We start from the raw sequence: 241,919 nt of genomic DNA, 5'->3' as shown, positions 1-241,919 counted from the left end.
CATTCTCCTTAACATTACTCCAAAAGTTTATATGGTAGTGTTTCACAGCTGGTAAAGAATATGAGCTGGAGATGTTTTTGGTGTGTTTTTTTTAAGCAGTATCCCCTGGCTTTCCAGATGTATTTTATTACTTTATTGCCAATTCACAGGAAATGAACAATCATTTAGCACTGGCAGATACATGCTGAAATTCACTATCTTTCTTTGAAACCTTAAAATAATCTCTTACAGAAGTTTAGCATTAACCTTAAACACATTTTTTTTCTAATCAGAGTTACAACATCTTCTAAATACTTTTGAGCCCAGAGCAAAATTGCTAGGAGCAAGGCCAAGAACCTAACAAGAAAAAAAAATTGAAAACATGTTTGTCTTAATAACATTACTTAAAAGTTCACTGTAGGTCTAAAAAGGGAAGCCTGTTTTCCTTTAATTGAAGCCTAACCAAACTTAATGGAATATTAGGTCCACTTCATACATTACAATTTCCTACCCTATTAATGTATTCTTGTTTTTATTGAAGAAGGAAATAGAAGTATATGAAATGGACTTCAGTCTTAACCAGTGCCAGAACTAGCATGAGGCAGAGGGAAGCAATCACCTTAGATGGCTGCTTTAGAGGCGAGGGTACAGGAAATAGCAACTGCAACACCCAGATTTTCCACCCAAACCCTCAGTAAAGGAAAGACCTTTGAGTGCTACATGGACTATCTTGCTACCTTAATCTTAGACTATTCCAATGACCTCAGGTACACTCATTTACTATTTTTCTTGGACCAGCCATTGCCTTAACATAGAAATAGGCTATCTTGTGTTTTCAAGATGTTTCATTCATTCATTCATTCATTCATTCATTCATTCATTCATTCATGTTGTATGGCCACCCAATTCCTGATGACTCTGTATGGCATACAAACAAATTAAAAACAATACATATCAAAACAAGGAAACACATTTGCAACCAAAGATGTTAATCAGTATACTACCATTCAACATTCTGGTGTAGTGCATGGAGGAACAGCCTGGTTTTAAGAGCCTTACACAAGGCTAATAGGATTGGGATGATCCAAATCTCAAGGGGCCAAGCTGTGCCACAGAGAGGGTACCACGACAGAAAAGGCACACTTCTTGGCTCAGATGACATTGCTTGATAGAAGGGGTCTGGAGCAAGCCAACTCTGTCAGATCTGGTGGGAGAACTAATGGGAGACAGGCAGTCCTGCAAATAATCCAGTCCTGGGCCATGAAGGGTGTTATAGGTGATAACCAGCACTTTGAATTGCACCTACTGGTGCAATGCAGCTCATGATGTAGAGAGGAAAGTTTTATCCAGTTTGGGGTACTGGAAGAAAAGCAAGGTATAAGCCAAATGAACCAATGAACACATTTCCACATCTTGCTTTTGGTCAGAGCTGATGGGAGGAAGTCTAAAACATCTAGATGTTACTAGGTTGCCAATAATTTTCCTCACATTATCCTGTAACCTCAAGGCTTTTTAGACACAACATTAAGGCACAATTTTAGCTAAGAGATGGCAACTATAAAATTCCCAGTATGAAAGAGGGGAGGGTATCTGCAATGGAGAAATAGCAGTTGCCTATCAATTTCTTTCCTTGCAAATCCTCTTCTTGCCTTCTGTCCTATGATCCACTTTTCTTTGCTTAACTAGAAAATTCAACTGAAACAGGAGTCAAATCTTCTTCTATCCACTGCTTCTCTTCTACAAATTCTTATGATAGAGGCAAACCCAGAACTGGGCAGTTCTAACCTCAAAAGTGCATTTGACTCTCCTTTGTAATATCAGTTTTCCACTTCCATTAAGCTTCCACCTAGGGGTCAACATGAGCATGATGTTAATTGTGAGACTGCCATTAAGATACATTTTGCTGTTATGTAAGTAGAAGAAAGGGAAAAGATGTTAATAAAAGCTGCAAGGAAACCTGATCAGCTTTCAGTTCATGAGCAGGGAGCAAAGGATCTTTAACTCTTTCTTATCCAACCACCATCTCACAAGAAACATCTCTTGGAAAGTGCTTTTGGCATTTGAAGGGGGGCACCTCCATCATGCCAGTGGGAGCTTTCCATTGCTGGAAGTGATTCCACGGTGGGGAGAAAATTATTCCTTCAATGGTCTCAACATCTTTCCAGACTTCCTCCAATTTTTATTTAGATCATTCAAAACGGCATCCAGACAACAAATAGGCACACTTAGCTTAAACTACCACAAGGTACTTGCTTAAGCAGAACACTGGAAAGTAAATAAATGTTGATTTCACTTGCATGATTGAAGAATAATGAATATATTCCCTCCCAGTCATCTGCTTTCCATTGCTACTTGGCTAGGAATTCTGGGAAATGCAGTTCCAAATGTAGTTCCTTGGAGAAGGCTGGCAGTGGGATTTTCAGATAGCCTCCCAACCTGCTTAGTTTCTGTCACTGCTTTATGTATCTTTGCTCCATGTCAAGGCAGCTAAAGAAATTGTGATAGCTTGAAAAATACGGAATAATATCAGTGAAGTCCCCTTTATTGAAGAGAAGGCCAACATTGAGAAAAATAGTTATCATGCCAAGTAGTTCAAAAACTGGGATAAAGATGCTGTGCTGCTGCCAAAATGCAGTAAAAGTTTGCCATCTGTGAGAGAGATGTTAGAAACAAAAACTGCCTAATATGCTAAGAGCAGAGAGAAACTAAAGGGCATTTGTAGGTAGCCATCAATTCACCTCTCACTCTTTGGCAGGAGTTTTGCATCACTGCACAAGTATCTTCACTGGTCTTTCTGTCCTCCCTTTCTTTAGTTTAAACATTTATATTAATGGCCTAGAATCCTTAGTTATGCTAGGTAGGCACTTTGTCATTCAAAATTAAGCAGATTTTCAGAAGAAGCAATGAGTCTTGAAACCAAAGTCTTGGAAGCAAAATTTTAGTACTCTCATAGGAATATGAGTTACTTTAGTTCATGAGAACTGCTGGTTTTGGAAATAGGTCTTCATGGAGTGTGGAGGAAGATTAAAGGTTTCTTATTATTCTTGGCTTCCAAGAAACTGCCTTGGCATTTCTATTTTCCCAGTAGAATTCCCCAAATTGGAACTGTAGAAGTGTCAGCTAGGATTGCTTCAGTTAATGTTGTGTCAACATTTCCTCTAAATCGTTGCTTGTCTAGGCTTTCTATCCAGACTGTAAAAATGTGCCATGTGCATAAACCTGGCCTCAAGAATGTCTAATTTAGCTGCTTCCCAATTAAAAATGAAAAGCTTGTTCACCTGTTTCTAACTAGTACTCATTTGATGACATTGAAGTGAAATGAACTGCTGATCCATTTTGTCATGGGCTTTCTTTTAAATACAGTTTGCATTAAACTATGTATACTTTGTAATCTGAGGCTTTAGCCAGAATATGAATGAAGAATGAAGAATTGTACAAGCTATATGTGGTCCTTAAAATAATCTGAGGAATTTCTGTTAGAAGAGTCACCATCATTAGACACCCACTCCCATGATTCTTTCACCTCTAGAATCTCCAGCTCATCAATTAAAAAGGGGGAGTGGGAAGTTTGCAATCCACAGACTAAATGCAAACTTATATAGCTTTAAAAACAAAACAAAACTCTGGACTCTCCCTAGGCCTTGTCTGACTTACTCCTGTTCTGGACTACTGATACTATATATTCTTTCCTAACTACAAAGCTGCTATGGAAACCTTGCACAGGAACTGAACAATGTGCAAATCAGGGTTAATCTGTTCCAACTTACCTGATGCATTCATAATTCCAGTCATCAATTCATTTTATGGATTTTATTTTAAAAATTCCATTAAATATTTGCATCAGTTGATTGTTTGCAATTTCACTAACGTGTAGAGCTTTTATAAGCAACTAATCTCCAAAACACATCAATTTCTCTGACGTATTATTTTATGCAAATTTTCCCAGTTGTTAAACTGTGGAGGTCAATGCCATCACACAGGTAGTAGCAACTGATTTAGATGGCTTTAAAAGAAGTCTAGATAAGAGCTCTATGAATACTAGTCTGAATGGCTGTTGGCCATATTTTAAAACACAGGCAACAGATGTTAAATATCAGCAGGTGGGGAGCAACAATGGAAAAGGTCTATCATCCTCCTAACCTTGTTTATTAGCTTCTTGAATGTATCTGGTTGGCCTCTCTGTGACAAGAGTGTGCTGATCTAGATAGGCCCTTGATCTGATCCAACAAGACCCTTATCTACTTATATCCAATATCCTTTTTGACTGATTGATGGATTGATTATAATTTCCCCCAATATAAGTAAATGCAATTACTTAAAGTAATTACATTAGTAAATATAAAAATGTAAGTTCTCTGTTATACTTTTTATTTTGCATTCAGTATTGAGAAATATACATTCTTTTTCATGGTCACAACTCTACTGCATACATTTTTGGTTCTCATCACATTCAGTGCTGGACTGGAAACTTTGGCAGGCTCCAGATTGGGAAGTGAGCAGTAGTACATGTGATTGCATGAATAAATAGAAAAAGACTGAAAAAGGTTTCTCCGTCACTGAATTAGCAGGGTGGGAAAGCTTTCGATCTCTGTTAACCAAGATTCTCTGATTCACCATTGCTATTCCTAATATTGTAGTTATACATTTGTGCAAGTATTGTTATTACATTATGGCATGGTGTATATATTGTATTAAGTTTAAAAATGGAAGCTGTTTTAAGGAACCAGGGATTTTAAAACACCATCAACTAATAAATAAATATTGCTGCATCAGAATAGCTGCAGCAGCTGACTTCTGAAATAGGAACCTCATGGGCCATACAGTTGACTCACGAGTGACAATCATGTCAAAATTAACTATGTCCACTGGAATTGGGCACCAATAAATACAAACAAACAAACAAATAATAATCCCACAGCGTCATAAAAATATGTATGAAATCATCCTTTGTTGGGATAATTACCGAGGACAGGCAGAATATAAGACCATAGGTGTAAAACTAGCGTAGTCTAGCTAGAGACACCTTCTTAATGTTTTTCTGGCCAGCCAGGAACTCATCACATCAGTTGAAAGATTTGCCTTCTGTTCAAAGTTATATGGAAAGCATGGCACACCACAAAGTGACACATGGATTAGTGAGTGAAACAGCACTGCATGGTTAATCTTCTGAGTCACCATTTGCACTATGACAGCTTAATGTAACCTATCCAACAGGTCACTCCTGAGACCCTTGCAAACCACTCCTGCAGATTCTATTAATTTGCTTTGAACTCAGAGGCTGGGTTTCACTTTGTTGAATAAGTCAACATATGCTTACCTACAAGGTATGGGACGCCAACCGTAGCAGCTGGGTTTACAGAATATGGTAAGATAAATCAAACAGAGCTCATTATGGCTTGGCATAATGTGTGAATCTTGCCAGTGATTTATGCTCAGGCACCCGTATTTCTGAGTCCTTTCTGCCCTATTCTCTTCCTTGCTACAGACCTCTATGTGGTGCGAAACACTGTTGTCAGTGTTTAGCGGTCCTCTGACATCCAAACCAGCATGCAGAGTGACAGCTAGGAGAGATAAGGCAATTGCCATTCTAGTTTCTACTGATTTCAGTCCTTTCTGCCCTACCTTCTCATTCTAACATCAATTTCTATCATCGCATAGAAATGTGCTTATTTCTCAACAGCAAGTAAAAGCCTGGTTCACTCCTCACTCACTAGAGCTGCACTCCAGTTTCCTAAGACTCTTTAAAGAACAATTAAGGCCTTCTTGAGTCTGTTTTTTTTGTACATGACAGTGATACTTTTGTAAAGCAGCAAAACAGGCTGTTTTTAAAAATACCTATTTGATTTCCAAGCAAGAATCAATGTAAGACAAACTGTAGTTCACAGCTTATCCCCTTCCTCTATAGCATGAGAACAAGCAGGCCTAGTGGAACATAGTTTGCAGGTCATGGAGTGGTCTCAGCCTCAGCCAACAGAGCAAGGGCCAGAATCTTGATCAAAAGCATCCTGCCTATGCCATCCCTTCCAGCTGAACTGGAAAAATTGCATGCTCTGGTTCCTCAGCTGAATTTCACATCTGGTCCTGATCATAGTATCTGAGGAGCACTAAGCCTGAAATCCCTGCATTGAGCCATTTGTTTGTTTGTTTGTTTGTTTGTTTTTTAATGGAACAACTTGTCCCAGAATTTGAGCTGAACATGAAAGTTATTGTAATGACCTGTTCTGTTCAAAGAAATGCTTCCTTGCTCAAACAGTCTTGGAAAGCTGTCTCTGTGTGGAAGCTTTCCCACCGACAATTACTTTTGTTATGCTTCTTCATATTTTGCAATAGTAATAAATTATTATTTTATTTTAATGCTGTTTTCTATACCGTAACAACAGTACTTGCCTGTATTCCTATGCTGAATCTGACCTTTTTGGCTCCAAATCATCATCAAACTTCTGCTTGCTGATTGTCAAGCCAACTCTTAAAGTGATGCCTCAGACCAGTGCCAGCAAAAGTTTGATGATGGAAGAGGACAAGAAGGGCAGGAAAAGAGACCACAATTTGGGTCACATACAGGTGAGAGCCATAATGTTGAATACCTGGATTTGACTTAGTAGGTTGTGTGAACCCAGGCAATAGTGGCTTACTCATCTTGGTGAAGCAAAATATGCTCAGCATTTTTCTAAATTGTTATAAATTATTATTCCTAATTTGACTCTTTTGAGATGCAATGCTTTCCCATCATGCTTCTAAATCATAGTGACAATTAAACTGAAGAGAAAATCTCTTACTTTTCCAATGTGCAACTTTCCTGTGGAAGTAATTACATTGGGAATAGACAATATTGATGAGAGGGGAAAATGGCTAAGAATAATTTCACCAGAAGACAGATGATTTGTACAATAAAAACTAAGAGTTTTACCTCCAAATATTGCCCTGTCTTGGAAGAATAAGGCCTACACAGAGTTTCCAAAAAGAAGATATTCTGGAGAAGAGAAGGAGACGTGTCTATATCAACATTTACCAAGTCAATATTGTATTCAATCTGAAGAAAAACTAAAATATTTTACAATCTGGTTTGTGCTTTTGTAATTTTTCTTTTATTTTGCCCTTTTGGATATGAATGGTGATAGACTGTTTAAAGATTGATTGATTGATTGACAGAACTTTTTATTCATTACTTGCATATAATATGTACACGCATTAATTCAGCATGCCATTTTATACTGTGTTCTAAATGAGATTAGAAATTGGGGCTGAAGGAGTGTTTCTCACTGGGGGAGCAATCTTTCCCTAAGCTCAAATCCAAAAATACCTCTGCATAATGAGTGGGAGCTAAAGGTACTATCTGGAATTCAGCAAATTTCTGCGTAGGCATTACAGAATATACATTCTACAATCTTCCCACAGTAAATAAGTCAGAAACATATAATGAAAACTTGGATAATAAATATTGTGCTTCCCTGGTGTGTATATGTTACAATATTGGATAGCATCCAACTGGTCCCTATTAGCTATCTATCTGTGAAATAAGGAGGGTGGTGATTTTTGTGATTTCTCCTTTCTCCGTAGCTAACCTTCCTCAATATCTTCTCCAGAGAGTCCCCAAGTTTCTGGAACAGATTTGGAGGGCACACAGAAGCTGCAGGGAAAGAGAGGAATTGTCAAAAATCAACCCCATTCCGTTGAAAAACACGTTGAGTGCAGAGCACCTAGGAAAACCTAGATAAGACAAATTGTAGCAGATCTAGCCCATTGCAGACGGGACTTCAATCAAAACCAAAATTCCAGCAGTGGGCAAATCACAGATGTTACAATTGCTACTGACTAGTAGGAGGCACTATGCAATTGGTTTTGAGACTTATCAGGCATACTTAGCCTATATGTTCAGAGCACTTTACCAGGATTTGAACTCACAGGCCTTTGCTTTAGATGACTGTACTGTGTATTAAGCTTTAGAGTTATCTTGGCCTGTCAGTGGCTTGTGGGAAGGGATATCTATAAATGCCACTATGGATCTCCTTACTTGTTCACTCTCAGATTGGGGAGCTTACTGTTCTTGTGCATCTGAGTCTCATGGACACAAGATCTCCCCCTTAAGGAGGGTTTATATAGATTTTATAAATGTTATAATTGCTAGTGACTAGTAGGAGGCACTATACAACTCATCAGGCATACAGTAGGTAGTCTCTAAACCAGTGTTTCTCCATGCTGGCTGGGGAATTCTGGGAGTTGAAGTCTACTCATCTTAAAGTTGCCAAGGTTGAAAAACACTGCTCTAAACACTTTGGCAAATACTTTGCAAGGCACTGTATCAAAAGCTTCTGGTCCTGTAGTCCTATAGCAGGATATTGGTTGCAAAACTGTAGTCAACCAAGTGTGCTTTAGGGAGATCAAGTTCAACTTCACACTTGAATATGACAGAAAGAATGGTGTCTACCCAGAGTCTCTGGTGGTATCTGAATGTTGTGAAACACATACATTAATATCTAGCTACCCAGTTGTAAATATGTTTTTAAAGTCCTGGAATTCAAATTTAGTGGATATTGAAAGGAAATCAATTAAACTGGCAGTTAATTGCCCATGAGCTCTGTTATCTCAAATACTAATTAAAAAGTTAGGTAAATTGCCAGTGGTTCACTCATGTTACTATTCAATAATAAGAAACTTCTTCATCCTATGTTTTAGCATCGCTTTCTCTGGACAGCTTAGCCTAGAAAGTTCCAACTCTTTCACCAGTAGCACAATGGGAGCTTGGAGAATATGTTAGGAGAATATGGCTGCCATTGGTTGAGGGAGAGACATTCTTACCACTAAATCACAAAATAATTGCCCAGAAGCCAGAAAATATGGTAGCATGACGACTTGTCAGTTCTCTTATGGAGTAATACATGGTCACAGACAGACTATTCTGTCTGATCTGTGGAGACCAATTGACCTACGACTGGATCTGAGAAGCTGAATACAGTCTGCCTTACACATCTTACAGAGTTGCTGGGAAAACAAATGTGGATGGCATAGCACTGAATTTGTTGGAAAGATCTATAGAAATGAGGAATGGCATTTGTGAGAGTCTGTGCTACTTAAGATAAACATACAGTTTGAGGGTCATGTCAACTAACGCTCTAGAAGAAAGCCAAGTGAGTGGTTTTGCCTGATATGCCATCTTTGGTTATGGTTGTGCTTGTGTTTGTTGTTGCCACCTCTCTGGGTGGAATTATTTGGAGGGGGGAGGAAACAGAGGAGTGGCATTCTCAGTATCATTCAAGTTAGAGGCATATCACCAAATCAATTGTGAAGTGGCAAACCTAAAAATAAATCTAATTCTAACTCTGTGGAATTGCTCACCTTCAGAGCTATGACTAGTTCCTTCACCTCCAGCAACTTTCTTCTGTGGGAAATTAAGGTGTGTGGCTTCTCTATTTTGCAAATTCCTTGCACTCTATACGTGGACATAGATATTCTTTCCCAAGGATCAAGTCACTGTATGGTTAACGGACAAAGTCTTCCAGTGGCCATTTATGTAACTGAGGAATCCAGCCTATTTCTTACACATGTCCTCTCCATCTAGCCCCTTCAGGTATGTTGAAGCTTAATGTCTGGAAACAGAAATTTGTTAGCAAGATAATTAGATGGATTCTCTTTGCTATAAGCCATTCTCCACTTAAAAGTACACAGTACCTATTGCTTTCTGCTCCCCATACCAGCAGCTTATAGACTAACAAATAGTTGTCCAGGATGAATATAAATATAACCAGACATTTCAATAGCAAACATGTCATATGTTGAATATTAAGCTGGGTACAGTGAGCTATGTAATGCATAGAAGTGATGGCATGGAACCCCTTTAAAGAAGGATGCCTTGTAAATACATAGGCCTGGAAGAAAGTGCTTAAATATAATACAGGGTTTCAAATGAATTATAAAATAGAGTTAAATAGATTTCTGGCTTATCACACTCAGTTTCTTTTTAAATTAGCATACCAAAATGTGCCACACAGAACCAGATGGAAAAGGGGTATGCCTGAGTTAAGAAAAATAATGCTTCTGAATACATGTTGAACTTAGGAAGTTTTTTTAATCAGCAGAATGGAGCTGAGTTCACAGTTCTTTCACACAAAAGTCCATTCCTGGCTATCTCAAGTCTTCTTAATTTCAGCAGAAATTGGAAGTGGAAAACATCAATCTGTTATTGATATTGTTAAACAAATGGTGCTTTGAAAATACTGCTGATAGTCTTCACTTTTAATTAATTGATTCTATTTGTTTTGCTTGTGACTATAGTTGGCAGTAAAAAAAACCCTCATAAAAAGCAAGTTAAAACTAAGCATATTGAACATGAGTTATATCTGTCAACAACGAAGAGCCTACCTAAAGCAATGTTTTCAAGGAGGTCTTTTCAAAGCAAATGAAGAAGTTTGGGTCTCAAGTCAGCAGAGAGCTGCTGCAGTGAAGTCAAGCTTGGGGTGAGCCCTCAGCAAGTGAAGGTGAACCTTCTCAGGTGACTTTAGTGAGCAGGATTGATCCCAGGCAACCTTCTGCTTGCTCCTCTTCCAGTCTAGAGAAGTCACTCTAGTGCAGTATGGCCTTGTTGAAAGAAGAAAAAAATCCAAGGATAAAAAGCAGGCAAAGAGTTTATGACTTTCAGCTACCTTTCTACACAGATCAATTAAAAATATAATTGCATCTTTGAAAAGTTAATTGAGCCTGATCATATAGCCCTTAATCAGGATATGGTTAATTTCTTCTAACTAGTGAGAACTGAAATCTAAACAGGAACAACATTTAATGACTATAGACTCACCAACATTTCCCTTTTTCCATGTGATGTATCAAATGAATGTAATTCTATCTGTCCTCATGCTCACTCACTTATGGGAGAAGAAGGTAGCATTTTGCTCATAAAGGAATATTAAAGGGTGAGGAGAATTTTATTTCTTCATTGTCATGTAGTACATACATCTATACCCATCATACTACTTTCTTTTAGGGTAAGTAATATTATGCTAAATACAAAAAGGAGTTAAAAATAGTAAATCAAAGAAACTAAAGTCATGCGGTAAGGAAAAGAATGGAAATAGAGGTACTTCTAATTTACACTATATCTTTCCATATGTTTCTATCCTTGCAAACCATCATTCCTTCTATTGCATCTACACACTGCTTTGATACACTACCTTTTGTTCTTGAACTTTCTCACCTCTCCCTTTCTGAGGATCTCAGCTCCAACCATCTACATCTTTCTCTATTTTCCCTGTCTTCATATCTTGACCCATTTTTCTTTCTTCATATATTTGTTTTGTAATTTGAACCTCATTCATTCTCTCTGTATGAACCAATCACCCCAAAGTACTTCCTTCATATTGGTCTCTCATTTTTCTATTCAGCACCCATTCACACTTGACCCTATCTCTTGTATGACATTTAACTTACTTTTATGCTTTAACTTACCCAGCTCTCACTTCCATATAACAAGCATGCTTTTATATACAGCACAACCATTTTTCTTCTTTCAACAAACTTTCACTCCTCACAACAGATTACATATTACCTACTACTTTTGTGCCAGCATTTCCACAACATAATGTTTCTCCATCTGTTTTCTATCTTTAGTAAATATTCCACCAAGGTACACAAATTCATTTCCTTGCTCTGGTTTTTTACCATGCAAGTGTGGTTATTTACTTCATTTTCCCTGTCAAATGAAGCTACCTGTATCTTTTGATCTAACATTTGCTGCAATATGGCATTACCTCTATTCAAAAGCATATGTACGTTCATGCCCTCAACAAACACATTACTACTCTCAACACAAGCAAGAATAGCTATGAATAGCTTTGTGCTTAAGTCACGCATTAGAAATAGACCTTTTTCTTCACCAAACAGTCTCAATTCTCATTCATTCTTGGGTCTCCAAATCACTTCTTCTGTACTCTCACATCTTGTTTCTACTCATATCACCTAATAGAATAATATTTTATTCTGGATCACATTGATTTGGAATGTTCCAGTTTTCCCAAAACTCATTTGTGGTTCTTCCATTATCACCATTCATTGGAGAGTAGTATGAAACTATCACCAACCTTGGATACATACATACCTTCATACACAATCACAACCTAGTGACATCAATTCATACTTTCTAACATACATTTTAGCCTTCATTCAGAATTAAACCTACCCTTGTATATTCATTCATCAACTCCAGTCCAAAGATCAGAACACCTCCATTCCAATCTCTTACAACTTTCTCCTTTCTGTAGTTTCACAGATGCATAATATATCAATTGTTCTTTCTTTCATTTGTTACGTCAAATGCTTTTTACTATTTACTCTTACATTTTAACTTGTGATCTTTTACATAAAAGCCCACAGACATTGACCACTGTCCACGATGGTTTTGATCAGCCAAGGCTTTCACATAAAGTTTACCAGTCTTAGTTGTAGCTGTGCTACATGAGAAATTACTTGTTAACAATAAGTGTAATGTGCTCTTTATGGGTCTGCCCTTGAACAGCATTTGGAAGTTGCATTTGATCCAGAATGCAAAAACTCAAGAGGTATGGGTGCACCTCAAGACACACATGTAATAACTTTTGCTATGTGAACTACATTGGCTCCCAGTAGGTTTCCAGATGCCATTCAAGGTGCTGGTTGTTACCTAAAAAGCCCTTGATGGCATGGGGCCAGGATACTTGAAGGACTGTCTCTTTCCAATGGTCTGTACCCACCCCTATTAGATTTGGCAGGGGATTTGCTTTGGGTCCTATCAATTAGAGAATGCCATCTTGTGTGACCCAGGGAGTTTGCTTTTTCTGTTGCAATGCTTGCCCTCTAGAACACTTTACAACCTGAGATCAGACCCTGCTGGTCTTCCAGAAAGCACCCTGCTGGTCTTCCTGAAGACCTGGATGTTTGCCCAGACATGGGGGTGAGGATGTTAGTGAAGCCCAGGTGGGTTGATATTAAATTTTTATTCTTGGCTGCCATTTCTTTTTTGAATTATATATGTTGAATTGTATGTTTTAATGGTTTTTTTAATTGTATTTTTTGTTTAAACTTTATTTGCTATGAAGAGTCCCTGTGACCATATAAATCCAAATAAATAAATAAGGACAGTACAGGTAGTCCTTGAGTTTCAACCATTTGTTCAGCAATTGCTCAGTTTCAATGGTGCTGAATGAGTGGTATTTATGTTTATGAAGATTCTCAGTCATCCAGGTGGAATTGTCAAGGTTGAGTCATGTCAACAGGACTTCTTTTCTTTTTGGTTAGAGACGTTTCGCTACTTGTCCAAGCAACTTCTTCAGACTGAAGACTGAAGAAGCTGCTTGGACAAGTAGCGAAACGTCTCTAACCAAAAAGAAAAGAAGTCCAGTTGACATGACTCAACCTTCAGACGAATGAGTGGTACTTATGACCAGTTCTCGAAGTTCTGGCTGTCCCACAGATCACAGTCATGTGATCATGATCTGGGTGCTTGGCAACCAGCTTGCACTTATGACGGTTACAGCATACCATGGTCACATGATTGCCATTTGTGATCTTCCCTGCCAGCTTCCCACAAGCAAAGACAATGGGAAAGCCAGCAGGGAAGGTCACAAGGTCCCATAAGCCGCTCCCTGCCATGGCACCCATACATCCCCCCCCACATGTTCCTTGCCTGGGACTCCCACCTCTTTCTGATTAACAACCCATGCAGTCCTGGGGTTATGATGGCAACCAGGGCTGCTGAGATTGCTGTTGCTAAATGAATCAGTCATGTGACTTTGTACTTTATGACCACATTGCTTAGCAATGGAAATTCCAGTCCCAATTGCTGTCGTAACCCAAGGACTACCTGTACTGGTAGGTTTGGGCACATTTTGGTCATAGGTTCAACCAGAGCCCAGTTTTACCCCAGAGATGCTCATGCTATTCTATGCAAGCTTCGAAATCTAATCTAGATACTACTCTGCAAGTCAACATACCGTTGTCCATATCCCATGAAGGTAAATGTAGTATTAGGATGTGTCGTTTAATAGATTACAGGATAATGAATCAAGGAACACCTCATATACATTAGTATTTTACACCTTTATCTCAAGGTGCTCATACCCGTGAGTATTTCGTACCTTTAATGTCAAGTCCTTCCATGACATTATCAGATAAAATAATTACCTAAAACAAGAGTTTACCATCTTTTTGGATCTGGGGCAACCTTTGGAATTTTGAGGTTATATCCTAGGATTCCTCACAACATGATTGCTGTTATTGGCTTGGCCATTCCAGTTTGTCACACTTATTCTTGCATTTTGTCCATGGTAAAATTGAACATTGGGTTCCGTGGCTGTCCTCCATCCAAACACTGGCACAATAAACACCCACTTAGCTTCAACATGATTACAGCATCATAGGCCTTCAGACTACAGCCCTTGGCACTAGATTTACCATATTTTTTCTATAGATGGAGGTGTAACTCTAATGTTGGTGTGTCAACATTATAATAATTCCCTTTGTCATTCATGTTGGTATTTCCTTCCTCTCCCCTCAAAGACTTGATCAATATAATTTTCATGGTTCCTATAACATTTGGAGCAGCATTTTGGACAAACTGAAAATGGTTTCTGCCACCAGGGTGGCCTCTACTGCTTCAAGAAGTTTGCATAGACTGGCAATTTACATATTACCAAAAAAGGCATGCATTAACAAGAAAAAAGAGCGGATAAAGAGGACACAAGTTCTTGTAACATTTGCATAAGCTACATTTTATGTATAGATACAATTTAGGAAAAAAATAAAAGTGCAATAAACTCAATGTAGTGGGAAAAAACTTGTCCAGATAATGTATATTCATGGGCTAATTGTTGGTGGCAGCCTCAAGAGGCTAGCAGCTCTCTCTTGTTATAATTACGTATCTTTCAATTGGATTTTGACTGGTCAGCTGTACAAACAGAGGATACCTTTAAGGAGTGGGTTGCCTTTTTTCACCACTTCAAGTAGAAACCATCCTTTGCAACATAGGATCCACAGCCACCCTTGATATTTTACCAAGGACACCCAGAACACTTTGGAATTGATTTTAGAGCTTTTCAGTATGTTTGTAACCTTCCTCAGCTTAGATTCCTGAAGATGTACTGGATGGCAATTCCCAGAATTCCCAGACTAGCAGAGACACAGTAATAACATAAACACATAATCTTACTTTTTTCAATAAATAGGAAAATTGCATTCAAGATCATTTCTCTTTCAGCATGGTCTGGCACTGGAGACCCTCGTTTTTGGAGCTCATGGTTGTTGTCACCAGGTTTAACTGCCATGAGAAGGACTTACATTTTATTCACCACCTACCCTTCCTTAGTGTAGCCATTTCTGGATTCATATTTATTATATCCTCTATTTTTATATTAAAATATGTATACCCTAATTTTCAGTTCCCCAAAGAAGCTGCAAAGATGGCTAATAACTATCAGATTAAAGTAACATTCACTTCAGTCACATAAGAAAGACTCCACCAGCCAAAACAATAAAACAATAGCATAAGATAAGCTGGCAAGAGTTAATTTTACTAACCCACCTGATCCCACTCCAAAGTGCCATAAGCAAAATTATCTTTACAGCACAGCAGAATATTAGTTAAAAGGGGGCTGCCAGAATTTCCTAGAGTAAAGCATTTAACAATGCAGGGTCTACAATTGGGAAGGCCCTGTTCATTTTCCTGCCAAATGTGATTTAGGCAGCACTGATTCACAAAGAAGAGCTTTCATCAGGGCTCAAACAAGATAGGTAGAGTCACCCAAACAAGGGTAAGCTTAATACTTTGGTCTTCAACTGTTCAGAAGTTTCACAGGGATCACTGGCAATTTGAACTGTGCTAGGAATCTCAGTGTATGCCAGTAAAGACCCAATAACATAAAAGTCATACGTTCCAAAGAATAAGCCCAGGCCGAGAATTGGGCTGCAATATTTCAACTGAACTGCAACTATAAATTTGCTAAGACCAGCTACTGGTTGTCATGAGCACCCAGAAACAAATGAAAAACATCTGTTACGACCACGGGCTTCAGAGAGCCAGGAAGCTAATTTCCCTGAGTCTATACTTCCCTTTCCTGGATGGGTAAGAAAGTAAAGAGTACGCCATCGCTGTTTGATCAGAAAATGGAAGAGAACCACCACCACCACCTCCTCCTCCTCCTCCTCCTCTGCCTCCTCCTCCTCCTTTTCTCCTCCTGTCCTGAAGATGATCTGTGCTATGACTTCAGCGTTGATGTGATCTCCCAAGGGAAGTAAATTTCCTCATTAGTGAAATGTAGGTCTGTAACAACTTTGGCCCCAGTGTTGCCAATCTGGACTTTATCTAGGCAGCAAATGGCCTAACCTTTCCAGTGAAATTAGACCCTGCATTCAAAATTAAGTTGGCCAGATGTCTTCATTTGAGCCAGGCAGACCTTCGTGTTTGTAGGGAAACCATCACGACTGTGAATCAGCCCGGATCTGCCAGGTTAGCTCTGTACAGATGGCCCCCCATTTGAAATCCAGTCCTTCCCCACCTTTAACACAAGCAAGATGCAGATCAGTCCAAAAAAAAAGTGGCTGCTGGTCACTTTAAAAGACAAAACATCTTCCAAGCTGTGCTTGTAGCCAGAGAAGAAAGGAAGAAAAGCCTTTCCCCTAGAAGGCCCCTTCGGGTAATAATGGAAATCCTTTGGGGGAATCTAATGAGGAAACCTCTTAGAAAGAGATACATGACTCCCATCTCCAGCTGCTGCTTCAGCACAAAACAAGGGGGATGACTTTTATCTAAATCCGCTTAGACAATGCGAATACAGGGGAGGGGTGTTTGGGGCTTTTTTGGACACTCGCTCCCTGTTTCAGAAAAAGTACAACCTCTTTAGAGATCGTGTTGGCAACCACTTAGTGCAGGCATGTATAATCCAGTAGCACAAAGTATGTTGGTTAATCAAAAAAGGCTCCCTCTCCCTCTTTCTCTCTCTCCATCCCCACCAGATCTGATGGTGCTGTGCGAGAGGTGGCATTGCTGCTTGTCCTCTTTAGTGATTTGCTCTAGAGGCTTCCTTCCTATTAAGTGAAGACTCGAGGCAGATTCTGTCCGAATCTTAAAACTTAAATTATAATCCATACTAAAATGGAATAATAATAATAATAATAATAATAATAATAATAATAATAATAATAATAGCAGCAGCAGCAGCAGCAGCAGCAGCAGCCAGGCAAAAGGGATGTCCCTTTTCAGATTTTCTGAATGCCAAGGGAGCCAAAGGCATTTGTCCCATTCATGACCCTGTCCAGAGCATTGGCAGTCTGCATTCTGAAACCCTGTAAAATCTGCTTGATTAATAGGAGAAAACAAATGTTTCAGGGAGCAAAATGGTGATTCTTCTATCTTGCATTATATTGTCCTCAGACATCAGGATCTGTCTCCAGTTTAATCTGCTGGGTTTTGCATTTAGCAGACCAACCAGACCCATCTCTACCCGCGTATAAATGAATTAAGCGGCAAGCTTTGCGTTCTCAGACTCATTTCCCCCAATTCAGGTTCTTTTCATCCCTTTTATTTAAAAATGTGTGAATGTTGGTAAGCTTTCATCAAAAGCAAACCAATGTCAAATCTCCTCTCTCTGCCTTGGACGCATTCATTAGGTACAGCAGTTTTCAGCATAGGGCATTTGTCTAGCATGTAGCTGTTAAAGACAAGGAAGATGCCAGAAGAAAAGGCATGACCTCACCCTCACTCACCAGCACAAAAGTAGTGAAATGCATAAAGACTCTAGCAGTCTTTAGAGTCTTTATGCACTCAGAGCCCTTGGCCTGGTTGGATAAATCTGGCAATTTTATTTCATTCTTTTTTTTTTTTACAATATTTGTAAAAGCTTTTCAAAATTTCTTTTACGAAGGCATTGGCAAACTTTCATGACCCCGGTAAAAAAATGTGAACAAAATGGTCATATTTCTTTATTTTTATTCTTTATGTAATACATTCAGTATTTTCCCCAAGCACAATCCCTTTATTATTTATTACAGATTAAAAGTCCTTTCTGTTCCACTTTGTAGAACCAAATGGTTTCCAGAGTAGTTTGCAACTGTCAGTAGTAAGACCGCTCCTACCCTGAGGCTTATAATTTCAAAGGCAGGACAAGGGGGAGGAGATGGAGAAGGAAAAAAAGAAGTTGATATATAAAATCTGATTTATATATAAAATCCAATTAAAAATCACTAACATCAAGGCAGCCCCCAACAATCAAACATAATGGACCCAAAACATGTGCCATCATCTTGAATTGGCTATATACAATAAATGTCTTAAATAAATAAGTAAGCAAGCAAGTTCAGGAACCACTTCTTCAAACCACAGTTATCACAACCTGCTGGGATGAACTCAGCTCAGGAAGCATGATGGAAATAGCTGGGGAGTGGGGGGGGGGAGGGGGAGAAAGGATAACCAGTCCCTCACCAGAAGCAGTGGTTCTGCTTCTCTCCTTCTTCTCTGCTCTGCAACTCATGCCAAACCATGATTTCTGCCAGTGGCATACATGGAAATCATGATCCTAACCTCCCAAATGGTCTCACATGTGCAGATTTAGATGCTGATGCCACCAACATTGGTGTCCCCACTTACTACCTGCACTGCAAAAGCAGCCTTCTACTTAGGGAGCTTTAAGATGCTACATTTCTTATGAGTAACTAAGGACTTTCTTGGAACTAGAGTGTGGGGTTCTTGATGCTAAAACAAGGAACTGTTTTTCCCCTATTCCGGCAATGGTGAGATGGTTGAGGTTGAGTGGTTAAGGACTAAGGAGCCCACCCTTAACCATGGAAGATCATTGGTGGCTTTGAGCCAGTCAGTCTCTCTCAGCCCAACCTGGTGCTGTTGTAGGGGTAAAATGAAGAGGATCCCCTTGGAAGCCACCTTAAGCTCTTGGAGGAGGAATAGGATATAACTTGAACAAATACAATAAACACTCGAAAGTCACCCTGTAGCTTGCAAAGATCCTGCTTTAAGTGGATGATGGAGAAAGTCTTGCCATTACACAATCAAACCTGGTTATGCTTGCAGTAGTTTATAGAGTCATCTGCAATTAAAACTTCTTGAACGTAGAAGAGTTTGTTTTTCTGAGCTGATATGCGTTGGGCTGTATTGTAAGGGAAAACGAAGCATCCAATAATAGAATGGGAAAGCACAGCAGAGAGAGAAAAAAACCTAACAACTAAAGCCACCATTGCAGAGATGTAAAACGTGTAACAGTCTGGAAAGCCGGGGGGGAGGGGGGGGGAGGAATCGTTGCCCTCCTTTTGCCCAGAAAGAGCAGAGAGTTGCATGTCCCAAAAAGGCCAGACGAGCAGCACAAAGTTATTAGTCACCCAGGTATTTACAGTGTTTTTCCTACTTCCTTTCTCCCATGGCCTTTGTGGTCAGCAGAACAGAATTCCTGGGAACTCCCACCTAAACACAAGTTTCCTGTTTATGCTCTCGGCATGCTTTTATGTTTTTGCCATCGAAAACCAGTGGACTTACATTGCCATATAGAACAGTAGAAAACAGAGATTGCAGGTGAGCAAAGAGCATTAAATAAACCTGACTGCGTTATGCATTTTTGCCAGTGGAAAAAAGGAGAAGGAATATAGGAACATGAATTGAGATCAATCCAGAAAGCAACACAGCTTTATTGACAATAATAATAATTCAAAATGCCATATTTAGACAAAATGTTTATTAAGCCAACTCAGGGGTCACAAAATATTGTAAGCCTGCAGGCTTTGAGCTTTACAGAATTCTTCATCAGGTAGAATAATAAATAAATACTAATTTTAAAAAGTGTTGGCTGTTGTTTAAAAAGCCAGGGAATCTGCATTCTGTTACAGACTTAAGATAGAGTCTGGGAATAAGCTACAGAATTCCACTTGGGTGCTAAGGTGCTGCCAAGATTATTTCAAATAGTTGCTAGAGCTTCAGGGAGAAACAAACAACAGTTGATTTCCTATTTTTAAAAAATATATAATCCATCTATTATTTAGAACTTTCTCTTTTCTTAAATTAAACACTAAGATTTCTAGGGTGGGTGAACACAAAAGTAGAGGAAAAATGAAACAGTCTTTATGTTAACAATGATTGGAGCATAGTCCCATATCATATTTTGTGGTTAAGTTCATGCTAAGACATAATTATTTTGGCATTCACATCATCCTAAGTTGTGGTTTACAAAACACAATGGCTCAGTTCATACAACACACAAAGTCACAAATGAATAAATTACTTTGTGAGCTAGCCTGATGTATAAAACAGTCTGTCATTAAATGTAAAGGCCAGGGAGATATGGTGGCATTGATCTTTAGAACACCCTACCTGTGACCAGGATCTTTGCTCTTGAAATGACAGGGTGTGAGCACCTAAGAGTTAAGTTGGGCCACAGGGACAAGCTTGGGATCCTGCTGGTGTACTGGTCGCCCTGCTACCTGCAGGATCCTCCCTGGGCTTCTGAACCTGGACTCAGGCCAGTGGTGGAGACTCCCTGATTTTTGGTGTTAAGGGACTTCAACCTCTGTGTCATGGAGGCAGCGTCCCAGAAAGTCCAGTAATTTATGGCCTACATGGCAACCATGAGCGTCCCAGGTAATTTCTGGCCCCAAATACATTAGATCTTAGTTTTGCCTCAGAGCAGTTATGTATTCCAGATATAGGGGGGATTGCCATCACCCTTTGCCTATGTCAAATTGTGTCTTCGTTCAGATGAGAACCACTCAGCATGTTTCAAAGAAAGATCAATAAAATATTAGCTCCTTTGGAACGTCTTTAAATCAGACCAATTACAAATTCACCAAGTTGAAGAACCAATGAGAAACTGCTTTCCAGAATTCTGCTGACATGGTCTAATTAGAAATTAGTTCAGTTATAAACACAAGAGCTCAGTCAGTTCCTGTTCAGGTGCCTGCGAGCTGCCAAGATGTGTGTTGCAGAGCAGACTACTTTCACCTCTGAAGATGCCAGCCATAGTTGCTGGCAAAACATCAGGATACCAAATAATTAGAACATGACCTATTAGCCTGGAAGCTCATCACCACTGGATCAACTCAGAGTTCTCACTGAAGGCATAGGTGAGAATGGCCAGGTCAAATTATCAAATGTTGAACACATTATGCAAAGACCTAGCTCTCTGGAGAAGTCTATAATGCTGCAAAAGGTGGTGAATTGATTTCAGCAATTCTTAATCAGGTTTACGGTGGATGTTTTAGTTATTTTCTATGTCTCTTTTAAGTTGTAAAGAGTTATATTTGATTGTAGTGGCATATAAATGTAATAAATAAATTTTCCACCGGAGGCATTTGAGCTGTTTACAGCCTACCTCAGACTTCCCAAATTAGTTGGGCTGAATTGAAATCTAACACATCTAGTGACTATTAGGTCAGGAAACATCAAGCTACATGATAAAAAGCAATTCAGCAGATGAAGCTTTTCCTGAATCTATGTAGACCATGACAGGAAAAACTCGCTGAATTTCCTCTTCCTGGGGTAAACTTAAAAGGCCCAAGAGCTTCACTAGGGAAAAAAGATTGGTGGGCTTCACTGAAACCTTTACCACATTTCTTTTTCAGTATGACAAGTAAACCACAACTGGTTATTGTGGACAAAACAGGAAATCACAGACAACTGGGTGATGCTATATTTCTAGATCATTTTGCTTTCCAGGACTTGAACTGTATTTTCATAAACCAAAGTTAATAAGTTATTAGTTGTTTTACTGTGGGCCTCTTTTTATTTTTGAAGGTACATCAGGGAAATCGCTTCCAGATATTTTGGACTGTAACCTTCACCTTCTATTACCGTGGCCATACTGAACAGACTGGTGGGAGTTATCCAAATATCTGAAGGAAACGTACTTCTAGAGCAGAGGGAAGCTGTTCCTCTTGAATTTCTATTTTCACCTAGCTATTAAAAACCACAGGAATCCTGGGAAGGGACAAAGAGGAAAAAGGGGGGGTGGGAAATCACATTAAACTCCTGAGGTTTATATTTGCAGCCAGAACCCCATCCATAATTTTACTTGAAAGTGGAGGGTCAATATTGCCTTTGATTTCCTGGCTAGGTTTGCTTTGAGCTAGTCTCTTAATGTTATTTAAACACACTTCTGTGTATTTAATTATATCATGAATTATGTCATTTTCACTTGGCAGCCTTGAAACCAAATTTAGTTCAGCAGCTGCTAATCAAAAAAAGAATAATCGTGCTTTTCATGAGCTTTGCATATTAGAAGATGTGTCCAGAGAATGACACTCATTCATAGATCCAGATTTTTATCCACCTGGCTCCACATACCAAGAGGGGACATAGGGAAACTGAAAGAAGAACAGCGCCTAAGCAATACTTTGAATTCCTTTAATAGATGTGGGGGTTCCTAGCACTTTAGCATTGCTATAATCCTAATCATGGCTAGATGTCTTGAATGCTACCTCGGTGCTCCCCCAGCCAAGATAACCAAGAGTAGCCAAAAGAATCTGTGGGCTTCTGAAACGAGTAGCACAGTGCTTCTCAACCTTGGCCATTTTAAGACGTGTGGACTTCAACTCCTAGAATTCCCCATGCTGGCTGGGGAATTCTAGGAGTTGAAGTCCACACGTCTTAAAATGGCCAAGGTTGAGAAGCACTGGTGTAGCACCACCTTTTCAAGAGGAAGCCTAGTCAAAATGAGATGTGAACTTAAAAGCTTTCCTACTAAGTCACTTCCCTTGGGAGGAAAACTATGGCAAACCTAGATAGCATATTAAAAAGCAGAGACATCACCTTGCTGACAAAGATCCACATAGCCAAAGCTATGGTTTTTCCAGTAGTAATGTATGGCTGTGACAGCTGGACCATAAAGAAGGCTGAGCGCCGAAGAATTGATGCCTTTGAACTGTGGTGCTGGAGAAGACTCTTAAGAGTCCCCTGGACTGCTAGGAGGTCAAACCAGTCAATCTTAAAGGAAATCAACCCTGATTGCTAATTGGAAAGACTGATAATGAAACTCAAGCTCAGATACTTTGGTCACCTAATGCGAAGAGAGGACTCTTTGGAAAAGACCTTGATGCTGGGAAAGATTGAAGGCAAAAGGAGAAGGGGACAGCAGAGGATGAGATGGTTAGATAGCATCACTGAAGCAATGAGCATGAAACTGAGCAAACTCAGGGAGGTAGTGAAGGACAGGAAGGCCTGGTGCAATATGGTTCATGGGGTCACGAAGAGTCGGACACAACTTAACGACTGAACAACAACAACAACAAAGTCACTGAATTTTGTTCAAATCTGAAGTGAGTTTGGAAGTTCCCCTTAGGGCAAAATATTTTAGCATGGTTGACAGAGCCAAAGGTTTTGCAGTACCTATCAAGGTAACGTCCAAATACACTAAAATCAAAGAGCAAATGCAAGCTTTCTCTTCAGCTGCAGAGGAGAAATCGAAAGAGGTTCAATAAAGACTGTGGCATATTGAAAGCTAACACAATTATTAGGGTAGAAGGGTTCATGATTCTCATCCATTTTGTTAGATGACCAGAGCACGAAGAGTAAATTACACCCCCTAACTGAACAGGTGTGGGGAGAAATGATGAGATCAGAGGGAAATGAAATGCAGAAGACACAGACCAGGATGAATACATGATTAAAGTTACAGTTCACTTTAATAATGCCACTGCTGAATAATAAATATCACAGAATTGGAACTGGAATGTATAAGCACTGCTTTATATCAGAAACTTACAGACCACAAGACATCCTTACACAGTTCCAGTTTTCACCAGGTACACATCACAGTATTAAGGCTACTTCATCTAAGCTGCAAAACTGTGCATGACTGTTACATAGCAGCAAAGAGAGAGATTCTGCATCTCTCTGTGGCCAGCTCACAGTCGCCCAGATATTTGCAATCTAGTTAAGGTAGCCCTACATAAAACTCAAGTTAACCAAACAGGAGGAGGTAGCCCTAACATTGTGAGTGGCTGAAAAATTATTTTGCTGAAAATTTCAGTGGGCTGATCATTTGCCAACTCAGCAATTTCCATGGGATTTTTCTGCGCCAAGGGGGACAAGACAACAAAGAAACCAGTTTGGCTTTCCCTGTATTAAGGAGATAAGCAGGGCAACCTTGTCATATGATCTAGAATATGCAGATCTCTTCCTCTGTCAGCAAGAGTCCATACTCATGATTCAGATATGAGAGAAGCCATGGAGACAAATAAATAAATAAATAAATAAATAAATAAATAAATAAATAAATAAATAAATAAATAAGGCTTAATCAGGAGTGATTAAGTCACATAGTGTCAGCCTTGTGAGTAGTCCAGACAAGAAGCACACCCAAGAGTACTAGCACTATTTTTATTGTAAGGTTACATTAACAGAATCTTGCAAGTCTGAAAGTACATCTCTCCCCCCTCACCTTTACAATCCAAGAAACTAGGGAGGGTCCTTTCTGAGACGTTTACCATGTCCCATTCCTTCTGCAGGCTCAGCTGCCTCTTATCTGACCATTGCCTAGTCTGTGGATCTTCCTCCTGTCTCCCAGGGTCATTCCCACATACCATTACACATAGAAGCCTTTGTTTAATTGCTTTAATGCAGTTATTTCACTACAACCACCACTACCACCACCACCACCAGGGAGGCTAGTGCCCTTTGCCCATAAAGAAGAGCATCCCTTGGAGAGAATAGTGGTGGGTAATAAAGATACTATCAATGAATAATATTTTAAAAGAGAGAGAGGCATCCCTACTTGTCTTTTTACTCCCACGCAAATAAAAGAGTTTATATGATGAAATACATCAACTCACCTGTGATGACCAAGCTTGCTTCTCAAGAGATTTTATCACTGGCTGGACATTGCATTCCCTCAATCACAGTTAATTACATGTCACAGTTAAAAAAAAAAAAGTAACTGTGACAGATAGCATTTAATGTAGAATTGTATTGCCTAGTAATAACCTATCCCATGGCCAAGAACTTTCTAAATATTTATTCAAAAATAAGTGTATTTAGAAACAATCACCTACAATGTTAATTAAGAACTTCATCCTTATATATTTTGTCCATCCTGTTCAGTGAAGCTGGGGTGCTAATAATGAGTAATCTGTGAATCATTTTTTAACTTCAACTCTTTTTCCTTAGGCATATATGTGAATTTTTATAGTAAAATTACATTATGTTTACTTTAATTGCAGCTGCAGCTCACGAAAACTTATGGGCCTTTTAATAAAACGTGTTAGTCAGAAAAGGTGCTACCAGATTCCTGATTTCTTGCCCCCATTTTAACAGGAACTGAGATTTAATAGCAGTTAACAAGATTATTCAGTTAATCCACTGCCATCACTCAACAGGAATAATATGATCAGTTATGCAGGAGGATATCTGATTTATTGAAGAAGATATTAAAAATACAACAGCCCTAAAAAGCCTTTTATTTTCCAAAATGGGTGTTCGTTATCTTGAGTAATCAGATTGGCTTCTTCTTCAAAGAATGAACATTCTTGAGACTATTCCCATTCAGTTGTGCAAAATCTTCTAGCTATTGAATGGAATATACTTATTTATGTCTTTCAGTCTGTCGCTGATGAAAACAGGAATATTCTTTGGCATTTGGTTTACATTCGTTCTGACACCATGGATCCTGATCTGAACTACAACAACTTATTAAACTTGGTTCGAAACTCTCATCTATCTTTAGTCATTTATTTTGAAATGAGTTTTCCTGGATTCTGCAGCTGACTTCAGTTCTGAAAAAACCTTAGAGGTTGCAAAGAAGCTGACCGGTGGTCAGAGGGAAGGAGTGGTTGGGGTGAAGGAAGGGAAGATGGAAAATATTCAATGAACTCTACGTTCTTTTGGCCCTGATAGGAACAACCTCCTAAAACTGTTCTTTCACTGTTATACTTTTATTACACAAAGTCCTTACAATCTATTAAATACAGTACTGGTAAAAACTAGTAAAAATATTAAATATGGAGATCTAATTAGCATAATAGTATACATTTTAATATAGCATTTTAAACAAATTAGTAGCAGAATAAATAGGGAAAAAAATGCTGATTTTTTTTTCAATAAATGGAGTTATTCTAGGACATTCTGAACCAAAGTGCCTGGGAAAAATAGCAGTGAGATTCCCCATCCCTTCTATTCAACCTCTTGCTCCTGAACTCTAATACACAGTGAATCCCTAGACTTTTAGTTTGCATACAGTAACAGTGGCATAGATGTTCATTCTAAAGCCTTTACATCCTGACATCAATTTGCAACAATGGAGACCCACACCAGGCATTTTACATGTTATCCAAGCTATAAATGATGTTGTGAAGAAATCTCACTGTCACTCCCACCTAACATTCCTACTACATTTGGCCATTATTATTTTCACAGCATTTACAGATTGCCCCAATCTGGCCAATTCTGGACTGGATACATGAACAAACCAATACAGAAATATCTTGTTAGTTAAAAGCATCCCAAAACAGTACCTTCAAAACATAATGGAGACCATAAGCGAACAAGATGGAGACCATAAGCGAACAAGATGGAGACCATAAGCGAACAAGATGGAGACCATAAGCGAACCAATGTGAGCCACTAATTCTAGGGCACAAGGGCTTCTGAAAAGGAGAAAGAGCCCAATTACACCACCAGGAGGAATGTGTTTCACGATGTAGAAGGCCTGTCACCTGGTCCAGATCCCCTTGACTTCTGGTGGTGGGGTGGAAGGAATCCCATGGGAGGCTAAGCTCCTGGTAATTTTAAAAAATTCATTAATGTGCATGAAATGAAGTTTATTATATTTAATTACTTTGCTGTAAGCTGTTTGGAGTGGTTGAGGGAAAAGTGCTATAAAGTTAAGTTTAAAACAGTGTTATCAGTAATCACATCCGTTGTTTTATTTTTTACAACATTCTTTTGTATTCCACTTTTCAAATATGATTGTAATAAACAGAAAATAACAAATTCTATAAGTATCTTTCAATTGCATTTATATCCTGCTTCTTTATTATCTGGGAGGTCAAAGCAGGGTACAGAGGAGTCTCTCCTACTTTTCCCCCACAACAACCATCTGAACTGAATTGGGCTGAGAGAGATTTGCTCAAAGTTATCCAGTAATCTCAGTGACCAAATTGGGATCTGAATCATGGTCTGCTCAGTCCAAATCCAATGTCCTAGCCACAATCTCTGTCTTGCCTTCTCTCTCCCTCTCTCTCTCTCTCTCTCTCACACACACACACACACACACACACCCCATGGTCTAAACCAATTTTCTCAACCTCAGCAACTTTAAGATGTGTGGCTGGGGAATTCTGGGAATTGAAGTTCACATATCTTAAAGTTGCTGAAGTTGTGAAACACTGGTTTAGAATATATTGTTTTATTTTTTATTTTTTATTTATTAAATGTATATGCCGCCCATCTCCCTCAGATGTTTATACATCACCGCAAACCCATCATATCGCTATCACACATTCACCTGAAAGTTGTTGAGTAATAAGTAAGTCATTATCAGATAATATATATGCATATGGGATTCAGCCCTTGGACTTTGGGTCAGAAATTAATTCTGGGTAGCCCTATTTGTATGCTATGTTTTAATTGTTTTCAATCTTTTGCTATGTACCGTGTTGAAAGGTATGCTGTTATTATTAATCATATTAATATGTTACTATTAATGAGTGATCCTGGTCAGCCACAAAATTGGAATCAAGGGTGGGGCAGGGTGGGAGCTAAACAAATCTCCAGAGAGATGCTCTTCCAGGGAGCAGGCACTCCAATAGGGAAGGCCCACTTCCTGGGTCCTGCTAGGTGACATTCCTTAACCAATGGCACCCAAAGCAAGCCAACTCTGCCTGATCATACCAGGCAGGCAGGCAGGTACAAAGGAAGAGAGATGGTTTCAGATAGCTCAGCTTTGTGACATGTTGGGCTTTGTAGATAATAACCAGTAATTTGCACCTGAAATCTTACTGGTAACAAGTGCAGCTCATGCAGGAGAAGTGTTACATGGGCATAGTGAGACTTGACCACCACGGCTTGTGCCATTGCATTCTGGATCAGCTATAGCTTCTGAGTGGTCTTCAAGGGCAGCCCCATGTAGAGTTTATCAAGAAACTATGCCCTGCATATCTTCAGTGAAAAGAGATCCTGAGTCCAACCTCATGATTACCTTTCCTCACCTCTCTTGTTACAGATCTTCTGCCCATCACATGATAACAATAGCAAATAATGTACTACAAAGTTCTAAAAGCTCTGTTTCCTTGTCATCCTTTGAAAACCAGGTTTTGTTTTGGTTTTTTTTGTTCTGCATAAGCTATAGATGAAACTTGCATTCCAGCAGGGTCATGCTGTGTGTTTACTTTCTCATCTGACAAGGTGATCTGCCGCCACCACCACCACCACCACCTCCTCCTCCTCCAAAGGTCCATTTCCTTTAGCCCAGCTCTAGGAAAAAACCTTCAAATGCAGCTTTACTGGCTTGTTCCAGACCTAAGCAATTGTGTTGGGGATCTGGGGATAAGATGGGGGAATTGCAGATTGGATCTAAAATGTGGGGGGGGGGGGACAATTTGCAAAGGAGGGGGATAGTGGTATGGAGAGCACATTACTGCAACCTACACTGAGGTCTGACAAAAAGGCACAGGAAGAATATCCTCTTAGACTTTGGCAGTGGCAGTCTCCATATCAGATTTTTGTGGTGATTTTTAATGCTAACTAACCCAGCACCTTTAAATGGAAAATTTATTATCCCAGACTTGCAAAACAGAGGTCACAAAATGTCCCCAGATGTGCAAGAGATGCTTCCCAGACCTCTCTTTCCTGGAAGTTAAAAGAGTACTCCAAGGCGAACCAGTGTTTGAACTAAATGAGATCTATCTCCCACATCCTGTTTTTATTTCTGGTTGGTCTTGGTGAAAATACTTTAGACTCTGTGTATGTGTGGTAGTGGCGGTGTATTCTGCTGACTTTAGTGTATGAACATATTCTGCTTTTATGGATGAGGAACTCATCCATTTGGCTCTGCCATTTGGCTGGTGGGCCCTTATAAGAGACAGGACAAACTGCTTTCTTCTGTAGAAATGGCCCAAGAGACAGGTCCCTAAAAACACTCCTGTGCCAGCTCTATTAAGACCAAGGGAGTTAGCATCATTAAAAGTTGTTTTTTTTAAAAAAATGTTCTTTTTCTTTTATGGCTGCATAAAGAGACTGAAGTATAAGTTCTAGTCCCGCCTTAGGCATGAAAGCTGGTTGGGTGACTTTGGGCCAGTCTCTCAGACCAACTCACCTCACACAGAGTTGTTGTGGGGAAATAGGAGCAGGTAGGAGTATTAGAGAGGTTCACCACCTTGAGTTATTTATAAAAATAAGAAAGGCGGGATAAAAAAAAATCTACAAAAAAAAATTAATAGAAAAGGCGGCTAAACATAGCTGCCATCAGAAAATGACTTACAGGACTGGCTTCTCAAACCAGTTTTGACCCACTTGACTTATGCATTTTGGGAGAACCTACTAATGGCTCCCCATTTCAGTGAAGTGAAAGGATGAAGGTCTGCAGTTACTGTTTTTGGTCCCAGGCTTGTATTTGGGAATGGCTCCCTCCCCATACCGCAAATTTGATCAGCCCCCATGTTGTTGGCTTTCAAGCTATTAAAAACAGAGTTATTTTGGAGAGCCTTTGAGATATGAATTGAAGCCATTGGTTTATAGATTTGTGTGTTCAGGGATTGGTTTACTTGTTTTATTTTTATTTTACCTGTTTATTTTTATACTGTGGGACATTTTATTGTATTTTGCTGGAAGTACAGTATACCACTGAAAGTCTTCCAACTGCAGTGGGGATAAATCCGATAAATAAATAAATTAGGCAAACTGTCTCTGTAAGTTATTATTTTTCTAAGTATTTTTAAAATGTTCCCATATTTGCAGTATATACAGTTAATTCAGTAGAGTCCTTAGCTGTCACCTGGAGGTGTTCAAATTATGGCCTGAGAAACCTTGAATTTCCTTACATTTTCTGACCATGTCTCCAAAATCAGACATACTATTTTTTCCTCCTGTAGATTAACTTGGAATAAGTACACCACCATGCACAATGTTTTAAAAGAAAAACTGCTATTTTACTGCATCTGTTTTAAAATGTGTCTGGTAGTACAGTGGTACCTCTAGTTACGAATGCCCCTCCTTACAAATTTTTCGAGATACGACCAGCTCCGGCCCCAAAAATTTACCTCGTGTTGCGAACCACCTCGAGTTACGAACTGGATCCGCAACCATTTTCTCTCCCGTGACACGTGGTCCGTGGCCATTTTCTGCCCATTCCACGTGGTCCGCGGCCATTTTTCCGCCCGTGCCACGTGGTCTGCGGCCATTTTCCTGCCCGTTCCACGTGGTCCGCGGCCATTTTTCCGCCCGTGCCATGTGGTCCGCGGCCATTTTTCCGCCCGTTCCACATGGTCCGCGGCCATTTTTCCACCCTGCCGCGTGGTCTGCAGCTGTTTGTCCACCCTGCTGCGTGGTCCACGGCTGTTTTTCCGCCCCTGACGCGTGGTCCGCAGACACCGGAATGGATTAACGGTAATTACATTGAACCTTATGGGAAAATTTGCCTCGTGTTGCAACCAATTCGAGTTGCAACCAGAGTCATGGAACGGATTAAATTCGTAACTTGAGGTTCCACTGTATAGTGGTTGTAGCAATAGCAATGTAGTTAGAGTACTTTTGGCCAACACAGATATTTCTAATTGGCATTTGGTATCATAACATCTTGCAATTGATGGCAATCCTCTGCTTTCCATTGGTTGTTCTCCTAGATGTCTTATAATTCATAGATACATAAACCCTGTTGACCCAGGGAATTGTTTGGCAGACTCTTCCTATCAGCTATTGTATAGCAAATACTCTCAGTATGTTGCATGCAATTTTGGACTATTATCTCATTCTGTAACCATGTATTCTGAGAGGTTCCAGTATTATAGGAAGGAGAATCTAGGATGTTATTTCTAAGACACTGAATGCCAATCTCTTTTGTTCCATTTGATGACATGATTTCTTCTCTAAGTTCATTTCTTCAGTAGGGTTGTATCCAATGGTCTCTCCTCCCCATGATATGGCATTAAATGGGACTTTACAATGATGAGGGTGATTGTCTGGGGTGCCCAAATACCAAGAGATGTGGAGGCATGAGCAACCAACTAGGGCCAACATTTCCCTGAAATTTGTCTCCTAAAAATCTATCAGAACAAAAATAGCACAGCATCACACAATTAGCACACTTCCTGTTTGACTTTTCACTCAGAGATTCTTGAGAAGGCTGCTTTAAATTTATGGATAGGTTAAAAATTAAAAGAAACAAATCTCAGCTGAAAAAAGCATCACCTGGCAACACACCAAGGATATAATGAGATACTATTAAAAACAGAAAAATAAATCAAGTTTATTTATTTATTTCAATTTAATTTTTATTTATTTTAATTTCATTTAATTTTTATTAATTAAGTTCAATTTAATTTTTCAAGTTAATGGTAATATCTGCCATTTGGGGATGATCTATAAGTGCTGTTAATAAACAAACAAAGAAATGTGTTCCCACCTCCTAGAAAAAGCAACTTGTGGTGTGAAATGGAATTGTGGACCAAAGACTGCTAATGATGTAAGCAAATTCCCCACATGGATCAGCCAGCACCCATATATTTCCCTAATTCATGTCACTTAAGGCTGTCCTTATTTTCTGATGGCTGTACCATATAATATATAATACAATGCTCTTTGGAACATCCTGCCCCCGGAGGTGCGATTGGCCCCTTCACTCCTGGCCTTCCGAAGGGCCTTGAAGACCTGGCTCTGTCACTTGGCCTGGGGTGGGGAAGGAATACTTCAAGCAGGAGGATGGCTAGCCCCATAGTACCGGCTGTCCTCAGCCCGATTTTCCATCTTCTTGGATTTTCCTTTTTTAGTACTGTTCTTAAATTTTAGATGTATTATGTATTTTATATGTATTTATAGTTTTAATGTTTTTGTAAGTTGCCCAGAGTCCCCCATTGGGGGGAGATGGGTGGGGGAGAAATAAAATAAATAAATAAATACCATATATATGTGTGTATATATATCCCATACACATATACATATGTGTGTATGTATCAAAATACTTGTTTCATCAAACAAGTCCAAATTGACTAGGTGGAATAAAAGAGAAATTTAGAAGGGTAAAATTAAGATACAGGTAAAATAAATGAAAGCAGAGTTGACACAGAATTGCATCGTCTTAAGCTACAAAAGATTCGAAGTGAAGGGAAAGGAAAATATTCCCAGGAGGTAACTTACCACATTGTAATTCTAGAATATGGGCAGCTTGCTGGATCAAATGAAATGCTTACCTAATTCCAGCATCCTGTTACTGCTGGTGACTAACCAGATGCCTATGAGAAACAGGGCATGAGTGCAATGGTTCTCTTCCATTATATTTCCAGGAACTGATCTTAGAGATAGGATAATAACTAGTAGCTGTTAATAGCTTTATCTACCTGAAATGTATCCAATGCTTCTTTAGAACCATCAGAATTAAGATAAGGATTGCAGCATTGAACAGATTAGAGAGGGATATCAAAATCATATAACATATGCCACGGATTTACATTTTTTTGTACATACTGGAAGTTATCTGTTGGATGTCTCTATTATCTGAAGAAGAGACCCAACTACAATCAGCTTCAAGAATCATAGCAGAACAACTTTGGCTGCAGCTGAATCATAAGGGAAGCTAAACAGATATTTAAATACAGTATAAACACTGGCTATACACAGTTACCAGCCATCAGAAGAATTTATAACTATAATAAACCCTTGATTTAACAGACTAATGGGGGAAAGGGTTCCATTAAAGCAGGATCTCTATTAAATCTGTATGGGATTTTCACTTTACAAGTGCTGAATGTGAGACATTATCATATAGCTTTGTCAACCTCTTAGACAGTTTAGCTTAATCTCACCACTGTATCCAAAATCTGTCCAAAGCTTTTTCTCTTGGATATTCTTAAATTGGCTTTCCACGCTGTAACTTAATGCCTCTTTAATGACATGAGCTTTCCACAAAAAAAATCTTCAGAGGAAGTGTCAAATTTGGAAGCAGAAGTAACATGTTCAGATCATCCACAACTGTCTGCTTGGATTATAAAGAAAAACCCGTACTTATATTTGAGGAGCAAACATATCTCGATTCGTATTGTGTTTTGTTTAAATTAGTTGGTCTAAAGGAAATAATCTTTTGGTATCTATCATTCAATATATTAAAATTATTATTCATTCAATAAGATTATTTTTCTCCCTCTATTGGACATCTATGTGTGTCTTCAGAAGTCTTTTTAGCAAGAAATTGGTATATTCAACTGAATGTTGAAGATCTGATACCCAGTTTGGTTCATACTTATGAGATCATGTGCTATAATGCTTCTCTTTGGTAAAGAAGCTATTTCAATATATTAGTTTTGTTCTGGAGAACTTAGTTTTTGTAAATACTTACGATCTTTTGATTTATATATCAACAGTTTGCAAGCTAGCAGGAGGACAATGGAAATGGAGATTATACATTTATCTTTCCCTCTCTTTCTCTCTCTCACACATAAAAGATACTACAAGGATGGAATAACACTCATTTCCCATCAATTATACTGTGATCTGAGGATTTCATTTCCCTTTCAATATTTGAATAAGTATGTTATCACTAAGTTTCCTGTTTGGAGAACTAGGTAGAAATTTGAAGAGCATAAACTAATTTATATGTTTAAATTCTCTTTTTATCATTAAGTAAACTGACTTAATTTAACTATATTGCATGACAATATACATAAGACCAGCTTTGATCAGTAGATAGGAGTGATATGTTTTGTGGCCTTCTTTTTCATATAAAAAAGAATTTTAAAATGTTGGAGGACCAAAATAAACGCAAAGTAAAATAATCTGGGCTCAGGTTACAGTGGCAATGGGTGCATCCATTAGAAGACCTGAAGGACCAGGTTGGGGAGAGAACATCCTGGAAAAAATCTATGGGGTCACTAAGAGTCAACACCGACTTGATGGCATGTAATCAAACAATCAAAATAATCTGAGACCAATGTTTAAAATCACAGTAGATTTGGCCTGAAAGTCAAGTGGATATTATTAATAGAATATTATTATTAATAGAATGTTGTTCCTTGGAAACTGTTAGACTTTTCAACTTTTATGCACTTTGTTACCAGATTTTCCCTGCCAGCTTTCTTTCTTTTCCTAAGAAGGTAGGTGTAAAAGTAATTTACAATATGAATGAGATTAATTTTTACACAGCAGTCATTTCAAGAAATGACAGTTAATATTTTGCCATAGGCTAGACCATATTTGTGCCTCCTTTCTACATTAATGTAAAGCCCATATACAGTATTACCCAGAGATATGTTAATAATAGTTTCATTCAGCTCACATGAATATTAAGCCTCAAAAATTCCTCCAGCAGAAAAACTTTCAGTGCAAACGGTCTGTAAACCTTGAAAACAATGCTGTAGACCTGCTAATTCCTTTATCTGGAAACTAATTGCACTCATTTCACATGCTAGCAAGGTTATGCTCAAAATCCTACAAGCTAGGCTTCAGCAATACATGAACCGAGAACTACTGGATGTACAAGCTGGGTTTCGAAGAGGCAGAGGAACTAGAGATCAAATCGCCAACATTCGCTGGATAATGGAGAAAGCACGAGAGTTCCAGAAAAACATCTACTTCTGCTTCACTGACTATGCAAAAGCCTTTGATTGTGTGGATCACAACAAACTGTGGCAAATTCTTAAAGAGATGGGGGTACCAGACCACCTTACCTGTCTCCTGAGAAATCTGTATGCGGGCCAAGAAGCAACAGTCAGAACCGGTCATGGAACAACCGATTGGTTCAAAATAGGGAAAGGTGTACGACAAGGCTGTATACTGTCACCCTGCTTATTTAACCTATATGCAGAGTACATCATGAGAAATGCCAGGCTGGAAGAATCACAAGCTGGAATCAAGATTGCAGGGAGAATCATCAACAACCTCAGATATGCAGATGATACCACCCTAATGGCAGAAAGTGAAGAAGAACTAAAGAGCCTCTTGATGAGGGTGAAAGAGGAGAGTGCAAAAGCTGGCTTGAAACTCAACATTAAAAAAACTAAGATCATGGCATCTGGACCCATCAATTCCTGGAAAATAGAAGGGGTAGAAATGGAAGCAGTAACAGACTTCATTTATTTGGGCTCCAAGATCACCGCAGACGGAGACTGCAGCCATGAAATTAAAAGACGCTTGCTCCTTGGGAGGAAAGCTATGGCAAACCTAGACAGCATATTAAAAAGCAGAGACGTCACCTTGCCAACAAAGATCCGCATAGTCAAAGCTATGGTTTTTCCAGTAGTAATGTATGGCTGTGAGAGCTGGACCATAAAAAAGGCCGAGCGCCGAAGAATTGATGCCTTTGAACTGTGGTGCTGGAGAAGACTCTTGAGAGTCCCCTGGACTGCTAGGAGGTCAAACCAGTCAATCTTAAAGGAAATTAACCCTGATTGTTCATTGGAAGGACTGATAATGAAGCTCAAGCTCAGATACTTTGGTCACCTAATGCGAAGAGAGATCTCTTTGGAGAAGACCCTGATGCTGGGAAAGATTGAAGGCAAAAGGAGAAGAGGACGGCAGAGGATGAGATGGTTAGATAGCATCACTGAAGCAATGAGCATGAAACTGAGCAAACTCAGGGAGGCAGTGAAGGACAGGAAGGCCTGGCGCAATATGGTTCATGGGGTCACGAAGAGTCGGACACGACTTAACGACTAAACAACAACAAATCGCTATAGTACAACCACTGAGATGAAACATCTCATTTCAAGAACAATAAGGGGCAATGGTAAATTATAGACTGCTCATGATCCTGAAGAGGCTGTAGAAAGCGCAATATATGATCAGTCCTGACAAAAGCAGAACATGCTTAAAAAGGGCAATCCATTTACCTAAAAGATAGAATATTCTGACCTATGTTCTGGCCAGATAATTTGGAATATAGAAAGAATTGGAATTCACCCTCTCATCACCTATGTAATTCATTCCCTATGTTAGTAACAAGGTAGGATGAGAAAGTGTATGTTTACAAATATATAATCTTTATAAATGTAGAAAGCTAATTCATGGTATAGGTAGTCCTCAACTTACGACCACAACTGGGACTGGAACTTCCATCACTAAGCGATGCAGTTGTTAAGTGAGTCCCGCCCAATTTTACAACCTTTTTTGCCACATTCATTAAGGGAATCACCACATTAAGGGAATCTGACTTTCCCCATTGACTTTGCTTGTCGGAAGCCCCCTAGGAAGGTCGCAAATGGTGATCATGTGACCCTGGGACACTGGAACCATCGTAAATACACACTGGTTGCCAAGTGCCTGAATTTTGATCATGTGACCGTGGGGGCACTGTGACGGTCATAAGTGCAATGACTGGTTATAAGTCACTTTTTTCAGTGCTGACATAACTTCAAACAGTCGTTAAATGAATGGTTGTAAGTTGAGGACTACCTGTAGTCCATTGCCTTGTAGTATTACCCAAGAAGCAGGAAGAATCTCTGTAGCTCAAAAAATGAGAGGATGCTAGATTCTCCACAAGCGAGGTTTAATTTCCACCCAAATTGTAAACTTGGCTACTTAGGTTTATTTTTGTATACATTCATTAATGGGTATATTAATTAACGATAGGATGGCCAAATGTCTTACTATACAAAGGATCATCTTTAGCATGAAGGATACCTTACTCCAAGCTTTTGTCAAACTAAAAACATTAAGAAGGAGCAGCAGTAAAGGCCTTGAAGCCACCCATCAACAGCATCTGGATGGTGTTTGTTCTATATAAAATGCCCTAAAACTTTCAGTTAACAGCAATAGCTTAGTTTATTTACAATAACAAGTAGCTTGCAGTGTGTAGCCTGTTTTTCATAGTAGGTCTCACTCTCCAGCCAACTCCTGCTTCTGTTTTTTCTAGGTGTTCCCTTGGTATATAAAATCTCCTCTCTTCTCTCTGCTTTTCACCTCTCTATGAATTCACTGGGAGCCAAACTTGAGTCAAAAGAAATTTTAACATTTTATATCAGCATTTGCAAATGTTATGCCTGTCTGTTCCCTTAGCATTCCCTTCCTTGGTGGTATGTTTCTTCATTGGTGTTGCATGTGGCCACCCTAAAGAAGCTACTATTTGCATCTTTTGTACATCTACCCATGGTGTTCTTCTGAGTAACAAGAGCGTTCAAGGGGTCATCAAATCCAACTCCTCACTCGGTACTCAGTGTGGAAATCCAAATTAAAGCATTCCCAACCAACAGTTGTCCAATTGTTGAGAGGGACGTTACCACTTCTCTAGATAATTTATTTCACTATTAAACTGCTTTTGCTGTTGGGACGTTTTTCATCACATTCAACCAGAATCTGCCTTCCTGTAATTTAACTCCAGGATGACAAGGATAGGTTTTGGCCTTCTTCTGTACAACACCCCTTCCATACTTAAAACTCTTCCCCTGCACACATACTATCACCATTCATAAGCATAATCACAGTGGACAGTTTGCTATTAAGCTAACACACAGGAATGCAATTTTGACTGTCATGCTATTTTAGTATCTCATAAAGATGCTCTTCAAATTCATTCTCTATCTTATGGAACAAATTATTTCTAATTTTGTTTGATAATTCTCTTTTTCAGAAAGTTTTAATTATTACTACTTACTACTATTATTATTACTCAGTATACTTTTCACAATATCATAAAACTGGTACCATCACCAAAATTAAATCAGGGTTCAGTGATGTCCTGTGATTGACCCATATTTTTTAATTAACACCTGGAAGAAAGACTGCTTAGACAAGCTGGCTGTTCCTATTTAGTCTTGCGAGTTGTGAAATAACAAACTTTCTGCTCTAATTCCAATTAGATAATTATTTCCCTCTTTTGTTTTAGCAGGTGCCCAATATCTATTGAACATTTAATCCTCATTAATATGTAACCCCTTGCTGATGCCCAAACTAAGCAAGTCGGGGAGTGGAGGGGGAGAGAGAAGTTGAAGGGCTATAAAACTTGCCCACTGAAAGCAACCTCTTTGTGAGTCAAATTCCAGAGACTGTCCTCGCTACTTGGGATCACCATGGCACATTGGGGAAAGATTTCTGGTGCTGTAAGTAATGGGGACAATTTTAATAAGCACGATCCAGTTTATTTCAGTCCTGGTACCTCATTTATTTATGTTATTTATTTATTTACAGGACTTATGTGGCTACCTCTCTCAAACAATGACTCTAGGCAGCTCACAGCAATCCATTAAACATAATTAAAAACAAAGGTACCCTTCTCTCCAGGCACCAGACCAAACATGCTCACAGCTCAACCCCCATCCTAGCCCAATGCCTGGGGGAAGAGCCAGGTCTTCGCAGCCCTCCAGAAAGCTAAAAGGGTAAGGGTCCTCTGATCTCCGGTGGGAGGCTGTTCCAAAGGACTGGGGGTGGCCACGAAGAAGGCATGCCTCCAAGTTTCCATCAGATGGCAGCATTTAAGGGAGGGGACCTGGAGTGCACCCATTCTATCTAACCTAGCAGGATGGGCAGATACCCTCAGGGAGAGGCAGTCCCACAAGTAACCTGGCCCTGTGCCACGTAGGTCTTTGATAACCAGCACCTTGAATTGTACCCGGAAAGCAACTGGAAGCCTGTGCAGTTCATGCAGCAGTGGTGTTACTTGGGTGAACAGCAGGGCACACAAAGCTGTGTGCCACTGCATTCTGGACCAGCTGCAGCTTCTAGATGGTCTTCAAGGGCAGCCCCATGTAGAGTGTATTGCAGTAATCCAAATGGGAGGTGACTAAGGCATGGGTGACTGTGAGCAAGGCCTCCCAGTCCAGGAATGGGCACAATTGGCAAACAAGATGGATTTCTGCAAAGGCCCCCCTGGCCATGGCTGCCACCTCCTCTTTAATGAGGTCTTGCGGTGGCTCCATTACTGTGGTTAACATACATTCTCTCTTGCCTTGTGGTTTTTTAATATTTTTTAATAATGACTGTTTTTATATATTGTTTTTATAATTGTACGCTGCTCAGAGTCGCTTTTTGTAAGATTGGCAGCCAAATAAATTAGAAGATAGATAGATAGATAGATAGATAGATAGATAGATAGATAGATAGATAGATAGATAGATAGATATAGATAGAATGTCCTGCTGCTTCGGTATCTGTCCTGCAAATTCTAAATTAGCTGGCAACGCAAGAATTTCTGAAAACAAGTGAAAAGCTTTATTTTCGGATGAAAAGTACTCCAGAACATTCTACTTTTGAACAAAATACAGAATTATCAAAGTAATGCAAACATTCTCATGAAAAACCAAAGACCCTAAAACATTTGGAACGAAGATTGCGACCTTGCGTGCAAGTTCCTCATATGAACAAGGGCAGGCAGTAACAGTTCATCCCTTCATTAAAAACTTGCTTTGAACAAAAGCTACTGTTTAAAACAAATATATGTGAGGAATCTTTGATTTAAAATATCAGACATGAATAGTGATAAGCTAAATTGCAAATCCTGATCAGTTCAATGTTTAAACTAGCCTATTTCTGAAGTGCCACAAGCAGGTTAGAGTTATATGACCTTTATTTATATTATTACATATGATGTCAAACTAGTGGACCATCTAACTCAATAACTGTAATTGCTTGCATGTGTTTCAAACAAAAATATTACCTGGCTCTACCACCAGCAGTCTTTTAAATTGAGATATTGAGTACTGAATCTCAGGCCTTAGTGTTAAAACAGATCTGCATTCAAAATATACAGGAATTAGTTTGCATGTATATCCATCCAGTACTGTTTATTTAAAGGGCTGAATTTAAGACAGGAAAGGATTAAATAGAAAAAACTCATCTGCCAGCATTACCATATTCTCAGATAATCTAATTCTTCCATTATAAAATTAAGCTGCCTAGGAAGAAAAACCTAGGCTTCCTTTCTGATAAATGCAGTAATAATGCTCTGAATTCCAAAGAGGTTTTTGCAGGGAGAATGATTTTAAAATGCCAGCATTTTTTAATGCTGGATATTCAGAATTTTCCATAAATTCCTCAGAGGGCCTTAGTTCACTGAGAAAATTGGTAAGAAAGGACAAGTCGACAGGCAGCATCACTGTTACTGAAGATCTTGCTAGAAGATCTGAAAAACATCTGAAACTATTCTATGAGGAATGATTATGGGTTGGCCTTGAATGTGTCATATTTTTGTTCTGCGTATCATTCTTGTATTGGCTTCAATCCTATATTAGTCACCCAAAGTTGCAATTTGTGAGTCGGGCAGCTACATAAATTGGTTCGTTGGTTGGTTAGATGATAGATAGATACAGTGGGGCAAAAAAGTATTTAGTCAGCCACCAATTGTGCAAGTTCTCCCACTTAAAAAGATGAGAGAGGCCTGTAATTTTCATCATAGGTATACCTCAACTATGAGAGACAAAATGGGGGGAAAAATCCAGAAAATCACATTGTCTGATTTTTAAAGAATTTATTTGCAAATCATGGTGGAAAATAAATATTTGGTCAATATCAAAAGTTCATCTCAATACTTTGTTATATATCCTTTGTTGGCAATGACAGAGGTCAAACGTTTTCTGTAAGTCTTCACAAGGTTTTCACACACTGTTGCTGGTATTTTGGCCCATTCTTCCATGCAGATCTCCTCTAGAGCAGTGATGTTTTGGGGCTGTCGCTGGGCAACACGGACTTTCAACTCCCTCCAAAGGTTTTCCATGGGGTTGAGATCTGGAGACTGGCTAGGCCACTCCAGGACCTTGAAATGCTTCTTACGAAGCCACTCCTTCGTTGCCCGGGCGGTGTGTTTGGGATCATTGTCATGCTGAAAGACCCAGCCACGTTTCGTCTTCAATGCCCTTGCTGATAGAAGGAGGTATTCACTCAAAATCTCACGATACATGGCCCCATTCATTCTTTCCTTTACATGGATCAGTCGTCCTGGTCCCTTTGCAGAAAAACAGCCCAAAGCATGATGCTTCCACCCCCATGCTTCACAGTAGGTATGGTGTTCTTTGGATGCAACTCAGCATTCTCTCTCCTCCAAACACGAGTTGAGTTTAGACCAAAACGCTCTACTTTGGTTTCATCTGACCATATGACATTCTCCCAATCCTCTTCTGGATCATCCAAATGCTCTCTAGCAAACTTCAGACGGGCCTGGACATGTACTGGCTTAAGCAGGGGGACACGTCTGGCACTGCAGGATTTGAGTCCCTGGTGGCGTAGTGTGTTACTGATGGTAACCTTTGTTACTTTGGTCCCAGCTCTCTGTAGGTCATTCACTAGGTCCCCCCGTGTGGTTCTTGGATTTTTGCTCACCATTCTTGTGATCATTTTGACCCCACGGGGTGAGATCTTGCGTGGAACCCCAGATCAAGGGAGATTATCAGTGGTCTTGTATGTCTTCCATTTTCTAATTATTGCTCCCACAGTTGATTTCTTCACACCAAGCTGCTTGCCTATTGCAGATTCAGTCTTCCCAGCCTGGTGCAGGTCTACAATTTTGTTTCTGGTGTCCTTCAACAGCTCTTTGGTCTTGGCCATAGTGGAATTTGGAGTATGACTGTTTGAGGTTGTGGACAGGTGTCTTTTATACTGATAACAAGGTCAAACAGGTGCCATTACTACAGGTAACGAGTGGAGGACAGAGGAGCCTCTTAAAGAAGTAGTTACAGGTCTGTGAGAGCCAGACATCTTGCTTGTTTGTAGATGACCAAATACTTATTTTCCACCATGATTTGCAAATAAATTCTTTAAAAATCAGACAATGTGATTTTCTGGATTTTTTCCCCATTTTGTCTCTCATAGTTGAGGTATACCTACGATGAAAATTACAGGCCTCTCTCATCTTTTTAAGTGGGAGAACTTGCACAATTGGTGGCTGACTAAATACTTTTTTGCCCCACTGTAGATAGATAGATAGATAGATAGATAGATAGATAGATAGATAGATAGATAGATAGATAGATAGATAACACTCCTGGAGGGAGTAGCTACAAGGACATGTAAAACATGTTATAGACTCTCAATGCACACCAGACAGTTGTAAGAGCCCACCCAAAGCTGTGAATCCATTACAGAATATGATCAAAAGCTTCAGGCATGCATGAATTCTTCAGCCAAGGAGATCTGGACATTCCAGAAGGTGAGTATATTCATGCTAGCAGCAGACTAGGACAGGCAGGAGATCCTGCTTTGCCATCCCACCCTGGGGTCCCCACCATCTGTTGACTACCCCTCCAAGCACCAACAGCCTGTCTATTCCCTCTTTGAAACAGAAAAGCAAAATATTGATGTCCACGATACTGAAAAGAGCCAGCAGCTATCCTATAGCAGTCTTGACAGAAAACTGTATTTAAATTAAACAACTCTAAAACAATATTTTGGAGAATGTTCTTAGGAGAGTGAGGATTTTGTTGTACATTAAATTATAATAAGGCCAGTAGTATTGCTAAAGAATAGTCTCTGGCAAACACCTAAGACTCTTGCAGCAACCTTAAACTTACCACAAGATTCTTTACTGCAATTAATGTTAGTTTATTTTCTTATAAATACAGCTGAATATGCTTGTTCCTATGACAAGGCATAAATCCATCTAAAACTTTCTTCAGCTCAAGAAAGTCTTCCCCCCCCCCTTTAGTATGGATGACAACCATGTTCCTTAAGCTGTGATTTGTTTTATGAATTATGACGGGCCCAGTGGTCTCCTGCTTTTTCGGATAGTCTGTTACTCTGGAGGGCAAGTCTTGTTGAATGCAAAAAGTATCTACTTTTCTCTGAAGTGCATTCTTTCACCACAAGCCCTGCAACTGTCAGTGATCGCTAGTTTGACAGTGTCAAATGTGAGCCAGGTTCCTTGTAGAAAACACTGTTTTCAGGAAAGGCTCCAAAGTTGTTCTCAAAATCATGTGGCATAGAAGACTGAAGTAGGAAAGTTGGCAGGAGAGATGACCCTGAATCTTGAGGTGTCCTGGGGGGCAAGCAATTAAAAAAAGGCATTACTGTATGAAGGATAAATAGTTGAAACCCCACTCCTTTTTAACGTATGTCACACGGGCAAGGGATGTAAAAAGAGGGAGGGCTTCACCTGAAGAGGTACCAGTTTTACTTTTACGACATCTCCCTCTGGATTCCCCTGAGAACAATCTGTGCAGTACCAAACAGCCACAACTCAGGTTGCTCAGTTCACCATAAGGTGGAGACATGTTGGCACAAGCTATTGTATCACTGCATTCACACAACACGCCTAACTAGGTATTACCTAATAGTTTTAACTTTGGTTAGGTTTTTTTGTGGCTTAGTCTGCGGTGCAAACCTATTCTGTTTGATTAGCTTATGGTTCCGTGTATGGTTTATGGTTCAAACTTAATATTCAATTAATCTTAGAAATTGGATCTTGTATGAATGCATCTTAACTTTGATCTGCCTAAACCAGCAAAACTGAGCTGGGCCAGGCCACGCTTTCAAGTCAGATACATACAAAGAATCCTTGGGTAGAGTTTATAAGTAAGAATAGCTCCACTGTATCAGGCCAAGGTCCATCCTAGCCAAGAATGAGTTCTCACAATGGCTAATCAGATGCCTCTGAGATCATAGCATCTTCCTACTTTTGCCACTGATCTTCCCGTTGGCTCACCTCACTTCTTCCCACAGCTTGTCCACCATCCCGATCATTTTATGTCTTCCTGATAACCTGCATGTACCCCCAACCCAGAGGTAATACTGAGTCTTCAAGACTAATAGCCTTTGATAGAATTGTCCTCCACAAATTTATTCACTCCCATTTACAGCAATCCAAGTTAATGTCCATCACTGTATTGTGGAAATGAATTCCACAGATTAATTATGCACCGTATGCTTTTTAAAAAATCTATTCTAAATCTTCAGTTCAGCTTCACTGGATGACAAATCCCTGGCCCTAACATTTGAGTAAGTCCATTTTTTAAAATGGCAAGATCTTAATGCATTTTATAGCTGTTCTTCTCTCAGCATCATTCTTCCCTAGTTTTAGATTCTTATCTACCTTTTCCTTCTCCCACAAGATCTTAATTAATATACCTGAAAATGTTGTATAGAAATGACATTTTTTATTTGTTTTCACTTTTTTCAACTAATGTAATTAAATAGTAGGCATTATGAGTTGACAATGAGGATTGTATACCAACGTGGAGCCTTGAAATTCTGTAACTGCCACAGCAATTTCCTTAGTAAAATGAAATCCTGGGAAAAATATTTATTGATGATTATGTCACTTCAGAATAGCTTTGAAAAATGAAAATGGTGGGGGTGTTTTATATTTTTTTTTCATTTTTTAAAACAACCTTTGCTTCTTGCTTAAGAGAAAGGCAGTTCTAAAAAAGAAAATAAAAAGGAGGATTTTAATATCTAAATCCTATCCTTGGAGCTCTTGTACCCACAGCCTTGCTTTCTCTCCACTCTCTCCAACCCCAGAATACCTCTGCCCCATGCTTAGATCAAACATGGGGCTGAAGCACTGTATTGTTATTACGAGTATTTGCCTTGCAAAAGTCTTCCTTTGTATTTTGCCTTTGACCAAGCCCAGATCCTAGGCCAACTCAACAGAAGAGGTCATCCCACTTGCTGGTGGAAAGGTGATGCATAGACCACCTGGCCAAGTTAAATACCTTGCCTTTTATGTTGCTAAAAGGGAGATATAACATCCCACTTTAGGACTGAACATGCCCCTGGCAGCTGGGAGATACTCAGATGGTTACACTTGTTTTATTTCACTACCCTTTCTATACACCCCAGCCTTCAGACCTAATAGCCCCCCCAGCTGTTAAACTGTTTTGGCAATTCAGATAAGGAGAAAGTGCTATTCCTTTTGGCAGACAAGCCTGCAGAAACCTCCAGAAAGGTAGCTATTTTCTGTGCTATTGCTCTCACCATATGGGGACTGACAGTTTAGAATCATCACCTTTCCCAATTACATATGAACTCCTTCTGTGCCTTAGAAAAGCTTAATCTGTTAGCATTTATTTGTGAATTTTTGCTCCTTGCATTCCATTTACATTTTGTACTGTATATATATCCTTTTTTTATTAAGTTTTTCATTTTATGATGCTGGTTTACAGGACATTTGGGGGAGGAGGGTAAAAAAAATCAAGATGGGGACCATGGCCATGCAATCTAGGGCCTGTCCCTTTTTAATGTGTATCGTATATTCAAGACGCACTGTTAAAGTGGGGAGGGGGGGCTTCAATCATGTGGTCACGGTCACCAACTTGATTTTCTTCTATCCCTCTGCAGATGCTCCTACCGGTCTACAACCATAATAAACTTTATATACTATAGTATGCTGTATACTATACTGTACTGTACTATAGTATACTGTAGCATAGCATAGCATAGCATAGCATAGCATAGCATAGCATAGCATAGCATAGCATAGCATAGCATAGCATAGCATGCTATACACCTTAAGAAATGATCAGTTCAACTCTGATTTGGGGGGCAGAGGTTGAATTTTGCTATGGGGACTGCAGGAGATAAAGAGAAAAATGTGTCAGGTTCAGCCCAAAGAACTCCCTGAGACAGCACAGATACAGTTCTGTTGCATTTATTAGCTTCCACCTCAAGACAGAATCTCTCCAGACTGAATCTAATTTCCCAAGCCAGCAAGCCACAACACCATGAATTCCTTAGGGTGGTGCCAGTCTCATCTTCTTAAACTTCCCACGCTCCTGTTGAGGGCTAAGGAAACGCTTATCTCCCTGAGTGTGGTCTTCATAACACCATTCCATCACAGAATGAAAGCAAAATATTTAAAATGCTACAGATCCTATTTGTCATGAGATTTCTAGAGGTGAAAGAAGATATAATGGATTTCTCACATAGCACTGAGGAGGACCTTTGTCACAGGGCTAAGGCATTAATTTTTAGTTCTTTGCCAGCTAGACTTGTGGAAGCCTTGATGGACAGAGAACAGTGCATAGCTCTGAACATAAGTAACTGCTTCATACAGTTGGTTCATCTAGTACTGTCTACTGCCTTAGTTCTCCAGAAATACAAAAAGGGGGACTTTGTCCACTTATCCGAGCAGAGGCACCCACAGGGGAGAATGAAAAAAGTCAAGGTGCCAGCCATGACTGCATGATTGAATGCCCACGTTGCCAAGTGATGCCAAGGACTGAATCTATTATCTTCTGCAGTGTAAACTAAGCTACAAACTCTTCTGTTTTTAATAAAAAGCAGGAGCAAGTAAATCACATTCACCTTAATTCTGAGTAGGCTTTGTGGATCACAAATTATATTGGCTTGCTATAAATAAAAATTAAACATCCCGGACAGCTACCTATCTTGATCACATTTGTAGCACACTGTACAACTTTGTTCATCTCAAAGCTATTCTAGAGTCAGAAACATTCCTTTTTTTTTTTTTGGAGCAGTGCTATCTCCCCAAATGTCTTCTGAAGGTTCAGAAATTATAGAGGGAATTTGAAGATGTATAGTAAAAGGGAGAAGGGAGAAGTGAGAGCAAACACTTTGGGATAGGGATGATCTCATGTATAAAATGTTAATAGTACAATTTTGTTGATGCCAAATGGCTTCATGATTAGATGACAGAAGATTTGTTTAGAGAAGTCAAATGCTGAGAGTGTCAAGCCTGCTTGATCAGTATATGGGCCAGGGAAATCTCTGGGGTCAGAAAAATAAATAGAAGGGATAGTGGAATTCTTGGTGCTCTCTGAGCTTGGCTGTTTGCTTGCAGACATTTCATTACCCAACTAGGTAACATCATCAGTGCAAGGGAGTATGAGGTTTGCTGCCTGTTTATATGTAGTAGCTCACCCTGCCAATTTAGAAGAAATAGGTGAAAGTCATCACTGCGATCTACTGCCATTCAAAACTTTTGAAATTAAAGTCACATTCTTTTGTAAGAGATATAACAGCTAAAACATCAGCTGTTGTCCCTGAAAATTTTCAAGGGGAAAATTGCTGGGAAAAAATTAGCACAGAATTGGGCTAAGAATGTACAGAGAATGTGTTCTTGATCCTCCTTGTAATTTCATCAGGTGAAATCTTATACTCGTGGAAGGCTGTCAAAATAAAGTTGTCAAAATCATACATAAAATATGAAAATTGAGGCTGGTAAGGTGAGACATTTGCATGTGCTTTACTCCTTGAAATAATAATTTTAAAAGCATGTCCATTATTCAGAGAACATACACTATATTGCTCTTCTCTAATTAGACATTTCCATAAACTTATAATAAGCTTTTTCAATAAGATTCTCCTCTGCTCCTGGCCCAGATCCTTGGCTCTCACTGCATGAATGTGTTTCTGCTGACTTGGCCACAAATAGGCCAAGCACTGATGGCAAAGAATCTGTCTGCTTTATTAAATTTCACAAGTGGAGAGATGCTTGAGATTTTTGTTCAACATGTGAAGAAAAAGCATTAGCTCAGGAACAAAGGAAATCTACTTCTGGTCATAACAGCAATGGGTGAACTTCCTGTGCTATGACTCCTGCTGTTGTTGCCTGGCCTGATAAAGCCTTAATGCAGAAGTATCCAACTTGCGTACAAGTCTCACATCTCCTTGCTATTGGCATGAATAGAAGCCGGAAGTCCAAACCATCAAAAGGGCACCTAGAGGCTGGATTGCCTGTCTTTCCCTTAAGGATAAAGGAAGTGATACAGAATGTTATTTGGGAAGCAGGGAGACCTGCAGAGAGCTAGAAGAGCTAAATATTGTGGATTCATTCATTAATTCATTTATTTATTTATACAATTTATATAGCTACCCATCTCACTAGCAAGCAACTCTGGGCTGCATACAACAAGGCTAAAAAGAATCAATAAATACATTAAAAAATATAAAAACCAACTAAAACAAAAGCAAAAAAACAGACGAAGGGATGCTAAAAATGACGAAGCCACCTCACTAGCTTTCCCATCCCCTGGGGTCCCCAGGCCTGCTGGCATAACCAGGTCTTGAGGGACCTCCAGAAGCTCAACAGTGACAAGGCCAGTCTCACCTCACAGGTTCAATCCCAATGGCAAAGGTTATGCTTTGAATTCAGAAGATCCCACATTCAGTCCTTGGCATCTACAGAGGGGTCTTGGAAATATTATTCCTGAAACCTTCAGAACAATTGCAAATCAATGTGCTTTAGATCACACTGAACAAGATGGACCAAGGAAATGTATTAACAGTGGTCATGTCCTCTATATGACGAGATACCAGATGGCAGTTCTTTCTCTGACATTGTCCTTTATTAGAAGGGCTGGCCATTCTAGTCTGTTTAAAAGTGAAAGGACTATAGGAAGGGTGGGACATGAATCTTTACACTGCATCTTTACAGTTTGTATCTGGGCTGTAGATTAAGGCAGACACACAGATTATGCTCCCAACAATGGTGAAATGCTTTCTATTTAAATTAAACTATTTCTAAAGGTGGGGGATGCGGTGGCGCAGCGGCTTAATGACGCTGAAAGTTGCCGGCCAGAAATGGTCTACGCTTCAGCAGTTCGAGTCCAGCCTTCGCGTTAAACAGGGTGAGTTCCTGTTTCCTCCCCGGTTCCTGTCAACCCAACAGGTCGAAAACTCACGTGAGTAGACAAATGGGTACTCTCACTCCGGTGGGAGGAAAAATGCTGGCGGTGCCTTGCAAAAAGGAGTTGGGAGCAGTTGCCAGTAAGCGTGAAAAACTGCGCGCGCCCGAAAAGGGCGCGAAGCAACGGAAACCCCGCCTCCTGCGCTCGCCAGCTGGGCTCTGCCCTAGGAAGGAGGCTCTGGCAAACCACTTCTGAAACAATTGCCTTGAAAACTGCAAGGACTCGTCCAAGCAGTCACTGCAGGGTCAGCAATGACTGAGCGCAGACAAAAAAAAAAAAAAAAATTTCTAAAGGTGCATCTCTTTTTATACCTCAGTTTATGCAAATTGTATGTAATCATGAACTGTTATCTTCTTTCTGTGGTGCAATTCCACTTTTTTTTCTTTTTTCTTTGGCATTGTATGTATAGTTGTTCCCAGCATGTTTCTATTTCCATTTATTTGTCTGGTATTTATGCTGTGCAGATATATTGAAGCCTATAAGAGTGAATCCTCTGAAAGTACCACCAAACAAATGAACACTGTACCTGTCATGAGTGAGGGGAGAGAAGTTAGTACGACTTTTAGAACTGATGCATTATTCCACAATTCTCAGAAAGCTCTCCTGAAGTAAAGTTGCCTGAGAAAGTACAACAGCTTGGCCCAAAGTTAGAAATGCCTTCAGTCTTGTATCTCAGTTTCACATGGTCTGGAAGGCTGTGCAGAAATCAGGCTGAGAGCCATAAAACCAAACTGGGAATAAGGCCACAAACTGGGGAAATATTGAAGCTGCCTCAGGAGCAGAATTCATCAATGCAAAAGAATAAATTTTAGCTCTCGGTACACAGCTATGTGTGCAAAGATCAGAAACATGTTGCTGAGACTTTTCCCCACCCATTTGTCACCTAATTAGGAAAGAAGTTAACTGTCAGGTGGAAAAGAGTCAAACAGTGGGCTTTACCAACATTGTTCTGATATTGATACCACACATATATTGCAGCAGTGTATAATAGTGCAATAAGGGAACTGTCCCCATGTTGCTGAAGATATATATGAATGGAATTTCATTTAGCTTTAATCCTCCGCTCCTACCAAACACAGACAAATGATGTCCTGATTCTTTTTAAGAAAATTATTGTGGACTTTCTACCTGGTTGACAAGTTCTACCCTTCACGACTGATTCTGAATAAACAAACATGATAACATAGGGTTAAACATATAACAAGGAGAAACAACATACCATAGTCAAGGCAGCTTTCACACCAAATGGGCCCAACGGCTATTATCCCAGGGCTTCCCTCATGCAAAGGCCGACGTGCATAAAAGCCAAACTTGTATTTGACTCATTTTACATAGAAGAAATGGAATTAATGCTCTCTTTGCATAAATGTTGTCAGGAGGGGCAACATGTGCTTGATTCTCTTAATGCATTAAAGAAATGGACAACTGGGTAATGTCAGAACTGTGCCAAAGAATGGAAATGGCCATGATTCAAAGTAAGGAATCACTTCCTACAAGGAATGATTAAGTGTTTGGAGAGTTTCGTTTCAAGCAAAGGCATGCAATTAAATTAAGCATAGCGTTGAAAATATGGAAACAGAAAGAAGGGAAGATTGAGGACCAATAAAGAAAGCATTTACTGTATTTACTTAACATATAGTTCAGCTATGGAATTTGCCACAGTCAATTGTGATGATGTGGACTAGACATGGAAGATTAGGTTATTGGTTACTACTTCCAAAGAACAGGTTCATAACTTAAATATTAATTGCTAGGAAGCACAATGAAAGCAGGCTACCACCTTCATGTCCAGATATAAGATTCCTAGATTCAGCTGATTAGCCACCATATGACACATTTCCTGTAGAATTCTCTACATACTGGACTAGTTAAGCTTTTGATTTGATCTAGCAAGGTTCTTCTTATGTTCTTTTGCACTGGTAATGAAGCAGAGCAAGAAGCAAACGTTATTCAAAGTACAGTATCATTACTGAGATACCTGTATATTACAGGTTATACAATTTTCATAAATGGGAAGTGCCATTTGGAACCCATAGCAAAGTGTTTTCACATATAACAGTTGAGATTGTTAATCAGGTATGAATTTTCACCAAGGGGCCCCTGACTCTGCATAAAGCAAAATTCATAGAAGGCTAGGAGACACATGCTCTAAATTCCAGGAAGGTTAATAAAATGCTAGCAGGTAGAACGAAAATGAACAATTTATGATCTTCCAGATGTTCAGCTCCTAGCATCCCTTGGCATTGGGCGTGATCATTTGGACTGTTTGTCAACATCTGCCAGGCCACAGACTTCTCACTTCTGATGTAAAGAGGGAAATTTGCTTTTTAGATTATTGATATCATTCAAACAAGCACTAGCTATTATTTTGTATAATTTTTCTCAAAAATGTACGTACCATTCCCTCAGTTAGCAACACAGAATGCTGCCGTATGCCAAATTAAACCACTACTTCAGACCCACCTGAAGACATCAGAGGTTGACTTGAGAGCTTTTTATACCTTGCAGTTCTGCCACAAAGCTGTAAATAGAGAATTCTACAGGAAAAGTATTGACTCCATTGTTGTAGTTAATTGCTGTCATCCACTGCTCTTATTTATAAACAGAGAAAGAAAACATCGTTACTTGTCAATAGTTAATACAATGGACATGAGGGAGGCTGTAGGAAATCTTGCCCAACATACAGAGGGTGCAAGACTGAGAAAGGCCAAAGGCTATTAAAATACTAATCACAGTCAGTTTTTCAAATGGGCTTGAATTGTCCTAACTGGTTGCTTAAACATTTTACAGATCGTAACCTGCTGAAAAGTTTTGAAGCTAAATGTGTTGCTAGCATTTCAGTCAACCCCTCCCAAAATTTCCAAAGTACTCATTAGATAATTTCAAGAGGGAGAGACAAACTACAAACCTCAAATAGTAAAATTTTGGAATTGCTCCCAGAGGCTGCTACTTCTCACACACTCATATGGGCAGCAGCGTTACTAGGATGATTCAGTGGAGTAACTGCTGAATCATAATGAGGAAGTGGAAAGAGAAGTTAGTTCATAGTTTTCTTCTCATAGTGATAACACCTAGTGGATATTTGACTCTTATGCTCTGTGACTTATTTATCTGGAAGTGGAACCAGGAAGAATTGTTTCATAGTTCTATGTTTAGAATGCAATTGTCACGTCATTTCCTCTCTATTAATCTGTTTCATATTCTTAAGAGAGAGTTTCAGAATCACTGAGAGGTGATAAGATCAGTTTAAAAATCTGTCTTTATCTAATTTATCTTACTCTAGCCATTTCCTTTTCTTGTCATATCACTAGGATTTCTGCATGAACCAGAACATATATCTAGTGAACCAGAACACTATTCTGAGCTCCTTAGAAGAAGGATGGAACAGAAATGCAATGGATAATATGGATGCAATGGATAATAGGACTGGATAGGAATGGGTAATAGGATTATGGATGGCTAGAACTATGAAATAGGAATGGATAATAGGACTATGCCATCTTTGGTTCTGGATGGGGTGGCACTGCCCCAGACAGACCCAGTGTGCAATTTGGGGATCTTCCTAGACTCACTTCGACTCCTGCTTGAAGAGCAGGGAGCAGTCATGGCTGGGAGGGCCTTAGTGTTGTGCACCAATTGCACCCTTTCCTGCATTGGGAGGCTCTGCTCACAGTCACTCATGCCGTAGTCACTTCCAGATTGGACTACTGTAATGTGCTCTACATGGGGCTGCCCTTGAAGAGTATCTGGAAGCTTCAACTGGTGCAGAATGCAGCAGCACGGGCAGTTATGCATGCTCCTAGAAGAGCACATATTACACCTCTGCTCCGCAAGCTGCATTGGCTGCCAGTCTGTTTTCCGGTCCAATTCAAGGTGCTGGTTTTAACCTTTAAAGCCCTTCATGGCATGGCACCAGTCTATCTGAGGGACCACCTCTCCCCGATTATATCAGCCTGTCCCATTCGATCTGGCAGAGGAGGCATGTTACAGATACCATCTGCCAGGGACTTATATTTGGTGGATCCCAGGAGGTTGGCCTTCTCTGCCATGGCGCCTGCCTTATGGAACATTTGTTGTTCAGTCGTTAAGTCATGTCCGACTCTTTGTGACCCCATGAACCATATCGTGCCAGGCCTTCCTGTCCTTCACTGCCTCCCTGAGTTTGCTCAGTTTCATGCTCATTGCTTCAGTGATGCTATCTAACCATCTCATCCTCTGCCGTCCTCTTCTCCTTTTGCCTTCAATCTTTCCCAGCATCAGGGTCTTTTCCAAAGAGTCCTCTCTTTGCATTAGGTGACCAAAGTATCTGAACTTGAGCTTCATTATCGATCCTTCCAATGAGCAATCAGGGTTGATTTCCTTTAAGATTGACTGGTTTGACCTCCTAGCAGTCCAGGGGACTCTCAAGAGTCTTCTCCAGCACCACAGTTCAAAGGCATCAATTCTTCGGCACTCAGCCTTCTTTATGGTCCAGCTCTCACAGCCATACATTACTACTGGAAAAACCATAGCTTTGACTATGCAGATGTTTGTTGGCAAGGTGATGTCTCTGCTTTTTAATATGCTGTCTAGGTTTGCCATAGCTTTCCTCCCAAGGAGCGTCTTTTAATTTCATGGCTGCAGTCTCCATCTGTGGTGATCTTGGAGCCCAAATAAATGAAGTCTGTTACTGCTTCCATTTCTACCCCTTCTATTTGCCAGGAATTGATGGGTCCAGATGGCATGATCTTAGTTTTTTTAATGTTGAGTTTCAAGCCAGATTTCACACTCTCCTCTTTCACCCTCATCAAGAGGCTCTTTAGTTCTTCTTCATTTTCTGCCATTAGGGTGGTATTATCTGCATATCTGAGGTTGTTGATGTTTCTCCCTGCATGTTTATGGAACATGCTCTCCCCCAAAATTAGGTTACCCCCATCCCCACTATCATTTTGGAAGTCCCTTAAGATGTGGTTATGTCACCAGGCCTGGAGGTCCCAGGGAACTGGAGACGTTCTGAGATGGCTCCACTGTGGTTGATATTTCGCTCTCTCTGTGTGATTTGTATATTTTAATTTTTTAATAATTTTTTAATGATTACTTTTTATATTTTTATAATGATATCTGTGGTTTTATTCAACTGTTGTAGGCCACTCAGAGTAAGTTTTCGTGAGATGGGCAGCTATAGAAATGTGATTAATAAATAAATAATAAATAAATAATATGAAGTGAGATTCTCTTACTTCCAACAAAGCCATAGCACTATTTGGGAGTTTGGAAGAAATATATTACTAGGCTACCATGAATATGATGACATTTGCATTTATAAGCCAGAGTCTTAGAGAATTAGAGTAGCCCTCCATGAAACGATACTTCTTCCAGCTCTGTTTAGCCTCCCCAGCTTTACTACTCTGAGGATTTCTGTTAGATGACCTCTGAATACTGAAAGTCCTAAACAAATTTCAGACACACACAAACACACACAGGTATATAAATACAAGGTTGCAGTGCCAGGTGCAAGATTGGGGGGGGGTCCTTATCAAGATGTCATACGGAAGTCACCTTGATCCTCACAGCACAATGAGCTACTGCTGCTCTCTCATCTCTTCCTTCCCATACAGAGAACGAGCAAACATTCCTGCAGCTTGCAACCACTACTACTTCCATCTGACCTCTCTGAGTGAGTAGATGAGGAATTTAGGATGTCCTGGAGCAGCAGCCATGGTGGCTCCCATCCGAGTGAGCAGCTAAGAGGTGCTCCCTCACATATATAGGAAAAATGTGATTTGGAAATGTAGCAGGAGCAGAATTTCTGTGCAGTGCTGGGGTGAGGCCCTGAGAGGTCCTGATCTTCCCAAGAAGTTCAGTATTTGGGGGGCACAGGACAGTGCTTCCTACCAGATTGAGACAACAGATAACACTGGCGGCGGCTGCGGCTACATGGGAATCAGAGGTGGGAGGGTGGCTGATTAGCATAAATTGCTACAAGTTATAGGGAGTTTCCACATTGCAGCCAAAGCTGCTGGGCTCCTGTGCATAAACCAGCTTTTTCAGCCCCTTTCTCTGTTTTGGCCATGGTGGTGGCCTGGTGGTCCATCTGGATGGAGTTTACCATGGCTCATGATTCATGGATTCCTCTTCTTTTTTCATCCCTCCTCCACCTGTAAAAAGAAAAAGAGAAAAGAAAACACTGCAGTTTTACCATACTTCCTCTTACTTGGGCTACAAGGGAAAAGTGGCAGAACTCTGGTCAATTTTAGTTGGTTAAATCAAAAGATAGGTCCTTTCACTGTTCCATTATTCCGAAGGAGAAGGAGAAGGAGGTGCACCTTTCATTGTTTCAGCAACAAGCTTTACCTGAAAGACAGGTACATCATTTCTGTTTCATCAGTAAATTTGTTTTTTTTAAAGTTCAACTTTTTGCTGTTCCACTGGTGAGCTTGAAAAAAGAAAAGAAAGAAATGGCTGTGGAGGTCAGTGACCAGTGACCAGAGGGGAGGAGGCGCCCCTGCCACAGCACCCAGTAACCAGTTGGAATGGAGATGTTTGCCTGTAATGAAATGAAGCATAGCAGGTGAACTGAACAGCACCGCTTCAACTGCCATAACTCAGAAAATGTCACTTTTGATATGTAGCAGAAAAAGACAAATAGAGTTTGCCTTACCAGTGTACTGGGGACAAGTAGAAGACTATGTCATGGATTTCTGACCTTGAATCTCACTGGGACATCTGGTCACACAGTCCATAATCTAGAGGTAAATGTATTTGTTAGATTTATACTCTGTGACCCCAACAGCTCATACGCTCCCTCCCAACAACCACCACCATGTGACATGGGTTTGGCTGTGAAATGTTAACTGGCCCTAAATATTATTTGAACCACCCAGGCAGTAAGACCTCAGGAGCTTCCTATTGAGGGATTTCTTGCAGCCCTCCAGTACATGATGATACAGAACATACAACTGAACTGTCCCTTCTAAGACTTCCAAAAGGCACAGCCTTGCCATGAGTCAAACCACTTTCCTTTGCAACTCCTGTCTGTCTGTCCTAATGATTCACAAAGTATGTGTGATTATTCCTAATTATTTCAGAAATCCAGGCAGCCATAGTTTATTTTCTCCCGTTCGGAGGCAGGAAGTAGACTCTGATGGATTGCTGCATAAGAAATTTGCCAGCTTGTGTGGCCAAATAAGGCTCAGGAGTCCATGGGGATTGCTCAGATCTGTCTTTCTCAGGAATGAAGGGTCCTTTATAATAATACGTTATTTCTGAATAAACTTTCTGATTTGTAAACAAGCCTATTTAATTCATAAACCAGCCCTTGGGAGAGTTCTTTCTTTCTTTCTGTTTTGTTTTCATTTTAGAAAATGCCATTCAAGTAACTGATTTAAGACATTTAAAACTCTGTTCTCTGACTCAAGAGCAGCTGCAAAAGTTCTTCCATTTCCCACATCTAACTCATGCTGGCTCTCAACTGAAGCCAAATTCCTAGCAAGTCGAAAAGCAGAGAAGAGTCTACAAGAACAAGATGGTGTTCTTAATGGCGCTCTCTGGTTACAAGGCAGGTGAAAGGTGGCCCAGCTTTTAATGAAAACACAGCAGCAATCAATTTCCAGAGATGGCTCCCATTTGTTCATTCTCTCGAAATTTTCCTGGAAAAGTCATTATGAAGAAAAAGGAAGAAAATATTAACAATCCCTGCCAATGCCTTGTTGCTCATTGCTGTTCCGATGAAATCGTTTAAAAAGATATGCTGCAGGGTTTGTGTTTTTGCAATTCCCCAAATAAAATTAAGGTATATAAAATATTTTTGTCCTTGAATCGTGCCTCTACACAGGGACTTGTTTCAAAAAGAAATATTTGCTTTATTCAGAAATATTATATAATTGCAGACATGGGTGGTCAAAGCAAAAATGCGATGTCAGAACAGTGAGAATGAACCATGATGACTTTGACAAACTAGGAATCAGTTATTGCCAAACAAATTACTCTGAGAAAATACTAAGAGGCAATTAATAATGGGCAATCTTTATTTATTGGAAACCCCCTTTAAGAAAAATATCTTCCCAAGACAGCTTCCAGGAGAAAAATGGAAACACATTTACACATTAAAAAAAATAACAACAAGAACCATTATGAAAACAAACCTAAAAATTCACCCAGCTCTATAAACATAACCCTACCAATTACTATAAAATAAATTTAGACTGGCAAAGTTAGGACACCATAACTGTTACTAAGAAAAAGCAATATGAAGCAAGGAGGAATCTGGTAGCACTATTCAATCTAACATATTTTATTAAAAGGCATATGTTTGTGACCTGTAGTTCACAAAAGCTTATGCCTTTTAATGAAATTAGTGAGTCTAAAAAAGTGCTACTAGACTCCTTCTGATTTTGGGCTACCATAGATTAACACAGCTTTCCTCCTGAAATACAAAGTAAGTAAATGTTCACTTCTTTAAATGGCAGGTCCCATCCTGATCTTCCAGGAAAGATGAATTTTTCCTCCCCTTTGGGCTAGTAATATTTTGACCCTACAGAAAAAGTGCTAGATTGTCTTCTCAAGATCAGCCACCACAGCTGCCAGCAGGAAGGAAACTTCTATCCAAGTCCATCATGGAGCTTGTCATGTATGTATGAGATATCAGTCAGATATCACATGTGAATGGCCAGCAAGGTAGACCCCATAGAGATTCAGAAGGCCATAGTAGAATACTAAATTTAAGAAATAAAAAGAATCCAAGAAAGTCTCAAGAAAGTCCTAGGGAGAAGCAGGGCCAGAGGACTGAGGAGTTCAAAGGGAAGGGTGTGGCCCAACAAAGAGAAGTCTGGGAGGAAACAGAATGGGAACTTGAGATGGAAAACCTGGTATGAATTATGGACAAACTTGGAGGCACAGCCTGTGAGGCTTTTATTTATGGGTGGAAAACTGCTCAAACTTTCCCAGCAGGGAATCTGACGCTGTGAAAGAAGATCCTTCAATTCTGGGAATAATAGTAAGTAACCTGAGGGGGGCAGAAGAATTCTGAACTGTAAAGGACATTTCCTAACTAAAGTGCTGAATTGAATAGTAGGAGTTCATGGAGAACCATATCCAAGTTGATGCAGGATCTTGCTTCCTCAGTTCTTTGAAAAGGAAGTTTAGGCAGGCTGAGATAGGAAGCTACTCTTGGTGTGAATAAATGGGAGAATGGGATGGAGACATTGTGGGAGAACTTCAGATATCAGGTGAGTATAACATTTCGATTTTGGGCATGTCAAGTGCTCAAGAAATTTCACTTCCACGGGGCCTTTCTAAAAGAAAAGCAACATGGGCAATTGCCACCCCTTCCTCCACATGAAGAGAAGCATTTGAAGTATAATTCAGTTTTTAAAAGGATCAGATGGATCAATGTTTTTTATTCAAGGCATCAAAATGAAGTAGTTAGAATATACATTATTTCAGTATTTCCCATTTCCCCATACACTTTTGATTATTGGGCTTCAATGGACAAAAATGGTGGAGAAAATAAATGCCCTCATATAAGATGAAGTGGGAAGCAGGAGTAGATTCTGCCCCAGGCCTTTTAGAATCTTAAAGGGCCCTGCAGGTCAACAGGTGGGGCTGAGCACCTTGAAAGACCCATTGATAATAAAGCTATTGCCCAAGCATTGTGGATATTATTTGGATATCATATTAAGAGATGGCAATGTTTTGATTTAATTTCCTGTCTGTATTCTCATAAGACTCTAGTAAATTCCACTTCTATATATATGTGAATGTGTGTGTGCCTGTACATTCAGTCTTTTGCTTAAATCCACTTTATTGATTCATAATAACTTTCCAGTCTATTTATCATGAATAGCTTTTCTTTTTATCACAAAGAATGCTTGTAAGTCCTTCAGACATTTCATGCATTTCTAAATCCTGAGAATGGGTCTTAACATCTCCGCCTCTAGGTGGAAGAAAGAGGCCATACCTTAGTCTTCTCTTATCCCCCCATCCCCACCACAGCTGAACACTTTTCAATTGGGACACTCCCATCTTCCTTTCAGTGGAGATATTGAAGGGCAGTTATTCCTATCAGTGATATTTTTTAGGCTACCACAGCAGTATAAAGGGTGGCTTTATTTGAAAACCTCCAGTGATAGAGTACCCACATCTCCAGGAAGTAGGCTGTTTCTCTGCTTAATAGCTTTCATGGTCAGAAAATTCCTTCTTATTTCAAGTTTGGATCTCTCTCTGTAAAGCTTCCACCAATTGGTTCTTGTCCTAGCCTTGGGCCCTATGGAGAATACAGGTAGTCCTCATTTAATGACCATTCATTCAGCAACATTGTTACAATGGCGCTGAATGAATAGTAGTTACAGCTGAATGAATTGAAGTTACAGCCCCTGTGGTCACATGGTTAAAATTTGGGCACTTGGCAGCCTGCCCGCATTTACGACCGCAGTGTGCACTTGCCGTTACTAAGCGGTCCCTTACCTGTAATACCCTCTTCCCTGTGACAGTCCTTCAATTACTGGAAGACTGCTATCATGTCTCCCCTTAGCCTTCTCTTCTTTAGACTAATCATATCCAGTTCTTTCAATATTCTTCATAAGATTTAGCCTCCAAGCTCCTTACCATCTTTGTTGCCGTCCTCTGCACTCTTTCCAGTTCCTCAGCATTCTTCTTGCATTGAGATGACCAAGACTAGAAGCAGTATCCCAGGTGTGATCTTACCAGTGTAGCATAGAGAGGAAATATCACTTCCTGTGATCTTGATATTATACTTCTATTGATGCAGGCCAAGATTACATTAGCTATTTGGCAGCTGCAGCACACTGCTGACTGATGCTTAATCTGTGGTCTAGGACACCCAGATCCTTCTTGCAAGCACTATTGCCAAGCCATATACTGCCTATCTTGTAGCCGTGCATCTGGTTTCTCCTACCTAAATGCAAAACCTAACATTTCTCACCACTGAACAGCATTTTGTTGAATAGAGCCCAGTGTTCAAGTCTGAGATTCTTCTGAACCTTGAGCCTGTCTTCTGAGGTGTTAGCAACCCCCCAACTTTGTTTCATTTGCAAATTTGCTAAGCCTCCCTTCTATCAAATGTTGAAGAGCAATGGATCCAAGACAGAAAACTGAGGCACCCCAATGTACACATGTAGCTAAATAAGATGCAGTCCAAACTGACCATTGCTGCTGTTATTAATTATAAAAATGATCAATAATCCCAGTTCTTGAAGTTTTAAAAAAAATTGCATTGTGAAACTGTTTCCTCCAGGACACTGTATTAAACAAAAATGTCTTGAGTTGACTACATTGTAATCAAAATGTTAATAACAAAGCTGAAGTTTGGGGGGGGGGGGGCTTTGAGTCAGTCTTGACTGCTGGCAACTGCCTGGACTGCAGTTTTCTTGGCAAGATTTTGGAAGTGGTTGGCCATTGCCTGCTTCCTAGAGCTGAGAGAGAGGGACTGGCCCAAGTTCACCCAGTTGGCTTTGCACCTCAGGTGGGACTAGAAATTACGGTCTCCCAGTTTCTAGCCTGGGGCCTCAATCACTGCACCAAACTGGCTCTCAAAAGTTAAAGAAGTTTTTAAGTCAAACTTGCTATAACAGTTTCTATAACAATCCTTTTTTGGCCTTACCCTAAATGTTTCCAAATGCATAAAACAGAAGTACTTGGACTAACAAATTACTCCATTTTGTCATTTATAGGCTTCATTGCCCCAGCACAGATTTTTACAGCTGAACCTTCTACATGTTTACTCAGAGCAAGTAAGATCCTCTGAATTTAACGGGCCTTACTTCCATGTGAGTGGGGTGAGGACCGCAAACTTGTTTTCCACCACTGGGAGATCATTGCTTGAAAACTAGGTGGCTTAAGACCTTCCTTCTTACAAGCCAAACATATCCATAGCACATAAAAGACACATTGCAGATTCCCACAAACATTGTCTTTCATCTGTATAACCCTGAAATAATAAAAAGGGCAGAATCAAAAAAGGCTTCTCTTGACACACAAGTTATAAATACTGTATGTATCATGGCATTAGCAACACTGAAATAACAACCACCCTGAGAACATAAGCAAGGAAAGCAGAAGTATCTCATTTTTTTTCATTTTCCCCAAGTAAAAGGTGAGAGGACTGTGAGAATAAAGTCTATTTCCCCCTCCCAGGCTTGGATGGCCAAGGTGCTCAAAAGGAAGAACTTTAAAATCCAACCACTACATCCACATATGTGCCCAAATCAATGAATCCGGCTTAGAGCATGAAAAACAAACAAGAGAAGGCTAAGACCTAGGTCTGTGATTAGGGCAGTGTTTCTCAACCTTGGCAACTTGAAGCTGTGTGGACTTCAACTCCTAGATTCTCCAGCCAGCCATGCTGGCTAAGGAATTCTGGGAGCTGAAGTCCACACAGCTTCAAGTTGCCAAGGTTGAGAAACACTGGATTAGGATGTGCATGCCAGAGTCTTATGGCAGGTCCCACCAAAGGGGTCCAACTGGAAAGAAGGCTATTTGGAGATTTCGTCTCAGCATTGAAGCTCCGCCTGTTTTTTATGTGTCTTGCATGTGAAAAACAGGCAGACCTTTGATCACACCATTGTGGCCAGCAACTTGACCTTTTTGAGCAAACCCTGCAGACACCCCTGCCCATGGAGATTAAATTTATCTCCTAAATAGACCCAGTCATGCACAGAGTTCAGCTTAATTCCCTGTCAACCCAGGCAGTAGACAACTTGCGCATTAGGAGTCCTCCATGGAGAGAAACCAGATGCAACGAGTGGCTGAAAATGCAAGCCTCTCCATTAAAACTCACTGCCAATGACCAGGCAGACTGGTTACAGCTGCCATTCATTCCTACAGAAATAAGAATATGCCAGGATCTCTTTCTCTCTTTCTCTTGCCACTCAAAAGATAGGGAAACTGTTTCTTACACTTGCCAGCACATGGACAAATGAAAAATGACTCGTTTTGGGAGGCAAGTGTTTTATAAGATGCCTAAGAATGAGCAAAATAAATATGAATTTCTTCTACGTCTTCCTCTACCAAGACCTATCAATGGTGTTACTCCATATTTTTATTTAAGAGCAGGATTTCCAAGAACGTTTGTGAATTTTTTCTTTCCTGCGTATTGAATACATTCAATAGAATGTATTCTGTATTCTCATTCTTTTACTTCTGTCAGCTGTTTTAGGAAGATGTCTCTGTGGAAAAAAAAGCTTGTCTCACAACTGCAGACAAATAACTCCAATATTAGAGTAGACAAGTCATTCAGATACTAGTCTTCAGATAATCAAGAGCAACCAGGGTTTCCAACTAATAGGTTTTATTGTCTGTTATAGGATGCATTACTTGTACAATAAGGTATGGAATCTCCCCCAAGACTGCATCCTTACCAATGCTTGATGGTTGGTACCCCTGCCCTTGTTTCCACCCATTTCTTATAGAAAACCAATCAGCTATAGCACTGATTTCCAACAGACATACCCCCAAATGATTGTGTCTTTCCACTATCTTTAAAAAAGTAGGAAGCAGACCCATATAGATACCCTTGCAGGGTGGTTGACCAATGGCTGCACAGGTCACCCCATCCGAACAACAGGAGCAAAACACAGGCAATTGTTGCCATGCCAGTCATTGGTACAAACGGAAGTTCCCCATTTGTAAAATAAAATTTAAAAAACCCCAAAACCACTGCAGTTGCAGCAACAGGAAGACAGAACCAAGGGTGGGAGCACTGACTCATCTGAAAGGCTCTTCCACTGCACAAGTGGGATTGAGCTCACATTGGCTAATGCCATGGATCTTCTGCATGCAAAGTAGGTCTTCTGTCACTGAGCAAAAGACAACCATTCTGTTCCTTTCCTTGGGATAGATGGCTCAGGAGTACACAGTGGGCTACAAGAAAGGTAAAGTCATGCTTTTTTCTTTAATCTGTAACTTTCGCTACAAGGGTATGAGGAACTCACACATCTTCAGGCTGCCCTTGAAAGCTGTATGAATAAGGATGAAAACCCTACTTAAACACTGGCCTAGTTAACAGTGACTTAAGTCTGTGTCAATCTTGTGCTGCAGATAACATAAAGGCAACATCGTAGGGGCTCAGCAAAACAAAAACAAATGTTGCCAGGTCACGTTTGTGCTGTGATTGTGCATGTGAAAAATAGACTTGTCCACTTCGACTCTTCCCACCTACTTGGGCATCAGTCCTGCCTACACCTGAATTCCCCAATTCTGCATAGAAGGTAATCTAAAATGGCTTTGGATTAAATTACTGTTCACGTAAATTATCCAGGATATTTGAAATGTACTCCAACAGCACGATCTCTATCATATATAACTTCTGGATTTTCAGCCAGCAAACAACCAATTTGGTTTTACATTTGAGCTTTGCAAAATATTTCCAGGATTTGTACTACATAAATTGCAGGTTTGTAAATGTTAGGTTCGGCCACTGGGACATCATCAGGGCTTTTTGCTTTTGTGATTCCAACAAGTGGATTTGAGTACTAGCATGCCAGAAATGACCTGGGGCTTACTGGCCGTAAGCCTACATGTGCCCTCAATCACAGGCCTAAACCTCCACAGATTATGTATATGAAACCACATTGTACAGTAGAAGTGAATTTCACCAAATGCATAACAAAGCATGCTATTTTTAGAATATGCTGCTTTTAAGTGGACATTTTAAAAGAGGAACCTACAAAAGTTAGATGTGCTTTCTGGTAGTAATTACCTCCTACAAATGTGACTCATTCCTGCAATTTGAATGTATATGCTTGATGTCCCAAAATCAGCAGTCTTATAAATAAATCTCTGAATCACAAACCAAGAGCCTTAAGTGTTCAATTTTTTTTTCAGCTTTAGCTTCATAACAAAATTCCAAAGGTAACAATGTTGATATTCAAGGTAGGCAAATGTCAATAAAAGGCAAGCTGGACGGTGAGATGTATACAAGCATCACGTTCTTTCCCTTGTCTTGTGCATACAGTTTGGTAAACACCTGCCAGCCGTGCAAAGGTGGATGGGTAAGAATGGAGAGCAGGACTGTAATTCAGAGTTACTGGGAATATGATGCTTATTTCCTCTGGAATTAGAGAGTTTGGAAAGTCCCATCTGAATCTTTGACAAACTGGTGCCAGACAAAATAGCAATACTGGGCTAAGAAAGGAAGGACTAGCTCTGTGTAAACTGCTTCTGGGATGGCCTGACATTTTCCAGAGGGATACATAGGATCACCTTCTCAAGGCAAGGTTTACAGTGAGGAAAGCTGGTCAAATTTTGGTCCTTGAGGCAGAAAATCCCACAAGTGCCTGCCTCTCCTCCTGACTACAAAAATGCAATCATAATCAGTTACGTGACTAACAGTTTCCTGTCCTTTTACAACACTAAAGTCAGCTGTCCAAGTCAGCTGCTTCACTCTCCCTTATATAGGGCTGGCTGTAGGCAGCACCCCACATTCAACTTTTTCAGTAAGCTGCAGAGAAGTAGGAAGAGGAAGAGGAAGGACTTTCTATGGCTTTAAAACTACAAGCTGTAGTAAATTCGGCTGGGTTGATCCGAAACATTTCATGGATGGCAGATTAAGAGATACAAGTGAAGGGAACTGTGTTGTTCAGCGCAGAGGGTGTGTCCACAGGCAACATTATCTATTCAGCAAATGAACAACTTGGATATGCAGAAGTGGACAACGTGGGCATCTGGAAAATATTGATAATAAGTTCTTAAGCCAATAGCTAATGCTGACTACAGGTGCTGAGCATTATTGAATGACAATTGTATCCAGCGCTCTTCTTCTCTCCTGTCATTAGACTGTCCAAAACCCCTAATATATTTTCTTTCTGTTTTTAATGCAAAAATACTTAGTGACTGAAGTCACTACTGCTATTACGATATAAGGTAATACATATACGATATTTGCCTCAACCTTGGCAAATTTAAGATAGCCTTGCTGGCTGTGGAATTCTGGGAGTTGAAGTCCACCCATCTTAAAGTTGCCAAGGTTGAGGAACCCTGATATAAGGCTTTCTTTTTAACTACGTCTAAGTTCCTTCCCGATGAAAAAAATGTGCTTTTTTCCTTATGGTCAGGAAGGTTACCTTTGTTCTTTGTATGAACTCCGGAATATCAGACTTAGTTGCATAATAATGGGATCCTAAACTGCAGAGGATTTTATACTATGTGAAGGTGGAATACTATTCACTTGAGAGTACAGCCTCTACAAACTAAAAGAAGCTACCCAGTTTGACTTATATTGGTTTTTCTTCAATCTAATGGAACATCTGAAATAATCTCCATCCTGCTTACCTCTCTTCCTTTTGTGGCCCCAGTATTTAGTTCACACAAGCTAAGAACCCAATAATTTTTGTTTAAATAGTCACTGGACCTCCTTGTGTTTGCTACAACAAATTCACACATTTGTATATTGCTCCTTTCTTTTGACTCCTTAATTGCATTTCAGTTTTTCTCCTCTATCATATTTGGTACATGTATTTTCTTTTCTTCAGCCTCTTAAACAGTTTGACTTGTCTTATCCTTTAATTCAGGGTTCTTCAACCTTGGCAACTTTAAGATGGGTGGACTTCAACTCCCAGAATTGCTGGCTGGGGAATTCTGGAAGCTGAAGTCCACCCGTCTTAAAGTTGCCAAGGTTGAGGAACCCTGCTTTAATTTGTTGCTAAATTCCACTCCGAGATTTTCAATCTTGGTCTCTCTCTGATCTTTATCTCTTCCTTTTCCGTACTCCTGGGACAGCTTTCCTGAACATATTTGTCCCTCTTCCTCTCTTTATGAAAAACTTCTATCTTTTTTGCTTTCCTTTCTCTCCTAAATGTACTTTTCTTCTGTTCTTCAAGAGTTTTCAGTTTAATTCAACAGTGTATATTTCAATTTTGCACTGTTTAATTTTTTTTAAATGGATATAATTATTTGCATAGTTATTCTGCTCTGTTCTTTTCCTTTCATGTAACAGATTCATTCAACTCTCCATTACTTTTTTCACTGTTTGTTTGTTTTCCCAATCTTAGATTATAGTAGACCAAGTGCAGGGATTTGTTGTTATCATTTGTAAGAGCAATTGTCATGTCTCCGAAAAATAAAGAAAAATTCAAAACTGTTCTGTTGAAGACCACAGTCTCTTCTCAGGAAATTGTGAACTTCAGCACAACTTGCAGAAGCTTTACATACTCTAAATAGAAAAAGAAATCCTTATTCGAGTTTCAAATAAGGCCATTGACAGAAAACAAAACTTGAAGCATTTCCTTTAAAAAAAAGAAAGCTGAACGAATAGCATGTATTATAACATGCATACACACATAATAATACATACACGCTCTACATATTTTGATCTACTTCTTCACTAGCTGTAGGCCGTTGTCAATTTTGTATGATGAGAATCGGTATGAAAATGCCACCCTTTAAAAATTAAAAACTGCAAAACTGGTCAGTCTTAAGGAAGAAAATAGGATTTATCTTTCAAGGAAGCAATAGTTAATAAAAGAAGGGGGAAACTCTTGATAAATCCTTGTTCCAATCTTAAAGCTTTGCCTTAAATCGATTTTCAGCTGCTTCTACTTTTTCCTGAGCTTGCAGCTGTTCTTTGTGGCCGGGTTTGCCTGCATGTCACTAAAGAATCCAAGGAAAGACATCAGCTCTTCTGCAGCTAAAGGAAGGAGCTGGTGTTGCCAAAGAAAGAGAACTGCTGATGATGGAGGTCGCTACCAGCTGCCAAAAGCCTACAGCCAGAATTTCAACGTTCTTAACTTACACACCAAAAATATTCCTTTCTCTGTGAGGTCATGTGTTCCTCTGCTTTTATTCTGAAAATCATGGAATGCCCTTAGAAAAAAACTGTCCCTCTCTAGCTAGAGTACATGTTCTGCTTGCACGCACGTATGAGGAAGCATATGCGCAAGGAGGTATTAGAAGCACAGCTCCTACGTCCATTGTGATTTGCTTTTATCCCCTCCTTCCAAATAAATATTTTTTTCTACTTGTTTTGTAAAGTAATTTGTAATTTGGCAACTCCTTGTTTTAGAAGAAAAAAAAATAGTACAGTAGATCAAACTGAATACTTGTCTACTTGCTCAGGCCAAATGCAATGGTGAAGCTAATCCCATCTAATCTGAAGACAATCCTGTTGTAGCTGCTGTATTGTAATGATTAAAGATGAAGAGGTTGTCCCAAGGGGGAGAATGGTGCTCACGATCCTAATTCATCTTCACAAACATGGACCAATATCTTTAAACCCAGACCTTAAAAACATGTACACTCTGATAACTTATTTCACAGACGCCTATCAGGAATAGCACTATTTGCTCTTGTGTTCTAAGCTTTCCACGCTCCAGAAAGAGCTGATTAATACTACCGCTCATGATGGTAGCTTTATTGTTTATATTTTGTTGATCTTTTGCAGGCCGCAAAGGGAGTGGCCATTATGTGATGAAGTCACCAGAAGGAGCCAGACTGAATTCCTCAGCCCAATTTGCAGCTAGGGTTTTTCTTATAACAATCAGAGGTTCAAGGGGCATGTTAAGCCTCACTAGAAGCTTAACCCAGCTCGTCTAACTGGAGGTTTGTTTCACTGTTTTTTAAAAGGGGGAAAAAAAAAAACACCAGCAGAAATCACAATTTTGCTGCCAACATTAAATAGTATGATCTTGTGGGGCTCTACATGTGTCCTCTGTGAATAATAACTACATGGTGTGACTTGGCATAAAACCACTTGCTACAGTCCTGCCTTGTCTGTTATGTGCAGACTTGAGGTGTACCATACAGTCTAGCAAAGTGACTCATTTTAAGGTTAGCAGAAGGGGGAAATCGAGCAAGACAGAAATTCATATCTGGATGGTACAATGAGACATCTTTAAGATGCCAGACTTAATAGTTTTAGGTCCCATTGCTATTTTGTCTCAGCTTCAGGAAGCAAAGCCAAGTTTGCCTCCGGCCTCCATTATACAATCAATGTTGATTGGGCACTTCTTTTTTCCAGGGATTTGGGATTGTGATCTACATTTTTATATAAATACACTCATGAAATCATCATGATTTTGGGTCAGAAAAGTTTATTTTCCTCTGAAATTCAAGTATGCTAAGGCTACCATTTCTTGCTCTCAGTGCCTTTCTCTTCCTCTTGTTGAAAAACTGCTACTGTATAACCCAAGATGGTCCTTGCTCATTGTATGCCAGAGGTAAATACTCTAAGGCAATCTTCTGACCATTTAGATTCATGATGAAAAAAAAGACCAGCTACATATTTGTTAATCAAAATGAAGCAAAAACATTAACCAATCACTATTCCGAGCTTCCTGAAGATAGAACTCAAGAAAGGATTAGAATTTATACAGATCTATATGCATTAATTTGGCAGAATGAAATGTACCACTTTCAAGTCTCAGTTGTGAAGCAATAGCTTAAATTGTCGTTTTTAAGTTTTAATAGATGGACAATCCATGGTCTTCTAAGTGTTGCTGAACTTTGACCTTCCAGCAGTCCTGGCCAATGATGATTGAAGTCAGAAGTTACAATCCAACAATTTCTGGAGGGCTATAGATTGCACAAACACTCATGAACAGGATCAGGATAAATACAAGCTTGCTGACAGAATAATATTCAGCCTGTTCTTTTGACTTTGCAGTGATATCTTTGGATGATTCGATTTTCTGGTCCAAACTGGACAGTCACTAAAGTCCAAGCATCTCCTGGAGAGAAAAAAAATGTTTCTGGGAACTTTCAGTTTTTGAGATGTTCTGTAGGCCTGCTTCACAGGGATTGCACATAGAGTATACAGTAATTTGTCCTTCAAGGATATTGAACTACAAATCCCAGTTTTGTCTACAGCAGCATTTGCTATATTGAGCCTGGCAGCACTTTACCTCCCCAACTTTGCCTTCTCCTCTCCCCTTTTAAGGTTAGCAGAAGGGGGAAATCGGGCAAGACAGCAATTCAGATCTGGATAGTACACCAAGACATCTTTAAGATGCCAGACTTAATAGTTTTAGGTCCCATTGCTATTTGGTCTCAGCTTTAGGAAGCAAAGCCAAGTTTACCTCTGGCCTCCATTATACAATCAAAGTTGATTGGGCACTTCTTTTTTCCAGGGATTTGGTACTGTGACCTACATTTTTATATAAATACACACATGAAATTTGCTGTATTAAGCCTGGCAGTACTTGATGTCCCCAACTCTGCTTTCTCCTCTCCCACGCTGGCTGGGGAATTCTGGGAGTTGGTCCACACGTCTTAAAGTCGCCAAGGTTGAGAAACACTGCTCTGGGGGGATTCTGTTCCAGAGAGTGGGGGCCGTGACAGAGAAGGAACACTTCCTCGGTCCCGTAAGATGGCAGTGTTTGATATTGGGGACCTGGACTGTGCTAGAATGTACCAGGCAGGCAAAACCAGCTGCCATTTCTATCTTACTTCAGACAGAGTGAAGTAAGTGAAGAATTATTAAATTTCTCCTCTGATTGTCAAGATTTCTTGATTTGGCCAGTATCAAGTTAAAGCATGGCGCTTCAAAATATTTATACCTAATTCATAGTGAACTGGGGAAAATAAGCCATGTTGCAAAATGTTCTCCATGATTTGACAGGTTTTGGATTTTCCTTCTGTCACTGAAAAACATGATTCAACAATTAAAAAAAAAATCAACTAATTATTTTAAATGTTCTTCATATTAATTATGATGTCCCAGTCTGTTTTCATATTGTGCAGGAACCAGGTGGAAGAACAGAAAAGTGAGTTTTGTAGCCTCTAATGAAAGTGTAGATACCCTTCCTGCTGATGACATACCATAATCTCTCTCTTCTTCCCCTTGTATTTCATCCAGATACTGCTTAACTCAAGATATGCCCTCTAGAGCTCAGAAACTATATCCCTCCCTGTAGTAAATAGCTGCTACTTACCTGTGTGGAAAGACATGGTGGAGTCTCCCACCATCACTATACATGCACTTATTTCATATTTAAAAGTCAACTGGGCTTGCAGTAAAATATTTCTGCAATTTAGGGGGTGCAGGTGTGAAACACACTTTTATAGTATTTTAGTCTCTTTACCGATTCAGTCACCAGGAACAGTTTTTAGAAGCCAGTTAGCTTATGTAGAGATATTTTAGTAATTAATATAGCTACTACATAAATGCACTGATATAAGAACAAGCAAATATTTGTAGGATCTGCCAATTTCTGATAGAGGAGACTGTGGCTTTATTGCTGTACAACCTGGTTGTTTCCTGTCTAGATTATTGCAGTAGCATGCTGGATGGGGAATTCCGGGAGTCTTAAAATTGTTGAGGATGAGAAACGCTTCTAGAACAACACCATTCAGGCTGTTCTGGATCTTCCATACCATTCTCACTTCTCTCTACAGTGTAGGTCTTCTTTCTATTCCTCACGCCAGGCTGACATTTTCCAGGCTCCAAGCTTCCAGGGATCTGGTTCTACAGCTCTGGAAATATCTCTTTCCTTCTCTTAACTCGGTGAAAATTTTATGGCCTTTTAAGGAGGTTTAAATATCTTTTTATCTGATTAATGGGTGCAGCTAGTGTGAGGCCTCTTATCCTACCTTACTCTCATTAATCTTGGCAGTTCCTAGGCTAATGCTCATTTTATTTTAATTATGAAGGTATATACATGCTTGCCCCTTGCCCAAATCCTGCTGTGTGTGCCTCATTGTGGTGGTGGTGGTGGGATGTTCCTGGAAGAGATAAGCGAAGAACATTAGGAGCACGTAGCAAGAGTACCTATTCCCAACAGGGCCACCCAAGGCATGAAGGTCAGCCCAGCTGCCCAGCTAAAGCAAGAGAGAGCAGCTTCTTCCATTCAATATACAGTAGTGCCTTGCTGTGAAATAAGACCATTCAGAATAATGTTAGGGCTTCGTTCTTTATAAATACTCTATATCCATGTAAAAAAGTTAGGATCCCATTTTTTTTAAGAACTGCAAACAAAAAAGACCATTCCAGACTGTCAAAAGCTTTTTTGGCATCATGGAAAATAATAACCAAACTTTGGTCTTTTTGGTTTATCTTATTGATAGCCTTTAAAATATATTTGATGTTTTCTCTCAAGTATGTCTGGTCAAAATGTATTATCTCAGTTTAAAAACCATTTATCCTCTTAGGAAGAACTGCCACGTAGAATTCATAATCCATATTCAGGAAATAGGTCTATGCTTCAGGATAAGTCAAATCCTTTCCATCTTTATAAATCGGGGAAATTAAAACTTCTTTCCATGATAAGGATCCAGCTAGGGAGTTTTTCTTTTTTTACTTTATGATAATTTCTTACTGATATTTTTATCTTAGTTTTCTTGGACTTTACCATTTTAGTTTTAAATTACTTAACGTATTTTAAGGTTTATCATGGTTGTTTTATTGTTTCTATATCATGTAAGTTGCCAAGAGTCATTTGGATTGTGGCATTAATAAATAAATAAGCAGAAATCAGGATTGTGGGTTTTTTTGGCTTATATTGTGTGAACCCAGCCAGTATGTTATGTAACCTATGATTAATGGGTTGCCTGAACACACTTGTGTTTTATTCAATAAATCATGATTAAGCAACTATGGTTTCATATGATACATGACCCAATCCTATGATTGGCTGAAGTCTGAATAGAGATGCTAGCCAGATCGACAGATTTCAGTGGCTTTGATCCAGAATATGTTAATTGTACTTAGTCTTGTTGATAGTCACACCTAGCTTGGCACCACTGGTCAACTTAGTCTGGAGTCAATAAAGGGATCTACTTTCCCGGCCACTTCACAAAGCTAATGTCTACCAGCTAGATGGCATTACATTTTCATTCTGAGCATATTACTGAGTTATCTCATAAGTGTGCATGGTAGATAAATGTCATGAGTCCTCTTCAAATGATCACTTGAACATATGTGGGTAAAACTGGAGTAGATGATGGGACCATGCACGCTGCTCCCACCCTCTTGGTTCTGGACTTTGCCATATTGCAGACAAGGTGTGAACAGCTTTTCTAACACAAGTGGAATTCTCTTTGCAATTGCAGATTCTACTTAATCAGAAGAAAGCCAGCTGGTTCTAACCGGAAAGGTTATTTATTGTAAAATAGACTTGAGCTCATAAATATTTATCTCAAATGAAAATTAATATCTGGCCTATTGGGTTTTTTTAACAGGGCCAAGTTACCAGATATTCTGAGAGGGCCAGGACTGGGGCCAGGACTGGGCTGCACTTCATTGCTGTTGTGAATTCATTGTTTACAAGCTCGGATTGCAGCTTCAGAATTGCAGCACTGAACTTCTGCTGTCTTTATATATGTCACATACATTTACCATGCAAAATGTGACATATACTGCAATAAAAATGGCTTCTCAAGCTAAACCAGGATCAGTGTCTTTATAGAAAGGAAAGGATATGGAGCAAAATTTTCTTGTCCTTTAACTTTCAGATTTTTTTTTTTAACTAGTGCAGCTCTGAGCACATCCTGAAATTAGCAAAATTCTAGTTTTAGTAGAAAAGGATGTGTCCGCTGAAATTTTTAAATATCCAGGAACAGACAAAAAATGGAAGGCTAACTTTGTCACTAATTAGGTAGATTTTATTTAATAGGGCTTTGGATTCTTATGGAGAAATACTCTGAGGAGGAACCTTTCAGTAAGAAGTGCTTTTCTAAAAGTGCTGAAGCTTGTATTCATGCATAATGCCTTAATGCCGTGCTGCACAGCCTGTTCATGATTTAGCATAATTTCTGTTAGGGCCTGGTTTGGAGTCAGCTGGAACATTATTGTGCATTCAACCCAGTTGCTCGCCTGATTTTTATGATGATTTTTAGCTCAAGGCTCTGAATTACATAACATTTATCTCCTCTACCCCCACCCCGCTATTTTTACAAAGCGTGCTTTTAAAGTATGAATTCTGAATGAGCCAATCCTTTGCTCTAACCACTTTCATATGACATTTTATAATATCTGGAACAGTACTTTTAAAAAGACTTTTTGGAGATCTGTGTGTTGATGAATATTTGTGGTGATTTTGTAAGAGTTACAGGATTCTTTTCTATGGCTCTTTGTGATAATGATATCCACGCATAATTTGTTGTATTCCTTTCTCAAAGGCTAGCAGAAAATGATGATGGTTTACTGCAGCTTTTTTCTTATAGGAAGTGTCGAAAACCAGAGATGTAAGCAATTCACACTTCCTCATTTTGTCTTTCTGGACTAAGGTTTGAAAGGAAACTTTTGTATTTTTCTGTGTATAAGTCCAGATGCATCTGCAGCTTGTTTGCGTGTAATTTAAGAGATGGTGGGGATTTTGGTGCCTTTACAAGCATGCTTCAGAAGATAGCCATCTGAGTCCTGCGTATACAGGTAAAACAATGACTATAGTATAATCCAGCGTTCCCCAAGCCTTGTGCATCCCAAAGGAATTGGATTTTCATACTTTCCAGCCTTTGAAAAGACTGGCTAGGGAATTTTGAAGGTGAAGTCTAACACACCTGGCAGAGCATCAGGCTGGAGAAAGCTGGCCTAATAATTTCCACTTATTTGGAAGAAAGCGCCATTACAATCAATAGAACCTACTCTATAGACACTTAAAGGCCTATATTGGACTCTCATATTACATTGCAATCCTATGTTGGTCTTTGCTTTAAAACAGGGATAGGTCTTTTTTGTGTCAAGGGCCATGTAACATTTGCTCATTATCTTCCTTCCCTCACCTAGTTTCCCTTTTTTCTGTCTTCATCCTCCCTCCCTTTCTCTCCACACAGCCGGCTGCTCAAAGAAAAACTAAGATTATTCCCCCTACCCCCGGAGTCTCAACAGACTGCACCGAAATTAGGCTAGAGCCGACATTCAGCCCCACTACACACTTTTACCCTTGGAATAATAATGAAAAATTTTGTCTAGTTTGCAGGTAACATTTCTACAGATGCTACGAAGTTATATAAAAAGCTCCACCATCTTTGACGGTTTTCACTTTGACAGTTTTTCCTCTTTAGCAATTAAACTCAAACTTGAATGTCTCTACTAGTAGGCCTGTATCTATGTTAGCCTTCAAGTAAATCTCTGCCAATATGATACATGATACTGTATATGAATCATATGTGTTTCCACTATTTGGTATTTCCTGTAAGATGCAAAGCGATTCCTGTAAGATGGCTATGATTAATATATTAATTTGTTTAAAGCTTTAAATGCTACCCCAAATTCACAAAACCCTAAAGGTGACATAAAAAATATTTTTAAAATGTAAAATAACATTTCAAAAATCAGCAGAACAAAAGCATAACAGAGATAAAACTTTTGATTTATTTTTTTTTAACTCAGTTAAAGCTAACTTCAGTCAGCGTGTGGTATTGGCATGGTCAAATAAAAGTTTTTGGCTGGATTCACATAACATGTCAAAATGCATAAGTCAAAATGCAATTCCCTTCTAATCATGGTTGTTCCCGTTTTGTGTGAACCTAGTCAGAGTAGTTTATATACTTTTATTTAGGGCACTGTGAGAAACCAGCCAATTGTAGTTTATTTAGTGAAGTATGCTTAAGTAATCCACAGATTAGCATGTAGTGTGAACAAAGCCTTTGTTAGTACTGAAAAGACACCAGTTTTGAAACCAGGCACCGTCCCTCAGGAGGGAGGTGTTCTGAATACAGGGCGACACAGCTGACAAGGCCTCTCTGAGGTTACCATCTGTCTGACATTAGAAATTGGAAGGGCCTCTGGAAACGCTCAGAAAGTCCACATTGGTCCTTTACAGTCCCAAGCTTTTTATAGTTTAACAGCACACATCAGCACTCGGAATTGTGCTCAGAAATGGACAAGCGGTTCATTTTGTTACTGTGTTACTGGACTGAATTGTGATAAAGCTAGTTATACTTTAGTCCCATGAAAGTTAATAGGATATATTAGTCACAACTTTCTTGAATACCACCCACTCTACAGTGTATGTTCTGATCTGGCTTGGGACACAGTCTTGCTTCTGCTTAACCTTCCTGCTAGTTTACTTTGCAGGATGTAATTGGAAAAGGTTGGAAGTGCTTTTCCCTATTCTACTTATGCATATACAGTCAGGTCCAGAAATATTGGGACATCGACACAATTCTAACATCTTTGGTTCTATACACCACCACAATGGATTTGGAATGAAACAAACACAATGTGCGTTAACTGCAGACTGTCAGCTTTAATTTGAGGGTATGTACATCCAACTCAGGTGAACGGTGTAGGAATTACAACAGTTTGCATATGTGCCTCCCACTTGTTAAGGGACCAAAAGTAAAGGGACAATTGGCTTCTCAGCTGTTCCATGGCCAGGTGTGTGATATCCCCTCAGTACCCCAATTACAATGTGCAGATAAAAGGCCCAGAGTTCATTTCAAGTGTGCTATTTGCATTTGGAATCTGTTGCTGTCAACTCTCAAGATGAGATCCAAAGAGCTGTCACTATCAGTGAAGCAAGCCATCATTAGGCTGAAGAAACAAAACAAACCCATCAGAGAGATAGCAAGAACATTAGGGGTGGCCAAAACAACTGTTTGGAACATTCTCAAAAAGAAGGAACGCACCGGTGAGCTCAGCAACACCAAAAGACCCAGGAGACAACGGAAAACAACTGTGGTGGATGACCGAAGAATTCGTTCCGTGGTGAAGAAAACACCCTTCACAACAGTTGGCCAGATCAAGAACACTCTACAGGAGGTAGGTGTATGTGTGTCAAAGTTAACAATCAAAAGAAGACTTCACAAGAGTGAATACAGAGGGTTCACCACAAGATGTAAACCATTGGTGAGCCTCAAAAACAGGAAGGCCAGATTAGAGTTTGCCAAACGACATCTAAAAAAGCCTTCACAGTTCTGGAACAACATCCTATGGACAGATGAGACCAAGATCAACTTGTACCAGAGTGATGGGAAGAGAAGAGTATGGAGAAGGAAAGGAACTGCTCATGATCCTAAGCATACCACCTCATCAGTGAAGCATGGTGGTGGTAGTGTCATGGCGTGGGCATGTATGGCTGCCAATGGAACTGGTTCTCTTGTATTTATTGATGATGTGACTGCTGACAAAAGCAGCAGGATGAATTCTGCAGTGCTTCAGGCAATATTATCTGCTCACATTCAGCCAAATGCTGCAGAACTCATTGGACGGCGCTTCACAGTACAGATGGACAATGACCCAAAGCATACTGCAAAAGCAACCAAAGAGTTTTTGAAGGGACAGAAGTGGAATGTTATGCAATGGCCAAGTCAATCACCTGACCTGAATCCCATTGAGCATGCATTTCACTTGCTGAAGACAAAACTGAAGGGAAAATGCCCCAAGAACAAGCAGGAACTGAAGACAGTTGCAGTAGAGGCCTGGCAGAGCATCACCAGGGATGAAACCCAGCATCTGGTGATGTCTATGCGTTCCAGGCTTCAGGCTGTGATTGACTGCAATGGATTTGCAACCAAGTATTAAAAAGGGAAAGTTTGATGTATGATTATTATTCTGTCCCATTACTTTTGGTCCCTTAACAAGTGGGAGGCACATATGCAAACTGTTGTAATTCCTACACCATTCACCTGAGTTGGATGTACATACCCTCAAATTAAAGCTGACAGTCTGCAGTTAACGCACATTGTGTTTGTTTCATTCCAAATCCATTGTGGTGGTGTATAGAGCCAAAGATGTTAGAATTGTGTCGATGTCCCAATATTTCTGGACCTGACTGTAGGTCTCTTTTCCTGACATCATGGGGAGGGTGGAAGATATGGGCTATATCCATGTATCACCCTAAGCCACAAGATGATTTGTTTGGATTTAGCGTAGCATGCCATATGAATCCAGTCATAATATGGAGCTTTCTTTCACTTTTCCTATCATGGCTTCTCTCTGTCCTGTATCAAGTCTTTTGCCTAGAGGTCCATACCAGAGGTTGACCAACTGGTTCCTCCAAATGCTTTGATTTCAACTCCTTGCCAGCAAGGCCAATAGCAAGGGCTTATGGGGGGGGGGGATTATTCCAACACATCTGGAGGACATTGAGTTGCCCATTCCAGTCTATACATATACCACAGAGCAGCCCATGAATAGTAAATTATCCAATCATAATGCCTTACTTTTTCCGTTTATGTGAAGTTAATAGCTATACAATACTTGATTGGAGAATCTGTAGTCCAACTGATATGCACTGCAACTTCAGTTACCCTTACTACAGGTCTTGGATTCCTTGTACTAGGGAAGGATAATCCAAGGATTAAAAAACAATATATGATAATTACAGAAGTAGTAACTATGGAGCAGTTCATCTTCATTTTAAGCAGTTTTAGCTCTCTGCATACATTCTGAGTAGGTTTTTTTTAAAAAACTGGGTATAGAAATGTCATAGGGAAACAGTTGTAAGTTGATTATGGTTTTAGAAAATGGAATGTATAGGGGAACTTCATTTCTAATGAATTTATTCTTTATTCACTGGAAATATTTTTATAGAATACACAGTGGGTGCAGAAATAATCTGCATGACCTTTAATTAAAAACAAAAATGTCAAATTATCTTTTTCTTTTAAACAAACTGAAGGCTCCATTACTGAATAAGTTCTATTCTGTGGCAATATATCAAATCTCATTCAAAATTTAAATTGTTTTCCATTGAAATTCATATGCTTTTTTCTTCTTAGCCAAACACAGAATAATTCAACATTAAATTAGTAGACGAGTTGAAGAAAATTAAGTACACAGATGATATGAAAAGCGCCCAAAACAAAATCTTTTATTTTAGCAATAGCAAAAAGTGCTATTACATGCTTTGTCAAAAATGGTTATTAAACTGTGTTCAATAAATGATTGTCTCTGTGTGTAATTTATTATATTTTTATTTAAGCTGTTATTATGTAATTTATATTTAATTTAAACACATGCATACACAGTCATATACATACACAGTAAATATTAAAATGCAAACTGTCGAAGGCCTTCTTCCCCGTAAAGCTTCCTATAAGAATTTCATGTTCTGTTCTAGCCTCCCTTTAAACAAAACTTTTTCATAAACATCCAAACCAGGGCCTTTTCTATAGCAGCACCAAGACTTTGCAATTCCATCTGTAGGGATATGATATCCATCAAGAAACCTTGATGCATACTTACAAATGTGCTTTGAAAAACATATTGCGTTCCAAATGTTTTTTTATTATTTTCAGTGTACTGTAGGCTGATTTGTTCTGTTTTAGGTTATTTTGTTTTATTGTGTCTGATTGTTTTGCTTTTCATATTGATGTACATATTTCTTGTAATAATTATCAGTCTTGTGAGAATCTCATCTCTCAAAAGACAGAGTATAACTCTGAAAATAAATAAAGAAATAAGCAACCATATACCTCTTTTTAAATTCTTCTTGGTATATCACACATGACTAAGTGATGTTTGAGATTCTAGTTGCCCAGTAGTTTCATTCTCTGGATATTGGCTGATTATGAAGGAAGTGATATAAATCAAGTTCCCCAACCTGGCATTTTTCATCCTGGCTGGCATTTATGGGATTTGTAGTCCTGACATATCTGCAAAGTGCCAGTTTAGGAAAATCTGTTTTAAAGTGTACATTTTCCCCCAGATAAACATCACTTTCTTCTCTTTCTTTCTGCAAAGGAGGCTGTGTATGCATATGATTCTAACAATCTAATCATGAATTAAAGTGTCATTTGAAATTCTTATTTAATTTTTTCAGACTTGACTTTGCAATGAAAACATACTCCCATTTCAAAAGTTTATTTTAGCAACTAATAATTATTCTTGGCATAGATAAACACATGAAAGCAAAACACGAATAGAAAGCACAAGGCAGTATAAAAAATAGGTGAGGTGTGTGTCTGTGGGGGTGATTTTGCAAAGAAGTAGAAAGAAACAAAGAGTCTTAACAATCAGAGTTAACATTTAAAAGAAAAGGCTCCCTGAAGGGAGAAGGTCCTTTTCTCATGACTTCTCTGTTTATTGATTCAGAGAAAGGAGATTGAATCCACACTGAGTTTGTTTATTAATTAGAATGGTGTTCAGAAATTTACAGTTTAAGCATTTACATGTTTAAAACCAGAGAAGCAAATCTATTGTTTTGACTGTCTCTTGTTTAGTCTACCTTGAATGCCTTAGAAGTTCCCTATCAAAGGTTGGAGAACAGATGGAAACATGCAAAACTGCTGGCTGTCTTTCCCATTCAATCTTATTTATTCAACTCCATGGTATTACTTTATATACAGAGATAATCTAACTTCTACTTTGTTTTAATTAGCTATAAAATATTTTTGCAGCATATACTCACAATCTAGATGTTTGAAACAATCAGTTGCCTATTCTAATTGTAGTGAGTCATTGCAAACCTACTTATTATTATTCTTTACAAATGTTTTATTCTATGTAATAAAACATAATAAGCTTTGTTTCGCATAATAAACAAGTCATTCTTTTTCATCTCTCTTTCAACAATTTTAAGACTCTTTTGCAAAAATGCTTGTTTATATGCAATAGCCTAATCCTACTATTATTTTAACTCACTAAACTTTAGTGATGTCATCATCTAAGGAGTACAGCCCTGTTACAACATCCTTTTCAGTGTGTGATTCTTGATTGGGTGGAGATCATTTCTGTGACTAACAGTGCAATATGTTATGTGCATGTACTCTACTCAGCAGTAAATGTTGTTGAGTTCTATGAAATACATTCCAAGAAAGGTGTATGGAATTGCAGAATTTTGGGTATGACATTTTAAGATTGACCAGGCAAACTGAAGCAGAATCAGTTTCGATTGACCTTGTTGCCCTTCTCTAAGTTATGCGCAGACAGATTAAAGGAAATGCATTTGTACAGTCTTGAGAAAAAAACAACTGAGAAGGGACATGATAGCGTTTTTCAAGGACCTGAAGACATGTCTCACAGAATAGGACCATGATCTGTTCTGTATTTCCAGCATGGAAGACACAGAATGAGGGTTTAAAGTTATAATTGCAAATTCATACTGACAATTTCCAAACATCTTGCAGACAATAGGGATGGTTCCACAGTGGAATACTTTGGGGGACAGGAGACTCCCCACTGCTGAATGCGTTTAGGCAGAGGTTGGACAATGGACTGTTGGAATTTAAACAATTAATTGATAATTAATTAATAATTAATCAAATTTAATGTAATTCCTGCATTGAGAAGGGAGTGGGATTCAGTACCCTAATGACTGTTTTCAATTCTAAGTATATGATTAGGAGGTAACTCCCTGTAATTCACTAAGAAATACTTTTGAATAAATATGCTAAAGGATGCCGTTGAATAGAACCATGGGCAAGTTTGATTTGTTACACAATAGCAATGGTTTCTCATTCTGTTCATAGCAAAATTCCCGAGTGCTGAAACCACCTACGAGACTAATGTAGGAAGCAGAAAGAAGCCGCACTTGGAAGAAAGACTAACACTGAATTGAAAAAAAAAAAATCTACTATCAGTTATATTCTTTAACTAGGTGGCATAACAGTTTTTGAACTGAAAATTAAAACTAGGTGGTAAGCAAAACAGGTAATTTTATTATATGAAATAAAAATGCTATAGTTTCACTTATGTTCCTATATTAGTCAGAAAGAATTCAGCCAGCCTCTTACTAAGTACAAGAATTTGAAACCGCACATTTATTCATTTATTTCAGTTATATCTGTGGATTTAGGATTTTTTGCCTGACTTGTTCCTACAGCTGACTGAAGCAACACCACTGGCTCCTTGCTCTTAGTGTCTATTTCAGAGGAGAGAGCAGATGTATTTGAGGTGCACACCATCGATCACTGAAACTAATGGGAAGAATAATTGGTTTCAGTTGGCTTTACATCAGACCCTTGGCTCTCCAGTACAGCGTTGTGCTCTCTCATCTAAAACTTACTTCCAAAAGAAACATATTTCAATTTATGTATTAGTGTTTTATTAAAGGAGACAGGTGGATGAGTAACAACTGCCAACCTTCTCCCCACAGAAAATAAAGTTTTAATGAATAGTTCTGTTACAGGGCATAGCAGGAGGATAAATTGTTCCAAGACATGTTAAGAATCAAGAAGAGTAAGTCAAAATTAGACACTTGGGTTGGGGGGAAAAGAATTAATCTTGGGCAAAATCAGAATATTAGTCATCACCCTGTTACTTTCATTGTATCGTGATTACCCCATCAAATAACTCAGCATGCTACAGCAATTGTCCTCAAGCTGGCACTCTCTAGATTACACTTCCTATATTTTTAGACAAATGGCCTTGTTGGCTGGAAACTGCAGGTGCTGCAGCCCAACACGCCCAGAGGACACTATTTTAGGAAAAGCTACGGTGTTAAAATTCATTCTCGAATCCTGTTATAATTTTAAAAGGGTCACAGAAATTATTCTAATTGTTAGGATTTAGAGATTGTTGTCCATTAAAAAAAAATAAGTATCTGGAGATAGATATAACTTATCTAAAGCAGACTGATGACGTTGTAGGCCAGTGTCACATTTAGATCACATTGTGGATCACAGAAAATCATTGCCTATTCATATAATGGCTGCCACGTTGAGTATGACCAGTAGTAAAACACCTACTTACCAGAAGGAAAACTGGTGAAGTTACTGTCCTTCCCTCCGGTGCTTCTTACCAAGCCAGCAAAAGTGTTTCCCATTTCAGTTTTTCAATTGAAAACAAAGTCAGGTGAGACAGGGAGCCTGGGAGGCGATAAGGAAGGATACATTGGTGCCCATGAGCATCAGGTTGTATACTGCTGATCTAAATTACATATTTCTGAATTATAGGTTGTGATTTATATGCTATTTCTTTCAGAGATTATGCATTATTAAATTATTTTCAAGCTAATTTTTCAAATTACTTTAGAGATGCACTCAGATCCCAAGAGTATATTTATGACTTGAGACTTGTTTTTCCTTCTGTTGCTCAGCATATGTGCCTTCTGAGCATGCTCAGGGCTCTTCTGGGCATTTCCCCAAGTCCTCTGGCAACTTGCAACTTTAGGCTGTTTACTCGGGTGTGAATTGTGACTTTTCCTACTACATATACTTGTTCATATAGTTTACTCTTGGGTATTAACTGTGCTTCCCCCCCCCCCCCCATATAACTATACGTATATAGTTCAACATACATAGTTAGTTCACCGTTAGTATGCAGTAATTTCCCACAACTCCTAACTTGAAAATATACTATCTGAGATGATGGGAAATGAAGTCCAGCTCATCTAGAATGGACCAGATTGGGGAAAGCTGATATAAAGGAATTTTACAAATCCCTTCAAAGCATTTTTCCAGTTAAGAAATGAAGCAAGTTTATGTTTTCTTATGTATCTGTATTCATTTCTTATGTGAAAGAACTTACTTCTCCAGCCAAGATGAGACAGAGGCTTAGCAGTGGAGAACAGCCTTTTCCAGGACAGCCCCAATGCGATGGAAGGTCTTTCTATTCCCATCATTCCTTTGGTTTCATAATGTGGATAACATATGATTTGTGGGGGAGGGAGCTTTTCAAGAATGCTGACTACCATTTGTGAAATTATGGGCTATTTCTAATCTCATTTAGTGATTAGTTTTCTATATTTTTTTCCTATTTGTGATAGTGATATTTTGTTGTGATCTTCATTTCTTTGCTAATTCAGTTTGTTGGCAATGAATAAAATAAAGCACATGGGAAAACTTTTACCAGGATGTATTTATTTTAATAAAATACCTAAAAGTACCATATCAACCATATATTTTCAAAGTACCATCTTTTTCATGCAAACAAGCTACAAAGAGTTCATTTACCTCCTACTAGTAGAAGGCTTTCTGGTCCAATAGCTCTTAAGCAGTCACTGATTAGCACTAGCACCCTAATTTTCGTTTTTGCTTTGTTAAGGTTTTCCTTCCTATAGCATTTTGGTTTTGCTCAATAAACTATAACTCCCATAATACTAAGCAGTTGATCTATCAATCCTGTGCCAATATGTAGGGAGAAATGGAAAGAAGCTTATGAGATTTTTCAAATTTTGATATACCAAGTTATAGTGCTTTAATTTAAAGCAAAGTGGTCTTGCCAAGAGTGGTCTCTAAGAGATGTTTACTGAAAAGCTGTATCCATTTTCTGCTCTTAGGACCTCTTCTCCAGAGATTCCTGTTCTTGGACACAAATATTTCAGAATAACATTTTTTTATTTCCTCTATTGGTGTTGCAATTTTAGAAACTAGTACTGATATTAAGGCTGTGCCAAAAAATTATTGAAAAAACTGAGCTGAACTAATGGGCTATATCTTTCTCTCACCTATGCCTCTTTGACAACGGAGACAGAAGTAGACCTCTTCTCAGTGGCTCTTGGTTGGCAGCTATTATTTTCATTTCCCAAAGTGGTGCCTGCATATCCCATGGAGCATCATTCTCATAATGAATGATACTCTATAATGGCATAATGCCATTCCTAGAATACCCTCTACTCATTTCTGCTGCCTTCAAAAGCACAAAATAGCTCTGACAAACATAAATCCTGAAAATTCTACCACGGGGCATTCCATGGTTCCATATAAATGGTATTATGTTTGTTAATTAAGTGACCATGAATGGCATCCAGGCAAGTGCATGGAATTCTGTAGAGATTACGAGAATAAAAGCTGGAACCCTCTTTCCCACCTCTGAATCCAACATAAAAATCAAGTGAGTTGCTAGAATAGGAGGGCCCCCGCATACAGGATAGAAATGATGCTCCCATCAGTCCTCTGCCATCTCCCTAGGTAATATATATTTTGGGATGCTAGTTGTGCCTTATCTTCAAGACTGCTGTGGGGGAGCACACTTCATTTTTAACCCATATATTTCTAAATACAGAATCAGTGACTAACTTTTCACAAAGCGATTTACCTTCTAACCAGTTATTCAGTGATAGCCAGCCCTGCCCTGCCCTGCCCTGCCCTGGATTTTGACTTGAGCCAATGCCATTACTGCTGAAAAACAGCGCTGGCAGCTTCCCAGTGCAGGGCTGGCAACTTGACAGACAATTGAGAAACTGCATCACAGAAGCAGGTGATATGTTCACCATGGAGGATGCAATCGTTATCAATCTGAATAAGGGAGGCTGATGGAGTGTCAGTCATATGAGGGGAGGCAACAGGTGTGGCCCCTTCATGGATCACTGCCTTGTCGTGGCGAAGGGGCTTGTGTAACTCAGTGAAGCCATGAGCTATACCGTGCAGGGCCACCCAAGACGGACAGGTCATGACAGAGAGTTCTGACAAAATGTGGTCCACTGGAGAAGGAAATGGCAACCCACTCCAGTATCCTTGCCAAGAAAACCCCATGGACAATGTTAAAAGGCTAAAAGATATGACGCCGGAAGATGAGCCCCTCAGGTCGGAAGGTGTCCAATATGCTACTGGGGAAGAGCGGAGGGCAATTCCAAGTAGCTCCAGAAAGAGTGAAGCGGCTGGGCCAAAGCCGAAAGGACGTTCAGCTGTGGATGTATCTGGAAGCGAAAAGAAGGTCCGATGCTGTAAAGAACAATATTGTATAGGTACCTGGAATGTAAGATCTATGAACCAAGGCAAGCTGGATGTGGTCAAACATGAGATGACAAGATTGAACATCGACATCTTGGGAATCAGCGAACTGAAATGGAGGGGAATGGGTGAATTTAATTCGGGTGACCATTATATCTACTACTGTGGGCAAGAAACCCTTAGAAGAAATGGAGTTGCACTCATAGTCAATAAGAGAGTGGGAAAGGCAGTAATGGGGTACAACCTCAAAAACGACAGAATGATCTCAGTGCGTATCCAAGGCAAACCATTCAATATCACAATCATCCAAGTCTATGCCCCAACCACTGATGCTGAAGAAGCTGAAGTTGACCGCTTCTATGAAGACCTACAACACCTTCTAGAACTAGCACCAAAAAGATGTCCTTTTCATCATAGGGGATTGGGATGCTAAAGTAGGAAGTCAAGGAGTAATCGGAATAACAGGCAAGTTTGGCCTTGGAGTACAAAATGAAGCAGGGCAAAGGCTAATAGAGTTCTGTCAAGAGAACAAGCTAGTCATAGCAAACACTCTTTTCCAACAACACAAGAGACGACTCTACACATGGACATCACCAGATGGTCAATACCGAAACCAGATTGATTATATACTTTGCAGCCAAAGATGGAGAAGCTCTATACAGACAGCAAAAACAAGACCAGGAGCTGACTGTGGCTCAGATCATGAGCTTCTTACTGCAAAATTTAGGCTTAAATTGAAGAATGTAGGGAAAACCACTAGACCACTCAGGTATGACTTAGATCATATTCCTTGTGAGTACACAGTGAAGGTGATGAATAGATTTAGAGGATTAGATTTGGTAGACAGAGTGCCTGAAGAACTATGGACGGAGGTCCGTAACATTGTACAGGAGGCAGCAACTAAAACCATCCCAAAGAAAAAGAAATGCAAGAAAGCAAAATGGCTGTCTGATGAGGCTTTACAAATAGCTGTGGAAAGAAGGAATGCGAAAAGCAAGGGTGAAAGGGAAAGATATAAGCAACTGAATGCAGATTTCCAGAGAATAGCAAGGAGAGATAAGAAGGCCTTCTTAAATGAACAATGCAAAGAAATTGAGGAAAACAATAGAATGGGGAAGACTAGAGATCTCTTCAAGAAAATTGGAGATATGAAAGGAACGATTAGTGCAAAGATGGGCATGATAAAGGACAAAAAAGGCAGGGACCTAACAGAAGCAGAAGAGATTAAGAAGCGGTGGCAAGAATACACAGAAGAACTATACAAGAAAGATCTTAATGTCCCTGATGTCCACGCTGGTGTGATCAGTGACCTTGAGCCAGACATCCTAGAGAGTGAAGTCAAGTGGGCCTTAGGAAGCATTGCTAACAACAAAGCTAGTGGAGATGACAGTATTCCAGCTGAGTTATTTAAAATACTAAAAGATGATGGTGTTAAAGTGCTGCACTCAATATGCCAGCAAGTTTGGAAAACGCAACAGTGGCCGCGGGATTGGAAAAGGTCAGTTTATGTTCCAATTCCAAAGAAGGGCAACGCCAAAGAATGCTCAAACTATCGCACAATTGCACTCATTTCACATGCTAGCAAGGTTATGCTCAAAATCCTACAAGCTAGGCTTCAGCAATACATGAACCGAGAACTACCGGATGTACAAGCTGGGTTTCGAAGAGGCAGAGGAACTAGAGATCAAATCGCCAACATTCGCTGGATCATGGAGAAAGCACGAGAGTTCCAGAAAAATATCTACTTCTGCTTCATTGACTATGCAAAAGCCTTTGATTGTGTGGATCACAACAAACTGTGGCAAATTCTTAAAGAGATGGGAGTACCAGACCACCTTACCTGTCTCCTGAGAAATCTGTATGCGGGCCAAGAAGCAACAGTTAGAACCGGTCATGGAACAACAGATTGGTTCAAAATAGGGAAAGGTGTACGACAAGGCTGTATACTGTCACCCTGCTTATTTAACCTATATGCAGAGTACATCATGAGAAATGCCAGGCTGGAAGAATCACAAGCCGGAATCAAGATTGCAGGGAGAATCATCAACAACCTCAGCTATGCGGACGATACCACCCTAATGGCAGAAAGTGAAGAAGAACTAAAGAGCCTCTTGATGAGGGTGAAAGAGGAGAGTGCAAAAGCTGGCTTGAAACTCAACATTAAAAAAACTAAGATCATGGCATCTGGACCCATCAATTCCTGGAAAATAGAAGGGGTAGAAATGGAAGCAGTAACAGACTTCATTTATTTGGGGTCCAAGATCACCGCAGACGGACACTGCAGCCATGAAATTAAAAGACGTTTGCTCCTTGGGAGGAAAGCTATGGCAAGCCTAGATAGCATATTAAAAAGCAGAGACGTCACCTTGCCGACAAAGATCCGCATAGTCAAAGCTATGGTTTTTCCAGTAGTAATGTATGGCTGTGAGAGCTGGACCATAAAAAAGGCCGAGCGCCGAAGAATTGATGCCTTTGAACTGTGGTGCTGGAGAAGACTCTTGAGAGTCCCCTGGACTGCTAGGAGGTCAAACCAGTCAATCTTAAAGGAAATCAACCCTGATTGCTCATTGGAAGGATCGATAATGAAGCTCAAGCTCAGATATTTTGGTCACCTAATGCGAAGAGAGATCTCTTTGGAGAAGACCCTGATGCTGGGAAAGATTGAAGGCAAAAGGAGAAGAGGACGGCAGAGGATGAGATGGTTAGATAGCATCACTGAAGCAATGAGCATGAAACTGAGCAAACTCAGGGAGGCAGTGAAGGACAGGAAGGCCTGGCGCAATATGGTTCATGGGGTCACGAAGAGTCGGACACGACTTAACGACTAAACAACAACAGGTGTGGCATATTAATGATAACTTGCTGTGTAATAATGTTAAATCTGGAACAAAACACAGTATATATACTGTATACATACTACTGAGAAGCAACAGAGGAACTAATTTGAAAAACAGAAACAAACTTATTCAATCTATGTGTGGTTGTGCAGATAATCCTTATATAGAATTGGTTTTTTACGGTATCCAATTATCAAGGAGCAATCAAGTGAAAGCAATAATAAGCACACACACAAATGGGTGCAAAGAAATAATGCCCAATGGTTGATAAATGGCCATAAAATTAATTTTCTATCATGAATTTTCAGGCTTTGTGAAAATGACTTTCCAAAATTCTTTTCTTTATGTACCGATAGCAAACTATGCATATGTGACAGAATTCCCAACCAAATATTCTCTTAGATAGAGAGTTCTACAATGAATACTTCTCAGCAAATATTTTCTGAGAAGTTTAGATCAGTACTGAATGAAACTATTTTGTTACTTGGCCAATGGTTAAATGAATCAGTGGGCTAAGAAATGGACAATATTGCTTCTGTCAATATTAAATAACATTAAAGTAGCTGTCCAACCTACTTTTGAGGGGAAAGATATTTTGCTCAAGATTTTCTAATTCTCCAACTGTAGGAAAAGCTTGGGAAAAGAAACCAACCAACCAGATAACTCTTTTTTTGAGAAACAGCAGCTCTTTTGTGGGTTTTTTCTGCCCCTATATTCATGTTAGATTATTCAGGGTCACTTAGTAAAGTGAACCCCAGGGTTAGTGTCCCAAGCAAGCTCGCCCATCACTTAAGTAGACTTAGCCCACTCCAGATATCCACTCAAGCAAAATACCCCCATAATGTAATGTATCCACTTCCTACAGATGTCCATATGTGAGAACTGAATTGGAAACCTCTCCTAGATGGCAGCAAAGAGATACAGAAAACTGCAACTCAGATATGGTAGCCCTACAAAAGAAGTGTGCACCACTGTCCACATTAACTAGGTCTTATAGAGACTGTGGTCTAAAGCATTCAGAGGGCTTCAGACTGCATACACTTGAGAGACAGACCTATATATGGCCCCTAGTCAAGGTTCTTAACAGAGGCCCACACAAAGCTTCTCCAAGTTTAAAGAGGGGGAAGAAGACTGGAAGCTAGACTGCCTTTAAGAGAACAATATATAATTAATTTACAGTGTTTGAACATAGCACAAGTTCTCAATAATTGGCTTCAGTCAATAGATTTGCCACAGCAACTGAATCTGCTGCAAGCTGGAACCAAATGCTTGAAGACTTTAACAGTACTTATCTCGAGAATCCTTAACTTGAGCCTGACAAGAAGGTGAAAAGTCAGCTTGCCATCCTATGCATATTTGCATGGAAAGTTGCTGGCCAGAAATGGTCGACACTTTCAGCGGTTTGAGCCCAGCTTTCGCGCAGCAGAGTGAGCTCCTGTCAACCCAACAGATCGAAAACTTACGTGAGATAAATGGGGACTCTCACTCCGGTGGGAGGAAAAATGCTGGCGGTGCCTTGCAAAAGGAGTCAGGAGCAGTTGCCGGTAGCGCGGAAGCCGCGCACGCCCGAAAAAGGCGCGAAGCCACAGAAACCCTGCCTCCTGCACTCGCCAGCTGGGCTCTGCTCTAGGAAGGAGGCTCTGGCAAACCACTTCTGAAAACACCTTGCCTTGAAAACTGCAAGGACTCATCCAAGCAGTCACCGTAAAGTCGGTAACAACTGAGTGCAGATTAAAAAAAAAAACAACCCAACTGAACTTCTAATAAATAAACATAATAAACAGTAATAAAAAATAAACAGCCTGCCCTTACAATCAGCAAAGCAGCATTTCATTTCTTGCTGAGAAGAAAAATAAGTGATTCTCCTCATATCCTTGACTAAAGGAGCATGTTTCCTTTGAACACACTTGTGGCAGAAAGGCAGGTTAGAAATCTTTTTGATAAATAAAATAAAATGAGCAGTTTCTCTCTAAGAAACTGAAACAGTTGTTCCTTACTTCAGAAATATTGAGTTGTCTCTTTTGAAAATGCTGGATAAAACAATAGTAAATCACTAATAGATTCCCCAGCAGTACTGAACACCATGATGTTGCAGGATGAGAAAATCTTACAGCAATGATTCAGCACTAGTTGCCAAAGTAAAAAGAAAAAAAATGGCTGCCAATTAAAAGCTGTTTTACTTACTAAGCAGTTCACTCACTGACTCAGTCAGACTTCTCAATTTTATTATGTTCAGACCTTGGAGATAAAGCTAACATTTATATTTAAAAAAAACCCACAGAGATATACACCTGGACTCTTCCTAAAAAGAGTCCAAAAAATATTGCTTCAAAAATGAGCATCTTTAAGCCCATTTCCTGAATTAGGCATCTAGTAATTTCTATCCTTGGAACTTTTCCTAGGCAACTAAATTTAATAATTGGAAACAAAGAGTGAAGAACTGAAATGAGAAGAGCTTTTATTTAACTGTCTGGGTTCTTACAGCATGCCATGCCACAGTTAACTATGGTTTACTGAATAAACCACAATTGGCTATGGTTTATAGTTGGTCATAATTCATGATTGCAAACCTCAGTGGTTGGGGTAGCACAATACAGTAACCCAAAGCCAAATAAGCCAAATTATGGCTTAGCATGATGTGCAAATCTAGCCATTGTTTCTCTGAATTCTTCTCACTTCTTGAAAAGAATGATTTTACTGTAATGGCTAAAGATACACGGCTTATGTTTGCATATGGCAGTGGGAATGGGAATAAGGTGGTAGAGGGGAACCTGTATGAGCAAGTTTTTGTACTTAATGATAGACTTTGGGGCAAAAGATTGCTATCCAATTCAAAACTGACATTTCAAAAAAAAAATGGAAGCTCTATTCTACATTCTATTCTATATTATTTCTAGAGGAAAGTAATTGCTATCTTCTAAGAAGTATTTCTTCAAAGTACATTTGATGCTCTGAATATCCAAAATATTTTTGCAGTGTAAAACAGAAAAGAGACAAACTGGCTAGAACAGATGAATGCCATCTTCAGTGACATGTGCTTACAATAAAACCATAAACATGAAAAAGAATCTTATTTGCTGAAATAATTAGAGAAATCTTGTTAAGAGTTACAAAACTGAGCAAGACAGCTGTATAGAGACTGTAACTAAGAGGAAATCTCCAAATAAACACCAAATGAGCAAGAACAAAATATTCAGGGAAAGCATAAAGTATAAGAGAGCAAACCTAAAACAGCACATATACTACAGAAGGCAACAAAAATATACCATATGGAAGAAAACAGCCATTCTCAATAAATTAGTGTTTAATTACAAGGCAACAGCAATCATAGCAAACAAAAAAACAAAAACAAAGCATTTGTTACACATCAGGAACCTATTTGGAAAATAATTTGTCTCAGGCATATTAAAGCATCTGTTGTAATATACAGTTTTACTCCATGAGAAGACTTACACTGAGGTATGGACATCAGATGCTTTGTTGCACTGTAGAAAAATAAAACCTAGGAACGCTGGAAGGGAAGCAATATTATTTTCATTCCTAAACTATGATACATTAAAGATCCATTATTTTCTTCTGGCATGAATTTCTGTAGGCAAAACCCTATTTCAGAGCTGCACAACCTGCATTCCCAAGGATCCAGGACTCCATCCAACATAAATTCTGCAGACATAGAAGCAATATTGATAGTGTTTTTGCCATAAGTAAATCCTGAAGCAGGGTGCAGTGAGGGGAAGGGAGGTGGCTGGAGCAGTCCTGGACACACGACCACTCTACGTCTCCAACAACCTTTTGGATGGGCTCTCACATTTAAGTCAGCCTGGAACTCATATTGTTTATTACTGAGTTTACACACTGCCCTAAACTATACTGTGGTTTGGCTCAGACACAGCATGTTGTGTGAGCCTGACCAGTGTGACTTACACCAACCATGGTTTAACATATAGCAGGAACCAGGTCATTTCCTCTTCCATTCAATTAAACTAGAGGGAAAAGAAAAAGTAAAAAAAAAAACTGCTGGGAATAAAAGGGCTCTGCCATGCCACCTGGCCACTTTGAGCCAGCAGAGCTCTGGATGTGAGAGCAGCTCCACTATAAGGAATGTAGTTCGCTTGCTGCAATCCTAAATGCACTCCCATAGACTATGTTTCACTGAACTAAATGGGAATAACTTAGTAGGTATGTATGGATCACATTGTATATATACAGTATTTACAGTTTAGAACTTGTATTTTTGCAATAGGGAAATATGGTAGGAATCTGGGAGTAAACATGGGGCAAGGCAGAGTCTGTATTTGATACCAGTTCCACTTTCTGGTTCCCGGTATTCAACCCTGTTGCCAAGTCACCAGATGATCCTCAGTGGCCCTGGTCTCCAGCTGGTGCTATTAAATGCCAGGTGGCTTTGTAGCAAGGTTTCCTTCATCCATGACCTTATTATGGATGAGGCAGCCAACCTGGCAAGTGTAACTGAGACTTGGGTGGGCTCATCCCTCTGTGAGATATGTCCACCTGGGTTTTGGACTTGTGATCAGCTGTGATTCCAGGGCAAGAGGATATGGTGGCAGTTGTCATCTGGGAAGCCTTAACAGCTTTCAGATAACCAGATGCGAAACCATGTGGTTAAAGTTGAGCTCTAAGGAGCAGTTGATCTGTGCCTGAGCTGACCAAATATTCCTTACTCTCAACAGCAAGGATAGATCTGACCCAGATTACTGAGGGTCCAATACATATATGGCATCATAGAGTAGATCTGGTTTTTATTTCAGGGAGGTTGCAATATGAACTGAAGATGGAGGATATTGCCATTAGTTCTTAGTCATGGTCAAGCCATGGTCAAGTCATGGTCTGGTTGCTTTTTGGCTTGTTGATGCTATTCTTGCACACACACACACACACCGCAGTTAGAACTTATTTGATCAATGTGCTCCCAGGAACTAATGGACCTGGATCGGTTTCAGAGAGAACTTGAGGTTTTTCTTGGGGATCTGGTCGGCAGTTTGACTGATACCTTAGTTCCCATCTGGAATGAGTGCATGATAAGGGCTTTGAATCAGATTGCTCCTATGCAGCTTCCCCTGTTCATCAATCCCATGCAAAAACCAAATCCCTGGTTTTCCACAGAGCTTCAGGAGATGAAACAACAAAAGAGACACCCAGAGCATCACTGGAGAAATACAAAGAGCCAGTTCAACCAAGCACAGGTAAGAGCCCATATCAGGGATTGCATTGTGGCAATAAGAAAGCAAAACATAGTTCCACATCCATCTTATCACATGCACAGACAAATAGCTAGCAGCCCTGTTTAAAGTGATCCATTCCCACAAGAATATCTGCAGGGCTGGATCTGGATCACAAGAATATCTGCAGGGCTGCTATGAAGAATACTCAGGCATCTTGCTTTTATTTATTTTTAAAGTTTTTAATAGCTCTGACATTGTTTTATTTGTTGGTTGTACACCGCCCAGAATCACCTTCAGTGAGATGGGCAGGCATATGAATTTGTTAAATAAATAAATAAAATAAAATCTGGTGGATAAAGTCACTTTGATCTACTCTGAATTAGAGCAGGCCCTGTTGAATCAGCCAAGCCACGTGCTGTTACCTGAGAAGTATTTGATCCTTTTAACTCTTGAGGATCCTCATATAGTTCAGTTACTTGCTTATTAGATCCATATCCCTCCAGGAGGTGAGCTGTAGATAGATCCATCTGGTGGTAAATACATCCTTAAGAGAGGAGGTGGTTCTGCCTGTCTTGAAGGAGGTGGTAGTGCATCTTCTCCTCAAGCCATTGCTGAACCCAACAGTTCTGGGCAATTTTCAATGTTTTCAACCTTCTCTTTTTGGGTAAGTTTATTGAGAAGGTGGTTGGATACAGCTCCAGTGGAAGAAGCAAATTATCTGGACCCTTTTAGTACTGTTTCATGCCAGGTCATAGTACACAGAGAGCATTGATCACACTTGTTAATGACCTTTGCAGAATCAGGATGTGGGTTATGTAGCTGTCCTGGTCCTTCTTGTCAGTGGCTTTCAATACCATTAATTATGGTATCCTTCTGGACTGTCTGCAGGATTTGGGAGTGAAAGGCATGGTATTGTAGTGGTTTTCTTTTCTTCATGGCCAGTTCTAGTCAATGTTGGCAGGTGAGGAGAGGACCAGCCCAAAGCCCCCAGTTTGGAGGGTGCCTCACAACATAATACACTCTCCACACCCATTTAGCATCTACATGAAGCCACTAGGTGAGATACAAATAGTACAGCAACAATATTCAGCTGTATATTTCAACCCTGGACAACCAACAGTTGATGCCAAGGTCCCAGCGCCTGGAGGCTATTTAGTTCTGAATGGAGAGAAACAGACTCAAACTCAACCCTGACAAGACCAAGTAACTCTGCATTCATGGTTCTCCATCTCTGGTTCTGTATGGGATGGCACTTACACATATAGAACTGTTGTGCAATTTTGGGGGTGGAGGGGGATCCTTCTTGATTACAGCTTCTGCTTGAAGAACAACCAACTGTAGCCAGGGAGGCCTTTGCACAGATTTATTTAATGCACCAATTGCTCTCTTTTCTGGACCGGACTCCCTTCTTATAGTCACTCATGCCTCGGTCACCTTGGGTGAGGATAACTGCAATGTGCTCTATATGGGGTTGAACTTGAAGACCACTCAGAAGCTACCCCTGGTCCAGAATGCAGTGGCACAAGCAGTAATGGCCACACTTCAGTGCACTCATATAACACCTCTGCTACATGAGCTGCACTAGCTACCAGCATTCAAGGAGCGGATTATCACCTATAAAGCTGTTTGTGGCATAAACTCTGGCTATCTGAGGAACTGCCTCTTTCCATTATTTCCACCCACCCTCATAAGATCCAACAAACTGGGCATGCCTCATGTCCCATCCATTAAGCAAGGTAAGTCTCCCTACTCGAAAGAGTACAATCTCAATGTCTAAGGACCCTGCTGTATCCCTAGCATGGTGATGTGTCATGAAGCCAGTTTACCTAAAACTGAAATATCTGATTGGATTTACATCTTTTCCTACTGGCTTAAGTTACTATTCTTTCTGCTCCTCTAATCCTGGTTGAAAATTTTAATTTTTCTTGGAGCCAGGCACTTTACAAGAAATGAAAAGTCTTCAGCTTTTTGAGGGCTGCAATCTCCCTGATGGGTTATGAATGCTCATTAGTTGCTATCAACCAGCATGGCTTGCCCAGAAACATGTTCTTGAGCAGCACATAAGAACATTAGCAGTGCTCTGCTGGATCAGACCTCTGGCCCATTAGCCCAGCAGTCTGTTTTCACAGTGGCCAACCAACGTAACAAAGCAGCCCATTAGTCTCCCTGCAAATGGCCTTCAGAGGCAGTCACACTGCTGTCAAGACTAATAGCTATTGAACCCCATGACTTCCATGAATTGTTCCAACCCTGGTTTGAAGCCAGCCAAACTGTTAGCTCTTCTCACCCATTTCAGTCAGGAGGATATGTCAATCAAATAATAGTCCCAAAATTTAAGAGGGCCTTGGGTCTGGCCAGACTCAACACCTCCCAACAGTGAGGAGAAATATCAAAACATCCCCTTCAAGTGGAGATAGTGTCCCTGCAGTGGAGGAGCAACTGAAATGCTGGATCATGTTGTATTGTACTGCCCATATTATGCTGACATTTAGCAGGAACTGCTATCTCCATTTCTAGCTAAAATCTGGGTTGCTCTGACTCCTATCTCAAGTTCTATTATCAGATCAATCTGACCATATTTCTCTGAGTGTTGCTAAATATTATTCTGCTGTTTGTACAATATGCTGTAAAATATATCCAAGTAGCTTATAGATATTTTTTTGACTAGTTTTGTTGATCACTACCTTCAGATGTAGTTATTATCTAGCTGATTATACAATACTTAGGTTCAAGTTAATATATATTTTAATTGTCCTTCAATACCTTGTTTATATTGGGATTGCATTTTTATTTGAATTTTCTTATGCTGGTCTATAACTAATAAAATCATTCATTCATTCTTCTGATGGGATCTAGTAAGCAGGCCTTCTCTGTTGCAGTGCCTGCCCTTTGGAATAGCATCCCTCAGATGTTCAGACTGCTTCAATCCTACAAGTCTTTAAAAGATTTCTGAAAATCTGTTTTTTCCCCTGGCATAGGCTAGGTGTGCCCATCTGATCTGCAGTGTCTATTTCAGTTAGGGTATATCTGTTCTCCTGTTATGTTTACTGTTGTGTTTACTTTTTGTTTTATTTTTAGGTATTGCATCTGTTTTTAATCTGTACACTGCCCAGACTTAGTGCTGAGTTGGGCAGCCTTATAAATCTAAATTATAAATAAATAAATATGTACATACCTTGGAGAATATCATTTATCCACATGGTAACTGAATGGCAAAGCAAACTATATGAATATGTTACAGTGTCAAAGCTAGCTACATGTAGGCAAAACATACACAAACACAAAAAAGAATGGCAATGTAAAAATAATGTATTAGTGGGATAAATCAGGCTCATTTTGTATCCAAAAAAGGAGTCTCACATGCAACAGTAAAACTGCTGTAACTAAGGTCTATGATAGTATTTAAAAGTATATGTTATGTATTAAAATATTTAAAATTTCAGAATGACATCTGTGGATGTTGTACATTTACCACATTTATTCCACACAAATAGATTTCATGGGCCAAGAAAATATGTCATTATTTAAATCTTACTAACATCAGACTTTTATGAAATGTTGAAAATTTAACAGAACACTTGAAAGGAAGGGAAGTCTTGGGAAATAAATCTTATACATGAAATGGTTTCAAGCATTTTTTTTCCTTGATATTTTCATTAAAATGTCAGTTTTACAAACATATATATAATCTATTTTTTAAAACACAAGTAAGATTCCATGTTCCTCTGATGAAAAAATTACAAGCACATCTTATCCCTATGCCTTTGTTGCCTATAAATTTAGATTTCAATTTTGTTCTGAATGAAAATAGGCTGAACAAGAAAAACTAAGGCCACTGTTGTTGCAAAAGGAAAGTTATATTTAACATACAAAAGAATATTTATTATAATGGTTTCTTTCTTACTTAGCTCCATTAACAAATTATCTGGGTAAGTGCACAATCAGAGTAGGAACAAATGATTATTATATTAATTCCTTGCCATTGTATAGGGCTTCTGATAGTCTCCTATAGAAATTGCTTAATTAGCTTCAAAATTCAACATTACCCATTGCTCTTGAGCCATTAACTGAGTAGAAGGGGTAACCTCAAGTTTTCCAAGCCCTGTTTATGTGGTAAGTATGTTCCATGGATTTTTTTTATTTTAGATTTTTATCCCACCTTTATTATTTTTATAAATAAATAAAGGCGGCAAACATACCTAATATTCCTTCCTGTTTTTGTTTGCATTACTCTTTTAAGGCACCATGTACACTTAGAATGTTGTATAAAATACTACTGTAAAATACTGTTATACAAGCTTCATCTTTCTTTAGGGACCTGTTTAAATTAAACAACTGCATATTAAAACATGAAACAATTCTAAGAGTACAAGTGTATCTAAATCCAAGGCATTGATTTTACACTTGTGCCAATGTAATTTATATTTTATTTCACAAGCCTTGCTTCTCCCAAAGAACATTCATATAAATATACTTGTGTTCATTGCAAATGTGTATATGTGTATAGCTGGCCCAATTCTTATATGACACATTTTGGAAAATAAACCCAAGTGTAATCCAGCTAATGTGAGATGAGCATCAGCTTCCTTTATACTGGCTCTATTACCTTATAGGAACATGGGATAAACAAGTTGACTTCTGCCTTTTTCTAAGATGAGATGTGCAGAGACAAGATGCAGACATGGCTAGAAAGACCTAGAAAGGCGATTCCAACTTCAAAATTTCCTTGAAAAAAGGCAGAGCTTGTTTTCGGGTAGACAGCAAGGCAGAAGTGAGGACAATTGTCTCATATTTTGTTGTTCTCAGGAAATAACTAATAACAGGAAATACCATGAAGCTGTGGCATATGCCCACTTCCAAAGTTGAGTACTCACAGGGCACTTCCAGACTGCAATTGTTTCACTCCCAAATCTACCAAAAGCAGTTTGAAAATGATTCACAATCACCTTCACTTCAGCCAACTTTGAAGTACTAAGAATAGGAAGCACAGAATACCATGAAATCATTGCCATGTCTGAGCTACCATAGGTCCTAGAATTAAAAAAAAAAAAAAAAAAACCTTAAACCCACCAGCATGAAAAAGGAAATAAAATGAATTGCTTGTACATACAAACATCATTCATGTCCTCACTTAATGTTATGTGCATTTCTCTAGTCATATGCAAAAAAAGAGGGGTTCCTGAATCATAGAAAACTGCAAAACTCTCAAGTCAGTTTAGGGGGTCTATAGCTCAGGAGACGGAAGTCACAGAGAATCAAGTTATTGCAAGTGGGGAAGTGAACCACCTCCCCCCACCTAGCTCATGAGTTTCAAAGGCTAGTTTTTATTGCACTCTACTGCAGCTGAGCCAGAAATAAATCAACTCAGCTGCCAAACACAGATGACAGTGTAAGATCATACAGATACAGACCTGATTCAGGAGCAGTGCAGTGATTCAGAGCACATGGGGGATCATGTAGCACCTGTTGACAATTACTTAAAGCAGTAGTGTAGTGTCTTTGCTTGAAATTGCATGGCTGCCCTCTGCAGCTGCAGCATGATCTCTGGAAAAGATGCATTTGGTTTAAGGAGATGCTGACAGGTGCTACATATATTGTATTGTCTATGCATGTTCAAACCACTGCAGAGCCCACAAAGAAACCCTTTGGAAATTCCTACAGCTTCTATCCTGCGGTATACTGAGAAATATTTTGCAGTCTTGTCTAATGCAAAAATTGTGTGTTTCACTTGTGTTGCCATAATTTGTAGTATTTACAATATACCTTTTCTATGGTGCTATGGTTATATTATTACAGGATTATTTTTAAGATGTGCTTTCAAGTACTGTATCTATATTAGCATTACCATTTTAACAAATCTACATTAATCTGCATTCCCACACAATACCATTTTATAAGTACAGTATTATAATGACAAAAATATTTTGCCTGTAGTGTACCTCAGATGGATTAACTTAGTTTGTGCTATAAACAAATGCATTTGTTAGCAAGGATTTCCAAACTCCCAAACGGTACTTTTTTTTCACTTTTCAAAAGTCTACATAAGACAACATTAATCTATCCTTTTGTTCAAGTGAACCAAATGCTGCAATTATGGCATAGTGTACTTCAAAAGCAGCAAGCTTCAAGGGCTTTGGGTAAGAATACGGTATTTCTATTATTTCTCAGCTGTGAAATTTAAGTATATAATACTTTAGATAGAGTCCACTATAGAAGTTTTCCAACAGGTTGGAACTACAATTTCCAGTTTTGTCAGCAATCATGACTATTGGTTGGGAATTTTAGAAAGCCACAGACCTAACACATTTGATGGCAAACAAGATAAGGAAGGTATAATTTGCAGGTGAAATCCTATATTCACTCACTTGGGAATAAGTCCGGTAAACTTGTGTTCAGAGTACATATGCATAAGACTGCATTTAACTTATTATGGAACATTTAGTAGAAAGCTTCTCAAGTTAGTACTCAAATTTAACCATAATCCTACTCCTTTAAAAAAAAAAGATACATAATTAATGCTCCCCTGTATTTAAAATGTTTCTTCATCAGTAAGGCTAGTTACAGAATCTGCATAAGAGGAAGTAAATATTATTAGTGGATCTCTTACAATCATAATAGCTTGACCTACAGTGTCCTAGATGCCTCTCATCAAGTGTACAGTCAGCGGTTTACCCATTTATGTAAGTGGTAAACATCCTTTCCAAAATAATATGTCTTTAAAAATATCTAAAGAAAACTAAACATATTTATACTATAAATGAGGTTCTTAGAAATTGAGTTCTACTGAAGTAAATAAAATCATTATTATTTCATATATCAGATTGTGTGTGTGTATGTGTATATCAGTCTAACATACAGCTAGTCCTCATTTAGTGACTGCCTTGCAGTTACAATGGGGATAAAAAAGTAACTTTGCAACCAATCCTTGCATTTACAACCTTTGCAGGTCTGTAAAGCAAAGGAAAGCTTAAGTAAGATAGTAAGCACAGTCACGGTTTCACTTAGCGACTGATCTGCTTAACAACCAAGTTGCTGGTCCCAGTTGTGGTCACTAAACAAGAGCTACCTATTTGGTTTGTCAACATACAATAAACATTAGATAAACAGATAAAGTAATATGTTTACTATGTGAGGCAGGTACTGTATGTGGTGAAAATGCAGTCAAATTGCATTTTAAGAGCAATTTGGTAAATTTGTATTTCCAATGTACAAAACAAAATTCAAGCATCTTTTTAAAATCTGCAATTCGGATGCAACTCCCCAACAGATACACAATTATGTTTGTCAGAAGAACATTTGCATAAAAATGTTTATATCAATAAAATTTTAAAATGTTTTACCTTAGGAGAAAGCATACAAATATTTTATCGTAACTTTTTTTTCCTTATAGAAGTGTATGAGAAAAGTTATGTGGAAATAGTAATAGTTATGTGCCCTCTCTGCAGCAGTTTCTCTGGAATGAGGTTCCCTACTGATGTTTCAAAGGACCCCGAGGTCCTGGCTCTTTGCCCAGGCCTTTAGTGAAGTCCCCTTTAGATTGTGTTATTTTCTTTATTTTTGTCATTTTTGTCATCTTTTTAGTTTTTGGTTTTTTTCTTTTTAATGATTTAACAATTTGTAAACCACCCAGAGTCTCTGGGAGTTGGGTGGTATATATAAATTTAATATGTTGTTGTTATTGCAAATAAAACTTAATGAAATTTATAGATTTGTCCATCTCTACTACAAACCATAAGTACAGTAGAATAGTTGACCAGAACTGTTGAAGAAATTATCAGATACCAGTATTCAAATTATATTTGATATTTTTAATTTGTTGATAAATGATTTGGAAATGAGGCATAGGTGTCTGAAGAGGAACAAGGGGGCCAGTTAGCCTTTCATAAGGCACTCAAAACCTGACTGTTCCCTCAGGCATTTGGGCCAGAATGCTAAACAAGTCCTGCTGGTTGGTTGATTGGATTTATTGTTGTTTTGTAGTAAATTTGAGATAATATTTCCTGACCCCAGACTTTGGTCATGTGGATTATTGGGCTCTTTAATATTATTATTTGGTTTTAACTTCTTATATGCTGCTGTAAACCCCATAGGTAGACCAAACCAGAAAATCAATTCCACAGATAGCCAATCTCAATAAAAATAGTTTTAGCCTATCAGAGAATCTTGTAAATCTGATTGTGCTGTGCCTCCTCCTCCTCTTTCTTATACTTCAGTGAATTAAGGAGGTGTCTACCTGAGCTACTTCCAAATGTTATTTTGCTGTTCTGGACTCGAAAAGTGTTTCAACTCCTTTTGCTTAGGAAACAGTTCCAGCATATTTCTGTCAAGGTCACTTTTCTTACTCTCTACAACCACCCAGAGTTATTGCTATGAGATGGGCAGCCATGTAAATTATTTAAATAAATAAATGTTGATTGTGACACAAATTCTGCTCCTTACATACTTGCATGCAACATCTGACCCAAGAACGAGAGGGCAGAGCTTATATCATGAAATCATGGTGCACATTTCATTATCTTGCCATCATCAAGGTTAGATATCTATGAGCTGGGGCCAAGCAACAAACAGCCAGGTCTGCTGAGGACACAGAAATCTGTAGAGTGGTAAACACTAGGAGAACACTGTCTTTAAAAAAAATTGGAGGACATGAACTTAAATAAATGTTTACAAGCTTTTATATTCAGGTACCAACATTCTAGACCAGTGATGGCAAACCTATGACATGTATGTCAAAGGTGGCACACCACAACATTTTGGGTGACATGCCAGCGTTCACCAACACCCGAAAACAACTATTCTCCCTGTTTGAGTTACCAAAAAAACTGAGTTAGTTTTACTCATATTTCATTTTTGTAATTATTTGACGTTTCTTTATATAATACATAGCACCACACAATTGGACTGTTTTTTGTTAAAATAAATGAATATGTAAAGAATTGTTTCTCTTTTGTTCGGGGTGGGGGGATGACATGCCAGCAGAGTCAATTTAGGCATTTTCTGAATTTTTGACACGCCAAGCCCAAAAGGTTTGCCATCACTGTTCTAGACCATTTCAAAACTCTTGTAGAGTAATAATTAGTGTCGACTATGCAAACTATCCTATGGCATAACCTAGATTTTAAGAACTTGACAAATAAATCCCTGTCACTAATATATAGAGGGGTTGGAGCTAACAATTAGACCAGATGAAAATGTACAGTATTACAGATCTGAAGAAGGAATGGCACTCTAATGCCCAGCTTTCTAATCAGTAGAATTCTGTTATCATTCATGTAAATAGATGAACTTCATTAACCTTCTGCAGTCCAATTTTATACCAGTTTATGCCAAAATACTTCAGTAGAACTTACTTTTTTTGAGAGTGTTTTCTGTTTAAGAACTCATTTGCCTTTCTGAATGTTTCAGAATGTCAGGCAATCCAGCAACCATTATTTTCAGAATCATTCAAACATGAAAGCAGTAGCCATCTCTGTTGTTAAAGATATACTTACTTATACATTAGTGTTTAGGAAGTCTCTGACAATAGATGCTCTAGATAGTATATGTAGAACTATGCCAACTTTTTTTTTTTAATTACAAGATTTGGTAATCTCTCAAAATGTTGACCATTTTCTTTTCTTTTCTTGAGCCCAATGGCTCCCAGTGTCTAAAAAGGCTATTTTTCTCTATTAGGGATTTAACACATTCTTTAACATTAAGGTCATTATCATATTCAATATTATTTTGCATTATCCTGGTCACTGCAAATAAAGAAACATGGGAAGTAACTTCATACAGGTTCAAACTACTTGTCTTTTTAGTCCAGGATGCTCTCAGACACTGATGTCAGTTCCAAAATGAACATTTTAACTGAAGACACAAGAGACTGAAGCAGGAACTTTTTGCATACAAAACATGTTTGAACCCTGGGATAAGGTTTCTGCCAAGAAAATGATGTAGTTATAATAGCATTCCTTTGGGAAATTCCTAAAAGCTATGGTATAGAATATACCAAAGGGACCTGTTCTGGTCCCTTTCAGTATTCCCAAAGCAATACAACATTCCCAGATAGCTACTTAAAGTAAGGCATTTTTATAACTAAGGAAAGAAAATTCTTGACCATCGGATTGTTTAATACGATCTAATAATTCAACAAATCTTTAATGCATTCCTATTGCCTTTTGCAAAGATCTCTAGTTATCAATCGAGTGGGAATGGTGCTATTGTAAAATTGGATATCTGATTAGTCCTCCCTGAAGTTAATTGGACAAATATTGGCCTTACAGACTATACATTTGTAAATAATTAACATTTATTTTAATGTAGAATAGTATTTCAGAAATAAATGTTTTCTGATTTGGATTCTACAGTTCTGTACACTTGAATAAATGGAAGAGAGGGTACACTGAGTATTTACTTTCCCCTCTGTAATTAGCTGACAATATAATTAATTATCCTAATAATACTGAAACTGCATTTTATTTCAATTGTTTATATTCTTATTGGGATAAACTACTCTGGAACCTTTAAAGCCTTAAACGGCATTAAAGAAACAGGACAGTTCTGGTTGCAGTGACAGGTTGAATGTGATTCAAACCATAAAATGGAAGTATAGTTAGTTTCTGGATTAGATATTCCAGGATTGAAACCGCAGCCTGTTCTTCATAGGGTTGTACTCTTACTATAGGACCAGGTTCATAGCTTGGGTTGTGTATACATAATTCCTGGTGAGTCAAGAGGCAGCTTTGGCCAAGAGCACTTTGTCCCGCTTTAAGTAATGCAGCACTTGTGCCCCTTCCTGAAGACTGATCTTGTAGTGACCCATAACTACATCACTTGCTGTTTAAATTACTGTAACTTATTATGGCTGATTTTGAAGAATATTTGGAAATTGCAGTTAAGATAGTGGTCAGATTGGTTTTGTGTGTGTGTGTGGTGTGTACATTTTGCCCTCTTAAGACTAATCTTGAATGTCCACAGAGCAGGACATTACCTTTCCAATTTGGCCTAGAATAACTGAAATACTACTTCCAGTATCAATCTACCCAGAGTTTGGGATCAGTTCTCAGGGAATTTTTGTAAGTTCTACCAGCAAGAAATGTTGGTTCGCAGGAAAAGAAGATATTTTCAGTAATTTTTCCTGATTACAGAGCTTTCTTATTAAAGAGATTAAAGCTGGCCATTTCTTTCTTTAGTTTTAGAGAATTTAGTAGGATTTTTAAAAAATCTATTTATAAGGAATTTTACATGGTTTAATTCTATCCTGTTTTTAACTGTTTCTTCCGTCGTCAAATTTGCTGTCTGATGGTTTACAAACTGTAAATTATTACTATTGTTATTATTTAAATTTATTACAGCTGCCCACTGCCATAGACTCTGGGCAGCTTATAAATACAATAATAATAAAAGCAGTTAAAATTGTTTTACTCTTTTAACTTTATATAAGTTTTATACCTATATAGAACTTATTCAACTTTTAATTTGTAGGAATCCATTTCTGGGTTGGAGGTTGACTAACGAACAACTTGTTTATAAATATATGTAAAAATACTTTATATTATTCATAAATAAAAGTTGCAGAATAGTAGCCCAAGGAATTTGAGCAACTTTTATCCATATTTAGTCAGAATTAAAACCCACTGACTTCAGAAAGATTTTCTTCTAAGTACGTGTGCATTATCACAAAACATATGAAGAAATTTGAGCAATCATAAATAAAGACAGCATTTACCAGGGCACTGACTGAAACTGCACAGGTGAGACTGACTATTATTATGTTTTAATTTTACAAATTCCTGATGCTTTTACTGGTATCTTATTATTCTTGATAATTATTTTAGTACTGTTATCTTCTGTGGCATGTTTGAATGAGAAGTGGGATATAAAGAATTTCACCTAAATGTACAGCAAATAGAATACAGTACTCACTACCCCCTCTGACCTTCTTTCTTCATAGAAGGGTGATTTGCTTGTTTGTTTATTTAAAAGTGTAAATGGCCACCCAACTTAAGCAACTCTGGGGGGCTCACAATATATCAAATCTCAATTTGTTCCCAATTCTACTGGCCTTTCAAAAGCCTACATTGCATGCCTAAAACAACTTCATTGCAAGAAAAATAAGAAAAGTCTTGCCCCATCTTAAAAGACATAATCTTTCATGGGCTTGACTCCAGGGTGCTAAATACTTGGATAGTGGTTTCTGGGAAGTATACTCTATTTACCTGCAAGAAAGAATGTTTTCCCTCCCCCAAATCATTTCAAACTTTTTAGTTTGTTGTGAACATGACAAAGAAGGAATAAGATGTTTTAAATAGCTAATTTAGGTGGGGGGGTCTTCTTCAGAGTCTTCTTTTGGGAGGGAGGAAAGTAACCACTTCATGTATTTTTAATAGCTAATTTGGGTAGGGGGGTCTTCTTTTGGGGGGGAAGTAACTCACTCCATGCATCTGACATAGGCTGGCAGTTCTGGAATATAGTAGTTCGTGCCATTATAATCTTGCTCGTTTGCTGTTTTAGAATGCGGTTTTTTGACCTCCTTTCACTTTTTCGCATTCTTTTTCCTCACACGCTGTAATTCCGTTTTATTAAACAGAGAGAGAGAGAAAGGAAGGAAGGAAGAGAAGGGAAAACTTGGCTAACGGAGTTCGGGTGGTCGGCGGCCGCCTCAGAGCCCCCCGCCCGTCCTGCGCGGCGCCGACCCCCGCACGGGCCATTCCCGCGCGCTGCCCCGGCTTGGTGCGCCTGAGGGGACTCTCCGCTCCTTCGCCCCTCCCCCTGGGCATCCCTCCTGTGAAAGGAAACTCCCCCGCATCCCTTCGATCCCACCCCGCTCCCTCACGGTCCCCCCCCAGCGCTAAACAGTACCTGCCTGCGGACGAGCCGAGAGAAACTTTTCCCTCCTGCCGGTTCAAATGCACTGCCGTAAAGCGGCCGTCTCCCCTGGCAACAAGGTTCCGGCGGCCGAGCACTAGGTGTAGGAAGGTGATGTAAAAAAGTAAAAAAAAAAAAAAACACCACGCGCGCACGCATACACACACACATACACACTCACACCAACCACCCAGTGTCGTAAACCAGGTCCGGGCGGGGGTTGAGGGGGGAGAGCAGGGGGAGGGGGGAGGAGGTGACTGGAGCATTTAGACACAAGCGAGAGGATCATGGCGGATGGCCCCAGGTGTAAGCGCAGGAAGCAGGCGAACCCGAGGCGCAATAACGGTCAGTCAGCTCCGCCGGGCAGCGGCCCGAGCTAGGCTGGGGCCGCTCAGGGCGCCGGGCCGGGGTCGGGCTGAGCTGTGGAGCGGGGTTGGACGGGGAGACGGGGAAGAGAGAGGGAAGGAGGCGAGAAGTAGAAAGTAATTGCCCGGGAGCTCGTCCCTGGGAGCCCGGTCCCTCTGCACCGTTAGATCCGCTACCTGCTGCCTGCCCGACCGCCTGCCTCTCGCCCGCTCTGCGCTCCCTCCCCGCCTGGCTGCCTCTTCTCCGCCTAGCGGTGCCTCCTCGCTCAGCCGGCTGCTGCCCGATGCCTCTCGCCTGCCCGGGGACCGTTACTCGCCGCCCGCAGCCGCCTCTTCCTCCCCCTCCTCTCGCTTCGCTGGCGGCCGGCTCCCCTCGCCCCGTTTTCGCTCTCCGTTCTCCGGGGGAGAACTAAAGGGGTGCTGGGCGCTCCAGTCCCCACGAGGGGCAGGGGCGGCGGCGGCGGAGGCCGCTCCTTCGCCTTTCGGCGACCTCCGCAGCCCCAACTTGCAAACTTATTACCTGAGCTGAGGCGGGTCCCGGCGCCTCTGAAAGGGGGAGGCCGCGTCGCCCCGCTCCCCAAACTTTTCTGGGCGAGGGCTGGTGGAGGAAGGGGACTCGCTTCCCGTCTCTTCCTCTTCCCCTCACGCCAGGAAAGTCGGAGAGAGACGCAGTGCTTTGCGGGGGCCCCCTTTAGCGTTGCCCTTACTCTCCCTCCCCCCCCTTCCCTCGTTTGGGGTGCTTGGGATGGGATGGTGCGGTGGGGCTTGGGCACTTTTTAGCGGGGAAGAACGTGGGAAGGAGTGCGCCTAACTAGCAAACTCTTCGGGCAACGAAACGTCGAAGCAGGAGGACTGTAATGGGGACTTCGTCTCCGGGAGGGTGGCGTGTTTTGGCCCCGACGGGGGAGGAAGGCGGGAGGAGGCGATGGAAGCACTGTTGCTTGCTGCAGTGTGTATCGATTTGATTTTATTTTTCTTTGCAAGGGAAACGCGCCACATGCGCACCCCTGACATCGCCTTGAAAGGGACCCCCTCCTTTGCTCTCCCTTTCCTCCCCTCCCTCTTCTGCTTTTTTTCCTCTTCTCTCCCCCCCCTTACTTTCGCCTCCGCCTCTTTTAGTGCCTGCAGTGCATGTTGATTTATCTCCGTAGCCATTGAACATATTGTTTCTCCTCTTACACCCCCGCCAACCTCCAGATCTTGGCAGAAGTATTAGAAGTGGGCTCCCCCCTCCCCCCTTTTTCTCCTTTTCCCTAATATCTTCTCTCCTTTATCAACGTGGTGGGGGGAAAGGAAAGCTTTCTTCGCTGAGGGTTGGGGAGGGAACGTGAATCAGCCAAGTTTCTCTTTCTCTCGCCCTCTTCTTGGATTTCGAGGTACCTGTTTGTATAATAATCATAATAATGGGTGGTAACGATTTGGCCGTTGCGCCCCCCCTTTCTCCTCCCCCCCGCTTCTTTGCAATGAACAACTGCTACAGCCTATATAAGGAATGGGGCTTACTTCTCCGATTTGTCTCTTTTTGTTTCTTTCTCGTTTTTTTTTAGAAATGAGTTGAAAAGGGGGAAATAAATACACGAAAGTTCTGCGGTGTTGGATTCTCTCCCTTATTTCTTCTAGAAAATAACGGGAAAGCTGGTGACTTCATAGGATGTCAAACGGGAGGTTTTGTAACCTTTCTTGGCAGTTTTTTGTGTTCGTATGGCATTTCCTGTATACGGTTATGGATAGGAAGGGTTTTAGCGGTTGGTCCAAGATCATGACGTTTTGCACGGGTTTTTGATATCTCGGAGAAGGAATTATCGTTCCCTGGGCGGGAGGGCGCCATTGGTTATGAATCTTAACGTGCGAAATGCACACATAAACATCGGCCTTCTAACCGACTAACAAGTTGACCTGGTGTTGATTCTGAAGTAGTAGTTCCCTGCTCTGTAGTGGGTGGTTTTATTTATAGCACAAGTGTGTGTGTGTGTGTGTGTGTGTGTGTGTAGTTATTTTCCTGTTTTAGACCTGTGTGTGTTTCATGTTGAGGCTATATTAAAGGTAAGTTTGGAAAAAGCTGCTCTGTTGTTACCTTATTTAAAATGTTAATGATAGAGAAAAGGGGGCTTTTCTTGCTGACGACATGTGTGTGACATGCAAGTCTGAACCACCCAGTCTCTGGGCAGGATCTGTAAACATGTTTACCTGAGCAGGAAAGAAAATGCATTTTCTATTAAAAATACTCTTATTGGAATATTATACTTCTAAAGCTTATCAACAGATGCCTTGAGAGAGTGCCTGAATATCTTGCTTTTGAGATCAGCTGGGAAAAAAGGATTCTGAGGGCTGCAGCAAATGGCAACTTGTGCAGGTAGAAAAAAAATGGTGTGTGAGGTTTCTCTAGCATGCATGTCAGCCCTCTTCTGTCTGCTGCTTTCATTCTCAAGGGAGGGATTTATTTACCATGCTTGTTGTCAGTGTTTTTCCTTTGTGCTTAATACTAGAAAACGAGATTTGAGGTTGTTTAGCATAAACGTTTTGTCTGCAGCATGCATGACTTGTAGAAAACAAAAGGTGTATAGGATACGTGCTATTCCAGGTATTTTAAATGTGATTTTTGGTTGAAAACATCTCACCTTGTGTTCAGAGTTTGGAGCAAAACCTTTGATCTAGTGTTGATTCTAATTATAATATTTTAAAATAAATAATAACTTAAACTGCTATACATTAACCATCACTGGAAAAGGCTAGATAATAGATGCTGGAAACTAGAGATTTCCCAGCAGTAGAATCCTGTTTGACTTGCAAATGTTTACTGATCAAAATTACTAGGAGAAGTTAACCCTTAATCCTTTGCTGCAAATAGGCAATTGAAATTATTTCCATTCTGTATGTCTTCTATAAAGGTACCATTGATGGGTACTATGTCTGCTGCTAACCTTGTGTTTTAATTTTCTTGTCATTGGTCTTAAGGAATACAGATTGACAAAAGTACAGTTATTACTTAGCTGCATCGCAGATTAAAAACTGCTGCTGTTTTAATGGACTAGAATATAGTTTTAAAGATGTTATTTTTAAAAAAATGTTCTGTTCATCTTTGCCTCTATTGATGGTAAATTGATGCCACAACTTTTCTATTTTTTCTTACTCCCTCCTTAACAGTAAAAAGGATATATTCTTTTCTATGTTAACTTAGGTTTATCTTCAGTATCTTTCATTTTAGTCTCTAAATATAATTGCTGTGCTATTCTCTTCTTGATTGGTAAGCAGAGCATGTTAATACAAATACTTTAATACTGTCAGAGGCACATATAAAAGTGTCTGGCATTTTCTATCAAATAAATTAAACATTCCATAATCTTGATAAAAAATGTAACCCCCATGTACTTATACTCCAAACATAACTATCTGCAGTTATGCAAACTTGTTTTGAAAGTCATGAATTTCATTCAGGTGGAAGAAATTCTGCAGAAGTTTCAATGCAAATTTAACACTACAGATTTCTTTCCTTGCTTGAATCTTTCTCACACTGTAGCCTGATATATTGTTAATAGATTATCTGGAAAGTACTGTCATGTATTCAAGAACTAAAAATTTAAATATTATATAAATATTATTTTATGGAATACGTATAGGTACGGAAACATTCTTTAGATACTGCAGACTATCTGGGAAGTTGCTTTATATAATTTGTTCTAACAGACATAGTCTACACGTAGCAAAAGCAAAACACTAAAATTTGCTGAATCAAATTTCTTATCTATATTTTCCTTCAACAATTTCAGTACTTTCTGAATAAAAGTCTTAAATATGAACACTGGAAATGTGATCACTTGAGTTAGACAATTTGCATAATCTGGGAAGTATTTTTTTATCTTAGAGTCTGTGTGTACTAATTCAGACAAAATACAAATGATATGACCTTTTTACTCATTTTATATGAAAGTCACTTTCAGTGTATTGATGATAATCTGTATAGTTTGTCTCCTGTTGACTCCTTGATTTTTGTAACTGAGATGGGCTGGAATCACTTTGTTCAACCAAACTTGTTTAACTTCTACAAGTTTCAGATACCATAACTAACTAACTAATGTTGTTATGGTCTTTGAACTTCCAAATACAGCTGTATTGCTCTTGTCCCCAAGGGAGCTGTCTAATGTCTACACTGGTTCAAGTCAGACTCTTAGCCTTGGTAGTGGGGCAAAGCTTCTTATTCTAGACTTATCTCATTTTTCTCAGCCAAATTTAGTACTAGAAGTGATGCAATGTTTAAGTTTGTACTGCTTCTAATATAGAATTCTTTCTATAGATAGCCAGCTTGATGGCAGTAATATGTTTGCATATATGGTTGTTAACCTTATTAGAAATCTAAGTAATAACTTCAGCCTCAATGCCAAATCCTGAACTCATAATATAATTTATATAATCCATCTGGAGTATTTGAGTACTTCATTTGCATATACTAAGCCTAAACAGAAGATAAGTCATAGAAGAGGAAGTCTTCTTTGTATCTGAGTGAGGTTCAACAAGACTTTGAGAGACTTCCTAGGCCAAGGAAGAAATAACTATATATTTCTTCATATGTAGGTCAGTAATACTTCTCTTTTACTCCAGCTGACCTCTGTGGACTCTTATCAAACTATCACTTGCTATCTTAGCTATACATCTTGCTATGCTGCCATATTATGTTGTATGAAATTTATATACAGTATAGCAGAATTCTGTACCATGTATTCTCTATCTAACCTCAAGCAAATCACTTTCTTACAATTCACTCTAATTCCTCTTATCTGACTTTGGCCCAAAGGGAATTTCAGTTTGGCTCAGCTTATAAGGGAAATAACTTTAACAAACACATTAATAATAATCCAGTCCATGCAACACTGAACGTATACAAATCAGTGCTTTAATTTGAGCAACTGTGACATTAGCATCTCACAGCCAAGTATTCAGGCAGAAGGAATGTTGTGAGCCTAAAAACAAATGACAAGGAGTCAAGAACTCCTTTTTAAAGTGGATGTTATGCTACTGAAAATCTATGCCTTTTATCTCCATCTACCTCCCTGTTGATTACTACAGGGCTCCAATGGAGAATCTTCGAGTATGACTATATTTATTATGAGAAGGTGTTTTAAGGACTGAGGCTGAAGAGGCAGGAACCAGCAGTTCCCAGATTAGAAATGGCTTTTATGTAAACATGTCACAACAGCCTGACTTCAAGGCCACCAAGCACTGCACCAGTTACTGTTAATTTGAAAGTGTGGAAGAAAAAATCCTTGAGTTTAAATCCTCACAAAAAATATAGAAGTCCCTGACATCTTTGCATTGCAGGGGTAGTCAGCTCTTGTGTTTGTGGCTTCAATCTTGTCTGCAGTAATGATTCTAATCTAGCCAAGATGTGTCTGTGAATCTTTCGCCAAGTCAAGCTGAGAAGCTGAGCTAAGGGTGAAGTGTCAGGAGATTGGTCTTTTATTGTCAAGCTTAGATGTGTAACCTGACAGGCATCCTTGACAGGCATGGGGTATTAGGCAAAAGGGAGAGGAAATATTAAAATGACATTTGGTATGATTGGCTGTATCACCTAAAGAATTTTTGCTGGTTGAATCCTTTAACCATTATTAACACTAATGATTTAGTGTGTGTTCGCTCATGTATAGAGTTTTTGTAGGCATTTGGTTCTGTGGCTATAGTCTAATAGGCTTACAGTACTGCAGTAGCAGTAAAGCATATGGGGAGATTATTAGAGTTTGGGATTGGCTTTCTGTAGTTGTGTCCACCCCTCACAGTAAATCATTATATATAGAAATAGAATCAGCCATTGTGGTTTATAAGCCATGGTTTATGGCTTAATGTTGCAGATTCAGGCAACTATACCTTATTAGAGAAACCAAAGCTTAGAACATCATTTGGGATCACACAGGTTTATGGAAATGAACTGTTTATTTGAGAGGTTTGAATGGCATTGTTGCTAAAGCACACAATTATAATCATGCTTCAAAACTTGCTAACCTTTGGTGGGATGGTAATTGCCTAGGCTTTCTAGACAGATGACTCTCCTAGGGAATTGTTGTCATTTTTAAAAAGGAAAAATCAGAATTGTTCTCACTAGAAAAGGAGAATGTAGCCTTTTTTGTGCTAAGGTCCATACATGCCCTTTGAGTGATTTAGGAACTGTACTCCAGAAAATGGACAGGACCAGGAGAAAAACTAAATTTGATTTAAATTAAACAGTTAAATAAGATTGTAATCATATTAGTGACCATGCATGAATCTCATTCTATCACATAAACATTTATAATTTCATAGCAACTTTTAGAGGAGGTTGGGAAGGTGGAGGTTATGTTCCCCCTGTCTAGAATATGTAAAATCAGGAGTTGTAGAGTTACACATACAAGTCTGAATATAGCACAGATTTTGATTTCTTACCATTTTAGATCTCTGTATTAATTTGTTAAACAAATGGAGAATTGGCAGTTTCTAATACTGCTTGGCATATACTTTTGTCATATGTTCTTGTTCCAGTTTTCATTTAATGTTGTGAAAAACATGATATGGTTTGTAGTAAGGCATTCTAAATGCACAGCTTTGTCTGTACATTGTACTGAATGTAGTGACATCCTTCAAGCTAATAGCTTGATGAAATTTCATTGAAAAACTCTGTGTACCATTTTAGAACTCCTTAGATGTATCATGAAGGAATAGTCTCAAAGTGGTCCATTATGCATTCTTAATTCTTTCATTGGTGCACTCTGTAGATTTAGATGCCAATCTGAAATAATCAGTAACCTAGTCAAAAGAAATATTTGAATATCTCACATCATTACAACAACATTACAACAGCAGTATCTGTAGAATACTGTATGTAATTATTAGATTTACTTTCAAACATTTAAAAATAGCTCTTTTGCAAAGTTTATAGTTTGCAAAGAATCATGATTAAATTTTTGTGGTTATAGAGGCCATATAAGTTGCTGATATTTTCCCTTAACTGGATAAAACAGGTAAAAAGATATTAATCATAATTATAATCCTGTGCAATATATTCAGGCATAGGAAATCTGTATATGGTACATAGTTCTGACCATGAAGTGTATGATCTGTAAGGCTGATTTTCAAGTTCCAGCATGCAGAAACCACTTGCATAGTACAAGAACTTCATCTAGCTCAGCTTTCTTCCTTCTGTGACTAGAACTGCTTTCCAATGCTCCTTACAATTGGGTGCATCCTTCCTACCGTCTTTGTGATTCTTGGGCCCTTCTTAAATGGGATTTGTTGGTGGAATTGGCTTGCAGTGCTGCTAGTCAGATTGGAAGCAGGCAGGGCAGGCTCACTCACATAAATGTTTAGTTGGAGCTAGCTTCATTACCAGTGCGGTTTCAAAAACGTACCTGACATACAGTACTGTGCAAAAGTTTTAGGCAGGTGTGAAAAACTGCTGTAAAGTAAGAATGCTTTCAAAAATATATATTGTAATTGTTTATGTTTATCAGTTTACAAAATGCAAAGTGAGCAAACAGAAGAGAAATCCAAATCAAATCAAAATTTGGTGTGACTAGCCTTTGCCTTCAAAACAGCATCAATTCTTCTAGGTATACTCGCACATAGTTTTTGAAAGAACCCGGCAGGTAGGTTGTTCCAAACATCTTGGAGAAATAACCACAGATCTCCCATGGATGTAGGCTGCCTCAAATCCTTCTGTCTCTTCATGTAATCCCAGACAGATGTTGAGATCAGGGCTCTGTGGGGGCCAAACAATCACTTCCAGGACTCCTTGTTCTTCTTTATGCTGAAGATAGTTCTTAATGACATTGGCTGTATGTTTGGGGTCATTGACCTGCTGCAGAATAAATTTGGGGCCAATCACATGGCTCCCTGATGGTATGCCATGATGGATAAGTATCTGCCTATATTTCTTGGCATTGAGGACACCATTGATCCTGACCAAATCTCCAACTCCATTTGCAGAAATGCAGCCCCAAACTTGCAAGGAACCTCCACCATGTTTCACTGTAGCCTGGAGACACTCATGATTGTACCACTTTCCAGCCCTTTGGCAAACAAACTGCCTCCTGCTACAGCCAAATATTTCGAATTTTGACTCATCAGTCCAGAGCACCTGCTGCAATTTTTCTGCACCCCAGTTCCTATGTTTTCATGCATAGTTGAGTTGCTTAGCCTTGTTTCCATGTCCAAGGTATGGCTTTTTGGCCACAATTCTTCCATGAAGACCCCTTCTGGCCAGACTTCTCCAGACAGTAGATGGGTGTACCTGGGTCCCGCTGGTTTCCACCAGTTCTGTGCTGATGGCACTGCTGGACATCTTCCAGTGTCAAAGGGAAGTAAGCATGATGTGACTTTCATCTGCTGCATTAAGTTTCCTTGGCCAACCACTACGTCTACAGTCCTCAACGTTGCCTGTTTCTTTGTGCTTCTTCAAAAGAGCTTGAACAGCACATTCTGAAACCCCAGTCTGCTTTGAAATGTTTGCCTGGGAGAGACCTTGTTGATGCAGTAGAACTACCTTGTGCCTTGTTAGTGTGCTCAGTTTTGCCATGGTGTCTGACCTGTGCCATGAAACTGTCTTCTACAACCTCACCTTAGTAACAGAGTTTGGCTGCTCCTCACCCAGTTTTAAGCCTCCTACGCAGCTGTTTCTGTTTCAGTTAATGACTGTGTTTCAACCTACATATGAAATTGATGATCATTAGCACCTGCTTGGTATAATTGGTTAACCATACACCTGACTCTAATCCTACAAGATCCCTGACTTTGTGAAAGTGTACAAAGTGTGCAAGTGTTAAGAATTGATACTAGTTTGAAGCCAAAGGGTAGTCACACCAAATATTGATTTGATTTAGATTTATCTTCTGTTTGCTCAATTTGTATTTTGTAAATTGATAAACATAAACAATTACAATATATATTTTTGAAAGCATTCTTACTTTACAGCATTTTTTCACACCTTCCTAAAACTTTTGCACAATACTGTACCCTAAAGCATTTCTTTCTTGCATGCCGTAAATAGAACAAGATCAGAAGGCAGAACCTTGGTTAAGGCTCTTCTAGATATGAGCTCTCAAGAAAAAAAAAGTGGATACTGGTTTCATAATTACTTTCATAAACATTCTGTGTGCCCATTCGCAGATATGTTACCAGAAGATGAAGTTCAGGAGTTGAGTCCATCAGTAGCATAGTGTGATTTCAGTTTGGAATTGAACAGATCAAGATTCTGTGTTCAAAATGCAAAGACTTTTTTACTGAAAATACTGCTATAGTCAATCAGTACCCTAGCATCACGTTTACAATAGGTAAAAAAGATCAAAAGGAAATTTGTGTCAAGTTATCTGGTTTGGTGACATTTGCATATCAGATAGAACAGTTTGAAGATTTGGCACAGTTAATGGATTTTAGAGGAACATACCTAACATCCAGTGTACATTGAAAGCATTGCTGCAGTTTAATGAACACTCAAAAAAATCAAATTACAGATTTATTTACAACTAGATCATTTGAATCTGGTGATGTAGGTTAAGAGTTTTCAGCTTAATGGAGGATTAATAGATCTGAATAGAGTTTATTCTGCATAGGCAGATGCCAAATATCATAGGGAAAAACTATAAAGTATGTTAGCCTTTCTCTCTATGTTTTTTCACCCAGGACCATGAAATAGGCTGTATAAAAGTTTAGCATATAAGAATATATTTTGTGTCCTTTGTAGTTTCATGTTGTAAAATTATTTTCATTGCAAATAAAATATTTAAAAAATCTATAAAGTGTGTTTAATAATTGCATTATACTTGTTAGTGTAGATTCATCTCACAGCGTACACATTGGAATTCTGCTTCAAAAATATTGCACAAAATAAATTTGTTGGGCACACAGACCACCAAAACTTAGAGGGAACATTGGAAAAGGCATAGTTGTATATGATAGTTTGTTTAAAAGTGTTAATTCTTATTAGCTCTGCATATTACTTGTTCCTTTTTTGCTTATTATCCTAAAGATTATCTAAATACAATTGCATGTATTCTTTGAATATTTTTTTCATGCACTTTAATACAATGCTATGTCTCTTATCCACGTGGTTTTAATATGGCAGATATTATTTACATTTGTTTATTTATAGATAAATACATGCAATTTATAGGCTGCCTGACTCCCAACATTCTGGGCAGCTTATAATTAAGTAAAAAAAGACAAAAAAACATAAGCGGCTCAAAGACAACATATTAACCCAAGAAACCCATCTGACAGGGGCTCAACCTTCACCGTGCCCCAAAGCCTGGGAGAATAGCCAGCTCTCTAGTAGTTTCCTGAAAGACATCAGGATAGGAACCATCCAGATCTCGGGGGGACACCATTCCAGAGGGCAGGTGCCACAATGGAGAAGGTCTCCTTCTTGGGTCCTGCTAGATGAAAATGCTTGATCAATAGGATGTGAAGGACACCCAGTCAGCACACTCCAGTATCAGATTGAATGGGAAATTTCCCATTTATTATTTTATTAATTATCCATACATAATTTGTTGCCATAATAGAAATGTAAAATGTGGCGCTATTCAGATGTAGAGAGCTTCTTGTTCATAAAAATACCGATGGTACATAGATCAGCAGGAGCAAAATAAAGTTTGATTTTGACGGTAAGGTTTTTTGTTTTTTGTTTATTTGTTTTAAACAATAGGCTATTGCCAGCTTTACAGTGAGAAAAGAAAAAGATTTCCAAACAGTCGAAACTATGGTGGCCACGGCTGTGGCTTGCCCTGTAATGGCTCCCCTGCATCAGGTTTTGCCACAGGCCAATGGGGTGATATATGGAAGCTGTTACCTCACTGATATAAGAGGGAGGGGCTGAAGGGCCTGCAGTTGGGTCCCTGAAATTTACCATCTATCCATTGACCATTTAACCATAAGCGATTTCACCTTAGTTAGCTGAATAGTATAATGTTAACTTTATTGAAAACAAGAATTTTGCATATATTTATATAACTGGGGGCAAGTCTAACCCCAGGGGACAATTACCATTCTTTCCCTTATCTGCATTCCTCTCCATGAATTTGGAAAGTAGATTGAACAAGGCAAGACTTGAGATACCCATCGTGATGCCCATTCTTTTCTTTGAAGAAGTACTAATTGGAAGGACTTTCCCAGTAGGTGTTACGTAGTAATATACATCATCTTTTCACTACTTATTAGCTTTCCAAATGCTATTTAGATCCATATACAAACTTACCTAAAATATGACAGCTACTTTAACGAAAAGAAACTGATTGACTTTGCAGATAGTGGCACTCTAAGTAATCATCTAATCAGTGAAAAACAGCAACAAAAATGAATGTGGAATTTACAGTGTTTACCAGCAGTGACATACTTTGAGTTATTTCTTTTTTTAAAGTGACTAGCCTGCTGACTTGCAGAACAGCTGCTACTTGTTGGGCTCTTGCTTAGCTGAGGATGGTAACTAAGGAGGAGTGCTACTGGTTGCCTGGACTTTGGATTACATAAACTGTTTGCATGCTTTTATTTTTTGATTTCAGACTGTCAGTATTGTAGTATAAAGCTATTCTTCTTTGCTCATACCAGGGAGAATCTTTTTGTTGGGCTAATTCATTTGTTCAACATCATTTTATTTTTGCTTTTTATTTTTAAATAGCAGAGACTTTTACATTTGCTTTTTTATATATACATCTTATTCTTAATTTAATAAAATCCCTGTGGGTTAACAAGGCTACAAAATATAGTTAGTCTCAGCATGCCAATAAGCTTAGGTATATGTCCCTCCTGTTAGCTGCAGGATGAATAGCCATTAATAAGTGTGTAGCTGTTGATAGATAGGGGAGAAGTGTCTGAGTGGTAGCTTGTCCCAATAGACCAACAGAAGTATTGAATAGTGTATGCTTATATGTTATCTTTAGATTTATGGTAGGAATGGCTTTTGCTCTAAAATGTGTCAATTGGCATGACTGCTTTATCTACTGAATCTTAACTTTAATCAGAAAAGCTAAATTAGATAGTTTAAAACTATAGTATTTGGGAGATGGCCTAGCTGCTGGGGTATTCCAAAGTTTTATTTATTTTCTGTTTTCAATAATGTTAAGATCTATATCCTTAAGGCAGAAAAATAAGTTGTTTAAATATCCATTGAACATCTATTTTGAGGGGTATTCGATATTTGTTGGATGAGAAGTAGTGTTCAGTATTAGAAACTGTTAAAATATCCAAGCTTGGTACTTACTTTAACACAGGTGTATACATTTTTTTCAGTTGAAAGGTGCACATGAATTTTAAAGGCATCCCAGTAGCAATTTTTAAAGAGTAGGTGGGACTAGGGCAAAAAAGGAACTGGGCCAAGAAAAATAATTTAGCACTGGGCTGACATCCGAAGCTTTTGAAAGTTTGCCTTTTAGTTTCTGGTTATGTGTTCATGCTTAAAAGGTGTTTTAAACTACTTGTGAGTTAATGGGATAGGTAGGGATATATTATAAACAGCTGTAGCCCTACCAAAATAATTATGTGTTGGAATCTATTGCTAGATGGAACAAATTAGCATAAAGATTAGAGCTGGTTAGCTTACTTTTCTCCATTTGGACTATGGAAAATAATGGGAGGCTACCAAACTGGAATTGAGAAATAGTCTTTATCATATAGAACTGTACTAGTTTATTTGAACATTAGGTTATGACTGGATTTGCACATTGTGATAAGTCAGTGGGGTTATCCATTAAAATTAAATAAAGATTTAGGACCAAGACAAGTAAAGTACTTCTTTATATAACACATAGCTGAACTGCAGATTTCACTTGGTCTCAGATGTGGCTATTGAATTTTGATGCCTGTTTACCAGACTGCTAGTTCTGTTATGCTCCCCCATTGTGGCAGGGTGTGTGTGTGTGTGCGCTCCTAGGAGAGATGAACAAAGAACACCTGGAATGTTCTTGACAATAATATATAATCTGAGCATGGTCACACAAGGTGTGAAGATCATCTCAGCTGCCCAGTTAAAGTAAGCAGTCACCTATATTGGGCACAGCAATATAGGAAGATGCTGGAGGCAGATGATTGTGTTAGCGACAGTTGCAAAGGCATCATTTCATGCTGTGCAGAAGAAGGCAGTGGTAAGCCACTCCTGTATTTTTACCAAGAAAACCACATGGATAGATAGTATAAAATGATAGACAATATAATGCTAGATGATGGGCCCCTCAGGTTATATGGCATTCAACATGCTATTAAGGAAGAGCTCAGAATCTTTGCAGTACTAATGGTGTTTATAACTTGACTAGATTAAAGCCTTTGGGATGTCTTTTCCTGTTGCCATACAGAAAAAGAAAATCCAAAGCTGCAAGGACAGAATTACAGTGGAAACCTGGAATGTAAGAAGTGTGAAAATAAGTGAAAAATGAAATGAATTGTCTACACATTGACATCATAGGCATCAGTAAATTGAAATGACTAGAATTGGACTTTCAGTTAGAAGAACATACTATATAATACTCAGGACAAGAAAAACAAAGAATGAATGGTGATACTTTCATTGGAAGGATATAGCAAGGAGAGTATCTGGATATAGGTCAATCAAGGACTGAATAATGTCAATTACATTTCACAGACTATCCTTTAATGTGGCAATTATCCAGGTTTAGGCTCCAACCATTGATGCAGAAGAAGAGGATATTGATGGGTTTTGTGTCAAGTTTAATCTGAAATCAACAGAACATGTAAGCAAGATGTGCTATGTGTGATTGGAGACTGGAATTCCAAAGTTGGAAATATTAAGGAGGAAAACAGTTGGACTATATGGCCTAGGAAACAGATACAAAGCAAGAAAACTTCTTATCAATTTTTGCCAATCCAATGATTTTGTTGCTAACACAGTCTTCCAACAATCAAAATGATACACATGCACGCGCACACACACACACACATATCACCAGATGAAGTTAAAAAAATCAAATTTACTATATCTTTGGTACAAGGAGATGGAAGAGCACAGTTATAACAGTAAAGATGTAGCCAGGGACTGACAGTGGAACAAACCACAAACTGCTCATATGGATGTTCCAAGTCAAGCTAAAGTGGAGGAACAAAGCCAACCTGTTTCGACACTATGATTTGTGCATATACCCACCATTTTCAAGGAGAACATTAGGAATCAGTTTGAACTCCTGAACCTCATTTATAAGGAATCAGAGGTACTGTTGAACAACTTCTTTGAAGTTGTTCATGATGAATGTAAAAAGAGACAGCCAAGACCAAAAAACAGAAAAAGCAAACTGGATGTCAGAACAAGCAGTGGAAATTACCAAGAAAAGAAGAGAAGCCAAAGCAAGAAAGACAAAGATCTTGGGAAGGACTGTCAAGAATTTCAGAGCACTGTTAAAAGAGACAGGAAGCAGTATTGCAACAACATATATAAAGGCATTGAAGATAGAAACAGACATGGAAAAACAAGAAAAGTCTCAAAAGATCTCTGAACTCAAAAGAAGGTTCCAACTTCAAATTGGTATGCTAAAGGATGTCAGTGGACATATAGTAACTGATTCAAAGATCAGACAGAAATGGAAGGAGTATCTATGTCAACATCCAAGATACCTCAGAAGATACTCACTACTTACAAGAACGTCCAGTATTACAAGATGAAATTAAATCAGCACACAAGTCCAGACGCTTCAGGAATTTATGGAATATCTACAGAAATACAGCAAGCAACAGAAGAATCTATAAAGATTTTAACCAAATTATGTCAGCAGATCTGGAGTATGACATGGTGGCCAACAGATTTGGAAGAATACAGTTTACATACCAATATCAAAAGAAAAGAGACTTAGCAGAATATGCAAACTATTGTACAATATCCTTAATTTCACATGCCAGCAAAATAATGTTTAGGATTATCCCATGCAGATTAGAACCATACATGGAAAGGGAGATGGCTTTAAAAAAAGCTGAGGAACAACAGACGTTATTGCTAATGCATGTTGAATAATTGAGAAAACTAAAGAATATCAAAAAGAAATCAGTATATGTTTCACTGGTGAAAGAAAGGCCTTTGATTGTGTTGACCATGCCAAATTGTAGAATGTGCTTAGGAAAATGGGAATCCCAGAACATCTCATTGGCAAAACCCATACACAAGTCAGGAAGCAATGGTCCCAACAGAACATGGCAAAACGGACTGGATCCAGGTCAACAAAGGAGTGAGACAAGGCTGTATACTTTTCTCTTATTTATTCAACTTATATGTGGAATAAATACTGAGAGAAGTTGGATTGGAAGGAGATGAGTATGGTTTTAAAATTGGAGAAAGGAACATCAATAATCTGTGCTATGCTGATGACAGTACTCTGATAGTTGAAAATGAAAATGATCTGGAAACTAGTAATGAAAATCAAAGAGTACAGTAAAAAAGTGGGACTAAGATTAAATATAAAAAAGATCAAATAATAACGGTAAGTACAGCAACCAATCTAAGATTAACGTTTATTAATTTAACAATTAATTATCACCTTCCTGGATCAGGAGTCCCTCTGGTCTGCCACTCACACCCTGGTCATCTCTCGTTTAGACTATTGCAATGCACTTTACATGGGGCTACCCTTGAAGAGTATCCAGAAACTATAGTTGGTTCAAAATGCACCCGCATGGGCAATCTTGGATGTCCCAAGGATGGCACATGTAATACCTTTGCTGCAGGAGCTGCGTTGCATTCCAGTTTGTTTCCGGGTCCAATTCAAGGTGTTGGTTATCACCTCTAAAGCCCTACATGGCATGGGTCCAGGTTACCTGAGGGACCATCTCACCCCCATTATATCGACCTGTCCCAACCCAGTCCGGCAGAGAAGGCATGTGGCGGATCCTGCCAGTGAGAGAATCTAGACTGGTGGGTCCTAGGAGGAGAGCCTTCTTTGCCATTGCCCCCGCCCTATGGAATACTCTCCCCCCAGAGGTGAGGCAGGCTCCTACCGTCCCAATTTTTCAGAGGGAATTGAAGATTTGGTGCTGCCAACTGGTGTGGGGCAAGGAAAGCTATAGTCAACCCTGTGGATGGATGGCGCCTTGACGATGCTCCCTGAGTTATTAACACCTAATTAACATCTGCCTCTTGGAAGTATCATAAAGGAAGTTTTGTTTTTTAGCGTATTTTAATTAATTAATTAATATTCATCTATTGCAATTAATGTTTATTCTGTTTTTACTGTAAACCACTCAGAGTCACCCCACAGTGAGATGGGCAGTGACAAATTTGAAATATAAAATAAATATAAATAACAGTGAATCAATTCACTGAAGTGGTAGGTAGCTTCTGCCTTTTAGGATCAACTATCAACATTAAATCAACGATCAAGAAATATGTTGCAGAATAGCACTTGGCAGAGTAGCAATGAAGGCCTTGGAAAAGAATTCATCATATTCAGATGCCAGGGTATGTCTGTACCTACAAAGATCAAAATTGTGTGGGCAGTAGTTTTCCCTGTGACATCCTATGGAAGCAAAAATTGGACTTTGAAGAAGCAGGATAGAAAGAGTATTTATGCTTTTGAATTTGGTGTTGGAGAAAACTTCTGAGAATACCATGGATAGCCAAGAAAACAAACAAATGGATCATAGAACAAAGCAGTCCAGAGTTACAAATGTCCAGGCTCTAAGCATTATTGAAGCTGGGAAAGATGGAAGGAAGAGAAAAAGAGGACAACCAACAGCAAGGTGGATGGACTCAGTTACATCAGCAATGGGTGCAGTATTGGAAGGTCTGAAGGACCCTGTTGAAGATAGATGATCCTGGAGAAAACCTATCTATCTGGTCGCTAAGGGTGGACACAAATTTGATAGCATGTAATCATCATCAATCAAGGAGAAATAGTAAAAGGAAGAGATCTATCACTCTCCTAAGTTTGTGAAATTCTTGTTTCACTCTGGTTGGCCATTGTGTGAATAGAATGCTGTACTAAATGGGCCGCTGGTCTAATCCAGTAGAGTTGTTGTTATTATTTTATATTAATTTAATAACAGTGATGGTGGTATATAACATTTTAAATTAAACAGACAAAATTTACTTTGGTTCAGTGTGATGCCTAAGCCTAGTCTATATCAGTATATAAATATAAGAGCTGTGTATTGTCTGTGGATATTAAACATGACATTAATTGCATGGTTGGTTCTTAGGGATAAAGTATATTTATAATGATAATAGCCAGCAAGGGAACACCATTCTAATTCAAAGAAAAACACTTTCCAGTTTGTGCAGAAGTAGAGGGGTTTTTAACATTTTGCTAATTGCTGTATTTCTGATCTGATACACATACTTACACAGCTGATGTGAGCATGGCTAGATAAGTTGCCTTATTAAAGAAGAGGAAAAAAGTCATATATAAGCAAGAAATTTTCCTACTGCAGAATACTGAAATCAATATATATATATATGTGTGTGTGTGTATATATATATATATATATACACACACACACACACACTCATGCGCATACACATATATATACCTACACACACACACATGCATACTAAAGTGTGTGTGTGTGTATGTATTCATAGTCATTCCATGGTTTAGATTCTAGGCCTTTTCCTCCCATCTTTTCAAGTCAATGGATTTTTGGTTGTTCCTGTCAGAGCCTTGAGAATTGGAGACACCTGCTCAGTGTTTACGTAACAGTTCTGTTTAGCCTTAGCACTGCGAGTTCGCAGCTTCCGAATTGCAGCCCCTGTGCCTATAGTATTGGCGAATAAAGTCTATAGTACTTCCAGATATATGCCTGTTGTGGAGAGGCAATTAGCAGCAATGAAATAGATACTTGAATGGAGGGGGGGCGGGGGAGAAGGATGTAAATGTACTAGAACTTATTTTGGTAGCTGCAGCCTGCTCAACTTGGACTCTCAAAATAGTAATCTACTACTTTAAAATTTCTGGGTACAAACCTTTGTGAGGCTTCTTCCCTAGTGTGAGGAGTGAGGAAGCCAGGAGTTGTAAGGCCCGTCTAAGGCATTATACACAGGCTTTTATTTCAGACAACAGGCACACAGATTCGTCCACCTTAGTTTGCTGAGCTGTCCTGGGCAATGTATCATTGTGGATTGGTGAAAGAAAGAAGAGGAAACAAGGATCAAGGCAAGCCTGACACTTATTAATATAGGAAACCGGTAAGAACCATCTAGTGAACATGAGGAGGCATATGATGTTTGAAACAGCTGGAAAATCTAATATCAGGCTTCTCATAAAAGCAGATGATGCAATGCAAACAGTTGATGAACTAAAAAAAAATACTGTATTTGGCAAAGGTGGGAGAAGTAGAAGAAAGGAACAGCGATGATAAGGTGAAGGGGCTGAAGTAAAGAGGTCACTGGAATATCCTTGGAAGAAATAAGGATTATAACCAGGGGTGATGACTGGCATTTGGCAGTATGATTGTTAAGGGTCAGACATGACTCAGTGGACCTAACTAATAAAGGCTTGATGCTTTTGTATCTGACTTTAGTCTGAAAAATTTAGCAACCTTAAAACAGAGCTTGCAAATGCTCTGACTTTGGTTTTATTACCTTTTCTGAGACTGAAAGCTTCTGAAATCAGATATATATTTCAATATTTTTACTTGGTGCTACCAGAAGAGAAAGCAAGCATAGGATCACTTTACAGCAATCCCACATTTATCATATGGTAGCATAATGGTTAAGGGGGATAGGAGAACAGTTTATTAACAATGTAAAAATCCAGATACATGGAGACAATTGTTTTTCAGTAGTTAACATTAATTATGTGTCTGGTTGATTAGGCAGGCAGTTACATACATGCTGGTTATTTTGATCTTTATACTTAATACATTATAGCAACATTATCTGAGAAATATCAAATGAAGTTGTAATAGATGTTGGATTATGCTATCTCTACTGTATTAATCACATGAGGAAAAGTTATACTTTTTCCCTGATGTTGTGCAGTTAGGATGGTTGAACTGAATCCTTAAAAGAGGTATTGTGCAAAACACTGAATAAAGAAGTTACCATTTACCTCTCATATAGTATATAGAACCTGATTGTTATGATATAAAGAAATATTTAGGGACCAGCATAGTTAGGTATCTTTCGATACAGATAGAAAATGTTGAGGTTGGAAAGTCTAGTTTAGAAGACCAAAGTTAATCATTTAGCTTTATGATCATGTAAAACTTAAACTGGTATATTGGTATTACAAAAGTAATGGGCATTTTTTTAATCTTGCAGGAGAAACTGATGATTATATGAAATTTTGCTGAGGTGTAAGTTTCTTATCAACTAAAATTACCATATGATATATGAATCAGGACAAATAAAATGCTAGTTCATACAATCCATAATAAAATTAGGGAGACAACAGAAGATGTAGTGACGGCCACTAACTTGAATGACTTTTAAAGAGGATTCAATACACCCTTGGAGGATAATGTTATCAGACCTATGAGTCACACAAAATCTTAAATCTTAATATAGTTGCTTGACTTAGAGTGATATGTGGGCTTAGTTATTATGATTTATTCAATATATTATAGTTAAGCTAACCATAGCATAGTATATTGTATGAATCCAGCTACTGTGCAATTGGGCATATTATAATTTATAGTAGAGGCGCACACAAAACAGAAAATGTCTTTTGTTTCAAAACAAACCAATGCCTCTCAAAAGTTCTGTTGAGCCATTTCAGTCTGGGAATGGTTTGGCACAAACAAAACCTGAAATAATTTACCTATTACATGCTTCAGTGGAAATAAACATCTGAAACAGTTCAGACATTTCAGTCATGGGAAATAGGTTTCAGAATAAGTACCTTTGACTACAAGCATATGAACAATCACAGATGACAGTAAAGAGGTAGAGAAAACTTGAACTTTTTATTGCCATCCAATGGACATACGTATTTTTGTAGCCCAGCTCTGGTAGCCCTAGCCCCAGCCTTCCTTGAATTTAAAGCAACCATTTGTCCTGCGATATGTGTATTCTAATTGAAAGGAATGGTAGGAAAAATAGGTTGGGTCCATGTTTTTGATTGCATGAGAGACCACCTTGTCAGTCAATTACCACATCCAGAACAGGAGGACATCTTGGCAGAAGTATTAAATTATTAAATTAATTCCAGGCAATACATAAACAGTTAAGTTTAAAAAGTAATTAAAACAAACCACTACTTCTGAATCTATTGTGTCTATGCCTAAATCTCTTCTTGCAGACAGGCAAAAACATGGACTGTTTCACTCTCAGTATTTAATGATTCACCTGAAGATTTACCCTTCTTTCTAGCCGGTGGCCAAGATGATCATTAGAAGGAAGGGAGAAAGCCATCATTTACATCCTAAATGTAAACTACGCTTGCATTCTCACTACTCAGTTACACACACAACAAAAGAGTCAAGCGTACTCTATTGCTGAGCAAAACAACTTTTCTTTTTACCCTTTAAGTGCTAAAGAGGCAGAAGAACTGCAGCGTACAGATCAAACCAACAAGTTAAATCATGTTTTTGCAACAAAATGCACCATGTACATGTTCTTTGTCCTACTGATTGTGGAGATTTCAGCATGCCTTGAAGTTGAAAAGCAACCTGAATCTCAACATCAATAGGAACCAAGAACAGGAAATAGGCAAGAACTGTTATGTAAGCAAAGAGGGCTGAAACGTTCCATAAGTCCTGGGAAACATCATAGTATTTGGAAGAGACTCAGGCAAGCTCCACCCTGATTCACTAGGATATAAGAGGGAGAGGAGGTAAAGCATAGTCAGGCTTGCAAGATTATGTTACTATAGCCTATCTCAATAGTTCTAGTTTTCCTCTGGAGTCTATTTCCTGATGTAATCTACCCCAAAGGGCTGACCCCATGTGAGAGGTGGTGGATGAAACCCAGTACAACACAGATGGTGTAGGGTCTAGATACTCATACGGAGTCTCAATGTCAGGTTTACTGAGTGGCATTGCTCAGGGACTGAAAAAGATAGTCAACGAGTGAACTATTTGAGGCCTTCTCCAGTATGAGCCTCACTCAGTGGCTCAGGGACTGAATGGACAGTCAGGTATTCCACATGGATCTTGCCTGGTGTGCATCTCTCTGGATTATGTGAGCCAAGGATTCATCCCTGTATGATTTGCTCTAGTGAATGAGAGACTGGCTCAGAGTATAACTCAGGTGCATTGGTGTCTTAAGATGTTGGGCAGGCTGTTGCCAGCTGTCTGGAGGGTGAGGTAAGAGGGTAGCCGTGAGACCCCTTACTATCCTTTAAGCATGAACAATGGGAAGTTGTTTGGCTTAGAGAATACTGTAACTTGGGATGCTGATTGTGGGGTGAGAGTTTGCTGGACAACCACTTCCATGTCTGCCCAGACCTTGGCATTGGTTGCTTAAAACTGGAGTAAATCCATCCCCTTACCTTTTTCTGGCTTGCTCAAGTAGCTCACAATAGAGCATTCTGTTCTGCTGTCCAAACCAACAGAGAATACCTCTCCTCCCTGGCAGTGTACCATACATGCTGCCCCAAGCTGAGATTGGTGTGCTTGGGCCTGCCAAGGAGAATCCCATGCCAGTATGGGCCCTGGCTACTGCTAGGGGAAGAATATCTGTTGAACAGCCCAAATCTTCTCCTGGCTGCAGCCTAGTCTTCTGTCCTCTATCTGGAACACTTCTGCATTCAGGAGTTCTGTCCATTGAGGAAGTATGATCATCTTCTTCACCTTTCGATCACATATTATGCTTGCTCAAAATTCAAGGGCTTCAGCTTCAGCAGAAATCCAGCGTGAAGTTAGGCTGCCAAGGTTCTAACATCTTTGGAGCCCAGTTTCTCCTTGAGTTCATCCAAGGACTTTTCTAATGAAAGTTTTTTTCTTTCTTTTTTTTTTTTTATCTGCGCTCAGTCATTACTGACTCTGCAGTGACTGCTTGGACGAGTCCTTGCAGTTTTCAAGGCAAGTGTTTCGGAAGTGGTTTGCCAGAGCCTCCTTCCTAGAGCAGAGCCCAGCTGGCAAGCGCAGGAGCCGGGGTTTCCGTTGCTTCACGCCCTTTTTGGGCGAGTGCGGTTTCGCGCTTACCGGCAACTGCTCCCGACTCCTTTTTGCAAGGCACCACCAGCATTTTTCCTCCCACCGGAGTGAGAGTACCCATTTATCTACTCACATGAGTTTTCGACCTGTTGGGTTGACAGGAACTGGGGAGGAAACAGGAGCTCACCCTGTTTAACGCGAAGGCTGGACTCGAACCGCTGAAGCGTCAGCCATTTCTGGCCGGCATCTTTCAGCGTCATTAAGCCACTGCGCCACCGCGTCCCCCTTCTAATGAAAGTACCAAGGACAAAATCTGGCTCAGTGTGACTCTCTATTCTTAAGATGTTGTAAGAGGAAAGCCATAGTAGTCTATGATAACCAAAATCAGAAGTCTGGTAGCACCTTTCCAGATTACCAAATGTCTTTTTTGCCCCATCTCATCCCATTTTAAATCCTGTATCAGTTTAGCCACTCCATGCATCTGACAAAGTGAGTTGTAGTTCATGACTTATGCTTTTTAATAGTCCCCCATTAGGGGGAGATGGGCAGGGATAAATTAAATAAATAAATAAAATTTGTTATTTTGAAAAGGTGCTACCAGATTCCTCCTGATCTGTCTGCACTTAAGATTTTTTTTTTCAAGGAATAACTGCTCAACCCCTAATTGCTGGGGATTGAGGAGACACATGGCTAAGTGCTTTGCCTGTCCAAGTAGCCATAACAGGTGGCTGTGAGATCAAATGTCAGGGTGGGTGGAGTTGGACCTGGTACTGGTCTAGCATCTGCCCACCCTTACACTCTGGTGTAAATAACCTGTAATGCTAGAATTATAGTGGCTGCCACCTGTGATGATTCTGCTGCTGCTTCCCTAAGACTAAGACCATCTGCAATCAGAGGCAGTGTGTGAGCCTACTGACCATGACCATGAGCTAGAGATTTAGCTCCCAAGACAGCCAGCTCTCAGCATGTGGTTCATGACTGCACTCACCTTATCTCTCATGTGAGCTACATCTATTCAGTTCATTTGAAGCAGCAGTCACCTGTGCGTGGGTCTTGCATCATGGGAAGTGCTGGGGCCTAGAGCAGCAGATAACCCCTCATTCTCATCCCACTTCAGCCTCGCTTACCACCAGGGTAGCTGATGAAACCAGTGCTGTCCAAGAAATGCAGGCGTGATACTAAAATAAAATCTCCTTACAACAGTTGCTCTCTTGTTCCCTTGACGTGAGCCTTGGCATACCCTCTGTCTAAGTAGCACTCTTGAGTACCTAGCTCTTGAAGCCATGGCTTGTTTGGTGGGGGGAGTTATGTAGGGAAACAAATTGGAAGAGTTAGTTGCTCCAAATAAGCCAGTATGGTTTATTTGGGGGGGGGGGGAATGTTATTTTAAATTTAAAGGGAGAGTATTTGAAAAGCAAGAGGTGGGGGAATCCCTCTTTCTATCTAGTTCAAATCACCACCCACCCATAGTGTATGAAAACTGAAATTAATAAAAAAAATAGGATTGGGGCTGTGCAGTTTGCTTCAGAGGCAGGCAGACAAGTGGCTACATCCACTATAAGAGCAAGCACCAATCCTAAGTTGAAGCCAGTAGTCCCTCAGAGCAATTTCTTCTGCTGCTGCTCACTGTGCAGTCATTCTATCTCCAGCAGCAGTCAGGACCACAATGACCCTCTGTGTTATATGTTTCTTAGATACTTGCTGGAGAACTCCACCCAGCCTAAGGCAGTGGCAGAATGGATATAACTAGTTCTTCTTGCTCTACTGGCCTAGATAGGAGAATTCAAAGAACAACACCACAATTGCAAGAGGCAAAACAACTTCCAGTCATAGCAACTAAAGCAATGGAACACCTGAAATACTTTTATCCAGATAAGCCACACAGATCAAAAATAAAACAGCCCACATTTCAGTCCATGTCTAGAACAAAACATCCAAAACACACACATTTCTGCTTGGCCATGGACCATTTGAAACCTTCTATTCCATGTATAAAATTTTGTGTTCATCGAAAATTTTGCACATCCTTAACTTCTACTATCAGAGTGCTGAAGAAAATGTGCAGGATGATACCATTGCAGTTTTGTTCTCAGCTTTCTGTAAGCATCTTGGTGGCAATGTAGAATATAAATGATGGGCTAAATTTGCCTTTAATGTATACAAGTTCTTCTCTTAAAGAGTAGTTACTTAAAATGGTGTTAGGAATTGCTTATCAAATAAATTCTACAGCCAATGAAACATAAACATTAGTTTGCATAATCTCTATATAAAGAATCCAATATACTTTCAAGAGTAACATTCACTCCTTATTTTGTAACTGATGTACTACATAGGGTTCATAACTATTAATCCAGTAGGATATGCATGAATTGAAATCAAGGTTTGCTCATACACATTATTTTATGTAGTGTCTACCTATCATAATGTACTTAAATAAATATTAATATCATTGTTATATTGTGCTATACACTTCTGTTCTAAGATTACTATTATTTCCTTTTAGTATGCTCTTGGGATACAATATATCCTTGATGTAAATATTGTGTAAAAGAGCTAAAGAAACATATAATTATTGAATAGTACCAATCTATCTACCTATCACAGAGCACTGTTAATTAGCCAATAGGCTAAAGTCTACTACACTTAAATAATATTAAATAATGTCATTATTATAGTATGTTACACACTCTTCTAAGACAACTAATATTTGCTTTTATATTAAGGATGTAAAATGTATCTTTGATGTCAAAGATATCTGTGAACAGATATCATTTCTTTCTTGTACAAGAACAAAAGCATCTGTATGACACTACCCTAATCCAGTAGTGGTGACTTAATATAATTGTGTATGGACTATGTGGTAAGTGACAGAGTATGATGCAGACGGAGGTCAGAGCCTCTTCAATCTGCTTTTCCTAATAGTTTTCACTTTCTCTAAACTTAAAAAGTTTTTCCACACAGCAGGAAAAGACTTCCAAAATACACAGTGTGAGTATAAAATTTGATAATCTTTCCTTGTTGCTTTAGAACTTTTTCTTTCTACTCTTTTCAAAAACACTTACCCACAAAGTCGGTTGAATGGTAGTGAACAGCACACTAACCAGATGTTGCAAGTCACAAAAAAGAAATTATAAATACAGCTATGGACCTCAGGAAGCTGATAATATTACTGAAGCAAGACAAAGGTCTGATGGGAAGATACTGAGTGAGCGACTGGTGTAACTATCAGTTTATTGAAGTTATACCTGGAAAAGTGGTAACAATGTAGTTTGTGCACCAGCATGCCTGCTTGAGAGTTAAATATAATTTTGCAGAATTAATCATATGATAACAATGGGTACTGATGTAATTGAAATTTACTGTGATTCGCAATAAATAGGGTGAAAATGTCTGTGAAAAGAAAAAAAATTGTCCAGGACTGAAAATTGTGAGCATAAAGCTCAAAAACTTGAAGAAAAAAAGAAACAAGAGGGCGCCTTTTTGAAATTCCTAACAAAATCAGAAGATGAGCCAAATGATAGGGGGCACCGGAATATGACTTTGCCTAGGATGCCAAAATATCTAGAGCCAGCCCTGTGTCCAGACGATGTTTCCCACAACCCAGTTGGTGAATTCCCCTGTTTCTTTAACCCTCCTGGACCAGGAAAGAAAGAAAGACTACAGGCTTACAATTTCTCCTGTCACTGAGGCTAGAAGGGAAAAGTGGCAGAATTCTTGTCATTTTCACATGGTTTAAAAAATAATAATAATCCTTGCAACATTAATGCACTTGTTTAAAAAAAACAGAGTTTGCACTGCCAAACGTATTTTAAAAAATGGCAGTGGAGAACAGTGACCAGAGGGAAGGGCTGCTGAAGGGTTTGCTTATGAGGAACTGTAGCACAACGTGCAAAGGGGACAGCAGGGCTTGAGACAGGGCAAGGCAGAAAACCTCATTTTTGGTGGAAAGCCTGAAAACTTGCCCAGAGAGATTACATTGGGTTGAGAAGGATGTCCTGCATTCCTGCCTTCCAGAAGTGATGGGTAGCTCGTGCTTGCGCTGGGGTAACCTGGAAGCGAATCTGCCCTAAATAAATATTCAAAAGAAATATTGGATTAATTAGACCACATTGGAAATAGTTTCTTCCAAATAGAAAACGAGAATTGTTGATAGTAAAGCATCACTGGGAGGAGATTGATAGTGTTGCAGTCTGAGTTAAGTGTAGTTGATGTTTTTGATATTGATGCATAAATTAAAAATATGAAATACCCAGGCTAGTTTTAATAACTCTTTTCTTTCTTATGCAGAGTTATGGTCGGAAGAACATTCAGTTTTAAGATTCTAAAACAAACCAAAAATCAAAGTTACTGGTATATCAGAAAAGAAACGTATTTTGCTGGCAACTGATCAATGCCATGCTGTAGATAGAGATAAGGCTGCATTTTTAAGCTTGTTTTGGGGGGCGGAGGGGCTCACTAAGAAATTTTGTTCTTTGGGGAAACTGATAACCTGCATGTAGCTATACACTACAGGTTGCCCATGAGGAAAGGTAAATCCAGATACTCCAGAATGAAACTTTTTAAAAAATTGTATTCCTATACCATATCTACTCTAAATGGGAGATTAATGTTCAAGTACATATAACATGTTTCATGTTCATGTATTTTCCTTCCAATCATTAGTATTTCTGCTTCCTTATATTTTTTTAGGGGAGAGGAGAGATCATAGCAGTACTGTACAAGTTGGAACTTTCTCATAATTTGCATTGATAGTAAAACATTGCTCAAATATCTAAAATGTAAATAAAAAGACATTCAACCTTCTGTATTATATGTGCTTGTTTTCCATATATTCCTCCTGGTTGTTGGCAAAGTTTTTGAAAGCAGAATTTGTTTTGGGAAATACATGAATTATAAATGGGAAAATTGAATATTTTTGGCTTGATAGAGAATAAAATTATGGCAGGTGCAACTAGACTAACTAATCTAGGCAACCTTAAAATAATACTCTGTACTCTGCATTTCAAATGCTTTGATGAGATCTGCAATAGCAAGATAATCTTGTTCTCTGCATTTTGCTTATAGCTTGAAAAAAGAATTTACCCTTCAATCTCCTTTGTCTAAATTCTCTCTAATCTTTGCAAAAATATAAATTACAATTTTTTTCCTGTGCAATTGAGGCAGATTTCACAATAGGCTTGATCTTGTATGGCATGGCTCCAAATTAACAGGATAGGTGAACATTAACTACTATTCTCTATATGCATGCTATCAACTGTGTTTATTGGGGAAGTCATCACAAGAAGTACACCTTAGGAATGCTTTAATTTGGATTCTTGCATTGAATAGGGGATTAGACTCAGTGGCCTCAGTGGCCCCATCCAGCTTTTTGGTTGGATTCACATGACACATTCAGCTGTGTAAAGTTTAGGATTAGCATGTCAGTCAGCAGTGGGGCAGGAGAGAATCCAGAACAGCTCTCCATCTGTTCAGGATTAACTTAAAGAGTGGTGTTATGCAAGCATGGAAGAGAGAGTTAATGTAGAGTTTTCTTCCAGTCAGTTGCACAAAGATGGGAACCTAGAGGGACCCTGCAAAATGGACTTCTCCGGGTCCTCCATCTCTTCCCTCTCCAGTTGTGTGTGAAGTGAAATGGGAAAGAAATGTGTCTCCCCTCCTCCTCATGTCTTCAACCTGAATGGGATACCATGGGTTTTGTTTTTTTGTTTTTCCTGAAGAGATAAAAAGGAAATGACACACCATCCCTGGGATACTGTATTGACAAAGATGGTTTTCCCACTATAAGTCAGTATACAGTCTTTATCCAAAAGACTGTAACGAACTGGACGAGCCATATCCTGTGGCCCAGCCTACTTTGTGTGTGTTGTGCTTTGTGTTTGTTCTTAGAAAAAGTTTCTATTTATTGTATTAAGACAGATGAATAGTTTGTCCCCTTCATTTCAAGACTCTTCTGATAGAGACATTTCTGAAATTCAATCGTGTAACTCTGGCACATGCACTGAAATTGCTTAACCTTACTGATTTTTTTTTAATGGCACTTCTGCTTAATATCACATGCCTGCTACTATGTTCATCTTAACCCATTAATTTTTAAAAACACAGTACATAACATGTTGCTTATTTGGGGGATAAATAGAATGCATGGGGAATAGATGGATGTAAAAGAGGAAGCTGTCTAGGATAATAAAGAAATCCAGTCGCATTCCAAAGCAAACTCGTGTGAGCTATATCTCCCAGATGGAATGTGGTTCTTCTCCAGAATTTGTGTTTTGGAAACTGGTCCCTCAGCGAAACTTCACTCCTCTCAAATTTTATAACTTAAGCTAAGAGCTACTTTTAACTTTATTTTTCTTTTAAAATGTAATAACTACTTGGAACTGTTTGAAAGCACAGCAGCTGCCACATACCTTGGAAACAGTACTGCAGATACCTCTGGGAAAAACAGACCATGACTACAAGAGGTATAACCAACACTCCCTCTCTCCCTTTATGTGGTCCTGGAAAAGAAAGAAAGCATGTTATAATAAGCTGTCTCTCCTAGAATCATTTATGGACCCATTATCAGTCCATGTGGCAACATCCATGTTCAGAGATTATTACTTGTTTAATTTTTTTTTCTTCAGAGGTAAAAGTGGATCCAATAAGTATTAATTAGTATTTGCTGTATTAGCTTTGGAAAGAAATTCATAAATTTCTGACCTAAGTGCAGCTTTCCAATTTAGCTTCCGCATGAGATGCTTAATTCTTTGTTTCACTCCATTCTAATACATCAAAGGTCAATTGTACATGGACATAGAGTTTAATTATTTATATTAAATGAATTCTTCAGCAAAACTGGATATACAGAGTTGACAAAGATGTCATAATATGTTGGTAGTCCTGTAAATGTTGTCGGTCCTTCAGTTATGTTTCTTAATTCCAGAAAAAGTCTTTATCTGGATCAAGAAACTAATTCAAATTGTAAATTTCAAAAAGGAAAAATCAGTTTCTAATTACAAGGTCAGGACTGAATTCAACTTGGTTTAAGTCAGTAAAATTCCAGCTGAAATTGTTGTTCACCACTATGAATGCGTTTTGATTTCAGAGGTGGTAGGTGGATCACACTCTTCTTTAGGTTTGTAAGTAGACTGAACTGCCATTCAATTATTGAGGGATACAAAATAGAAAGATTCCATATTAGTCCACAAGGGGGCCCCGGGAAACAGCAAGATCTCTTGGTAGTCTATATGGGAGAGAAGGTGCTTTTTAATATAGTAACTAAAAAATTAAGGCCATCTTTAATGGGTAACTGCAATTTTAATAACATTTTGTCACAAAGAATTTAGAATGAAAAAACATTTAGATTTACAAAATGTAATGAAAAAGATTAACATTTGTGATATGTAGGGAAATTCCCCAAGAATATTTGATGTGGAATAAACATTTATTCTAAATGTATTAACTTTCTTCCAGGTATTTTTAAGAAATGGCCCTGTTCCAAGTCCAAAAACATTTATATTTAAATCCTGGATTCAGATTGAGATTTGTATCATGGTAATAAAAGTGCAGGTATTATTTTAAAGCATATTGTGCAGACTAAGAAGAAGACCAATTGTCCCAATAGAGCAGATTAAATGTACAGGTATTTCTTGTTTAGCAACTGCCTCATACAGCGACCATTCATAGTTATGACAGTAATGAAAAAGTAACTTTGCCATTAATCCTCACATTTATGGCCTTTGCAGGTCTGTAAAGCAAAGCTGAAGTAAGATCATAAGCACAGTCACAGTTTCAGTTAGCTGTTCAATCTGCTTCTCCTACCTTAGGATTCAGATCCAAACATAAATGGAATTTCATTGAAAGACTTTGCAAACTAACAACTCTTCAGTTTACTCCTTGTCTATAAAATAGATTGTATGAGCTTTACAAGGATTAAAAAGAAACTACAGAGGAATTGCTGTGTGTTTATAACACAACAGGGGTGACTTCCAAGTGATGGCAGCATGTGATACAGAATGACTGGGGGTTAATGTGTATAAAATGGAACTGAAACTCTGAACACAGTAATGGAAACTTATGTTAAATGGAAAATGCAGTGGAAAATGAAGCACAAGTGTGGCAGGGTTAGGGGCAAAAGATAATTAGATTCACACCTGTGTGGCCAAAAGATTCTCAAAGCAATAGTTCACTGATTTGAGATAAGTTATAATCACTCTTGAATGCAAAACACCTGTCTTAAATGATAGCTGCTATTTATGTACACTTAGAAGAGCATCTTAAATTAATGGTACTATAAATCTTGATCTTCACTGCACATCTTGTTTTGTGCAAGCGGCTGAAAGTTCGGAAATTACTGCTGAATGCTAATTGGAAGCTCTAAATTGGTCTTATGTCTTCATGGCATAGAAAAGTAGATTTTGTGACAATACAATTTTTTTGCCTTTTGTCTTTATTTTTATTTATTTATTAGATTTATCTCTGCCCATATCCCCCTAATGGCAGACTCTGGGTGGCTAACAATACAACATTTAGCTATTTACCTATCTAACAATTTATTTACCTATCTAACAATTTAACAGTTACTACTCTTGGCCAGTCTTTGCTAGTTGTGGGGTAGAATTTCTGCTTCATTGCCTGTTGAACAGAGTTTAACTGAGTACTTCAATTGCTTTATGTGCCAATCGTGGCCTTTTTAAAAATAATCAGTTTGTGAATATTTGGATGACCTCTCATTGATAAACTAAACAATTATAAAAGTTAAATGGAATTTAATAGTTAAGAATAAATTATGTATACAATTATTTTCTTTTTTTTAATAAAACACATTTTTGAAAGATGTTCATAATATATACTAAAGATGTCCACATCTTGAACCAAATTCACTTGAACTGCAATTCAGACTAATATGTAAATAAGAATATAGATTTAATATTTGTCCAGATGAGTTTTCAATTCAAAAATTGTAACCCCAATTTACTTCCCCACACTTATCAGTGATCTAAAAAGTATTCTATCCTCCCTGTTTTGCTCAGATTCTTATTTGCCACAGATGACCAAATAAGTGGCAATATTTTTTAGTTTTTAAAATACAGTGGGGCAAAAAAGTATTTAGTCAGCCACCAATTGTGCAAGTTCTCCCACTTAAAAAGATGAGAGAGGCCTGTAATTTTCATCATAGGTATACCTCAACTATGAGAGACAAAATGAGAAAAAAAATCCAGAAAATCACATTGTCTGATTTTTAAAGAATTTATTTGCATAATCATGGTTGAAAATAAGTATTTGGTCACCTACAAACAAGCAAGATGTCTGGCTCTCACAGACCTGTAACTACTTCTTTAAGAGGCTCCTCTGTCCTCCACTCGTTACCTGTAGTAATGGCACCTGTTTGACCTTGTTATCAGTATAAAAGACACCTGTCCACAACCTCAAACAGTCACACTCCAAATTCCACTATGGCCAAGACCAAAGAGCTGTTAGAGGACACCAGAAACAAAATTGTAGACCTGCACCAGGCTGGGAAGACTGAATCTGCAATAGGCAAGCAGCTTGGTGTGAAGAAATCAACTGTGGGAGCAATAATTAGAAAATGGAAGACATACAAGACCACTGATAATCTCCCTCGATCTGGGGCTCCATGCAAGATCTCACCCTGTGGGGTCCAAATGATCACAAGAACGGTGAGCAAAAATCCCAGAACCACACGGGGGGACCTAGTGAATGACCTGCAGAGAGCTGGGACCAAAGTAACAAAGGCTACCATCAGTAACACACTACTCCGCCAGGGACTCAAATCCTGCAGTGCCAGACGTGTCCCCCTGCTTAAGCCAGTACATGTCTGGGCCTGTCTGAAGTTTGCTAGAGAGCATTTGGATGATCCAGAAGAGGATTGGGAGAATGTCATATGGTCAGATGAAACCAAAGTAGAACGTTTTGGTCTAAACTCAACTCGTCGTGTTTGGAGGAGAGAGAATGCTGAGTTGCATCCAAAGAACACCATACCTATTGTGAAGCATGGGGGTGGAAGCATCATGCTTTGGGGCTGTTTTTCTGCAAAGGGACCAGGACGACTAATCCGTGTAAAGGAAAGAATGAATGGGACCATGTATTGTGAGATTTTGAGTGAACACCTCCTTCCATCAGCAAGGGCATTGAAGATGAAACGTGGCTGGGTCTTTCAGCATGACAATGATCCCAAACACACCGCCCGGGCAACGAAGGAGTGGCTTCGTAAGAAGCATTTCAAGGTCCTGGAGTGGCCTAGCCAGTCTCCAGATCTCAACCCCATGGAAAACCTTTGGAGGGAGTTGAAAGTCCGTGTTGCCCAGCGACAGCCCCAAAACATCACTGCTCTAGAGGAGATCTGCATGGAGGAATGGGCCAAAATACTAGCAACCGTGTGTGAAAACCTTGTGAAGACTTACAGAAAACGTTTGACCTCTGTCATTGCCAACAAAGGATATATAACAAAGTATTGAGATGAACTTTTGATATTGACCAAATACTTATTTTCCACCATGATTTGCAAATAAATTCTTTAAAAATCAGACAATGTGATTTTCTGGATTTTTTCCCCCATTTTGTCTCTCATAGTTGAGGTATACCTATGATGAAAATTACAGGCCTCTCTCATCTTTTTAAGTGGGAGAACTTGCACAATTGGTGGCTGACTAAATACTTTTTTGCCCCACTGTATATCCCGGTGGGTTTCTATCTAAGTAATGTTTCTCCTGGAAGCAAAAGAAATATGCTGTCTTGCTTTTGAAGTATTTATCCAGGCAGAAATCCCAGACTCTTCCAAGATTTTTTTAAATACCGTAAGTTACAATAGCTCAACTAAGTCTTAGATTTTTATTTTGTAAAGCAACAGTTATTGATTTGAATCCCACAGGTTACTTTTTACTGTCAAGTACATGCTGCATTTAACATAGCGCGTCTCAAACTATAGTTCTAATACAGGACATGGCCACAGAGTCTGGATTTTTCTATTTAAATTGTTCTGGAATATAGAAACCAGCTTTTATCAATATTAGCCAAGTCGGAATTGCCAGTGCTGAAGATTTCAGATATGGATCTGTACCAGCCCTGACTGAAGATGACAGAGATTGAACCTGGGATATTCTATACTGAGCTGTAGTTCTTTATCCATTTGGTTTTGAGGCAATACTGATAGCTAAGCAATATGTTTAGCAGTTTTTTGCAAGACAGCAAGTATTAAAAACAAATTAGAATCTACCTTAAATCATGTAGAAGAACCCAAATCATGTAGCTTAAGTAGCTACATAATTGTCATAGAATAGAATAGAATAGAATAGAATAGAATAGAATAGAATAGAATAGAATAGAATAGAATAGAAATAGAAATAGAAATAGAATAGAATAGAATAGAATAGAATAGAATAGAATAGAATAGAATAGAATAGTTTATTGGCCAAGTATGATTAGACATACAAGGAATTTCACTTAGGTGCAAAGAGCTCTCAGTGTGTTTGCTTCGCATTAAGAAATAAAAAAGAATAAAATAATAAAATAATAATAATAATGTTATACTAAAACTATGCAGTCAGAAGAGGAGAATTGGAGGAAGAAGAATACTGTGGCTATTGACTAACATATATTCATTTTTTAAAAAGAAGCTATTATCTAGCATATATTCACATTTAACAGAGCATTATCAGTCACGTCTTAGCAGTCATATCTTATCATGCAATGTCAATCGGTATGTCATGGTGCATTAATTAGGTGTTCAGCAGAGCAGTGGCACGAGGGAAAAAACTGTTCCAGTGTCTAGACATTTTAACATACGGTGCTCTGTAGCGCCATCCTGAGGGAAGAAGTTGAAACAATTTATGTCCAGGATGAGAAGGATCTGCAGATATCTTCTCTGCCCTCCTTTTGACCCTCACAGTATACAGATCTTCTATAGAAGGCAGGCTATATATTTCATATCAATCTGAAAGTTACAATTTGTTTATGTTTAAAATTATGTCTTGCTTATGTATCTTGGAAATATTGTCCTTAGTTGCTAACATCACCATATGCAAATCATATTTTGCCCTATTAACCTGCATTGTACACTTTTGGCAGCTGCTGGCATACAGAAATCTCACTTAATGTCAGGGGTGGGCAACCTCAAAAAACCTCTTTTTTGATCCCCAGAGCCTCCTTTGACTGTAATTGGTGGTTTCTGCCATTTTGAGGCAGGAAGCATGTGGAAACTGTGGTATAAGGCTTAACATAGCTTAACCCAAAACAAAGATTTCAGAGCTACTCTGTAAAAGTGTATATCTGGAAGGGCAAGATTAACCCTCTGTTTATATCTTTATCTTGTCTACTGTGGCTCTTAACTGCTCCCAGATGTTAAATGTGGCATGCAGTGACCAAAAAGTTATCCACCAATAGACTAGGTAAGAAAGTTAAAAGTGAGATTCAAACTCCAAAAATCAGTAATGTTTAAACATCCTGTAGAAAAACATCAGGGCCTCTAAATATTTCAGCTAACACTAACATTATATTTTTATAATGACAGTACCTTCATACTTTCTAGGATTCCCGATGAACAAGAGTAGTAATAGCAATTTGGAGTAAATACTAAACCTTTATAACAGTATATAATTGTTTCATTGTACAGAATGTCATAAGCTAAAACAAACTGTGTAGTGTAGCCATATATTTCTAAGGACGTGCTATAATTTCTAGAGGGCTAGTTTCAATTTGTACTCTTCAATCATTCCATACATTAGCATGGATTTTATTTGGTAAAACTCAAGAAGTGTTTCAAATGATGTTCATAAATTGTAACTGAAAGCTACTTGGATGATAACTTGGCTACTTTGGCTATCTATATTTTCTCCCATTTAGGAGTGATTCCTGTGTTAACAGGTGATTGGAGTAGCTTCATTTGGACTGAACCTGTATAGTTAACATATAAAGTACAAAAATGATGTGATAGCCAGCAGTGTAGATGGAGGATAAGGCTCTACAGTGTCTGCTAGTATTTAAGGTGGCTTAAAACTGAACAACAACAAAAAGATAGCTCCTTCATATCAGATTTGACCCCTAGTGCCTATAGTTTCTTTTGGCAGCAATACCCAAGTGATTTGCCATTGCCTTCTTACAGGATTTTTTTCCTTGTTTCCAGTCTAGTCTATACCCTGGTTGTCTCCCATCCAAATACTAACCAGATCTGATGTTGCTTAGCTTTTTTGAGATCAGAAGAGGTCCACTGGGTGATTGCTGTATATAGTAGGGCTCCCCAAAATGGTCAGTATTGATCCCCAAGGGTCAATGGGACTATTCAAGGGGTCAGAAAATGGCTGGAGGTCAGAAGGGGTCAGAAAATAGCTGGGGGTCAATAAGTGGCTGATAAATGATGGAAAGTCGATTGGGGTTAATTAAGGTTTTGGGGTTTCTGTAGAAAGCTCTGTTCTAGTCCCTAGTCCTGAAAGTGAGGTGGCTAGCGATGAGACAATGTTACCCAGAGTTGGATGGTCAGCCACCAGCAAGAGTAGACTTGAGTTGTCTCTATTATTATTATTATTATTATTATTATTATTATTATTCATAGAACTATTAGTTAAAGTAGTATTTATTAAATTATTTTCATATAATAAATGTTTGAAAGTAGATAAACAATCTGAAACTTCATGAAGGAGTTGATGAGCTGAAGAGTTTGGGGACCCTTGGAGTATAGCATTGATATCTTGTTTATGAGATTCTTGGGTTATCATTATGCAGAACAGAAGATTCAAGTAGAATGGTTTTTATTTTAATACCCAACTCATTGTTCGGTATGGATCTATCATATTTTTAAGTTTATTTATTTACAATATTTATATTTACTATATCAGTAATATACATGATTCCTTCTCTTGCTTTATTCTCATTACTTTGTGAGATAGGTTATACTGAAATATAATTATTAATAAAATTCAGTTTCCCAAAATATTGGTTATATGTTGCTTTATTGAAGGTTTTTATTAATTGATATAAGATGTCATTGCTCCTTTCCTCCACATTGTATATGTTCTAGTTCCAAATGCTTTCTAACTGTTCTGTTTCTAAAACATTTGAAGAGACTAGTAGATATGAGAAAGAAATTATTTTCTAATTGGTCTTAAGAGACTAGTTGATTAAAATGTACAAATACTTTGTAGCTTAGCTATTTTTGGAATTGTTGAGCCTTTATCTGATGTCTTTTTGTAAACATGCCAATAAGTTAATTGTGAACATTTGAACATTAATTGTGAACATTGTGAACATTCTTGAAACAATTTAATAGAATTGTAGAATTCAGGCTAAGTTCAATTCAGTTATGATGGGTGGCTGCAGGGTCAAATTTTCCATTTCTAGCTGAGAGCTTGAAATAGTATAGTGGCACCAAACCTAGTCTGTATCTCATGCGAAAGCTAGAAGGGTAGGTAGTCAACCGTTCAGGGTAAGAGCTGGTCACGGGCCCTTGGATTAACTGCCCAAATAAATGGGAAGTGACTGTGTGGTATTAATGCTTAGAAATTGGGGGGAGGGGGAGAGTCTCCCACTATTGAGATAGATTGGTTGTGTGCATTAGGCTCTTCTCTATATAGGTAGTCCTTCCTTGCTTAACAACTGCCCTGCTTAGTGACCATTCAAGGTTACAGTGGCACTGAAAAGAACACGTGGGGTCACGTGTTCGAGATTCAGGCAGTTAGTAACCGGCAGGCGTTTATGACTGTTGCAACATCCTGTGGTCATGTGATCACCATTTGCATGCTTCACAGCCAGCTTCTGACAAGCAGAGTCAATGGAGAAGCTGGCAGTAAAGTTGCAAGTTGCAGTCACATGATGTGTTGCTTAATGACTGCAGTGATTTGCTTAACAACCACAGAAGGAATGAGGTCATAAGCCCATTGTGGTCGCATGATGTCTCACTTAATGACTGTGTCACTTAGCAATGAAGTCGCTGGTAATTGTGGTAATTAAGTGAGAACTGCCTGTATTAAATGACTACATAAGTATTGTTTGCAAGTGTAATAATAATAAAACTGGAAGGTGTTGGGGAAATCACACACCCCAACACATCCCATAATGATGGTTATGGGAAAGAGAAGAGAAGATGTGTGGAAGGAGTAGGTCATAGGCAGAAGGGCAGAAAGTAGATGGTTTCTGTATAGACACTCCATTTTGTATTTTTTTTTAACATCCAATGGAAGGTTGGTTAGCTACTGTATCTGCTAATCAAGTGGTGCTATTACTTAATATTCAGCTGATCCTCAACAAGCTTAATATTATTACTAATTTAATTGTAGATCAGAAGGTTGATGTGGCATGTATTATGGATACTTGGAATAAGGAGCTGGAACGAATTGATCTAGCCACCTTCTACTTCATATAGCACAAATACTGACTTGAGGGTTGGAGGGGAAATTTTTCTTTCAGCATAGATTCCATCTTTATCAGTAAGAAACCTCTGCTCTAAATTAGATTGCAATTGAGCATGTTCATTAAGTCTGTAGTGTTCCAATACCTTTTCAACTGACTTATAACCCTACAATGGTAGTCTTATTGTTACCATTTTAAATACAATTTGTTTTATTAGTTAAAGTCTACTAAACCATGATTTCTTATAATTCCTTGGTTGAAAATTATTTGACCTATCTAACCAATTGCATCTTCTACAAGCATATAAATTGTTTACCTATACTTACAGGGTTTTTAGTTATCATCCCTGCAGTCACAGTCTACCCTCCTATATTATGTTAGATGCTATTCTATGTCTATTCCCATTTACTTCTCCTTTTATCACTTTTGAACTGAATGGGAAGTTAGGAATCATTCTGAACCTGCAGTTGAAAGGTAGGAGCAGTGCATACGATAAAACTTTAATGTAGCTGTAGAAGTGTCCCAAGTAAGCACAATCTTATATTACTTATAACTTTAGTTCTGTAAGTGGTTATCTGTTCAGTTGTATACTTAGTGTATGTGCCACAGTGTATGTGTGTGTGAGAGTAATCCTGATTTGCATTATAGTGCTTGTAACAATGTATTAAACAGTATCTCCTTTAATTTCATAATAGAGAGTTTCTTCTCTTCCTTCATTTTGACAGGATAGGGTAGTGTTAAAGTCAGTTCTCACCTGGCCAAAGGTACTACATCAGGTAATCTGGCACCAGATCAGGGCATTACCAAAATAAGGAACAGATAAAAACTGAATCTCCCATTGAAAAGAATCGCTTCTAACCCTTTACATAGAGCAGGTGGGAAAAAGAGATGCAAGAAATTGAACAATGCTTATAGTATACATACAGCTTGCATACACAGAGCAGTTGCCGGAATTCTTTTGTAACAGCTTCTTGGGTTTGTTCCAGTAAACCCAGTGAGCCTTTGCATTCTGGGAAATATATTCTTGCAGTATTTTGGTTTGTCAGCTGGGGAAAGCCTGACAAGTAAAGAGTATGGATGGAAAAGGTACTTTGGAAAGTTCAGATATCCGTTAACTAAAACAAATATTTTCTTGAGACCACACATCGACTGTGGGAGCCCAGGAAAAAGCACTGGTTCTTTAAGTATGCACCAACAGATGCATTCAGCATGCCTATTCACCATTTCATCTTCAGATCTAAATAGTTGCATATCCCTATTACAGAGAAATCTGAAATGTGAGTTTTAGGTAAGCTTAGATTTTTCAATCCCGATTAATTTTGCTCCAGTTCTGTTTTTCTACACTCCTGAAACAGTGAGTAAAAATATACAACCCAGAGCCATTTGTGGCTTACCAGCATCCCTTTTGTAGCCCTGAGAATCCCTTTTCAGAGAGGAAACTATCACTGTGCAGTTCATTCATTGGGGGGGCTTTTAAGGACAGATACGGGTGCCTTAAGCCTTGCAGATATTTAGTGCATCTGTATCTCTTCTTAGAGCTCCTAAAATCCCCTCCCCAAATGGGTTCTGGCTCTTTCCACTTTTGGAGTGTGGTCCTTGACATGGAATGGCCCTGACATGGCTGATTAAAGTTCTGAAGCTCTGTTTCAAAAGATCATAATCCCTTCTAAAAATCTGAAATCTCTGAAAAGTCAGCAATGTTAGCCTAGGACACAGCAACCATTCTTGTCATCTCTGTATGTTCCTGTTTTAAATGTTGAGACATTTTTGGTGTGTTTTGGGGGCTTTTTTATCTTGTTTTTTTTCTAGGACTGAATTTTTTGCCCACAAAACAATACATTATATGTTATTATAAATTATATTTTTGTTTAAATGCCAACTTCAATGATATGTGAAAAAATATACAAATTGAATGTGGGTTTCTCTGTGAAATTTGTATTTCTCTGTGACTTTGATATAATTTTGGTACAACATCTTGAAAGGTAGCTGTAGCTTGGACATTGTATTAAAATGAGCTAGACAAAAATATAGCTAATACAAAGGAAGAAATTTATTTATTTCATTCAATTTCAGCAGTGCCCAACTCCAAAACGTTAAAAGGATTTGAAAGTCTTATGAGCTAGTTAAAAATATAGAATGTTGTCTCTATAATAGGGACCATAATAGATTACAGTATTTCATATTAGCTTTTCCTTTTCCACATGTAAAAAAATTAGTAGAGTTAACTTCTGGATTTTTATTAGCTTAAAAGATCTTATCCTTGATACAGCTTTGAGAAAATAAACATAAAGCATGCTATGTATACTACGTAAGCTTAAGATAACCATTATGGGCTGCTTTCTTTTCCACTGGAAATGATATTCTTCAAATCTACAGAACAAATCTGTATATTTTAAACCTCTTATACTACTTCACCGCTCCTTTATATTCTTTTCTGGCCGGTTATCTTAATCTTTCAAAAAACATAGCGTTCCACTGTATACTGGGGAACAGATCCATATCCAGATCCCCAAGAGTACATCAACGGCAGTTAGATGATGTGAAAGTAACCCAGCCATTCTACTCAGTACAATTGGTATTCTCTCTTCTGCTGCATTCAGGAATGTATTTATTCTAATTGACTATTATTAAAGCTTTCTGAAGTGATAATTTGAATTCTATAAAGACCCACAAAAATAATTTACTGCTTAATGTAACTCAGTGGCATCTAAATTTCATAACAGTTTTGCTCTCAAAGCTACATCATTCAACAAACAAGAACAACACATTTTGCTCAAATATCCAGTACTGTTTCGTTTAATAAAAAGTGTTGGCATTAGTCTGATTTTATAGTCTGAAAATAGTTTTCCTTAGTGTCTACCCCATTGTTGGATGAAAAGATCCAGAGCAATGAGGAGCCACTGCACAATGCTATATCAGTAGGGTATATACAGTCTTGTGAAAATCAGATAATATTTGCCATAGGATAGACACTGCTTCAGATAAGCAAGGATAGTCCTAAACTGTGAAAGGGGATAGGCAGTGCTATCCTTCTAAGTTTATTTTGGTTTCTATTAATAAAACATCCAGGATTTTTGAAAACCCTTAGAATGAATGTAATATGATTTGGCTAAGCAATTTGCACAACTTGTCTCTCTTACTGAAGGCCTTACTAATCGCAGCGCAATACTAGAAACTCCAGCATGGTGCCCATGGGCATTATTGTGCCTGCAGAATGTTTTTGGGGGACCAGGCTCCTGCTCTGCCCAATTCCTAGCTTTGAAATATGTAATAAATTACATGTGAAGCTGGCATGCTGCAAAATAAAAGACTCAGGCTGTAGCCTTCTACTTATTTCAAATAATGCCTCTGAGTATTCTTGTGGCTCTTTCTTACAGCTGTGTTAATGTGTTTTCCTCTGGTCTGTTAGGCAACACAAATGTATGCCAGCATCCTTTGTACTACCTTTAGTGCTGAACCCTATTGTGCCTCAGCAGTGAGGCCAGCAGTTGCTGCCTTCCTTGCATATTTAATGCAGGACAACTTAAGGAAAGTGATTGGTGGATTCCCCTGGTATCACCTGCTAATGGGAAAAACATCCATCATTCAGCCTTAGAGAGCAGGCAAGTTTTGACAGATTTCTAGACCATCTATCAGATGATATGTCTGTATGGTTGATTCTGCTTAGTAAAGCATCTAACCTGGATCAGGCTGTGCCTAGAGCAGGGTTTCTCAACCTTGGCAACTTTAAGATGTGTGGATTTCAATGTACGCTAGCTGGGGAATTCTGGGAGTTGAAATCCACACGTCTTAAAGTTGCCAAGGTTGAGAAACCTGTCCTAGAGTCTTGAGCAGGTTTTCTTGTAGCTTATCAGTTTGTTTCTGCTAAAGAGAGGTTTTGGGCTGGTCATGTTGATCAAATTGTGAGAATACTTATGGTATATCTCTAAAATTGTGTCTGTGTTAATTGGTTCCTCTGATATCAGCTGTTACCTCCCATAATTAAATAAATTATTTAATTAAAGTAAATTATTTTCATCACTTATTCTCTTTCATACTTAAAGGTTGGTTAACATTAACAACCCAATCATTTCATAATATTCATTGTTAAAATTAAAGATACTGTATATACTTGTGTATAAGCCAAGAATTTTAGATTCCAAAATACACCCCAGTTTGGCTTACCTGCAGTGGGCTTATGCACAAGCGTATATGGTAATACTCGCGGATAAGCTGACCCTCAAATTTTTAACTAAATACCATGAAAAATGCACCACCCACAGATAAGCCAATTGTGAAAATTAAAACATACAAAAATTTCAAGGGTCAGCTTATCCACGGATGGGCTTATCCACAAGTATATATGGTATGTGTATACATATACCATATTTGGCTGGCTGGGGAATTCTGGGAATTGAAGTCCAGTCATCTTAAAGTTGCTAAGGTTGAGAAACACTGTGCTAGAGGCTTGCGTGCCCTTGAGCAAATCACTTACCATCATTGTTTCTGGTCTGTAATCTGTAGATGGAACAATATAGCTATCTCTCAGGAAGGCAAGCATGAGAAATTAGGAAACTTTTTTTCTGAAGACCAATACATACTTTTCTTTATAAAAAAAATAAATGTAATGGGATGTAATGCTAAATATTGTTAGAACTTAAAATAATCTACATCTTCCACAACCCTCTACTTTTTCCAGGGTCACTGCAAAACAATCTGAAGTTTTTGTTCCTATGTAAATTCAGAGTTTGGTCTGCACCCAAATGGCCCATAATATATCAGTTTATCAAAATACAAAATCAAATTTAAAAACAACTCAGATTCCAATAACTGAATAGACATAGTATAAATTCAGTGATTAAAAAACGTACTGGTTTTAAGATGAGTTGGTATTTCAGGTTGACTCTAGTTCCATATAGCCCCAAAATTGGAAATGATAGTTAATTCCTTAATAGATTTGCCCCATGAATGATATTGTTTACATAAAAACCTCAGATAATACATGTTAATAAAACCTAAATTAGATCTCCTTTAAATGGAGTTTAACTCTTGCTGATTTCATGATCACTTCTTTGTTTTCTTGGCAACATGGTAGTTTGCCATTGCAACATGGTGCTTTTTTCTTTTCTTTTTTTACTTCCTTGTGTAGCTGTACTAACCAGGTCTGACCCTGCTTAGCTTTTCATGATCAGCCGTAGTCAGGTAAGGCTCATGAACTAATACAGGTTCATAAATAATTTTTTTAAAAGCCTGGCCTCACTGAAGTCTTTTTACACTTCAGTGTACTACAATAATCTGGTTTAACTACAGTTCAGAAGTTTTAGAAATCTTTTAACTAAATTAGATCATTCAGAGCTGATTCCTTCCTCCAATGAAGTTGGCAGCAACATCCAAACAGAAATATTGGGAATGGTGATGCTAGTAAGCATTGTTCTCCAGCTTCACAAATGTTGTCACTGTTGGATCTTACTCTTTAAAGAAGAACAATATTAAAATCTGCACAGGAAATTACATCTTAAACCTATAGCAAGGTGACTTGCATAGTGATTCCCCTTTGTTTTATCCCTACAATTAATCATGTGAGATAAGTTGGGCTAAGAGACAATGATTGGCCCAAAGTTACTCAGAGAGTTTCCACTCCTTAGAATGGAGTTGGACCTGGATCTTCCTGGTCCTGGCTCAACACCTTAACCTCTATATCATGCTGGATCTCAATATACATGAGCTACACAGAAAAATAAGCTTCTGCCTTCTTGCTTCCCATTCCCTTCTACCTATTCTGTACTAAGTCTTTACTTAGCCTTGGTTTGTACTGTAGATTGAATATTGTAGGTATGGTTCATGTGATTGGTTTATGGGACACAGATGGTTGTCTCCTGAAAATAGCATTTTAGTTTGTTTTAATAATCTTACATCTACAACTACATTGAGTCTGAATGAAGTTTAACTAATAGTAGACTGGAATGGCTAATTTCCTTTCTAGATATGATTTCTTGCTGATGTCCTAATTTGAATATTTATGCAGAAAAGAATTATTGAAAAACTACTCTTAGCATTTACTTACTTTGTCAACAGTATTCTGTAAATAAGTATTATTAAGGTCCTAGTACAAAATAGGTTGATGATGGCTATTTTACTCTCCTTACTAGAACGTTTGTTTCAGACTTCATATATTCCTCAGAAATACTTGCATTTCTGATCAATTTACTACATAGAAATTGGTTATTATTAAAAGCAATTAGATATGTAAAGGATAAGGCAGGTACAAGTTGTCTTGGCACAAAGTAATTATATTTTAATCTTAATCAATATGGTTGTGCTCTTAGATACATTTATCTTCTCCCCTTATCACCCACTGCTGTAATAGCACCCTTGGCTCTCATATTCTGCCACCACTGTGTCTATATTAGCAAGTAAGAAAGTGGCTATTCACGTTGATCACTTGGATGTATGGAGCAAGCACCTGCTCAACCTAGTTTAGCCAGTTTCTGCTTGTAGAACTTGTTACAGTCCCTCCTAATACTGCAAATGATACTAGGTGATTTGGTAGGTATATACTACAGGAAATGGTTTCTAAAAATATTTTTAAGATTTCCATAAACCCTCAAGAATTAACATAGAAATATCTATACTGCCCTCCACTGTTCTTTTAATTTTAACTGGGTATTTTACTTGCTATATCACTTTCCTGATAAGCAGATCTGTTATCTTAGACGCATTCTTTTTTTTTTAATATTTCTGCCATGTGAAGGATCTCTGTTCATTGTGAACATTATCCAATTTATTTTTATTCTAACTAGGTCACTGCTGAATTTTCCATTTAAAACCCAGAGTCCTTGTAGTGGGTCTATCGATGTAATTTGCAATATTTCATCAAGCTGCAGTGACGTAGACATATATTTAGGAACGGAATTTACTTTTGAACAATATACAAAACATTGAGCTATTCATTCACAGTCAATATGTTTTTTCAGAGTTCTTTTTAATGTCTTATGCAGCTAATTTCAAAGGCCCCAAGTTGAAAGTCCTACTCAGATTTAAAATATTGGCTAAAACATTTATGTAAGAAATAAACTGTTGAAATAATTGAGTTATAAATGAAAAAGAACATGTACATATGGAATGTGAGGGAAAGACTGATACATTCTTCTTTTCATATCATTTTATGGCTTGCTTCTATTAGCTATATTTTTCTCTTTATAATTTCCAACCTTCAAAAATTTCTACAAGAATCAACATAACCATTGTACAGGCACTACCACACATCCAGATCCCCAAGCCCCGTGGTGGAAGCATGTTTTTAAGGCCTTTAAAAAAATTTATAGGGTTGGGGCCAATCTCATCTTCTGGGGATGATGATCCAAAGGGCAGGCGGCACAACAGAAAAGGTTTTCTTCCCGGGGCCCTGTCAGATGACATTCCCTAACAGATGGTACTTGGAGTATGCCTTTTCTGCTGGACCTAATGGAATGGGTAGATGTAATCAGGGAGAAGCAGTCCCTCAAATTATCACTCAGTATGTTGCGAGTTTTTCTGAAATGCAGATGTGTGGTACAGATAATCCTTGGGTTATGATGGCAGTTGGGACCAGGATTTCTGTCTCTAAGTGATGTGATTTAAAGCGCGACATCACATGACCGCATCGCTTAGCAACAGAAATCCTGGCAGTCCTGGTTGCTGTTGTAACCCCAGGACCATGCAGGTCATTAAGTGAGGACTTCACGTGACCACAATGTGGGAAGAGGCAGGAGTCCCAGGCAGGCAGGCTGACAGGTAAGAGCTACAGGCCAGGGAAGTGGTTGCTGTGGGTGGGCGCTACAGAGTGCAAGGCTTGCTGCAGCGCAAATCTTAAAGCAGCACTCCTTGGTGGCAGCAGCCTTCAGCATCTCAGCCCGCCACTGCTGTTCCCGGGCCTCTACTTCAGGCCCACTGCCAGCCAAAATGCATCCTCAAGCCCTGCATCGCAGCAAGCCCCACGCCGGCCGGCCTCAAGCCCCAGTGCTGCAACAAGCTCCATGCCAGCCGGCCTCAAGCCCCAGAGCTGCAACAAGCCCCATGTCACCCCAAGCCCCATGCTCCCTAATGCTGCCTGTGGCGCCCACTGTTCTACCTGTAGCTCTCACCTATTGGCCTACTTGCCTGGGACTCCAACCTCTTCCCAGGCAAAGAAGATGACAAAAGTCAACTGGGGGTGGCAGTGGCAGAGCAGTCATAAATGTGGGCCAGTCCAAATTTCATCTCAGGAGTGCAGGGGCACTGTGATGACCAGAACTTTGAAGACCAGTTGTATGTCCATTTTTTCAGCACTGTTGTAACTTCGAATGGTTGCTAAACAAATGGATGTAACTCAAGGATTACCTGTATTACAACCTTTTTTCAGAAGATTAAGGAAATAATGAGGGGCAGAAAAAGGTTGAACATCTTGTTCCTTCTTTGAACAAAATTAGCAGCTATTCAATGGTTGCATTTCAGTATTTAAAAATAAAAACCTAGGTGAATGATTGTGTAGCTCCCACATGAATTTATTCAGTTAGCCATGGAATTAGTTCAGTATTCTCTAGAACCCAGGGGTTTATCCAATCAAAGTTTAAAATGACATACTGTTAGCTCTTTTAGCCAATTCCAACAGTCTTTCTATGATGTCAGATTATACACAGATAATTTTTTAGAAGCAAGACTTAATACCAATCCTATTTTATCGCTATCTCCAGCCCTGAATTGGTTCTCAATAACTGTAGATGTAAATATAAAGATTTTTTCAGCAACCAGACCTAATGGGTTAGTCTCACAAAGGACTCTATGTGGTGGCAATTACATTATTTTCACGTGATTATGTTTTCCAAAATCATTAAAGAATCATTTTAGATGAGGTGAAGGGGAGATATTAGGAGCCCATGATAGTTTTATACTCTTCCCTGTATTATTTGAAATGTTAAATAAATCTGTAGAATAATTGTTCTTAACCTGCAGTGCATGGTGTGTTAGTGATGCATGAAGAGGCAATCCCTGATGCAGGCACCAATATATATATTTTTTAAAATGACCATAATCTCAGAAGATCACAAAGTCTCCCATGATGTTTGTGTTTTTTGTCCTAAATCTTGCTAGGTTTCATCAAAATCTCACAAGACTCAGTGATATGTGATTTGGGCTATTTTGATTAAAATATTTAGTTAATGTTGGGCTCTGAGAGTCATGTGTGGTACGGTGGCTGCAAGTATTGCATTGCCATCTGCCTGGTTCTAACGTGTTAAGCAATGAGTGGGCTGCATAAAGAAAAGGTTGGGAAATCGCTGCTGTAAATCGTAATCAGAACTGGAGAAAAAATGAGCATGTATATTATGAGCCAAGGGTTGGCAGGCCAACGGGATCTACACTGTACTTTCTTAAAAGATTACCAGTTAGATAGAAACTAATGATGTAGGTAAACATATGTCTGTGTCCTACCACATCCTTAGTTCACATGTCCTGTTGCACAAAAACCTCCCTTGGCTTTCTTATGAGTATATTTTCAGCAACCTAACTGAGGGGAGGAGGAAGGAAGAAATCACTCAAAGATCTACCAATAAAATTATTATCGTAATCTTGTAATTTTAATTGATTTTAACTGTTTTGTAAACCACCCAGAGTCGTTCAATGAGATGGGAGGTGACAAATTTGATATATAAACAAAAATAAATACAAAATACTGTAGACTATTATGTTTTTGCTTTTCACTCCTGCCAGTTCAGATCTACATATATGGTAAATTTTTGATTCAGTCAGTTTATACAGTAGACTAATGGGATCTACAGTATAATCTACTTGAGCGTAATCCTCAAGATGTATCTTCTAATTTTTTTTTAATTTAGAAATGTTTGTAAATAATCTTACTACCCTAGATTTTTGTTTACTCAAAGTTTTCCAATGTCTTTCCTAGAGTAATTATTTCTTAAATATAATTAAGAATTGAGCCATTATTGTTTAGAATCCTTCATCTAAATTTCCATTTATTCTTCTTTTAAAAATTACATATAGTTTGTTGATAATTGTTGTATTAACCTTTCTGCGTTTAATAATTAGTTTAGAATATTAAGCTTTTATGTAACAACATATCTGTTAAAAGCAATTCTGGGAAGCCAGAATAACTGGGAAGTTGGAAGCCAGGAACAAAAAGGATTGGAAGTGCCCCTGTAAAAACATGAATCTTTAAAATCCTTACAATTATGTTCATAGTAAAATTAAAGCTATGAATTTTCTGGATTTAGAAAATGTATTTGCTGATTTATCTGCTTTGGTAATAGAAGGAACGAAATAACAAAGCATGTTAACTTTTAGAGATTTTATACTTGAATCATTTCCTCTAATATTGTCATTTGTATGTATTTGACAGAGACGATTTCTGTGCAATATACTTTAAATCTGCACTTAACTTCAGTTGAGAATTTTAAGCTTCTATAATATAAAGTCAGAAAAACTGGAGTTTTACCATCCGTTTTAATCTGGGTGGGGTTTGTTTGTTTACTGTTCCTATACTTCATGTACTATTAACTTATTTTGAACTCTCTACCAATTAATTCCCTTCAAATCTATAATATTTCTACAATCTTCAGTACTACAATTACAGATGTTGATGCATGTTTGTTTCTTAGAGCTCAAGCATAGATACTGATCAGCCTGCCTAATGTTCTACTAAATTTAGTCAGCCATGAGTGTCCAGGGGGAGGGGGGCGCAAAGCACCCAATAACAATATGACCACTGCAGTCTCATGATGCAAAGTCCTCCCCTTTTGTACTTGCATCATTTGAAATCCATGAGACCCATTGTCAGGATTAATCTTTTAATTACATTAAAAGGATCAAGCCTGCAGATTTTAAGAGTGACACAACTCAGCAATTCTGATTTACTTATGAATGCTTTATTTTACAACACTCACTAATCTGTTTTCTTTAAAATATTCAGTTCACTGCATTTGAAAACTTGATTTTTTAATGTTAAGTATTTACTATCTTTGTTTGATTTCAGAATGACCTTATTTAAAAATGTATGAGGCTATTTATAATTGACTCTGTGGCAGTGATTAAAGAGGTGTGAATAATAGGTTAGTGGATGTTGACAGCTCCTTGTTTGCTAGACTGCTGTTAGCACGTTCATGATGCTCAATCCTACCTCATTTATTGTAAAACAAGATCTGCATTTTGGCATCTGCTTAGTAACATTATGTATTCTTGGGAGGTGACTGAGTTTCAAGTTAGTAAATTACTCAAATCTTTCTACATGAACATGAGCATTTCAATATCATACTTCATTTATGAGTTGAATGATAATATATCAATTCTAATTATGCATTCATCAGAATTTACTTAGTAAATATTGTTAGTTAAAATATGCTCAAGTATGAAACCAATATATTGCTATCAAAACATATTTATATTGAAGCACTCAAAACTATGGTGAAAATTCAAATTTCATTTCCTAAACAATAAAACTTTTTTTTAAGTGAAGTGACATTTTCATAGCATATCTAGCTATATGGGAAATAATGTTTTGAATACATGATTGAATTATAGAGAATCTTTCCTTATGTAGTAAAAGGTAGAATCTGAAAAGTAGGGAAACTATCACATTTAGTACGTGTTCTCATTTATCTTGGAGTCTACTCCAATGAACTTAATTGGGCTTATTTTTCAGTAAATGAACATGAAATTGCACCTGCCCACAGTGCCTCCCTGCAGCACCCATGCACCCGCCCATGCTCCACAGCACCTCCACACGGCACCCTCCCACAGCACTGACACACCTGCCAGCCTGCTTGCCTGGAATTCCCACCTCTTTCTGCTTAAAGTCCCACACAGTCCTGGGGTTACGATGACAACCGAGATTGCTGTTGTTAAGCGATGAGGTCACGTGCAATCGCATTTTATGACAGCATTGCTTAGTGGTGGAAATTCCAGTCCCAATTGCCGTGCATAACCTAAAGACTAACTGTAATTGTGAAGGTAGTTGACATATTGAAACTAAAGTCTAGTTACTAGCCTCTAAAAAGTGGAAGGTGAGTGGAAGACAGTAGATATAACCTTGCTTCCTTGTCATTCCTAATTTGAAGCAAATAATAAAATGCCTGAATATCATTGGGTATATGTTCCAGTTGGATGCATTTTGAAACAACTAAGGATTTGATGTGTTCTTAGAACTCTCACATATGCTTTTTGCTTATACCTCCTGATCGCTATAAACTTAACAATTGTCACAGAGTGAAGATAGATGTGTCTATGCTAAGGTGCAGATTACAAAATCAATATCACAGTCAAGTGGTAAAATTTTTCCTGATGGTGCAATATCACCTTGTAGCTGGAGGTTGCTATTGTTGAATTCTTTCCTGTGTAAAGAACTTTCTGTGTATAGCAAAATATACAGGGGAAAAAAGTAGACTTGTTTTCTCTTTAGCATGATACTTTGTTTAGGAATAAATATTTTAAATTGCAAGAATGTCATTTTTGAGTGGTGAGAATGGACACATGGCTAAAATACTACAATAGATCAACTTACATCTGATCTCTGTAGAGAGGCATTTCAAACTTTGATGCTGTTAGCTTAGAAACCCTGGATAATCTTTATGCACTCTCCCTTTTTCACAAACATGTTGAAAGAGAGAAGTATGCCCCTGTTCAGTGCTTTTTAGCTATTCAGAAAGCATTGACTGATAATTAATATTATTCCTAAGTAAAGGAAGATGACCAGTGAAGTTTCTCATTCCGGGAGTCTCCCCAGCCCATCCCCAATCTATGATTGCCTCTACCTTATTCCTAAAGTAGAAAATGTCTATCCCACCTTTGTTGAATACTAAGTAAGTAAAATTTAATTTACAGTCATTGACCAGCCATATATAGAATTGCAAAATACAGCAGAACAACATCAAATATTAATAGTAAAATAAAAATAGCAATAATACAACAAATAGGTGGCAAAAGAGAAATAGCATTGGCCTACCCTTATGATGTAGGGGCTGTCAAATCTTGATTTCTTGGCTCTGGACCTTGAATCCAGACATTCTGTGTTACTATCTTAATCCTGTGTCAGCAGTGTAGTTTTTAAACCTAATGATTTTAAATATTTGGTGGATACACTGTTATATCCACTAGGGCCTAGGTGCAAACCCTCATAGTTAGTAGGCAGAATCTAGCTACTGGCCATTGCTCCTACATTCTGCCAGGAGAAAAGAAATATTTACCTCATCTTCTCTCCTGGGTAGCTCTTTTAGCAGAAGTGAGATTATAGAGGCTCATAGTTCACTATAGAAATTACAATATAGTAAAACGTGACCTGTGTTCTCAATCACCTGGGATCTACAGGGACAGAGCCGATCAGAAAAGGGGATCTTATAGTATCTGCCATCCATTGAAGCTGAGGGTAACATATACAAGCCTAGCTAGAGTAAATGCCTTGCAATGTGTAACATTTGTCAGTGACACATAGCTAGTTCAGGTAGTCCTCAACTTACAACCATTCATTCAGCAAAGTTATGATGGTACTGAACAAAGGGACTTACGACCAGTGTCTGAAATTACGGCCTTTGCAGCATCCCCATGGTCACATAATCAAAATTTGGGTGCTTGGCAGCCTACCCACACTTATGACCGCAGGGACACTTCAACTCCCCCACCTACCTATCTCTCCCTCCATCTGTGCCCTTGTGGCCCTCTGCACTCCATGGCCCCTGCCACCCTAGCTGACCTTTGCCATCTTCTTGCTCCTGCTGCTGACGAGTCATGCCCATCCTGGCCCTTCATGAGGCAGCTGCTGGCTTTCTTCCCAAGGTCATGCACAGAGGTTTCCTCGCGAGACCTGGGGAAGATGGCCTCACATGGCTAGCAGCTGCCTTGTGAAGGGCCAGGGCGGGCACGGCTCAGCAGCAGCAGGAGCAAGAAGATGACGGTCAGCTGGGAGGGTGGAGAACTTTTTGCTTTCTGCAGCCCCAAAGCCATGGCGTGCCAGGAAGCCCTTTTGTGCCACGCAAAGCACAGCCCCAGCACAGCCCAGCGGCATGGCACAAAGGGGCTTCCTGGCGCACTTCGGCTCTGGGGCTGCAAAAAGCTTGCAGCCCCAGAGCTGCAGTGCACCAAGAAGCCCCTAAGCCGCAGCAGATTCTTTCCCCAGCCTTCCTGAGCTCACACCGCACCGTAGCACTCCCCTCCCCAACTCACGTGCGGCCTGCACTGGCTCTCCCAGGCCTCCCCCACTCCCCGTGGCGCCCCTGTGCTCTTTACCTGGGACTCCTGCCTCTTCCCACTTAACGACCTGCACATCTTGGGGTTACGATGGCAACCGGGCCTGCCTGGGTTGTCATCACTAAGTGATGCAGTGTTGTGATGTCATGCTTTATGACCACATCACTTAGAGATTGAAATTCCAGTCCCAATTGTGGTTATAAATTGAGGACTATCTGTACAGGGTTAAGGCCTCCATATTTTAAGTTGCCTCAGACCTGCACTAATTGCCTGCTGCTACTCTCTGTCCAATATTCTTTGTTTCACCATCTTTCTGTCTTGCTCATCCCAATGGTTGCAAAGCCACCCCAAGAGAAGCCATTGGGAGCAAAAACTGTTTTTAATTATCAGGATAACCAAGCTGGTTGGGGTTACAGCCAATAGCTCTAAGAATAGCAGTCTAGATCTAAGATTCTATCCTTATGACTCCCAATTCCAGTCTTAGTGCACAGTGAAAGTGCATTTAGGGACTTGCAAAATTGAACTCAGGAATTTGGATTGCACCCTCTGTTGAGACAAAAGTAGGGCCTGTTTGGATGTCATATAGTAACTGTGCCATTAATTTTGTTTCAAATAATTTTAGTGCTGCAGGGATATATTGCCTTCCCTTAGAATAAAAATAGGTTAGTATAGCTTTATTGCTTCTCTGTATTACTCGTGATACATGGACTAAATGAATATTTCCCTGCCCAGATGAATGGTTTTTACAATATTGGGTAAGGGCTTTTAGTACTCTTCTCAGTCCTATAACTGAACAGGTTAGGATGGCCATATCATTGGCATACAAGAATATCAGGATGTTCTTCTCAGCTAACTTGATTGTTAAGATGCTGTACCACCAAATGTATATAAAAGTTGGATAGTAGTGGAGGACATCCTTATCTTACTCCCTGTGTTATACACATTGGGTTGGTTAATTGGCCAAGGCAGGCACATTTGACTCTCATGCTGGTATTACTGTATAATTTGTGCCTCAATAGGAGAAGTCTTTTATTTATATTAGTGTCCAATTGTTTCTTTCATAGTTTCTCTGGAGATTGAGTCAAAGACTGATCTCAGGTCAGTGAAGGCTACGTGAAATGGAATTTCAGAGCCATATGCATATTTCTGAACTAAGTAATATAACTTGATTGATTAGGGATCTGCCTTGACTAAATCCTGTTTGCTCTTCTGCTAAAATGTTATTGTCTTCTATCCAGTCATAGAATTTGGAGTATAAGTGTTTGATGTACATTTTGCTGACTATGTTCAGGAGACTGTTTGGGTGGTAATTGCAGGATCTTTCTTCTAGCCTTTCTTATAGATTGGCACAATAATTGCCATTGCCCAGTCCTTTGGAATGTGAGCCAAATTGTCAGTGAAAGTAAAGAGTGCTGCCAGTACTGGAGCCCACCAATCACTGTTCTTTTTGAATACCTCAGCAGGGACAAGGTCATTACCAGGGTTTTTTTTGCTTTTCAGCTGATCAGTTGGCTCACCTTCCTTACAGATAACGTTGGCCATCTTGGAAGTCTATTTGGGTTTAAATCTAAAGATATAAAGGGATCGTTGCACTCCCATGCACGTAAAGATTGAAAGTGAGCAACCCAAGCAGCTGCAGATATGTGACATCCACGGTTTCTAAATGGATTATGTGTAACTTTGCGCCAAAAAGTGTGGAAGTCATTAAAATTGACAGCCATAATCAATTGTTGTCAATTTTCTATTAATGATTTCCTCTTTTTCCTTAGAATTGGGTTTATACTGATGTTTTTCTGTTAGTAAATCTTGGGAATTTACAGTATGGGAAATTTTACAAGGGAAGTTCCTGTATTGGGCATAACTATAGATAAGGGCTTTTTTTCCTTGTGTACATTCATGATCAAACCCTGGTTTGGATTTTTGTCCCCAGAGGGTACATTCCTACTCTCCTGCTCATTAAGGGCCCCCCACAAATCAGCTGCCTTGTTATTCTTACTGCTTATTAAATCCAAACGAATTTGCTGAAGCTGGTTAGAATGCAACAATTGAGTGATGAGTTTACTCAGGCATTCTGTCGGTTTAGCTTTCCTGCCACCTTTGCCCTCCTAAATTGACTTGATGAGGTTTATCAAGGTGTGTGTATGTTTCAGGAAACATCAAAGTTAAAGATAATGGGAGATGATCATTGTCTGGAATGCTCATTGTTACCTGAAATTAGGTTATTAAATTAAGCACATTTTTTGAAACAGTAATATAGTTGAATGTGCGTGTTCCAGATCCCTGGAATGTAAATTCTGCAGGGAAATCACCTTCTGTTGCTCCATTAAAGATGTTCAAATTTAAGTAGTAGGTTAGTTGGGCTAAGCCAAAGGAGAAACCAGCAAAGCTGGAGATGCTATCTTTAAATTTGCCTTCTACTGTAGAAATGCAAATTTGTGGACACTGATGGAAGCTTGCATACAAGGCTCTATCACTGGACCCAATTTGGCATTGAAATCTCCACCAATTACAGTAAATGCCAGACGAAACTCTATCTTCACCAATATAATTTCCTAGCTTATCACATTTGTTCTTGCATAGTAATTTCAGCCATCATAGTGGTTGGCAGATACTGAAAATGAGCAGACTAATAGCACCAACATTAATACAGACAGACTGCCATCACCAGGTATCTGCAGGATGGGAGGGGATGGAGGTCAGCCTGTAAAGCTGTAGATACCATTATATCCAGCCCCCATTTTGTCTCCCTTTCTTCTGGTTTGATGTTGCCTTAAGGTAAATTATTACCATATACCCATGAAAGTCAACGTATCTAGTGTCCAAGTTTCCTGCAAGAGAATTATATCATATTTTGTTAGAGCTTCTGCAAATGCAGCACTGTTTCTCTTATTATTCCATCTAGCAATATTCCAGGATATAAGTGATAAGGAACCTTGTAAAGAAAACTTTCATTCTTAATGGGCTATGTGATTTCCTGTTGCTAGTTCCTCTTTTGGTGCTTTCAAATTCTAGTTAGGATAAACCTTAGATGTTGCTTCCTTGATGACAGAGTTAGTATAGAAAGATTGCATAATGGGAACCTCTTACAGTTGGGGTGGTTGTGGTGCCAGAGTGCATCAATGTTGTTCAGAATCCTGTTTAAGATGCATAAATGAATTATGTGACTACGTTACAAAGGGGTAGAAGGTCTGATGCTCAGTGACAGAACACATGCTTTGCATGCAATATCTCATAGGTTCAATCCTGACCATTCCAGTTAAAATGCTCAGATAGCAGGTGATTGGAAGAAACTTCATCATAGGACTTGAGAACTTTCATCATGAGAGTTTAATGTTCTGGGTCTGAGAGCTCTTAAAAGATATTGTCATTAAAACTTTAAAATTATAACATTTGTTCAGTACTACAAAGTCTAAAGAGGGTGGTCTACTCTAAACCTGTACAATCTAGTCGATAATGTTTGTCAAGCAGAGGAACGTCTCTGAAGTTAACAGCTGAGACAGCAGTACAGTAATAACATAACAGGAAGTTTGGCAGATAGACAAAGTTTGCTCTTCTACCAAGAGTTCTTGATGGTATATCAGACTTTCTTTTCTATATTGTGTTTCCTATCAACAAGAATTCTGTCATAAAGTAGATTAACTATTATGTTACTGACTAGCTCAGAGTGACCCAATTAAATTCCTATCTTCTTTTAGATTACAATCCCATAACTTATACTGCTCCACAGTACAAATAACCAGGTTAAACAAACTTATTAAAACAATAACACAGTTTTATTACTCTATTTGACAGATGTTATTCAAACTGTTTCTGTTTCTCTACAAATAATGGTTTGAGAATACTTCTCCAAAATGACTTGTCTTGAGACAGAGAATTTAATAGGAACATCATATTCTGACTGAAACCTTGAAATGGATTGTTTGGTAAATATGATCTTAGTAACTTTGCAGTTCAGCTACCCTTCAAAAATGTCCAGCAGTTGGTGATGAAAAATGTGGCAACTGGACTGCTGACTGGTAAAGTTACAGGGATGATATTAATCCTGTATTAAAGGATCTGTACTAGTTGCACAATTTAAGGTGCTGTATTGACTATCTAAAAGATCGCCTCTCCTGTTAGAAATCTGTCCCATTAAGATGCATTGGGGAAGCCTTTGGAAAATGTTTCCATTGTCAGTCCCATATTTCTGGTCCAAATAAAAGAGCCTTTTTTGTCTCACTCTACAGATTTCAATTTTTTAGGAGTTGCATTTGGCTCCCACTTTGTCAACATTTAGAAGACCTAAAAAGATACATATTTTTCACCAGACATTTAACTGTTTGAATTTTTTTTAATACTGTTAATATGTTTTTAACTTTTTATATTCTGTTTTTAAGTTTTGTTAGCTGCCTTGGAGCACTCACCACAGTGGAAAGGTGTGGTGACAAATCTGAAGTAGTTATGGCTCTTGCACTGGCTGGTCACCTATATCTATGTCCATGAAGATTCTGGAGAGGGTGCTAGGAGGAGGTAGAGTAGCCCAAACAAACCCTGTTTAATTAGCAGCACTAGAGCTGGGAAAGTAGAAATGCTTGTCTTGTGGAGGGAGAGAGATCTGCCCATGGTTCCAATTCCAAAGAGCAGGAACTTGGGCCTTGATCAAGGCTGGGGGAAAAGATAGATTCAACTCTACCTGACAGGGAGGATTGGATTGAGCTATTTCAAGAACTGCTTGAGGAATATAAAAGGAGCTTTGCTCAAGACTGTAAAATGTAGGGTTGCAAATAATGTCCCTTTTCAGATTAAAATCCATCCTTTAAAGGATGATGAGGACATTGAAAAATATTATGAGATTTGAGAAAAGTACCTGAACATGTAGATGGCCAAAAGACATGGCTAGAAAGAGCTGTTATGCTCACAAGGAAAGCATTGAGAGTATGCAATAGCTTTCCACCTACAGACGTAGAAGTTTATGATGCAGTAAAACAGTATGATATATCTCCGTATACTTATTGGCAGAGGTTCAGAAGCTACACATATGACTCAGAGGAAAGGTGGAACTTATGTGTCATTGGCTACAGCGTGATGCTCAAATTAGAATGATGGAGGAAGTAGTCCTTGAACAATTCTTGCAAGTCCTTCCCAGTTAGATTCAAGAAAACTGACCTGATTCAGGACATAGAGCAGCTGAATTGGCTGAAAATTATGTTGCTGCTTGGAAAATTGAAAAGCACATAAGGAGATTTCTGAGTTTGGCAATCTTCCTAGAAACTGGGAGTAGAACAACTAAGGAGATAGCCAAATTTTAAAAAATCCAGGCTTCCTAAAGGGGCAGTGCCAGAAAGATGGCAAGGAAAAATCCCAAGGAAAAAAGTAAAGGAGAGTGGCAAGGACAAGGGGGTAAAGATTGTCTATTATAATTGGAATACTGGGCTAAAACCTGCCCCCCAAAAGGGGTCTAACCCCACTAATTCAGTTCTCCAGCAAAATTCCCCTTCAAAAAGGAATTGTAACCGTAGAGGCTAGTGATCAAAAAGCAGAAGATTTTTGTATTCTAGCAGTGAGGCTACTTAATTTAAAGGCCATCACAAATGTTTTTTGAGAAACTAGAGAAATCCGCCTCAGTGTAAAAGCAAAAAAATCACTGTTGGTATTTTGGAAGAATTGCTCTATGACTTCTTTTCTTTTTAGATTTTTTATCCCATCTTTCTTATTTTTATAAATAACTCAAGGCAGCAAACATACCTAATGCTCCTTCCTCCTCCTATTTTCCCCACAACAATAACCCTGTGAGGTGAGTTGGGCTGAAAGAGAGTGACTGGCCCAAAGTCACCCAGCTGGCTTTCATGCCTTAAGGCGGGACTAGAACTCACAGTCTCCTGCTTTCTAGCCTGGTGACTTAACCACTAGTTGACTTGCCAATTTGTGGGCAACTGATCCCCACTGCAAAACAAGCAGAAATAGCTACAATGACCACAAGATCTCAAGACAGCTTCAGAAGCTGGAACAAGAGAAATGGGAGAAGGAGAAAGCAAAAACATATACAGGAGCAGAAACTTTCTCTGATATTTTGCCCTTCACCCAGACCTAGTGCCAGGAACAAAGCCAAGGAAGGAATCTGCTGTTAAGAAGGCCAATAAGAGCCAAGGCTAACCTTTGACGCTAAACTGGGATGTTGATATTAAAACTTTTCATGAAAAAGATTCTTCTTTGGAAAATAGCAAAAGAGCAGTAGCTGAAAAAGAGGATGCGTAGATAGAACACTCTATCTTTGTGAAAAAAGGAAGGGATCTTACACAGAATTTGTAGAGATCCCCATTCTGAAGAGAAAATAGAACAAGTTGTTCTACAGCTTTGCTGACATTTGTCCATGAAAATCTTTTCTCAGATCACACAGAGCAAGAAAAAAATCTAACGAGGCTCAGAGACAGATTCATTTGGTCAGAGATGACTAAAGATAATGTCAGTATCTCAAACCTAAGGGGAAACAAGTCAAGGCATCTATGGAAAGAATATTTTTGTTTCTTACTCTGTTTTCTAAAATTGCTGTGGGTATACCTGAGCTTTGCCAAAGTCAGCCAAAGGAAATCAATATATTCTTTTGATTTCTCATTATACTACTAGTTACCCAAAAGCAATTCCTTGCACACAATCATAGCAAAAGTTATTGCCAATCAGTTGCTTATGTTGCTCAGTAGGGTTGGAATCTCTAATGAGATTCTCACAGATCAAGCCTGAAGCTTCCAGTCTGCTTTGTTAAAGCATTTGCACACAGATTTGGGAATGTCCAGCCTTTATAGAGATAAGATATTGGCTGAGGGTGGTATTATCATTGTTTTAAATCAAATCCATTTATATTTTATTAGAATAGTAAGGAACTATAAATCCTTGTTCTTCCTAGGGAAATCTCACTTTAAGAATGAAGGCAGAACACAACCAAACTCTAGGCTTGCAACTGCATTAATACTGTTGGTTTTATCTTTGTTTTTTATAGTTTTATGATGACATTCACACCTCTGTACATTTGTAATTTAAAATATATATATATATATATATATATATATATATATATATATACATACATACATACATACATACATACATACAAATATACTGGGGATAGATACCCTTTGGGACGGCAGCCAGGGGTTCTGTGTAACAATCAATAATCATATGTAGCCAACTTCTGGAAGCTTAGGAGCTCTTCGAATGTCAGCCATGGGAAATAATGTGCTGTTGGAAGGAGAATAATTGTAATATGCTCCATTGCTCTGAAGATATTATATGAGTCCTCATTATTTCTCAGGATGAAATTTTACATTCATCTATTTTTCTGCAGTATTACATGTTGAAAACCCTGTAGTACTGCTTTACACAGTTAGTAGTACTGAAGTACTAATCTACACAGTTACCTTACACATGAGGTATCATGATCCTTCAACTATGTATATACTTTTGATAACATAATGGAGAGATTGTTATCCAGCTAGTACATGGACAAATATAGCAATTCACAAAACCATGGAATAAAAAAGATATTGCCACCTGTCAGGAAAATTGGTTCTAGGTCCATACAAGATTCTTAATTCACATTAAATTTTCTTCGTCTGGATATAGACTGAGCTTTTCAGATGTGTAAAGACCTGAAGCTTCTAATAGTGTTTGTTTTTTTAAAAATGTAGGGTCCTGTTCTGTAGGGTGTCACACCAATCAGGTCAAAGTACGTATATTCCTGAACCAAAAGACAGTATTTCAACAAAATACAAAGATTACACTGTTGCTGAAGGCATTCTAATATACACAATATCTTCTTTCTCATAAAATATGAATTAACCAACAGGCAAATCACTAGTCATGTAGGTAGCCAGCTGTTTCTGAACTGCTAGAAATGGGTGTTCTCTCACACTGTAAAGCTGAGCAACTTTCTTGTTGCTGTGGTCCATCAAGTCAACTCTGACTCCTGGGGACTACAGGAACAAGTTTATAGTTTTCTTGGTAACATTTTCAGAAGTGGCTTGCCAATATCTTCTTCCCAAGGCTGAGAGAGAATGACTGACCTAAGTTCACACAGCTGGCTTTCATGCCTAAGGCAGGTCTAAAATTTAATTTCCCAGCTTCTAATCCAATACCATTAACCACTATACCAGACTGGCTCTTTGAGCAATTTTGAACTAATTCTTATATAGATGCCACCAAATCATTATAATCATCTGAAAATGGGTTTCTGCAATGCTGATACTTATTTTGTTTTTATAATTGTGATTCAAAAAGATTCTGGCAATATATGAGCCATGAAAGCATTTTAATATATACAATACAATAAAGCAGTATAATAAACAGCAGTAAGTCTGAGAGATACATTTATGAATAAAGACAATAGAACTGGTTTGCTTGGGTCAGGATGAGTAGAATTACTTCTGGTGGAATATTACATATTTGAGCCAGTTGTTTTATTTGTATATGCTTGCTTTTTTTAATTGTTGTTGTTGTTGCATTTTCATTTACTTGTTTTTGTATACCACCCAGAGTTGCATTGTTCAAATTAGGAGTCCATAGAAATGCTTTAAATAAATAGCCTAGGCAGTTAAAAATGTCTTAACCTAGTATTGAAAAGATTGCTATGAAGATACCAGTCAATATTCCTTAAGGAATATAGTATACTCCAGTTGAGGTCCACCACAAAAAAGGCCTTTTGCTTTATGCATACATAATGTACTTCTATTGCTGACTGAATTCAAAGCATCATTAAAAGATCTTAATCCACAGGTTAATTGGCATCAAAAGAGGTTACTGGAATCCCAGGACATCCTAGGGGTTTTAATTTGAGCATTAATACATTAAATAGAATGTAGAATTGGTACCATACCTGTAGCTCAGATGTTGCTAACTGCAACTTCTAGCATGGCTAATCGTGAGGGATGCTGAGAGTTGTAATTTAGTAACTGTATCGTTTCTGGACAGCCACTGGTTGCCTACTGCTGCCTACTAAGTTCCACTTAGCTAAACTTGTTGAGAAATTGAGTTTTGCATTACTCTACCTGCATTGTCTTCATAGGTGGCCCTTTGCATAAAGCATCCTCATAGCAAGCCAAGCAGGCAAATATCAGAGGATGGGCTACTATAACTAAACTGTCACTAGGTATGGCAATTAACAAAGTAGTCAAAACTGATAAGAGATAATAGTATCTGTGCTATAGTTCCAGATCAAGGATGTGCAACTCCAGAATAGTTTGAATACCAGTTTCCAAGAACTAAGAACCACCTACCCACAGTATTTCTGTCTTGTCAGCATTCAGCATTTGCACAGCCAATAGTAAAGATAAATAGAGCTGGACACAGTAGTGACAGTTCATTGCAAATCTTTGAGTGATACCACCTTCAGCTTTATATAGATGTTGAAAAGGGTTAAGACTTCTGTAAAGTTTTCTCTTATCCTGTTTTTCAACATCTATCTAGAGTTTAAAGCTTTAACATATATACATATACATTTGTTATTCCATTGATCGCGCGGTGAAAGTCTTGACTCTACTTTTTTTTAATAAAGTAGTTGTAATAGCAGGTCTTAATCAGCATTGCTATATTGTACAGGGCTTTACTTGTAAGCAGGATGCCACATATTGCCAAGAGAAATAGGCTGGTGTTTCTAGTGATGGAGAGACTGAGAGATTCAAGCTTTCACTACTTGATAGTGGTGGGAAGTACTTCATGTGGGTAAAAATAAAGTAATACAGTATTTAAAGTTCTATTTATTATTGCATCAGCTTTCATGAATTCACCTCATCAGATGTTTGAATATAATCACGAGAAAGGAATTACACACACACACACACACACACACACACACACACAGAGCTGCTGAAGAAAGGAATATAGAAAGGGAGCTGAATGATAAAAGGAAAGATGACAGATGGTGATCTTCATCATTAACAGTGAAGTAGTTAGGGATTGATACATATATTCTTAGAGATGTATAAGAATACATGCTGTGATACTAATATTTGGTCACTGTTTTATTAGAAATGGTATTAAATCTTGTGATTAATTCTAGGTCAGCTGTTTCCAATGAAATTAGAATCCCTGATTCCTTTTCTAAAGAGGGATACTTTGAAATCAATGGCAGAAAGTCCAGGGGAATTGAAATATCACTCACTATTTTTTGGTATTACCAATTTTGAACATGATGTCTGTCTGCTGTTATGTAGACATTGGCCAGTTTGTCTAATGTGAAATATAGTGGATCATTGCTGAGAGATGGTAGCATATAATAGAGTACATTAAAGAATGAGCAAGTGTAAGTTCCTTTGGTATGATTAGCAATGTAGTCAAATCCCAGGCCTTTGTGGGGGTCTGGCATGTTTCTATTACTGTGGTTGTTTTTAGTCTGGGCGACCTTGTGTTGTTTATGTTTTCAACTATGTTATGTTTTAACTACGTATTGGATTTTGTAAGCTACCTAGAGTCTACTGAGTGGGCAGCCATAAAAACATTTAATGAAATAAACAAATCAAATCAAATCCTGTAATGATGTTGCCAGAGTAAATGAGGAGACAGAGTTGAGTATACTTTAGTTTTTCCAATGAACTGATTAAACAGCAAGTATTATTTTCTGTAGATCAAGCAGCAAGTCATGAACTTATAAGGAACAATAGTGAATAAAGGGCAGATTATGAGAACTTTCCCAAATTCTCTCCCAGAAGATAACTGATATGGAGATACCCCAAGTCTTGTTTTGAATGAATATTCTCAGCTCTGGAACATATGACAAAGTTATTTGTTTCTTTATTGAATTTGTAAGACGTCCAACTACATTATACCAGTGGGAAGAATATACTGTATTTAATTGCTTTAGTGAGAGTTATAGTATGTTTCTATATATCTCGAATTGAGGACTGAACTCAATACAGTAGTTATACCTAATTATCTGTATTTTTATTAGAAATGAATCATTCCTGAACAGCTGTAGATACATTGATCTTTTCTCCTTGTATCTTTGCAGTTACCAGTTACAATAATGTTGTAGAAACTAATTCAGATTCAGATGATGAAGACAAATTGCACATTGTTGAAGAAGAAAGTGTAGTAGATGGAACAGATTGTGATAATAGCGTGCCAGATGATGACTTGCCAAAAGACCATGTGGTATTACCAGATCATAACGAAAGAGAAGGAAGTACAAACAGTTGCTGGGAAGATGAAGGTATGTATCAAGTAGTGTATCTCTTCATAAACAGAGAAATAAAATATTAACCTCTTTTAGAAATAGTACAGCACTGGCATTCATACCCTAGGAAGTTTATCATTTAGTCTATTATTTTCTAACTCTTAATTGCACAAACTTTTTCTTTGTGAACCTTTTATCCTTCAGCTCAATGGCATTTGTCTCTCAGCACGCACGCACACAGTATTACAATAGCAGCAATCAGTAGTGGGAATATGGGACCCACTGAACATGCAAATGTCCCTCCCTTTCCTGCTAATACTTCAGTGGCAAGAAAGATGGCAAAATGCAGGCCCTATGAAGTTCTGTCACTGCATTATCCTCACTCATAGAGCTACAGTAGTTTATCTTCTATCTGCTATCCAGCTTTCAGAGATACAGAAGTCCTACAAGAAGATTAAAAGTAGTGCATTTGGGAAGAGCTGGCCTTGAAGGTTGCCATCAGCTAGGTACTTTATTTTTTATTCTACTACATTTGGAAAGAGTTGGCCTTGAAGATTATTATCATTAGGTATTTTTTAATTCAAATGCTTTAGGTAGGCTTTCTATTCCCAGTGAATGCATATTTACCAGGTAGTTACCCATTGCAGAGATAATGACCTCCTTGAGATAACATCTGCTTAGTCACAGTAGGAACTATATTGGAATAATAAGAAAATTGTGGCCCTCAGCTTGATCCTACAACTGGCTATTCAGAAGTAAGCACTACTTTCCTCTCTCTGTTTGTAAGCTCAGGAAAGCTTTAGTGTTGGGGGGAAAGACTTATTTTGCCGAATGCAAAACGCTACAAATGGAAATTAGTAACAAGCACCAAAGAAAGGAGGAGAATGCCTAATATGTCATCTATCTTCCTCAGAGAGAACTCCCCTCAGTCTGCCTCAAGTATACATGTTCTGATTCATTTTTCCTGTTTTACTCGTTACCTCCTTATCAGATTTTTTTTTTTTTTGGTGGTTAGAACAATGTAAGAATGAGCTTATTTCAAGAGGATCTAGACCCTACATAAAAATTTGCTAAATGAAGCATACTGTATGTTTGCAGAATAAAACTCTTCATGCGGAAGTACCCTTATTTCCATTACTTATTTCAGATATGGTTTTAAATATTGGTATATATCTATAATCAGATATATGCCAGATGTGTTATATACAATTAAAGCAAATGCTGCTTTATGTGTAATAAATTAGCTGTTTCAGTAGAAAAGTCAGATGATAACTTTTTATAATTTGATTTTCTGTGAATAAAGCAATATTTCAATAACGGTTCTTATTTATTTATTTCTCTTGCTTATATGCCATTTGCAGTTGACTTTAAGCAGTGGTTAATAGAAGTATACATGTAGTGAGTGGATCATTTATCTTCCAAGGAAGAAACTTGAACTTTGGCAATAGAGAACACACCAAATAATTTAATGGTCTTCAGTATGCTCAGATTTTTACTTCAGCTTAATTTTTAGACATATTTTTAACGTAAAGATTTATTATGGAGGGGCTGTGAATTTTTTAGATGAAACCTTCCAAGCGGCATCAGCTGCAATTTCAAGGTTTTCTTTGTAGACCTCCGTATAGATCCTAGTGCATTTTTTAGACTATGTTTGGAGTTAATGATCCTGAAGGCACCCATCAAAAAGCACCCATGAATCTTTTTTCAATGTAAATTCTCACTTTCAATCATCTCATTTTGAATTCACCGTCAATTATATATATACAAAAGGGATAAATGTAACCTGGCTGGAGTCATTAATGCCTATTAATGTCCAAATTGGCAAACTGTAGTCCATTATATGAAGATGTCTTTTATGATTGTTCAGAGTTCTGTAGGAAGGCTATCAACTAGTACTGATAGAGAATAGAGAATACCAGAACGTAAAGAACTGGTTTTCAGTTGGTTTCAATCTATAAGCCATTCACTTTGGCTTATAAAAAACTTAAATAGCTGGGGACTGGGGTAGCTGAAAGAAGATCTACTAATTTATGAATTTAGCCAATTATTATAATTTTCATCAGAAGCCTTCCTCATGATATCCCTAACTTGAAGTGAGATAGGTAGCTATAAAGGACAGGAATTTTTCAGTGTTAGTTCATTCTCTAACACTACTGAAACATCTGTTTACATCATGCATATGCTATTTATTTATATCACTTTTTCACGATGTAGCATAGAGCAATTCAAGTAAAAGCAATAATAATATATTCAAATATTATGAACATTTATCAGTGTGACTCAGATGATAGGAAATTGAACTGTTAGAAGTGAATACGTTTCTAGGTTATAAAGGATTGGTCTTCATTTGTGTCCTATTATATTTTAGGTAGTAAAGAAGCAAAGGAAATCCTGGGGCCTGAAGCTCAAACAGATGAATCTGGATGTCCAGGTATTTTGTCATCAAATTCCTTAACTTTGTTTCCAGTATTTAGAATATTCTTCAGGTTAGTATAACCATGCATTCTTGAAAAAGGAAATTACTCCTTTTCTACTACCATACCTCTCCCTTCTAATCTTTTTTCTGTCTGAAGGCTTTCTACATGCATTGCACTTAAGGCTTTAAACTGTGGATATACAGTTACTGAAAATGACCAGATTAGGCTCCCAATAGAGCAATGGGGATGTGTTGCTGATAAATTATGCACAACAGTTCCTTCCCCTGACTGCAGTGCCTCTGCAATTTCTTAGCTGCTGTTCTTAGCAGAACAGTGGATAAACAATTTATTTTGGGTCTGTTGCAAGATCATAATACAAGATTATGATGAAGCACAGTAGAGGTAACGGTATAAGCCATATTCTTTTTGTATTAGATTTGTCCTCAGCTATGTACATAAAATCAATTTATGTAACTGATGATATAACAAGAAGATGGTTTAAGTACTGCAATTCCTCATATGATTTTAATCATATGAAAGAATTATTATTTTGTATAGGATTTTAAAGTGGCAGTGTATCATAGCTCTGGGGTAAGTGACATGTGCCTCCTTGGTGCATGTGATCACCAAACATTTCTATGTGTCTTGAAAGCTCTTGTTACTATCACAGCCCTAGATGTACATTTAAAAATGCAATGAACAAAGGTTAAAGCATGAAAAATAAGGAAGGAAACAAAAAGAAATGGAAATTACTTTACCATAGTGCAAATTTCTATCCATGCTAAAAAGGATATGCTGTGTAAATGAATATACATTTTGTATTATGATACCAGTGAAGGCTTTTTCATAATTTCTCTGCATGTAATTGCAGCTGCTAAGATTAACTTTAAATTTGAGATCGCTATTTCTGAAAATAAGGGGAGAAATACAAAAGTATTTTGGCAGCTTTCAAACTTTTATTTCCTAAATATGGAAAGAAATATGGCAATAAAACAGTAAATACAAATGGCATTTAAAAATTATAGGGCAACAAACTGTGTTCAAGTCAATATAGATGACATCTTGGGGAACTCAGAAGAAACTCTCAGATGGCAATTGTAAAAGCTTGATTCTGCATTGTGATATGATAAGCTTGGGATCCCTAAATTCAGGATGGAGGCAGGAGAAGGACAGTGCATTGTCCCTTTAGAGATCTCCTTTGATACTGGTGATGCCTCACTTGATTATATATATAATTCTAGCCTCCAGATCATTTTATTTCAAAGAATCACTCAAAGTTCCAAATGGGCCTCATAAGCCTTTTTAGAAAATAAAAATGATGGGCAACTATAGCTTGCTGGTTTTGTTTTTTTGTTTTGTTTTTTTTCCCCTTTTTTGGAAGAATGTCCACCTGCCAGAAAAAGAAGGAAGGTAATAGGGAACATGTTGTAGGAGAGGAGAGATAGAGGGTGTGGCAATTAGTATCTGGTAAGAGAACATTGTGGGGTTGGAGAGTTTGCCTTCTCAAAAGTAGATTTTCCATATTCCAAAGACTCTTTTCTTACTTGACTGGTATCTCCAAGAGCAAAAATTCTTAAATCAGCCCATGAATCAGTTTATTAGATCCTTTAGCAATTTTCAGTGTGTCCAAAAAAATAATTTAAAAAAAGTAATTCTGCAACTGGAAGTGCAATTTAAAGGGAATGTTTTTCTTTAATTCAATTACAGGTTTTAAGAGTGGAAAACATACTGAAACTTTCATTTACAAAATGAAATTGCAAATTGCAGTAATAAAAGTCTAAAATATAGATCTTGGCTGAATGTTAATCCGTTTACATTTTGGAGACAAATATTACACTTTGGAGTAATTTTCTCACCAATTCTCTTTTTTTACCATATTCTCAGCCATGTACTACATCCAGGTGCTACTTTGACTTAAAAAAAAAAAAAAAGTCACATTTCTGGAAACAGTAAAACCTTGATACAGCCAATTAAATTTGGTGAATGATAACAACTCCTATCAAATAAAACCTATTCAGAGTGAGAGCAATTCTTCATGAAGCATGTTTTCATGAAAGTATGAGTACTTTTTGTACATAATTGATAAAGCAATTATTTATGGAATTATTTCCCTGTCCAGTTGTGTTTGGTACCATGCTTAGTTAATTTTCGGCATTAGTTAATGTTGAAAGACCTTCCTCCTAACCCATATTTTTTATTGAATTTATGCTACTGAGTCATTTTGTGCTTTTCTATTCTTGTTGTCATGGTCATATTTATAAAGCTAAAATAAGAATTTCAGTACTTTTAAAAACAGTTGCCTCCTTATCTGCAATTTCACCTAGCTATTGGCTGAGTTATTAAATATCATGGAATAGTTGCAAAATATAGAAAGTTCAGGATAAATAGATCAAATGGATCATGTTTGTCCCAAAATAAAAGGTTTTTTTGGTGGGGGTAGAAACTTCATTCAGAGTTCTACATATATTATTGCATCTGCAGTTCTTAAAACATTTGAAATGTCAAGGTAAAGATTAAGATGATGAAATTAGAGAATGTGATGGGGGTTGTATAGAGGTGACCTGTACATCCAAGTATACTACATTAAAAAAAAAAAAAACCCTTGGTAAAATACTGAAATTCTAAGATTGCTAGAATCCACTTCTGTATTTTTATCTCATTGCCTACACATTTCAAACTTGTCCGAGGTTGGTAGAGGCCATCACATTTAATAATTAATATCAGGGGTGTCCACAGAGGGGGTAAAAAAGTCAAGATGTCAGCCACAACCATGCAGGTAAAGCCCCTCCCCTTTTTAACATTTATTATGACACATGTTTTGATTGCATGGTTGTGGCCACCATCTTTACTTTTTTGATACACAACCCACAGCCACCCCTACTTAATGTTAAATACTATTTTGTGGCTTCTTTATCTTAATTGTTATTAGTCGTCTTGAGTACTCAGCTGAGTATAAAGGCATAATACAAATAAAGTAATTAAAGAACACTTATTATCAATCCTCATTTCTAGTAAAAGATGAATGTGATTCTGATGCAGAAAATGAACAAAATCATGACCCGAATGTTGAAGAATTTCTGCAACAAGAAGATACAGCAATTATCTACCCTGAAGCACCTGAGGAAGATCAGCGGCAAGGCACACCTGAGGCTAGCGGTCAGGATGAAAATGGTAAGCACTGTTTCACTTTTCTGTAATTTCTAAAATGGTGTAATTAAAAACAAGAGCTGTATAAGTTGCATCTAAAGTAGTGTTTTTCAAACTTAGCAACTTAAAAATGTGTGGACTTCAACTCCCAGAATTCCCCAGCCAGCATGTCACACTTCTTAAAGCCCACACATCTTAAAATTGCCAAGTTTGAAAAACCCTAATCCAAAGGTACATAAGCCACACGTGGTGCATTGCATCTCTATAATATCAAACAAGCAATCCTTTGAGGTCATGTTTTTCAGTTCCAGCAACAATCCACGCTGTACAGAAAAGGAGTTTGGGAAAATATGTAAATCAAATATAATGTAGAAAATTCATAATCATAACTTTTTGGATTTTTTTTCTTTTAAGCCCACCACAAACGGGCATTCTCATTTCAGTGTTTAGCTTTTTGGCTGCACCAGTTGCTGAAGTGGACTTGTTCCAATGAAACTGCTCTTCACCCCACTGAGTAGTAAATAGCAAATCTGATGGATATTTTAATTTGAGAAAGTCGCTCTGGACACACTATGTCCATCAATGCCAATGTTCTGATGAAAATTAGGCCTCTATTCCCCTTGTTTACTTTAAGGAGAGAGATTGTTAGGCAATTGAATCTTTTGGCTCTTAGCTATAAGACTATAGGCATAGTCCTTGTCAAATGTGTGCTATACTGCATCTACTACATTTGGGGTATTATTAAAAATAATGATTTGTTATAGCAATACATTCCAATAAAAATTCAGCACTTGTATGGATGTCATAATGAAATAGTGATTAATTGTCATAAGGTATCATGAAAGTAATGTTACTTTTAAATAGATTGACTCATTTTACTATTATTAATAAAGGTGGCGTTTTTAGTTATGCACTACAAAAATAATGGCTCATAAGATTTACACTGTGTATTGCAGAAGCATTGCAGTTACATGGCTGAGTTGTGGCATTTCATTGCTGCTACAATACCATTAGAACTGCCAGTTTGTATCTTAAAAAGAAATGAGAATAATAATAATAATTACACAAGTGCTTAAATGGAGTAGTGTAATCAAAAATATAAAAACATAATCTAGAAGAGTAATAACAAGTAGTCCTTGGTTAACAATGGTAATTGGGACCAGAATCTCAATCACTAAGCGATGCGGTCATAAAGCATGACATCACATGACCGTATTGCTTAGCAACAGCAATCCTGGCACTCTCCATTGCCATCGTTAAGTGAGAATTGCGGGTTGTTAAGCAAGTCCCAGGTGGCTTGCAAGCAGGTTGGTAGGTGGGTAAGTGACTGCTGCCAAGCACGGGAGGGTACATGCTGCCAGGTGGGGAAGGATGCGTGGGCAGCCCACAAGGCACGTCACAAGCGCATCAGGGCCGGGGGTGGCTGCTGCTGCTGAGTGGGGGAGAGTGCGAGCAACTTACCAGAGCAACTTGCCACCTTCCCTGCCAGCTTGACTGCGGGACGCTGCAACCATCATAAGTGCAAGCCAGTTGCCAACACCCGGATTGTGATCACGTGACCATGGGGGTGCTGGGACAGCTGGAACTTTGAGGACCAGTCGTAAGTACCACCCATTCAGCACCATCGTAACTTCAAACAGTTGCTGAACAAGTGGTCATTAAACAAGGATTACCTGTTGTGAATGACTTGGAAGCTGCTTGTGTAGATAAGCTTTTCAAAAGAAGACTTTCCTTAATATTGTGACCTGGGGTTTTCCCACTATTAGGTTAAAGTACCATTCACCCAATCCTGAGTCAGCAGAAAACTATACAGGCATGGCATTTGCTCTCCCCACAGCTGCAACCTATCCTGGTTCCATAGCTTTGATTCTAAACCATTGTGGAATGGAGCTCAGGCAAAGTATGTGAATTGGCTCTTCAGTTTTGCTCCCTCCCACTTCAACACATTATTAGCCATTGAGAAAAACATCTGCCAATCAAGGCATTGGAGCAGGAACAGAATGGGTTTGTCACCAGAACCCTGTCAGGCATCTCTAAGCTGTTTGGGGTCCCCTTGTTCCCACACAGTATTATGTTTTGACACAGATTTAATAAGAAGTTTTCAAAAACCAGATAGGAATCAAAAAAGGAATTGGGTCACTTGTCATACTTCCTGAAAGAAGGTTTGGTCCTATCATTGAATTCCTACACTTTTGTAGTTTTGCACAACATTAGCAAGGGCGATAGAAGAAGTACTTGCAACGTTACCAGCCAACTAATCCAACACTATAACACAGAACTGCTCAGGCACGAGTGTATCTCCAAAAGTAACATGTTAGGTCAATTTTGACCACTGGGGACAAGCAGTTGTCCTTGCAGTTTTCTTCACACCAGCATGGAAGTGTGGCAGTAGTTCAAATCAATCTGTTCAGCTGTTAGGGAAGAAACAGAGAATGGTGGCAGAAGAGGCTGATCAGGAGCAAGTAGTTATTCTGCTCTCTATCCCATCAGCTCCTACAAATATCAGCTGTCACTGATTTTATCTGCAAAAGATTGTTTTATGTTTTTAAACTGAATTAAATGACAGGAGGCTTGAGTTTTGCATGAATAGATATGCTTGCCACCTTTTGGTCCCTTATAAACTGACTGGAGGTGAACTGATGAAAATAAAAAGCCAGTTTCAAAATAGAATGCTGTAATAATGACCAACAAATAATACTTTCTTATTCTCATTCAGGCACACCAGATGCATTTTCGCAGCTACTCACATGCCCTTACTGTGATAGAGGGTATAAACGCTTTACCTCTCTGAAAGAACACATAAAATATCGCCATGAAAAAAATGAAGATAACTTTAGTTGCTCCTTATGCAGTTATACATTTGCATATAGAACACAACTTGAACGCCATATGACATCACATAAATCAGGAAGAGATCAAGTGAGTGATGAAATTCTGTTATCATTGTTCTGTTCAATACTACTAATTGCTTTAGACGTATGTCATTTTGTTTGCATTTGAATTTGACTTTGTGCACAAATGTTTTAAGAATATATTTATCTTAAAATATAACGGCCTAGAAAAATTGCTTTTCTTGGAGTGTTTTATATTTTAAGCACAGGTGTTTTCAGTCAGTGTTATGTCAACTTTCTCAGATGCCAAGCTTCAGTCAATGCAAATCCACATAATCAATGCACTGTAAAGGTTTATCTTGCGTTCTGTGAATTCGCTATTATTTGATTGATCATTTTCATCCAAAAATTTGCTTTATGCAGGAAAAAAGTCACTGTTGTATGATTTATCCTAGCATAATCAATTTGCACTAAAGTCTGGAAACATGCCAAGACTTCTTGCCACAAAACTGCTTAAACAGTTCCGACCAAAACCCCTTTTTGTCCTCACTCATACATTTATCATTGTCTTCTGTGGTAGTTCTATCTATCTTCTACTTACTTCTGTACCTGCAATAGCTACTACTGTTACTATGGGGCCAAAATGACCATCAACATTGTGTCCAATCTCCTTACCCAAAAGGAAAAGGACGTCTTAACAGTAGAAAAAAAGTTGGACATAATATGTTGTGCCAAGGCTAGTGAAGGATCCTCAGACCTAGATGAGTTGTTAACTTGGAAAAATCTTTACCGTGTGCAACATAACAAAAAATGCTAATAAAATTTGTAGTGCTGTGATGCATTCTACCTCTTTGTCTGCCATGATAACAAATTATCACAAATCCAGGTGTAGAAATCCAGGTGTAGAAAAGAGGGAGAAAATGCTTTCACTGTACATAGGACATGAAACAAGGAAAAAAAACATGTTTGAATACTGTAGTGGGCTCTAAAAGGCTCTAAAAATGTATGAGCACATTTGTCAAAGAATTTGGATTATAAAATTTGACACTATACCCCAAAACTTCCTTTTTTCCACTGGATCAGTATCTTGCTTTATGTGAATTCATTTCATGCAAGACTTTCAGGAATGTATCCCCAGCATAAAACAAGGGAAATCTGTGTTCTGACACTTCCCATCTCTTTAAATATTACATTTTGTATTTCTTTATTGATAAAACATTTTGGAACAATTATTAAATTTGACACATTTTTAACACTGCAGTATTGATGAATTTTATTTTTCAGCTAGCAGTTCACATTCTGTGAAGCAGAAACGATATGATCTACTTCATAGACTGAAAACCACAAGATGAAGAGTAAAAAACACATGGCAGATTATAATGGCCTATAATACTGCCTGTAATTATGAGTGTAGAATTTCAGATTTCCTGTCACAGGAGTCCAGTAGTCCTGCATGTATTTCATAATTGCTCTAAATGATTAGCTTTTAGAAGGGAAATGTCCACTAAAGAGGCTTTGCCCTGAAAGGCAGAATATGACTATTTTAATAAATAGTAAAAATCTTCTTGACCAGATAACAGTATGCACAAGTTTACATAATCTGAATAATACTGTATATTGTTTCTATACTGATATGCTACCACACAAATGTGATATACGTACATGCTATGGATTCCTCCATACTGGAGGGGGGTAAGTGCAGAAAGGGCAGGAAAGAAGCGAAGTGACTGGTGATTTACTGACTTGCCTCTATTGCATTGACCCTTTCATCTGGTTTGATGGCTGTGCAGGTTAATTCAGGGTTCAAGGGGAATTATGGTCCCACTCTTAAGCTATAAATGGGTCTGGCCTCAAATATTGGTGTGCAGATCTTCTGTAAAGGCAGATACAGCAGTGGCTGTTGAACTAGAAAACAGTTACTGGAGCCTTGAGTTGCTCTGTAGTCATGGCTTTAGCCTTCCTGTGGAATTGATTTCCTGGTCTGGTCTACTTAGTGGGGCTGAAACTCACTGAGAGTACAGATCTCCAATAAACAGATCCCCAATAAACAGATCTCCAATAAAATGACTCAGATCTGGTCCAAGGTAATAGTCCAGGCAGTTGGTCATTAGGTGTTTCCCTTCTTGACCACGTCAGCAACAATGCAGTGCAGCAGCAGAGAGGCACTGCACCAATAATAGAGAAAATGCGGGAAAAACACCTACAGTGGTATGGCCATGAGCAGCATCCATACTGTCACCTGCGCTGCCTACCACTTTAAGACCCATGGCAAATGCCCATGCAGAAAACCAAAACAAAGGTGGCAGGACACAATTGACACAGACATGAAGACCACCCAGTTGGACCCAGTTGTTGTGTTCAATCACATGAAATGGCGTTTGATGATCCGAAAAGCGGACCCTGCACTTCTGGGAAAATGCTAGGAAGAAGATCTCCTGAGGCTGCACTGTGCCATATGCAGTCACCAAGACTCTTAGTAGCCTTTGTGGCCATAGGGTGCTCTACCATACCCATCCACCACTATCAGTCCTGGCCAAATGGCTTAGCCCTAACTGCTACTCACTCTGTCCCCCAGCCTACTATGCTCCAAGATGAAGTCACTCCCAGTAACCACATTTATACACATTTACCTATAATCTAGTCTCCTCTTTCATTTCTGTACCCTCCACTTTTATACTTCCACTGCCCCACTTACATCCAGTGAATCCTACACCCTATTTTTCCTACACTACTTCCTCTTACAATCTTCAGTAACTTTCTTTCATGTTCATCCATCTGCCTTTCCCACTCCATCCTCACATTCTCTTAATTTTTTCCCAAATTCCCAGCTTTGGTGTTCTTATCCATTCTACCACAGCCTCTCCCTGAATGTCTGGACTCTGGCCTTGCCTTCCAAATTCCAGCCTCTGGCTGCATCCTCAAAATCACAAGAGTCCCTAATCCAAACACGTCTCCTTCATTTCTTTCCCAGTTCTCCAATTTACCACCAGCCTCCAAAGCCTCTGTCCTCCTTTTCCATTTCCCTGCTTCACTTTCTTCTTGCACCATACTATAGCCTCACCACTGGCCTATGGCCCCAGTGTCCAGATTTGTATACATACCCTAGCCAGGACTGGGAGGAGCAAATGACCAGCTTCACATGTAGAGCTATGCAAAATATGATCCATTGTTCGAAACAATCAAATGGATTGACAGTTTTCATTCAAGAGACTAATCAGTTAAAATATCATACCAATTTGAACTTCTACAAAATATTAATTAGATTAACTAAATTTATCTGTACAAGAAAAGTAACTACTATAACCAACACTTAGTTATCCATGTTATTCCCCTATATGAACACTTAAGTACAAACTGTTTCTGAATATTGAGATGAAGTGAATAGCTCTTGTTTATGTAGTACTCCATTACACTCTTCTGTTCTACAAATAGATCTTTTTGAGTATATCCTGCAGTTGGAGTGTAATTAATTGCCATACACTGGAAAATAAAACTGCATCCAGTGCACGGACAGAATTTCATCCAGTCCTTCATTCTAATATACTATCAGACCACAGAAAACGCATATCTAAGCCCTGGGGATCTTTGAATTTGGAGAAATGTTAAGTTTATTGATTCAGATAATAATGAACCATTGAACTGGAAAGCCACTTGATATATTGTTGTTTTCTTCAGACATTTTTTAAAAATCAAGATGGTGTCTGGAATAATTCTTAGTAAACAGTGAATTTAGCTAAATCCATTTAGATATATGTTTAAAGAAATATGTTAAAGCAGAAGATAAATAATTTTCATACAATAATAAAAATATAGTAAGTTTAATATAAATATGCACATGCATATGAGTCAGTCATGTAATGTACACATATAAATATGTGGGACATAATAAATCTGATCTAAAATTGCGTATCAATCATAGGATTATATTCTATGTCAAAGTATGCTGAGATATCATTTTATGTCTATGGAAGATAAATTAGGAAGACACTTGCTCAACAGCTGTATTCCAAATTAATCAACTGTTGCTAATTTTTGAAGAGAAGTTTACTGATCTATACACCCTTGTACAGTTTCTGATAAGTCAAGTTGATCCGTACCCCGAAATGTCTAGAACAGGGTTAGAGTTATGTAGAACTTAAGTCAGAAATCCACAAATGGCAAACCGTAATAGTTTTACTGGAGATTTAGTAACATTATTACCAGTATACACAAGAGAGACTAACATATTTGAATAATACCATCTGATTAGGGTTATGTATAAGGAGAGAGGCAATGCACTAAGATGCAAAACACAAACTTACTTTGAGATCATGTCATACAGGTATAAAAGATACCATACAGCCTTAGAAATGGGTCCACTTCAATAGTGAAAGTCAAGGAGTTCCATTTCAAGAAGTTCAGAAACTGCAAAGGTTAATCCAGGAAATGGGCAGAGATAATAGAAGTCTGGGATAATCAAGCCCTGAAGAGACAATCAGGAGGTGGGTTTCCCCTCAGATGAATGCTTATAAGAGTGCAGGGTGGGCCCCATTTTATTGTTGTTATCCCACATTTGTCTTTTCTCTTCCAAGGTTATGAAAGCCAGGTAAGGGCAAAGCCTCAGCCAACAGCAACCAAGCTGAAATCTAGCAAATTGAGATAGCAAGCTAGGACTAGTAAAACTAGTTTGCACTATAGGTTCTGTTTTATTTTATGGACTGCAATCTAGGCTGAGTTCTCACATGCATTATGTTTGTGGGAAATCCTGGGTTGAGGGAACAGCTGTACTCTGAATGGAGAAGGACTAAGATCATCCTCTTGAGAAAGTAGTCCATTTCTTCTTCTTCCTTTTTCTTTTTAATTTTTTTCAGTGTCACTACCTGTGATGCAACACAGATTTAAATTCTTAATGAGGTAGTGGTGCTGGTCCTGGGTAAGGGATCTAGCCTCCAAGTACACTGACAGATCAGGTCACTGAAGGAAGGAAATTGCCACTTACCTTCCCCCTGGTAAATCAGTGGCAGAGAGGATTTTTCTCAGGGTGGCAGCCTATCTAGTCAGTTCGCCCTACAAGCTGTGGGAAAGAGTTGGCAGCAGGTTTTAGGAGGAAGGTTTGGCAACTCCTGGGAGAACTAGCAAGGGACCAAGCCATCGGATCCCCTCTGTGCCTGTTTGTTTCTGATTGCAGAAACGGTTTCTGATCTCTGCCACCTGCAAGTCTTTTTTGGCACTCAGGACATAAGGGCAAGTTTAGCATCATCTGTGTAATCTACTTTATGTAAATGCGTGAGTCTCCTTAATAGGTTTTTAAAAAATTTTCTTTGTGATTCTCCCATTTCATGCAGAAAACAGGGAGGTCACAAAAACTTGCATTCTACATATTGCAAAAAGGTGTTTTTTTTTTAATTATAGTAAAGTCACTTCAATATTATTTAGGAATACTGATTGTTAATCTTGAGCTGTACTAACTTTCGAAATATGATTTCTGTGCATTTATTTGGAGAATAATTTGTGACTGTTATTGGACCATCTTCTTTAGAACAGTCCTATGATGTGGATGCATAAAGGAATTCAAGGCCAACAGTAAGAACTAGAAGCATGTAAATGGAAAAATCAAGTCAAATAATTAAAAATAATGTTTCTATAATGTTTATAATGTATCTTTACTCAGATTCTTTAGATAACAGAATGCCTTATGGAATTTCCTAGGAATGTAAAATGCCAAAACTATCTCTGCCTGAAATTCAGATAGAGGATAAAGTGATTTTTGTCGCTTGTTTTTCTAATATGGCTCACCTGTTTTCCTTCTTGTTCTTTTTTCACAAGCAATATCTTCAATCATCTGATGATTTTTAACTCTGTTAAATTTCAATGTATCTTATTACAAATAAGAGATTTTTCACACATACAAGCTTAATTATTCCTGTTTAGTCTTCTGATTGATCTTCATGTTTTGTTTTATAGAGACATGTGACACAATCTAGTGGTAATCGAAAATTCAAGTGCACTGAATGTGGAAAAGCTTTCAAATATAAACATCACTTAAAGGAACACTTAAGAATCCACAGTGGTAAATATCCTAGTATTTTGCTTGTCAGTGTACATGTTTTTGACTTTTCTGTCATAGTATACATTTCCTCTGTTTTGAGATATTGAATATGATTTTTCAGTGAGCAGCTAAAACAGAATAAAAATGTATAAACAAACTAAGCAGTCTGTTAGTGTTCAGATTTACTGAACAATACTGAAGCAGTTCAACCTTATGACCATTTTATGGGTTAAATTGTGAAGTGGCATTAAGTTATTTCTATTTAACAGTTGTTGCTTTGAAATAATAATAATAATAATAATAATAATAATAATAATAATAATAATAATATCAAAAGATGGTCTATATGCATAGGCTATCTTATATTTTGCACTGTAGTCTGCTGTAAGAAAAGTGATATTAATTCAGAGATATTCCATATATGCCACAGTTGGTTTACCTTCTTGTGCAAGTGATTAGAACCACTCCATGATTTCTTGTATAAGCATTTACAAACTATAAAATTCTGTGCCATAATTTTCCTTCCATTCAGTTCTTTGCCTCCAGCATAGAATGAGTGTTATGCCTGGTGAACTATATGAAGCATGATTCTTTGAATCATTGATTTGTCTTAGATATTATCATTTAAAATGTTTTGACAAGTATATACCATACTATATGGGTGGTTCAGTTGAACTACTGACATTCGCAAGCCCAGTGAATAAATCAATGTTTTTGAAAACATGCTATGCAATGTACGTATTTTATGAACACAAGAAATCTAGATCCTTTGCAAAAAAAATTGGGAACACTTCGTTATCAGTAGAAAGAAGGGGAACAATGAATCTATAAATACCATTCCTTTCAGAGGGTAGGAGTTGGGTTGTGTCCGTTGCAGTGTTTGGAACACATATCAATTAGCCTATATTAATTTTGTGTCTAGAAATCTGGAGGAGTTGCTATATGGATATCAGGCTGGATAGAGGTTTCCTTCCACATCTGGGAGGCATCTTCTACTCACAGAACTATTTCAGTGTTGGCCCTGTAAATCCATTCTATAACCTCTTAATTGAAATTTCTACATTATAATGATGTTTCTTTTTTATATATGTATGTATGTATCCAGGAGAGAAGCCATACGAGTGCCCAAACTGCAAGAAACGTTTTTCCCATTCTGGTTCCTACAGCTCCCACATAAGCAGTAAGAAATGTATTGGTATGGTGCCTGTGAATGGCCGAGCACGATCAGGGATCAAGACATCTCAGTGCTCTTCTCCTTCTCTTTCTGCATCTCCGGGTAGCCCAACAAGACCACAAGTACGACAAAAGATAGAAAATAAGCCCTTACAAGAACAGCTCCCTGTAAACCAAATTAAAACTGAACCTGTGGATTATGAATTCAAGCCCATAGTGGTTGCATCAGGAATCAACTGTTCAGCCCCTTTGCAAAATGGGGTATTTAGTGGTGGTAGCCCATTACAGGCAACCAGTTCTACTCAGGGCGTGGTGCAAGCTGTTGTTTTGCCAACTGTTGGTCTGGTATCTCCAATAAGTATCAACTTAAGTGACATTCAAAATGTACTTAAAGTTGCTGTGGATGGTAATGTTATAAGACAAGTATTGGAGAACAGTCACACCAATCTTACATCCAAAGAACAAGAAACAATCAACACTGCACCCCTACAACAAGCTGGACATTCCCTCATTTCAGCTATCAGTCTTCCTTTGGTTGATCAAGATGGGACAACCAAAATTATCATTAATTACAGTTTGGAGCAACCTAGCCCTCTTCAGGTTGTACCACAAAATCTTAAAAAAGAAAACTCTGCCCCAAGTAACAGCTACAAAACTGAGAAACTACCAGAAGATCTCAGAGTGAAGTCTGAAAAAGAAAAAAGTTTTGAAGGAGAGACCAATGATAGCACTTGCCTTCTTCATGATGACTGTCCAGGGGAACCTAATGCACTTCAAGAATCAAAGCACTATGATATCAAAAATTCCACTCAGCCACCTCAACTCAGTGGTGCAGAAGTTGAGAAGTCTGAATCCTCTGTTTCATCAGAAGCAGGGGAGGTTAACCCATCTCCTGGTCAACCTCCTTTAAAAAACCTTTTATCCCTCCTTAAAGCCTATTATGCATTAAATGCACAACCAAGCTCAGACGAGCTCTCAAAAATTGCTGATTCAGTAAATTTGCCATTGGATGTAGTTAAAAAGTGGTTTGAAAAAATGCAAGCTGGCCAGATTTCTGTACCAACATCTGGACAATCTTCCCCTGAACCTGACAAATTAAAGAACTCTATTAATAATCATGACCACACTGGATTTACAGCTGCAAATGAACACCAGGACAACCAACCTAAAGCTGTAAGTCCTCTTAAGACTGATAAACCACAGACTGTATCAACAGGATCAGCTCACAATGGCTCGCAGCATAACACACCATCCCCATCACCCCTTAACCTCTCTTCATCTAGAAATGCACAGGGTTTCTTGTACCTTAATGAGGGTGTCCAGGAAGAGCCACAAATAGAACCTCTTGACCTTTCATTACCAAAGCAACATGGAGAATCATTGGAACGATCTACTAGTGTTTACCAGAACAGTGCATATTCTGTTCAGGAAGAACCTTTGAACTTAACTTGTGCAAAAAAAGAACCACAAAAGGACAGCAGTATTACAGACTCTGAACCAGTTGTAAATGTAATCCCACCAAGTGCCAATCCCATTAATATTGCTATTCCTACAGTTACTGCCCAGTTACCTACAATTGTTGCCATTGCTGACCAGAACAGTGTTCCATGCTTAAGAGCTCTTGCTGCCAATAAGCAAACCATTCTTATCCCACAGGTAGCTTACACTTATTCAGCCACAGTTAACCCTACAGTTCAAGAAACACCAAAACAGATGCAGGCCAATGGAAGTCAGGTACCTAAACTTATATCCATTTATATGTGAATATTTCAGTTTATGAAGCAGTGTCATTAAAAAAAAATATGATATGGAAAATGTAATGTTAGTTTTGCTAATATTATAGGTTATTTTGAGTAATCATATGTGGCTGATAAAATTTAAAACATTTTTTAATTTCAGTGTAAATATTTCATGCCTAGTACTGTATAAGCAAGGGGTCTTTCATATCACTCCCTAGATGTTCTTTAATTATATCACATAGCCTGGTACCAAGAGTGGACAGTTCAAATCAGGAATCTGTGAGTGGTGTTGCCATTGTTTCAGTCTTCTCTATGGACTTGTCTAAACTGTGACGTGTAAATAGTATAATACACATGTCTAGCATGCATTTTTACATTGTAATATATTTCTAAAAAGATATAAATGAAACTTTGAGGATGCATGCTATTACTTTTTGGATCTTTATGCAAGTGATGATAACCAGTTAGGACTATATCAAATATTTTTGAAGATGGATATTTATCAAAAGCATTGCCTATTTGGCCTGTTGGAACAAATGATTGAAAAATGTTTACATTTGAATAGTTGCAGCATATCAACATATTTTTGGTACTGTAATAATCCTTTAGTTGCTGTTTTTGTCTACCCAGAGTTTTCTTCTTCACCTTCCCCTTTATTATTCTTTGCTTCAGTTGCTATATGTATCAGATATTGCCTTTTAATACTTTTCAGAAGACCTCATTATTGAACATTAAAAAAATATTCATGATGTTTTCACAGTAGCATTCTCATTTTATCAACAATGTTGTGTTCTTGTCATACCAATCAGATAAAAAAAATGGCAATAAGGCCAAATTAAATCAAATGTAGGGACCAATAAATGTAATTGTGTAAAATGGGATGTGACAAGATGATTGGTAAGGTGTGTCATTGTTACCCCGATATGGAATAAGTTGGTGAAGTCTCCACCAGCATGCCTCCCCCAATATTCAGACTGATTATGGGGACATTTAAGCTGCCACTTGCATGAAATTTCTATAGCCAGATGAGAAATCTGTGGCCTTTCAAATGCTGAGAACTAAACTGGCTTGCTACCACAGGTCAGTGGAAATTGGAGTCCAATTACCTGTAAGGCCACAGTTTCTCTAGTCTGTTCTATAACATCCAAGCAGAAATAGCCTATACAGAAGCTACCCCAGAACACTTTATGTCTTGCTAAAAGGCAAAAAGAGAGGCTTCTGTTCCCATATAATTTTTTGATGTGGAATGATATCGTTAGTAATCTTACGGCCTTTTCTTTATACATGGAGCTGTTGTCTCTTGTTCCTCATGTATGTGTAAAAGCCATTCCTAATGGCTTTCCATTTCATGTTCTACTGATTGGGGAATTCTTAATGTCATATCCAAATTACTCAGATTTTCCACTTATCCAGGCTTAGTGAAACTAATATAATTATGTAACTGATATAAATCTAAAAGTAAACGTAATTAGTAAGGACAATTCAGTTTGTAAATTGCTGTGGTCACATTTCTTTAAAAATTTACAAAGTTATTTTTTTAAGCTTGTTGGTGTTGTTAGAAGAGTCAGGCAACCTTATGCTGGCCAAGTGCCTCACCTAATTTTTTTTTAAAGTCCAAGGATCACAAAGTGGGTGAAGCCACATCACATATGACAAGTCTGCTTATGGAGGAGTTCTGAGGGGGTTCTTTGTTTTTTAAAATTGTGATGTACTCTAGGGCATGCATTACAGTTTTCCCCAAAATGCCAAGAAATTTCTGTAAGCTCTCAGAATTCATGATCAGAACAGCTCTGAGGGGCACAGAAAAGGGATTCAGACAGTGCATACAGACTAGAGTCACAGGCTGCTGATCCCTCTATTACAAAATTCTTGTGTAGGATTAAATCACTTCTTTAAAAAATGCTGCAGTAATAGTTGAATGTGAATTTACATCAGAACATTAGAAATACATGTAAATTTATGAGAGACATAGTAAACAGCTTTGATACACATGTATATGATCAAATTATTTGTTTGATCAAATTGTTTGTTTTAATGAATCCCTTAATGAACAGAAGCTGACACAATCTTAATATGGTATAAACATATCTTTCTGCAAATCTGAATACATACTTAGTATTTATGTGCAATTTTTTAAACATTCAAAATAAGAAAGCAGTGAATATGGCAGATGCAGAAGTTTGGACACCCTTCTGGTTGATTCAGTGCTACTTTTTTTTTTTTTGTAAAGTTGTTAATAAGACCCAAAGAGGTGACTGACTCAGGCCTACAGTTAGCCAGGAGAAGATTATTCTATAGGTAAAAAAATACCCTGACGCTTCTGACTTTTCAGGTTGTGATTGTTGTTCTGTCTCCTTTCAAGCAATCATGGGATCTTCTCAAGCATCTTCTGAGCATTTGAAAATGGAGATAATTCATTCTTACAAAGCAAGGGAAGGCTATAAAAATCTCTAACCACTTGCAGCTAGCAATTTCATCTGTGAGAAACATTGCTAAGAAATTAAAGTTACTTGGAATTGTTGAAATGAGGATAAGATCTAGAAGATCAAGAAAATTGGTTAGAACTGCCCCCAAACTGCAAAACAGAACTGAAAGATCATTGCAGACAAGCTGCTGAAGTTTAGTTGATACTGAAATAGTTGTCCACAGTGTAGTATTGTTTATACAATAGTGAACTCCATGGGGGAGTTGTCAGAAGGAAACCTCAAAACACAGGTCATTGTTGAAAGTATGCAAAAGAAAATATTGATAAGCTTGAGACATTTTGGAACAAAGTATTTTGGACTGATGAAGCAAAAACTGAACTGTTTGGCCGCAACTATACATACAAGATACTTTTGGAGAAAAGGGATGAAGCGTTTGAAGAGAAGAACAGATTGCAAAACATTAAGCACAGAGGTGACTCTATTATGCTTTGAAGTTGTCTGGCAGCTAGTGACATAGGAAATATTGTGCACATAGAAGGAAGAATATTAGCATATCCTAGAAGCTAAATGTTCCACATTTGGTAAAAAAAAATGAAGCTAAAAAGTTGGATATTTATTGTATTAATTTTTTTTTAAATGGATTATTTCAGCAAGACAACAATCCAAAACATATATTTGAATCAACCACAAACTACTTACAGAAAAAAAGATAAAGGTTTTGGAATAGCCTTCACAATCCAGACATGAATATTACTGAGAATCTGTGGAGAGATCTCAACATGTAGTGCAGGCAAAGAGACTTAAGAATATTTCTGAGCTAGAAGACTTCTGCAAGGACAAGTGACAAAAGAATCCAAAAGCAAGAACAGAAAGACACCTAGCTGCCTACAAGAAACATTTGGGTGCTGTTCTTTTTTTTGCTAAAGAATTAATACTAAATATTGACTGAAAATATGTCCAAACCTCTGTGCCTACCATAATGAGTGTTCTTATTTTGAATCTGTAAACAAATGCATATGATTAGTAAGTATGAATTCAAATTTGCAGAAGGTTGTGCGAGCTTCAGTTCTCTCAGAGATTCATTGAAACATGCAATTTGACCAGGGGTGCCTAAACTTTTGAGTGAAACTGTATTTCTTACAGTAGATTGGTAGGCCTCATACAGGTAGCCCTCATTTAGCAACTGCAATCGGTTCTGGGGAAATGGTCAGAGTTACTCTCACTCTGGTGCGCATTGTCATCAGGTGCAGAAATTTGGGCGTAAGTGCACACATTGGTTAGAAAATTATTTTTTTTACTACCATTTATCATCATATTTGTGACTGGTCACTTAACGAGGCAGTTGCTAAACAAGGACTGCCTATAGTAGTAGTGATCTTTGAAGCATGAATATTATTAATGTTTATGAAGTTTTAGTGAAACTGCCTTCATCATTTTCAGTCTATGTTTTTTTTTTCTTACCAAATCTTCATTTTTTAAAATTTTACACGAGAATTCTCTGTGCTAACCAGTGGTCTGTCTGTTGGGTTAGTCTTGAACATAAATATCTTATTCTGAGATGCATATATTCATGGCTTTTCAGCTATTAACAGAGCAATATTGATTGATATGTCACAATTGAGATTAGATGAGTTACCAGTATGCAGTAAACATTTATTATGCTTTTTACTGTACATCCTGTTACCAACATTATATTTTAACAGATTAAGAATTTTGTTCCTTGATTCCTTAGGATGAAAGACAAGACACTAGCTCAGAAGGAGTATCAAATGTAGAGGATCAAAATGATTCTGATTCTACACCACCGAAGAAGAAGATGAGAAAGACAGAAAATGGAATGTATGCATGTGATTTGTGTGACAAAATATTCCAGAAGAGTAGCTCACTTTTAAGGCATAAATATGAACATACAGGTATGTGAACAAGAAATTAAGTCACCACAATTTTTAATTCAGGTCCAATTACAACAACAGGCATAAGCACATGTAACAGGTGGTAATCCCAAATGGGAATGTGCATCTCTGTGTCAAAAAATAGCTCCCATATTGGGCTCAGTTGAGTAGATGTGACCCATTCACATCTAAAGCAAGGAAAGGATTAGGAAGATGAGCCAGACTGAAAAGTGCCAGAAGCAGCAAAACAAAGTGAAGAAGTACCTCTTCTTGTTCACATGGACTTCCTTTTGTAAAAATTGAATCATGGCACAAGTCTAATTTAAGTTTGAATCCTGCACAGGAGTAAGAAGTAGAGTGTAACATCCAGTTTCATATTGGATATCAGCATAGCTTTTATCACTAGTTGCCAATAATTAGTTCACGCCAATATTAATTATAAGAGATTATCTTTCAGTTATTCAGATTTTTAAAAGACATGGAATCCTTAACTTACTGAGTCTGTAGATTTGTCTGAAAACAGAGTCAATAACTTATTAACTACTGTTTGATTTTCTGGACTAATATTTTCCATCATTATTGTTGTCCCTATTGTCCCTACTTGTCCCTACTTAGACAAAATACCATTAATTTTCCATTTTAAAAAAATCAAGCTTTTTTTCTTAGGTTCTGTATATCTGTTCATATAAGATATGCACCCTCGCAGATCCTTATTTAGAACTTCTGGAAAACTTAAAGTCTGCTAATCTCAGTGTGGTACCTTCCAAATATGATGGAATTACAAATCACCAAACCCTATTTACATTCTGTAAAAAGAGCAAATCCAACAGCTTTCACTGAGTTCTGATGTTTGTGATGAGAAGTCTAGAAGGGACTTCTTGTAATACTTGCTGAGAATGGTACCCCACTTTTGACTTCTGATGAACCAATTTGTCTTTGAGGTTCCCCTAAAAAATTTAGCAGCGTAAATGGATTGAGCAAGTCCCAGTTCAAGCAAAATATGCCCTGGGGAGCTTGGAAATGATCTTATTTCTATTTTTCAGGTAAAAGACCTCATGAGTGTGGAATCTGCAAAAAAGCATTTAAACATAAGCATCATTTAATCGAACACATGCGACTGCACTCTGGAGAGAAGCCCTATCAATGTGACAAATGTGGCAAGCGCTTTTCTCACTCGGGGTCTTACTCTCAGCACATGAATCATCGCTACTCCTATTGTAAAAGGGAAGCTGAAGAACGTGACAGCACAGAACAGGAAGGAGCAGCACAGGAGCACCTGGGTAATGAGCATGCAAGGGCCGTGGCTTCTCCCTCACAGCTTGACTCTGATGAGAGAGAAAGCATAACAAGGGAGGAGGAAGACAGTGAAAAAGAGGAAGAAGATGAAGACAAAGACATGGAGGAATCACAAAAAGAAAAAGAATGTGGAAAATTACAAGAGGAGGAGGAGGAAGAAGAGGAGGAGGAAGAAGAGGAGGAGGAAGAGGAGGAAATAACTGAAGATAGCATGAAGGACGAAGAAGCTGTAGATGAAGGAAACAGTATTAAACCAGAAGTTATATTAAAAGAGGAGCTAATGACAGAAGCAGCAACAAATAAAGTTTAACTGATGATGAGGTTTTGTACAAGGAGAAGGAAGCTCAACTGGTAATGAAAGTTGTTCTATACTCTACATGCTTTTTATGGAAGCACAGTAGTCTGTGCACTGTGATTCCTGTTCACTACTGTGTAACAAAAATTAAAAAAAAAACAGAAAATATAAAAAATATATATATCCAGGTGTGCCTGAATCTCAAATCTAGTAATTTTTCACAGTTTTCAAATTTAGGAACAAGTTTGTGACCTGAAACAGATTAGAAGAACACGATGACTCTGGAAGCAAATAGATTAACATGTTGTAGGAAACATGTTTTATTTGGTATGTGTTGGACATCAATTTGTTACCATCAGTATTATTTTTTTTTGTTTAATATTTTGATTGTACAATTGGGAGAGATTTATGTTCTTTTTATTATTTTATTTTATCAGTGAAACAATTCTGCTAATTCCGCTTCAGTATTTTATTATATTTTTAAAATGTGAGAATTTCTGCACTACAGACTTCCCTTAAGCAGAAAGATATGACACAGTTCCAAACAGTGTTTGACTACCTTTGTAAATTCAGCTTAGAAGGTAGCAGTTTATAACATTTAGATGTTTGTTAGTAGAACATGTTCTCATTTAAAGTGTATTGTTAGCCTTAAGGGAGCAGCTGATAGAAGGACTGAAGTTTCTTACTCATGTGGTTGAAAATATAGTTTGAAAAGAAAGATTGTGGTGGGGTTCTGATTGCAGGGACTAACAGTGTTAATACTGGTGAGGACACCCAAGTTGTCAAAATCAGTGTTTGTAATTGTGTCTGGAGTGTGTAGTAAAAAATATGAAGGATATGACATGAAGCTTTGTATCTCTTTTGGCCTTATGCAAGACCCCGTGTGCTGTAAGTGCCATTTCTCAGTATTTTAAAGGCTTTGACCAGCCTTCCTCCAATGTGTGGCCTACAATAACTAGCATTTGTTGATTTGTATTAAATTTCAGTAAACTAAATCATGGGACAAAAACACCCAGCCATCACAGAATTAAAAGCACTGGTACATTTCATAATGCAATTCTTCACTTTTAGTTGTTGCTTTTTTAATTTCTTATCTGGAGAATTTCTCTACAATAATTATGAAGGGAAATTTCTGATCTATTATATTGGCTCACTTTATTTCACACAAATACATGATATGTTATTGGGCTCATATGTTTCCAAATGTTAGTTATTCTGGACCCCATTTATTGACAATGTTAGCTGATTTTAACCTATCAGTATTATTTTATTTCTTTTAGTTTTTAGATCTGTGCAACATTTTGTACTGTATGTTTTCAAACCTGGCAGTATTAATACCCTTCTTACTGACATATGTACCTTTTTAGTTTTAGAAAACTTTTATATTTATGTGTCTTATTTTTATATTTCTTTATTTATTACACAGTAGTGTATAATACTGTAGTTTGTATTAATACAATAATATATTTTAGTATGAAAATTTGGAAAGTTGATAAGATTTAAAGTAGAGAGGCAATTGGTTCTCTTGCATTGAGATTTGATTTAACAGTGTTATGTTAACATTTATACTTGCCTTGGACTGTAGAAGAGGAGAATTAAAATGGGAATGTATCAATTTACAATTGCAATCAATTCATTTTACCTTTTCCCAGTTTTTAATATAAAGCTCTTAAATTTTGAAATTCACTGTATGACTAATAGCATGATGCTCTGCAGTTTTATTAAGAGATTAACCTTACCATAAAACACTCATTTCCTTCGGGAAACCAAGTTAGAGTAATCTTCTAAACAGTGTTGGGAACAATGTTTAACATTTCTGTGCCAATTTGTTCCTGTATTCATATATGTGAGTTACAAATCTGAAGCTTCATTTTTTTTTTAAGTTCCTTGTTACATCATGGTCATTTTCTAGTTTTTTACCAGACTCCCCATCTCACAATAAAAAGCATCAACAAGCCTGATTTACTGTCATTATTATGGTAATAAAGTTTATCTTTGACATATTTCTATGGGATATCACTGAAATTTTATCCAAACAATAATCTCCACAGAATGACTTTCCCCCTTACTGCTACAAAGGCACTCCACTCCCTTACCTAAGGGTTACTACGGGTATGGAGAAGATATCTTACTATGAAGAAAGTGGCAGATTTGTCTTCCTAATGAGAGCATCTTCACAGTTCCATAGAAGTAAGTGAAGTTGATAAATCAGCCAGGCTGGATTACACCATCATTTTCTGTTGTCATTATCAGAAAATTCCCATTTGCTTGTGAGGGTGCATCTGGCTATAAATCAGAAAGTGTCTGGTACATCTTTTCTGATTTACAAATTTTATCAAAAGGCATAAGCTTTCATGAGCTACAGCTTATGCCTTTTAATAAAATGTTGTTAGCTGGAAAAGGTGTTACCAGTCCTCCTGATTTTTGCCATCATACAATAACACGGCTCTCCCTGTGCAGATGCCGCTATGTATTTTTCATATTCTGAAATACTGTACTAAAAAGCAGTTCCACAGATGCTGCAGAGATGGGACGTGGGGGTGGGGGGAGGGATGTTACCCAGGAATTCAACAACCTCCAAAAATTTACATTATCCTATAGTAGCTGACTTTGAATACTTTAGAAATTTTTACTAAAGTTTATTGATACATAAAATGTTTCGTGTTCAGAATGGGCTTCACTGATCCTGCCAGAAACATGACCATTCCAGAATTGTTCAGAGCTTAAAACAGTACTACTACAAATGTGAAACAATTGTTTCAAGATAGTCAAAACATTTTCAGTAAGGCTGAGGTAACTGTTTTGGACTTATCTTGAAATGGGGCAGTGTGAGCTCAAAACCTTTCAAGCTCATAACAGTTTGCACACAGCTACTAAAAGTCATGGCAGGTCTTAGCCAAGAATCTATGCATCAGTAATAATGGTAGATCTACAGCAAAACATGGTTCAGGTTTTACTGTCCTGAAGGATACAACTTACCAGTTTGAGCTAGGTGGGGGAATTAATTATTAGAACATGCATTTGCTGTACAAATAAATAGATTATTGGAGTATCTAGGTTTTATGAGGCCAAGTAAAATGGTAATTATGCATCTGCTTCTTAGAACACCTTTCTTGGCTTTTGAATTTTGCAAGAATTTTTGGTAACATCTCTTGAGTTCCTGCTTAAACCATGTTTGATATTTTTGTTTTCTTGTCTGAATACTGTTGAAAGAAAATAAGTTGCTATCCCTGTGTAAAAATAGCATAAATATACATTTTCAAAGTTATGAAATGGTCATAACTTTGCATATGTAAATATAAACACAAATATTGTAAAAGCATTGGTTTCTACGCATAGTTCACTATTCTGAGGGCTAAAAGCATTTTAAAATGAACAGTCATGTGCTTAATGTTCTCTCATTCCATTTTTTCACTAGAAAATATGTGTTGTTCTGAGTAAGAGTTTCTTTTAAAGATTATGAAGAGCATATTTTCTCCCATAATATTAAGAGTTAATGTATCAAGACTGTAATACCCACATTCTGAAGAGAAAGTCCTGCTGATCTCAGTGGGCTTCAGAATAGACATACATTGTATTGCATTCTTACCAAAATAAGTATGGCTGTTCTTATCTTTGATCAGGAATAGCCATATGTGGCCTTCTAGAAGTTGAGTAGCTGACTTCACTGGGTGGACTAAGGGGGATTGGAAACTAGAACCATTTGGTAGACTGTCCCTGTGACCTTGAACATAAAGATGGGATTTGAATTTCAACAAAGAAAATGTTAAATTTGAATCAAATATTTTAAATCATAATCCAAGATGTCCTGTACCTCATACAAAGATGCATCATATTTCTGATATATTTCTATAACTAAAAGAACATTTCAGAAGGGGGTCACTTACTGTGGGTCAAGCCAGTTTGCTTCTCAAATGAGACAAAAGGCTATCCAATTTTATATATCAGAAAATAGTCCATCAAAAACAATTGGGTTTGTTTACTCTTATTTATTTGTTTGGCAGTATTTGCTCCAATCCTAACAATTCTAGGTAAGTGTGTACAAGAAATCCAAAGAAATTACTATCTTCATAAATTAAAGCAAATCACACTTAATAAAGTTATTTTTTAAAAAATCACAATCAGTAAAAAACAGATGTGCAGTGGTAACTCTCTAGAGCCCAAGGGCCTGCGGTAAAAAAAATTGATTAGCAGGCCTTCCTGAGTGCAAAAAAGGTAGGGGCTATACTTCCTGTGGGAGTATGTTCTGTTACTCTGGGTCCAAGTCCCCTTGACCTCCTAGTAGGGGAAAAATCAGATTAAGCTTCCCCTCAATGTTTGAACTGGACAAGCTGAATCACGTTTGGCAAGGTGTTTCCTGATGTATCTCAGTGCTCCACCATATATATCCTTATAAGTGATAATCAGCACTTTGCATTGGGCCTAGAAGCCTTGTGGCATCTGGTGTAACAGCTACAGTATTGCTGTTGTCTTCCCATAATAGGTCTCCCTGGCTAGTATCCTGGACAGCCACACTTTATACCAATTGGAGCTTCCAGGTCATCTTCAAATTTCAAATTTAAATTAACTGTATATGGCCACCCAACTCACACACAGTGATTCTGGGTGGCTTACCAAATTAAAACCCACAATACAAAAACCGATAACCATCTTCAAAAGCAGCCCAACGCAGCATGTTTCAGTAGTCCCATTGAGAGGTGATCAGGGTATGAGTATTGCCAGGGTGTCATGGTCCAGTTATACCACAACTCATGAGCCAGCCCTGACTCCTCTTCTAGGGCATGGAGAAAGCTAACCAAGACTAAAAGCCTTGTGGAGATTCCCACACCCAGCTCTGAAATGAAATCCAAGAGTTTGTGAAGTACACAGATGGTCAATCAGAATGCCACAGCAGCCCTAGCTTACCTTTGCAACCCAACTTCACACAAACTGACTTTCTAGTGGTCACCTCCAGAACAATTCTATTGGCCACTACCATAGTCATTTGTGCATTTGTGGCCACCTCTCCTCCCCAGCCATGGTTTCGTATGCAGAGAGCATGGAGAATGGCCTTGAAGGACATTGGGACAATCCATTACCAAGGCAACGATCAGACAAACATGACTTAACCCCATTCCAAGTAACTAACTTGAGACAGGCCCCTCCCTAATTCACATGATAAATGGAGGGAGGAGGGAAGCACATGTAGACTTGCAAAATTCTGTTACTATAGATGTTCTAATAAAAGTAGTTTTAGGCCTGTATGGCATTGGTTTCTTAGTCTAGTCTAGTCTCCCCTATAGGGCTGACATGGCTGCTGTAGGCCCTGAAACCCAGAAAGGTATCCCCATAGTTGCCCAGCCAGGTCTCAGTAATACATGCCAGATCTGTGCACCCACCCCTTATCTTATGGATGTAGTCTTACTGAGGGCAGACGTGTCATTTATCAACAGCAGCCTGAGCCCATATCATCCCAAAATTTGGCCAACTGGTCCCAGGAAAGAGCTTAAAAGAAGAGCCCCACATGAACATTTAGTCCTCCTTCTCTTGGAATGGCAAACTTGGTCCCACTGTACTTTCCTAGTCTCCATGCTAGCCCTCACTAGTCCATCCCCAGAATCTAATCACTAGTCCACCCCTTCCCTCCACCATCTCATTGGACTCTCACCATTCATCCATTCATCATTTCACAGCACTAACTGTTGTATGAATACTACCTCAGTAGGTACTTCCAAAGCATTCATTCATAACCCCTCATCCAGGTTGTCCTTGACTTACGACAGCAATTGGGACCAGAATTTCCATCACTAAGCAATACAGTCATAAAATGCAATTGCATCGCTTAGCAACTGCAATCCCTGCAGTCCTGGTTGCTGTCGTTAACTGAATCCCACAATTGTTAGGTGAGGCAAGTTCCTGCTGGCCTCCCACAATCAAGTCAGTGGGGAAGCCGGCAGGAAGTTGCAAGTCCTGGGGGACTCACAAGCAGGCCAGCAGGCAGGTAAGTGGCTGCTGCTGGGTGGGGGAATGCACAAGGGGGTCCACATGGGTGTGAGGGAGGTATGACAAGGCTCAGGCATGGTGCGCGGAGGTGCAAGGGAAGCACTGTGAGGGTCAGGGATGGTGAGGGGTGTGTGGGAGGCACAGTGAGGGGCTGGCATGTCACAAGTGCAGAGGGGCTGGGAGAGGGGGCATGGGTGAAGGAGACTTATCCCAGTGACTTGCAACCTGCCCTGCCAGCTTCCCCATTGACTTTGGGGAAACCAGCAAGGAAGATTGCAAATGGCGATCACCTGATCACAGGGTGCTGCAACCAGTCATAAATGCAAGCCAGTTGCCAAGCACCCAGATTGCAATCACATGGGGGTGTTGGGACAGCCAGAACTCCGAGGACTGGTTGTAACCACCATTTGTTCAGCGCTGTCATAACTTCAAACAGCCACTGAACTAATGGTCATACGTTGAGGACTACCTGTAAGTTGAGAACATAAAACACGCACCCATTCTCCTCCTCTCCCAAACCACTAATATCACATAATACTTCAACCTGACATACCTAACCGTCAGACCTTCTCTAGCTTCTCATACTACTGCCAATGTACGTACCTCTGACCATACATCACTTCAACCGAATCCCTCATTTTAATTTGATTTAATGTAACTTAATTGATTTTTGCCACCACTTTCCAAGGTTCCACTTCCATCCCATTGCCTCTGGTTCCACCCCCCTCTCCTGGGATGACAACCATTGGCTTGAATGTGAGCTATTCCATCCCCTCATCTCACTAATAGTCACCTATGCTGTAATGGTGACCTCCACATTGCTGCTGCTTAACTGTCGTCCTATGACAGACCAGCAGCAGCTCACACTCTTCTACAGCAGCAGCCCAGTAAATTATTTTCAGGAGCAGAGCAGAATCTGGTAGAATTCACATTTGTCTTGTTCCTCTTCTTCTTCTTTCCTGTGAACAACAGTAAAAACAACATCCACTCTCCCAAAAACTCCAGCTTATTTTCCCTATCATCTTTGCTCATCTGCACAAATTTTCCACAATAATTTCAAATCAACCAAAACAGCTCAAGCCAAGCAAATCTTAAGAGGCACACCTAGGCTCCATCTTTAAACAAATGCCTCAGAGTTCAGAACTCCTTGAAAGTGTTTTTCTTGTTTTTTCTACTAAACATTTCTCCTGGTTGCTTTCTTTTTAAGGAATGAAGAAAAGATCAGTTGTTAAGCTTCTCCTCCAGTTAAACTATCCTATTCCAGGCTCATCTATGGAGTCTAAATCAGGCTATTTGCTGGTGCTTTGGTGCTATGCTCAACATTAAACTATTGGTATTTGAATGGCTTTCCTACACTTAGTACTTTAGAAGCACAGGTTTGGAACTCACCTAGCAACCTTTTAAATTCTTTCTTTATCCCAAAAGGGCTATATTAAGTTTCTTAAACACCATTTTTAAGTAATGGTTTTAATTGCAACAGGCCAAATAGTTATTAGAAAAACAAAGTTTACAATAAAAGAACATAGAAGCAATAAGGTAAGATCTGATTATATGGTATTTTCTCAGACAGGAAAAGATTAACAAGATTTGATAGAATTAAAAATAAATGTATAATGAAAAGCTTCTATCAGCTATGATTTGTCTTAAATAAAGTAAGTAAGCTCTATCTAGGTTTGACACTTTTCAAATTGCTCAGTAGTACCCAGTAACATAAAAATGGATCCTACTCTTTTCTTATTACATTGATTTGGTCATAGCAACCTTTTTGTTAGGTAGATATACTGATAATTAAATATCTAAGGCCATCCCGTCCTAAGTGAGGTTTTGAATCTAGTTTTCCTAAATTCAAGTCTAAAACTAGCCATTATTATATTTCTGCACTGCCACAAATGCCAGAAAAAGAATACAAGCCAACTCTCTGAATTCTCAAAACTCATTTCATCCCTTATTCGGTCACTTTCGGTGAACCTGTTTTTGCCACCTATTTTTTGTTTGTTTGCTTTTTATTTCAGAATCTATCACTAAACTGGAATCCATTAATACAGTACCACAATGTCCATCTCTAGTTTTTTGCCTCCAACATAACACATTTCTACAAAGGTTTACTCCAACTTTGTTGTCTGCAGTGATTTGTTCCTGATACTCAGAACTACATTAAGAATTCTAATAGCTATTGGTTTAATCACACTGGCCATTTTTGTACATCTTCATTTCCAACCCATTACAGACATTTTATCCAATCTGAAAGTTAAAAGAAAAACATTGAAAACCAAAGAAAGAATGCTCAGGAGACATAAGTCAACCTCCATGCAACCGTTTTTCATTGTTTCAAAATAGTCCCTGGCTTAAACTTTAGAGAAGGTTCTAAAAAAGTATTGCAGAGTACAAAAAGGAGATGGTAATTGCATTTCCTTATTAAAAATTAGTTGCGTAGAGGAAATAATTAAGCTGTCCATTTATTTGAGAGTGACAAACATTTATTTGATGTTTTTCCACTCATACCAAACACCAGTAGTATGCAATAACTGTTGGGTAATATGATTAAGAGAAGACAAGAAATATAAATATCAACCTTTATATCTATTTCAAAATATACAAAAGAGAAAAATTAGGCATAAAATATATCTTCAACAATACATAAAAGTAACAACAAACAAATAAATAATATAATACAAATATACTAAGACAGCAGGGAATTAAGCAGGGAGCCTAAAAGGAAAAATCAGAAAAGCAAAAAAAAGCAAGAAGAAGAATACTTCTCTTATACAGAGTTCGCCACCTGATTCAATTATGTTCACAGCCAAAAAGCAATCTCTTGTTAACTCTATAGTTAATTCTATTAAAGCTGTAGATCTTGCAAATATCCAACAATAACTATTTCTCTACATATCAATTTTATACTATTGGAAAACACAGTTCAGTCCAGATTCTCACACTATTATCCCATTAACCCTGGCAAAATAAAAAATATAGTTTATGTTTTAATATCAATACAAGTTTCCAAGCACTTCGATGCAGCTCTTTTGAGACAGCATGTGTAAGAAAAGTTTAAGTATACCTAGCATTGGTAATTAAAAAGGTGTTTTTGTCTTCATAACAAAAACAATGGTTAGTATTATTTTTAAATAATGCCAACATTTTCCATCAAAATCAATTTCATGACCTTTTGTCTAGGAACTCTTCTGTATTATGCCAGTGCAGTAACCTTGTTCACACAGACTCATCACCATGACATGATCTCATCTCCTATAAAAAAGTGTGTTCTCATGCATTCTAAGGAACTGGGCTAAAACCCACTGTTCCCTTTACAGTATTTATTGAGCTATATCCACTGTTAAATCTCTTGTGTCCAGCTGCCTTTTACAGGTTGTCATGTATGTTTGGAATAAAACTATCAATAAAATGCTTTCTGTAATTCCTGGCATATTCTTCCCTGATGGGATTATTCATATTCTCACAGATTAATGTTTCTGGTGGGTCAAAGGACTCAGAGTAGAAGACCTTGATAGAGTTGCATGTTTGGGTTCTAAACTATTTTCCTCCAATCAAATCATCTGGTTGATGTATCACCTACAAATATGTAGCCCATTCAAACTGGACATTAATGTCAACTATTTTAGCATTTGAGACTAAAAAGAGGAGTGAACTCAACCAGTTCATGTTTTCCTTGCCTTCACATAAAAATAAACTTTTCCTCTTCCCCCCAACATCACAGGCCAAAAGAGAACAGCAAAAGTCAGAAGCTTGGATTGATTAATTCACTCTTAATCCTTTTCCTGTTTTAACATTCTGTTTTCAGGAGTGTTTTGCCATGCTATATCTATGTCCAAATGCAGTGTTTATTGAATCACACCATAATGTGGTTTAATAAGCTAATTTGTCTATCACATTTGGTATTACAATTACACTTAATATGCAGAATCTCACTGCTGTGAATTCTACCTCATATGAGTAATCCACCACTGTTAAAAAGAACTGCTGAGATTGTGGCTTTCTCAGTTGCAATTTGCCAACCATCCAAGCTGCATTTAACAGGCACAGGTCGGTGCTGCCTCCTTCCAAATGCATTTTTGGTTTGGTAGGTACAGAGTGCTCAAAATTCTGGATACATTGCAAGTTAGGGAAAGGCACTGCATGGCAGTAAGATATCAACGTTACACCATCTCCATACAGAAAGGTGTTTCTCCAGCCCAAAAAGAAAATAATATGTTGACATCAATGCTCCAAATACTCTTTGATAGAACAGGCCCCCATATCTCATACCAACAACTAACACATTTTATTTGTGTATTGTTATGAATTCTGTTCATGTACCACAAAACAAGCTTCCATCCGTCAAAAATGGGGCATGTATGATTGAGCACTTCCCAAGTTTCTCATATTGAAAATCCTACTATGGGAAAGAAGGACATTTATCCAGCTTTACAGAGGGTGGATTTTATCAAAGTAATGCTGTTTTCTCTATGTCAGTAGCTGCATCACATTAGATGCATTACTTGTCTCATCACAACGGAAGTCTATAAATCATGGTTCTGCTTGCATCCTTCAATATACCTTCATATAGAAAATTCATTTTAATTAGTTGTATAGCCCAGTGCTAGCTTATGCATGGCAATATTTCATCTGTAGCGAAGAAATGTTATAGAGCTTGACTTTAAAATGTTAGTAAGCAAATGCTACACACTGTTTTCCTGTTATCGTAACAAGTAAGTAAGATTTCATGGGCTCTCTCCTCCCAGGGCTGCAAATGCAGTGATAAAAAAAGGCAGTTTGCCATAACTGAATGGGATATGGTCTGGGTTAATTAGTACAGTGGAACCACATTTTACAGTCAAACATAAATAATTGCTTCTAACTGCATTGCAATTTGTTTTGGATTATTTCTATTATATCCTCAAAAGCTCCTCTTTAAAACTTTCTTGTCTGGTCTGGTAAACTCCTAAATTTAAATTCCTAAATTTAAACTGGTTAAAAATTAACATCGCATCTTTGCACAAGGGCTGTGTTACAACTACAAGGCATTTAACAGAAGTGCTGTTTCTCTATGTGGCAATGTCTACAGGATGTGACATACAGTATGTTAAAAAAATCAGCTTTGATCACACTATCGTGGCTACCATCTTCACTTTTTGACCAAATCCCATGGATACCCCTGGAGTTATGCAGCACAGACCAAAATGTTCTGGTCTATACATGTATTACTTATAGAAGATCATTGTGACTTTATAGGATTCAAGTAAGGGTGCCTGATCAATCAGTCGATCACCTGAAGCTAAAACATCCTCTCTGTTTCCTTAAAACTGCACATAGAGGATTTAAGTTGACATTCACCATTGCATTAACTAGACAATTAATACACCATTAATATTCACTGTCCTTGATTCCTTTTGGCTGTTTTTCTAAAAGGCTTGAGATAACTTTTAAACTCTGCCAGGTAATTGGATCATTCGCCAAGGCTAAATTTGCTAGACTTAAATTTTCACTGGTTGCAAATGATGAAAATTAGAGTTGAATACATGAAACTTGGAAAATACTGAATGATACAAATGCTTTCCAGAAAGAGAGCCACCCATCTGGTAGTTTTCATAACAGCCCTCAACACGGTCTCACCATGATAAACCAGATTTCATTGAATGGTTTAAAAAAAAGGACAGGGCTTTAATAGCACAACTGGATCTGCTGTCCTGACTTTATTGAACCCTCCCCCCATGCAGAAGCCCTTGGAATCTCTTGAAATATATATGAGTTAATTTTTTTTTAATCCCTATTGCATTCCAAGACTGTTAGCTGGAGTTATATTTTATATCTCATAATAAAATTAGAAATATGTATGATCTGAAGGATTTCTGTCCAGTTTATTGGTGAAAGCTAAAGGAGATTGCACTTATTAGCTGCATTTAATGATTTGCATTCTGAGCTCTGTGACTCCTGAATGTACCCACTTGTTACTTACTTCAATAATGCAGTAGAAAGAGAAAGTCTGCAGTGATGTCAGCACTAGTGCCTGAACGTAGTAAAAGGTTCTTCAGATGGAAATGGGAAGAATGATTGAACTCTCTTTTCAAGAAACTTTGAACAGAAGCAGCAGCAGCCACGGGGGGAGTCAAAATCAGCCAGATGGCAGAGCGGAGCAATGCATGCCCTGCCCCTCTTGAACATGTGTATCAACACACATCAAAAGGGGTGGGGCTTGTATGGCAATACTCCATCTACCACCTGGCTGACTTTGACTCCTCTTGCAGACTTGGTATATAGAGGACCCAGAATATGGACAACGATACATAGTTTTAGACAGACCATCTAGATTTCCATTACTACTATCGTTTACCCTGATGGAAGAACAAGTTTTATAATGTTCTCACAATTTCTCTTACAATTTTCTGAGATCATATGATGGACTGAATCATAAATTAAACATACTGCCTGAGTTAACCCATCATGCTAGGCTAAAATGTGCCTTCAATGTGCTGTGTAACTCTAGCCAGAGTCTTCTAACTTCATATCATCCCAACAGCTACCTACATTTATCTACTTCACACAAGTCACCAGCTTAAGAGGTGGTGTGAGAGGTGACCCTTTATGACATTGTGGGAAAAAAATTATGGATTCTTCAAAGAAACCTTTTCTTGGAGGAATTGCACTCTGGATGCTAAGTGAGAGAGAACAGAATTTGGTGGCATGAAATATAATTACCTACTTGGGGAAGAAAGATTTTTAAGATGCCATTTCTTTCTAAGAGTTGCCAAGCCTGGAGTTAATGTGGGGGTGATTTATTGGTCAAGCCTCCATCGTATTGTTTCTGTACTGTTTGTTGTTCTAATTTAGTCTGGGTTGCCTGTTTCTGTGAGTTTTAATTGTTTTATTCTTTTTATGGATTTTGTAAGCCACCCAAAGTCTTCCAGAGTGGGCGGCCATAATAAATGTAATTAATTAATTAAGGATTAGCTTGATATCTGCTTATTAAATCTACTGAAATCAATGGTACTTAAGTCAGTAAATATTCCAATAGGCCTATTTTGACTGTGATTAAAGCAGGATCCAACCTGCTATTTCCATCTCACACTTTCATATTTATGTTTCTGTGACATTTTGTTACGTTCTCTTGAGCTCGGTATAAAAATCACAGCTCAACTCTATAGCAGTTACTGTTGTGGACAACATTGTAAATAACCAAAAGCAGGAAAACTTCATGAATTCAATGGGCTTATACCTGGGCAAGGATTTATAGGGTTTCAATCTTCTATTATATATATAGTTTTCTCATTACACTTTCAATGGTCTCTTTGGCTATTCATGCAGTTGTTACAAGACCACGTAAATGTCAACAATCCAGTGGGAGTTCGAAAAAGTCAAGATGGCAGTCTCAACCAATTGAAACCCTGCCCTTTTTTTTCACCTGTGTCATGTATGAGATGCACATTAAAAAGTTACCATCTTGATTTTTGACTCATACAGACATGTACACTGAGAACACTCCTGTCTGAAGCACACATTTGTCTGCTGTTCAGCGTCCTCCAAAGATAAGTGCCTTTGAGGATATGTGTATAGATATGTATTAAAATCGGTAAATGAGAAAAGTGACTTGGGCCTCAGCATGCAATGGAGCACTGAAGGGCAATATTGCTGGATTTGCCTTTTTTTCTGAATTAGACCCAAAGGCCTTGCTGCTCTACACCATCACTTGTCCAAATGGCTTTCCTGTAGGGACCATGTAAGCCAAAATCAAATATATATTTGACAGATTACACTCACAGGACAACAGACAGATGGCTGATATTGTTATTTTAGGGCATTTTACTGGCATTACTATGTTTTGCAACTTTCATCGTGATAAGTATTTGAAGTTGTCTTTAAGCCACCCAGCAGATTGTTTTAAATATAGCCCAGTAGGTCTTCACTGTTCTGTTACATGCCAACAGCGGATGGGGCCAGAACCATCATGCCTTCCCATTTCTCAGTCTTACTTTCACAAAAACACACTCATATACACCTAGGGCATTTCCATACATCAACATTATTGTTCTCCAAACCTGTACTTGTCTTCACTTCTGCTGGTGTTGAAATGCTGAGAGCAAGCAAAGAATATCACAAGCCATTCACGTTCTCCCCAGCTGATCAAGATGAGGTGCAAAGAAAGATATTCAATCAGTGCCTTTTCCCCTAAACTGCCACAACTCCTGGAATAACAAAAACCCTTTATCTGGACCACCTCCACACACTTCACACAAAGGGGGGGAAAAGGGCATTGGTAGCATTCTCCATGTTTTTTGCTATAGGTCATAAGCATTTCTCTGGCTGTTTGCAAAGCGGTTGGAGAAGTTGCAGAAAGGGAAGTGACCCTTCTGCAAACATGCCACTCCTCCAGTTTCTACTTAAAGGCCACTGCAAGCTGTGAAAGCAACAGGAAAGCCTGTTTGTACCAGGTGCCTTCCACAGTTGTGCTAACCAGGAGTACAGCTGCACAGCCAGGCTTCACCACTGTGAGCATTTGCAGATCTTTGCACATCCTCCAGGATGCACGGCAGATGAGTGGGATTAAACAGGGGTGCAATTGAGGATCATTCTGCCTGATTCCTGATTCTTCTCGGAAGGATCCCTGCAAACTGAGACGTGCTCTAAATGAAAACTCTAATGGCAGAGGAAAGGAAAAAGAAAAGTCCAGGATTCTGGAGGCAAGAGAGGCAAGAGGGTCAGCCATTCTGGAGCCCCCTGCAAGCTCTCCATTTCAAAGTGGGGCAAAAGAAAATATTAGCTTTGCTGCTGTTGTAAATATCTTGGGGCTGAGCTGGAAATTAATTGGCTCAGCACTCCAACAGTGCTAACACTGTGAAAACACAGAGGTCCAGATCTGCTTTCAAAAGGGCATAGAAACCTTGTGTGAGGTGCCCATACTCACAGATAGAGGTACATTCAAGTCTGTTATGAGAGGGGCAGCTCTATATGGTAAATCATTTAAATAATGTGAATAAATAAATTAATATAATATAATATCCATGTAACATACAGATGCATGTACAAAGATTTCCTACAGTTAGCCTTTTTGAAAGGTCCTTGTTGCAATAGAGCAGTGTTTCTCAACCTTGGCAACTTTAAGATGGGTGGACTTCAACTCCCAGAATTCCCCAGCCAGCAATTCTGGGAGCTGAAGTCCACCCAACTTAAAGTTGCCAAGGTCAAGAAACACTCCAATAGAGGGATAGATATTAATGGAAGCAGCAACTGAGAAGAAGGTTAATGTATAGCTGCAGCCATTTTTTGTCCTATTTCACAAGTACTTGGGGGCTGAGAGAGGATGCTTAAACTTTCTTTTCCTTCCTATCTCATCCTTCATCCGTGTCCTTTTTCCCTGATCATTCCTGTGCACCTATCTTCAGTGGTGCCCTTTTCTAGCAACAGCTCAGCTAATGAAAGCCAACTATCTAACTTTTTCTGCCATTCAAACTGATCAGTCAAGCACAACAGAACTTTCTCCAGTTCACAGTCAAAAATCTTTTGTGTATTCCCCTGAAAGAGTCTTCTTTGACCTGGTGCCCTCCACATGGGTTGGCTTACAAGTTCCAGGATCACAGCCATTTGCTCTGGTTGTTGTAGGCCAACATATCAAAGTTGGAGAAAGCTGGCTTATACAAACCCTTCTACACACCCATTAGGCTACAGAGAGCCTTTCTGCCAATCCTTGACATATCTGAAACAACTGGGCCCAGGAAAAGTTGCAAATAAAACATGCAGATAAAATTAAGCCCTGGAAGATGCTTGAGTGCCAGGACCAGCAATCAAATTACTATTGGCTCTATGTTGTCCTCCCACACACTGATAATTCATTACCTACAGCTAAATTGCAATCAAGAAAGCACAATGGTCTTTCTTGTCTGGGGATGTGTGTGAAATCAAGTTATAAACACTTCTTTCTCTCCAGTGCTTAAGCTCCTGTGGATTTTTTATAAATAAAGGGTGAGTGCATCTGAACCCAGGAGAGCAAGCTTTTAGAAAACAAGACTTAATCCATTAGACACTATAGCAGCCCCTGAAAGCAATGGAAATTGAGTGCCTCTCTCTGGCAAGCAGGAAGGATGCTCATTAAGAAAGAAGGATTTGTAGCTGGACACCATCCCTGCAGATAAAGGCAGAGACAACACAACCGTGTTGTTTTTGTGACGCTGCTAAAAAAATATGCTGCAGCTAACATCTTTCCATTCACAATATGAGCATCTGTCTTCTAAAATAAGATAATGCTAAAAGCAGAGTCCCACACAGTTCCAGTTACAAAGAGAAATGGCAGTCAGCAGAAGCCACGGTGGCTTCACAAAAAGCATAGTAACTCTTTGAAGATCGATAAAGGAAAGATGACACATTGACAAGGAAGTATAGAGGTAGCTTAGGATGGTAGAGGCTAATGCTTCAACAACAACAAACAATGTTGCTCAAACAACAAAAAAGGGGCTTCTTTGGAAAAGGAAGACAAAAAGAAATAGTCTCCTAGATGCTCCATGAAGGTGGAGCCTAACATATTTGCAGGGTATACCAAGCTGGAAGGGATAACTAATACAATAGACACAAGAGAGAAGATTCAAAAAAATCTAGACAGGCCCAAGCAGTGGAGTGAAAGGAATAGAATAGAGTTTAACAGGAAGACATGTCACGTTCTGCATCTGGATAGGAAAAATGAAGGCACAAGTACTCGATGGAGAAGACTTAGCTTGGCAGCAGTAGATGTGAAAGGGATCTGAGTGTCCTTGGTAAAGTTAAACATTAGGTATCAGTGTGATGCAGATGCTAAAAGGGCAGATGCTATTTTGGGGCAGATTAACAAGAATCTAGAGTCCAGGCCATGGGGAGTAATTCTCAGAGTAACTCTACTCTGCCCTGCACAGACCTCACTTAGAGCTAAGTGTCCAATTCAAACAGGACAGTCACAAACAGGGGCAAGTTTAGGAAAGGCAAAGGGTCTAGAAACCAAGCCCTATAAGGCATGCTTAAAGGATCTGGAATGTTTAGTGTACAGAAAAGATGACTGAGGGGAGATAGAACAGCCTTCAAGGGTTCTTCTATGTACATTTTTGTACATAGAAACATTTAGCTATATAGTGCAGGAACAAGTTCATTAATGCTTTACTATGGCACTAAAAAAGTTCACTTCTCACTTGTCTGGGGTCCATGTTGAGAAACTGCTTTAGATTCAACCTGTGCTGACAAAGGGCTGATCTGCACTTTCTGCTTGGCCCATCACCAGTACAGACCACTCACTATACACGCCTGTGGAGCAGAGTCAGAATTAATTACATTATTTAGCAAACCCCCATCGTGGTTATAGGACATCCTAAATCCATGCATACATCATGGGGGGCTGACAGAAAAACTGCATGCCAAGGGTTAAGTGACTAGATTTTTGATTAGCTAGCTCTTGGCACCCAGCCAGTCATTACAGTATGAACTGGATTGGAACCAGTGCCATCAGCTGTTGCCCTGCTGGGGATTCTGTGCACAAACCACAAAACCTTGCTACATACCCTCAGTCCCCAACTCATGACTTTGCTTATTTCCTTGGTGGCAACAAACTTACAACAATGCTTTAGAAAATGTCTCAGAGACTTTCTTCTTGGTCCCTCTGCCTTGCAGCTGGAAGCCACGTGTCAGCTTCACACAGCTTCTGATCTTTACCTGTCTATTGGAAGGACCATCTGCCCGTAACACCTCAGTCATCCATCAAAGAGGGTCAGAGAGGTTTTTCAAATCACTCTGGGCACACCTTCCTACAGGGCAAACAGGATGGTCTTATTCTCAGTTGGGGATGGCTAAGATCCCCAGTGGGTTTTCTATGGAAGGGCTTTACAATTACCAAATACAAGAGAGTATTTTCTTCCAGAGGCATTGTACATAGCTGTTTGAATGATACAGATCTCTAGCCCTTTTGTTCAATCTAGAGTTATGTAATAGCTTCATTGAACGTTGAGAGACTGGGATGAAAATTTTCAGAAGGGTCAAGGAAGATGTGAAATCTGAGCTCTCTCTTTAAAACTGAGTCATGAAAATGAATAACCCCTCCAAGAAATATCTTGCATTTTCAATATGAACCCCAGCTTCAGTTCTGTATGCATTCTCAGACTGGGAGCTAAAGGTGCAAAACAGGTTCTAATGTGCTATCTTCCAGATTTAATGGAGCTTGAACCTGAAGCCTTCTGCTCCTTGTGACTGCTCTTGGAAAAGTGAGCAGGTCCTTCCAATGGGGAGGTTGCCATTGTAGCCTCTGATGAGGTCAGTGGAACCTGGCAGAGAACACCTGTCATTTAATGATATAATGAATAAAGAAATAATGCTGATGGGAAGTAAACACTAGAGAGCTAATCTACAGGGAGATATAATGGATCATCGACCCGGTGTCCTCCTGCTGTCTTGCCAAATCAAGACTGGGGAAGCCACATGAATTTCTGGCTTCCCTCAGTTCCAATCTGCTGTTTGTTGCCCTGCCTCTAAGAAATCTGCTTCTCCTTGGCTGAATGCCTGCCAGCCTTCCAAGCCCTGCAACTTTCTTCTATAGCCCTCCTTTTTGGTTACTTGTTTACCTCTCATCATGCTGTTCCACCAGGCATACTGAGAACGTGCCTGTTAGGACTGGCAGGAAAGCCCCTTCTGGAAATGCCCCGCTTCCAGAGGCTGACCTTCTTAGCAGGTGGGAGAGGGCCTTCTCCTGAATTGCTCTCCGGTGATGGAGCACATGTCTTTGGGATTTGAGTCTCGCTCCCTTTCTCTTAGTATTTAAGAAATCTGTTAGCCATGTCTCTTTCACCAGGCATTTCACCAACATTGTTAGATGATTTTAACATAAAAGAACATATTGTTTTAATCTGTATTTTATACTTTTTCTGCTCTGTATTTTAGTTAATCTTGTTAGATGTCTTGAGTGTTTGCCAGAGAAAAAAGGTGGGGGAATTTGACTAAATGAATAAACACATTGTGCATACACTATATACGTACACAAAAACAGTGCCATCCATATTGACCCCTTTGTGCAACCACATAAACTGCTAAGCAGCACAAAACAGTTTATTGACACCTGATTCTGGAAAGAAAGACTGGATCTAAGTTGTTCCTACCTTTTATTCCATCTCATGATCAGAGCTGTCTGGTGGAACTCTGCGGTCAAATGATCAAAGAAGAGATAGGCAGATAAATGGAGACCGTGGAGTTTCTGGCTGGTGTTAGCTGAAAACAGGGCAACAGTGCTGATGGAGCAAGAGGAGAATCAGCATAAATTGCTCTCAGGAAGAGAGTCTCTTCACTTCCATGTCTTTTTTGCTTCCAAGGTGGCCCCTTGATCAGAAGATCAGTTATGGTGGAAATCATCCTGAATGACAACTTGCTCACAGCCAGTGCTCTTCCCTGTCCTAGCAGACCTACAGGTCCATTTTTGGGGGTAGGAGTGAATGATTTGATTTACATTTAATTCATATTAAATGAATGCAATTCATGTGACTAATTCCCATATCCCATAATTCCTAATTCTATAATTTTATCTTCCTAATACATTCAAAATTATAATTTGTTCCCTACTTCTGGAGGAGGTGCAGGGACCACAAGCAATCCTGTCATTTCTGGCACATGCCTGCAGTACAAAATACAGCAACAGAACATATGATTCCTGTATAAACATTTATTTTAAAAAAATGTCCTTAAAGGATCTTTACAATTGTAAACATAATAAAAAGAGCAAAAGCATGTCGAACTATGTGTAATGAAACAGGAAGAACCATTCCAGGCCATCAATGTTGCAAATTTTAATTGACTTTGTTTCTATATCTTTGGGGCGTGCTACAAATCATCATCATCATCATCATCATCATCATCATCTTTTCTATTTTTTATTCTTTTTTGCATCTAAAGCTAATACTTGGAGTCTGGATTGTATCAACATCCCCCTCTTAATATTTTTCTCTCCTGTAGGTTCCCAGTCTTATGCACTGATGTGCTAAATGGGTTGTAATTGATAAGGAAAACTGTCCATGAACGAAGTACCAAATTAATTAAAGCCTTGCATCTAATGCATACTAGATGGCAACTGAAACCTCTAAGATTTATGTAATCAGAACTGACCATCAAGATTCACCACCACCTTTTAGTATCCTATTATTTAAAGTCCATCTAAATCTCTTCCGTTGTCCTTTCCAAATAACTACCATTGGGTTGTGGTCGGCCCAAGTACTTGTTTGTATTTCAATTTCTCGAATGTTAGCAAATAAGTCCGCTGACATCCATATGAGAGAAAGAACTTACCTTCTTTTTTAATGAAAATAAAAAAGAGGATACATCATTACAGAATCTTTGGGATACAATGAAGGCTTATACAAGAGGTTTAATAATTGATTATACAAGGAAAAGAAACATAACGCAGAAAAAGACTTTTAAACTACTGGAGAATGATCATAAAAAATTGGAAGAAGAGTTACAGAAATCCCCGCAAAAAAAAGATATTAAAGCGAAAATGGATCTAATTAAACATAAAATGGGATTAATGGAAAAGGAGGAACTGGCACAAAAAATTAGAAGTGCTAAACAGAATTACTTTGAAGATGCAAATAAACCAGGTAGATGGCTAGCCTATAAACTGAGAAAAGAGAGAGAATCAAAAGGATTAATCAATTGATAAATGAAGAAGGACAGATCTGCTTTGGTAATGAGGACAAGAAAAAAATTATACAAGACTACTATGGAAAATTGTATTATCAAGAGAATGTACAAGAAGAAGAAGTAAGACAATATTTACAGAAAGCGAAATTGCCTCAGATACCTAAAGACATTGAAATAATGTTAGAGGGGAATATAACTATGATGGAATTAACAGAAGCTCTAAAAAAGCAGAATGTCGGGAAAGCCCCGGGTCCAGATGGACTGCCAGTGGAATTTTACAAAACCTTCCAGGACATATTGAGCCTTCAACTATTGGAAGTTATGAATGAGGTTATGACAAAGAAGAGGATACCCCAAACATGGACTGAAGCATATATTACACTTATACCAAAGGAGGACGCTGACCCACAACAGGTTAAAAATTATAGACCTATATCCTTATTAAATTCAGATTATAAATTTTTTGCTTCAATATTGGCAGAAAGACTAAAAAGATATTTGAATAACTTTATCTATGTTGATCAAAACGGATTTTTGCCAAAGAGACAAATTAAAGACAACATGAGAGTAATTCTCGACACATTGGAATACTATGAGGCACATCCTGAAAAGCAAATGGCCTTGATATTTTTAGATGCACAAAAAGCCTTTGACAACGTGAATTGGCGATTTATGCTACTGCAATTGGAACAAATGGGCTTTGGTAGAAAATTTACCCAAGCCATTGAAACAATATATCACAAGCAGACTGCAAAAATTATGATAAATGGAGATTTAACAGAACAGATAGTCATAACAAAAGGGACGAGACAAGGTTGTCCACTATTGCCCTTGTTGTTTGTCTTAACATTAGAAGTGTTGAACAGGAATATAAGAGAAGAGAAAGAAATAAAAGGAATGAAGATCAAAAGGAAGAGTACAAATTGCAAGCCTTCGCAGATGACCTAGTATTTATACTAGAGGACCCACTGGAAACAGCACCTAAATTAATTGAAAAGATAGAAGAATATGGAAAAGTAGCAGGATTAAAAATAAACAAAGATAAAACAAAGATATTAACAAAGAATATGTTAGCAAGGCAAAAGAAAGAATTGGAAGAAGTCTTGGAAATACAGGTCACAAACAGGGTTAAATACCTAGGGATATATATTACACCAAGATGTAGTACATTGAAGGAGGATAATTATGTTAAACTTAAACGACAGATTGCAATAGATCTGACAAAATGGGAGAATTTACAATTATCAATGATTGGGAGAATATCCACTATTAAGATGAATATATTGCCTAGGATCTTATATCTATTCCAGACAATTCCAATTCGTTTAGGGAAAGAGTTTTTTGATGATTTAAATAAAATTGTATTGAAATACATCTGGCAGGGTAAAAAGGCAAGAATAAAGCTTAAATTACTACAAGATGCAAGAGTAAGAGGTGGGTTTGCCTCGCCTAACTGGGAATTATACTATCAGGCGACAAATCTGATGTGGGTAAAGGACTGGATAACTTTAAGAAATAATAGACTATTGACCTTAGAGGGACATGACCTGTTGTTGGGCTGGCATGCTTTCTTATGGTATAAGGGAACGAAAACACAGGGCTACTTTAGAAGGCATTATATTCGAGAGGCATTGTTTTTAAACTGGGAGAAGACAAGAAGACAATATTATTTAAAAGTTCCACGATGGATATCCACTATTGAAGCCTTTTCTTATTCAATAACATATAAAAAGGAACAAACAGTTAGATATACTGAGATATTGAATGAAAAGGGTGAACTTAAAACTATGCAAGCGTTGGAAGAACAAGGTATAAAAATGAACTGGTTCTCATATTTGCAAATACAATCTAGATTCGATAAAGATTTTAAAGCAGAAGGTATTTATGATGAGCTGACTGTTTTAGACAAAATTTTGATGGGTACTGATGAAAAGGTGATTAAAAAACTTTATGGACATTTACTAGAATTTAAGATGGAGGAAGTACAGGTTAAAGATACAATGATCGCATGGGGGAAAAATTTTGGATACGGAATTGATTTAGAGAAGTGGCAAAAATTATGGTCTCAAAACTATAAAATGACAATGTCAACTGCATATAAAGAAAATCTGTATAAGATGTTTTATAGGTGGCATTTACCTCCAGCAAGGATTGCGAGAATGTACAAGAACAAGTCTGATAAATGTTGGAAGTGTCATCAGAAGCCCGGTACATATTACCATATGTGGTGGACATGCCCAGAAGCTAAAAGATATTGGATTAAAATCCACACATGGTTGGAAAAAATGATAAAACAACATATAGACTTTAAACCAGAGATATTCCTATTAGGAATTATACCTGAAACATATAGTAAAGAACTGAAATATTTGATTGTAAATGTTCTGACAGCGGCTAGAATTGTATTTGCTAAAAATTGGAAAAATGAAAAAGTACCTATGCAGGAGGAAGTCATTAAGAAAATTATGGAATGTGCAGAGATGAGTAAATTAACATTTGAAATTAGAGAGCAAGAAGATAAACAATTCTATATGATATGGGATTTGTTTTATCAATGGTTGGATGAAAAGATATAGTAATGTAATAGATCAGCAAATTATATAATAGAAATTTGACAAACTGATATAAATTACTATATATATATATATATATATATAATCAATGGATAAAAATGATATAAATCCTATTATGAAAGCTGGTGTTATAGACTAGTAACAAATGAATAATAATTGATAATTGATAAATATATAAATATGTGTTAGATAGATGACATGAGATTTTATATAAATGATGAGTGAAGATTATGAAAGGATGGCACAAATGATGGGTAACTGGCTGACACACGGTTTAAAATGGAAGATGGTTTTTTTTATGCTTTTTATGTTATTGTTTGTTTGTGTTTGTTGTAAAAAATAAAAAATTTATAAAAAAAAAAAAAAAAGATTCACCACCACCTTCCAGTGAGACTCTTGCCAGGTAAATGGTGCCTTCTTCCCATTATTCACCATATGTATAAACAAGGAAACCAACATCTTTTTGGAAGGTTCAGAGACAGTAACTATTTCTAACGGAACGGGTCTGCCTTCTCTCATAGATCTGACTAAAGGTCTAATTTTTTATTATTATATGCAAAAAAATACCCCCAGAAGAAAACCTACAAAAGCATATATATTACATGAATCTTCATGTCATACAGTCCAGCATGTGCTGTACTGTATAGGCAGTCCACATTTCTAAATAGTCCTCGAAAGAGGACTTCTAGAATTAAAATCCTTCTTCAGATGTAAAAAAGAAATGAGTTCTTCAGACTGCTGCATAATTGATGACAGAGCATGGGTGTTCTTTCAGGGCAATTTTGTGCAACTACAAAAATGTGCAGTATACATTTTCGCTGTCTTCCCTTAAGTTTCCAGACAGTTGGTATATAATACAAAAGAGCAGAGCATCTTCAAAGATCAGTGTGTTTTCCTGAACAAAAACTAATATGTGAAATTATTGCAGTCCGAAGAAAAGCCACTAAAGCATTCATCAGACAGTGAATGTTGAATTTCAAGCACCGCATCTCCAGCAATTAGTTGAACCCACCAATCTCTTCCTAAATAGGATGCATACATTCATTAGACATGAAATAATATTTTTGTTGATTTAATCTTAAACTTTTAGAAATATGTCATATCAGTGCTCAAATCATCTTCCATTATTTATTTCCATTACTTGAATACTGCCACAGGTGCATAACTCTAGTTGCTTCACAAACCATAAAGTCTCATCCTAACAATTCTTTAAAAGATCAGTATAAAGTTAAAATAGCACCCTGCAGATGGTAACAAAGCCTATATATTTATCTCTAATTGTGTGTCAGAATAGCTGTCAGCCCCACTAGGTAGACCAGACCAGGAATCAATTCCACATGAAGGCTAAAACTACTTTTATTGAGGGTGGCTATAATAACAGAATCTTGCAAATATGATTGTGCTGCGACACCTCCCCTAATTATACTCATGTGAATTAGAGGGGTGTCCATCTGAGCCTCTTCTCTATATTTTCTGATTCTTCTGGACTTGTGTGTACTTGGGAAGGAAGACAGAGGGAAGTATCCTCAAATTAGGAAAGAGTCAAAGAGTAGGAGTGTGATAGACTAAGAAGGGACATAGAGTAAATCCTTGCAGGAATATAGCCATGTTAGTCTATGGTAGCCAAAATCAGGATTCTAGTAGTAGCTTTTCAGACCAGCACATTTTATTAAAAGCATAAACTCTTGTGAAGCACAGAACACTTCATCAAATGCATGGAGTGGCTAAAGTGATATAGGGTTCTCCATCCCTACCTTGCCCCAATTTAAATCCTAGTCCCTTGGAATTCTTGAGACAAAGGGGTGTCCTCCATAGAATCACTCTTCCTGGTCATTCCTTCAGTCACCATAGTTAACTTTCATCATCTGTAGTCTTTTTTAGAGAACATTGTTAAACTCCTCTCTCCTTAAGCTTCACAAGTCAAGAGATCTCATCACAGTTTTCAGAAATATTATCTACTTATTTATAATTGTGATGGGAATAATCCCGAGATAAGATCTATCTCTACTATGAATTTCCTAGGTTGGCTTAGGCAAGCCAGTATCTCTTAGTCCCACAAGCAATATAAAAAGATTGTTCTAAGGATTAATTGGGATAAGAGTTTAAATAAGTTGTATTATTGAAATTCTTAGAGGTTGCGCCAAATGCTCTAATATCAGGTTCATTCTAAATTAGTTTCTAAAATCTGCTCTTTTGCAAAACCTAACGGGAATAAAACGAGCTTCAGCTCTTTCATATGCCAACTATATTTTTCTTTAGGAATGGGTAGAAGAAAGACAGGCACACAGTCACATTTTATCCAAGGAGAAAAATGGAGGAGAAAGTAATTTCTGTGTGTCTGCACACTGTGTGTGTGTGTGTGTGTGTGTGTTTGCCACCTCTGGTTATGCATTCCCAAAACTTAACACTTCCAGTAGTTTCTTAGTTTTGTTCCAAAGCACTCTGAGTTCAGATGAAGGTGAAAATAACTCAGGTCCAACTCTCATTCACCCTTTTTTGTGATATTAAGCCACAGCTGCATTTGGGAAGAGAATTGCTGCCTTTTTTTTTCTTTGATCAAAAGCCACCAGATTATCCCACCCAACCTAGAAGGCTAGCCAGAGTGGAAAAAGAATAAAGAAGATGGAGGAGGAGGAGGAGGAGGAGGAGGGGAAAGATCAACCACGTTGCATGAAAACATAATTAATTTTGAAGTTCTTCATAACTTGCACTTCACTGGGAGGTCACAGGTTTCTGAGTGGAGAAACCCACTGAAGCTGATTGGCTTTGTTTAGGGCTGACAGGAGAGTGTCTCTCATGTGGCAGAGTGGCATTTACTCTGAGGCCAACACAACTTGGAGCTTGTTTTTACCCTGTTACAGCCTTGACTGTTTAATGCCAGCTTTTTAAACATACGCACTGACAGGGCAAGCAATGGTAATTATTCTTTCTCAGTTTGTCGCATCTCGTAGCAGATGTCTCCAGGAGTAAAACTGCAGAGGAAATAAAGAGAGAAAAGAGGAGGAAATAGTGAAGGGGAGATCAGATAGCATTAGCTCAGTAAAGCAATTCTCCTGGGAATCACAGCACTGGAAGGGACCTGTGAAATCTGATGTTGTTTATTTTGGTTCCAATAGAAGAGAATATCTGTAGCTTGATGGGTTGGGTTGAACTCTTGATGCTCTCTGAGTTTGGTTGTTTGCATGCAGACGTTTCATTACCCAACTAGGTAACGTCATCAGTGCGAGTGAGTCCCTCATGTGATGCATTACCCTAGTTGGGTAATGAAACATCTACAAGCAAACAACCAAGCGCAGAGAGCACCAAGAACTCCACAGTGTTTATTCTGGCCTGGAGAGGTCCAGTTTAAAATGTGTATATCAGTACCTAAGAACTGCTGCTACTATTGAAGTCAGAGAAATCTTCCATATATGAGCCATCACTACAAATTTATATGCATAAATCAGACTGCTTTTATTTGATTTTTAAAAACATTTCTTTGCACTTCCTATCAACAGAATGTTTGAACTGGTTTACAGCTGCGCATGAAAGAGCAAATAAGATCCAGATAAAGTGAAGCTACAGATTCTGTTACAGAAGGCTACCTGTTCCAGGATTTTCAAGACCAGCCACAGGGATAAAGCAGAGATGGAGTCAGCTGGCTTTATCAGAAGACACTACCACGTGATTTCATGCAAAGTTGCCAAGTTGCAAAGAGAGAGAGTTAAAAGTTTTCAGTTAAAAGTTTGAAAAAAATGAAAAAGAAATTAAAGAAATTTTAAAAATTAAAATGGCCAAAACCTCATGTGATCTCATGTAAGAACACAGAGATGCATATTTCAAGATTTGGTTATTTCATATGATTCTGAAATTCATTTGTTTACTTATGGGGGGAAATGTAACACAATTCTTGAGGCAAAATATCAAATCCATCCCTATCCATGTGTTTCTGAGGCTAAAAAATAAATAAATCCCACCAGTGCCCTTCTCTTTCTCTGACAATATGCCAAAAAGTAATACAAAATAAAGAAGTAAACTGTCTGCTAGTCTTTCAAGCAGCTACCTCTTCTGCCTTAAACAGGGTTTATTCTGGGCTGTTGCATATATGAATATTCCAATTTCATTGTCCTACTAAGCACCGTCTATGGCAGTGTTGTCCAAACTTGGCCACTTTAAGATGAGTGGACTTCAACTCCCAGAATTCCCCAGCTGGCTAGGGAATTCTGGGAGTTCAACTCCACTCATCTTAAAGTGGCCAGGTTTGGACAACACTGATCTATGGGGAGCTGACAGAATGTTTATTTGGGGTTTTTATGTGCTGAGTTTCTGTACCCATAAAATTACCCGAATAAAAATAGCACAACTATAAAAGCACACATAATTTATATTGTTAAAACATAGATTTATATTGTTAAAACATAGAATGATAATTAAGAAAACAAACAGAAGTTAACAGATGGTACACATTAAAAACTAACAGTTGTTCATCAGTTTTACCATCACCTTTACTTCTGTAGAGAAACAAACTGAGACAAGGGTGACCACCATCCTACTCAGGGCTATTTTGAAGTATGTTCTACTGAAGTCAGTGGGATTTATTCCAGACATGTGTAGGACTGTACTTCAATTTGATTTTTGTTTTGAGCCAAATTCATTCAATCCAGAACTGAAATTGATCCAGCCACATTCTTTTCCTCCTTCTCAGAACTTGGCATCCTCTTTTTAAAATAACTGGATTAGTCCTGCAAGTTTAGATTTCTGGCACATTAGCTGTCCCCCCCCCCCCCATAGTGGTGTCCAGAAGCTGTTAAATGTGTGTACCACGTTTTTAAAAAGCCAACACCTTTGATATGGAAAACTTCAAAACCTAAAAAAAATAATAAATCCAGCATATTTACTTCTGGACTTTAAGTGTACTGTACTTATTTTACCCACCTGCTCACTTCTTTCAGAAGAGAAAGGGGGGGGAAAGTATATAAACAGGAAAAGAAAGACTTGTGAGGACAAAGGTGGGTGTAATGTTGAAAGCAATAACAACAAGAAAAAAGCAAACAGAAAGTGTGAGAGGGAACAAGCCAAGAACATTGAGCCCCTGGGCACCGAAGAGCATATAATGTATGTTTATTTTTACCACAAACCAGAAGCATGTTCCAGTTTGAAATGGTTGAATCCACAGCTGTTTTAAAATCCCTCGGTACTTTGGAGACAAATGATCCAAGTCGGGCTGTGCTAATAGGGTCAGCCTCAGACCCAAGAGAAGACTATAAGTGATGCTGAATCACAGCCGTTTCATCCCTTTTCGCATCAATCACTATTGAGTAGAGCTCCTGGGAGACCCTCAGAGTTCTCCAACAAGATGATATACATTAACATATGATGTAAAGCTCCATCAGAGATCCTCCATGGCTGTGCTGGATTACAGTCCAGGCTAACTGGCAGGCAGAGGTTATTATTACAATTATGGGAAGGGCTAAGAAAAGACAGCGAAGAGCAGCATCGCCAATCTTCATTTGGGACCGAACAAATACTGATGTACTATGGAAGAGGCTCATGGTGTCATCTCCACAGGGCAAAGATGATCTCTTCATTACTACAAAGAGCCTCAGGGAGCAGCTGGTTGAGAATTTGAATGCATTTCTTCACAGTAGCCTTTTTAATTCACTTCTATAAAATAATACTTTTGTTCCATGATATGTACCCTAAGGTGATATATTTGCCCTGATCTAGTGGCAATATATCACAAGATTTTCCTTTCCTTTCCTTTCCTTTCCTTTCCTTTCCTTTCCTTTCCTTTCCTTTCCTTTCCTTTCCTTTCCTTTCCTTTCCTTTCCTCTCTCTCTCTGTCCTTTTAAAACATCTACCAGGTAAATAAGCAAAACCAAACACCAATGTGTTCAGATAGGAATAATCAGGAGAGAACTGCATGAGATACTCCCAGTGCTGCACAGCTAGCACACAGACTAGCTCATGTACTCATAGTTTATTCCCAGACATCATCATCCCCAGAAACACTTCCTCCTGCACCTGCAACATACCTTGCTGATCCTTCTGAAAAATCTGTGTATGTTTGCAGCCATCCAGGAAAGCACCACTTGAAATGGTCGCTATTCACAGCCCCTTGATATTCAGAAAGAAGAGGCAGGTCCTATTACCATTGTCTGGAGGGTGAAAGATGACCTAACGTAATGGGAGGAGGAAGTGGTGTGGCATGAATCAATAGGGCGACAGGAGGAAGCAGAAGAATCAGGACAAGGATGGGAAGAATTCTACCAGGTAAGTATTCTGTTTCCGCTTCTGCACATTAAATACCTTGCGCATGTTACTTGTCTCCCAAGCAATATGGCAGATAGCTCTGTAGCTCAACTGTAATTTCCGTATCGGAACTATTCCATTCTTTCTACAATAACTTTTGTTCACTCGATAAACTTATTTTGCCATGAAACAGTTATTCATCTACTTTCTTACCATTATCCTTTTCACTGAAATTTAATGTAATCCAATTTAACTTGCATTCGGTCCAACTTTACATCTCAACTTCTCAAGCTATCTTCAGATGGGCATATTTAAAATCTGTACTTCCCCTGGAAGCTTGGTCCTCTAGATCTGTATTATTATAACAATTTAGCAAACAGTCACTGAGAATCTGTAGAGCACACATATCAGTCAGCCTCTCTCTACTGTTTGAACATTTTCTCTTATGGTACTTATTTTACTCTGTATTGCACATTTTATCTTATTTTGACTCTGATTTATTTGACAAACTGACAAAGCTATTATTTTATTGTATTTTATTTTGACACCCATGTGTATAATACTTATTTTAAATCAGCATGTAGAAGAAATAGCAGTCTTGAAATAGGTTACGAATTACCAGCTTAAAGGCTTTCCTAAATTATATTTTCAATGCCCACAATACTATAAATCACAACTATCCAGACAGACTGACAGACATGATAGAAATAGAGAACATATATTTTCCTTATTTTGAGAGAGAGCGAGAGAAAAGAGATCAATCCACAGAACAATGAATAGGAACAGCACATTATTTTTTGATGTCTGGGGAGTAAATGTCCTCAAATTCTTCAATCACTTGAGCTAAATCATGTGCTTCAAGAGAGGGAAAACAAATCCAGGCTCACAAAGGTAAAATTTCATTCTTATTCCAAGTCCACCAACAATTTGAATTCTTCTTTCCAGATCATTGTTCTCTCCCATCTTTAGTATATTAATCTGTTGGAAAGTCAGCTCTTCCTGCTAACAGCATCATTTTATGAGCAGCATATATGGTATTACTTTGGTGTTTTCTATCAGGTCTCTGTTTAACTGCATGCCATCCAAATACATTGGTGGGGGTGGGGGGCATACAGTTCAGTGATAAACCACCTGTTTTGCATGCAGAAAGTCCTAAGTTCAGTCCTTGGTGAGCAGGTTGGATAAACAGCAATGCAGTTAGATGATAATTTTAAATTCTGGATTTCACAGTCTTAGGGGAACCCTCTCACTCAAGGCACAAAGGCTCAAATTATCATACTTTGGACACATTATGCAAACACCCAGCTCTCTGGAGAAGGCTCTAATGCTGGGAAAGGTGGAAGGAAAGAGAAGAGGATGACAAGCAGCAGGATGCACTCAGTTACAGTGGCAATGAGTACACTGTTGGAAGACCTGAAGGACTAAGTTAGGGACAGACCGTAATGGAGAAAGTCTATCTATGCGGTCACTAAGAGTTGGTACCAACTTGGTAGCACATAATCAATCAATCAACGGGGACCCCCCTCTAGATTTAATGGGGGACTGTTTAGAAGATAAACTTCTACTTTCGACTGATTAGGGTCCTGGATGTCTCTTGCTCTCACTTCAGGGTCTGCCCAACAGCACCTCTAATGGAAAGACTTTTGCCTGAGATTGTGCAGAGCCAGTAGCAATTTGACTAGGCAACAATGGTCTAGATGGGCAAATAAGCTGAGCTGATATAGCTCCTACATATCTAACAGATTTCTCCTTCAGCACACATACAAGAAAGAAATATTGTTTCTTTTTGCTATTTATGGTATCAAAGGATTAATTAATGCTTGCAAATTTCTCAAACGTAAAGTTTGTTTTGTAGCACAATTTTTAGATGCAGACCTTGAGACAAAATTGGTCAAACACATGCAGACTTTACAAGAAAGTTCATTCCTTCCCTTTGTAAACATCCAGGAAAAAACACACTGAGATGCTGAATTGCATTAATTGCCTAGCAGAGGCAGAAGGTGAACTTGGCAGTGATCTTTAGCTCACATAGGCGGATTCTTCACCTGACAGTATGTCTGCCCACATCTTTCTTTGTCACCTGAACAAACTGCTTTATAGTGTGGAAACTACTTAAATGCAGTTTGCTTGGCTCCAGATGCCATTTTGCTCAGCCCCTTTTTCTCTGCCACATCTTGTCAGAGAATCCAGGAACATTTTTCTTTTTGCAAAGATTGTTTTTTCTCCTGACCTTTTATCTGTATCAGATCTTGATGTTTTACAGACAGTGAAATGCCATCCTTCAGAATCCTTGACAAGAATTATAGCCAGCCTTGGGTATCTCTGCAGTCCTGTATGAAACATACTGTTCATTTAAGTATATCTTTTGTGGGAGAAATTCCCCCATGTATAGTTTTGATCTCATCTTCCCTTCATGTACATTTAATAGGCCACTTTTCTGTGATTTCTGCTTGAGTTAACAGGAAGTGGTATACAAGTGAAATAAATTAAGGAATTCTCTGCTATCCAATTAATAATTATGAATCATTTTTCAATGTTCCCCCAAACTCCTCATATGTAGTAAACTTTCAAATAGCTCTCACTGTGGTTTGCTCCCTCCCAGGCATGGAAGGTTTTATGAGACAGTTCTAAAACTATTTTGCCTTAGCCAGTATTTGAGAATGGTACAATCAAGAATGTTACTATCTCAGGATACTACTTTATTTTGCATTATTTGTAGACCAGGGATAGATTACATATGGTGCCAGGGCTTCATGGACCCATCACGTCTTGGACATGACCTTGGAATTCTTCCAAAAGTTGCTATTCAGCTATAATTTTAATGTGTTAGAATAGGACTATGTGGAGCTTTATGGAGGATAGATGTATCAAGATTTTAAATAAATAAATTGGTTTAACATAATTTGTATGCCACCTGTTCATAACAACTTTAGGTCCCTTACATCCATAAAAATCATAAACAGCCATTAAAACCACAAAGGAAAACAACATTATATTATGTCACTGAAACCTCCCTCAGCAGCTGCTGCTAATTAAGTAGCACTCCCTGTTCCAAATCTTCTTTGTAATATGTTAAGCATATTTTACTGTATATTTCATGTAAACACAAATTAGTTTTTGACCTTGCTCCATCCACTTTGTATTCTCTTCCTTTCCACTTCTTTGGAATGCCATCCGGATATGTCCTTCAATTGCTAAGTGTGCTGCTAGTCCAGAAAATATTTGGGTGTCCTATAGTAAAAGACACTTACATGAGGCACCTGTTCTGCATCTTTTTTAAAATTTCTTTTTACACAGAATTATTACTAATTATGTTATTCCAGTTTAAATACAGAAAGTTTCGCATTATGTCTAAGTCTAAAAGACCAACAACTGATGCAGATGCAGAAATAATTATAAGATAAGGAAGAGTCCCAAAAACAGTCATGAATGCTTGTTTCATGACTGATGGCTGAGACATTTAGGTTTGGTTACTCCTTCTCCCTCCCCCACCCCCTGAAGAACAAGGATTATCAAGTTAACTACGTGGATGCAAAGGTCAGTAAGTATCATTGAGTAATATATTGGATTCCAAAAATCTGATTGCAGAATATTTTGACCTCATTTACTGCTTTTTCAAGTAGGTTATATTTATGTTCAGAAGCCTTTTTTTAAATTGCTGTTAATCTTTTTTTAATGGCATCAGTGCTTATACCTAGAACAGATTCTTTGCTGAAACCATTAAAGTGTTGTACAACTAAAGGATATAAATGCTTGCAATATTCTTGCTTTTCTTTCAACCCATCATCCTATTTTCTCCCACCAGTGAACATGGATTCTTTCATTTTTGCTGGACAGTATATTTGATAATTAAGGTGGTCTTCTAGAACCAGGCTGTCTCTTCTTCAATTCCCATTTTAAAGGGATTATTAAGGTCTAATTAAGTCTTTCAGAGACATCATGGAGAGAATAAAGATGGTGGCTTTGACAGTATGATCATGTACATCATCTTGACTTTTCTGACCCTGCTTCCCACAGACACCCACGAAGTCACTGTTTTCAGAAGATCTACTAGAATTCAAGCAGTCCCTAGTTCAGTTCAGAGACATTTTAAAGTGGCTAAGTCAATACACAAGTGGTGAAATGGCCCTCAGCCCTATGTACTTCTGTGTAGGCCCTGCGTATGTAACCTTAGGATTTAACTTGAGTCATGAGTAACCTATTGTAAAATAATGCTTTATGCAGGATAATTTGAACTGAAGTCCAGTTATATGTTACATAATGTAGAATACAATCTTAATTTTTATTTTCCTCACAATGAATTTGCAAAATAAGTTGCAAGAAAGGCTTAGGCACTCCGAGTCAAATTCTACGTGTCAGTGAACCTCTAAATCAGTGTTTCTCAAGCTTGGGAACTTTAAGATGTGTGGACTTCAACTCCCAGAATTCTCCAGCCAACTGTGCTGGTTGGGGAATTCTGGGAGTTGAAGTCCATACATCTTAATGTTCCCAAGGTTGAGAAACACTGCTCTAAAGGAACAGAAGCTGACCCAACCTCCACATGGCACCTTTCTGCAAATTTGAATTCATACTTACTATTTATGTGCAGTTATTTACAAATTCAGAATAAATAAACAGCGAATGTGGCAGAAGTTTGGATATCTTTCCACCTCATTCACTTCTGCTTCCTTCTCCTTCTCCATCTCCTTCTCCTCTTCCTCCTCTTCTTCTTCTTCCTGTAAAGATATCTGTTAATAAGGCCCCAAAGAGGCAACTGATGTCTTAAATCTACAGTTAGCCTGGAGAAGATGATTCCACAGGTGAACAAATACCCTGACATTCCTATCACAACTCCAGTGACTGTTGTTCTGTCTCCTTTCAATAACCATGGGATCTTCTAAGCAGCTGTCTGAACATTTAAAATTGAATATAATTCACTCTTACACTGGAAGGAAAGGTTATTAAAAATATCCAAATGCATCCACCTAGCAAATTCATCTGTAAGAAATATGTTAGAAAATGGAAGTTACTTGGAACTGTGAAGTAAAGTCACAGGAAATATTTGCAGGTAGAAGGAAGAATGGAATCAGCCAAATGGCAATGAGTCCTAGAGGCTAATGTCTGATAGTCAATGAAACAACTGAAGCTGAAAGAAGCTGGATATTTCAGTAAGACAACAGTCCAAAATGTACCTCCAAATCAACCATGAAGTACCTACAGAAAACGAAGATACAAGTTTTGCAATGGCTTTCAGAGTTTCCAGACTTGGAGACTGTGAAAAATTGTGGGGAGATCTTAGACATGCAATGCATACATGGAGACCTAAAAAGTATATCAAGATGCCTAATCATTGATATAGCTACATTAAAAAATGTAGAGCAATCAGGTAGGTGATAAATATTAGATTCTTTTTAAGACTAAGAAAACATTGTCTTTCTGCATGTGAGTTCATCTTCATCCTAAATTATAAGAAGCCTAATAGGGTGTTTTAACTGAACCTGTCCTAGATCTAGACAAAAGCAGACATCTGAATAAGAAGAGTCTTTTCAGCACCTCCTGGCAGTAAACTGAATAGCAGTTTTAAAAGGTGGGGCACAGTTTAGAGTTCATTATTTATCTATTGCAGTGTCCTGTCCTTCTATACATTGGGCCAGATTGGGCTTTTAAGTGTCAGTCTGCAGGAGGGCAGAACTACACCAGAAGAGGAGAACTGGGAACAGTTGTGCTTCCAAAAGCATTTTATAGACCATACAAGCTTGTTCCCTTTTCTACCACCTATTGTGAAAGGGGCCCAGGCAAAAAGGCTAAAACACTGCTGCTCAGCTATCCCAGTTGCCTTGACAACAGATCTCATGAGTAGGCTGGATGATATCTTGTGTATTGTGTATATCCACCCCATGATAAAGATGCTCAGTCTATGTTAAAGTGACCAGAAGACACTGAGACAGAGAGGAGTTGTTTTGGTTTTGATATGCTCTTCAGAAAGTGAATTAGGCCTGCATAGATTGTCACCTTCAGACTGAATTGTTTGATACTACTCACAGAATCACTATTTTTACAGTTCCACATGAACTTTAAAAGAAAAAAAAAAAGAACACTAACAGTGCATGATACAGTTTTGTCACTAAGAGGTCTTGGTCCGATCAAGTCATATGGGTACATCTAGAGGCATGCATTGTTTAATTTAATAAACAAAGCATAATTCTTCCAAACTGCAATGTGATGGGCATGATGAAACCATCAGTTCCTCTTCCACTCCTATAGAAGATAACTACTCCAAACGTTTTTTTTTCAAAGTACCATCTCTTGGAGGCAGGGATACCAAAGTATTCTGCAATCTACAAATTAGCTTAAGGTTAACAGTGGTTTATATTAGGACCATTTGTTGGGATTATTTTCCTTTTTTTTTTTTTTTTGTATTTCAGTGGAATTCATATAGGAGGCAAGGAATTCAATGAGCCTGGCACCTTGAATGCAAAGTGCCTTCCTTCTTCTTACATCCTTGCCATGGTCACAGTTACAACTAACACTTCCTTAGGAATTCATTAGGAGTCAATGAATATAGAACGAGAACAGCACTATGGATATTTGATGAAATAAAGGCAGTTCTAAGTCTCTCACACTATCTAGCAAAAGGGGGACCAATGCAAAGTCTACACAATCTTTTTCTCAGGTTATGCTGATTCTGCCGGGAGCCGCAAATAGCTGGAAAGTGTACAATTATAGCAATTTGCTACAAGCCATATCTAGCATACAGTGTGTACAATCAGCCATAGAAAGCCCTGAAGTTGAAACCATAATTACTTATAACATCATATGTTAGCAAAGAAATAAGATAGCCTTGGATATTAATGTTCAGTTTTAAGCAATTCATGAAAAAGTTAAATATTCTTTTGGTTTCCATTTCTAATAATATTTATTTAGTTTCCTGAACATTAAGTGGACTAATAGTCATCTATCTATTTATATCTCCAAGGTGTTTTGGATAAGTATATTTATTTTTCAGGGATCAATCAATCGAGATTTTATATTTAATTATACATTTATAAAAAACTTGTTTCAAAAGCTTCAAGCATCAGACATAGGTACTTAATATTAATTTTGTTTGACAACTGGAGGATCTTTTATACTTGTTTGTATAAATATTTGGCTAAAAGAATGTGGTAGCATTTTATAAAATACTGTCTAAATTATAGATTAGTATAATAAAAATACAATTACTACAACTTCTATAAAAATATAGCAATTATACTCATTGCTGCTTACCTAGCACCTTTTTTCTTCTATAGATTTTCTCAGGAATCTGTCTTACATGTACACTTGCAGGATTGCTTTAGGCTAAGAATTTTTGAATCTCGTGTTGGGGGCTTCCATCTTTTTCCTAGGCAATAAATAAGAGACTAATAAATTAAACAACCAGTTATTTAAAGGTGTGAAATGTCTATTTTTCTATAGGTGAATTGCAGTCTTTTAATAATTTCACTATTAGTAAAAACTGTACTATGAAACTAAGTGAAGTTGCTTCTGAGTAGATATGTAATACATTGAAACACTAAGAAAAGATGGAAGACAGGTGACAGTTGTAGACCTACTATTTTCAAAACAGGCAAGCTAATATTTCATAGGATATCATCTCTGAAATACTTTGGATGCATTTGGAATAACCAAAGAATGACAGAACATAGGTTAACAAGAAGATGATGATCATAGTTGCGTTAAGGCTGTGTCTGCTTTGAAAATTATTAAGAAGAGTTTTGGATTTCACGCAGTGGCGGTGCCATTCTGATATCCCAGGTGCACACCTGCAGAGTCTGTTTGGATTGAGGTGATTTATCCCCCACACAGAATCCACTTAGATAGAGGCAGTAGATAAATCATATCAATTAATATTCATTAAAGCAGCCCCTCGTTTTTCAGGCTTTCTCACCAGCATGAAAAAAAGGTATACTGCTTTAAAACTGCAAAGCATGTCTTCTAGAACATTTTCAAAACAGGCATAACCCTACTGGAAATACTTAAAATATTTAGGATAAGTTTTACTGAATTCTAAGTCTTTTACAAGCTAAATATGTTATATGTAGACACAGCAGATAGTAAAATGTTTCAGATGAGGAACACATAGTTCAGCAGCACAGAATTTACAGTCCTAGGTTCAATTCCTAGCTGAGAAGTTCTTCTGTCTTAAATCTTAGAGACCACACTCCCAGTAAGCAGAAAAAGTACTGATCCATGGATAAAGCTTTATGGAAGAAGTCTCCAGACAAATGCCACTTCCAGGCAGTTCTTTGCACAGCTATGACACGCAAAATGCTTTTGCTCTTCTTTTTTTAGTTGTCAATGCTAATGTTCTTTTCTACTGTCTGATTCTGTTTTACATGTCTGATATATGACACTTGATTTTGGTCAAATGGTTGAGAAAACATATGCAGTATATGTAGCTGTTTCTATTCTGTTTTAAACTCTTTTAGGCAACAAGGTACCAAATACATTTCTAAATCCATGTGATTATGTTAATGGAATATTCTATGGGAAGTGTTTTACGTTATAACAGAGTTTTCTTCCTTGAAAAAGAGAGAGACTGAAAGAATGACATTTGCTTGCCTGGGAAGAATGTTACTAATATGGTAATAGATAGAGTTTTTAAATATTACATTTGGTACAAGTAACCATGCTGTTTAACAAGAGCACAACAAATAGCTATGGGAAAGAGAAAGGAGGAAAGAGCATTTATTCATGTTGCAACCGTTAGTTGCCATTAGCAGTTAACCAGGTGTTGGCTATGTGAATATTTTAGGTCTAATTTAATTTAGCACTTGAATGAGGTGTGTGCTATTTATAAGCAAAGCAACACCGAATGCTTCCCTGGGACTTGTAGCAGGTGGGAGCCAATTTAGTTCTAAGTCAGTGCACACTGTGCATAATGCAGTGTTTTGTCTCTTTGCCTTGCAAGGCAAAACTAAGACACCCATTTGGGCTTCCATTGGTCAGAGAAAAGCAATTCCACACTTATAACAAAGAGATCAAAGGCTGCCAAGCTGAATGAATACACCTAAGGACAAGTTGTAGGACTATCACTCTTCATCTTTCTTGCATCACATGATGGTTTGTCCTCCCTGGAACTCGATGAAAGATGTGGAAGTAGTTTATGTTCCAGCTGGATCTCTCTCCCTTGTTGACAATAGTTTCTAATACACTCTCTGGGATACAAAGAACCGGCTTCCCGTTGACCATGCAGAAACTTTTGAGAACAGTTATAGATATTCTGTGCTCTGTGACAGACAAGAGCCGTGTCTGGGGATAGAGCTGTAAGTTCTGGCATTAGTGCAGAGCAGTGTCTAGACACTGTGACTTTTATGAGCTCTAATTCAAGGTGGAGTCATTCATGGCTCCAGCGGAGTAGCCAAAGTAACAAAACAGGGACAGAAGGACGTTAAGTTTAGAAGACCGGAGGAGTCATGCACTTTGAAATCTTCTCAGTGGGAGACAGACCAGTATTACTGAACAAAGGATGATAATTTGATTTTAAAAAGAACAGGGGAGCGATGCATATTGGACAGAGTTGTCAGTTCAGAGACACCAAACAATTCTTGCAAGCGTCAGCTCTAAAAAAACAATGTTAAAACCTACTTGACAAGTACAGAAGAGATCAGTCCAAAGCAGCTTCCAACAACGTGAATTTATATACAGTGATTTGCAATGTTTTGCTTGCAATTTTGAACCAAGTTACTCATATTAGAATTCCACCAAGATTATAACATGACACAGCATACTTGGTGCAACTTGTTTTCAAGTAAATATGCACAAGATCAAGATGCAGGAGGGTCTTAGGTTTCTATTAAGCCTTCTTCTATATCCCGCCTCCCCCCCCCCGTGAGGGACATAATAAAATAAAAAAGTTTGACTCTGTAAAATGTGCAACAGTATATTAAAAAAGCATTAAATGATATATTAAAATCCACATAGTATGGGATGGGAAATATTAATATTCATAGCTGAGAATAACATGATCCCTGCATCATGTTCTGTGTAGAGCAAAATTGGAAGCTAATTTAACACTGAATTGGGCCAATTCAGTGTTTTGTTTCATTAGATGAATCTTGGAACTTGTCTTCCAATATGCCAGCCATCTGAGTCTGTTGGAGTTCAGTGTGTGCATGGTGGTATCAACATCTAAAGACCAGTTTGCAGAACCTTTCTTCTAACAAGGTTTTTCCACACAGTCATCTTTAAATTACCTTTATTTGTGTTTGTTGTTATAGTAACATGGAAAAAATTTGCACCTTAACAGCAATATACAATTTTCCGTTTGGTTTTCACCATGGTTGCAAAAGAACAACTACACATCTCTGGTTCACATGGTATAGCCTACACGTGAATATATACCCAAAAGTCAACCCGTGTAGAACAAGGAAGCACAAAGAGATCCCCAGGGCTGCATGTAGCTTTCTAATGCGTTAGATATAGCTTCTAGAGCAGTTTTAAAACCTGAATGTGATTAAAGGAAAGTTACATACATTCAGGTACTAATGTTAAGTGTACTGATTCAACTTAATTGCAGTTTAAATTCTGGCTCAGCCCACTTTTTGTCCCAGCCCTGGCCACTTTTTGGAGTGCATCCACCACCATACCATGTTTAACCTTTGGTACCTCTAACGTAGAGAAACAGTAGCAAGAAATGATTACTCAAACCAGCTCTAAGTCAGTGCATTTCTAATTTGTGGAAAAACTTCTCACTGTACACAAATTTGTTCCTTACAGGAGTGCCTTTGGTATGACTCTAATAATTATGTTCCCAAGAAACTTAGCAAGAGAAGAAATAGAAAAGGAAATGAAAAAGGAAATGAAAATGAAAATGAAAAAAAGGTGGTTTGCATGAGTTACGTTTGAAGGGAATGTTGAAGATGGCTTTGCTACACTTATTCAGTTTGCCAATCTTAATATAATCAGGTCATATTCAAAAATTACCTGCCACTTCCTTGAGATTTACTTGAAACCCCCACTCCATAAACGTAATAATTATTTTCGTTTGATTTCTGAGACTTTCATGACCGGGGTGATCACCTGATGACTGAAAATGTTGGCAGAAAAACAGGAACAGTTGAGTTCATAATCCTGTTCAGCAGCCATGTTCACTGAATGACCTAAGGACACCTACCCAACAGGATGTTGCAAGCACTGAATAGAAAAAAGCTGTAAGTGCTAGGAAGGAAGGAAGGAAGGAAGGAAGGAAGGAAGGAAGGAAGGAAGGAAGGAAGGAAGGAAGGAAGGAAGGAAGGAAGGAAGGAAGGAAGGAAGGAAGGATCTCTTTGCAACATTGGGGGGAAAACCCTGCCAAACTTTGTGGAGACATCCAAACTCTTATAAGACTGAAGTTTCTGATCTGCTTATGTTTGAAATCCTGTCTGCATTCTGCTTGTAACTCTTTGGCCCGGTAAACGTGACTGTCACGCTGCCTTGGTCTTTAAATATCTGAACTTGAAAGAGATGCCTCTGCAACATGTTGGGCCTGGCCCCATTGTTTTGTGAGACAGTGTTATTCATTTAGCTTCGGCCAGCTGCTCTCTATATTCAGCTTAGAGGAACAGACTGGAATGCATAAGCAGACAGGCAGTCTCAGAGGTTACAGGCTATTCTCCAAACTGATCGGAATACAGCAAACAGACACCCACTGGGAATGTGTGTGGCCTCCAGCAAAAGAAGTTTGTTTGCAAAATAGGTTATTTTTTCTCCTCATAAAAGATGAGATGAAACAGTATTCTGTGCATGCAGAGCCTTCCTTCCTAGTGAATGTTGGATGAGAAATCTGCAAGCAGGATGTGGCGGCGTTAACTGGAATTTGTTCAGGGAACTGTGTTCTTGGACTGGAAAAGGAAGTGGGACCTTGAGAAAGGGAAGAGTGGTCAGGTTTCCCCCTGGTGGTAGATTCACAACAGTGTTGTTCTGACATAGAGTGAGTTTTCAGGATGGAAGTGACCATATGGGTGAACAAAGAGAAGTTGGTTCCCTGCCAGCCTTTCTGCATCTGAAGCAATCAGCTCAACTTCAGAATACAGCACATTTGTTTTGTAAAAAAATGCAGAGATGGAATAAGCAGATAGAAAAATGTCCCATGCTTTTCTCTCCGAAATAAGCTTTTGAAGTAACTGTTTTACCTTTTCTTAAACCCTCTCTGTTCCCTAGTAAGGCCTTTTCCCTCAGAATCCTTATGTATTGTAACGTATTTTGCCAGATTTTAACTTATTTAGGCAAGGCATTTAGCTTACTATAACTTTAGTATGTCTGGAGATGGAAATGTGAGGAAATGGCTGTGCACAGGTCAGCCAGTATGTGCAGAAGTCGGGACTTAAGAAGGCTCTGGGTATGATAAAAGATTTCCTGTGATTATAAAAGACAGAATAAGCAGTTAAATGGTCTGTGTACAAGCAAAAGATCCAATTTTCCAGCAATCTTGGTGCTCAAAGCAAAACAGGTCTTAAAAATTATGTAGGAAGAATTAGGGTATTTGTTTCTCCTCCTCATCTGATCCCTGGCATGAAAGGGCTTTGTCTCATCCAGAATTAAAATTTATTTTATACAGCAAGATGAATTTCCAGTTGCTCAATAACACCCAAAATATCCCAATATTCTAACTTCTAAACCTAATTCACAGGATCAGACTGGTTCTCCATAACATTAATAAAACGAGGGAAGGTCTTCAGATTTGTGTTATCCTCGAAGTGCACCGCCAATCCCTCTGATTTTCTTCTTAGTTTCATACAGTGTCGTGAGACGATAGGCAGAGAATCCTATGCCTTGTATTCTTGTAAAATGCTGAACATGTCCTGTAAGAAAATCCCAGTCTCTTCATACAAATGTGTTTCCCAGAATTCATATTGGGGGATGAGGTGAATGGGGGGAGCTCTAGATAAGTAAAGTAACGGATAATCTGTTTTAACTATATTTTGCAGAGGTAGCCTGACAGAAAGAATCCTCTGGCTTTCTTATCAGCACCTTCAGTGGTTCAGTGGAGCCCTTGCCCAGAAAGAAGAAAATCGCGACTACAAGAATCCTATTTTTCTTGAGACCAAGCCTGAGGCTTTGATCCAAGTCAAAATGCGCTATCCAAGTAAAGCAAGCTGCTGTGGCCTGACCTGTGGGAACGAGCTTGGGTCTTGGGAACGGGTCCGCTCGGTAAATAAAGCAGGAAGGCAGCCTTGCTGGAGCGCAAGTCCTCATCAGGTGCCGCTCCGATCCAGAGAAGTCTGGGCAAAGAGGCGGGGAAGGAACTGAGTTGCGCGCACAACGTTGCTCCCGGGGGAAGCCTAGAAACAATAAGGCTTCGATCGTCGGACGGGGAAGAGCTGCTCAGGAGGCCGGATTCAAGCTTTGGAAGTGGGAATAAATAGATGTACTGTAAACGCTGAGACAGGAGAGCTGCTCGGAGGAGGTGCGCCTGTGCGCGCGCGCAGCTAAGTGAGACTAAACTCGGGGGAACCGAGCAGAGCCCAGCCGAGTCGGGGCGTTTGCCGCCGTGTTACATGCATGCCTTCCTCCTCCCGGCTTTATTTAACTTGAGGGTCCTCCGTTTGGAAGACACCCCAAAGGCCTGCGTCTCCTGTCAGAAAAGTCTCTCCTGAAGAGGCAGCGCGGGATCCCCGGGCCGATTAGCGCGCGCCGTCTCCTGCCAGTTCTTCCATTACCGATTCCCCGGAGGCCGCATAAAAGATTTAAAAACAAAACGCTCCAGACATTTTCTTATCGAACAAATAAATAAAAGCAGCATTTCTGACTTCAGCGACTGCGTTGATGGAAGCCAAGCATCAAGGAAAGGAAAGATACCTCTGGCAAAATGCATGCTTGGGGCGGGGTGAGGGTGAAGGCTTGCACGAGGCTGAAGCCATGAGGGCACCGTGGGGAGACCTGAAAGAGCAGATCGTCCCGGAGAAAACCTATCTGCGTGGTGGCTAGGAGTCGAAAACGACCTGATGGCACATGAGCGAACAATCAGTCATGAGGGAAGATGAGAATAAGTGGAAGAAAATAAGGAGAAGGACTAGGGCCTGTTAGAGCAAGAACAAATGATAAATTAGTTGGAGATGTCCTGAATGCATAGGAGGGGCTGTTTCGGTATTCTGGCCCACCAGCCTCATTGAATTGGTAGACCCATGCGGGAGCTGTATTTGTCTGTGGTAGCAAAAAATCAGGACTCTGGTAGCATCTTTTCCAATTAAAAGGTGCATACAATTTTGTGTGAGGATGCATAGGATATTCGTAGGATGCAGAGAGTGGTTGGATGGAATTGGAAGACCACACTGACTGAGAATAAGCTCTGGCTCTAAAGAGCTATGGGAACACTGATATTGCAGGTATCCAAATATGGAGTATATCAAGTCAAAGCATGCCCCCCCCCCCCCGGATCCTTTGAGGATTTTGTGGAAGTCCAGCAGCCCCTTAACTCAGTTAGTACTACAGTTTCCCTTCAAAGTTGAGTATATGGTTTGGGGAGTTTTCAAACTTTCTATTTAAATTTAAAAAGTTACATTCCAGTCAAAACTATGTCCTTGATATTAAAATTGTGGGAGCTTTTTGTTTAAAACTATTTGTTTAAGCATCTATTTGTTTAAGCACAGCCTTTGGCATGCAGCCAGCCTGAATGATGGATTGCCCATCCTCAAATTAAGATATGGGTTTTGTTTTCTTTTAAGATCAAGAAGGAACATTTACCAGATCAGACTATCAGTCTACCTAGTGTATCTAGTAGGAACTGAACCTGGGAACTTCTGAATGTGAAGAATGTATGTTCCTTCTGGTCTATTGTCCCTTACCTTAACGATTGGCTAAATTTATAATCCCAAAATTTTATATCAAATTTCCATTTAGGATTGTCAAAAAAAAAGTGGCTTGAGTTTTTTCAGATTCCCCTCATAGGAACCAGTAGGGTTTTTTGTATATGCTCAGGCAAATATACACGACTTGAATTAAGCATGTGGTAAAAACTTATTTTATTTCCCTTTTGCATGGAGTGGGATTTATTTTAACTGTGGGTTCTGTGGCAACTGGTAGTGGGCAGTGATTTTTGCTCCATGTTTTCAGCATTTTGAGGCTGGTAAGCTTGAAGGCAATTGAAGAACAATTTGGAGGGCAATTACTTTTAAGGGATTAGGCAGTGGAACAGTCTGGTTTCCAACCTGGAGATGGGACTGAAACAGCAGTGATTGCTCTTGTGGGTGTCCTTTGGCAGAGCTTGAGTGGAGAGAATGTCCACTGTTTCTACAGCTTCTTTGCAGAGGCGGCATTTGCTGTCTGTTGCTGCCTTCTCAATTCTGGCGTTGTATGCATTTGTTCTTAAGGCTTGGTCTTATGCAGCCAGAATTAGCCCCTCTGTTTCTTTTTTCAACTTTCTTGCTCTTAGCCATTGCCAGATCTTGTTATCTGCTTTGCCTGCTAGGTTTTTTTTTTGTTTTTTTTTTGGGTGTACTGGCCATGTAATACTTTCCCTTGCCATGTCTCTTTTCTATTCTTCATTTGTTCTTTCTTGTAGGCCAGTTTGGACTCTTCTGTATTCGGTAGGCCTTCATGGTGTACTAACTTCAGTGCATCTTCTTCAGATATTTTTCCAGTGCACTTTTTCTTCTTCAACTGTCTGGTGTACTTGCAACATTCCACACTTATCTATGCTCCTTGATAAGTAGAGTCTGTCAACATTGCTGCGTGGATGAAGGGCATGATTCATTGTCATTATTTTTCTGGTCTTCCTATCCAGGGCTTCTAGTTCTGCTTGAGCCCAGTTCACTATTCCAGCTGTCTATCTAATGACTGGAATTGCCCAGGTGTTAATTGCCTTGATGGTATTTCCTCCACTGAGTTTGGACTTTAAGCTCTTCTTCACTCTCATGGTTTATTCACTACTAATCTTCTTCTTGACTTCAATGTGCTTGATGCATTATTATTATTTATTATTATTATTCAGGGTATGCTATGGATGTTCTGAGCCAGTTTCTGCGGGCTGATAAGATCTTGATGGAGCAAAACCGATTCAGATTAAATCCCAGCAAGATAAGGTGGCTTTTCATCCAGAAAGTACCTGGATCCAATATTATTACATCTTTGGATCTTGATGGAGTTGTACTGCCCCAAAATGAGCTGATTGAGGATCTGGAGGTCTTCCAGACTCACTCCTGTTTCCTTTTGCAAAAGTAGTTGGAGACCATGTCCAGGAGAGCCTTTGTCCAGATGAAGTTGGTGTGTCAAATGCAGCTGTTTTGGGAACAGGATGCCCTGCTGACTGTCATTCATGGCATGATTAATTTGCTATATTTGGGGTGGCCTTTGAAGACTACTCAGTGCAGCTGATCTCCTGTTGTCCATCTGCTGATAAACCAGTTCCAGCTGAACAGAATTACACCCATTGTCCAGGAGCTGCACTGGAGGTCAACTTTTTCCATGGCTGATCTGCTTTGTTTGAATTATCTTCCTTTTGAAGTTAGAAGGTTCTCTCCTTACTTGTGTTCTGCAAACAGATGAAGACCATCCTTAAAATGAAAAAGATAAGTGATAGGAATGCTGGCTGGTCTATTGCTCTGATGGGTATGGTTTTTACATTTGAAGGAGACTATGGTGTTTTTATTTTGTTATTTTGTTGATGCTTCTTTATTTTATAGTTATGAAATTTCAATCTTGCAAAGTGGATGACATATAGATAAGGTTAATTAAATACATAAATCAAATATGTCTCTGCAGTTCTGATGTTCTGAGCTCCTTCTCATGGGTATTCACCTAGTCTAGGAGGCAAGTAAATACAAATTTAATGTTTCACTATTATTTTAATATTTATATCAAGAATAGGAAATCTGAATTCCTCTAGATGTTAATCAGATATAGCTCCCAGAATCTGTGACAATTGTGTCTGCTGGCTGGAGTTGCTGAGATGAGAATCCAATACTGAATTACCTTAATAGTTCTTTTTAAGTGGGAAGTAGGTTAGAAATAAAAATAAGTAGTTAAATCAGTGAAATAAAAAAGCTGGTCAAATCAAGGCAACAATAGCTAGAATCCAGCTTTTTTCAAAATGCCATAGGTGTTTGACAAACTTCATTTGTCCAGCTGTACGATTAGTGCTGGCTGCTACGTCAGTATCTATATAATAAACACAGATAAGTTCTTTTAATATTTCAAATATTAAATAATGTTGGGTGTAAATTTCAGATATATTTCATAATCAAAACACCAGATTCAGTAATTTTGGTAAACATATTTTTATGCATATCGGGACAATGTGTATCCATATACCTAGAATAATGTACAGTTTTACAAGGACCTAGAAAAAACATACTTATTGTTCTATAACAAAGGTGTATGCTTATGAAATACATCATTTTACATGATTAGCTGAGCAGTCCAAAGCTGGTATTTGCCTTTCCCTACCTAATTTGCTTTGTTGTTCTGTTTTTAAAGGAAACAAAAATCCTCTAATTGGTTGTACTGGGAGGAATTTATTCAGAGGGGCCTAATGTTTCCAAAGATTGGGAGTGTTGGGAAGGCCAGAAGAGGGAGCTTAAAAATCCTTTGGATATTCAGTCCACTCTGCCTTCTGCTCAACTTTGGGGTTTTCCAGCATTGGAAAATCTGAGCTACAGAGCTTGGCAGAGAGGCAGAAATAAAACCTGAAAACTGTGATAATTGAGGAAAGAAGCTAAACAACTGTTGTCTCTCAACATTGTTCCTGCAGCCATAGATATTAGTTCTTATTAATTAGTTCTAATAATAGTTATTAGAACTAATTATTACTATGTGTTGAGAAATGTTGCAAAATCCGTTACAGAACTTATTCTGCCCCCATCCCTGGTGCATCATATTACAGTCTTCAGGAAAAGAGGCAATTGCTTAATGGAGAAAATGCAGAATCCAGACCAGACCAAGTCAGAGACATTTCTCCCAATCAAGGCTTCAGTAAGACACAATTGTTGATATTGTTTCAATGCGAACAATATCCTCTTAGGCTAATTTGTTTGTTTGAGAGAATTCACAAAATTAGGAATTTAGATTGATTATAAGCATTGCTGTAAAATGGGTCCTTGACATTTTAGTAAAAATATGGCAAAAAATATGGCTTTATCTCTTCAGTTACTATTTCAGAAGAATATAGAAGGCACTTCTCTACCACTGCCAGCTGTCACAACAGATGGTTTTTGGATTAAGCAGGCCAAAGAGATTTACTTGCTCTGTTGCCCTAGATAAAGTTCCAGTAAATCTGGGATTTATATACTGATAAACATATGGATTCAGCTATAGGATTGCTTCATTCTGATTCCTTTCTCAAATGTTGAATTCATTTTGACAGGAGCATGGAAGATGTTTTTATTTAATCAATAGAGAGTAGACCATGTACGTTTGTAACAAATTATCATGACTTTTCAATCTCTGGGTGAAATGGAAGCAACTGATTCAACAATTTCATTTAACTCAAAACTGCTTCTAGACTTTTTCAATGCTACTGTTAGACTGTTTCTTTATCTGCCAAATAGCAAGAATATTCCTCACAGATGGTCCTACAGACTGTCCCTCCCCAGCATGGACTGGATTGCCCTAAACAGGACTTCTGGATGGCTACTGGCAGACACAATAAGGGAGGAAAGTTTCACCATCTTTACAGTATCATCATGATGTAATCCCTAATCAGGGGTATTACTTGTGCTTAATCAAATTCACTCTTCATCTTCCTCAAACAGTGCTCCAGGTGGCTCTTCTTGTGCTTGATTTCCTAAAGCTCCTCAGAAAACCAAGGTGCACCCTGGAATCTGCACAGGGACAATGCAGTCTAAGCCCACACCCATTCCAGGCCATGACCAGAGTAACAGCCACTGCCCACCAGACCCACAAGGAAAACCCCAGCCTTCCTCTGAAACCCAACTGCGTCTATCAGTTGCCTAGGGCAGGCCAGTCTTAAAGGTCCTGCCCCCTGTGGAGTGAGGTGGGACCAGTGTACCAAAAAGCATCAGAAAGTGATCCAGCCATGGCAACAGGCTAATAGCTACATCCTCCAAAAGCAGATCACATCTCAACTGCCTGTGGTATATGGGTTTTAGTGGAATGGTATGGCTGTTGTTTACAGAAAGAAAGATATAAAATGACCGACTGGGATGCATTTTCATCAAGTAAAGAGGAAAGATGCATAATACATGTGAATCTCCTTTACAGTCAACTGACAAAACCTTCAAATTGTTGGCCCACAATTTTGAGTCCGCCAAAGCAAAAAAAGCCACACTTAAGGAAGTTTGGGAAACACAGTATATTAACAAGAAAATCACTTAAATTACTGGAAATTAAATGATAGAAGCCTAATTTCTTATTAAAGGAAAATCTCTGCACTTCCCAGGTTACTCAGTAGACTGAACAGAAGCACATCAATTGTGGGGGGAAATAAAAGAATGGACCATCATATATTATTTTCAGTGCTTCAGTGCCTTAAAACACTACATTCCTAAAATGTCAAGATTATCATTTTAATAAATCACTTAACTAAGGGCAATTAATGCAATACAAGTCAACATACTGGAGTTTGCCTGGCAGACCCTAGAATTGTTTGAATTAAATGATTGGGAAGCAGTCACTGAAAAAAGAGAAATATTCCATTTGTGTCTCCACACACATTTATTTCTGGCACAAATATGCCCTGGCAACATCTATTTTCTGCTATGTCCCCATGACATTGTCTTCATCTCATCCTCAGCCAATGCATAAGACAGGCTTAAGCTGTCTTTAGCTGAAGTGGTATTAAGATAGTATTTTCCCTCTTATTTTGACCCTGTGTAAAGGCAACCTCAGGTGTGGAAAATCTGTTAGGCATTGTTGCCATTATCTTGGAGGGAAATCAGGTGACCAGCCATGACTGGGAACAAAAGGAACAGAGGCGAGAGAGGGCTCAGCAGTGGGGCCACAAATTTCATGCCTATTTGCTACTGGGTCAAGGATGAATAGATAGCACTGCAACTTGATCGAGAGGAAAAACCCTGTGTGTGGAAGATTTGTGGCCTGTGTCTGCAAGTGATTCCCATGACATGCCATTGCAAATGTAGACTTATATTTGCAGTATATGTTTCTATAGCCTGGGTTGCTGCAGATTGTTTGCAGATATGACAAAGTGAGAGAAGAAATACTGCTCACATTTTACTTGATTGGCCTACTAGAATTTAGTTCATTTCCTTTAGGCATCTGTTTTGCTCAGTTAAAAATATTTATTGTTCTACTGCCTGATTAAGAATTCAGCGTTGGGACCATTTTTTACAGTTAACATTTGCATTGCCTATAACATCTGTAAAACATTTGTCTGTATAATAAAGGGTTACAACATGTAATCACATCAAATTATAGTATGCCAAGACCAGAGAGCAGGAAAACCAATGTTGGCCTATCCCAGATAGGCTTATACAACAGGGTAAATTTAGTAAGATAAGGCTCAATGATCAAAGGAAGCAAACTGTACCATATCTATCAAGTGAAGAAATGAACAGCAAGCCCAAAGCAAAATATCATATTTTCCAGCAAAACTAATGTGTCATTTATTTCTGGGATACATTCAGAGTATGTGTGGCTAGGGTGGACATTCAGTGGAAACTATGGCTGTAGGGAAGAAGCAAGTAAGATTTGCAAATAGGTTTCTCTTGTAGATAAAAATGTAAAGGAGATTGAAGTAAAGAATTTGTAAATGAGGGAAGTTTAAAATGTACATTCCTGAAAGAGAAGAGCCATTGATCCCTAACGTGTCCAGCTGATACTATGAATAGGCAGCTGAGTGAATCTGAAGGGGTATATTAAGCAACATTTGATACCCATCCTATTAATTATGAAAGCAGAATCATTCTACTATGAGGAAATAAATTGATCCATGTTCAAATCATTCTTTTCCTACTACTTCTAATAAATTGGACCTAACAGTACAACAATCCCTATGTTTTAGAGAGACCAGGAAAAGCAATGCTTCTGCATGGATTACCCTCTATGAATAAAATGTTCTCTTCTTAGGAGGAGGATGAATCCTGAAAGGCAATTTAAAAACAATAAACAGTTTGAGAATTAAGGGCACTGATGAGATATTTCCAGTTCCATGCTCTCTCTTCTTTGCTTTAACTCAACAGTTTTTGTTTTTTTAATGGGAAAATAATATTGCAATGAATAAAGAGTTACTAGGATTGTGTGACAACAAGTACACAAATTAGAAAGCAATCTGGTTGGGGAGATTTCAGTGTTGGATACATATTCTTCATAGACGTTAGATGTACTGAACTTAAATACGAGAACATCTACTCCTTGAAGAAAACTCTTTGCAAAACTGTCCTTTTGTTTGTTTGTTTGGTGAGTTGGACTGAGAT

At 38.5% G+C, this 241,919-nt stretch overlaps 1 protein-coding gene and 1 long non-coding RNA gene across 7 annotated transcripts; one reads left to right on the top strand and one right to left on the bottom strand.

Moving 5' to 3' along the window:
* Window positions 1-64,523: 64,523 nt before the first annotated feature.
* On the bottom strand, window positions 64,524-106,002 carry LOC148214569 (uncharacterized). Of its 4 annotated transcripts, none has more exons than XR_015797766.1 (6): window positions 105,815-106,002; window positions 104,924-105,026; window positions 97,492-97,624; window positions 81,140-81,255; window positions 76,669-76,783; window positions 64,524-70,284 (listed from the first exon to the last, which is right to left on the bottom strand). It is a non-coding gene; the product is annotated as an uncharacterized LOC148214569 (long non-coding RNA). The 4 variants fall into 4 exon arrangements; XR_015797764.1 differs by lacking the exon at window positions 105,815-106,002 and adding an exon at window positions 105,472-105,796; XR_015797767.1 differs by lacking the exons at window positions 76,669-76,783; window positions 105,815-106,002 and adding an exon at window positions 105,472-105,794 and having other exon boundaries at window positions 64,524-69,203.
* ZEB1 (zinc finger E-box binding homeobox 1) lies at window positions 105,153-192,931 on the top strand. Of its 3 annotated transcripts, none has more exons than XM_088150222.1 (9): window positions 105,153-105,274; window positions 167,777-167,977; window positions 170,310-170,372; window positions 173,398-173,529; window positions 176,222-176,424; window positions 182,280-182,385; window positions 183,470-185,271; window positions 189,435-189,615; window positions 190,638-192,931. In XM_088150222.1, the coding sequence occupies exons 1-9, from the start codon at window positions 105,217-105,219 to the stop codon at window positions 191,198-191,200; spliced, it is 3,309 nt and encodes a 1,102-aa protein (XP_088006348.1). In that variant the 5' UTR covers window positions 105,153-105,216; the 3' UTR covers window positions 191,201-192,931. The 3 variants fall into 3 exon arrangements, with proteins under 3 accessions (XP_088006348.1, XP_088006347.1, XP_088006350.1); XM_088150221.1 differs by having other exon boundaries at window positions 173,371-173,529; XM_088150224.1 differs by lacking the exon at window positions 105,153-105,274 and adding an exon at window positions 106,585-106,670 and having other exon boundaries at window positions 173,371-173,529.
* Window positions 192,932-241,919: the final 48,988 nt, after the last annotated feature.

The sequence above is a fragment of the Python bivittatus genome, unplaced genomic scaffold, assembly GCF_059951505.1.
Source record: "Python bivittatus isolate LINGU-HERP-01145 unplaced genomic scaffold, Pbiv_v1 ctg000610_np1212, whole genome shotgun sequence".
Taxonomy (NCBI): Eukaryota; Metazoa; Chordata; class Lepidosauria; order Squamata; family Pythonidae; genus Python; species Python bivittatus.
Note: the sequence above shows the minus strand (reverse complement) of the source record. Positions and strands in the feature narration are given on the sequence as shown.

Coding starts and splice junctions, on each gene's coding strand:
- ZEB1 (XM_088150221.1), top strand. CDS start 105,217: ATGGCGGATGGCCCCAGGTGTAAGCGCAGGAAGCAGGCGAACCCGAGG. Junction 105,275..167,776: donor GAACCCGAGGCGCAATAACG/GTCAGTCAGCTC, acceptor GTATCTTTGCAG/TTACCAGTTACAATAATGTT. Junction 182,386..183,469: donor ACACTTAAGAATCCACAGTG/GTAAATATCCTA, acceptor GTATGTATCCAG/GAGAGAAGCCATACGAGTGC.